General features: G+C 40.3%; 4 protein-coding genes and 1 pseudogene across 16 annotated transcripts in view; all 5 read right to left on the minus strand.

Annotated features, from left to right (window-relative positions):
* Nucleotides 1–6,886: 6,886 nt before the first annotated feature.
* Nucleotides 6,887–47,060, minus strand: GAS2L3 (growth arrest specific 2 like 3). The gene is made up of 10 exons (XM_053586328.1): nucleotides 47,017–47,060; nucleotides 39,695–39,842; nucleotides 36,708–36,754; nucleotides 31,081–31,249; nucleotides 28,796–28,911; nucleotides 25,260–25,401; nucleotides 19,024–19,087; nucleotides 18,089–18,227; nucleotides 13,247–13,354; nucleotides 6,887–11,264 (listed from the first exon to the last, which is right to left on the minus strand). The coding sequence occupies exons 3-10, from the start codon at nucleotides 36,729–36,731 to the stop codon at nucleotides 9,936–9,938; spliced, it is 2,091 nt and encodes a 696-aa protein (XP_053442303.1). The 5' UTR covers nucleotides 36,732–36,754; nucleotides 39,695–39,842; nucleotides 47,017–47,060; the 3' UTR covers nucleotides 6,887–9,935.
* A 6,759-nt stretch (nucleotides 47,061–53,819) lies between these two features.
* On the minus strand, nucleotides 53,820–134,771 carry NR1H4 (nuclear receptor subfamily 1 group H member 4). 9 transcript variants are annotated; one of them, XM_053582998.1, is made up of 10 exons: nucleotides 134,594–134,771; nucleotides 118,065–118,199; nucleotides 102,141–102,506; nucleotides 83,152–83,361; nucleotides 81,128–81,261; nucleotides 77,644–77,742; nucleotides 77,214–77,313; nucleotides 68,040–68,186; nucleotides 56,440–56,553; nucleotides 53,820–54,974 (listed from the first exon to the last, which is right to left on the minus strand). In XM_053582998.1, the coding sequence occupies exons 2-10, from the start codon at nucleotides 118,141–118,143 to the stop codon at nucleotides 54,736–54,738; spliced, it is 1,488 nt and encodes a 495-aa protein (XP_053438973.1). In that variant the 5' UTR covers nucleotides 118,144–118,199; nucleotides 134,594–134,771; the 3' UTR covers nucleotides 53,820–54,735. The 9 variants fall into 9 exon arrangements, 8 of the variants coding, with proteins under 8 accessions (XP_053438973.1, XP_053438977.1, XP_053438979.1 ...); XM_053583002.1 differs by having other exon boundaries at nucleotides 83,209–83,361; nucleotides 134,594–134,769; XM_053583004.1 differs by having other exon boundaries at nucleotides 83,221–83,361; nucleotides 134,594–134,768.
* LOC128580733 (low molecular weight phosphotyrosine protein phosphatase-like) lies at nucleotides 83,308–102,275 on the minus strand (annotated as a pseudogene).
* Nucleotides 134,772–184,276: 49,505 nt separating the features above from the next.
* SLC17A8 (solute carrier family 17 member 8) lies at nucleotides 184,277–241,253 on the minus strand. Its single transcript, XM_053584256.1, has 12 exons — nucleotides 240,774–241,253; nucleotides 217,817–218,069; nucleotides 211,134–211,252; nucleotides 209,237–209,351; nucleotides 206,744–206,831; nucleotides 201,364–201,450; nucleotides 200,743–200,882; nucleotides 200,462–200,611; nucleotides 199,342–199,474; nucleotides 192,617–192,727; nucleotides 187,893–188,020; nucleotides 184,277–186,086 (listed from the first exon to the last, which is right to left on the minus strand). Exons 1-12 carry the CDS (start codon nucleotides 240,872–240,874, stop codon nucleotides 185,742–185,744), a joined length of 1,770 nt encoding a protein of 589 aa, XP_053440231.1. The 5' UTR covers nucleotides 240,875–241,253; the 3' UTR covers nucleotides 184,277–185,741.
* Nucleotides 241,254–259,778: 18,525 nt separating this feature from the next.
* The window catches only part of SCYL2 (SCY1 like pseudokinase 2), a 65,213-nt gene continuing 54,049 nt past the window's right edge, over nucleotides 259,779–270,942 (minus strand). For all 5 annotated transcript variants that reach the window (XM_053584253.1, XM_053584252.1, XM_053584254.1 and 2 more), the window contains 6 exons: nucleotides 270,208–270,326; nucleotides 265,946–266,046; nucleotides 264,371–264,437; nucleotides 264,148–264,243; nucleotides 262,622–262,741; nucleotides 259,779–261,399 (listed from right to left, as the gene is read on the minus strand). In XM_053584253.1, coding sequence (XP_053440228.1) covers nucleotides 260,755–261,399; nucleotides 262,622–262,741; nucleotides 264,148–264,243; nucleotides 264,371–264,437; nucleotides 265,946–266,046; nucleotides 270,208–270,326 — 1,148 coding nt within the window. In that variant the 3' untranslated portion in view covers nucleotides 259,779–260,754. The remainder of the gene's footprint in view (nucleotides 261,400–262,621; nucleotides 262,742–264,147; nucleotides 264,244–264,370; nucleotides 264,438–265,945; nucleotides 266,047–270,207; nucleotides 270,327–270,942) is intronic.

The raw sequence follows: 270,942 nt of genomic DNA on the forward strand, positions 1-270,942 counted from the left end.
CAAGTTTTCTGTCTCATGGGCTGGAGAAGCAGGACATGACAAGGATATGTCAAGTCACAGGAGCATCTGCCCAAAACTGTGCTTCCCTGATGTGACGCAAGGAGCTGTCAGTAGCCCAGCTTTCACTTCACACGGGGGCTGGTTTGAGATTTTATCTCTGTTACTGTGCTGCAGCTGTGAAGGCCCGAGTGGCGCTTAGTCGAGGGGCGTGGGGATCAGTATTTCCAAGAAGTATTTTACAGAGTTAAAGCAGCACCTTTATATTAGAGATGTGCATTTCTTGATTTTTAAACTAATGGCTTGCCTAGAGAAAGCTGAGATTCCATTCTCTTTTTAATCACATTTTTAGGACTTAATTTTTGTTGCATTTTCTGAGTAATAATTCTTAGCAGCAAATGACTCTTGTTTTGTCCTCCCTCTCTCCCTCCCTCCCTTCCTTCCTTCCTTCCCTCCCTCCCTTCCTTCCTTCCTTCTCTCCCTTCCTTCCTTCCTTCCTTCCCTCCCTCCCTTCCTTCCTTCCCTCCCTCCCTTCCTTCCTTCCTTCCCTCCCTCCCTTCCTTCCTTTCCTCCCTCCCTCCCTTCCTCCCTTCCTTCCTTCCCTCCCTCCCTTCCTTCCTTCCTTCCCTCCCTCCCTTCCTTCCTTCCCTCCCTCCCTTCCTTCCTTCCCTCCCTCCCTCCCTCCCTTCCCTCCTTCCCTCCCTCCCTTCATTCCTTCCCTCCCTCCCTTCCTTCCTTCCCTCCCTCCCTTCCTTCCTTCCTTCCTTCCCTCCCTCCCTTCCTTCCTTCCTTCCCTCCCTCCCTCCCTTCTTTCCTTCCTTCCCTCCCTCCCTTCCTTCCTTCTCTCCCTCCCTTCCTTCCTTCCTTCCTTCCCTCCCTCCCTCCCTTCCTTCCTTCTCTCCCTCCCTCCCTTCCTTCCTTCCTTCCCTCCCTCCCTTCCTTCCTTCCCTCCCTCCCTTCCTTCCTTCCTTCTCTCCCTCCCTCCCTCCCTTCCTTCCTTCCTTCCCTCCCTTCCTTCCTTCCCTCCCTCCCTCCCTCCCTTCCTTCCTTCCCTCCCTCCCTTCCTTCCTTCTCTCCCTCCCTTCCTTCCTTCTCTCCCTCCCTCCCTTCCTTCCTTCCATCCCTCCCTCCCTTCCTTCCCCTCCCTCCCTTCCTTCCTTCTCTCCCTCCCTTCCTTCCTTCCCTCCCTCCCTCCCTTTCCTCCTTCCCTCCCTCCCTCCCTTCCTTCCTTCCCTCCCTCCCTCCCTTCTTTCCTTCCCTCCCTCCCTTCCTTCTTTCCTTCTCTCCCTCCCTCCCTCCCTCCCTTCCTTCCTTCCCTCCCTCCCTTCCTTCCTTCCCTCCCTCCCTTCCTTCCTTCCCTCCCTCCCTTCCTTCCTTCTCTCCCTCCCTTCCTTCCTTCTCTCCCTCCCTTCCTTCCTTCCCTCCCTCCCTTCCTTCCTTCCTTCTCTCCCTCCCTCCCTCCCTTCCTTCCCTCCCTCCCTCCCTTCCTTCCTTCCCTCCCTCCCTTCCTTCCTTCCTTCCCTCCCTCCCTTCCTTCCTTCTCTCCCTCCCTCCCTCCCTTCCTTCCTTCCTTCCCTCCCTCCCTTCCTTCCCTCCCTCCCTCCCTTCCTTCCCTCCCTCCCTTCCTTCCTTCTCTCCCTCCCTTCCTTCCTTCTCTCCCTCCCTCCCTCCCTTCCTTCCTTCCTTCCTTCCCTCCCTCCCTTCCTTCCTTCCCTCCCTCCCTCCCTTCCTTCCTTCCTTCCCTCCCTCCCTTCCTTCCCTCCCTCCCTTCCTTCCTTCTCTCCCTCCCTCCCTTCCCTCCCTCCCTTCCTTCCTTCTCTCCCTCCCTCCCTTCCTTCCTTCCTTCCCTCCCTCCCTTCCTTCCTTCCCTCCCTCCCTTCCTTCCTTCCTTCCCTCCCTTCCTTCCTTCCCTCCCTCCCTTCCTTCCCTCCCTCCCTCCCTTCGTTCCTTCTCTCCCTCCCTCCCTTCCTTCCTTCCCTCCCTTCCTTCCTTCCTTCTCTCCCTTCCTTCCTTCTCTCCCTCCCTCCCTCCCTTCCTTCTCTCCCTCCCTCCCTCCCTTCCTTCCTTCCCTCCTTTCCTTCCTTCCTTCCCTCCCTCCCTTCCTTCCTTCCTTCCCTCCCTCCCTCCCTTCCTTCCTTCTCTCCCTCCCTCCCTCCCTTCCTTCCTTCTCTCCCTCCCTCCCTCCCTTCCTTCCTTCCTTCCCTCCCTCCCTCCCTTCCCTCCCTCTCTCCCTCCCTCCCTCCCTTCCTTCCTTCTCTCCCTCCCTCCTTACCTCTCTCCCTTCCTTTCTCTTGATGGGCTCCTGATCTGAAGCAGAACACAAGCTGTCCTCCTAGAAGTATTTTATCCCATGAGTAAAATAAATCACACAGAAAGAACTGAACGGGCTACATCGCACTGTTTAAAAAACCACATGAGTGAAGATTGTGGTCTCCTTAAGGGCAGTGACTGAGCTTATCACTCTATCCCTAGCACCCAGCTTACTGTCCTAAGTAAGGACAGTGTCAGAGTAGGCACTCAGAAACATTGTTTGCTAAATGAATGAACTGGTGTCTTGGTGCTTTGTGGCCAAGTAGATCACTTAGAACCAGTCAAAAACACAGGTAACATGAGGAATCTCCTGGGCTAGACACAGTGCACTGGGGGATGATTGAAGGGGTCAGCACCTGGGGTGATCCCAACAGCCCCCTTCAATGACCACCTCTACCACTTTCACTTCAGTCTGTTGCTCAGAGGTGTTTTATATACACATATATAACTTCACATTAATATGAGGTTACAGTGTTTGCATTTGTTAAAGTCCCCCATGTAGTTGTCCCTGACCCAGGACGTGCCATACACCCTTACATTGAGCTTATTAAGTGAGAGCACACCAGACCCCCCTCTCCTCCCCCTCTCCTTCTTCCTCACTCTTATCCCCCAAATTGAATTTAATTGAATTTTTCTCTTGTGTATTTGTTTACTGGCTTCATGTTGGTACTGAGTACATTGGATACCTGCTTTTTGATTCTTGTGACACTTGACTAAGAAGAATGTTCTCCAGCTTCATCCAGAATAATACAAACAATGTAAAATCTCCATTTATTTTATAGCTGAATAGTATTACATGGTGTACATCTATCACAGTTTATTAATCCATTTATGGGTTGACAGGCATTTGGGTAATTCCACATCTTGGCAATTGTAATTTGAGCTGCAATAAACAATCTAGTGCAAATGTCCTCATGATATGAAGATTTTTTTTTCCCTCCTGGGTAGATACCTAGGAATAGGACTACAGGAGAGAAGGAACAGTTCTACAATGTTGGTGGGATCACAAACTAATACAGCCTCTTTAGAAAGAAGTATGGGGAATCCTCAAGGAACTGAGGTTGGTTTTAAAGAAACAAAACAAAACAAAACTGTCAGCTCCCTGGCTTGAGTTCCCCCACCTGCTCAAGGTGAGGACTGACTTAGGAGCAGCAGGGCACTTGCCAATCTTAAGTCAGCATGTTACTGAGTAGCCTTACAACCCAGAAAATAAATGTTATAAAAGAAAAAACAAGATAGTAAACTGGGCATTTCCAAAATTTTTCTTCTGTAAAAATGTCACAATTATGTGTTAATGTAAATGAAATCCGTAACTTGGAGGCCTTTCTTAATACTGCCCCCTCACCCCCCCACCCTGACTCCTCTCTTCTCCTCCCCTCTCCTCTTCTCCAGACACAAGCAGGTTGCGAGTGCAGGCTTCTTCACACTCCACCGTGACATTTTTCTCAGGAAAAATCCTTCCATTGTAGGCGGGTCAACAAAATTAAACTGGAAGTTCCCTTTACACATACTGATGTCTTATTTCTATCAGTAGGAGAACATTTCCTGCCTTCCTTTCTCCCATAAACATTTAGGCCCTGTGCTGCACGCAGGGGGTGCAACATGAACGCACCTCTGTGACACTGAAGCTGAGACATGAAGGGTAGGAACTGTGTGCCGGGGGGGAAAGGTGGGTGGGGAAAAGGCATAGTCCCTGGTTCTAGTTTCCCACTGGAATATCCTCTTAAGACTCGCAACTATTCTCCCTCCTTAACGTTCCCTTTCAGCCTCATAGATTTCCAAGGCTGTAATTCTCAGCGGGGCGGGGGGTGGTGGTGGTGGTGGTGGTGTTGTTTTGTTTGTTGTCTCCCAGGAAGGAGTCATGGGCCATCAGGTACTCCAATGAGGGTTTTTGCTGATGCTTGATGGAAACTACTGCAAATTGCAGATGGGAAGCACTTCCCTTCATTTTATTTCAGTGCTGGGACTAAAATAAGATAAAAATTGTAAATGCCATGTTTCATTCCTCTTTTAATACACTCCAGGGTTTGGCCTATTCTTCAACAATTAGTTTCTGGATTGCATAGCATGTTGCAATGAATTATTGAAGGGATCTATGTAACACAGCTTCTTGGTACCATAGTTTTAAAGCTGGGTGAGAGAAAGTTAAATTTATTCCTTTTGGAAGCAGCACATGGAACCTGGTTACTCAGAGGATATTTTTAAATTTTTTTTTAAAGGAGGTCTTAGGGGTGCCTATAGTACCTTTTTACCAATAGCTATTTCCATTGCACTGGGAGGAAATTGATTTTCATGCTAATACTGAAGAAGCATTTTGTGCTAGATTTAACTTATTTTTCTCTTATTTACTTATTCACCAAACATTTACAGAGCGCATTTACTGTATTGTCCAGGGGACTGAATACAATTGTTCATTGTTCCAAGAACAATGTTTTGAACATAATAAAGTGATTTATAAATAGTAAGCTTAAAGTGTAAGAATATACTAATCGCTAAATATTTAAGCCTATAATATTTAATATAGTCAAAAATGCTTCAATCGAGACTTTTCTAAGAAATGAAAAGAAAAAGCAGGAGATATTTCAGATGTATTTTAAAGATACCACATTAAGTCCTATTTTCTATATCCTATTAACATAAACAGGAGCGCATAACAGTTTGTAGGACAGTATAATTAGATAAAACAATTTTCTTCTTTAAATAAAATGTAATCACTCAATCCCAACGGGTATTTTCATATTAACTGAATAGCTTTCAACTTTCCTGAGCCTCAGTTTTCACATCTGTAACAAGAGAGCTCATTTATTTATTCTATTCACTAGCAGTTACTGAAGGCCTACTGTGTGCCAAGCATTGGTTTAGGCTTTGAGAACACAGTGGTAAACAAAATAGATGCAATTCCTGCCTTCCTGGAGCTTCTATTCTAATGAAGATGATGCCCATCTCATGGAATTGAGAAGATCGGATGCTGTGTAAGTAAGAGGTTCTGCGACTTGCAATGCGCTATACAAACCAACCCGGGATTCTTGACTAGGGTGGCTGTCTTATCCCTGTCTTCCATAGCAGCCTCTCCATTCAGCAGGAATTAACAGATGGTGGTTTGAGTAGACGCAATGGTGTTGCAGTACGTTTCACTACTAGACATTCCTAACAGTCATACCCAACTTTAATCCATCCTATTTCTTCATTCCACTTTATGAAATAATTTATCTAATTGATCATATTAAATAAAATTATGGGAAACTCTAAAAGACTAACCACAGACATTAATTAGAATAGATAACTTCTATTGAACCCACATACCATGTAACAGGTTCTGTGCTGGACATGGCTAGATGCAGAAAATTAAGAAATACTAAGTATGAATGTGTTATCAGCACACTCTCCCAAAACAAACCACTCCATCACCATGTGTACTACTTTCAAGATAAGTCATTGTCCTATATGGTTTTATTTTATGGCTATACCAATGTTAATATTATGCTATGACTAATAGCTTTGCAGCTAAATCATTGCATGTATTATTTTGTTAAGATCGTGTCTGTGTTTTTCTACATGAATGAAGCAGCATTTTTCTGGGAAAACAGCTTAAATAAAATATTTGTCTTTGTATTTTCAGATTAACTGGCAATTGTTTTGTTTGTTTGAGACAGAGTCTCACAAGGTCGCCCTCGGTAGAGTGCTGTGGCGTCACAGCTCAAACTCTTGGGCTTAAGCGATTCTCTTGCCTCAGCCTCCCAAGTAGCTGGGACTACAGGCGCCCACCACAATGCCTGGCTATTTTTTGGTTGTAGTTGTCATTGTTGTTTGGCGGGCCCAGGCTGAGTTCAAATCCGCCAGCTCCAGTGTATATGGCTGGTGAGCTATAGGTGCCAAGCCTTAACTGGCAAATGTTTTGTTAATATTTCCCTATATTCCCCCAAATTTCAAAAATTAAAAAATTTTATATTCATAGTTAGGAAAAGATAACACAAATTTTGTTTAAGTTGTGTTTTTCTGTCTTCCTTCTGGAAATATCACAGGAAGTACATATTGAATTAACTGCATTTTGTAATTGCTGTGGTCACGATATAGGAAAAAGATGAATATTCAAGAATATTCTCACTGTATCGACGTGTAAAATTATAATAGGATTATAGGATTTGAAAAGTGGAAGTTCTTAGATGTCTGTGAACACAATGCTTATGTGATCCACAGAATTCTATAAAATAACTGATAAATTATCTCTGTTATCTCAAAGATTATTAAATATAGGTCTAGTCTTTCTAAAACAAACATCTAGCAGATACAACAACATGGGGAACAAATACTGGTGTTTTAATGGCAAGGCCTTATAATCTCTTTGGTGCAACGAAATAAATCCTACAGATACAAAAGGTGTTTTAAATAGAAATAAGAATAAAACTATTCTCAAATTATGAATGCTCACATATGGAGCACGAATCAAGTGATCAGAATGTTATCTAGAATCCACCAAAAAAGCAAATTGAGACTTTAGTAAACATGTGTCAATTTTAATACTTGAGAAAATATAAGTTAAAATCTAATACAAATGCTGCTGGCACAAGAAAATATAAACAAATTTGTTTTTTTTTTCTTTTTAATATAAACAGATTTGAATTAAAGTGGAATCAGTATGTGAACCTGGAGGTAAGAATATAAACAACCTGTTATTGAAGCCTTTTAAAGAAGTAGCATGTTTTAAATAAAATAAAAAGGTTGCAGAAAGAATAATTTTTCTTTTAAAAAATTCCCTTATCTATTAAGAACTATAAATTCTATATAGACAGGAAAGTGAAAGGTCATCTAATTTATCAAGGCATTTTGAAGACACAGTGTTAAACACCCACTCGAAGCTCGAATGATACAAAAATAATCAGCATTTCATTTTTCTCTGAAGTTTAATTTTATGTATTAGTCATATTAACAAATTATATCAAAGAAAAATGAAAACATATTCCATTTTCTTGAAAGTACATATTATTTCTTCTCCCAGGTACTTGAGTAATTTAAACTTAATACTCATTTAATTAAATACAAAAATTTACAAAATCTTGTACTATTATTAAGAAATGAAAATGTCTTTCCAACTTCAGCAGTGTAAAAGTTGCTTTAAAATTATGAAAATGACTATAAACATTAGCTTTTTAACGGGTTTTAAAAATATATTCAAAGAAATTGTCTTTCAGACATTGTTTATTCAAGCAAAATCTTTGTTTTGGAAGGGTAAGCTATATAAAATAAAAATTCATTCCACATGAATATAACTGGAGAAATTCTCTATTGCTGAAGAATAGAATGATTTATAAATTGACTTCCAATTTATCAAATGAATAATTCTTTGGTTAGTTCTGGAATTTGTGCCAGATGCCTGTAGGATACTTTCATCCCTGATTATTCTCAACACAAAACTTGATGTTCACATATTGTTAATGCTGTAAATTACATATTGTAAAATCTCCTTGGAGTCATAGGTTGGCTATCACACCATTTACCTTTTTTGCTATTACTCTCCGAAGATATTATCCTCTCAATGCCCAGCTCCACAGTAAAACTAAACCAAATATTTGATCACTCCCTTTTTTAAGAAGAAAAGCATCAATTATTCTCAAAACAAGCTTGCAAATGTCTTTGATTTTAACAGTACTCTTCAGGCAAAAGATTACTTATTTTTATACAAAGTTTTCTTACTTTATAATCCAGTGTACGTTAGTAGCTAGCTTAAAATGCTTAATTCTATGACTGTATATTTATGTAAATTATTATTTTCTTTAGGAAACACAAATAGAGAAACACGATACTGAATATAATAACCGGATAACACTGTAAAGTTAACAGAAACACCCTCGAAATTTCTCAAAGTTACATTAATAATTTTAAATAGGAGAAGTAACACTGTAAAGTTAACGAAACACCCTCAAAATTTCTCAAAGTTACATTAATAATTTTAAATAGGAGAAGTAACAAGCCCTTAAAAATAATTTATTTACAGATATCATTTGAGGTTATGGTGTCTAAGCACTCCTTACAGGATCTGAATACGTTTCTTGAAATACTCTGCCTATAAAACAAAAACTGTTGCATGTGTGCTGTCCACTTGCCATTGGAAAACTGGAGACAGTGTGACTTTAAGAAAATTAACATAATTGTAAAAAACTAATTAAAACTGATATTGTGCTATCCAAAGAAAAATAATAATCTCATGATAAGATTTTTACATAGCATCACTCTAAGATTCTTTAAGAGTGCTAAAACATTCTGATATTAAAACATTCCAATGTAAAAATTTATATTTATACTCACGGGAAATGTTTTTATTATTTATTTTGAGACAGAGTCTCATTATGTCACCTGCGGTGGAGTACTGTGGCATCACAGCTCACAACCACCTCAAACTCTTGGGCTTAAGTGATTTTCTTGCCTCAGCCTCCCAAGTAACTAGGACTACAGGTGCCCGCTACAATGCCCAGCTACTTTTTTTGTTGTAGTTGTCATTGTTGTTTAGCAGGCCCGGGCCGGGTTTGAACCTACCAGCCCAGTGTATGTGGCCAGCGCCCTAACCACTGGGATACAGTCTCATTTTGTTGCTTTTAGTACAGTGCTGTGGCATCACAGCTCATAGCAACCTCAGACTCTTGGGCTCAAGCAATCCTCTTGCCTCAGCCTCCTGAGTAGCTGAGATTACAGGCACCTGCCACAGCGCTGGGCAATTTTTTTTAGAGATGGGGGTGTCACTCTTGCTCAGGCTGGTCTTGAACTCCTGAGCTCAGGCAAGCCACCTGCCTCAGCCTCTCAGAGTGCTAAGATTATAGGTGTAAACCACCACACCAGGTCTGGAAATAACATTATTAAAATATATTTTTAATATGATAAAAGCTACTAAATCAGTTTCCTCTGCCACATTGCACATCTATCTAAATTATAAAGTGTCTTAAGTTTTTGTAGTTGTTATAGATTATATTAAAATAAAAAGGTTTTGCCAAATTTCAGTTTGTTTCATTAATTTGGGTTTTTTTTTTAACCAAAAACATTGGTGAAAAAATATGGCCAATGTTAATATATGCCATGTAAGAAAATTAGTGTTTAGAAAGCCTAAAAATAGTCAGTGAGTTGTCCCTAACTCAGAGTAGTACCAAACTAACCAGCAGCAGCCACTGGTACTCAGTATTGTTGGATCGGGCAATCCTAATCTGGGAATTAAATTAAGTGCCTTTTGTGGGACAAATGCCAAACCGTTGCTCTTTTACTGAAATGCAATGAACTAAAAGTATGAGCACCACTGTTAACATGAGCAGGTATGTAAGCTGCACATTTAATACACGTTCAAAAACAACTACAACGATAGTTATAATTCTTGTAGTGTTATTTAATTTTTACGTTTCCCTTCAAGGGAAGACATTAACAAAAATGGTATAGATTAAAAATCATATACACGTCTATTATAAATGAGAAACTCAGTGCCTCAGAAGAGCACTTCTGGTGAATTCTAAGGAACTTTCTGCTGGTCCCAACCTCCACCCACTCTCGTGGCACTTACCGTCTGCCCCATTTGGACAAACACAAAGAGAAGATGTGAAACCAACATAATTCCCTCTTTTTCCTATTTTCTTAAAATGACACCTAGGTGCTTATTTTCTAGGTTTCTTACTTCCAGTCATGACAAAATAATGGTCATCACCATCCTTTTTCTTGGCAGCAGGTTTTTTACCTCCACTATCTGTTCCCTTAACAGATGAGAGGGGTTTCCTGGTCGAAGGTGGGGTTTTACCACCTTTGGGAGATCCTTTAGCAGAGGACTGGACTTTAGTGGCAGGCTGCGGTGACTTTGGCACGGTTTGTGTTTTGGCAGAAGACTGGGGAAGGCTCACAATGGACAGTGGGGTGCGGCCGGGTGACCTGGGGGAGCTGGATCCTTTCTTCTGGCAAGTACTTTTATTCTGAGGCTGCTTTTTGGCAATTGAAACTATATTCTTATCTTTCAGTTCCTGTGTGGCTTTTCCAGAAGAAACCGAGGATACAGAACCTGGTAGATGTAAATTCAAGGCCGATTTAAGTTTCTGTGTGGGGACTGGCTTTGCTTGTGGGGCTCCAGTAGGTGGCTGAGACCGTGTTCCTAGACCCGTGGCCGTAGTTTTGGAGCTGGGCTTTGTCATTTTAGCAGAGGATTGGAGAGATGGAGAAGGTTTAGGCCTGACGTGTGTATTTGCTGTAGGCAGCTTGGGACCCTTTGATGATGAATTTGAATGTGCAGCCAAGTGAAATACTGCCCCATCCGGGGAAGAAACATGATTGTGTTTTAAATACATGGGTTCTGTTTTTCCAGAACTCTTACTTGGCAAAAGCGTAGACTCAGGCAGATCTCTTGAAATCTTGGCTGGGGTAAGCTTGGCCTTCGGGGTACTGGGGGACGCAACACATTTTCTCAATGGCTCAGACACACAGGGTGCAGTTCTTGGTAAAGCTGGTGAAGAAGTGTTTTTACCTCCTGGATGTGAAGCAGCATGTGAAGATGATGCCTTGTTCAAAGGCGCTTGTGGTTTCTTTGTTATGCCTTTTGAGGACTTGAGATGGGGGGACGCTGCTGCAGAATTTGTGAATTTATAACACGCTGACCCGGAGCCCAGATTACCCGCTTTCAGGGAAGATGCTGGCAACAACACACCTGGTTGACGTACCGGTTTTTCTTTGCCCCTTGGAATACCAGCTGGCGTGCCAGGCTTTGAATTTTGCTTCTGAAACATGTTGACTGCTGACAAGGGATTCATGTCAGGAGGCTGAGGTGTTCTGGTAGGGGAATCAGGTACACTTTCAGTAGCAACTCCTTTTTGAAATGCTAAAATTTTTTGTTCTAGCGTAGCAAACTGTAAGATTCGACAGGGGTCGTATTTAAGCAAAAATCCTTGAAGAGTATCCCAGCCTCCACCAACACGAACCATGACGTGTTTTCCATGAAGCATCTGCTCCCATGAGACAGTAAAAAAATAAAGCTGTAAAACTGTAAGGTTTACAGTTGTAATTCATAGTCACAATCTCTAATGTCTGATCTGAGAATTTCAGAGTATTTGCCAGGCACTTCACTACAAATTGACAATCTCTTTCTTGTACTCAAGTTAACTCACAATGAATTATGCAACTAATAATACTAAGTCTTCCAATTTGGAAGGAAGATATTTACATAGGACTTGCATCCTAAAAATCCAAGTTATTAATATACAGAATTGCAAGGGCAATATTATTCAACAGAGTGGACCGCTGAAGGAAGGAAAGAGACAGAGGAAGGGAGAAGGGAAAAAGAATGAGGACTTACAGAAAAAAAGCTTCATAACAAAGAAAAAATTATGAAAGATAAAAACAACTAAATCTTATACTTCACAATTTAAAAAATTATTTTCATATGTATTCTGTCCATTTAATCTTTAAACCACTGTGGTATAAGTTATTATGAGTTCTTCTTTGCAGAAGAGAAATTTACGGCTCTGAGAGATTAAGGAATTTGTCCACCTCACGTGGCTTGGCCTGGCCTCAAACCCACTGGGCTACCCCTAACTCAGATGGCATTTAGCTGGGGATGAGCCACACCCTGACTCTGCCAAAGCAGCCCAATTTGGAGTTTGGTCCCCTGTCCATTCAGTAGACAAATCTGCACAATTGTATAAGACAAATCTGCACAAATTTTAACTCTAAGTCAGTGATTGTCAACCAGTGTGCCACGGCTGGAAGAAGATCTTAGGTGTGCTGCGAAAAATTTTAAAGATCAATTAAATTATTTTTTAAAGACGTTCAAAGCATAAGTATATTCTTTTCTTTATTTTTTTTTAATCAACATAATTTAAGTGTGCCAAGGAAGCTGAACTAAAGGTTCAAGTGTGCCATGTGATAGAAAGGATTGAAAAACACTGGTCTAAGTCCTACACTCTGCAAACCACTCTATCCTATTGCCTTAAAAAAGAAAGCTAATTGGAGCTGGAACATATTCTTCATAGTAAAGTATCTCAAGAATGGAAGAAAAAGTATCCGATGTACTCAGCCCTACTATGAAACTAATCTATGGCTTTCATATGAAAGCTATAACCCAGTTACAACCTAAGAATATGGGGAAGAGAAGAGGGAGGGAGAGGGAGGGGAAAGGGGAGGATGCGCAGAGGGAGGGTGATTGGTGGGATTACACCTGCAGTGCATCTTACAAGGGTACATGTGAAACTTAGTAAATGTAGAATGTAAATGTCTTAACACAGTAACTAAGAAAATGCCAGGAAGGCTATGTTAACCAGTGTGATGAAAATATGTCAAATGGTCTATAAAACCAGTGTATGGTGCCCCATGATCGCATTAATGTACACAGCTATGATTTAATTAAAAAAAAAAAAGAAAGAAAGCTAATTAACAGAAAGTGCATATGGATGTTTCTATGTGACTTGGGTGCGGTGGGGAAGCAATAATAGTACAGGAAATAGAAGAAAATATGGATGAAGTGAGGTTTATATTGTTTTCCTAAATTGAAAGTAAAACAGCACTTGTATCAGAAGTGGAAAGAAAGCTCGATAGGTGAAATTCCAATCTCTTTATCCTCAAAGAGAACGATTAATTGATTGCAGATCAGAAAAAGGAAGGCCTGACCATGTCTATCACATACAGATTTCACACTGTCAGGCCCAAGGTATGTATTATTAAAACTGCAATGTTTCTGGTTCCTTTTCTTACAATGGATACTCAATCTTATGAGATGTTTTGTTTTTTTTTTTTCTTCTTATAAAGGAAAATTATTCCTTTCTATAAAATTTGAAAAATGGAATAAGTTCCCTGAGGTGTACAAAGATCATTTTCCCCAGGTATATTAAATGTCTATATGGTCTTAGCTATCCTGAAGTTCACTGTTAAAAGCGTTTGCCTAAACTCATTATATGTGCAAACAGGGTATCTGCGTAAATAGTGAACTTACTCTTATGAAGAGAATTTTATCCCCTAGTCGGTACCGTCCTTCAGATAAGTACTCAATAGAAAACCGATGCGAACAACTACACGGAGGGTCCTCGGCAATATGTTTAACCTGAGATTAAAAATAAATAACAAAATTTAGTGCTTGTTACAAAAAGCACTTTATTTAAAATTAAAATGCAATGTTACTTGGTAGCTAGGAAGATCAAAGGTAAAAACGCACAGCCAGCTCAGCTGTTTAGCGTCTCTTCTTTGCTTGTTCACTCTGAGGGGAGACGTTACTAATCCACACTACAAAGCCTGAGTCTCTCTGCCCAAGTGCAATCAGGCTCGCAGGGAGTACAACTGACACCTAAAGAAGGTCTTCAAACATGTAAGACAGTGAAGTCAACTAAAAACACAGTGGTTTTAAAATCCATGAGTATGGGCCGCAAACCTTTTGGGAAGGAAGAATGGAGAATCCTCAAAGAACTCAAATTAAACCTCCCATTTGATCCTGCAATCCCATTACTAGGCATCTATCCAGAAGAAAAAAAATCATTTTATCATAAGGACATTTGCACTAGACTGTTTATCCCAGCTCAATTTACAATAGCCAGGATGTGGAAACAACCAAAGTGCCCACCAACCCAGGAATGGATTAACAAACTGGGGTCTGTGTATACCATGGAATACTATTATTCAGACATTAAAAAGAAGGAGACTTTACATCTTTTGTATTAACCTGGATGCACTGAAACACATTCTTCTTAGTAGAATATCACGAGAATGGAGAAGCAAGAATCCAGTGTACTCAATAGTAACATGAAGCCAGGAGATGCTCTAATATACACCCACATAAGGGGAAAAACTCAAATCAATTCCAGGTGGGGAGTGGGGGAACAAGAGGAGGGCAGGAGGAGAGGGCAGGAACGGGCTCCCACTTAATGGGCACAATGTTAGGGTGCGTGGCACACTTCTTGGGGGTGGGACATAATGATAAGAGGGACTCTACCTAACAGATGCAACATCGTAACCTAATTCTTTATACCCTTAAATTAACATGAAACAATAAAAAAAGGTGTAAAAATACATAAAAATTGATGAGTAATCAAAAAAAAAAAAAAAAACAAAAAAGCACAATGTTGAATTTTAGAAAACACATGAGTTCATGATTTAGCCTGAACTGTTTTAAGCCCTAAGTTAATATATCTGTATCAAATCAAAGTCAGTCTGATAAAGGCTAAGTAGGAATTTTCACACTGTACCAAACCAATATTGTGGAATAATATCTAGATTTGTGTAAAGTTATTATCAAAATAAACAGGGACATTCACATCTATTCACCTCAGAATGTATAAAATTCTTTAAAATTTTGATTCAAGAAGGATTTTTTTAAATGTGTTTGCTTTGTTTCCAAATCTACTAAGGAGATGGGAGTCAGTGGGAAACTCTTACTTCAATTACTGAAAGAGCTTACAGAATTTCATTGTTTTTTTAGAGACATGATCTTACTCTGTTGTCCAGGCTAGAGGGCAATGGGAAACATTATAGGGCAACATTATAGCTCACTACACCCTGAACTCCTGGATGTAAGAGATCCTCCTGCCTCAGGCTCCCATCTGGGATTAATGGGTGTGAGCTACCGCACTCGGCCAGAATTTTATCGCAATAAATATGTATTTTTTAATAGTAGAACATCAGTTAATATAAAAAGAAATTCAAGAATTCTACATTTAAAACATGGAAATAAAAATAAATTGATTAAAGGAGGACATTTGTTGAAATACCTTTAATTGAAAAAAACATACATCAGTCACTGTGGAAAATATTTGGCTTTTTCTAAAATTACATTTTTGAGAAAGCAATGTCATGAATATTTTTCTCATTTACTTGTCATACAGTTTTAAACAAATTAACATAATGATAAAAAAAAGTCTCTTTAGATTGTGGAAGTTAGCTGAGCACTAAGAGAAACTTAAATGATTGCCTTAAGTATCTATCCCAAATGAATGGACAGACACTTGTGGATTTATCAGGGCTGGATAAGAAAGATCCAGAATTTGTTTATTCTCCTATATCATTCATTAAGAAAATAATGAGCTTATAAATAAATAGAACTGCTTCTCACAAGTCAATCAAGTTGTCTTATTCATAGCTATTCTTACACACACCATACACATAAAATGGTTGAAAAGAAGCTAAATTCAGGTAAAAAGTTTACAATGGTTAGAAACATTATATATGTTAACCAAAGTATTGTGAAAAGAGATATTTCTTTCAGTCACTCCTTTTTGCCTGTAAAAAATTTATTAAGTATATTTCTTAACAGGACCCTAAATGATAAATTAGATAATAATTGTTCCTTTTTTAAAAAAACATAACCCAAGAAATGTGCAGGTCATATATCTATAGGTGGGTATTGAATTTATATGTATAGCTCATATTCAGAGGAATATGTACTTTTTTAGTTTTTCTACCAAGAATGCAGATATGAGAAGTCTCTTATTTTCCTTCTTTAAAATATCCAAATATTGGGCAGTGCCTGTGGCTCAAAGGAGTAGGGCGCTGGCCCCCTATAGGAGGTAGCAGGTTCAACCTGGCCCTGGCCAAAAACTGCCTCCCCCTCAAAAAATAAAATAGAATATCCCAAATATTACTTATACTGAGCAGTACAAATCAGCGCTAACCCACAAACTAAACAAGGCAGTGAGTCTAAAAGAAATAAGAGCTGTGGATAAGAAATGCTTTCTTCTGCTTTCATTTATTGCATAATTTACCTTGCAACACTAAAGGAAATAGCTAAGAAAATTAAAATAACCTACAAAGGCCGTACATTATATTTTCATATACACAGCAGCAGATGAGCTCATATTGGGGGGACAGGGGAATGAGGGAGGAGGATGGGGGTCACAGCGTATGGCACACCTCTTGTGGGTGGGACACAATTATAAGAGGTACTTGATCTGATAAAGGCAATCGGTGTAACCTAATTCTTTGTATCATCAATGAATCCCAAACAATAAAATATATATATATTTTCATATTCGCTTTTTCTGTAGTTTGTCTATACACACATTTTTCACAAAATAAACATTTTTCTTATTGCTACAGTCATCATAATGATCACCTAACCCAAATATTATGTTAAAATAAATAATGCTCATTTATCAAGCTGTGGCCCTATTTGAGGACATTTATATTGCTCCTAATTTTTCATCATTACAAGTCACAGTGCAATAGACACTTTCATTCATGTTACGTTTTTCCCTTTTCAGTTATAATACAAAGGAAAAATGACTTTTAGTAGTTCTTATTATCTATTTATCAATTCGTTTTTCAAAAGTTTATATCACTTCTGCATTACCAATAGCATTCTTAAAGTATACTTCCACCAGAATTTACCAGTGCAAAGTTTTGTGCTTTTTAAAAATTCTAATGAGGCTGGGCAGCGCCTATGGCTAAAGGAGTAGGGCACCGGCCCCATAGACCAGGGATGGCAGGTTCAAGCCCAGCCCTGGCAAAAACTGTAAAAGAACAACAAAAAAAAACATTTTTAATGAGGCAAACGGAACTTCAGGGCCACTCTAATCTTGTTTGCTTGATTATTAGCAAGTTTCAATAATGTATTTGCTTCTTGCAGGGACAAAGTCCTTGCTCATTTTCCCCCTGGAAATGTCTTAACAAATTTTGTATGGTCATTATATACTATATTTCCCATTTCATAAAAATATCTTCCCAATGTTTTCTATCATTTTTAAAGATTACAGCAGAATATTTTCAAAAATAAATTTTATTTTTTCACCTACAACATTATTTCTGCTTCCCATATTAACTTTCACAGTCATCTATTCTATACCAGTAACATCCTGCAGGCAGATATTAGATATGTTTGGTTCTGACAAAGAGTTTTTCAGGTTGACAGATTCTCTCTCTTTTTTTTTTTTCCAGGTTAATGTGAGGGTACAAACAAATCGATTACAAAGTTTGCATTTTGTTAGATGGAGTCCCTCTTGTAGTTGGGTCCCACACTCAAGAGGTGTTCCATATACCCTTTTATTGTGTTCACTAAGTAAGTGGGAGCACACCAATCCCCTTCCTTTCTACCCTTCCTCTCCCTTGTTACCCCTCTGCCAACTTGAGTTGAATTGAGTTTTTCTCTTATGTGGGCGTGTCTGTCTTGCAAGGCTACTCAAATGTTTTACGCTAAACATTCAAAGCAACACTTTCTAGCAATGATTCATTTCTGAAATGATATAGCACATTAAACACTTTTGTAAAATGCTGCAATTCTTTGATTATACTAAACAGCAGTCTAAACAGAAAATGTTCAATATTCAATTCACTTCTATCACTTATTAATATATTGTAGTCACTGCACAAGACCCATAGCCTAAGGAATCAGTCACTCACAGATGTTAATCTCAGTCAATTTTACCTCTTACATACGTCATACATTCCTTTTGTTAATACTACTGCTACTCAAGTTCAAGCTTTCGTCATCTATGCCTGGATTATTACCATAAAACCAATATAACCTCTACATGACCATGGCAGTAATCCTTATAATTTGTAACTACCACGTTAAAAAAAAGAACCAATGACTTCTTGTGGCCTTCAGTCCTCTTCATGATGAGTCCAGCCTATTTCTCCACCACTCCTCAACTACACATCCAGTCCTCACCAACACAAGCAACAAAAGTCACCTTTAAAAAGTGGTGCCCTGAACTCATCAGGGCATGGACATTAGTACTGATGTTAGTCTGAATAAGAAACACTTTCTTTTAATCACAGTATCACTTATAACAGCAAAACTATGAGACTTCAAGATGGGCATAGGCAAAAGAAGTCTGTGGCAATTACTTACAGCTTCATGGAGCTCTTCATGCTGGCAGCACGATTTGGGGATGCTGATGGAATCTTCGGGCCCAGAAGTATTAAGCAAGGTCTCTTCTAACTCAATTTCTTTCTCAAGTTTTACTAATACTGGTGGCTCAACACCATATCTGAAAACCAAGCAGGAGATCTGATTATTCCAGCAAAGGTAACCCAAGCATTTCCCTGCTTATCAAGATAGATTATACGCTATTTTTAAAGCAAAATCTATACCATTCTCTTCTACCAATTGTTTCACTGGGACATTTGGAAATGCTTTTTAATGTTTCACTGATTGCCGAAATTAGATTATAATCTTCACAACATAGCATATATTTGGGTTACAGGATGCTTCTAGTATTCTACCTGGGATCCTGAAAGGTGGCTTTGAAAATCACCCAGTGAGTGGGAGGCTGAGGCGAGAGAATTGCCTAAGCCCAAGAGCTGGAGGTTGCTATGAGCTGTGATGCCACAGCACTCTACCGAGGGCGACAAAGTGAGACTCTGTCTCTTAAAAAAAAAAAAAAAAAAAAAAAATCAACCAGTGCATAAAAATGGGGATGAGTATATATGGGGGACGACATCAAACCTCAGCCTTCAGACCCTGTGTTCAGGGGACTTGCTTTGGCTTGAACTGCTTTAAGACTACACACTCTTGCCCTATTTTTAAACTTAAAAAGTTAAGTAACCATTTTCACAGTTTGATATTAAATTAAGACAAGATATGTTGAGAAAGCAGATATTGACATATGCTCATGCAAATACAACAAAGTTAATAAAAACAATGATAAAGTAGGAAAATAGGTGACTTTATTTTAATCGACAATTATTTTCTTGTATTTATAGGCAATAGTGCTCTTAGCTAAAATTAGGTAGTTTAACAAATGTTTTTGACATTGAAATTCTGAAATATTGTAGAATACATACCTTGACAAGATTCGACCAATTTCAAGAAGACAAAGATACACCTGTCTTGGATCTTTGTGCAAAACTGTGGAGAAAAAAGACCACTCGTTTTCAGGAGAATTCAGTGGGGAAGTATATTTATGGCATGGAAAAGTATAAAAGAAAGGTTAAGGGAGACAGCGCTTTTACTTGTCTGGAGAAAACTTAGAGAAAATTTTTCATTTTCACTGAAAATTTGTATCTTTCATTTTCTCTCTATATTATTATTGTCCACAAATTATTTTTTGAAAAACCAGTCAATGAGAATACTAATTTACCATGGACCCATAGGTATACAGCATTTTAAGTCCAAAAAACTGAGGGCTTAGTAACTTTAACTTACTTATATTTTAGATCTCTCAACAGGAGACGCTGTTAAAAGAGATGTTATCAAGTTAATTTTATTCTAAACTATCTTTAACATAGAACTATATGTTAACATTTTCCTTGAACTCTTATGAAATACAAGAGGAAATACTTTCTAACTTGTTCTATGGTGCCAGCTTTACTTTGATACCCAAACCAGATAAAGACATCATTTAAAAAACTAAAGACCCATATTCTTTTTTTTTGCAGTTTTGGACTGGGGCTGGGCTTGAACCCACCACCTCCAGCATATGGGACCGGCACCCCACTCCTTTAAGCCACAGGCACTGCCCAAGATCCATATTCTTTATGAATATAGATGTAAAAATCCTTAACAAAATGCCAGCAAACCAAATCAGCAGCATACAAAAAGATTATACATTACAGCATGACCAGGTGGGATTTATGCCAGGAATACAAATTTAATTCAACATATGAAAATCAACCAAATGCAATACACCATTAATAGAATAGAGTAAAAGAAACACAGTTACCTGAATAGACACAGAAGAAGCATTGATGAAAATCCAACACCCTTTCCTGATAAAAGGACAAAACAAAGTAGGAATAGAAGGGAAGTTTCTCTATCTGATAAAAGGCATCTTCTATCAAAAACCTACAGGTAATATCATTCTTAAAAGTGAAAGATTGAAAGTCTTCCTATTATTAGAGCTAATAAGCAAGTTCAGTAAAGTTGCAGGATACAACACCACTATACAAAAATTAGTTGCATACACTAGAAATGAATAATATGTAAATGAAATTAAGAAAATAATTCCATAGCTGGGCATTGTGGCGGGCGCCAGTAGTCCCAGCTACTTGGGAGGCTGAGGCAAGAGAATTGCTTACGCCGAGGAGTTGGAGGTTGCTGTGAGCTATGATGCCACGACACTCTACCCAGGGTGACAGCTTGAGGCTGTCTCATAAAAAAAAAAAATTCCATTTACAATAGCTTCAAAAAGAATAAAGTACTTAGAAATAAATTCAACCAATTTAACCCATACACCGAAAATTACAAAACACTGTTGAAAGAAATTAGAGGAGATATGAAGAAATAAAAAGACATCCCATGTTCATAGATTGGAAGACAAAATTGTTAAGATGGCAATATTTGGCTCAGCGCCTGTAGCTCAAGCAGCTAAGGCGCCAGCCACATACACCAGAGCTGGTAGTTTCAAATCCAGCCCAGGCCTGCCAAACAACAATGACAACTACAACCAAAAAATAGCCGGGCATTGTGGCAGGCACCTGTAGTCCCAGCTACTTGGGAGGCTGAGGCAAGAGAATTGCTTAAGCCCAAGAGTTGGAGTTGCTGTGAGCTGTGATGTTACAGCACTCTACCAAGGGCGACAACTTGAGAGTCTGTCTAAAAAAAGGGCAATATTCCACCAGTTGACCTACAAATTCAATGCAATTCCATCAAAATTCCAATAGCCTGTTCCCCCCCCAAAATGGACAAGTTGATGATAAAATTAATGTAGAAATACAAAGGACACAGAATAGCCAAACCAATCTTAAAAAAGAAGAACACAGTTGAGGGACTCACACTTTCCACACTAAGTGTAAGTTATAATAATCAAGACAGTGTATCTGGCATAAGGACAGACACGTCAACCAATGGAATGAAAGTGAGTGTCTAGAAATAAACCTACAAATTTATGTACAATTGATCTCAACAAGGGTGCCAAGATAATTCAATGTCAGAGACAAGAGTCTTTTCAACAAATGGTTTTAGGACATTTGGATATCCACACACAAAAGAATGAATTTTAACTCCTACCTCACACCACATACAAAAATCAACTTAAAATAGACCCATAAATTTAAGAGCTAAGACTATAAAATTCATGGAAGAAAACATAGGTCAAAAAACTATGTATGCTTGATTAGGCAATAGATTTTTATAATAGAACATCAAAAGCATAAGCAAACAAAAAAATAAATAAAACTTCACTAAAATTTAAAACTTTCATATATCAAAGGCCACTATCAAGAAAGTGAAAATACAATCCCAAAACTGGAAGGAAATATTTACAAATCATATCTGATAACGGCCTAGTGCCTAGAATATATAAAGAACTCTCACAAGTCAACAAAAAAAGTTAAATGACCCATTTTTAAAAAAATGAGCATAGGTGATTGGTGGGATTACACCTGTGGTGCATCTTACAAGGATACATGTGAAACTTAGTAAATGTAGAATATAATTGTCTTAACACAATAACTAAGAAAATGCCAGGAAGGCTATGTTAACCAGTGTGATGAAAATGTGTCAAACTGTTTATAAAACCAGTGTATGGTGCCCCATGATCGCATTAATGTACACAGCTATGATTTAATATTAATAAATAAAATAAAATAAAATAAAAATGAGCACAGGATTGGAACAGATATTTCTTCAAATACGTGCCAATGGCCAAAAAGCACATGAAAAGATGCTCAATGTCATGAAGGCAAAGCAAATTAAAACCATCAGGAGACACACCTTCATGCCCACTAGGATAGTCATAATAAAAACAAAAAACAAAAAGCAGACCATACCAAGTCCTGACAAGGAAGCAGAGGAAGTGGAACCCTTGTGCATCTCTGGTGGAAAAGTAAATGGGTTGCAGCCACTTTGAAAACAGTTTGGTGGTTCCTCAAAGAGATAAACTTAGAATTACTATATGACACAGCAATCCCACTGCTAGGTATTACCTGAGAGAATTAAAAGCCTATGTTCACTTAGCAACTTGTGCACAAATGTTCATAGCAGCTTTATTCCTAACAGCCAAAAAGTGAGAAAAATCCAAAGGTCCATCAACTGATGAATGGCTAAAACAATATGGTGTATCAATCCAGTGGAACATTATTCTACCATAAAAAGGAATGAAGTTTGGGAGGCCCAAATGGGAGGATTGCCTGAGGCCCGGAGTTCAAAATCAGGTTGTGCAACATAGTGAGACCCTATAAAGAAAACTCAGCCCAACAAGGTGGTAAGGAGCTATATAGTCCTATAGGACCTATAGTTAGTTCAAGCTACTCAGAAGTCTGGGGTAGGAGGATGACTTGAACCCAGGAGTTCAAGGCTGCAGTGAGCTGTGACCGTGCCTCCACACCCCAGCCTGGGCAACAGAGCAAGATCATGTCTCTGAACAACAACAAAAACACACAACAACAAAGGAAGGAAGTACTGTTATATGCTATAACATAAATGAACCATTATGCAGACACAAAAGACTACATATTGTACAATTATGTTTATATGAAATGTCCAGAATATGCAAATCCATTGAGAAAGAGATTAGTAGTTTCAGGACATGGGGGAAAAGCGTAATTGAGACAAATCACTAATAGGTAGAGGTTTTCCAGAAATGTTCTGGAATTAAATAGTGGTGATGATTCTACCACATAGTAAATATACTCAAAAACATTGAAGTATAGAAGAAATTAATGTCAAATTAATGTCATGAACCAAGCCTCTAAAATAAAATAAGAAATATGAGGAAAAAAAAAACATTGAAGTATACATTTTTAAATTATAAATTTTGTCTTATGTACAGTATATCTCATTATTTTAAATGTCATTAAAAAAGGAATCCAATACACTTAAAAAATGGCTAAGATAGTAAATTTTGTTTTGTGTAGATATAATTTTTGAGACAGGGTCTCTCTGTTGTCCAGTCTAGAGTACAATAGCATGATCACAGCCCACTGTAGCCTCCCACTCCTAAGCTCAAGAAATCTGTCTTCTTCAGCCTTTCCAGTAGCTAGGACCAGAGGCACATGCCAGCATGCCTGGCTTTTTTTTTTTTTTTTTTAGAAATGAGCTCTATGTTGCCCAGGCTGGTCTCAAACTGCTGTCCTCAAGCAATTTTTCCATTTCAGCCTTCTGAAATGCGGGGATTATAGGCATGAGCCACTGCGCCTGACCTGTTATGTATGTTTTAATATAACTGTTAAAAATAAAAATTAAAAACAAATTAGAAGGAGCTGAAATGTAAAGGTAAACAGAGATCCTTTAAAAAAACAAACAAACAAACAAAAAGCTCTGATCACAGTAACTCAGGCGAAGTGCGCAAACGCGCTGACACAGAAGTTAGGACCATCCACCTTCCTGTTCCTGTCCTTAGAGGTAGAAACACTAGGAGACTTGGAATCCTAATCCAGCAATGTGCAATGTGTGAGGAACTGCAGGGGCCTGACTCCCCCAAAGGAAATGGCAGTTGTTGTTAGATATATGAATAGCATCTCTCATACACCCCAAACACAGAGTATACGCTTTCAAATTAAAAAGCCTGCAGTTGAGTCTAAAATTCATACCAGCAGACGAATTTATCTTAAATTTTTCATTAAACCTATTTGTCTCTGAACACTTAGAAGTAACTTAAAATCATAGATTTCTCAAAATAGCTTAAGTTCCTAGCAAAATGTAAAAATATAAGAGACACATCTGTGAGACAGATCCATAGAGAGTAAAAACATGAGCCTAGAAATGAATCGCTGGTATTGGCAGTGCTTTATTTAGTCCTATACTGACCTTATCTTCAAGGCAGGTTGAAGAGGTCTTCTACTGAGGATCAGAAATGTATAATAATCTTACATCTTTTCAGATACAATAAACTGGAAGGTGGAGAAGTCAAAGCATTTCCTCTTCCCTTTCATCTCTAGAAGCCAGATGTGCCCTTAAATCACCTACATTGTCAATAAACATCAGCACACCTGGATTTAAAGCAGGTGCAAACTGAGGGGTCAGACAACAATCCATGACACTTTACATTGGGTCAAAGTATCCAGAAGCACAGCAGGGAGAGCAGCTGACCCACATCCAGGCAATTATTTAAATACAACAACAAAACCAACTAAAAGTCAGTTTGCTTTTTATAATCACCATGAACCAGCCATTCTAAACAATGTCAGAGATAAAACTTCTCTCTGCTAGGGCAGATGACTCCTGCAGCCCTCGCCCTTGGCACAGTACAGCTCCCACCACAGCAATATAAAAATGCACACACACACCAGAAAACTTAGATAACTACCAGTTTACTCACTGCATAGACACTTCTCTTGACTTAAAGGAGAAAGTATGTCAATATTTCTTCAGTAGAGCATGACTTTTCAAAATGAACCCTCAAAAACAGTAATCCATGCAGATAATTGAGTTGGCAGCTGTTGTTTACAAGGTAAACCTAAACACTGATTAAACATCATTAAGCTTCCTGTCGTGTCTGTAATTATCTGGTTAAAGAGACATTACTAGTAATTTAGACTTGGTAGAGTAATTCTTAATGAAAACATTAATTAGCAAAGCGCTAGTCTGGAACCTTCCTTCAGACAACTTATTTTGTAAGTAAAGTATTTGGGGGGCATTCTAGATACAGAAAATCTTTAACCACAAATGAAAAGTTTAATATATTTGATTTAGTATCTATTTCTCCAATTGTTTTGTATATATTGAGTACATACTTCTTTCTTTTTTTTTTGAGACAGAGTCTCACTCTGTCGCCCTTGGTAGAGTGCCATGGCATCATAGCTCAGAGCAAACTCCAACCCTTGGGCTCAAGTGATTCTCTTGCCTCAGCCTACCAAGTAGCTGGGATTACAGAAATCTGCCACAACGCCCAGCTATTTTTAGAGATGGGGGTCTCACTCTAGCTCAGGCTGGTCTCAAACCTGTTAGCTCAGGCAATCCATCCACCTTGGCCTCCCAAAGTGCTGGGATTACAGACGTGAGCCACCACCTCTGGCCTGAAAGTATATACCTTCCTTGGGAAATTAGATGTGACATTTATTTGGCAAGAAAAATTAGAAGCGAGGGATATAAAAACGTTCTAATGAACTTTAAAAATAACAACAATAACAATAATACTTACCTAAACCTTCAGATTCAAAGAGGTAAGTTTCATCAACCCCGATGTCCCTACACCAGTGAAGGAAGTTTGCAGTATTATCTCGGGCAAAGAATGAACCTGGTGCAGCATCTTTCTTACAGGGTACTTTTCTCATTGGAAAATTCTAGAAAAGGCCAAAGAAAAAAGAAAAGAAAACCTTAAAAAATGCATTAAGGATATTTTTTCTCTTTTTTTTTTTTTTGAGACACAATCTTACTTTGTCACTATTGGTAGAGTGCCGGCGTCACAGCAACCTCAAACTCTTGGGCTCAAGTGATCCCCTTGCCTCAGCCACCTTGAGTAGCTGGGACTACAGGCACCTGCCCCAATGCCCGGCTATTTTTAGAGACAGGGTCTGGCTGTAGCTCAGGCTGATCTTGAACTCCTGAGTTCAGGCAATCCACCTGCCTGGATCTCCCAGAGTGCTAGGATTATAGGCGTGATATTTTTATTAGATATTCATTTTAATATACTAAATGTTCAGTGTGTTGCATGTAACTAAAAAGTACTTTACGAGAAACATGATACCTTCAAAAGCTATCTTATTTTAATTTACTTTAAAGTATATTCTAGAAAAGGATTACTAGGAAAACAATTGGTCAAAATAACAGTAGGATCAGGCATCTCCCACCTTTTTATATTTTCAAATGACACAAAAGTTTTGATTAAAATAAAAATGACAGCCTAACAATTCCAAAGCACATCTCTGTGATACTTCTCTGCACGGCATTCAGTACAAACATAAAATTACTACCGTGCCTACTTTCTAACGTGCAGACGAGTTTCCTGATGTCTCAAGAAAATAGGTAGTTGCCCATTCTTAACTCAAGTTCTTTGAAAACTAATCATCTAGTTTCACAGAATCTTAATTTTTTTACCTTCTTTCTAAGAGTATTATTCTGCTGAGGCTGAGGCTTTTTTGTAGTTTAAATTTTTACTTAAATAAGCAATTCATGCATATGAGTATTTAGTAGAATATGATGCCTTCCCCCCACCTCTACCCCTCAACTCCTCTCTCTGCCTAGAGATAACCACTACTACCAACCAGTTCCTTCTATGTCCTTCCTCTTCCTACTAATTAAAATAGTCTTACAGGTTTTTTTCTGATTGAATACAGAATAGATAATCATTGCGACAGAAAGAAAAAAAATACAAAGTTGATGTTTAGTATCAACTGAAATCCTCTCACTCACATTTTGGTGAGACAGCTCTCTGCACATCTATGCACACACCCTTACCTACAAAATCTCACATGAGCTTGCCATTCTGCAGTCTGACCTCTGTGTGCACATATCTACACTTCATCATAGGTTGTCAGAGTCTTCGGGGGTTGAAAAGAACAGATTTAGGATCTATAGAGAACTCAAATTAATCCACATGAAAAGAGCCAACAATCCCATATATCAATGGGTAAGAGACATGAATAGAACCTTCTCTAAAGATGACAGACGAATGGCTAACAAACACATGAAAAAATGTTCATCATCTCTATATATTAGAGAAATGCAAATCAAAACAACCCTGAGATATCATCTAACCCTAGTGAGAATGGCCCACATCACAAAATCTCAAAGCTGCAGATGCTGGCATGGATGTGGAGAGAAGGGAACACTTTTACACTGCTGGTGGGACTGCAACCTAGTACAACCTTTCCGGAAGGAAGTACGGAGAAACCTCAAAGCACTCAAGCTAGACCTCCCATTTGATCCTGCAATCCCATTACTTGGCATCTACCCAGAAGGAAAAAAATCCTTTTATCATAAGGACACTTGTACTAGACTGTTTATTGCAGCTCAATTTACAATCACCAAAATGTGGAAACAGCCTAAATGCCCACCAACCCAGGAATGGATTAACAAACTGTGGTATATGTATATCATGGAATACTATTCAGCTATTAAGAAAAATGGAGACTTTACATCCTTCGTATTAACCTGGATGGACGTGGAAGACATTATTCTTAGTAAAGCATCACAAGAATGGAGAAGCATGAATCCTATGTACTCAATTTCGATATGAGGACAATTAATGACAATTAAGTTTAGGGGGGGAGGAAAAGCAGAAGGAGGGACGGGGGGTGGGGCTTTGGTGTGTGTCACACTTTATGGGGGCAAGACATGATTGCAAGAGGGACATTGCCTAACAATTGCAATCAATGTAACCTGGCTTATTGTACCCTCAATGAATCCCCAACAATAAAAAAAAAAAAAAAGGGCGGCGCCTGTGGCTCAGTCGGTAGGGCGCCGGCCCCATATTCCGAGGGTGGCGGGTTCAGACCCAGCCCCGGCCAAACTGCAACCAAAAAATAGCTGGGCGTTGTGGCGGGCGCCTGTAGTCCCAGCTACTCGGGAGGCTGAGGCAAGAGAATCGCTTAAGCCCAGGACTTGGAGGTTGCTGTGAGCTGTGTGAGGCCACGGCACTCTACCGAGGGCCATAAAGTGAGAGTCTGTCTCTACCAAAAAAAAAAAAAGAAAAGAACAGATTTAAATAATCATTTCTAATAAATGAGTAATATTCCAATATGTTTGGGTATAATAATTTTTAACAACTTTACTGATGAACATTTAGGTTGTTCCTAATTTTTCTGTACTATCATTTTTATGATTATTTTCTTGGAATAAATTCCTACAAGTAGAATTAGATATCAAATGATGTGCTTTATTTTCAATATGAATACAAAGGGTACCAAAAAATGTACACACACTTTAAGAAAGGAAAAACTGTATTAAATTTATAATACTCAAGTCACTTCTGATTTCTGCAATTACAAGAGGTGCTCAATGTGACTTGTATTCATCTTTTGTTATCGGTATATATTGAATATTACAAATTTAATACAGTTTCTTTCTTTCTTAAAATGTGTATACATTTTTTTGGTACCCCCTGTGTATATAAATCATCTACTGTCCCCCAGAACAATGATACTACTTTGTATTTCCACCAACAGTGTGTAATGTCCAGTCCCCAAGCTCTCGAAACTATCTACATTTGATGAAAAGAGACGAAGCCTTATCTACTTCAAATCATGACTTTAGGGTCAATAGAGGAAAACTGCCTAAAAAATATTATTGCTTCAAACCAGTATTCATAGAATTTACTATTGAGGCAACACATGGAGAATGAGGAAGATAACAATACCAGCAGCAGCTGCTACCTGTGAGCCAGGAACACTCACAACAATCCTGGAAGGGAGGCACCATTCTTGTTCTTGAGAAGAGCTGGCCATTGGCCAGCTACTGTGTGAAGCACCATGCTCGACACTACCTAGACCCTATCGCATTTAATTCCACTGAACTCTCACAAATGAATCCCACAAGGTAAATACCAACACCTCCATTTTACAAATGAGAATATTTTTTCCAGATGCTCAAAAGGTTAAGTAAATTAATCGTTCAAAGTCTTGCAGCCAGCAGAGGTGGAAGTTTACAACCCTGTGGAAATGGTAAGAAATGCACATATCCATAAACCAACTAACATGTACCAGGACATCAGGTCAATACTGCCAAACGGTTACTCACTCCCGGTTCTTCAGAGCCGCACGTTTTCACCATGTTTTGAAGAACATCAACCAGTTGGCATAATAGCACTCCATTATCAAGTTCTTCCAATAATCTTTCTGCCTTAACTTCAATGCCTAAAAACACATTTCAAAGTGAAGATTCTTCTAAAAAACAGTAAATTAAAATCTGTTTTGTTGGTTTTTTGGTTTGTTTTTAGAATCTCACTCCGTCACCATTGGTAAAGTGTCATGGTATCATGGCTCCCAGCAACCTCAAACTCCTGGGCTTGAGCAATGCTCTTGCCTCAGCCTCCCCAGTAGCTGGGACTAAAGGTGTATGCCACCAGGCCAGCTTAGTTTTTCTTTTTTTAGTAGACATCAGTCTAAGACATCAGTCTTGCTCTTGCTCAGAGTGGTCTCAAAGTCCTGAGCACAGGAAATCCACCTGCTTCGGCCTCCCAGAGAGCAAGGATTACAGGTGCCACCTCACCCAGCCATGTTCTTTTAAACATATAGATAAAAGGTAACTAAATACAGTCAGATTACAGCTGAAAGACTACACAAATACCAGATTAGGATCCCAAGTATTTACTCTTAGAATGTACAGTTAAAACAGAAAATCATGTTGGGCAGCGCCTGTGGCTCAAAGGAGTAGGGCGCCGGCCCCATATACCGGAGGTGGTGGGTTCAAACCTGACCCTGGCCAAAAAAAAACCACAAAAAAAAAACCAAACAACAAAAAAAGCAAATCACGTCAACTTAAATCAAAGACAACTGTAACAAAAATATCTGGGACATTGGGCGGCTCCTGTGGCTCAGTCGGTAAGGTGCCAGCCCCATATACCGAGGGTGGCGGGTTCAAACCCGGCCCCGGCCAAACTGCAACCAAAAAATAGCCGGGCGTCGTGGCAGGCGCCTGTAGTCCCAGCTACTCGGGAGGCTGAGGCAAGAGAATCACTTAAGCCTGGGAGTTGGAGGTTGCTGTGAACTGTGTGATGCCACGGCACTCTACCGAGGGCCATAAAGTGAGACCCTGTCTCTACAAAAAAAAAAAAAAAAAAAATATCTGGGACATAAAAGTGCAGAAAAAAATAAAGGTGACATCTTTTATTTCACATAAGTGAAATAAATTCACTGCATATTAATATTGCTTGAACAAGTAAAAGATTCTCTATAAATAAGATGGACCTTAAAAACTCAGATCCGCATACAGCAGACAGAACGATGAAGAAGGAATAGGTGATGGCAATCAAGACTTAGTTTTCTTATTCTTTAAAAGAAAATGGACTCAGTTGCAATTTAAAAATTAAAGACAATACAATAATAAATACCCAGGGAATATCAACTTTTCACCTCTGAAATACCTTCTTTTTAAAAGTATTGTTATTACATAATAAACTTTAAAACTACCCAAATCATCAAACTGATATCAGACAACTAGAGTGAGTGTTTGGTGAATGTTTAATTATCTTAAGGCCGTAGATATCTGTAGGATATTACTTTTTATAAAAATATTAGAATCATGGTTGTGCCCATAGCTCAGTGGGTAGGGTGTCACCCACTTACACCGAGGCTGGCAGCTTCAAACCCAGCCTGGGCCAGCTACAATAACAATGGCAACTGCAACAAAAAAACAGCCAGGCGTTGTGGTGGGCATCTATACTCCCAGGTGAGGCAAGAGAATCGCCACAGCACTCTACCCAGGGTGACAGCTTAGGACTTTCTCAAAAAAAAAAGGAATCTTACATGAACTTCTTTATTTAAAGTAAATATTTTGAGGGGGAAGGAAAAAAGTTCAGAGCCTTAAACATTCTAGTAGAGGAAAAATTATGAGGCTGGACCTTCTCCAACCTGACACTTCTTCTTAGGTTTCATAGCCCTTTATCCCTCAATGCCTCAGAGTAGTAATCATTTTAACTACAGTACATATTTCACTCAGAATCTCATGCCTTATACAAGATTAGGTGGGAAAAATCAGTAAGAAAAAAAAATCTGTACACTTTTTAAAAAAGATTTCTTCCTTTTTCATTTCTAATGCAGACCCAGGTGATAAAAAAGATTTTAATGTTAAGAATGAAAATGTTGATTATTCAAAAGTTACTGATCTTATAGATTAAATTTTACATTTCCTAATATTCAAGATGCAAGACTCAGGGTAATCAGCATATCTCCCCAACTAAAAGGTAAACTTCGTGAGGACAAGGACCCCAGCCATCTGCCCATCTCTCCTTGACAAATAGTGAGGCTCTCGGTGAATCACAGTTGAACAAGAGAATCCAGCTTGGAGCACTACTGCACACTTACCGAGCAAACCAGAGAGCCAGATGGACAGGTCTTCCTGCATGGGCAGCAGAGTGGCCGCGTGCCGCACAGCGATCCACTCGTCATACTGACACACATTCGCCAGTCCCGGCCCGTGTCTGGGAGTCAGAGGACTCCGTGGACTCAGGGGCAGGTCTTCTCCAAACCATACCTACGGAAAAGAGCAAGCGGCTGAGTGAATGCAACCTTTGTTGAGAGTCATCATAACCCACATCTGGATTTAAACGATGACGTGTTAACCATGTACAATAGGCACATACACAAAACTCACCAGAAATGTGTAAGTCAGTAGCAAACTACTAGTCCTAGATACCAGAGACATTTTCAGCATCCCACCGTGTGCTCCACGTGAGTGAACCCCTAACGAATGAATGGACTCTACTGTCAAGCCAAGAGGATACAATTCAACAAATAACACTTTTCCTTCCTTGTTAATGAACGAAGTTTAACAAGTTATTTAACATCTTGGCATCTTAGCTGTAAAATGGGTTAATGATTCCTGCCTTACAAAATACATCCTTATAGCATCTGGCCTAACAGACAGCAGAGATTCCAGAAGCATTTGCTGAATGAATGGACAAATGAATAAATGAATCCATGAATCACATTTTATAAACTATAAATCATAATAAATAACAGTATTATCTTTAAAAAAAAGACTTTCTACATATTTTGGTGCAAAACAATGGGGTAGCAAACTATGGTCCACGGGGCAAATCTGATCTATCTCCTGATTTTATGTGGCCCAGGAGCCATATATTTTACATTTTACAAAAAAATGAAATTTTACATTTTCAAGTGGTGGCTATATAATTACTTACATAACATCTTGATTTTGCCTATTGGCTCACAAAGCTTAAAACATTCTATTACCTGGCCAATCCCTGGTTTAGAATAAAAATTCACATAAACATAATATCAAATCAACACTTCATAAATTTTGAAGTACAATTAGATAAGTTTTACTATAAGATTATAGAAAAGTCTGTACCAATCCTTCAAATTGTGAAAGAAGTGATCATGTCATTATAAAGTCAGTTTTTAAAAAAAAGTATAAATAGCCCTTGTCCTTCCCTTTCCTGAACAATCTGTACTGTTAAAGCCAAAGTGAGCAACTAGAAGGTTCTCCTAGGGGGTGGTGGAACGGAGAGTCAGAGCTTGAGTGAGGTGACAGGGCGTCTATGTATGGGGACAGCCCTGTGTAAGGTGTCACCCACCCTTTGAGCAGAATAAAGAGGGCACTCATTGTGGGGGAAAGGGATGGATCATCTCAGGTGCCAGAGTGAGCTAGCAAGTGAGCTGAGCATTTAGCCAGGGAGGGGACGGCAGTGACAAGGGGAGGAGGGTGACACATACGGGATTTTTCACACCAAAGCAGTTTTCTCACTGCCAGAGAGGCACAGATACAGAATGAGGGAAAAACAGAATGAATCCTCTGATGCTGGACTGGAATGTCTCTGACCAGAAAGAAAAGCAGCACTCAAAGAATATCCAAAAGACACAGAGTCAGCCTAAAGGGGCTGCTATTGGCTAAATGGAGGGCAATTGGGGCTTCAACATGAACAGTGATAGAAATCAATTATACCACATTGAATAACTAAAAGCCCACATAGATACAAATAAATAACTAAACTGAGATTTGGACAGAGAATGGGATTTGTATATAGTTTCTAACTACCTGTCCTTATTACAAAGGGGAAAAGGGTAATCTGACAGCAGATAAACCTGACAAACAGCATTATGAATGAGTGATGAAGATGAACACGGTTAATAATGGGACAAATCTAAATTCTATGCCCCTTAATAAGACACAAGGAGAAAAACACAGCATCCTTCTGGGATATTCCTGCCCAAGACACACAACCTGAATCACGAGAAAACATCAAGCAACTCCCAACTGAGGGATGTTCTGCAAAAAACTGGTCTGGAATATGCAAAAGTGTCAAGGTCATTAAAGATAAGCCAAGACCCAGATACTGCTCCAGGCTAATGAGGGCTAAAGAGGACAACAAGTAAATGCGACAAACAAACGCATGATTCTGAACTGGATATAGGACAACAGGGGCACCTGAATGTGGGCTGAGTATTAAATACACACTGAAGTAGTCAGAGTTCAGAGGTGATGGAGCATTGCATTGGCCACTTCCTCTCGAATGGCTCAGGCAAACAAATTTCTTTGTTCTGTACTTAACAACTACACTGTAGGTTTGTAACTGCTTTAAAATTTCTTCAGACTTTTTTTAAAAAAAGACCGGTCGAAGTGGCTCACACCTGTAATCCTAGCACTCTGGGAGGCTGAGGGGGGTAGATCGCTTGAGCTCTGGAGTTCAAGACCACCTGAGCAAGAGCAAGACCCTGTTCCCTAATACTAGCCAAGTGTTGTGGCGGGCACCTGTAGTCCCAGCTACTCAAGGGGCTGAGGCAAGAGGATCACTCAAGCCCAAGAGTTTGAGGTTGCTGTGAGCTGTGACACCATGGCATTCTACCATGGGTGACAAAGTGAGACTCTGTCAATAAATAAATAAATAAATAAATACATAAAATAAAGGTGGTATAAGTAAAAGGCAATATCAAGTGAATCTAGTTCTTTATTGATTTAAAAATATAGATCATTTCTCCCTTAAAATGTTAAACTTATTGAGGTTCATTTGAAACAAGTCTTACTACATAAATCAAAAATCATAGCAGTACCATATGTATTTGGTACATACTTTAGAGGGAAAAAATACTTGCTTCCTATGATGAGAAATAAACTTTTTCAATACTGAGGAAAAGAATGAAAACAAACACAAGGTCTGTGCAGGAGCAGGGAAACCTAATAAAAATACCCAAAGACAAAAAGAAACAAATTTGAGGGATTTTTTTTTTTAATTGATGGTAAGGATTAGGGAATAAAATCCTAAATACATGAAGATCCTATACATAGGAAAAGCATAAGATGTTATTAATTTCCCTCAATGCTCTTAAAATTATTTCCAAAGGAGTATATCGAAGATTAACTATCTAATTCTTTTCTTCATAAACATGTCTTATTTCTGTCTATAATCCCAGAACTCACTATAATACTTAGCACATACTATTCGGTCGAAAATACTCGTTGAATAATTGAAGAATAGACATTAGCAAATGATTCTTCGTCCCATAAAATCAAGCTGCATCTTAAAATGAATTATTTTGGATGGTAAATAGAATATATTATTTGTCTTTTATTTGAGCTGAAAAAAGCCAGGGCAGGTGCAAATGTTTGTCAAAGAAAGAGACTACGATTTAGAAGGGTACTTTCAAAAAATTGTGTGTGAAAATGGTGACTCTAACATTTAAAAAAAGTTATTCTTCTTGCCATAATAGACAAGAATATATGTTGGATTTTCCTATTATTGTAAGCAGAAGAGTTTATAATAACCTGGGTTAGTCAGTAGCATTTGAGTGTTAAGGGCTAGATGTTATCAAAAAGTGCCTGTATAAAGGTTGTTCTCAGACATGCTGAAAACTGTCATTAACACAGCTATGATAGCGTCATTAAAGAGAGTCTTAATGACTATGTATCTAGTTTAGGTACATAAACTAGCTTACCTTTAGGCAAAATTCTATGCCCCTGTATGAATGGGCCTTTTCTCAGAGACAGAGTTCATAGCTTTTGTCTGATTCTCAAAGGGGACCTATGACCCAAAAGAAGTTAACTATTGTTCACTGACTTTTAGACTATATGCTTATTTATTAATCAGAACAAGGGATAGGAATGAAAAGGAAGTGAATAAATTAATAAGTCAATTGATAATGGCTATGTATTGGATGTCTCCTCTCTGTAAGGCACTTATGATTAACTAAGTAACTGCCTAATACATTTGTTAGCAGAGAAAGAGGTGAAAATTCAGGAAAGTCTTCACATTCAGTAGGAAGACAAGAAAAATCTCCATGAGAGATGTCCAGGGCACTCGGGGAGAAGAATCAGTACAAATAGATCTGTGGAATCTAGATCAGAAAAGGCTTCACAAAACCGTAAGAGAAAACTATGGAAAAAACACCAAGTTCACAAAATATCAATAGTCATTAGTGTAGAAATGCTTTGTTTTTAAATGGTCAGTGTAGGGGAGTGATTAAAAAACTCTAAGGAATCAAAAATATATAACTGAAAAAAACTAATGATGTTTCTGAGATTTGGAAAGGATGTGAATAGAAGTAATCAAATCAAAAATGGTTTTGCGTAATAAAGGAGTTCTGAGCACCCTGAAGGGAAACGTGAGAGGACCCATGGGGAAGAGTGTGAACTTCTAGGAAACTGTCCTGGACGGGGAAGCCCCAGAAGGAAAACCCCGCTGGTGCCTTCGCGAGCAGAAGCGGGAGGCTGCAGGGCACAGGGAGGTCTGCAACCACAACCAGGCTGTTCTTAACTAATTGGATACGTAAATTCTCTTCTCTAGGCTGTCATCCGCGCTATCTTGATACGCCTTATTTCTTACTAAAAAATGAAAAACAGCCTCTGGTAAAACATGTGTTACCTCCGGTTTTACATCTGAATAATTCTGTTGTAGCCAATGAGACAATCAAACTTCTGAAGCGCTTACTAGGCAATACACATCCCAGTAGGCCCTTTGCACACGATGGCTTATTGATTCCTCACAACTATTATCCTCACCTTAGCAGGGAGGAGCTAGAGACTCGAAGGGGTAAAAGGACTTGCCAGAATCTCACAATCAGGGTGGCAGAACTAGGATCAGAAATGAAATCTGACTGGTTTTCGAGTTCTCACTTTACCAAGGCAAATTTTATCACCAGCTGCTTGCATCTTTCTAGTTAAGACTTTCAACGTGACTTTTAACATTCAATCATATTCTATTTATATCAAAAGAAAGAAAACTATTAGCATATAAGAATAATACAGCAAACACCAACTCTGCAAATCATTCAAATATAAAATTATCCTGGTTTGTCTCATTACCCCCGCTTGTCGTCCCTCCACCAAACAAGTAAAAGAAATCCACTATTTAAAATTTGAATGCCTAGATATATGCAAGCATTTCAGAACACATGAACAATTATCTAAAATGAATCACTTATATTTGTTTTCACTTATATCTCTTTTAATGGTAAGTACACACTAAATTGTAGTAAGGAAAATCTACAAAATAGTCCAATTCTTTTTCACGGGTAGGAAAAGATAGACCCACCAACCCTAAAGTGTTTTTGATTCTCACAAATATTCAGTACAGATGAAAGTTTAGAATCACTCTGGGAGGCTGAGGCGGGTGGATTGCTTGAGCTCATGGGTTGGAGACCAGCCTGAGCTAGAGCAAGATCCCACCTCTAAAAATAACCGGGCATTGTAGCAGGTGCCTGTAGTCCCAGCTACTTGGGAGGCTGAGGTAAGAGAATCACTTGAGCCCAAGAGTCTAAGGTTGCTGTGAGCTATGACAGCACAGCACTCTACCCAGGGTGACAAAGTGAGACTCTGTCTCAAAAAATGAAATGAAATGAAAATTTTCAGAACCAGAAAGTCAAAATATAGTATTCCTGTTATTAAACTGTGATGCTTTAAGAAACGTGCATAATAAAAATACTTTGTGATTTATCTCATAATTTTGTTTTGTTTTTTCAAGAAAAGTACTTACTTGAATTGCAGGCTGCATGGTCATTATATTGAAATGAAATTGCCCTTCTGAAAATAAAATAAAATATTAACATGCAGACAACGACAGCTTTCCTACTCCTCAAAACACACAATACACAAGATTTAAGAATGTGCTTTATTCTCTATTTGATTAAACACCAAAAACTTTTCTTTCCAGTTAGAATAGTTTGACTGTAAGAGCATTCCTTAATTGCCCTTATTGCTTACTTCATAAAGGGGAAAACCTGACACACACTTTAATACGTAGTTTCTGGCTTTAGTATCAAAGTAATTCTTAAAGTATCCGGCTAGTTAAAAAAAAAATTGTTCATACAAAAGTCTCCCAGAATCTTCTTTTTCCCTGTAAACATAACGGAAATATAAATAGCACCACACTGATATTAAAAGTCAAGTACCCTTCATCTGATCTTCATAAAGATCACAGAAGCTCGTCTGGACTTTATATCAATTCACAAGCTCAACCAGAAGCTTCTTTCTTCTAGACAAGGTAATAAAGATAAACATCAGTTTTAACTGCGAATCAAAAATACTCAGTGTGTTCCTACAATAATTTTAAAGACAAAAAAACAAAACAAACAGCAATTTTTCAAAATGCAATTCCTAAACTCCACACTGAGAAAAAAAAAAACTTTAATTAAATTAGCTTAATGCGATTTTTAACTGTGTTTTCAGAGGAAAAAAAGAGCTTAACAACATTCAGAATAAGATAGGCTGTATAAAACCTAGGATTTTTGACTGCTTATAGCAGCATATATATATAATTATAGATTAGCAAAGCTAGTCTATTTTTTATCTTAAACTACCACTAAAGCATTCTAAGAAAAATATACAACAATGATAAGGCTATAATGCTATCACTCTTTCAAGGAAAAGTTATATCAGACATACCTCACACCAACTATACATACCACTTGCCTTTCAGGAACATTTCTTCTGGTACCGAAGTTGAACCTGACCTAAACCTTACTGAAAAGCCTAATATTATATCACATTTGCTTTGCGGGAAGGCAAAAGACAACAGAATGTCCTTTTTGATGTCATTTTTCCTTCTCTCCGCAACAGCAAAAGGCCAAAGCACAAGTGAGCATTACTAATGAGCTTGTTATGCTTCCCACGAGCTAATTCAGTGGGGAATACATTTTCCTTTAGCATAAATAATCCTTTGTCTCCAACAAAGATCCACAGTAAGAAGCTTCCGAGACCATTTTTGAAAAGTGCAGCAAAGAAGCTGCTCCCATTAAAATGGAGTTCCACATAATCAGACAAGAGCTTTAACAGCTGGAACTGCCAGCCCCAAACAAAAGCCAGCCAAAATTATAAGGCGTGCGCAAATCGAGAACAGTGACACATTCACAAAGGAGCTATCACAAGAATGTTTAGTAGTTGCACTTTCTATGGAAAATTTGATGAAATTAGTTTTATGAAAGAAATAAGGAATTGATGCACAACATTTGGTCCCTTGAACTTTAGCAAAAGAGTCTCTGTATACATATATATTTGCATCATTCTTCTTACCTAATAAAAAGAACTACTTTGAAAATGACAAAAATATATCCATCTGTATTCTCTTTAAAAAAGCAGCTTTTTAGTAAAATAATACTCAGATAAATTATAATATAACTTCACATGTGAAAACCTATTATAAACATAAAAATATGCTTTTATTAGAAAACTTTATAAGCTGATGAGATTTTATTAATCATCAATTAACTAATGAGTACTCACTAAGTTCCAAGTACCAAGCCAGGTTTTGATGTTTTCTAGTCATTCCCTGTTGTCTTTCTAAAACATGTTTGTCTCCGCATCCCAGGAGTGGCCTCCTAGCCCTAGTTCCAATCTGTAGCCCAATCATGGCCTTGGCTTTGCATTCATTTTAGTACCTATTTCCCTCTTTTCTCTTTCCCTAAAAGTTCAATCTCTATTTCATATTTAACAATCATATTGAACCAGTTAACACTTCGTTTTTGGAGCTGCATCTTAATTAGCAACTTACTGGCTTTATTTTGTTTCTGTCTGTCTTTCTGGAGACATCTACTTCAATTCTTTGCCAATTGAGGAAGTCATTTTCCTTAGATCTGGGGGAAGGCGGGTGGAGAAGGCCTCTCTTGTGATCGAGTGCAAACTGTTCTCTAACCCTGCTGGGAATCTTCCACAATCTTAGATCCTAAGTTAAGAATACTACACTCAATTTTTAAAGTCTAGGGGAAATGTCAGAAATACGGAATGCACTCAAACACCTCAACTTGACCGGGATTTGGGCCCGATCCACTCATCTTACAAAGTTTCTATCATAAAGTCTTCAAGATTATTTGTGGCCAGCCTCTTCATTTCCATTTAGCTTCAGATTAAAGGGGAAAAAAGCCGACTGTTGAACTTGTCTTTGGTCCCAAAGCTGCAGGCTCTGAAACCTGGTATATCTTAACTCCTCTCTCAGATTGTAAGATGTGATGGGGGGAAACGCTAAGTGTCGTGGCTCAGTATTGATACAAATCTGGGGTTAAACAGGAAGGGTGGCAAAACAGCAAAGAAATAAGGTAAGTTTCTTCAGAAAAAGAATACATTAATTGCCACTGTACCACATATGAACCCAGTACTCAGCCACCAGATTACTGCCAAGATGCGTCAGCTGCAAGGGTCTGATAAAGTTGTAGTTACTGCTGAGAAGAGAAGGAAAATGAGCCTGGGCAGGAATGCACAGGGCCCTTCAGCTGTACTGGTAATATTGTATTTCAAGACAAGTGACAATGCAGGTGTTACACTAGTCAGGCTTTTCTTCATGTCGGAAAATATTTCATCATTTTTAATGCTTCATTTAGAAAAACAGATGAAGAACATATCTTTCTTATTTATTCAGGAAAATTGTTTCTCTAAATTTGGAGTTAAATGTTTCCTAATAAAGAAAATACAAATGCTATGTCTATACCAAACATATCTCATATATTTTTAATGTGTACTGAAATAACTTACCACCAGGATGACGCTGTGGTAGTACAGAGTATCAGAGACATCTGGTTTGAGTTCCAGCTCCTGCATACACTCACGATGTGGTAGTTAATTTCTCTGAGCCTCACTATTCTCATATGTAAAATGGGCTGCCATCACCTCCTTCTTATGGCTGTTGTAAAAATAAAATGATACATATGAAGTATTTGACACATGGCTAGCACTTAACAAATCAGTTACTTTTGACACAAATGAGACATAATTATGGGTTCATATAATTTACCAAACTAAAAAGAGAAGAAAACAAGCCTAATACTCAGACATCATTAAGTATAATTTAGAAAATTTTCTTTACTAACATAAAAATAAGTATGATTATAAATGAAAATAAGAGCTTTACAATCTCCACTTCATAACTGGAAGGATGCTCAGATACAAATCTGTGACTATAAATTCTCTTTGCTAGAATACATCTTCAGTAATTTATTTAACGCAGGCCCTTTGCTCCATTCTGTCTCTTTAATGTCCTCTCTACCAATTTTGCTTATTTCTGAAACTATATCCTTTTTGCGTGTGACATACTCTCATTCATTTATTCAATAAGCATTTATTGACCCCCTTTATTGAACTAGGCTCCATAGGCAGGAAACACAGTTATGAACATAACAGACATCTTACTTTTGGAACTCATATACCAATAGAGACGGTTGTGGCTCAGTGAGTAGGGCACCGGCCCCATATGCCGAGGGTGGTGGGTTCAAACCCAGCCCCGGCCAAACTGCAACAACAACAACAAAAAAAAAAATAGCCGGGCCTTGTGGCTGGCGCCTGTAGTCCCAGCTGCTCGGGAGGCTGAGGCAAGAGAATCGCGTAAGCCCAAGAGTTAGAGGTTGCTGTGAGCCGTGTGACGCCATGGCACTCTACCCGAGGGCGGTACAGTGAGACTCTGTCTCTACAAAAAAAAAAAAAAGAAAGAAAATAGCAAAAGCACAAATGAAAACGTAACTTTAAATCATGATAATTACTTTGAAGCAAAGAACCGAGTGCCTCAAGAGAAAAGGCCAGGAGGGGCCTACTTTAGACTTAGATTCAGTGATTAGAAACAATCTTGCTGGAGGAAAAACATGAATTTGAAGACTGGTAGGAGTTAGCCAGGGAATGAAGAGGAAGAGTTCTGTGCACAGAGAATAATGCCTTCCAGGAACTAACAGAAGGCAGCATGGCTGAAGCATGGGGAAGGTGTGGGGTAGGACAGGGCTGAACAGTCGACAGGACCCACCATACAAGGTCATGGTGAGGAAATCCGATTTTATTCTAAATGCAGGGGAAGCCATTAATGAGTTTTAACCAAAGGAGTGGTGACATGATCTAATTCACAGTTTTATAAAGGAGGAGAGAATAAAATGGGGGTGAAATAGTCATCAGTTTAACAGAGAAAAACAGGGAACAGGAGGGAAGGCAGACGGAGATACAGGGAAAAGGACAAAGGGAAACAATGAAAGAAGGAAAAAGAGGGAGGGGTAGAAAGTGAGAGGGAAAGCAACACAGTGGAAATGAGAGGGCGGGCAGCCGAGAGGGGAAGGGCATTCTCAGTAGTTAGTGACGGATGATGGGCACGGAGCTGGATTCTGGCAGCGTCTCCGCTGCATGTTGCTTGGCCAAGTGTAAGTTCTTAGACGGTTCTTGTAAATGGTGTTCTTTGAGGTGTTCAAGCTTGGTGTTTAGAAAACAGGGTTGATGGGAGAAATGTGAAAGTCCCTAAGAAAAAATGGTTATCGGCCTTTTCCACAATATTTCTGCTATAGAAGAACTTGGCAGCAAAGCTCAGAAGAAGCTAACCGTAGACAGAGAGCTGATGGGGAATCTGAATTGATACTATTGTTATTATTATTATCATTATTATTTTTGTTTACGTGACCTGAATTGTATACATGATTTTTCTTTTCACCCCAACATATTCAAGGTAAAATACATACAGTGGTTACAGTCAAGGTACCAGCAGGACAAGTGAGCCACCTGATATGCCAGAGGGTCACTAAGAAAAAAATGACTAAGGCTAGTGCATGAGCAGAGGGTCCAAGTGAATAGGACAGGATTCCGCTGCCAGTTCTGAGCAATGTGCTTCTCAGGGATTCACACAACTGCCCTAGTGGACAAGGGCATCTTAAATAAACTCCATCTGTGGTTGACAGAATAATAGCTCCCAGCGATGTCTACGTCCTGTCCCCCACAATCGTGAATATGTGACCTTACAAGGTCACCTGGCTGTAAAAGATACCTTGCGTATGGATTAAATTAATGATCTTAAGGTGGAAAATTATCCTGGTGGGCCCAAAGCAATCAGGGTTCTCATAAGAGGGATGCAGAAACGTCAAGCGCCCCGGAGGTGAAGTGAGGGCAGCAGCAGAGACAGACGGACACATCACAGTGGGAGAGTCAGAGGGAGATTTGAGGGGCTGCGCTGCTGGCTGTGAAGTCGGAGGGAAGGAATGCAGGGGCCGGGCAAAGACACGGACTCTTCCCTAGAGGCTCCGGAGGGAACAAAGCCCTGTTGACCCCTTTTTGAGCACATTATGACTCTGACTTTGGACCCCTGAACTGTCAGACAACAAATTAGTGGTGTCTAAACCACTACATTTGTGGTAATTTATTATAGTAATAATAGGAAAATACTACACCTCTTAAGTGAGAGAGGATGACTCGCCCAGAGGTCAGGGCACATGACAGAGAGAAAGTAACATGTATCCAAAATGTGATTAAGAGATACAGTTGAGCCCAACATGCTGAAGCAATGAAGAAAGAGCACAAGCTAGTGGGGCACCTGTGGCTCAAAGGAGTAGGGCACCAGCCCCATATGCCAGAGGTGGCAGGTTCAAATCCAGCCCTGGCCAAAAACTGCAAAAAAAAAAAAAAAAAGAAAGAAAGAAAAAAGAGCACAAGCTATATATAGCATGCTTTGGGAAAAAAATGCAAAATTGATACATAAAAATCCTAAAATCCAGGGAGTGCCATGTGTTTATAGCACCTCCCTCCTCCTCCCCCCCTTGGCAAATGGTCCCACCTTGTTTATCTATCAACCATCTGTAGACATACAAAGGTGGGGCCATTTGTATAAAGTACAAACTTCCCGTGTGTCCTCTCTCAGGGAGCAACACCAGCATTAGCCCAGTTACCAGGACACCCTTCATTCCTTTCCCTTACCCCTCTACCCTTCCACCAGTCCCTACCTTTCCTCAGCCAAAACAATCAATGACCATGCCTTGTGGCTTTCACCTCCAAATTTTTTCTTCAATACCTGTGGCCACTCCTCTAGTTCAACCTGTCATTACCTTTCTCTAGGTTTACTGAGATGGTTGCCCTTTCCCAGCATTGCAAGCCTCCGTCCTGTTCTTCACGTACTGCTGCTATGGTGTTCAGTCACAAATGCCCAACCAAGGCACAGCTAAAACTCTTTGTGGCTCTCAAGCCCAAACTCCTTAACAAGGCTCACAAAGGCTTATAGGGTCCCCAGCAGCCGTCTCCTGACCCTTACACTCAGCCATATTGAACTTTTATTAGACTCCTTCAAGCACTGTGCTGTCTCCTCACTGGGTCTTTGTACATGATGCTGCTGCTCCGACTTGGAATATTCTTCTTTCTCCCCTTTCCCAGACTCACTACCCTTCAGATTCAATTCCTCCCAAAGTCTCCCCTGAACCACCTCCCCAATGTAGGGTATACAGCAATATTACATGCCTCTATTTTACTGTACTCTATATTTTTTAAAATAATCTCCTTAAGATTACTAAAGAGATTAATTCATAATCATTTCTTCAACTTCACTGTAGAAATTCATGCTAAAATTTATTAAGAAATTTCTCCCCAGACCAGTAAGTGTTTGTGTATGTCACTAAAAGGGATATGAAATGGCAATGATGGCATGTATAACCACTTAAGGAAAAAGCAGCTTCCGTAACAGTGGAGACTTTTGAGAAAAAGAAACAAGATTTTTATAGTTTAATAAAACATCACATTACATTGTTTACGAAATATAGAGACTGCTCATTTGTGGAGAAATTTTTGTTTGAAAATTTCCTCTTGAAATGTCTGGCAGAGAGTCAACCTGAAGAACTGAAATAATTTTTAGTTTGTCATAAAATGTTGTGGGATGCAAACTTGAAATCAGTTTGCCTTAACCTTTGATAAAAGTTTGTATGAAAACAGACATGCACAGCACCAATATAAAGGAAAAAAAGAATGCTAAGTGTCCATAAACAGGAAACTGCTGAAATAACATATGGGACGTTCAACAGTAGGCTCATTTAGCCACTCTAAAAAACAATATAGAGCTACATCCCCTGATATGAAAAGATGTCTTTTATATGTTATATGAACAAAAACAACTTGAAGAACAGTATATATACTGTTACTAAAATTGGGGAGGGAGGGTATTCTAAATTGTTAAGATGCACGTGAGCAAAAAGTAAAAAATTTTGAACATTGTTAAACATTTTTCTCAATAGCCAACACTACATAAAGTAAGCCTTTCAGCACAGCTAATGGTATACTTTCTCACAGAAAAGTTTCTGGTGTGTGATAGTAAGCAGAAGTCTCTGTGAGTCAGCACTTCAGCAATCTGCAGCATATGATTTACGGTCATAATACTTCAAATCCCTGTGACATTTTCAGAGGCAAGAATAAAATGAAATTTAGTAATCTGCTATATTTTCTTACACCCTAGTTGTCTAGAAATGGGTAATACATTTATGAAATACAAGGTAGCTTTCTACTAACATTTCTAATAAAATAAAGAATTTTTTTGAGTTTTTAGGAAGAGAAACACTGAAGAAATACAATTACAGTGTACATTTTGTAAACATTACGTCTGAGACATTTTTTCTATAATTAAATCCCAATTAAAAATAAGGAAATGCAACTTGACATAAACTGATAGAATCGAATTTTCTATTCTCTCAAATTCTATGTCCATTACATGTCTCATTAGGTATTTACAGTATAGAAAGCAAGTAATAAGAAGAAAATATAATACAGACACATTATAAGAAGAAAATAAAACATAATACAAGTTTAATCTTCTCAACAGTTGACTTGAAAAACTTATCAAAATAACTGAACCTTTTTCATTATCTCCAAGCTTAAACTGAGATAAAAAATAAGAAAAATAAAGATGAGTAGCTTCTTAAAAACAGTGAATTAGCAAAAACTAAATGGGAAAATATAAATTATGAAATATTACTCCTGGACTAATTCTCCAACTAGCATTTATATTTGCCAAATGTAAATTAGGAAACATTTCTTCTGGCTGACCACCCTCTACACACATCAAAACTCTCAAATATCATTGGTTTTTCACTAATAGTACGTATAGTGTCAACACTATTACTACACACTTGGATTTACCTTCACAGGTTTATTCTCATTATTTTTTTAATTTATGTAATATTCTAAACAAACCCATACCCACAGCAGAAATGAATCTGGACCATACAAACAACCCAGTGTAGGAAAGCTGTTTACCATTAGAAATATAATTCAAAGGTAGTATGATACAGAAGAGAGCCTGGACTCAATTACAGGTGGACGTTAGTAAGGTATTTATCTTTTGTGAGCTTCAGTTTCCTCACTTATAAAAATGGAGATTAAAAAAAAAAAAATCCCAAAGGCGCCTGTAGTCCCAGCTACTCGGGAGGCTGAGGCAAGAGAATCGCTTAAGCCCAGGAGTTGGAGGTTGCTGTGAGCTGTGTGATGCCACGGTACTCTACCGAGGGCCATAAAGTGAGACTCTGTCTCTACCAAAAAAAAAAAAAAAATGGAGATAATATCATGTATAATGTAGTCAAGGAATGATAACTCTCACTGCCTTCATCTTCTGCCTCTCCCTAGCTCAGAATTTTTAGTTCAAGCTAAACAGCATAGGAATAATAATAGCTATGTGTCAGACACAGGGCTAAACTAGTTATATATGGATTATTTCACTTAGTCCTCACAATAACCCTCCCATTAATAAAGTAAGAACTATTATTAACCTTCTTTTACAGATTAGGAAATTTAAGCTTAGAAAGATTAAATAACTTGCCTAAGGTCATACACCCAGTAAAGTCTGACTTCAGAGCCCACATGCTTACAGAAGCATACGAAAAGGAAATACTACTTTTAATTCAATAATGTCAAAATAGCAGACATCTACCGTCAGTGACCGTTGGTTGTTAACATGAGTTTTTGAAACAGATGAGTCAGACCAACCACACCTACCAGGATCAACCCCAGATCACCTGTGTTTCCACTTTGTCATTTGAAACAATTCCAATCTCTTTCCGGTGGGGCTCTGAGGTGGTGAGAATTCCAATTTCTAATCATTCAAGAGCCAAGAAAGGTGGTGGCAGTTCAGAAACTGCTTATCTTCTTATAGAGTAAATACTAACGCTCTCCACACAAGGAAAGCCAAACTCTGGCTCTAACCTAGACTGAGCCTGCTAAAAGAACACCTCTTCCCTTAATAACGACTGGATCGGCTACCCCACCACAACGTACTACAAAGCACTCTATAAGATTCAATTCCTTGGTTTGAAAAGATTAGGGAGGAGACGGGGGAGACCCCATAGGGAAGTACGACCTCCAAAATTTTTCCTTTAACTTCTAGGTAAGTTTGCAAGCCTCCCCTTGCTTTTCGGTAGCCTCCCCCAGCACGGTCCTCCAAACTGAGGGCTGTGGGTGGGAAAAGCTCCTCAGGGTCTCCAGTTAATAGTCCCTAGTTCCATATATCTGAGCGTTCTGGGTCCTTCTGGACTGCAGAGAATAGGGAGGATACTGTAAACCCTGCCAGAGGGCAAGATGACAGTCTGTGTGGGTCCCTTTTCAGAGTCATGACTTCAATTCCTTCCGCGGGTGATGAGGAACAATCAAGTGACCCTTCACGTGCTAGGCTCTTGGGGATGAGGATGGTCCTGGAAACCCTACACTAGCCTCAGTCTCTGTTCCCTTTTGGAGTCTGAAGCTGGGGGGATGTGGGGCAGGCAGCCGTTCGTTACTCATTCCCCCAAGCACCTGCGCTGGGACCACTCCCGACCCTGCACACCTGTCGCCCCTCTCAGCGCACCAGGGTGGGCAGGTGAAGGCAGGCAAAACTTCACCTGGATGGTCCCAGGGACCAATCAGAGCACGTGACTCCTGCAGCCAGCCAATCGCAGAGCGTGTTGGCTCCCCCGTTCGGAGACCCAACCAAACCTCCGCAGCGACCCCGCGGAGCGCTGGAGGGACCCGTAGAGCCCTCGACGGGGGCGCGGAAGCCCCGAGACGGCGAGTAAAAGTTCACGAGGGAAAAAGAAGGCAAACAGGGAAGTACTCACCATGCGCGAGAGAGGGTCACTTGTCCCTGCGGGAAGACAGCTCGACTCAATCTGTGCCGAGCCGGCACACCCCTGACCAACCGCCGCCGCCGCCGCCGCCGCCTGGGCCTCGGGCTTGGCCGCGGTTCGCCGCCGCCTGTTTTGAAGGGACCAATCAGAGGGCTGGGGGGCGTGGTCTGGCGGCGCGGCCCTGCCTTCCCGGGAGCGCGCGACTCCCGGGACCGTCTCCGTCCGCCTCCAGCCCTCCGCCTCCCGGCCTCTGCGGGCTTTGGAGACCGATCTCTTCTTTCCACTGAATGGCGAAGTGGGTTTCTCACTGAGCAAGTCCTCCAAGCAGGCCCCTCAGCGACAATCCCTCCTGTTTGTCCTGTTATGGGCAAGATAGGTGAATGGAACTGGCCTCTGAGGATTACTTTTTTCTTGCACGCTGGAATGTTGGCGGATAGAGGTCAAGGGCACCTCCCTGGGTTTTACCTTCGTTTGGTAAGAGTCCCTCCCAAGCCTAGATCCACTAAGCTGACCCTCTTGATGGCACCACGATTTCCGGAGACACAAACTATAACCCAGTAGGAATGGGATCCTAAGCAGAAATCTTTGAGGGAGGCCTGTTCTCATGGATGTAAAGGATGGATAGGAATCCTGCAGTCCCAAGTCACAACTATAAGCAAAAGGAGCATGCTGGCTCTTCAGCAAACACCAGAACCCAGGGGAGGAAAAATACTATTAACCTCAACATAAGGGTTGCTTATAAGCTCCAGGGGTTGAAATAAGCCGAGTTTGGGCACCACCGTAACAGTGTAACTACAGTGTTACAATGTCACAACACAGATGTGATAACTGTTAAGTGTGGCTAGTTTTGTGGTTTTCTAGGGCAGGCCCTGCCCCTCCTGTTAGCTCTGTTACCTTTGTCAAAATTCATGTCTCCTCTCTGGGCTTTAGTTCCCCCATCTGTAAAGTGATAGGCATTAAACTGAAATTATAGTCTCTGCCTAACATTACTGAGGGCATTAATGAAGTCTCTGCCTTCATTCTCTCAGCAAAACCAGTGAGAGTACTGTTGCTGAAACTGAAATGGAGAAACCAGTCGTCCCATGCCTTCAAAGTGCCCAGCAGCATAGTAAAAGCCAAACGGAAGTCTAGGGAAGGCTGCGAGAGAGAGACAGAGAGAGAGAGAGAGAGAGAGAGAGAGAGAGAAAGAGAGAGAGAGAGAGAGATGCTAAGTCTTCAAGGGAGATGGGCAGAGGTTTGAAAGGAATTGAGTTGCCACAAGAATGTGAAAGTTCAATAACAATGTGCCAGGAGAGGGGGAGATAATTGGAAGTGAGGAGTGCTTTCCAGGCGAAGGGAACAGCACATACAAGGGTCCAGAGATTTGAGAGCACATGAAATATTGTGGGAATGGTAGTTTTGAATCACTAATGTCGAAGGATCAGAAGACAGATTAAGGTGGAGGAGTAAGCACAGATGAAACGCCTGGTACGTCTGAGGAATTTAGATCTTTTCCTGCAGCCAATTGGGAGGGGAACTTCCATTACTAATGGGAACAGATTTGTGTTTTAGGAAAAAAAATTTTTTTGCAGGGTGGGCTCAGTGGCTCATGCCTGTAATCCTAGCACTCTGGGAGGTGAAGGCGGGAGGATCACCTGAGGTCAAAGGTTCAAGACCAGCTTGAGCAAGGGCAAGAATCTGTCTCTACTAAAAATAGAAAAACCATCCCTCCCAGTGTTATGGTGGGCACCTGTAGTCCCAGCTACTCCTGAGACTGAGCCAGAGGATCACTTGAACCCAAAAGTTTGAGGTGGCTGTGAACTAGGCTGTTGCCATGGCACTCCAGCCTGGGCAACAGAGAGAGAGACTCTGTCTCCAAAAAGAGAGAGAGAACATAAAAAAAATTATTTTCAAGGATTTGGGAGGGAGTAAGACAAGTGGCAATTCCAAAAATTAAAAGATGACAATGACCTGAACTATCACAGAAGGATGTTGAGAAAGAGGTGTCTGAAGACACCTAAAAGACTGATTTATTTAGATTCTGAAAAACAAGCTATAGGGGAAGAATATTGCATTTTGGTTTGAGGTGTGTTCAGTTTGAATCGTGAGAGGTCCGCACAGGTAGAGATATTCAGAAGATGTTCAAAAGTTAGGTCTGAAGCTGTTTAAATCGGTCTGTTCAGGAGACACAGATTTGAGAAGTAAATTCAACAAATATTATTGAACACTTGCTCTGCAGAAGGCTGTATCCTAAGCACAAAGGCTCCTGCTCTCAGGGAACCAGCATCCTGGGGTGGGTGGGTGAAGAGGTCATCTAAAAGTGCTGAGTAGTAATTGAACCTAACGCCAGACAGTTCAACACTATTTTTTTTAACTGAAATTCATCCCAGAACACTTTACTGCCCTTGTGACAACAGTAAATAGATGTTCACAGAACCTGTTGTTTAAATCAACCTGTGTTCATATTATTTGTATTTAAAACCAAAGGGCAATTTGTATACCACCTCATTTTGCCAAATTTCAAGTTGAGTTGAGGTTTTAAAGAGGATTTATTGAACCCTAACATAAAAATATGTCCACTTCTCTACCAAACTGTAATAATAGTGTTCTACAGATCTTGTTTATTGTTAATTGTCAATAGTTTTTATTTTTTCTTACACGAATGCTATGTGTGTAAACATTTGAATATAATTTATTAAAAATTGAAACTATGCTATATGGGGTGTCTACACAAATGTTCACACACACACACACACACACCACTGTTCTAAACCATTTACCAAAACCTTGCCAGCAGGGCATTTTTGTGGTTCCTTTCTTTTCTTTCTCATTATCTATTTGATTTTTCTTAATAAATTCTCTTAGGTATAGGACAATATGGTGGCAGGTGAATCTGGAGTTAGGAAATCTGTTATCTGTATAAATTACTTTTCTCTAAGCCCATATTTTTTGCTGGTTAAATGTGTGAATTCAGTGAGGAATTCTCTTCTAAATTCTTTAATTCTTTTTATTTTTGTCTTCAGTATTTAATACATGCATATATAAAATTTCTGTGTACATATACAGAAGGTACCAAAAAAATACACATTTTAAGAAAGGAAAAAACGTATTAAAATTGTAATACTGAACATCTACTGATAACAAAAAATGAAAGTCACGTTGAACGTCTCTTATAATTGCAAAAGTCACAAGATGAAAGTCAAGTTGAATACCCTTTGTAATTGCAGAAGTCAAACGTGACTCGGGTATTACAAATTTAGTACCTTTTTTTCCTTTGTTAAAATGTGTACACATTTTTGGCACCTTCTGTATACATATGTACACAAACATCCTCACTTTGACATGCAGTATCCCATTCAGCACACTAAACCATATTACCTATCTTGATTTTAACTCTCCAATTAGTAATTGAGGGTTCCATCTAATGAGCTGCAATCTACTTTCATGTTTGGACTTCATAATTGGTGGTTAGGTTAATAGGCATGTTTTAGAGGTCCTCTCTTTACTCGAGATTGGCATAGTTGTAACATGCAAAGCAAGACTCACCAGTTTGCTTCCAACAGATCACAAAGTCCATTAGTTCTTATTTTCCAGTTGAGAATAGGTACCTCACTTAAAGAAAACACCATGGTTGGAAATATAAAGTTAAAAGTTTTGTGTTAGGAATAATCATTCATGTGACTAGAGAGCACTACAGAATATGGGAGGGTCTGTAATAATCATACAACACTGGGATCTTAAAATAAGATTTGACTTTTTCACAGCACCTCCCTCCCAAGAATGCTTCTGTTGTTTAAAATACACCATAGTGGTTGGGGGGGGGGGAGGGTGTTTGTTTTTGACTGGTTTATTAGTCATTTTGCTCTGCATTTTGTTGTTGTTATATCATAAATGTTTTGAATTCTTAGACATTGTTGAATATGAATCTATGGATTCTGTCTTATGTGAACTACTGGATACAGTCTTTGGGCTATTGGAGTATTGATTCATTTACAATTAATTAAAGTAGTTATTCAGCAGATAATCTATTGAGAGTCTAAAACAAGTACTAAAAACAATACTAAGCTCTATTTTAAAGGCATGCTATGGATTTGTATTAGCAAATATTAGGTATAAGTAATTCAAAGATGAAATTTTATGACAACAGTTGTAGATTGAAGACCAAAATAAAAGTCCTAAACCCCTCCGAAAGACTAAGAGACCCTCCCTCTTTTGGCTAAATTCACCAAATTGTAATGCTTTCAGCCATGGCAGGATGGGGAAGGTGGTAAAATGCCATTCACTTTCATACCCAGCCCCTTACTAATCAAAGGCCAGCTTGAGAGAAATAAAAGCCCAAGAGACCCCTTACATAAGGCTTCGTTGGTCTGACCACACGGCCCACTCCCCCTCTTTTTTATGATTCTGACATGTTGACTCTTCTGGACCACAAAGAACATTTTTCTGGTGAATGATGGTCAACTGCAAAGTAGTTTTGGCCAGTCTTCTGAAGATGTATAGTTCAAAGACTTATGCCCCATGTTTCAGCTTTTTATGTATAGGACCTAATTATAATGCATTTAAATTGTGAATCTCCATCCCAAAGTGAATATGAGCCATGTTCCCATGTTACATACATGTAAACCCAATGCACACAGGTGTGGAGTTTCACAAATATTCATGAGATTCTCTTATATCCTATTGAATATGTATACCCTCTGCCCCATTTAGACTGTGTATCTACTTCTTTCTCTCCTTTGATATGTGACTGGTTTAGCCAAAGGCTTGCTTCCAGCCTATGGGATAATAATTCTCTTAGAAGTAAATTGACTAACTTTGTGATTATTTTTCAGTTAACATGGTTAATACTACAATGTTATGTTAAATCTATGTAGTGGGTTGAAATCCCACCCCCCTAAAAAATCATATTTATCTAGAACCTTAGAAGGTGGCTTTATGTTGAAATAGTCTTATAGGTGTAATTAAGGTAAGGATTGAGATAAGATCAGGCTGCATTAGGAAGGGCCCAAAATCTGCTGAAAGTGTCTTTATAAGAAACAGAAAAGAAACACACAGAAAGGAGAGAAAGAGAGAGAGAGAGACCGTGAAGACAGAGCGGAGAATAGGACTATCCTTCCATAAGCCAAGAATGCCAGGAGCCATCCTTCAGAAACTGGAAGAGGCAAAGGAAAATTCTCTCCTAGAAACTTTGGATGGAGTTTGGTCCTGCTAACACTTGGTTTTTGGACTTTTGGCCTCAATAACTATGAAATAATAGATGCTTATTGTTGAAGCTGCCAAGTTTGTAGTAAGTACCCAGAGGTAGAGCAGACCCCACTGGTTAAAGGTTCAAAACCGCACCTACAGGTTTTGATGCCAGCCACAGGCACCAAGTTTCCATCTGTACTTCTGGGCAGCTAGCTATAAATCTGGAGTTCTCCCCGCCCCCCAGGTTTCAATAATTTGCTAGAACAGCTCGCAGAACTCATGAAAGCCACTTACTATTATCATTTCATTCTGCATCTGTAAAGGATGCCATTCAGGACCACCCAAATGGAAGAGAGGAATGGGGCAAGGCATGGGGATGGGGAGAGGTGTGGTCCCTCTGTCCCTCTCCAGGCAAGCCATCCTCCAAGCACCTCAGCATGTTTGTTCACCACCCCAGAAGTCCTCCAAACCCCATTTAGAAGTTCTGGTGAAAGTTTCCTTGGTCGTTGGTGATTGAAATAATTTTCCAGCTCTTCTCCTCAGAGGTTGGAGATTGGGGCTGAAAGTTATCAGCACAAATTCAGCTGAGGTTGAAGGGGGTTTGCTATGAACAATAAAAGATGTTCTTATGATGCCTCTCACTCAGGAAATTCCGAGGGTTTTGGGCGCTCTGTATCAGAAACTAGGAACAAAGCCCAAACATGTATTTTTTATAACATCGCAATCACTTTTCCCTGTGAATAGCATTATCATTTGCTATTACAAGGCCTTAACCACTTGCATAAACCCAGACCTAAAGGATGAAGCTTCGAGCTCTGTATCTACAGTGTCCATCAGCTTTGCTCATTTTTTGCCACTTTCTGCACAGATTGCTTGTGATCTGGAGACACCAAAGCACACTCAGTTCCCCCCAACTGAATCTACTGTATTAGGAATTCAGGAATTCTTTCTTAAATGCCCTTTCCTCACTGTCCTCCTCCCCTAGTGGGCCCCACAATTTCCCATTTACTCTCTTATTAATCAGCTAAACCTCTATAAGCAGTAGGTGCTGATATGCTCATTATACAGAGGTGAGACTGGAGCTGCGCACCCTGCCTCCCCAGATCACTTCTGGTCTTTTAATCTCTGCACAATTCCTACCTTCCTCCATTTGCTCCTGTTTCCCTCCCCCCCAGCCCCCCCCCCAGCCTCCTTCCCTCTAGTCCTGAACCATTGAATTCAGGGCTATCCTTTTAAGGCCAGAGGAAATTCCATTTTCTTCTTGAGATTTCCCCAGATTCCTGGAGAAGCCCAGGGCGCTTTCCTCTGCATCCCTTTGTAACTCCCTCCCTCCAGGTACTGGGTCTTAATCTCATCTATATCCCCCAGGAGTTGAGCAAATGAATCTTGGACTTAGTGGGGCTCAAGACATTTTTGTTGTATAAAATAGAATCCAACTGTTGTAGCCCAGACTCATTCCCTTTTCCACACACACCTTTTCCACCAGTTATTTTTAGAATTCCAAGATTGCCCTAATTATATATATATATATTTTTTTTTTTTTGGCCCTAATATTTTAATACAAAAACTCTGCTTGCTAAGCAAGCTCTGCTTTGGCTGACTGCAGGAGAAAGGGAGAGATTAGCCCATTACTTATAGAAGGTGTTTTATTGTGTTCAGCAAAGGATAATGAGGAGAAGAATTCAACAGTCTAACAATGAAGGAAGGAAATGAACTAACTCCTGCTCTGGGGGAAGTCTACAACAGCTGCACACCCAGCTGTGGGAGTGTTTTTAAAAAGCAAACATGATTAATTGTATACACTAAAGCCAAGAGTGAGCTCTTTTAAGAGACAAAAGGGAAGGTCCCAGTTATCTGTACATGCTGAATTGTAACGCTGCCTTGAGACCCCAATGATGGGGGAAGGGCTTGCTTGAGGGAATATTTTGTGTGAAAATTATTAAGTTTTCTGCACACTATTCTCTTTGAACTTCAAAGAAGAGGATATGATTAGAGGGTTGTTACCAAGGAATGAATAATCACCAGGACTTTTCCAGGATAAGAGATCTGCCATTTATGTTGTAAGAGTTTTTCTGCCTGTGTAAATCCCTCCCCCCTTCAGTAGAATGGCTTGCAGCATTTAAAGAAATAAAAGTTTTCATATTTGTCACATTTTTCTCCCACAGAAAAACCTACTGCCATGATGTTCAGTTTATTGCCAAACTTGAATGCAACTCTTTAATAAAATATATACTCAATACGTTAAAATAAAGAGCAAAATGAGACTTTTTCCCCCCTAGTTCCACAGATAGAATGGAAGCAACAATCAATTGAATTAGGCAAACAGGGCGATAAGAATGTGGGATTCCCTGGAGCCTGTGAGAAGAGCCGAGAAAGCGTTTCTGCCCAGCCCTGTGCTTACAATCGCGGAAGTCAGATGCGTAATTACTACATAAATAGTCATCAAGATTCCTTGAATGAAACCAAGTACAAATAAAACGAATGGAAGTTATGCGTGAGATTTCTATCACGAGGGAAAGGCATCCAGCCAGCCGGCTGCGCGCGTCACTGCACGTCCCAGACCTCGCAGAGCAGCGGGGTGAACTTGTGGTCGTTCACGCGCCAGGACATGAGCATCTCCGCGTGGTGGTGATTGAAGGTGCGCAGCTCCGTCAGGCGCCCCAGGAGGCAGGCGAAGTGCTGCGGGTTCTCCGGCTGATGAATCTTACACAGCTTCTGGAGCACATCCAGCAGTGGTTCCTGAAGCTTCTCGATGGCCTCTCTGTCCTTTATATATTGTCTATCTGTTCGGGAGTTTAAAGTAAAACAACGAAGTAGAAAGATTAACTTGGCATAATTACAGCCACGTCGACTTTTCTGAAGTGCAAGTTCACTAAAGTACCCTTCAAATGGACACGCTGTTCCAATTTGATGAATTTTTACACACACAGATATGTACTTATGTAATCACAACTAGATCCTAAGAAACCTCCTGAAATTCCCATTTCAATCAAAAACCCTAACGCTGGACATAGCATCTTTTCTGTTGGGTAAAATCTCAGTGGTGGAATCGCTGGGTCCTAGGATATATCCATGTGGGGGCGCCCCTAGCTCAGTGGTTAGGGCACAGGCCACATACAAGGAGGCTGGCAGGTTGGAACCCAGCCTGGGCCTGCTAAACAACAATAACAACTACAACAACAACAAAAAAATAGCCAGGCGTTATGGCAGGCACCTGTAGTCCCAGCTACTTGGGAGGCTGAGGCAAGAGAATCGCTTGAGCACAAGAGTTTGAGGTTGCTGTGAGCTATGATGCCATTGCACTTTACAGAGGGTGACATAGTGAGACTCTGTCTCAAAAAAAAGAAAAAAGAAAAGAAAGACATATCCATGTATAACTTTAGTAGGTTCTATGCGCAGTCTTCCTTTTTTCATCATAAATCATAATTTTAATGGTAGAACAAATAAAGTAACAAGTAGCAGTATGCCTCAATATCATGTATAAAAATGGTTTAAGGCTAATATTGTAATTATGCTTTCCAAATCATGAACTTCATTCCCAAGTTATTAAATATAAAGACAGAGACAGATTTTTACATTACAAAGACGAATTCATTCCAACATTGTTTAGAACAAAAAAAATTAGAAATATCCTGAATAGACAAACATATGGTAAAAATTAAGTAAATGATTATATGTTTATATGATGGAATATGGCAACAAATTCTTAAATTATAATTTTTTAATGATTTGGGAAAAGAATTTTGAAGAAATGAAAACTTAGAAAAGAAGACATAAGTATTCTCTATTATATTAAAAACATACACAGTTTATACCCTGCTCAAATATCAACCACTTAGAAAAGCCTTCCCTAACCACTAATCAAAATAGCATTTTCCTACCACTTCCTTTCTTTATATTCTTATTGTTAATTTTTTCACAGCATTTGTCACCTCTTGATAAATTATTTTTGTTTGTTTCTTCATTTATGATTTTTTTTCACCCTCCCAAAATGTAAGCTCCATGAGAACTATGTTTAGGGCACAGTAAGTGTTCAATATGCATTTATTGAATTAATGAGTGTGATGATTAAAAAAAGACCAAGGAGCAATACACAGGTCTGTTAACAGTGGTTCCATTTGAATGGTAGAATTGTAGGCCATTTTACTTTTTCCTTCTATATCTGTGTTTTCTAGAATTTTTTCAATAAACATCATTACAAAACATCAGTATACTAGCATAAAAATTCAAACATAACATTGAAATTACCTGGAGAGAGGATAACAATTGCTGTAAGCAGAGCATACTCTTCTTGAGTCATCTTCAATTCCCCAATACTTTTATAAAAACTAAACATAGGTGTTATATACTCATCAGAGATACCTACAAGGGAAGTTGCAGAATCACAGTAAAAGTTTGGAGTGACTGAAAACTAGAAACACATTGTATACTATTTATGCACATGTTAATTTTTGCACCCATATGCACACATTCAGATAATTAATGTCTATTATTTACCCCAGACAAAGGAAGGACATTGCAAAGAAGACCAGTTCACAAAATCCTCAAAAATACAGCCTGATCAATGATTTGTATGTATATGTTTAGTCACTACTGAATAATAAATGATAATGCTCCTGAATTGCTAAAAGAATCTCAGGAACATCGCCATTTTCTAGATGGTGTTTAGTTAATCTTCATATTAATATCTGTAATCAACGCAGAGATAGCACCTTAACTAACGGAAGTGTAAATGGCATCATTTAATAAACAGGCGGTGGTTCTTACTGGCGTGCTCTGCATTGCACTTGGATTTTCTCTTCCAACTCAGTATGTCCAAAATCAAGGACCCCTTGTACAGAACTATACTCTTGAATCTTCCTCCAAGCCCACTCCTGTCCTGGTGTTCCCATTTTCAGAGGCTGGTATCCTCGCCCGCCTAATCGCCTGGCCTCAAAACTGACATTCAGCTGGTGAGTCCCGAGGTTTCTCCCTGCTTATCCCCACCTGATGCTCACACCTTCTCCACTGCAGCTGGCACCTTAGTTTAAGCTCCCATCACTCCTCACTGGTCTTCCTGACTTCAGTTTAGTCCCCTTCAATCCATCCTCTACCCAGATACCAGAATGACTTTTCTAAAATCCAAATCATTTATTTTCTCCCCACATCTTATAAACCTTGAAAAACACTCTGTGGTTTTTGATGTAGAGTTTTAATTTTCTTCCTTTTCCAAGAGTTGCCTCTGGGACCTATCCCCTGCTTATCTTACCACTCACTATAATAATAGTAGGAGTTCATGTATATTGACTATTCATCATGTATGAGGCAGTGTTCTAAACACTTATTGTGCTAGGAATCATTTAATATTTCTAATCACCACGAAGTAGATTCAGAGAGGTTATGTAACTAGCCCAAACACACATGGCTCCTGAGAAGTGGAACCAAGACCCAAACCAGAGCTGGCAGGCTCCAGAGTCCTGATGGTCAGCTATGCCTCAGCAGAGCCACATTCCCATTCCAGCTCAGTTCCATCCAGCCTTCCCTCCAGCCACCTTCAGTTCCCTACACAAGTCACACTACCCAGTTTTTATAGACGATGTTCTCTCTACTTGGAACAGCCTTCTCTTCTGTCTAGGTCAATCGTCTTTGTAATTTAAGACTTCTTTGTGCCACTTCCTCCACTCATTCAACAAATATTACCTTTCTGCCTATTCTGTGCCTGGCTCGACTCCAGAAGAGCCTTTGGCTGGGGAATTGTGGAGACAGAAAAGCAAAGCAACAACAACAAAAACCCTGTGATGTGACTTACAGATGAATTAAGATGAGGATGAGCTTTCCAGTATTGGTCCAGATGAGAACAGACTCATTTTTTCCTTCACAAACCAGATTGAGGGCCAAAGAGCTTTGGCTGAACCAAACCAGAATAGAATTTGCTTCCAGATGCTACCGAGTACAGCTATCATCTAATGGCACACTTCACAGAAAGTGAATTTATCAGAAAGTCTAAATCCTCACCTTTAGAAGAATGTAAAAGATCTTCCCAAATTGAATTCTTGGCCTTTTCCTTTCTACTCAAAACACCACACTCTTCTTGCCTTTGACTTTGGATTTGTTTAATTGGTCCCCGTGGGTTCTATGGACAACAGAGTCTTTGTTGAGCAACTCAGGGACTGCATCCCCCGGAAGACTGCCCTTTATCCAGCTGTTACCGATTGAAGGGAATACCCAGGAGCAAACTAGCTACAAGGTAAAATGCAGAGGACTGAAGTATGTGAGCCTGGCTTCCAGCAGATGCAGTGGTTATGAGGCTGGGAGCCAATAATTATAATAATAGCCATGATTGTTCTATTCACGAGAATTAAATCAACATGTTAGTCCATCTTACTCTTAGATTAAACTTGTGCACTCATGTTTTACAGAGCTTTGTTAGAGATTTTTTATTATGTATCTATTTTCAATTCACATTTGATTGGATATGTTGGGTTTTTTTTTAAATTCTTATAAACTTCTGGGGATAAATACAAATTGTCTGAACTGTATGACTGGCCTCAATATTTTTCTAAGGAATCAAAGCTAAAGTAAGATCTGCATTTTTCTCCGTAAGGTTGTTCTTTTTCATCTTCAAGAAATGTCAATCTTTATGCTTTCTGCAGCATTAAGAGACTACACCCATCATTTGTAATTCAGGGCTACACCATTACTTTAAATAGTACATGAGAATTTGGGGATAATATTCAAGGCAACTGATTTGAAAATATTCGTTTTTTAAAAATCATCTTTGATTACCTAATTTTTCATTTCATTTGTCTTTCGAAATCCCTGCTCAGCTTCCAAAGATGTTACCTCCAAGACCTATCTAATTACAGTTGATAAGGCTTGGGAAAAAGTAGGCTAAAATGTTTATTATAATTATTCATCTGTGCATGTTGTAAAAGCCAAGAGTGAATATAGTCAAATCTAGAAAACAACTAATAGGAGAGTTAAAAAAAAAATTCCTATGGATAGATCAAATCTAAATCTGTGCTTGGAATTACAGTCAAAAACCAGAATTAAGCAAGCTGGCATAAACCAAGTGGGTGTTTAAAGTGTTTGCAAGCCAGCATTTTCTAACACAAGAAATGTAACAATAACATCTTCCTGAAGGGGACAGCCTTTTCCTTTTTTCCTGTTCTGCCTTCTTCCTTGAAGCGTGCTTAAGTTGGGCCTTCTTTCTGCTCGCTGGACCAATTACATGATTTTTGGCCACAAGGGGTAGCTATTTTCCAACTTAACTGCAAAGACTTTACCATAGAAAAGTTAGAAGTTGCAAAAAGAGTTTATGATTTTTGCTCCTGTTTCTTATTTATTTTCTCCCTAAAAAAAAAAAAAAAAGGTCTGTGATTGATAAATTAATTTTTCAATGGTCAGAAAGATTCTTAGAGAGAATAACCATTTGATAGAATTAACACCCTACTGTTTTAAGTTGTTTTAAATATAAATGTCTTTTATTTCCTAATTAACTTCCTGGTCTTAATTGGGAATGAAAACAAAGCAGGTTTATTTGTGTGTATGTGTGTGTGTGTATTGTATGTTTTCGCACATGCATCTTTACAAGGCACATCTTGTGGTATCTTAAATACCTCTATATGATTTATCATAATGGACATTCTCAATATAAACTGAGCATATTGTTTAAAATGGTACTATTGCCAGGTGAGGTGGCTCATGCCTATAATCCTAGCACTTTGGGAGGCTGAGACAGGTGGATTGCTTGAGCTCACAAGTTTGAGATCAGTCTTAGCAAGAGCAAGACCCTGTCTTTAAAAAAACAAATAAGTAAAGCAAAATAAAATAAAAGGTTACTATTTATTCAAAGCCACATAACTTGAAATTTTTGTAGAAATGGCACCGCTCCATAGCAGAAAGATTAGTGCATATCTGACATGGCACATGGGACTGTCTGCCTTCTGCTTTTTTTTTCCAACCAAACTCTTACTATCCCAGTGGTTTTCCTATGAACTAATAACACTGATTCTTCTAGTTCCTAAAGCTCCATAGCCATTTTCCATGATGGAGGCAGAACCTAGCTCCAGCCTGAGGTCCGGCCACTGTCGGCCTTCTCTGCCATATCAGAAGTGGGAGCAGTCAGTAGTCATGAGACTAAAGAGGAGTCTACTGGGAAACTCTTAAGAAAGATTCCTTCTCAGGAAGAGACCACCTCTTTTCCCTTTGGCCACTCTTGTGCCTGGATGTAATGCCCAGAACTGCAGTGGCCATTAGATGACCAGGAGGAGAACCAGCCTACGGAGAAGCCAAGTACCAGGGACAGCAGAGCAGAAACACGAGAAGGACTGTTTCCGAGGGTGAGCTGATGCGCTGAGTTGACCAGTCCTGCTGCCACTTTTCCTGTGCTTCCCGTCTGAGCTAATACATTTCATTACTTTTTAAGGCTACGTGGAGTTAGATTTTCTGTTTTCCATTAGCCAAGAACATTCTAACTCACAGTTCCCCTGACAAGGAGACACACTTTTGATGCCTTGAGGCTTTTTTTTCCTGAAATGTAAGAGAGAATCCTTGTTAGGCTGGGGCACCTCACCCATGTGGTAAGGCCAAATTCAAGTTTTGCTTTCTCTGTGGGGCTTGTCCTGTCACAAAGAAGCAGAATTCGTTGCTTCCTTATCTAGGTTCATTTCTATTGCATTGATCATGGTTCGTATCTTTCCTTTCCACTGGAGTATGAAATACCATATAAATTGTATGAGAGCAGGTGACAATTATTACATCCCCAATGCTTCGCCCACAAAGAGTGTTCCATAGATGCATGTTATCATCTCTGGATCTCCAGTAACTAGCATCCTGCAACAGCATGAGAGGAAATTAATAAGTGATGGTTAAATTACACCATCGTGTCTTTTGCTAGTTCCTTGTGACAAAGGTGACATAGTTGTGAGATGCAATGGGGACAAAGGATGCCGTGAAGACAGTGGAGGCATTGTCGTGGTGCTGAGAGACTGGACTCTGTCCTCTGTGCCAATTGTCAAACTCTACCTAGGGATTCATTTGTACCATACTCTTGGCCCTAAGTAGAAATAAAAAAACTGCCATCAAATTACTAATTCAGAACCATTTTCAATATAAAATATTTACTTGAAAATAGTTAATAAATAATATACTTCTCATTAGTCCTAGTGGCTAAAAGTGATCTGGCCAGATTAGTTCTCACTAGTATTTAGGAGTTTGCACCAGACTCATCTCAACAACATTCATCAACATTTGTGTGCCGAGTATGTGCCAGGCCCTGTGTTAGTGCCGCCAACACCAAGTCCTCAAGCAGTTAACACAGTAAAGGCAGACGCAGGCAGCCCTCCACGTCTGTGGGTTCCATTCTGTGGATTCAACTAACCACAGACTGAACCTATATTTGGGAAAAAAATTGTGACTATAATGAACATGTACAGAATTTTTTTCTTGTCATCCCCTAAACAACACAGTATATCAACTATTTTCATTGTATTATGTATTTATTATAAGTCATTAGAGATGGCTTACAATATATGGGATGATGTGCATAGGTTATATGCAAGTAGTGTACCATTTTATATCAGGGATTCAAGCATCCTTGGATTGGGGGATCCAAAAGAGGTCCTAGAACCAATCCCACATGGATTCAGAGGGATGACTATACACAAATAAAGATATAACATCCAAAACCAAGCAAGTACAAAGGGTTTGGGAAATCTAGCTAAGGCACAGTGGGTTTGGCCTAGGGGCAACGGAAATCTGGTCACTCGCGTTCCTTCAATACTTCCTCCTAATTTAAAGAAGATTTCTTCCTATCATTTGAGTCCCACATTTGCCCAGGCCAAAATTATAATGTGACCACTCTGAAAAGCAAAATTAGAGATGTTAAGAATCCTAAACTTTAACTTAAGCATTTCACCTTTCTAGTAACTATCTGGCCATTTGCCTCTTTACATTTCCAACCCTTCTTTCAAAGTCAGTATCTGAACTGATAGTCAGCTTTAATGTCCATCTTGGAAAAATGTAGTTGTGATAACTATTTTCATGTTGTGCAAGTTGCAAAGGCTAAAGCAGTGACATCCAAGAACAAGAAAGCAAGCGTAATGTACTTTAGCACAGTAAACTGACCAGCAGCAACTTCATCACTCTAATAATATGATCCCCTTTCTTTGGCCTCATTGTCTCTATTTATCATATCATTTACTTAAAAACAATTTGAAATTACTAAGAGCCACTCCTACTGTTTTTCTCAACTGAAGGGCAGGAACAGTGTTTTACACAGTCTTTAGATTCCCTAGTAACCAAAACTTGGGCTAATATTAGCCAGTGCTTTTCAACCTTTTTTTTATCTCATGGCACACTTGAATCTATAGGTCAACTTCCTCGGCACATTTAAATTATGTTGATTAAAAAAAAAAAAGAGTAAAAAAAGAATAGACTTACTGTGCTTTGAATTTCTTTTGAAAATAATTTAATTAATGATCTTTAAAAATGTTCACAGCACAACTAAGATCTTTCATAGCACACCAGGGTGCCCCACAGCACATCAATTGAAAATCACTGTATTAGACCTGGGTGAGTGACAGATGCAACACACACAGAGAATGCTGGGCTTTCAGTTAGAACACCTGCCTTTATTTCCTGACACTCTGCTGATTAGCTGTACCACACACATAAAACAAAACATTACAAAATCACAAGATACATTGTCAAGCTGATAAACACTATATTGAATATTTTTATGTCTCTTCTGGGGATCAAAAAGGCCAAAAACAACTATAAATTTCAGGGGCTATTTATATTTGAAATGAACAGAGCGAGTTGCTATGATCTGTGAGAGGTTATTACTAATTTCCTTAATGTTAAAATGTAAACTCATTCGGCATTAGCAAGCCTATTTCAGTCCTATCATATTTTACATCATATGATTATTCCTACTTTTATTAAAAATTTCAGCATAAAAACCTAGTTTGTATTATAATGCTACATTAGGAATAAAATTATTGATGCATTAGAATTGTGTAGAAACAATTCAGCCACAGGTTTTTATCAGATGTATGTTCTAAAGCCTCAATTAACATAAATAAACACTAACTCTCATTAAGCAAGAGCACCCCAGGAGACAGTATCTTTGTGCGTATCACTGGAATTTAATAATGACAAAACAAAATATGAATTTGAAGAAAAAGAAAAGAAATTTCACATTATATTCCTTAAAGAGTTCTGTAGGCATAAACAAGGTAACTTTCAGACATGATGTTATTCTGGAGTAAAATGTACAAAAGAAATAAGAATGGGTTATATTAGCATAAGAATAAAAAGTTATTCTGAAAGGTCATCTGGCAAGATCAGGTTTCTATGTGGCAGTGTGGAGGAAGCAATGTTCTGAAAATCCACTGGGAGATGCAAATTCATAAATATTAATAAATGGAAGTATCATTATAAACCATAAAATATGAAGCAGCATGAGAGTTTAGGTGGTTTTTTATTGTCACAATACATGGTTGATATTTGGGGGACACATTTTATTATGAACTGGAGGCATGCATATTTATTTACCTAGATCATAGTTTGGAAAAATTCTTTCTTGAATTGTTCTGAAACTTGAAGAATCACAAGTTCTGAAACTTATGCAATTACAAGCAAGATTCTTTTTTTCTTTTCAATTATATATTTTAAAGAGCAAGACATTGGTCATTTCTTGCCTACTTACTGCATTAGTCTTTTTACAGGGCTCCCTCCTTTTTGTGAGGGGGAAGGTAAGTTCTGCCAGTGGAATGTCAGTAGAAGCGGCATATATGTCTTTGGATTGTTCCCTCCCACGGAGAGTGGGATGTTCCTTTCCCCCACTGCCCTCCTCCCTGGCTGGCATGAGGTTGTGCCCGAATTTTAGACCATACAGATGTGGTCAGTGCCCTGTGGATGGACGGACGAGCAGCAACAGAGAAGGACGCTGTGAATCTGCCCTATCAGTCCTCATGCCCAGACTCGAAATGATTTTCTATCTTGTTTAATCCCCCTTTATTCTTATGAAGGCAGTGTTACAGCAGGCAAACCTCTAACTAGAATGATACATGACGTGGGATCATTTCTTTTCAGGTACATTTGCCCTGGAAGATGAAGTCTTGAGGACTGGGACTTTATCTTATTCATCTCTGTATCCCTATTGTACCTGGCCCATGGAAGTACTCTCTATGGCAACACCTGATGTGGCTCAGGACCCAGGAGGTCTGATGAAGCCAAAGATAAAAAAAAAAAAAATGGGAGCTGAGCACCTGTGGGGGACAGAGAGCGACAGAGACAGAGAAAAGCTACTAAACAATTCCCCTCATGTGTCCTGTCATGGAAACACTTCAATTCATATGACAGCTATTGCACCCCCTTTTTAAATTATTGTCTGGCACCCAAATCAACTCTAAATGACTCATCTTGGAGGAAATAGAGAAAGAGAACACAGCAGAATTCCACACTCTGTCTTTTTCCTTTATACTCAAATGGAAAAGAGGTATGTTTCCTGAATTAACTACTATAGGCAAGGTCTGGAAAAATGAGATCTTTGGTTAGCTGTCAGTCTGGGTTACAAATAACTCCGAAATTCAGGAGAACAGCCATCTGAAAAGTAAATAAATGGGCCAGCTTCATAACTGGAGACTAACCTCCATTCATCCATCCTACAGACACATACACGCTGCCTGGTATAAAATACTGACTCAAAAAAAGAAAGACCCTGCCTTGTGATGCTCTTATTACCAAAATCCAGGCAAGACTGCAGAAGAAATATTAAAGGTAGACATGACTGCAAAAAAAATCAAACTGATTAGCGGGTCTATTTCAATAGCTTTTTAAAGAAAAGGAACATGTAGCCAATATGGAGTAAAGCCTAAATTCAAGGCTGGTTTCACAGTCAGTATCTTTAGTCACCTGTGTCTTGATGAATACCTGAACACACATTAACAACAGCACAAATCATTTGAGAGTTAAAGGGACCTGAGTATAAAATGAATAATATTTTGTCACAGGTTATCTCCTTGTAATAGTTTTGTTTTTTTTTTTAAATTAGATCTAACTCATGGATTTTCCTATAGAGAGCTCCAAGCCAGAGCCAAATAAATGACCAAGGTAAGCTGGTGACGTTGTATCTACCACAGGTTGAAGCCACCACGATTGTCTGCAGAGAGAACCACCAATCTACCTTCAGTAGTCCAGATCAACCAGGAAATTCATCAGTGTGAAAATCTAGCTGTGTCCTGTAACTCTTTCCTAAGTTGAACTGTCAATCATTGCTTGCAGCTTTAAAAATCAGAATATGTAAGAAGCTGGCTGAGTGCCTGGCTAAACACCAAATCAAAACCAAAATCATTGAATTACTTCAGAGAAAAAAGCAGTAAGACTTGTAGAACTGAATGGTGCTGTAAGGGCTTTCTGACTCAAGCTTTTCCCCTCATCCTGCACAGACACATATACACAAACACACAGGCGATAAATTAAGGCCCAGGTAGGTGACAAAGTCTGTCTAGGGCCAAAATGCCTATTTCTTAACAATGGAATATTTTTCAAAGAGTGATAAGCTGCAACAATATGTCTCCCAGATCCTTTCTCTCCTCTCCTGGCAGCAAGGATCACAGCCTCAAAATGTGTGGCCTCCTAACAGTCTTATCCTAACAATGCCGGAGAATTAGTAAAGCTTGATTTTGATATTTTTCCTTCTCTGCTCAAAAATCTTTCAAAATTACTGAGGAAATAGCAAATCTTGAGCTCAACATTCATGACCCTCTAGTTCTGACATTTTTTTCCTTTTTAATTTCCCTTTAATGCAATCAACTGAGCTACTCACACATCTGCGGGTGCATGTCTGAGCTTCCTTGCCTCTCTCCCTTTGCTCCTGGTGGGTATCCAAAGCTAATCTCATTCAAGGCCCAGCTCAACTGCCAGCAAAACCTTTTTGGAGCCCTCCCAACTAGAAGTCATCATTTCTCTCAGTTTTTCTCTTCTACATTTTCTTATAATCAGGCACAGTTCGTCTCTTCCCACTAGACCAGAAACTTCTACAGGGAAGGAACCTTGATTTCTCTCTTCATGGCCACCATAGTACCTTGCTCTTAAATATTTGTTAAACTCGTCAATATATTCTCAATATATTGAGAATCACTCATCTTTCAAAACTTTAAGTTTTGGGGTGGGGTGTGTGCCACACCTTTTAGGGGCAAGACACGATTGCAAGAGGGACTTTGCCTAACAAATGAAATCAGTGTAACCTGGTTTATTGTACCTTCAATGAATCCCCAACAATAAAAAAAAAAAAGTTTAAGTTTTTTTTTAATCTACCAATTATGCTAATTATACTTCAACTTTTTAACTAGAGGAAGAGACATAATGAATATGGAAAGACTGCTTTTAAAAATAATTTTTAATTTTTAAATTATTTTACTTATATCTCAGATGCAAATCTGCTTGAAAAACTTCTTTCCAATTCCTATTCTAAGTTACTGGTTTTAAAAGTCTGTCAACTTGGGCGGTGCCTGTGGCTCAGTTGGTAAGGCGCCGGCCCCATATACCAAGGGTGGCGGGTTCAAACCCAGCCCCAGCTGAACTGCAACAAAAAAATAGCTGGGCGTTGTGGTGGGCGCCTGTAGTCCCAGCTACTCGGGAGGCTGAGGCAAGAGAATTGCTTAAGCCCAGGAGTTAGTTGGAGGTTGCTGTGAGCTGTGTGATGCCATGGCACTCTACCGAGGGCCATAAAGTGAGACTCTGTCTCTACAAAAAAAAAAAAAAAAGTCTGTCAACTTATTTCAGTCAATCACAGAATGATAATCCTTTACAAGGAAAGGATCTTGAGAAGTCATCTCATCTTATTCATCCTCCACCACTCCCAATCCCTATATGAAATCTTTCAAGAAAAGAAGAACTTACTCTATTTTAAGGATTTCCTAAGATAAATTGCACAAAATTCTTGGTAATTAATTTTGATGTCTCTCTAGACCCTTCCTGTCACAGTATTGCTCCAGAATAAGTCAAACTGAGTCACGTGTGCTATTACCTTATCTCTGGAAAGGCAGTATAGAATAGTGATCAAGACACAAGGCTTCTGAAATTAGACATTTTTTCGGTCTTGGGTAAAGTTATTTGACCTTTCTCTGAGTTTCTACATCTCTGAAATAGGAATAATAATAGTACTTATTTCATAGGATTTGGGCAAGGATTTGATGAAATGCATATGTTCCATATGCATTTAGAACAGTGTAAATGATATATAAATATTGCTGTTATCATTTATTTCCATTTTATTTTGATAGAGATAGGTAATGGGAATAGCTTGTTACTTAGTCTTTCATATCTGAAGGTCTTGAAAACAACGAATCTTTCTTTGCACTAAATAAACCCATTTTCTGGTGTTATTTTTCATTAGACTTATTTTCTAAACTTTTTAAATAGTTCTTTGGCCTCTTAGGGCAGTGAAGAGAGAGCTTCTGGTATTTACTATTACAACAGGGAGTTTTGAACAAAGCCTCTTAAAAGTTCTATCTGTTCCTCTGGCCCCATGCTCCAGGGCTGGCGGGTTTGAGCCCCGCCTGGGCCTGCTTAAAAAAAAAAAAAAAAATCTATCGGGGCAGTGCCTGTGGCTCAAGGGGTAGGGTCACCAGCCCCATATGCCGGAGGTGGTAGGTTCAAACCTGGCCCCAGCCAAAAACTGCAAAAAAAAAAAAAAAAAATTCTATCTATTTAAGGCATATCTTTTTAAAGCTATTCTCCATGCTAAACACTACGGACGTATAACAATATTACATAAGATAGGCAAGAGCCCTGCCTTCATGGGGTGAGCCCGTTTTACCTGCAGAAACAAACTCTTTTACCATGAACCAAAAACTTACCACTCTTTCGAATTCTTTCTTCTAACAAGTCAACATGTCCAGCTGGAAGTTTCTTATTAAAAATCTCAGCTGAACGGAGGAACATAGCTTCAACTGCAGACCCTTTCAGCAAAGCAATCTGATCTTCGTGGTCTAAAGTCTGAAAGCCTGAATAAATATGATAGTCAAATCAGTATTAAGGAATTGGACTTGTATAACAATTTTTCACTTTATATATGAAAAAACAAGATTTCATCATCCCCAACATCACCACTGATAAAATATTTCCACAAAGTGATTTTGTAATTGTTTTACAATTGGGTAGTCCAGTTGAGTCAGTAACTATTCTACTCCCTCCAATAGAAGCTTTTATCTTCACTGAGTAGGATTTATTGAATAAGTTAGGCAAAGGGAGATGTCCATTCCTTACCAGATATATATATATATTTATGGCAGAGACAGACTAATTCAGATGCAGCAACCCTCAGAAGCCAGAGCTAGGCAGATACTCTACGAGCCTTTATTTTAGTCACACGTGGTATGAAAGGGCCAACTTCACAGAACGTAAACACCCACAAACCAGACAAAACATTACATGCATATAGAATATTTGGTTGATTCATTAGTCTTCAGTTAATCTAGAGAATGGGTAGCATTTCTCTCAAAAGCCAATTAAAGTCATATTGTGGTACCTGCTCTGAACCTCAGACTGCACCATGCAGGGTGAGGAAAACCAGAAAAATATGGGAAGAACTGCCACGCCAGAATAATGTAACACTGCCCTGAAAATCCAAAGTCTTTATCCAGACTTGTATGATGCAGTTCCCAACAGTCTCCCTGACCTCACTTCCTGCTCCTCCTTCCCCCCACTCTCTGTGCTCCAGCCCCTGGCTCTGCTGTGTATACACAAGCCCAGTTTTGCCCCTGGGATGAATGCTCTTCTCAGACATTGCCATGTCCCACTCCCTCACTGCAATCAGGTCTCTCTCTGCTCCAGAGTTACCTATCCTAAAAGAATACTCCCAGCCCTTACTGGTCTCTCCCTGCTTTATTTTTGTTCATAGAACTTACCACTATCTGACATGACATTATAGATTTGTTTGCTTATTGTCAACTGTCTGCCCCCTCTATTGAGGGTGAACTGGCCCAAGATGTCAGAAACATTGTTTTGTTTTCTTTTGTATCCCAAGTGTCCAGCATGTAATAGGTACCCAAGAGTTATTTGTTGAACAATTGAATGAATGAATGGGAAACAAAACATTTGCATGCTGGTACACACACACAAAACTAATATAAATAGAGAAAAATAATACCATTAGGATCTAAATGGCTTAGGGAAGGATTAAACAACAACGAGAGACTAGGGAAGCGTGCAATGCTAAGGATTCGCAGTCACTATTCTTAAGAATCTGTGGCTCACCAAGAGAGAAGGCTGAAGAACGCACATCAACACCGCTGAGGCAAGTTGTGATCACAAGGACGCAAACAAAAGCTGAGACTTCAAGCCAGAGTAGAAGTTGCAATAGGATCGAACAGAAACCAGCTGAAAACAAGACAGAACCACTTTGCTCCACCACACCAGACAGGGCCCCAGTTTCTCAGGCCACAACACTGTACGGGCCCTCGATAAAACCCCAGGGGAAAAACCAAAGGGAGTAAACCATGGGGCGGAATCAGCGGAAAAACTCTGGTAACATGAATAACCAGAATAGATCAACCCCCCCAAGAAAAGATACGGCAGATGTGATTGAAGATCCCATTCATAAACAACTGGCTGAGATGTCAGAAGTCGAATTCAGAATTTGGTTTGCAGACAAGATTAATAAAATGGAATTAGGAATTCGAGGAGAAATTCAAAAGTTGTCTCAAGAATTTAACGAATTTAAAGACAAAACCACCAAAGACTTAGACACACTGAAACAAGAACTTACAGCCCTCAAAGATATGAAAAATACAGTAGAATCCCTCAGTAACAGAATGGAGCAAGCAGAAGAAAGGATTTCTGACATTGAAGATAAAGTCTTCGAACGCTCCCAATCTCTCAAAGAGGAAGAGAAATGGAGAGCAAAAACGGATCACTCACTCAGAGAGCTCTCAGATAATTCGAAAAAACATAACATAAGGGTTATAGGAATTTCGGAGGCTGATGATGTGGCAGCCAAGGGCACAGAGGCCCTTCTACATGAAATTATGAAAGAAAATTTTCCAGACATGCCTAGAGAATCTGAAATTCAGATAGCAGACAGCTTCAGAACCCCAGCACGATTCAACCCCAAAAAGCCATCTCCCAGACATATCATAATTAGCTTCACTAAAGTTAACATGAAAGAGAAGATTCTCAAAGCAGCCCGGCGAAAGAAAACTATAACGTACAAAGGTAAGAATATTAGAATAACTGCAGATCTCTCTGCTGAAACTTTTCAAGCAAGAAGAGGCTGGTCATCAACTTTTAATCTCCTAAAGCAAAAAAAACTTTCAACCCAGGATCTTGTATCCAGCTAAACTGAGTTTCATCTATGATGGAGAAATTAAATACTTCAATGACATTCATATGTTGAAAAAATTTGCCATAAGTAAACCAGCTCTTCAGGATGTTCTCAGACCTATCCTCCACAATGACCAACCCAATCCTATACCACAAAAGTAAACTCACTCAGAAACTTCGGATCAAACTCCAACTTCCACACTGGCGAAAGGATTAAAAATGTCCACTGGACCTTTGAAAAACTCGATACCCAAAATTCCACCAGACTTATCCTTACTCTCCATCAATGTGAATGGCTTAAACTGTCCTCTAAAGAGGCATAGGTTAGCTGACTGGATACAAAAACTTAAGCCAGATATTTGTTGCATACAAGAGTCACATCTCAACTTAAAAGACAAATACAGACTCAGGGTGAAAGGATGGTCATCCATATTTCAGGCAAATGGTAATCAGAAAAAAGCAGGTGTTGCAATTTTATTTGCAGATACAGTAGGCTTTAAACCATCAAAAGTAAGGAAGGACAAGAATGGTCACTTCATATTTGTTAAGGGTAATACTCAATATGACGAGATCTCAATTATTAATATCTATGCACCCAACCAGAATGCACCTCAATTTATAAGAGAAACTCTAACAGACATGAGTAACTTGATTTCCTCCAGCTCCATAATCGTTGGAGATTTCAACACTCCCTTGGCAGTGTTGGATCGATCCTCCAGAAAGAAGCTGAGCAAAGAAATCTTAGATTTAAACCTAACCATCCAGTATTTAGATTTAGCAGACATCTACAGAACATTTCATCCCAACAAAACTGAATACACATACTTCTCATCAGCCCACGGAACTTACTCCAAAATTGATCACATTTTAGGTCACAAGTCTAACCTCAGTAAATTTAAAGGAATAGAAATTATTCCATGCATCTTCTCGGACCATCATGGAATAAAACTTGAATTGAGTAACAACAGGAATCTGCATACCCATACAAAAACATGGAAGTTAAATAACCTTATGCTGAATGATAGCTGGGTCAGAGATGAGATTAAGAAAGAAATCACCAATTTTTTGGAACAAAATGACAATGAAGACACAAGCTATCAGAACCTCTGGGACACTGCAAAGGCAGTTCTAAGAGGGAAATTTATAGCACTGCAAGCCTTCCTCAAGAGAACGGAAAGAGAGGAAGTTAACAACTTAATGGGACATCTCACGCAACTGGAAAAGGAAGAACATTCCAACCCCAAACCCAGTAGAAGAAAAGAAATAACCAAAATTAGAGCAGAATTAAATGAAATTGAAAACAAAAGAATAATACAACAGATCAATAAATCAAAAAGCTGGTTTTTTGAAAAGGTCAATAAAATAGATAAACCTCTGGCCAACCTAATCAGGAAAAAAAGAGTAAAATCTCTAATATCATCAATCAGAAACAACAAAGACAAAATAACCACAGACTCATCAGAAATCCAAAAAATCCTTAATGAATATTACAAGAAACTTTATTCTCAGAAATATGAAAATCTGAAGGAAATAGACCGATACTTGGAAGCACGCCACCTTCCAAGACTTAACCAGAATCAAGTGGAAATGTTGAACAGACCCATAACAAGTTCAGAAATAGCATCAACTATACAAAACCTCCCTAAAAAGAAAAGCCCGGGACCAGATGGTTTCACGTCAGAATTCTACCAAACCTTTAAAGAGGAATTAGTACCTATATTACTCAACCTGTTCCAAAATGTAGAAAAAGAAGGAAGACTACCCAACACGTTCTATGAAGCAAATATCACCCTGATCCCCAAACCAGGAAAAGACCCAACAAGAAAAGAAAATTATAGACCAATATCACTAATGAATATAGATGCAAAAATATTCAACAAGATCCTAACAAACAGAATCCAGCAACACATCAAACAAATTATACATCATGACCAAGTTGGTTTTATCCCAGGGTCTCAAGGCTGGTTCAATATACGTAAATCTATAAATGTAATTCAGCACATAAACAAATTGAAAAACAAAGACCATATGATTCTCTCAATTGATGCAGAAAAAGCTTTTGATAATATCCAGCATCCCTTCATGATCAGAACACTCAAGAAAATTGGTCTAGAAGGGACTTTTCTTAAACTGATAGAGGCTATCTACAGCAAACCCACAGCCAATATCATATTGAATGGAGTTAAATTGGAATCATTTCCACTCAGATCAGGAACCAGACAAGGCTGCCCATTGTCTCCATTGCTTTTCAACATTGTAATGGAAGTTTTAGCCACCGCAATTAGGGAAGAAAAGGCGATCAAGGGTATCCATATAGGGTTAGAAGAGATCAAACTCTCGCTCTTCGCAGATGATATGATTGTGTATCTGGAAAACACTAGGGACTCTACTACAAAACTCCTAGAAGTGATCAAGGAATACAGCAGCGTCTCAGGTTACAAAATCAACATTCATAAATCGGTAGCCTTTATATACACCAACAACAGTCAAATTGAAAAAGCAGTTAAGGACTCTATCCCATTCACAGTAGTGCCAGAGAAGATGAAATATTTGGGAATTTACCTAACAAAAGACGTGAAAGATCTCTATAAAGAGAACTATGAAACTCTAAGAAAAGAAATAGCTGAAAATGTTAACAAATGGAAAAACATACCATGCTCATGGCTAGGAAGAATCAACATTATCAAAATGTCCATACTACCCAAAGCAATATATACTTTCAATGCACTCCCTATTAAAGCTCCACTGTCATATTTTAAAGATCTTGAAAAAACATTACTTCGTTTTATATGGAATCAGAAAAAACCTCGAATAGCCAAGACATTACTCAGAAATAAAAACAAAACAGGAGGAATCACACTACCAGACCTCAGACTTTACTACAAATCGATAGTGATCAAAACAGCATGGTATTGGCACAAAAACAGAGAAGTAGATATCTGGAATAGAATAGAGAACCAAGAGATGAATCCAGCTACTTACCGCTATTTGATTTTTGACAAGCCAATTAAAAACATTCAGTGGGGAAAAGATTCCCTATTTAACAAATGGTGCTGGGTGAACTGGCTGGCAACCTGCAGAAGACTGAAATTGGACCCACACCTTTCACCATTAACTAAGATAGACTCTCATTGGATTAAAGATTTAAACTTAAGACATGAAACTATAAAAATACTAGAGGAGAATGCAGGGAAAACCCTTGAAGAAATTGGTCTGGGTGAGTATTTCATGAGGAGAACCCCCCGGGCAATTGAAGCAGCTTCAAAAATACACTACTGGGACTTGATCAAACTAAAAAGCTTCTGCACAGCTAAGAACACAGTAAGCAGAGCAAGCAGACAGCCCTCAGAATGGGAGAAAATATTTGCAGGGTATAACTCTGACAAAGGTTTAATAACCAGAATCCACAGAGAACTCAAACGCATCAGCAAGAAAAAAACAAGGGATCCCATCGCAGGCTGGGCAAGGGATTTGAAGAGAAACTTCTCTGAAGAAGACAGGCGCACGGCCTTCAGACATATGAAAAAATGCTCATCATCTTTAATCATCAGAGAAATGCAAATCAAAACTACTTTGAGATATCATCTAACTCCAATGAGACTAGCCTATATCACAAAATCTCAAGACCAGAGATGTTGGCGTGGATGCGGAGAAAAGGGAACACTTCTGCACTGCTGGTGGGAATGCAAATTAATACATTCCTTTTGGAGGGATATATGGAGAACACTCAGAGATCTAAAAATAGATCTGCCATTCAATCCTGTAATTCCTCTGCTGGGCATATACCCAGAAGACCAAAAATCACAACATAACAAAGATATTTGTACCAGAATGTTTATTGCAGCCCAATTCATAATTGCTAAGTCATGGAAAAAGCCGAAGTGCCCATCGATCCACGAATGGATTAATAAATTGTGGTATATGTATACCATGGAATACTATGCAGCCTTAAAGAAAGATGGAGACTTTACCTCTTTCATGTTTACATGGATGGAGCTGGAACATATTCTTCTTAGTAAAGTATCCCGAGAATGGAAGAAAAAATATCCAATGTACACAGCCCTACTATGAAACTAATTTGGGACTCTCACATGAAAGCTATAACCCAACTACAACTTAACAATAGGGGGAAGTGGGAAAGGGGGGGGTGGGTAGAGGGAGGGGAATCGGTGGGATCACACCTGTGGTGCATATTACAGGGGTATTTGCGAAACTTGGTAAATGTAGAATGTAAATGTTTTGGCACAGTAACTGAGACAACGCCGGAAAGGCTATGTTAACCACTGTGATAAAAATGTGTCAAATGGTTTATGAAGTGAGTGTATGATGCCCCATAATCATATCATTGTATACACTTATGATTTAATAAAAAAATTAAAAAAAAAAAAAAAAAAAAAAAAAAAAAAAAAGATTTGATTGTCAGAAAATAAAGATTCCTGTATATTCTAAAAAAAAAAAAAAAAAAAAAAAAAAAAAAAAAAAGAATCTGTGAGCTTCTCTGAGGGCAGCAGCCATGCCTTTTTCCCTCTGGGTCTCCAGCACCCTGGACAGTGCCTGGCGCACACTATGCTTAATGAACTACTGCATGGAATGACTCAATTTCATTTTTCAGTGTATGGTGCCCCATGATTGCATTAATGTACACAGCTATGATTTAATAATTTAAAAAAAAAGAAATCTAGTGTTGAGCTTTATGCACTATGTGACACTGGGAGAAAAGATTAAAAAAATTTTTTCGTTTTTCACAAAACGGCCTTCCAGCATTACTATTATATCCCTATTACTACTATTCGTTAATAATGTTATCTCTGTAATGATTGCTGAATAATTTTTTTCCTTCTCCAGGGTTTTTGCTGCCTTTTATTTCCTTCTGTATTTTTAAATTTTTCCTTCTGCTTTCATCATTGCATACCTGTTCATTATACTGCTTTCCTCAAGAGCAACACAATAGGGATTGGGAAGAAGAGATGTTAAGATGTTGCTAATGCTTTCAGGTAAGCTACTTTCTTATGAATATGATTTTTGTCTTCAATTATTTCTTGACTCAAAACCAATTGACCATTTGAACTGCAAAATCTGCTCCCACAGAAAATAACCAAAAATATCATATGTTTCCCTCTTCCAATTCTTCTCCCCACAGACTTTACTCTTGCGTAATTTTGGTTTTGAGTGAGATTGCCTCAACTTAATTAGAATATAGCAAATTAAGCTCTTCTTTCATTGTCAATAAAGAAATGAAAGAATATTAATGTTTCAACGATAGCAAGAACTTTCTCCACACATTTTATGAATCTTATGTAGGCTTATGTCTATTCATGACACATTTAATAAAATAATGACAGAAGGGAAATTAACATGTCTAATTAAAATCTTATGTCAGAAGTTCCCTTCTGTAATTTAATATCACAGGGTTATGCTGCTATCCAAGGTATTTATTATACTCTCCTTGACCATGAGATTCTACTAATACTTTTTAAAAACACCGAAACACCTTAAATCTATTGACTTAGATAGCATTGATACAATAGCAGAAAGAATTTGAGACTTAGAGATAAGACCCCTGCACTCCTGTTTTGTGCTGGACCCATCAAATAACTGCAGATAAGTCTTTCTCCCTTGTCTCACACAAGCAAGTATTCATCCAGCCCTATCAATTTTTGAATCTCTCCTCATTTGTTTTCCCACTGCTATTTCTTTAAGCCCTCTTGCCCAGATTTGTGCAGTAGTATACTGACTGATACTTCCTGCCTCCAGTCCTCCCTATTCAAATACATCTTATACAAACCTGATAAAGCCATCTCTTTATAACAAAAATTTCATTTATCTCTCTAAGCCACCCAAATCTCTTTACAATCCAGGAGACATGGATTCAATTCTTTATTTAGGCCATTATCATTCTGATGCCAACTCACCTTATTGTCCTTTCAAGGAACCCACCATAAACATTATATAATAGTCATACTGAATTTTCTCTCCCATTTCTAATAACCCTATCCTTCTTCATGCCTCATTATCATTTCATAAGAATATCTCTCAACTTAGAATTCTCCTTCTCCTAGTTGCCAACTAAAAAAATTCTTTTACTCTTAGACTTAACTCAAATATGATCCTCTCTGAAGTCTCCCCTTTTTTCCCAGACACAGTTAGCAACTAATTCCTCTCCATTCAAACAAAACTAGAGAGAGAGAGAGTGTGTGTGTGTGTGTGTGTGTGTGTGTGTGTTCATAATACCCTTTAACCACTCTCCTTGAAGTTAACAGCAAGTATAAACAATGCCCTTTAACCACTCTCCTTGAAGTTAATAGCAAGTATAAACAATGACTTAGTGAATGAATAAATTGTTGAGTGATCACTTGGCAAAGTCTCAATTTTTTGATCTATTGATTTGGAAGAATTATAACTGATTTCAAAAATCCTTTCTGGCTGTAAAACCTCATGTCTATAGTAGTCAGACACATTAATTTAAATCAGATGTGCCATTCACTTTACAATAAGCAGACTTGCCTCTCTCAATGTCACAAGAGTATTTTAGAATACAGCAGAGAAATAACTAAATTCTTATAAGTGAAAATACTGGGTAATAGTATTAATAATACTGATAATAAATCTGAACTCACAGAAATGTTTTGAGAATTGAACAAAACACTTCATGTAAAATTATTAATATAATCTATAAATCCTCAATATTAACATTTTAATTTAAAAAATACCTGGCAGCCTTTTGGTGAATTCAACAAGAATCTGTACATGACTTGTAGCCATTTCAGTTAAAATGAGAAAATTTTCTTCTGCACTGAATTCTTCTTTTAACTAAATTTTAAGAAAAAAGCAAATGACTAGTAAGCAGATAGAAAATGATAAATCAATACAAAGTCATTAGACTAAAGAAAAAACATATTTAGAAAATAAAATTTAAAGACCCAGCTCATACTTCTCAGATCTTTGTAAAGCAAGGTTACTATTACTTCTAACTCTTTAATTGTTTAATCCTGGTAAGAGTTTAAATGTATAATATAACTTAAATTCTCAGTTTTAATCATTTCAAAGTAACATATTTACATATAAATTCCATCTGTAAAATAATAAAAACTCAAGAAAGTATTAATTTTAAATCCATGTATTTTCAGATATTATACATACAATTTTGTTTGTTATTTCCTGGGGCATCCTCTGTTTGTTATATGAATCCATAATATAATATAGAAGATTCTGTTGATCTGGGGTGAGTTCAGTTTTCTCCTACACTGGCAAGAAAATAAAAGGTGTTAGAGAGGGTGGCTATAAGACATTCTTTCTATATGTGCATTTACCTGAAGTGAACTATAACAGAAATCATTGAGAAAAAAAATCCCTAAATAAGCAGAAACTATGAGCTCTAATATAGTGTTTAATCTCTTTCTTTGGTTCTTTAGGCAAGTCGTATTATGTTTCACTAAATTTGTCCCAAGTTGCTCATTTTTCATTCATAAAACAGAGGTAACAAAATATTCTTTCATGAATTTTTAGGAATAAATAATAGTCAAATATGAAGCATATTGAGCCCATTCATAAAGAAGGTCAGTAAAAGTTGAATCATAACTAATGAAAAATGCCAGCATAGCGTGAACACCATGAATACTATATTCATGTTGAATGAAATGTTTCACATGTATACTCTTACAGTGTGGCCCATAGACCAAATCTTTCTGGCTTTGTAAATAAAGTTTTATTGGAACACAGATACACTCTTTTGTTTATGTATTGTCTATGCTGCTTTTGCATTAAGATGGCAGAGTTGAATAGTTGTGACAGATACTATGTGGCCAAAGTCTACAATATCTGGCCCTTTAGAAGAAAACTTTGTTGTTCAGTCCACAATCTGGACAATTCAGACCTGAAATTTCTCTTTCCCTTGTAACAGTGTCTTTTGAAAAGTGAGAACAATTATATCAACTCTGCTTCCTTATACCAAAGTGTTACTGATAAAGCACTGTGGCAAAATAAGACTTTTATATAAAATTATTTTTTCTGAAATTATACAAAATGATATATTTGAAAAACTAAATGTCGATAAAATTTTTATCAACAGTATAATGAATATTGAGAAGGGTGTGGTTTGATAATTGTGGCTTATTTGTTTTTCAGCTAATGGCAAATTAAAATTCCACCAAAGGTTTCAGGATACAAAATCAGTAGTATTTCTATACATCAATAATGATCTGGCTAAAAATCAAATTAATAAGGCAGTCACATTTATTATAGCTACATAAAATTAAACCCTAGGAACATATTTAATGAAGGAAGTAAAATATCTCTACGAGGAAAACTACCAAACACTAATGAAAGAAATTGTGTAAAAAAAGTAAAAAAAAAAAAAGAAAGAAATTGTAGATGACACAAACAAATGAAAAATTCCCATGCTTGTGGATTAGAAGAATTAATATTGTTAAAATGACCACACTGCCCAAAGAAATCCGCAGATTCAATGTAATACCAACATCATTTTTTGAAGAACTGGGTGGGGGGAATAATTCTAAAGTTCATAGAACTCTACTCCCCAAAAAATGATCTTCAGCAAAATAAACAAAGCTGTAGACATCACATTGCCTGACTTCAAATTATAATACAAGACTATAATGAATAAAACAGCATCATACTGATATAAAAAATGAACACATAGATCAATGACACAGAATGGACACCCAGAAATAAAGTCACATACTTACAGCCAACTGATCTTTGAATAAGTAGACAAGAACACAGAGTGGGGAAAAGATACCCCTTTCAATAAATAGTGCTTTATTTATTGGATTGCCATATGCAGAAGATTAAAACTGGACTCTTATCTCCCATAACATACAAAAATCACCCCAAGATGGATTAAAGACTTGAATTTAAGACCTGAACCTATAAAAATACTAGAAGAAAATCTAGGGAAAACTCTTTTGGACATTGGTCTAGGTAGAGAATTCACGACCAAAGACCTCAAAAACACAGACACCAAAACCAAAAATAGACAAGTGGGATTTAAAAAAACAAAAAGGCTTTTGCACAGCAAATGAAATAATCAACAGAGTGAATAGGCAACCTTAGAAATAGGAGAAAATATGGGTAAACTACACATCAGGCAGAGGACTAATATACTGAAATTATAAGGAACTCAAACTATTCAACAACAACAAAACCCCAAATAACTCCTTAGGAAGTGGGCTAAGCACATTTTTCAAAAGAAGACAAACAAATGGCCAAAAAGTACATGAAAAAAAATGTTCAACATCACTAATCCTTAGAGAAGTACAAATTAAAACCACAGTAATATATCATCTTATACCAATTACAATGGCTACTATTAAAAAGACAAAAAATAACAGATGTTGGTGAGGATGCAGAGAACAGAGAACTCTTACAGTTGATGAGAATGTAAATTAGTGCAACTCTATAAAAAATATTATGGCGATTTCTCAAGAAACTAAAAATAGATCTACCATACTATCCAGCAATCCCATTACTGGGAATCTACTCAAAGGCAAAGAAATCGATGTCTAAAAAAGATACCTTCTCTCATACGTTTATCAAGCACTGTTTATAATAGCAAAGATATGAAACTGACCTAAGCTGTCCATCAACAGAAGACTGGATGAATAAATAAAATGTACACACACATACATACACACACACACAAAGAACACTATTCAGCCTTAAAAAGGAATGAAATCATGTATTTTGCAGCAACACAGATGGAACTGGAGGCCATTGCTTAAGTCAAAGAACTCATACACAGAAAGACAAATATCTCATGTTCTCACAAGTATGAGCTAACTAATGTGCACCTGGAACCACAATATAGAATGATGGACAGCTGAGATACAGAGGGGTGGGAGTCTGAGAGTAGGAAAGACAATGGTGGGTATCATGTGTTTTGCTCAGGTGATGGATGCCCTGAAGGCTTGGACTTCACCACAATGCAATATATCAATGTAACAAAGGTGCATTTGTACCCTGTGCACACATACAAATAAAAAATTAAAAAGTAAAATTAAAAAATAAAATTAAAGGGCACATCATCCATTTAAAAAAAAATCTACCAAATGTCCTGTGCTTTATCATAATATGTTTGTCTAATCATCTGGGATATTTTTCCCTATTTTGAACTAAGTTGTTCAAAGGATTTCTTGAGAAATTTGTGACCTCAGTGAGAAGGGCTTTTCTCAATTGGTCTGCAAATGTGTATTCATCCTGTTGTACTGGTTGATAAGGAAAGCCTCTAATTGAGACCACATTCTTCCTATCTTGAGCCTTTCTTAGGGAAAAATAAATAAGAATCAAAACTCAGTTGGAAAAAATGTGTCTTATACACAAAATCCTTTATACTGACAACCACTAGGAAGTAAGAGTAAGAAGGGAGTCACATAGAGGGGAGACTGTAGACTTTTTACTTTATACACTGCTATTATTTGCATTTTTACATCAAAGCATATATTACTCTCTTGCTTAGGAAGAAAAGAAAGAATCCATGTTAATGCACCCTTGGACTGGAGATTCTGCTGTGGCCATGGCTCTACTTTGAAAGCGTTCCAGCCAGATCTCTGTGCATCTAGACGCTGGGCTCCTGCCTGCTGTGGTAGACCCCATTGCATGTTATTACCCTGCATGACTTGGTCGTCGAGGTCACCTGTCTCAAGTCACGACCTTCGCTGTCTTCATTAATCATCTGATCTGCAGGCTGCTTCACATTTTTCCTCAGTCGTTTAGATTTGCACTGAATTTCAGTTAACAAACCTAAAAAAAAAAAAAAAGCATAGAAACGTCACCAATTACCAAAAGTACTGTTGGGTGTGTGGTCATAAAACAGCTGACGTGTACTCAGCTGAGAAGATGTATGCAATTTGGCACAGGACTAATTCTAGACTTTCTGGCATTTTAAAAAGAGAGAGCTAAGGTTTAAAACTTGACCTTAAACACGAAGTTTAACCTTTGTGAGTCTCAGTTTCCTCATTTGGAAAATGGGAGTAATATTTATCTCATAGATACTTGTATAGATTAAATATAATTATATCTTTTCTTGCTGGGATTTATACCTATAAAGAATTTGTGATGCAAAACCTTTGTACAAATGCCGAGTATTCAGCCAATACAAAGGTGAATGACACTCTCCCGTATTCCTGGTCTAAGGGAACCTTGAAAGCTGTTGTTTCAAAACACAGCATTGATATAATTTTCAATCATGTTTACATACTGCATCATAAGAAGTGCATTTGATTTCACATTAAACACACATAGACTTGTTGAGTAAAACAAATACAAATATCCATTAGGGAAAAATTTTGAAACCTGTTAATTTTCAGAACTGTACAAATTATTGAGAATATAATTAAAGTTGAAAATAATGCAAGGTGACTTTGAAAATTTCTTTGGGGGGATCATACAATATCAAAATGGATTTACACTTAAACAGAGCCCTAAAAAACAATGGCTTCCATCGTCCCATTTAACTTCCTTCTCCTCTCAATGTTAATAAAACAAAGTTCCAGGAATTCCTTTGTATGGATAATGTATTTTGTAGGCTCATGAAAGATCTACCTCTGTTACTAGACAAGTTTATGTTCATGAATAATATCATAGACTCTGCCAGGTAGACTCATGCAAAATATCCTTGGAGCTGCATTTGGAACAAGTTCATATTTAAATGATGAGCAACGTGATCCACTCAGTGTCAAGGTGTTTCCATAGCAAGACTCGATTCCAGCAGCAGCCCCTATTGCAGGCTTTTGTTTCATGGATGCTAAGATGAGATTGCAATCAGCCAGTATAAAACTTTCATCCAGCCAGAGCTGGATTATTTACACAGGACTGTTTTTCTCCCTCCTGTGTGCATTATTTCCCTGGGTCCACCCCAGTTTCCTGTACAGTTTGGAAACAATAGAACTGGAGTCTACTTCCCAAGGCTCTGATTTCATGTGGCATTCCCTCCCTGAATGTTATCATCCCCTTGGTGACATTTGTTTGTCTATTTGTGTTTTGAGGAGGAACAGGACATATCTCAGAATCTGAGTGGTCTGTAAAATTCGCAGAATGAAAAATTAATTATGTTATAGACTAGCATGCGTTCCGACTGTTGATGGAGATTACAGTTCCTCACAAAGCTGGCAGTTAATACAGTGTCTCTTTATCAGATCAAAGGACAAAATTATATTAAAACTGGGAGTAGTTAATTTCCGGTGTAAACCTATACAAATTGGTTGGAAGCTGTGCTCCAAGAAGATGGATTCTTAATAAAATGACTGGGTTTAAAACTCTATTTAGATAATTCAGAGGCAGTTCTATGCCTTAGAAAGCTTTCTTATTTTTTCCACCACTGTAAACGTATATGCTAATTAAGGAACAAATATGTTACAATTGAATTTAGAGGACTTTAGACCGTCATTCCTTGCATCTCATTAAAGCTCCTTCGTTACTGAAACTGTTATGTTAATACCATCTCATTCCATGTAGTATATAATTCGTTGCAACAAAGAACACCAAAAAAGCAGCCATTTCTTTCAGGTGAATACAATGCTTTTTATCTGACAGTTGGACAATTTCAGTGGTTCGTTACCCTTTTCAAGAACTTAGATGCTTAGAAGATTCCCTCTTTAGCATGTGCAGTACCGTTCTCATGATAGGAGTTACCTGACATCTGCCTTCTTAAGAGACTCTGAGTGGAATGTAATTGCTTGAAGTGGATACCTGTATACATACATTCAGCCAACATCCCCATCTCTTTGCACTTCCTTAGTCGACAATCTTGGCACTTCCTCCGCATGTACATATCCATCACGCAGTTGCCCCCGTTTTTACACTTGTACACAGCATTTTTGGTAATGCTTCTCCTGAAGAATCCTGTGGAAGAAACCCTGAACAGTATGAAAAGGCCTCTGACAACATCTCAGAAAAACACCTTTGGATGGAGAGATGCCAGAACATTCTCTCATGAACTGCTGGGCAGTATCCCAGCGATCCTCGAGCAGACGGCTCACAAAGTGTACTTTCAATTATTCTGTATCGCTGAGAAAGAGGGTGTTTTTTAATTTATCGCTCAAAAATAAAGACAAGTTTGAATTATAACCTCTGATAGGAAAATCTAAGCTTTTTTTTTTAAGATAAATTACTTTCATACATCTTGACCGAAGGAAACTTATGTGCCAGTGGGTGGCTAGGTGCTGGTGTAGGAAGGTGGGCAACTCATCTTTGCTTTCCTTCAGTTTATGGGCTGAAGACAAAGACATGCAAACAACAAAACACGTGAACTGGAGTGTCACCTGGCTTCTGTGCTGGAGCACAGCAGACACAGAGACGGTGGGTTTGGCATGAAAAGGTCAGGGTAGGAAAAGAGCCTTGAGCTAATCTTGGAAAGTACATTGCTGTTTGGCAGGTATTGAGGGAGAAAGTCGCATTCAAGGCTTCAATTCAGTACTTCATCTGTGAGCCTGGCATGATAATAAAACGCCAACCTTGATCTAAAGCAGGGGTCCTCAAACTGCAGCCCACGGGCCACATGAGGCGGTGTGATTGTATTTGTTCCCATTTTGTTTTTTTACTTCAAAATAAGATATGTGCAGTGTGCATAGGAATTTGTTCATAGTTTCTATTTAAACTATAGTCCGGCCCTCCAACGGTCTGGAGGACGTGAATTGGCCCCCTGTTTAAAAAGTTTGAGGCCGCCTGAAGCAAACACCTCCCCCTGAGAAGGCGCAACACAGCTGCACTGCAGCAGGGAAGATGCCTCAAGTCCGGAAGGGATGAGGCTGGCTGGGCTCCGCTTTTCCTCTCCACCACTTTCCTCTTTCTCCTCCATCTGGCAAACCATAGCTTCTGACACTTTCAGAGTCAAGGGGCCAGTGTTGAATAGAGAGAGGACTGTGGTAAGCAGGAGAAGAAACAATGAGAATGTACTTATTTGCCTGGGATTGTTATAAGTTGGCTTATACTGAGCAAGTTTCCAAAGTTTACTCTTTCTCCCTAGGATGGGCTCTTTAGAGACCTCCTCCCATCACTGGGATACCGCACTTCCTTGATGAGAGCAAATACAGCTCTCTTCTGGCCCATGGCTTGCATTCCCTTCTTCAGGGTCTAGGAATTCGTCAATTTACTTCTTGATTTTCACACTGAGGTCTTCCATGTGGCCTTCTTGGCATGGCCTAAGATAACCCTGCGATGGTTTTCTCTGGTCCAACAATCTCTGTGGAGCAGAGAAATGTCTCCCACTTATCCAGGAGCAGTTGGACACTCTCCCTCCTGCCTTCCAACTTCTCAGGTGAAAGCCGGACACCAGTCCTCATGTCCCTCGGTTCCAGGGAACACATATCAATGTCCTCAAGTGATCCCATGAAGACCCCCTCACTGGGCCTGCAGCAGCAGGACCTCCTTAATGTGCAGACTGGATCAAGAGGAGACACCTTTTTCTAATTCTAAAAAAGGTACTATACATTCTAGTGGTGGCCTGCAGGGCACACATTCCCTCCTCCGACAACCCCCTTTACAATTCAGATATAAGATGCACATAGCTCACTGCTCACAGTCTCCAAAATCTTTACAAGATCTATGACTTCCAGCTCCTGATCTCTTCACACCCTCAGAATAGGTGAGCTATTTAACTGGTTCTTGACTATCCACTACAAAATTTCTGCAAGATGAGCTCACTTTGGAATGTAGCATCTAGTGTCTTCATGCCTCTATCAAAACCAAGACAAGAGTTCTTTCCTATTTCAACAGAGTGTTGAGATACTATCTAACATTTATTAAGCACTTAATAGCTATTGCTTTAACTACTTTACTCCCACTTATTTAGTCATCTTATTAATTTTAAGATGAAGATAGTAGTATACATCCCCACATTATAGATGAAGAAAATAAGGTACAGAGAGGTTAAGACTGTCAACCACGATCGCATAGTTTATGAGTGAGCTAGGAAGTTTCAGAGCCAGGCAGTCGTGCACTAAATCCTATAGTCTTAACCACTATGTTACATTTGCCTCACTTTGGTCACAAGAAAGTAGAATAACTTAATGTTAAGTACCTATTATCTGAGAGCTGTAATCCCTGACCGGGGAGATAAGAAGATGAATAAGACATTCCTTGTCTTCAGAGCTTTCAACTTAGTGGGAAGACAAAGAAGTAAATTCAAAGCATAATATATGAATAACAGGGTGGCTAAATAAGTAATAAATTGTTGGAATGTTAGCATGAAGGTGATTATTTCCGGGGCACACCATAGGCTCATAAAGGTTGTGCCACAATTTAAGGGGCAGGCATGGAGATTGATATGTTTATCATGACAATTTTCTAGCAGAAGGCAAAAACTTGTTGTAGTAAGGTAAGTATCACACATGTATGACCCCGTCCCAACAGCTGGAAGTCAGGTGTCCTGAGGAAATGGCATTATGTGGGTTGGGAGTGATCCGGATTAGTTCTGAGTAGGGGGAAGTCAGGGAAACAGACTTCAGTCTGGGCCTTAGAGAGTAAGTAGGGTTTCTGAAACATGGACCATGAGGGAGGAGAGACATTCTGGGAAATGAGCTTTGGAAGCTGCAAAGGAGGGAGGGGTAAGCCATGTAGGTGGGAGGGTAGAGTGTGAGAGGATTCATGGGAGGTGAGTAGGGGTTGTAGCAGGAACAAAATGTGTTTAAATGCCTCTGAATGCCAAGCAAAGCAGCTGAGTCTTTACCATGTGGAAAGACAGAAGCTGTTAAAGGGTTTTGACAGAGAAGGGTCTGACCTAACCCATGTGTAGGGCAGAATCCTTAGAGCAAGGGAAGAAAGGGAGAAAGGGAGATAGGAAACTAGACACAAGAAACTGTTACCATGACATAGCTAAGAGGTGATCCGTGCCTGAACCGGCCTGGGAGAGAATAGAGGGGAGGAAACAGAACATCAGGTCTTGGTAACTAATTAAATATGAAACAGAGGCTGAAGGAAAAGTTAGAGATACCAAGGTCAACAATGTCACAGACTGGCTTGTGAATTTGTCAGCTGGTGTAAATTTCAATAGGAAAGATGGTAACGTTTTCCTAAATGTCAAATCCAACCCAATAAAGTCTAAAAAAAGACTTTGTGCTTCAGATCAGTGTTGATACTGAGACTGCAAATACCAAAGCATGCATTTTAAAAGAGACTACAAGCAAAAGGAGAATTTTTTTTCCCCCCCCTGGAACCAAATCATGACTTCAATGACCAATTCAGCCCACGTGAATCCACCTTCCCACTTCTTTATCCCCTCCCAGGAATGATTCCCTTTATAACTGTCATAGATGCTGATAGACAGCTCAATGGTTAACAGAATAAAACGCCTCTTCCAAGATGAGTCAAAGGAAGAGCACATAGAACAATTCTGAAGGTGTTTTTTCACTCTGGTGCTAACTGCAAAAGAAATCATTATCATCTCAATAGCTGAATTAATTAGCTTTTACTCTGAGATGGCAACACAATATTATCATTATATCATTTAAATATGGGCACGTATAATGTATTTATACTTATGCAAATCTGTCCATACACACACCTCTCCCTCTATCTTGCTCTTTCTTGTGCATATTCAACAATACTCATATCAGAAAAGTCATTTGAAAATGAATGGAAAGGAAATTCACTGAGAGACAGAGCCTTCCTAGTAATGAAAGATGAATAGACAAAGAGTTGGCGTTGCCATTCTGGGACGTGTTGCATCAGAGGAAATCCTTGGGGTGGCAGGTGCATAGCTATACGACGAAGACTGGACGTGAATCCCTCATTTGCATACCTGGTTTTCTGCTTCTTATACAAGGTGGAATCCATACACTATGTGGGTCACTAGGAAAGTTTTGAGACAGACTATGTTATGGTTCATTATTTCACTTCCCAAAAATACAATCAACAGTATCCTTTCTGATTCAACTTGCAAGTTTCAACTTGCTCAACTTATTGGTGTTGCAGGGAGGGCTTTATTTGTCTCCATCCACATAGATTTTATGTTTCTTGACTTTTGTGTATCTCAGAACTTTCATAATGACCCATACACCCTATTCCCAAGTCACGTACTCATGTCTCCATACACATGCAGGTGCCAACTCCAGTGACTGATGCTGGTAGCCACTGGGAGCCAGTGCTAGTAACCACCCATTACTTTGAAACCAATAAAATATTGGTTGATGTTTTAAAACATTAAAGGGTCCCCAAGTTTTTTAAATAGCAACAAACACACAAAGCTGAGTAATTAGAGATCTTTATATCTAATAAGACCTAAACAAAGACAGCTTTTAGGTCTGTCTCAGCTTGTATAGCAAATGACAATTCATTTCTTATTCGTAACAGTCCAAGGAGGCAGAGAAGACTAAGGTACTGCCCAGAGGTCAATGTCCCCAAGGTCCTACGGATAGTAAATGTAAAGCTTGGATTTGAACCCTGATAGGCTCAGCTCAGACTCTATTCTTTTAGCCACAACATCATACTGTGTTGTCAGTAAGGAGTTCACATTCTTAAAAACTGTCTCCAGACATCACTCTCCTCTGGTCTCATTCAGCATGAAAAGCACCCAGCCCATAACAGAAGCTTGTTACCTTCCCCGACTTGAATTCATAAGTGAGTGTTTTGCAGTAATTGTAGAAATGTTTAGGTGAAAGGATAACTTATCCAGGTATTCATGTGTGCTTTGTTCTTTCTCTTATTGCTCTTTCATTTTCTTTCCCATTTTAAGACAGTAATCATATTTTATGTTCACTGTCTGGGACAACAGCTGAAGTTATCTACTTCTAAAGATACTCTTGCATAAGGCTTTTGTTTTCAATCTCTTGTTGAAAGAATTATACTGGATCACTTCAAAGGATGGAGGCAGAGGTTAATGATTTAGGAATTGGAAGGACGTTTGAAGAACTTTCCCAGAGCCTGGGGATGGGATGATTCTCATACGTTCTGTGAGTATTGAACAAGCTCTAATAAAGAACCAGCTCCAAGAGAGGTGAAAGATCTCTAACTGGATGGCTGAGATGAGGACAGGAAGATACTGAGAACCATGGCCTTGAAAACCCTGGGGTAACATGTCTATGCTGAGTTTTCACTTTCCAGGGATCAATTCAAAGTTGGATGAGGTCACCAAGGACTACATCAACAGGTACCAAAGTAATCCACCCTGTATAGGATTCCTGATATTTGTGTGTGAGACTAAAGGAAAAAGCACTCCAACCATGGTCCAAATGGAATTTCTCATCAGCCAGGAAGGTTATGAGCTTGGACAAGATTAAATACAATTTAGAAAGATACAGAAAGATGACATCCTTTACACCTACTTGTTCAGTCTTCTGTGTTCCAATCACAGAGACCTTTTGAAAAGTTGCACATCAAGTAAATTGAAGACATGGGAGTGACTACCTAAAGAACCACGTAAAAATGAAAATACAACTTGCCAAAAGTGACAGGATGTAGCAAAAGAAGTGTGTATAGGGAAATTTACAGCGCTAAACTGCATGTATTAAGATCTAAAATCAATAATCTAAGCTTTCACCTTAGAAAATTAGCAAAGAACAAATTAAGCAAGCAAAAGAAATATAATAAAAATTAGAGCAGAAATCAATTAAATTGAAAGTAGAAAAATGACAGAAAATCAATGAAACCAAAAACTGTTTCTTTGAATGGATCAATGAAATTAATAAATCTCTAGCAAGGATAACCAAGAAAAAAGAAGAGAAGACAAATTAACAACATCAGAAATTAAGGAGGGCCTGTCGCTGCTAATCTCATGCACTATTATCAACAACACTAACCCCCCCAAATCTGATAACTTAGACAAAATTCCTTGAAAGATGCAATTTACCAAAAATCACACAAGCAGAAATTGATAATCTGCATAAATATATTCTAATAAAGAAATTGTATTAATAACCTTCCAAAACAGAAAGCACCAGTCCCAGATGATTTCACTACTTTATACTATCAAACATTTAAGGAAGAAATGACGACAATCCTCTACAATCTCTTCCAGAAAATAGAAGCAGAAGTAATACTGTCCTAATTTATTTCATGAAGCCAGTCACTCTAATACCAAAACTATACAAAGACATCAGAAAGGAAAACTACAAGTCAACATCTCTTTTCTCATTTTTCTATTTTAGTTTGTTAGCATTTGATTTTATTTTTATTTTTGGCTGGCACTGTGTTTCAATTTCATTATAAACATTAGGTTCATAAGGTGGATTTTGGAAGAGATTTTCTTTTGAGATGATTTGAACCAAGCTTTTCATCAGCTTTTCCCAAATTTGAGCACACCTTGAGACACCTGGACTCCAAGCCTAACAGTAAGTCCAATCCACTGCAAGACCTCTTGGGCATCTCTGCTAAGGCAAAGACCCATATTGACAACTACTGGCTCATCAAGACCATTGGCAAGGGTACCCAGGCCATGATGAAACTGGCACACCCTTACTGGGAATGTAATAGCTGTGCAGATGGTTGATAAGAGGGCATGGAGCTCCTTCAGACTCCAGAGACTGTACAAGAACCACGTGCTTCTGTGTACACAGCTGTGCAGGGAGTGGGAGGACTCTGTGCAGTGGAAGATGGAGGTGTGCAAACTGCTCCTGAGATGAATCACAGCAACTCCCAGGCTCTTGAAAGCATTGCCTCCAAAACAAACTATTGAGTTTAAGCTTTAAAGGACTGCTCAGAGCCTCAGGGAGACAAGAGGAGGGAAAGGTTATCTCCCCACCCACAAGACTTCCACCTCAATGCAGAGAAACTGCAGAGACTAGAAAGATGTACTCCCTCTGGGGGTATTTCTCCCTCCCTACCTAGGCCTTCTCTGTCATTTCTTCCTGTTTGTGGGGAGTGGAAGAGGATTCTGCAAAAACAAACAAAAACAATCCAAATGACAAAAAACAAGAAGAAAATAAAAAGAAAACTACAAAGGCAAAAAGAATCCCACCTGGGTGGTTATCAGTGGCTGCCTCTGCGGAGCAAAGGAGAGGTAGGCATAGGGCCGTTTTCCCGTGATATTCCCTTCTTACCATTTGACTTTGTAATCCCAGCACTCCTTGCTCTGAAGACATGTGTGTTAAGTCATGAGGCAGTCTAAAGGAGTAGAAAGCAAAAGCCCACAACTGGGGGTCTGCTGGAAGAACAAGGATGGGATCACAATGCTCTGCTGGAGCTTGGCATTTAGACTCCAAAGTGGGCAAACTCCCCAAGGCTGGTGGATTGCACTGACCACAGCCTGCTCACCACATCCTCCCTGGGCCACTCAAGGTCCCCAGTAGGTGAACTCCAGTTCCTTGTAGCTGCCTGGGCCACATCAATTAGTTTGCTCTGTGAGGTTAAACCCTTATTCTCTACTGCTGCTTAGATGCCTATTTTCATTTTTTCTTCACTCTTCTCATTTAATAATCTACGCTTTAGGAAATTTCTTTTAGTTACCACTTACATATTTACACATTGCTCATATATTTGCTTTAAACCTTTGTTGTTGTTTATATTGTCTTTTTTTGTTATATGGTTTTATATTGTCTTGCCGCACTGCTTATATTTATTTGAAATATCAATTTGCATCTATTGGAAATCATCCTTTTACCATTTTATTTTTCTGTATAATCTTTTAGATACTATTTTCTTTTGTATCTCAGTTGTATTTTTTAACTCCCCAGTTTAAGAAAACAATCTTTTCTGACATATCCATATGAATTTGAGATTTATCTTAAAGTACATAGAAATTACCTCTATTTGCTATAAATTTATTAAACGCTGATGAACGAATATTTACTAACATACCAACATTTATATGTTAATATCATAGAATTTTTCCCACATTTTTAATTATTTTTTTCCCAACTAAGCCAATTTACATTCTATCTGGGTTACACATGCATCAAAAAAAGAAAGACAAGCTTCTCAACTGACCCATAGATGAAACTAGCATACAAGTGTCCTCCTTTCTGGATATAATTAAGCTTGAAGAGCCAAAGTAGTTCAAATGAGAGCAAATGAACTGACTTCCTCAGGAAATAAAGTAGACAAAAATCAGAAGTATTAAAGGTACCAAAGGTTGCTTCCACAAATCTTTCTCTTTCTTATCTTCTAAATGTACAAGTGTGCATTATGAGTGTGTGTGGATTAAAACACTTGTAATCCAGACTTTTAGTTCCCCGGAAGGGAGCTACTGTCACTCAATAAAAGACTTGGGACAGACAGAGAGAGAGGTGGCCCAGGGGAGCAGAGGGCACTGTCCATCCAGCTATCCACATCAACTTACTCAGGAGGTAGACCAGGTTATCCAAGTCTCAAGAGGCTCAGGTGATGACCTAGGCCTTCAGGTGAGGTTTGACGTCATCGTGTTTTACTCTGTTGCTCTATATTGTGTTTCCTCCACTAATTTTGTAATAGGGGCAAAGTGAGAGGTTCAAGTAAACACTTACTATCCCCCATACACTGTCTGAACAAAGACTTTTATTTATTCTTCTGCCAAACAGAACTGAGTTCATTCTGCAATTATTTTTTAAGATAAGAAACAGAAGTCAACTGAAGAAAGAGCCGGTGTTACGTAGAGTCACTGCTCCTGTGCCCTCGGACTGACACTGGCAGAGCCTGGGGGTCCAGGTGCTGTCAGCTGCAGCCTTGCAGACCCAGCCTCAGGGGGCCTTCCCCGGAATGCCCTACAGCACCCGACACACGGTTGGTACACCGTCTCCAAGTCAGTCATTCTCAGAGTAGGAATCTTCCATGATTTTTTGTGGATCATAGCTCAAGTAGTTCAAGTTTACCTTTACAGTTTCTACCTCGATTACTCTTTCTATTCAAATCTCTCAGGATCCTTTCATCCATATCCAGTATATAATCAAATGTGACCACATCTTTTTGGTACTTTGCCGGGCCACGTGTTTCCTGGGAATGCCACACCTCACGCAGCTCTGCCCCCGGTAGTCAGGGAGGTTCCCTAGCTCATACCCCGATGTCGCCGCGCTGTCTATTCTCCAATTCTCTGAAACATTTTGATCAGTTACAAGTTTCCTGAAAACAGCTTCTGCACTGGGTGACCGCCAAATGTCACCTAGATGCAGGAACAGCACCGACCTGGGCACCACCTCCGCCATCTTCCCGCGCACGGCAGCTGGGAGACTGCCTCGCCCCCAACGCAGGACTGCACATGCGCACGCCTGTTTCCCCCCGGGCGCCTGCGCTCAGATACTATTTTTTCCATTTTAATTGTTTGCATCAGTTTTCTATTTTTCGTCTACTTAATTCAATTACGTAAACTACTTGCTTGCTTTTGCTTTAAAATATTGACTGTGAGGGCAAGAATTTTTTGTTTTGCTCACCACTCTATCTTCTATTAGAATAGTACCTGGCAGATATGTTGTTACTTAATATTTGCTGAATAAAGAATTGAATAAATTAACAGGAAGAAGGGGTTTTAGAAGACAGCATATGACCCAAATTGTTATAATTATAATAAAACAAAAATGATAGTTGATGTTTATTGAGCATGTAATTATGCCAAGGACAGAGCACATGTTTTAAAAATAATGTCTCATTTTTTTTTTCTCTTCACAGCAACCCACTGATGATACTGGTAAAGAATTTATTGAGGGTTTGCCACTGGGAAGAGGTGTTTAAATTGCTTTACTCGAATTACTTTATTTAATCCCCGTGACAACCAGAAGATATCTACGTCAAAGGATTGTCATGAGGATTAAACGACTTGGCACGCATAAAGCCTGCACATAGTAATCACTTGATATAGGTTATCTGTCATTATCACCATCATCGTCACCATCACCAGCAACATTATCATCACCATTATCAGGACATGAAGTCCTGCTCCTCACCATTCTCATTAGTAACCTAGTTTCACACAGGTGAGGAGTTTAAAGCTCAAGGAGATTAAGTAACGTAAGACAGCTAGGAAGAGAATCAGCTGGGATTGGAATATAAACTGTCTTCAAAGTCCTAGTCTTCCCATGATTTTCATATGATTATAATACTTACCACAAAAGGTTCCCAAGGAAGTGAAATAGTTTGGAACCCCACCTCACATCATTCTCTAAGATAATTTGACCTACAGAGTTCATTAGAATCATTCTTAAATTTTATAAAAATCAGACTTTCCTTGATCTCAAATAGAATTTTAATAAATTTATCTGTGGATTAGGGCTCCTCAGGTTTTACAAATATAAACAAAGGCTTCTTAGGACACACTGCATCTATTCTATACCAGAATAGTTTCAATAATTTTGGAAGCCTTTCTATAACTTCAGAGCTCAGCACAATGCTGGTTCACTATCTTAAAAATATATTCAAAAGGACAGTAGGGTCACCCATTTACTCAGACAGTACCTTTGAAGAATTCTATTCTCTCTCTGATATATGTAGACTCTCCTGGCACCAAAATGAATATGACAGACACTGACCTATTTGGAAATGCAGCCATTTGAAATTTTCAGTTAGATACAAATCAGTTTTGTTGGTTGGGGGTTGAAGTTTGAATCCAAATTCATTCAGACATCAGCACATTTCCATATGCCACACCAATAACTGAGGGGGGAAGAAAGCTTTTGATTCAATCTAATGCCAAGCAGATGGCAGTCATTGTCACTTTATGTTATGCTTGTGCTCTGCAGGTATCGCCTTAAAAAAATTAAAAACTGCAATTTCTGTCATTGATGCTATAAATGTTTTTGAGAAATAAGAACATTTGGACAAATTAACATATCTCCAATGGAACCAGATAGACCAATGAAATTGGGAAGTTTAATGATGTTATTTGTTTTGTTTCTGAAGTTTTTGAAAACTTTTGTTGTTTATTTGCTTTAAATATCACAGGTGTGACAGATCTGCAGTGAATTCCTAAAGCAAGAGAGCTGGTAAGATCTTTACATATGATAATCTTATTTTATCTTTACAAAGACCCTGGGAAATAGGTAATATTCCAAATTTGCAGATAGGAGGCTCAGAAAAGCAAAGTATTGCATAGACTAAGGATTGCCTAGGTTTATATCCATTCTCCCTCCTTTTAATTGAGTACACATTCTATATCACAGAGGCAAGAGAACACAACCTGTCCCTGACTCCCTTGCAGCTAACATGGTAGATCTGATTTAAACTTTGCTGTAGAGAAGCTCTTGTAAGACATTTGCAAAGGGGACATGAGGCTGGAGCTGAGCATCTGCTGCTTCTATTGTTTCTGCTGGCAAGCAGGATGGTGAAGTTTCTCTGTGGTGGCAGCCTGATTTCCACTTACTAGCTCTAAAGGTATTGAGAGGCAGCAGGCAAGCTATACCTCTGGAGCCACTGATGGCAGTGAAGGCAGCTTGATGATCCCTAGTTGTCAGGTGGAGTGGTGGCTTCCTGGAGCCAATGGTTTTGTCGTGGCTTCCTGAGTCCCTTTCTTCTTGAGTGCAGCAGAATAGCAACAGTCCTGGCAGGCCAGTTCTGGCATTGAGCATCCCCTGGAGGCCCAGCATAGAACCTGTTACTCAGACTTCTCTGACTTCTGTATTAATTCCTTTCTGCTTGAAATGATGGTTTCTGTTTCATTTCACTGAACTCTCACTGATAAATATTAAGTAACTTGCCATTTAGCCAAGAAGTAAACAGCCTAAATTCAATGTGTGCTTGTCCGAGCCCAAAACCCACACTCCCTTTCATGGAAAGTTACAGAGTGAAATTTGCTTTTCACCTGCTAAGCACAGATATCTAAGAGATGCGGGTGGGCGGGGGACAGAGTTGGCTTTCCCAAGACCAGCCTGGCATGGGACGCCTGTTCTTTCACACGTACCCCACCCCATTCAGTGCTGCTGCCCTTTCCCCTTTCTCCATTTACTATGTTAGGACAATTTTCATTTGTTTTCTTGAGACAGCACATAAAGTGCACAAAGGACCCTATTATGTATTGGCTGACCGAAGCCTAATCCCCCCAATCCCAAAGACTAGATAAAATTTCTCCAAGTTGGGAGGCAGCAGACAATTAAAGAGGAAGTCAATTAAAGAGCTAAAACATGTTAGACACATAAGAAAGGTCCTCGGCCCCGTCCCTCCCATCCCCCTATGCCATGTGGTGGTTGGGTTGGGAGATAATAGAAACTCCGTGTCACTTGGGATCCTAAAACAGGGATTCTTGCATTTTTTCCTGGGTAGAGATGAGGATGCCCTTGGGGTTCCCTGCACCCAGCATGTCATAGAACAGATAGAATGGCTGCATGGTTTCTCTGGGCAGCCAGAGGTTCTATCTAGCACAACACTGGAGCAACATAAGGAACCCACACACCTGAGCAGATGAAGCAGGTACACGGGGCCAGGAGGGAGCTCAGGACCCCAGAGACCTTTCCCACTGGGGCCTGACGACCAGATAGGAAAACAGCCCAATAGTTGCCAGACTGTGTCAGCAGCTGTGGGGACCCAAGCCCCGCAAGTCTGCACAATATTATGTTAATCCCAGTGCTTAGACAAAAATCCCAGAAAAAGTCTGGCAGGGGTGAGTGGAATAATGCTAAATTGAATAAAATAAAGTTTCCACCAGGCTTTGAGATGGAACTAAGTTAAGGTTGTATTTGTTGCACATATGGGCTGTGGGTTGAGTGTTATGCTTCTTCATACACAAGCTTCATGTTCGTTTGCGTGTGAACCCTCAAGAGTCCTTGGTTAGAAACAGGGGTCAGTAAACTACAGTCAGTCCATCGCCCATTTTTTTCCTGACTAATTTTTTAAGGAAAGTAAAGTTATTTTGTAAGTGGCTCGTTCAGTATGTGCCACATTTGCACTGCTGCAGCATTGAGTATTTGCAGCAGAGGCTGCCGTGGTGCAAAGGCTAAACTATTTACTCTCTGGCTCCTGACAGAAAAAAGTGCTAACCTCTGGGGTAGACTGCCTGGCTCCATTTCATCCCCTCCCTCTGTGTTTGTCCTTTTGCTGATAGCATGGAGGCGAAGTCTCAAGTCAAAATCAATGGAAAAACTTTGCCTTTCTATGCTTTTAAAAATGGATTTTTGACCAAATCCACCCTCTTCTTCCTAAACTTCCCCAAAGATCGGTTGTCCTCTGGCTACTTTCTCTGTCACCTTCTCTCTCATGACCCTGTGCCTTCCAGGTAGAAGAAGTCATATCTCCAACTTCTAACCAATGTCCTTTCTGGTCTTCTCGACCCCTGCCTGCCTTGAAGGTTGGGCTGTCCTTGGCCCACTGATCTCACTCTATTCACCCTGCTATGCCCCAAGAAGAATTCTTCTCAGGAGAACCGAGTTGGCTGTAGTTCACTTCTAAAGAGGTGAGCCATCTAAGATACTGACCTTAGAGGTTTATTCCTGTAACTAAGATAATACTGATACCTTAATACCTAAATGTAGCTCTTGATTTTCTTCTTTGGGCCACAGAATAAGTCAATATCAGTCTTCAGCAAATAGCTCAGGAGTAAAATGATTGCTTAGTGGGCAAGCAATAAAAGGCATTGTACGCTACTGGTCAGTCATATGGACGCTGGACTTAGATTTTACGCTATAGTTTTGAAGCTCCACCCTCTTATAAATGGCAAAGTCTTAGATGAGTTGATTAATCTCTTGTGCTTCAGTTTCTTCTTCCATAAAATAGGCACGAGGTGCTCAACATTACTAATCAGCAGGAAAATGTAAATCAAAACTACAATGAATGTCACCTCACTCCATTTGGAATGCCTACTATCCAAAAAAAATCAAAAGATAGCAAATGTTGACAAGGAAATGGAAAAGGGTATAATATTTCCTAAAAATATTAAAAATAAACCAGCAACTTCACTACTTGGGTATATCTCCAAAAGATGAAATTAGTATGTCAAAGAGATATCTGCACACTGATGTTGATAGCAGCACTATTTATAATAATAAAGATATGGATCAACTTAAATGTTCATTGGCAGATGACTGGATTAAAAAAATGTGGTATATGTGCACAGTGGAATACTATACAGCCATAAAAAAGGAATGAAATCTTGCCATTTGTGAGAAGATGGGCAAACATTATGGTAAGTGAAAAAAGCCAAGCACAGGAACACAAATATCATTAATACATAATCTCACTCATATGTGGAATCTAAAAAGTTGCTCTGATAGAAGCAGAGAGTAAATAGCAGTTATGAGAGGATAAGGGTATAGGAGAGGTAGGGACAGTGACAAATCAGACAATCGGTACCAAGTTGCAGCTATATAGGAGGAGTTCTGATGTTCTATTGCAGAGTAGGATGAATACAATTAGTAATAATATATTGTATATTTCAAAATAGCTAGAAGTTTTTGAATATTCTCATCATAAAGAGATGGTAAGTATTTAAGGTAATAGGTATGCTAATTACCCATTCTCATCATAAAGAGATGATAAGTATTTAAGGTAATAGGTATGTTAATTACCCTGATTTGGTCATTATACAATGTATACACATATCAAAACATGTTGTACCCCATAAATATGTACAATTGTTCGTTGTCAATCTTAAATTAAAAAAACACAAGGTTGGGCACAATGGCTTACACCTACAATCCCAGCACTTTGGGAGGCCGAGGTGGAAGGATCACTTGAGGCCAGGAATTTGAGGTCAGCCTGGGCAACTTAGTGAGACCCCAACTCGACAAAAATAATTTTTTTAATTAGCCAGATATGATGAGATGTGCCTGTAGTACCAGCTACTCAACAGGCTGAGGAAGGAGGATCATTTGAGCCCGGGAGTTCAAGACTACAGTGAGCTCTGATAGTGCCACTGCAATCCAACCTGGGCAACAGAGTGAGACTCTGTTCCAGAAAAATAAATAAAAATAAATAAAATGGGCATACTGTATGAGAATTAATAAGTTTACTACTATAGTAAATATATCGCCTAAGCTATTAGGACTGGCCTTTCTAAATCTCAGCTTCTTTTTGAAATATGTTTATTCCTCACCTATAAAATAAGCACAATAATACCTACTTTCCCCAGTTGTCATAAATACCTGACAGAATGTTTGTAGAATGCCTACCCTAAGAATTAGCATGTCATGGCTGGGTGCAGTGGCCCATGCTTGTAATCCTAGCACTCTGGGAGGCCAAGATGGGTAGATTGCTTGAGCTTAGGAGTTCAAGACCAGCCTGAATAAGAGTGAGACCTTGTCTCTACTAAAAATAGAAAAACTAGCCAGGCTTTGTGGTGGGTACCTGTAGGCTCTTCTACTTGAGAGGCTGAAGCAGGAGGATTGCTTGAGCCCAAGAGTTTGAGGTTGCTGAGAGCTATGATGATGCAATGGCACTCTAGCTTGGGCAAGTAAGACTCTATCTCAAAAAAATAAAAAAATAAATAAAAAAAGAATTAGCATGTCACTGGCACTGAAATGTGCAGGCTCAAAAGGATTTTCAGAATAAACTATGCATGTTCATGTTTCTCTTTCTCCAAGGAGGAAACGTGACTTGATTAGGCTTTGTGTCTGTCCAGGTCTACATTTTTATCCGTTGAATTGTTCTTTTGATGACCTCATGGAAAGCAGCATTTCCTGTTCCCATCTTGTTGATTTCATAGTCACAACAACCAACCTGCTTGGCCTGGATGAGTGCTGTCAGGTGCCTTTTAGATGTGATTTACATGACTAGTTCTCAAATTTTAGCAGGAGGGGTTGCAAAATCACAGACTCTTAAGCCTCATCCATTCTCAGAAATTCTGATTCAGTAGGTCCGGGGTAACCCTCCCCACCCCCACCAAAGTTTGTATTTCCTAGGAAGTTTCAACTGATGCTGCTGCTACTGCTTGTCCAGGGACTACAGATTGAGTAGCACTGGTCTACACAAACTGAAGTAGCTTTGGTAATTTAAATTAATGTTGAATATGTCTTGCCAAACACTTGATGATGCACTGGGCATCAGCATTCATCAAAACAAGCAGAAAATAGGCACATTGCCACTGCACTCTATGTAAATAGATTCTAGGACCATAACTATAATAATGGTCATTTATTGGATTTTGACTATGAGTCACAGTTTTTTCTAGGCCCTTCATACATATTAAGCTGAATTTTACAATTTTATTTTATGACAGTGTCTGGATTATCTTTAAGACCATCTTATACTGACATTCAAACTAATTACCCTCATTTTCATTTATGCCCATGATCTCATTAACAGCAAGAGGTGTGATTTATTTGTCAAGAGCTATGAGAAAATAGCAAAGGTAAACTTAATATGCACAAGATGTACCCAGCTCAGGGATGGACAGATGGGGTACTGCACGAACCAAGGTTTGGATAAATCAATTGTTTGAACAGAGAAAAACAGTGGAGAATTGAGGCCTCATATGACGTCTGGGTATACAGAACTCAAAAGAACTGAGAATTAGTAACATTTTGAGTGACACAACACTCAATCTAATATACCTTATTATTTTATTTGTTTTGTAGGCTTTTTTAGTATTTAATTTTGTAGTTTTTTTGTTCTTTTGTTGTATAAAAAATAGCATCAATAATTTGATAAAAGCAATTTAGGTCAACATTACAGGCATCCAAGTAATAGTTTCCTTCAAGAAAGCTTTGTGTATAAATCAAATTTGAGAAACTCCATTTTGTAATAGTACTTTTAACTGAATCGTCTTCCCTCAGTGGTTCTCAATGGGGGTGATTTTGCCCCCCAGGTGACAGAGAGTAATGTTACAACATAACAATAAGAAAGACTTGTTTAGCCTAAAATGTCAATAGTGTCAAGGTTTGGAAACCCTAGTCTATCTTTCCCTTTCATCAATGCATAGTAATAAGAGGGGTTCCATAAATTATAGATATTTTGCAATTTGTGAAATTTATAAACTTGGTCAGAAGATAAGACACGTAGACCTGAAATAATTAAACTATCATAAAAAATGGTACTACAGATTCAGAAGATTTCAAGGACCTCAAGCCAACTTATTTAATTTCCCATAGAACACAGAAATTTCCTGTTTGGGGACCCAAGTCTGTTCATCTGTCTTCTTTCTGAATTTCTAAAATGATGACTAGAGTTCATAATCACCTGAGGCAGGAAGCCAATCTCATTGTTGGAACAATTTGTGTTAGGATTAGAAAATTCGTTCTTGAATTAAGCCCCCAAATATTCCACCCTAGAAGCTTCATCTTTTGGGCCTCCATCACTTTTTGACTAGAGGTATACAAAGTTAGTTCACCTTTTCTGTAAGTTGGCAGTTGGTTCCTTGACCTACTTTTCCTGTCAGTTATTTAAATCCAACTGTCAAGATTGTGATTTGGAAACTATTTTGTTTTTCTAGCCAATTAATAATTCCTTCCTGCTTTATTCCAACCCCTGTTTTTCTTTTTAATCTGTAACATAAGCAGATCTCCCTCTCCATAACTCTGCCAGGTCAAAAAAGATTGTCACTTGATATAGGGGTTCAAAGGTATGTTTACTTTTTATCATTTGGAATTGGAGAATTAAGTATGTAAAACTTTTGAATGTATTTTCACAAAGTAGAGCTTTATATGTATTGGCTAAGCCCCATCAATGAACATGGATTTTTATCATGTCCTTCAAAAGACATTTATCCCATACTTATTATGTACCTGGCGCTGTGTTAGGTGCTATGGTTAGTAGCAGAGGTGGAGAAGACCTGATCTATGACTTCAGTGAATTTACAAGCTCATTTACTTATACAAACTTGACTCTCAAAAACAAGTCAAGGACATTTCAAAGGCGGTAAATGTGATATTTTGACATTTCCATATAGATCAGTTTTAGTTTTTAAAGTTGGCACATCAGTACTTATTTATTTTAAAAAGTCTAACAATACCACCCCCAGTTTTTAAGAAGTGACAAAAGCATGGCTTTACACAATCTGATCATTTGAACTTTCAAAAGTTTCACATGTCCTTGAGCCATTTTTATGTGGCTAGGTCCTCTGTTTATTTTTGTAGCAATTGTTGGCATCTGGGAAGTCCAATTTGGCACGTCAGACAACAGACTCTTCTCAAGAGACAGTTCTGATTCAGCTTATGAAGATAGCCAAGAGCCCAGGGCAAGGTAAATCTTCTAGAAATATTTGTTAAATGAATAAATACAGCAATAAATAGTTTCATGTGTTCTTTCCTCTGGAGTTTTACAAACGTATCATCTGTGCCCACGTGGGAAGAGGATTCATAGCACTTTGCATGGAGTCATTATCATGTTTCATGTATTGTATTTTATCGATTCTAAATGAACTGTAATTTCTTTATGACTTCCCTGTAGTGTCTCTCACAGCTCTATGATCCTGTTAATTAAAACATTTATTGAGTATAAGCTATTATTACTTCTTTCCTTTCCCCATGTTTTCTTCCTTTACCTCTTTCTCAATTAACTGGAGTACATGAAAATATATTTTAAAATATTTATGAAATAAATTTTTCTTCTTCTTGAACTTCATTTTAAAAGAGTTCAACAGTTTCTTTTTTGCTTTAAACTAATAACAAAAACAAGCAGAACCCACACATAATTTGATAATAAATTCCTTTTGACTATGTATGCAGTTGTGAAAAGGAAAAAGGTTACTCATGTCTTAGCTAAGTACTCTAACAGGGTTGGCGCAGCAAAGGTGGGGAGGAAGAAACCAGGGAGAAAAAGTGGCAAGTAATCTGGGTAAAGGGAAGTCTCTAGTTCAAAGGATTTCAAAAACAGTAGAGTGAAATGTTAACAAGGGGAAAAGCTGGCCCTTTGAAGAAGCTTACCTTTGCACCCCTCGCAGGTCAGTGCATTATAATGGTATCCGGATGCTCTGTCTCCACAAACAACACACAGCTCATCCCCTTTTATTCTGCCTGCAGATGCGCCCATTCGGGGCTTCTTGGTTACAGGTATCTCTGCTAGCTCAGTCTCTCCCTGGTAGAGAGCTTCAGGGGGCATTCGCCGGAGTTCATATATTCCAGGAGAGTACCACTCTTCAGGCTGTTGTGGGTAGAAACTCAGGTTGGAATAATAGGATGATGAGGAAACCTGTGGTTGAACTTGGGGAAACTGCACATTGTTGTATTGGGAGTATGGTTCCACTTCCAAATTCTGTGCCAGAGGACCTGCCACTTGTTCTGTTAGCACACCTGAACAAAAGTGACAACAAAACTGGAATTAATGTCATCGTTCTAAAAATTACAGTTTAGCATTAAGGTTAGGTGTGTGGGCTCTAAAAAGATTGAAATATTTAATGATACAAAAATTAATGACTTTTTTTTTTTTTTTTGTAGAGACAGAGTCTCACTTTATGGCCCTCAGTAGAGTGTCGTGGCCTCACACAGCTTACAGCAACCTCCAACTCCTGGGCTTAAGCGATTCTCTTGCCTCATCCTCCGGAGTAGCTGGGACTACAGGTGCCCGCCACAACGCCCGGCTATTTTTTGGTTGCTGTTTGGCTGGGGCCGGGTTTGAACCCGTCACCCTCGGTATATGGGGCCAGTGCCTTACCGACTGAGCCACAGGCGCCGCCCAAAAATTAATGACTTTTTAACAGCTTATATAAATAGAGATGTAAATTAAATAACAAGTTACAAGCTCAGAAAAGTATCTGCAACGTAGAACACAGACCAAAGATTCATAGTATTAATATGTAAAGAGCTCTTGGATGCCAATAAAGATTCAACAACCTATGGATAAAGGTTATGCATGGGAAATTTTTAAAAAATATAAACAGAATTATAATATTTTACAAACATTCAAAAATGCACTCACCCTTGCCAGTAATTAAATCCAAATTGAAGCTGCACAATAACAGTTTTCATCCTCAAAAATGCAAAAGTGTTGGGTGTTTTTGCTTGTTTGTTGAGATGAAGTCTCACTCTGTCACCCGGGCTACAGTGCCCAGGAACCACAGTCCACTGTAGCCTTGAACTCCTGGGCTCAAGCGATCCTCTTGTCTCAGCCTCCAAAGTAGCCAGAACTACAGGTGCCTGCTCCAACCCCTACCCCAATAGTTTTTCTATTTCTAGTAGAGACAGAGTCTCACTCTTGCTCAGACTGGTCTTGAACTCCTGAGCTCAAGCAATCCACTCACCTTGTTCTCCCACGTAAAACAGGGAATAATAATACCTACCTGACTGGGCTGACACAAGGATTATATGAGGGAATACGTGCCAGACACTTTGCCAAATGTTTGACACACGGAAAGTACTTGGTAAATTGTAGCTAACATTAAAAATAGGCATAATAATTATCATTCCTACATTATCATCAAATAAGCCCCTCATTTATAAAACCTCTAGGTACTAGAACACTATTACCAGGTTATAAAAAATGCCTCTATTTCCTGGAAACTGAAACTATGGCTCTTTAGAAAAAAAATAAATATTGAAATGATGCAAAATGCTAAAAAGACGTGAAGAAGAAATAGGAGAGTGGGAGGCTGAGGCAAGAGAATTGCTTGAGCTCAGGAGTTTGAGGTTGCTATGAGCTATGACGCCACAGCACTCTACCAAGGGCAACAAAGTAAGACTGTCTTATAATGAAAGAAAAAAAAAGCAAAAATAAATAGGAGAGTATTGGACATACCAATATGTCTGATTCTTCAAAGCATTGTCAGACAACCCCAGACCAAACTTCCAACTCCATCTCTTATGAACAATGCAACTTTGAACTAATTAACTCAAACTATGATGTCAGTTTTTACAGCAGCAAGTTTGAGATGAAAATACCTATACCGGGCAGCGCCTGTGGCTCAAAGGGATAGGGCGCCAGTCCCATATGCTGGAGGTGGTGGGTTCAAACCCAGCCTCGGCCAAAAACCACAAAATAAAAAAAAAATAAAAAAAAATAATAAATTAAAAAAAAAAAAAAAAAAAAGAAAATACCTATACCAAGGATTGTTTGGGGATGGAAGGTGATAAAATAGATTCACAGCTCCTCATAAGAAACGCTTGGGGTCATAGTGTCTAGAATTAAGAATTTTCTGAATTTTCAAATAGAGTCCAGTGCTATTTATGCATTATATAACACTCCTGGCACAGTGTGGAGACCGAACCCAGAATCAAACACAGCAATTATGTCCCATGGCAAAACATAAAAATATTCACACTATATGGAATAAAGACCATAATTAATTTGACATCTCTTTAGGTCAGGATCTGCTGTCAAATAGGTTTGTGTCAAACTTTTAGAAAAACATTTGCTTTAAATGAACACTCTTCGCAGTGCTCAAAAGACAGTTGATATTATTACACAGGATGGATATAAAGTTTGTGGGCAATTTGAAATAGTGTAACATAATAAATTGCACACAAACTTTATGGACACCTCGTATTATTACCAATTATTATTATTATTACTATTGCCGTTACTATTTGGGACAGAAAACCTTTATAGCAGTGGTTCTCAACCTTCCTAAGGCCACGACCCTTTAATACAGTTCCTCATGTTATGGTGACCCCCAACCATAAAGTTATTTTTGTTGCTACTTCATAACTGTAATTTTGCTACTGTTAGGAATCATAATGTAACTATCTGATATGCAGGATGTATTTTCGTTGTTACAAAGGGGTCGTGACCCACAGGTTGAGAACAGCTGCTTTATAGAGTAATTACTGATGCCAGACACATTCTTATTTATTTCTCACAAAATCCTAAGAGGTAGGTAACATTATTATCCCCCACTTACAAACATATCCTCAAGCACAGAGGAGTTAAACAACTTTAGTCCTACCTATCTACATAGGTGAGATTTGAACTTTGACAGTCTGACCTTAAACCTCAGGTGCTAAATCGCTCTTCTATGGGATAATCTCAAATGGGTGATGCTTCATAAGCATGATAGTCCAAGCCTGTCTCTCCCTCCTCAGTAAGCACTGGAGTCTGTTACTCTGTTCACAGCCTTCACTCCCTGGTAGCCTATAACGAGGCCTTGAGGCTCTGAGTAACTCTACCTTGGTTTTCTTTTTCCAGCCATTTTTCAGATTCCAACGTCCCTGTTCCTTGAATGTGCCTTGCTGCTTCCAGACATGGGACGCTCTCCATGGGCTGAGCCTGGAGAACAGCACAGCCCTTCCCTTCTACAGCTTCATCTCACCAGCCTCTGCCTATCTCTACAGTTCCCTTGAAGTAATGCTCCTCCTGGGAGGTTTTCCCAAGAGATGAGAGCTATAGGTCCCTGCAAGTCCTGGTTCTGAATCTAGTCACATGGCATTTAAAACCATAACTTACGGCTGGGCACCCGTAGCTCAGTGGTTATGGCACCGGCCACATACACTGAGGCTGGTGGGTTCGAGCCTGGCCCAGGCCAGCTAAACAACAATGACAACTGTAATAAAAAATAGATGGGCATTGTGGCAGGTGCCTGTAGTCCCAGATGCCTACAGTCTCAGAAACTTGGGAGACTGAGGCAACACAATCACTTAAGCCCATGAGTTTGAGGTTACTGTGAGCTATGACACCACAGCACTCTACTGAGGGGGACATAAAGAGACTGTCTCAAAAAAGAAAAAAAAAAAAAACGTGAATTACCTACCATCCCTGGGCCTTCCTTTGCTCTGCTGTAAAGAGAAAACTCTGCTACACAATCTCTAGTTCTTCTTTGTATCTAAATCTCACTAAGTATATACCTAATAGTTATTGAACGTTAGAACTCAGGGCTTTTCTACAATGGCAAAGGGAGCACAGACATATTAAAAGTTTGTTGAAAAGAATGCTTTCTGCTCGACCCAGGAAATGATGGGCAGAACACACGGTATACAGCATCTGTACAAAAACCAATTTCCTTTCTTTCATGCTGACTTATTCATATGAAACCAGCATTAAATCAGTATATCTAACAGACACAAAATTTTGGAGATGGTGCTTTGCCTTACGACTACAAAATGGAAGAATAAAAACACGAAATTATTACACGAAAAAGGAAAGAAATGGTAAAATATAAGATCTTTATCTATTTTATCACCAGACATGAGTAAAAGATATTTATCGAGTGAATAGGATTGAAAAGAACTAATAAGTATTAAAAGCATTCGTTTCACTTGCATCTACATTTCAGCTTCCCCCACCAGCCCAGTTTCTTTCTGCCATAGGTCAAGTAATGTTATAGAACTTTTCAAGGTCAAACAACCAATAGAATCTGGATCCTACGGAATCCAAGAATAGGATAACACAGAGATTCACAGTTGTTTTTCCTCCTCCCCTGACAATTTCAACATCTCTGGGCATTTTTTAAACAACGCAATTATTTTCAACATCGAAAAATACCATGGAGTTCCGATTCAAGTCAGGTTATATTGATGTCATATCAATCCTTAGAATCACCTAGATTAAAATGGAAACCTTTCACAGATAGACATTATGCTAACACTATAAAATACGGTGATGATGTGAGAACAACACACAATAATATTAAATGATGTTCCTGTCCTCAAAGCACTTCCACTTTTCTGTAAACAAATACAAATGCAAAATTCTCTGACAGATAAAGTGTGCATGGGGGAGTAGTTCAACTTTAATTAAGAATGCTTTCTGAAAAGGTAAACTTATTTCTATTTTAATGCAGTTTAAAAGGAAAATATATTTATTAAAATTTGTTTTTATCAATGCTTTTTTGGAATCAGTCTGTCAAGGAATAGAGAATACAGATTCCTTTAATGACAAGAAATTCTCCATGAGAGAATTATGAACTCTTAAGAGTGCATGAATGGGAACACATGGGTAGACTCCAAGGAAGTCTGAGAACCCTTAAAAAAGAAAGAAAAATTCTTTTAGATTGAGGTTCTCTAGCTTTCAGTAGATTCTCTACATGAGTGCCATCTGTGGAAAGGTTCTAGAAGGGATAGAAGGTTCTAGAGGTGCCAGAAGGGCCCTATACCTACCAAGACAGTAGTAGCTATAACCACATGTTGATATTGAACCCTTGAAAGGTGGCTAATGATCCTGAGGAAGAGAATGTTTAATTTTATTTAATTCTAAATAACATTCGATGGTAAATAACCACATGTGACTGCCATATTAGACAATCCGGCTGTAATGAGTTTGTGACCATGACCACTGTGCCCCCAGATGGGAGAATCAGATCCATGCAATGGCTGCAGTACTTTCCCAAGATCTCACACGGGGCCTCTGATGCTTCTGAGAAAGGGTCCCAGTTACCTCAAATGTTTTATCCCTGGCACAATGCTGACTATGGTAAATGTTTAAGGACTGTTTGTTGAATTAACGTGATTGAAAAAATGACCTTCGCTGCCTTCTTTTATTTCCTAATCCATGGTTTCTTGACTACGTGACCCAGATTCATTTGCGAAGTTGTTTGCCATTCCTGGCACCAGGCCTTGGTGACATCGGTGCCTCTCCCTGCCAGGCCAGCTGCTCACCTCCTCACCTCCTCTGTGAGGTTCACCCCAGTTCTCCCAGGCAGAATTCATCTCTCCTACTTTCTATCCACGCCCTCTATTACGGCACTTATCAGAAACACATACAATCATTTTTATTTGTTTATGGGCTTATCTTCCACACTAAACTTGAGGTAGTCCGAGATTCAGCAGAGAGCGCCCCACAGAGCAGAAAAATCTGGATCCAATTCACCCACAACTTGCTAGGTATATGAACTTGGGGAAGGCATTGAACTTTCTTTCAGCTTCTGTTCCTGTCTTTACAAAATTGGAATAATGTAACATCTATGTGACAGGTTTATGACAAAGATGAACTATTGCAAAGAATATAAACTCCATAATCCTGACACAATTGAACCATTTGATACTTTTTTGTTATTGCCATAGTCTATGAACTATTCAAGAGAACATATTAGATTATATTTTCCTTCTTTACATTCCTGGCACCTCCAACAATGCCTGACACATAGTAAGTGTTTAATACATGTTTGTTAAAGTGAACGGAAAATTTTCTCCTCAGCCTTCCAGCTGATTTCCATTTCTAACTGATTTTCCATTTGGGTCACTTTTAAACATCACCTTTAAAACAAAATGGTATGTTGCCAAGTCTGTGATCAAAAAATATGTTCACAGCTATTATTGCAAACATGATTAGAACGTTTTTGCTAAAAATTTGAAAGGTGAGTATCTATTTTGAGAAAAATATTAAAACAGTATTTATATTATACTGTATTTTAATTACAACCTGCTTTAATTCAGAGAAAACAAAGAGCCTGAACCTAAAGCTCAACTCTTTACTTACCTGATTCGTCATAGAAACTATTGGGAGAGATTTACTGTGAAAGTAGTTCATTACATTTCAGTTACTCAATCTCTCTTTGTGTGTGTGTGTGTGTGTGTGTGTGTGTGTGTGTGTGTGTGTGTGTGTGTGTGTGACAGAATCTCACTCTGTGCCCTCAATCGAGTGCTGTGGTGTCACAGCTCACAGCAAGCTCAAACTCTTGAGGTCAAGAGATCCTCCTGCCTCTCAATATCTTTTTTTTTTATCACAACCCATAGTTTGAAATACATTTTATATCATGACCTGTGTACACACTTATATACATATAGGTAACTAAAACAAAATTCACATAAAATAACACTTATCCTTACTTCTTGAGGGGTACTCTGACACTTCCTTTCTATTCCAATTTTTAATACAGATCATGTGCCACTAAATAGATCTCCTAATCCACCATGATCCAAGACTTGCTGTATTAAAAGCAAGGTATTTAATAATGTACGTTAAAATGGGTTTTTTCAAGTTTTCATTGACCTCAATGTTAAAACTGTCTAATGTTTACCTTGAAAGAATGGTGCAAATTCAACACCCTATCTCATGACAAGTTTTAGGGGAAACAGATTTAATCCCACTGCTATAACCTACTCAGAATGCTATAAAAATCACTCATCCCAGAGTCCACCCCAGTCTACTGGGTCCGACTGAGCCATTTTTGACAGAGATCTGTTCTATGATCTCCAGCAGAAGTTTCCCCAGATTTCCTCAGGCCAGATGTCAATAAGATCAACCAAGAGTACCTGTGACCAGCATCCTACCTTTAGCAGGCTTCCCACTCATCATTTCTGTGACAAATCCTGTCGGTGTGCGGCTGTGCTGAGGACTGATTTGAATCGGATTTTCTAACCCCTGAAACTGCATTTACCATCCTTAGCTTATTCACAGCAACTGGAAATGAGACTAGGTAAGGAGTGAAAGAGGCCAGAGGTTACGTGGTTTACTGATTAACTTCATTACAGAGCAGAATATTTGTAAATGTTTATGAGAAAAGTCCTCGATGCCAAATTGCCTAGTAAGCTGGAAACCAGTCGCTTAGATAAACATTTTCACAGAGCCCTTTCCCAGTTTAAGAACTTCTACAGGGTAGATTTCTGTTCAGTGGCTCTCAGAGTGATTTGGAAGTCAAGGACTATGCTCTAGGTCTTGACATTTGTCCTTATCTAAAGGCTACAGGATGGTATAATTTTGTAACATCAGGAAACAGTAAAGCATGATGCTTATCAGAGCGAGGTCTGCAGACAACTGCCCTGACCACCCAGGTTTGTAGCCAGTGTTATAGGTTGAATTGTGTCCTTCCTACCACCGAATTAATACAGTAGGTCCTCTGCTTACGATGGGTTACGTCACAATAAACCCATCATAAGTTGAAAATGCATTTAATAAACTTAACCTACCAGATATCACAGCTTAGCCTCGCCTACCTTAAACATGATCAGAACACTTCTATCAGCCTAGGCAAAAATCATGACTATCTCATGTAGTTTATTGAAGATTGTGCTGAAAGCACATTTTTTGCATCATCAAAGTCTAAACATCATAAGTCAAACCACCGTAAGTCAAGAATGTACGTTGAAGTCCTAAACCCTTGGTACCTCAGGGTGTGACTTCCCGTGTAATCAAACTACAATGAGGATTAGTGTGGGGCCCTAATCCAATAGGCTTCATGTCCTTATGTAAATAGGAAACTGGGACAGAGAGACAGACACCCACAGCTGCAAGCTGGTGTGAAGAGACACAGGGAAAAGAGAGCCATCCGTAAGCCAAGGAGAGAAGCCTGGAGTGGATCCTTCCCTCACAGCCCGCAGGAGGAACAAATCTCTCAGACCCCTTGACTTTGGATTTCTGGCCTCCGAAAGTCACCTTGTGGCAGCCCCCCTAGCAGACTAATACATGCAGGGTTTCTTGGCACTTCCTAGCTCTGTGAACCATGAACAAATTCCTGAACCATTGTTCTCATCTTAATTTCCTCATCTGTACGATGGGACTGATAATCACACAACCTCCTAGAGTTATATGTGAATGAAATAAAACAATATTTGTAAAATGCTTAGCACAGTGGGTTCCTACCTGTCATCATCATATTGATGCTATGATTGTTCTACTTTGGAGTCACATTACAGCTTGGGTTGCTTATTCAATCAGAATAATTCCATGTTGGATCCTACAGCATAACTCTGGGAAATCGAGCTTCAGTCTGTTGGCTGTTTTTTAGAAAGGAGGGCTTTAGAAGGGGATTTAGTCGGTCCAGGGTTGAGCCATGCATAATGCAGCCAGACACACGGTGTAACCTTAGGCGAGTATCTCAGCTTCCACGGGCCCTGTCTGTCTGCCTTAACAGATGGTAAAACATAGATAATAAGTCCTGCCCTACTTCCCTCATAGGCCTGTTGTGAAGATAAAATGAGATAATAAATATGAAAGCCGTTTTAAATGCCAAAGTTGATCTGTATAAATGTAGTAACCATTGTAAGATATGTCGAAAGCCTTTCCTATAGGCACATAGTAAGTTTCCAAAGTGGTCCCATATACGTTATGTCATTGGATCCCCCCTTGGGGCCTTTGAGGAGAGTACTACTTCTGATGCTCCCTATCTTCACGTCTGTTTTATAAATAAGGAACAGAAAGTCAATGAGGCTGAGGAATTTTTCTATCTAACTAGGAAGGGATGAAGCTGGGACTTTAACCCAGGTCTTCTGACTCAAAATCTCATGGTTGAAAAACTAAGGTTTGCTTGTCCTGATTGGCAAGAAAGACAAAAGGAGTGGTGATCTGTGGTATGTTTGTTTTTACTTCTGACCTCCATGTACATCTGATCTCACGCTCTTCTCCTCCGAATCCCATAGTTATCCCTGCCTTGAGAGGATCATGGGCGAAAGGGCTACCCAAAGGCTAGGAAGCAAGACAAACAATTTACGAATTTTCTATTTCAAGAATTCCCTGAAATTTTCACTGGTCAAAATATACAGACCTTTCTGTTGCCCTCAGAAACATCTATACTAAATAAGAAGTGAGCAGGATAATTCAGCTGATCTAAGAAATTCCTGTTGCTAGTGAAATTCACAGAGAACACAGAATATTCTCCTAATAAGATGGATGGGATCCCTTTGCTTCTTGCTCAGAGAAGATCAACTGCCTGGTGTTTGTTTGTTGTTGTTGTTTTTCTGAAAGTACGTTTTTTGTTTTGAAGTAAAGTACGTTTTTTTGTTTCTGTGCCATCTAAAATAGTAGCCACTAGCCATAGATGGCATCTTAAATGAGAGAGCTGGTTCCTCAGTTACTCCAGTTACATTTTAAGTGTTCAACAATCACATGCGGGTGGTATTACTGTATCAGATAAGGTAGACGCAGAACATTTCCACGATCACTGGAAGTTCTACTGGACAGCATTTAGACCATACTTGGGAGCAATATGGGTGATATGCCAGTCACAGAGTGTGGACCTTCAGCTATGAAGTCATAAAAAACAGGGAAGTCCCAGAGCAAATGTTGGCAATGCTTTTCTGAGAACTACCCTTGAGGAGACCTGTGGGCAATAGACTTTAAGCAATATAATATCATGGAAAAGACTTTCCCAATTGAGAAGGTAAAGAGGAGTATTCTTTTACCTTGGAGGCTCAAAGATTCCATTTTGATTACTTGTCCTGATTATATTCTGGTTGCCTACTTGCTAGTTATAGAACCGTAAGCAAATTATTTAACACCATGAAATAACCATTCTACCGTAAAAGAGGAAACAGTAATGGTACCTACCTTACAGGAGAGTTGTGAGAGTGAAGATTAATGCAAAGAGAGTACTTAGGATGTGCTAGGCGTTCTTCTTGGTGCTTTGTTAAATAACTTACGTTATTTAACAAAGCATGAAGTTAAGGAATTTGCCTAAGACCACAGACTAGTAGATGGCAGGAGTGGGCCTGAACCCAGGAAGTTGGCTAGCAAATCTCACAGACCTGCAAGTTTGCATCATGCACTCTGCATGATGTCTGACAAATAGAAAGCACTTAAGACAAGCTAGCTGTCCTTGTCACAATTCTTTTCATCGCTGTAGATTTATACATTTGCAGTCTGATTACATGGTCAGTCTCTCACAGCCCAGTGCCTCTGTTTTTTAACCTGCATGGTTGGCAGCTGAGCCCTAGACTGCAATGGAGTCACCCACCTGCCAGCCACCTTGTCTATTACTCTCTGACTTCATCACATGCCCTTCACAAGCTATGCATGCCCTCCTAAAAGAAGCAATACTCATTCTATAATAAGGAAAGGCCCATTCAATATTTCTTTCCTTCTCCCATCTCTTTGCTACGTTAACAATGGTACCAGATCTGAGATTCCTTGGGAGGCAAAAACCAGCCTCACAAGGAATTAATTAAAACCCTAGAGATTGCTTAAAGCTGTGGATAAGAAACAGCAGCGACAAAATATTTCAACTATGCAAAAACAAAGCTTCATTTTATCTGAGCCAATGGGATCTTTCTGCCTTTTGGAAACTTTCAGCTTTAATTCACCCAATAAGTCAGAACTACATTTACTTGACTTGAACTCAGTGAGATGGAAAAATACCTGAAATCAAATGTCAGAAAGACTCTGCAAAATTATATCTCAAGACCTTTAATTGTCTTTTAAAACATCTGACTGATTTCGCAACATCTGGAAAGGTCTTTTAATTTAAGCATGAGACCCAGGCAACAGCCAGATTCCAAACTGAGTGTCTTCTGATAAAAATCAAGCATGCCCAGAGAAAACAGGTGTAAACAGCTAAGTGGAGCACAAAACGAGGAGAGACGGCAGACGAGATGCAACGTAAGTGAACGGGATTGCTGGGGATCTGTCCCCTGTCATTTGCTGGGTCTCATTCAGAGTGGGGCTTCGGACAGACTGTTAAAAACAATAATGAGAATAATATAAAACATGGATTCCCAAGCAACTGTTAGCCATGCTGTCACGTCAACATGAGATTGAACACGTGTTCCCTTCCGGAGGGCATCCAGAAATTTATTTACATATTCTCGATTCTTGCTGGCTCCTTGAAAATTCTTTGCACTCTGCAAGGCTAAAATAAACAGTGCTTCCTTCTTTTAATGAGCAGAGTGGTGTTTATCATTTCAACCATTTAAAATGTTATCAACGATCCTTCAAACACTGGATTCATGATAGCAACCAATGTGTGGTTTACAGAGCAGGCTCCCACACAGCTGATTCATTCCTCCCAACAAACTACGAAGTGTGTCATTATTATCCCCATTTTACAGGGGAGAAGACTGAATCTCACTTGCTTTGCAGACTATTTCTTCCTATTTCGTTCCATATTTCCACTCCCAGCATCACTCCCCTAAGTGAATCGGGCCTCACCACCCTGGGGTCAGTGATCGTGGTCCATAAGTAATGCTGATTCTGTGCTAAAATTAGAGTACTTTGTCTCTTAATCTTTAACATTGTATGATGTTTTGAGTTTTTAAACCACAGTTTGCTAAAATTAAACACCTGCTTTAATTAATACACCACCTCCCACCGTGTTCACTATGCCAAGTGATGAAAAGCTGTGGACTTTGTCATTATTACTTTTTATTACCCACAAATTGCGTAAAACCTGGCCTTCTTCACTCATCAGAGACGCCTTTCTTAATACAATAAATCAATCTTTGACCAAGTTTCCTGGCTGGCAGGATCTCCCAAAGGAAAGGCGACTTTTCTCTGTGAGGTCAACGTGGCCGTCCCGGTCCTGCATGCAGATTTGGTTGCCCATGGGCTAGATTCCCATCTGGATTTGCCAGGATCTCTGGCAACAGAATAAATTAAAGGAGCTCAAGGAGGTGACTGCAGCCCCGTCTTCTAAGTCCGTTCTGTCCAAGCTCCTTTCCATCTTTTTCTGGTGATGATGTCACTTCCTTCCGCCCACCTCTGACTTCTGCAGCTCATCCTGCGTGAGCACAGACTCGCCTCAGCTGTCAGCCTGTTCAAGAGCAGCCTGCACATCTTTTGCTTCTGCCCACAACTACAGGAGACAGCTTGGCCTGTGAACAAAGACAGTCCAGAAGCACAGGGGAGTTCATGTCCCCAGGGGCCGGTTCTTACAGGCTTCAGTCCCTGATCCTCAGCGGGCAATTCTCGTGCTACTCCAAGTGGCCCCAAGCTCTGCTCAAGCCATGGAAGAGATCTCTATAACTCACCTCTTTTGGGTTCCCTCCTTCCCTGTCTCATCGCCCTGCTCCCTCACTTCTGCCAGTCACCTGTCACATCAAGTGCCTGAACACAAGTCCTGGCTTCAGGCTCTGCCCTTTGGAATAAGCATTTACATGGGTGGGGGATATTCCCCTCCACTTTAAGCAAAACCTTTGGAAAGTGAGGGGTCCACAGTCATCTCTAGAAGAAGCTGCAGGTATCATTGAAAAGGTCACTAGTGTTTTTATCACCTGTTAGTGAATGCTCATCAATATTTCTCTTCAACACTGGTCTCTTTCCAAAAGTCTTAAAGGCGGAATTTAATCCTGGCCTTTAGAATAACCTTTGATGAAAGGTACCTAGCCCAGCACCACCTTAAAGGACTTGTCAAGCCATGTACCAGGTGAGTACCACTGAGTTACGTCTTCCTGATAGGTGGCTGCAGCATTGTGTGGACTCAGATGTTAACGCTCCCTTGGGTCCTAGAAGCACTAGCCTAAAAATCTCTTTTTACCAATCAAACTTGAGTGAGTCATTTTGGAGACTGCACAGCTGGTGCATGGGAAAGCAGAGTGTGGGCAGCCAGTTCTCTTGGACTTTCCCCTGCCCTAAGTAAAAGTGAGAAGACAAGGCCTTTCCAAGTCCATTCCAGACTTTGGGCCTTTGTTCTCATTATTCCCTCCTCCTGAAGAAACATTCTCCCTGGCTTCTTGTCTTAAGGGCTCAGCTCAGATGTCCCCTGTTCAGAGGCCTTTCCTCGCCGCAGCAGTCCGCATGGTTCACCTGTCCAGTCACTAGGGCATCGCCCTCTTATTGTTTTTCTGGCACTTGTCCTACCTGATATTACTTTATTGATTTATTTACATGTTTACCGTTCGTCCACCCTCCACTATGACCTTGCCCATCTCATTCTCTGCTTTCTTCCCAGGCCCTGCATATCGTCCTTGCTCAATGAATAGAAAAAAATAGAAGAAATGCCAGTTCTATCATGAACCTCACCTGCCCCTGGTGTAAGAGCCTGGCTGTTAGGCCATTGGAGAAGAATCCAGCTTTCTGGCTAGTGGAACCCAGGGATGAACCCTTCCAGGTTTGGACTGTGGCCCTGGGAAGAGCAGCTCGCATGCCTTAAGTCTTAAGCTATAAGACTCCAGGAGTGATGAGTGAAGAGTTAAGTCTGTGAGCTGCTCTTCTTCTGGGGCCCACAGTCTAGTCCCTGGTGTGCTCCACCCTGAGCATGGGCAGGGGCTGTAGAACGCACCACTGTCCTAGGACGCATGAGAAGAGGAGAGGAGAAATAAAAGAATCAAAATTTTCTTCATCCTCTCCTGTGGGACACTTACAGTTGAGGTATGTTGAATGGAGTGAGACTGAGGCCCTGGAGGAAAGAGATTTGAAAAGAATGCTTATTCCTGGCTCATTCCCAGGACATGGAAAAGGAGTCTCATGGCCACACATGGGTCAGATGAGCTCAGCAGAAGAGGGAACCAGATGAAGATGCAAGGAAACCACTCCAGCCAGGAACAGCAGCTGTGCATTGCAGCCAATGGTCTTGTGGACACTGGGTAAGAATGTGATCCAGTGAACGGGAGATGAGGAGACCACAACATAGTAAGCAGGAGCCACAATGCTTCCTTAGTGACCATTTCCAGGTGTTTCTCACCTGAGGGCACCTGCAGGACTTGGCCTCTATTTCCTGAAATCTTTTGCACCTCTCGACTGTGGAGGTCAACCTCAAACCCACGTGCTTGCTTAAAAGTGGGGCTGGTTTGTAAGAGAAACCCTGCAATTTCCTCTCCGTGTATAAATTGGAGCCGAGTAGATTGGTTTAATAGTCATGACACCAACCTTCAGACTGAGAGATCTCAACATGCAGTTGTAAAATTTTAAAGCAGAAAACAGCAGTTTTCACTTGAACAAATAATCTTAAGTGGAGTGTTACTTCATCTTGCATATGTTCCAATAGTCCTAATTATTCTGTGAATTCTGACTGGTAGACCAAAAAATTATGAAGATGTCTAAAAATTGGTTTTTCTAAGGAACTATAGAAGGACAGGCCAGATGCAAAGGGTCAAGTGGCCAGACAAGAAGGGAGGGTCTCCCACTGTCCTTGACTTTGTCCACAGAAGGAAGAAAAGTCAACTAGAATAAGACGCAGTGAGAACAGGTATTTCATGAATAATTACTACAGTCTTTGGTCTCTCTGAGAGTTACTGATCGACTCCTCCTTTCTCTCCTCTATACCTGTTTTCTCCTTCCCTTCTATTATATATTATTGGATTCTTATTTATTAAGCACATATTAGGATTAATAAAATATGGTCAGTGCCCTTAAATACTCTCATACTATATGGGGCAGGTAGACGTGTACATAGGTAATACAAATAATGACTTCTTCTTGGAAATGACCAGATAAACAATCACACAACAAGGGCTAATGGCCAGTAGGTAATAGTATAAACTATTAATTAAGATCTGCTTTGGATATGTGTATAAGGGCCCATGCCTTCATACATTGAACTTCAGGCAATCTCAAGTGTTTGCATCTTCAGTATCATAGTCTGCAATGGTTCATATATTAATACAGGGTAAAAATGGGGACTATTCAAACTTCCCAGCAGGGCTATTATGCAGGAAGGAATTATTTTAACAGGGGCAAAAGGCTCCCTGCCCCACCCAAAATATTGCCCTAGCTGACTGCTTATTAATGTTCTCAGTTGAGACTCTTTATAAGAAGAAGTTTTTCATAAATGCATAAAGTGAAGCAATATAGCATTTTATGGTATCATCTAGTTACAGATCTACTGAAAACAGTGTAGTACAATTTGTCCTCAACTCAGCTTAAGTGACTAATCCAGACACCGTGCCATAGATGCCCCAGCACCAGAGGAATGGGTGGACAGGAAACTTTCTACACAGCTATAACCTAAGAAAACACAGCCTTTAATAGGTATAATATTAAACCATAAGAATTCTGATTTTATACTTTATTGCCCATAATAATATTAGAATTAGCTCTGGAACAGGAATCTGTTCCTACTCCCAACTCTGTTAATTATCTAGCCTCATGGCCTTGGGCAAGTCACAAAGCTCTTGAAGGCTGGCAGTCCTCATCTATGAAAATGAAGACCATTAGGCCTGACAAATCCAAGGTCCAACATAACCTGTAACCCTGAAGAGTAGCCAACATTTACTGAGTTCTTAGAGGGACCAAAAACATTCTCTTGACTCTCAGACTCGTTATCCAGGTTTTTTGTCTCACGTATTTCCAAACTGTAGTTTGTTTTTATTGACATTCAAATGAACTCGACAACTTACCGAATAAATTTTCAGAAAAAGAAAATTCATCCATGGTAGGGAAATGGGAGTGTTCAATGAGATTCATTTTTGATCCCATCCAAATTTTTCAATTTGCAAATGTACTTTCGTGATGGTGGTCTTCAAAAGAAATCCCTAAAAGGCAAATAAATAAGGTTTGTAATTGCAGGAATGTGGAGGGGTGGTTAAGAGAGGTGGGGAAGGGGAAAAGAAGATAGTTTACAAAAGTGCAAAAGCCCTTGTAGACATTTTGCCATAGCCTTTCTGTATGTATCTTTTCTCAATATTTATCATTTTTCCATCTCATTTGGATTTTTTTTTTATTAAATCATAGCTGTGTACAATAATGCAATCATGAGGTACAATGTGCTGGTTCCAAGATGCCCGCTTTCAGGGGAATACCTAATTTATCTGGGGAAATACTTATGTTTTCATTTGAATTTCACCACTTCAGAGATTTAGGCAAGATATGACATTTGGTTAGGTCTTTATTTCTTTTATATGTAAACCCCTTACACACACATACAGAAATAAAAGCCTTGATTAAAAATGAAATAAATTCTTCTTATTAAATGAATAGTAGCTCCAAAAGCTTGAGCATAATCAAGATCTAACTTTTTTTTCCTAGAACACTTCATAGGTGTGTTCAAAGGGAACACAATATTATTTCTTTTTGTGCTATAATCATTGACAATCATAGCTCCAGTAATTCATCAGGATTCACATAATGATAATTCTTTATGTTTACCATTTTTTCCCTCTGTTACCTGGAATTCCTTTATAAAAAGAAATGAAACTCTGCCAATATTTGGTTAACCAATAATATAAATTTAATTTTAAGAAAGACAAAATAAATGATTTCCTTCTTGAAAAAATGGGATGAATTCATGATTTATTATCCTAAACTTTGTTCTATAAACACATGATAGTGATTTAAAGTCACTTCTTGCTGGAATTTTCTTGACTATGTAGGCATTATGTCAGCAGAATTAAGAAAGTACCCCCTAAAATCTTCTTTCTTTCTGCCTTATAGAGAAAATTTTAGGGGTATGCATTTTCACTCTCCTGGTCTACTTTGGTCATAAAGAAGTTATAACAAAAAGAAAACTAATGCAAATCTCACCAAAATTTCTGAAGTTTCATCCTGAGGAAATTTCCAGAATACATCTAAGAACTCAAGAAAAGCAGCATTTACTTTGAGCTACACCTCTGAGTCTCCTCTCTTCCCTTCCTTCCTCCCTTCCTTCTTTCCTTCCAAGACGACTTCTACCTCCCTAAAGAAATAATTGGACAGGTTAATGAATGAAAAAGTGTGCTTCAGAACCTCTTTTCCCAGGCTATTTTCTGAGGATGGTTTTCAGACCTTTTTTTTTGTTTGTTTCCTGCCTCCACCAAGAAATTACTTTGTTTACAAATGAATAACTTAGTGTTTGCTACTCAGGAAGAGAATATAAGGGTTTTGTTAGACAAATACTTATTTCATTAGAAGTTCCCCACTATTCGCGTCTCTATTTCTCTCTCCTTTGCCAAATGTCCCAGTTTAAACCCAAGAGAGTTTCAGATACAGTTAGCTGCTGGTGAAGGGGTCCACCAGAAACCACTCATTATTCATGGTTCCCACAAATACGAGTTGAGAATGTATTCTGCACTGATTCTTGTGCTGAATCTTTCAAGATAAAATAGTAAAAGGAACAAAAGAATTTATAATTCATGACGTCAATCTTAATGAGGACTACAGACATTAAACAAATAATCACAAAAATGCGTAGTTGATTACATGTTATCATTAAAACCATGTATGAAAGTTAAGAACAGGATGCTCTGAAAGAGAAGTTTGTGTATGAAGACAGGAAGTCAAGAGATAGGGAAGTGGCCAGCTCTTGACTACTAAAGTGGCAGTAGGTTCTCTAAGGGAAGATGTGGTTTCAAGGGCAATTTTTAAAGATGGACAATACTAGAACACATATGAATTAAAGAGAAAACACCAGGGGAAGGGAGTGGTTGTAGAGGAAGAATGAGAGAGTCTTCTGGGAAGGGATACAAACTGTGTCCACTGTGGAGACCACACATACCAGCGTCTATCTGGTAAGTCAATGGCATAGCCCTACCATAGTCTACTATCCATTAAGATGAGGGACTTGAATAGAGAAAACCCATTCTAAAGTCAGAGGGAGCTAGGAACCACCACATTCATCACAAGACAAAGCCTCAGTCGTGAGAGAAATGCTATTTCTCAGTGTAGCTGTGTTTGGCCAACCCATAGTAGACTCAGGAAGCCCTCCTGCCACCCACAGGTGAGAAGGGAGGAGCTAGAAATAAAAATGAAGTCTGGAAACATTGGCTGCAATGTAGACCCTTCTAATGCAACAAGTAGGAGACAGTGAGCTCATTTCAGCCCCATCCTCACTCTCACCCTCATGTTCAAACAACTGCCACATATCACAGTGGAATTGAACCTAAGAGGGCTCAGTGCTTTTCTGGGGCAATTGTGAAACAGTATCCCAGATGCTGCCACAACTCCTGTAGAAGGAGGCTCTGATACGGAGCTGGAGGTCCTGAGGATAAACCAGTAAAAGTTGAGCTGCTGCTATTAAGGGGGCTTTATTCATACTCACAGGCTAGTTGGACACTAGTGAAATTCAAGTTTCAATATATACATACCAATCATTTAAGAACATATTCAGTGTGTGTATATAAATATATATGAACCATAGATACTAAATGTGTGTACAAATATATGTCTGTATATTGTGTAATAAATGAGTTGAAGATCACCCCCAAAATTCAGGCAACTTTTGTTTAAGATAGAGCTTCTCCTATCTCTGGAATAGGAAATTCCACAATTTCTCATAATAATACCTCCCTGGAACCTACAAGGTCAACAGTCAGAAAATTTCCTAATATTCAACCCAAACTTAAACTCTGTAACTTAAGACTCATTTCCTTTGGTCTTAAAAAAAAAAATGGGAAATTACAGAAGCTGGGCGTGATGGTACACACCAGTGGGCCCAGCTACTTGGGAGCTGAGACAGGAGGGTCACTTGAGCCCAAGAGTTTGAGACTGCAGTGCACCATGATCGCACTTGTGAATGGCCACTGCACTCCAGCCTGGACAGCGTGGCAAGACCCTGTCTTGACAACAATAATTTTAAAAGGACATTACAGCTCTGTGACTAAGTTTAAGTTTCCCTCTGTGCTCTCTTTTTCTCACATCTGTATCTTTTTAACCTTGAGCCACGTTCATTATACTTTATATTACAGTTTTCTAATATTTTCCAGGTACTCACTCATCTTCACTTGAGATTCTGGTGATAAATGTCCCTTTATATATTCATACAAACTTGGCACTTTCAAATCCAGTGCCTGGCACGCAATAGACCCTCAAGAAATGTTGGCTTAATTAAATGATCTGTTTTGATTGTTTTCTTGCTTAGTTCTGCCAAATTCCCTGACATTAGATGTGCTGTTCCTGGAGAAATAGCATAAAACAAGAATTTCATTCTCTTGTTGGCACAAAGATTTAGGACATCATTTTTCACTTGCTCACCCAAATGAAAGTCCACTTCCCCTAATTCCACATCATTTATAAAGGTTGTTAACCCTGGCTGAAGACCCACCATGTGGGTGTCCCTACTTAGCTAACAACAGAGCTCTCTAGACTTCAGATAGCTAGCAGAGTCTACTCCAATCAGTTTCATTAGTTTTATAATCCTTAAGGATCTTTACAAAAGGAAACTTTCATTTTTGAAATGGTAACACAGGCAGGTGGTAAGCAATTCAAACAGCATACTGAGTTATAAGTCTTAATAGCTCCATCACCCATTCCCCTTACCAAAATACAATTACAAGGGCCAAGTTCTTGTGCATCCTTTTGGATACTTTAGCCCGAAAGAGGCCTTTAAATCCTATATCTAAAATCAGATTTTGGCAAGCTTGCCTACAGGCCAAAGTTGGCCTGCTGCCTGTTTTTATATAGCCTATAAGTTTAGAATGGCTTTACATTTTTCCAATGCTTGAAAAAGAAATAAAAAGAAGAATATTTCATGACACATGAAAATTAAAGTTCAATAATAAAGTTTTATTGGCATCCAGCCACACCCATCTTTTATGGACCGTCTGTGGCTGTTTCCTCCTTACAAGGGCAGAGTGGAGTAGTTACAACACAAGACCGCACGTTCCACAAAGCCAGAAGTATTTACTATCTAGCCCTTTGCAGAAAAAGCATGGTGTTAATCCCTGCTTGAAACAAATAATGGAAGGGATTCAAACAATCCAAGTAATATTATAGGTAACTATGAATAATCCGGTGATTACTATGGGAATAAGCCCACCTAATACATGCAACTCATAATAGCTGGATCTTTACCTTTTAACAGCTCCTTTCTGGGATTAGTCAACTTGCAAAGTGTTTCCGTATGCATTATTTCTTTATCTCGGGTTACTTCTGTCCCTTTCTTTCTCTAATACTCTTCATCATCTTGTTGAGAAAAGAACTACAATAGGAAGTCTAACTGCCAGGATTCCCCCCAAATTAGCTCTAGAATCTTTTTTTCTCTTCAGATCTTCCCTTCAACAAAAGGAGTCATTTCACAGTTGAGAATGAGAGATGGGTGGGACTAGTGGTCTCTAAATAATTATGCTCGCTTACCCTTTAAAAGAACCTTGAAAACCAATACATTCCTTCAACACATTTTTGGGGGCTGACAGCTAAAATTTTCCACTAAAAATTAAAACAGTTGTAGTAAATGTAATTTCTGACACATTGTAAAGACTAACCAATTTACTCTCCTTTTTATTCTCTTCTTAATCAGGCCAAGGTGAGGTTTGAACTCACCACACCTGGTCTATAGGACCAGCGCTTTACCAACTGAGATAGGGGACCCAGCTTGCATTACTTTTAAACCTATTTAAATAAGTCTAAATGTGACAGGAAGACTAGGCAGGGTGGCTCATGCCTGTAATCCCAGCAGTCTGGGAGGCTGAGGCAGAAAGATCATTTGAGGTCAGGAGTTCAAGACCGGCCTAGGCAACATAGACCAGTTTCTACAAACACTAAAAGATAAATAAATAAATAAATAAGCCAGGTGTGGTGACATGTGCCTGTAGTGCTAGCTACTCAGGAAAGATCCTCAAGCTCAGGAGTCAAGGTGACAGTGAGCTATATGATCATGCCAGTGCACTCCAGCCTGGGCAACAGAGGGAGATCCTGTCTCTAAAATTAACTAAACAAATACATAAATGAGGCCAGGAGTTTAAGGCTGCTTTGAGTTATGATAACACACCTGCACTCTAGGCCAGTCACCAGGGTGAGATCCTGCCAAGAGAGAGAGAGAGGAAGAAAGAAAGAAAAAGGAAGGGAAGGAAAGGGAAGGGGAAATCACAGGGGAGGAGCCACGAGATGAGGGTGGAGCACCAACCTTGCCTTTCCATGCTTTCCTCCATGACCTGGCACTACTCACACAACATCCCCTCCCTGAGCTACCACTCTGAGCCTCCACTGGGTAAGCGTTTAAAATCTAAATAACAGGGCTGCTGTAGAGATGAAAAAATTAAGTGTGCTATGTACAGAAAAAATATACTACATTGTTTCCAATAATAAAACATGAAAAACAGCATAAATGTCCTTCAAAAGAGAATGGATATGATAATTAGTATATTCACAATGAAAATGATTATAACCTGAACTATAAAACTGTAAAATGACTATAAAGTGAACGGGGCCTAATGTATCCAAAGTGATAAATTGGAAAACATGCTATTGAGCAGCATCTGGAGAATCAGGCTGCAGAATAATACATAGAGTTTGACATAATTTATGTACATTTACAGACAGGCAAAGGAATGCTACATGTGATCCCTGATGCTCTATTGCAGGGTCAACAAACTGACTACGAGGCTAAATCCAACCTGCCAAGGACCGCATTTGCCCTTCTGTTTTACTTATTGTCTATGGATGCTTTCTGAGCTGCAATGGCAGAGTCCTATAGTCGTAACACAGTTACACTGCGTGCAAAGCCTGAAATAGTCACTATCTGTCCTAGGCAGAAAAGACTTGTGATCCTTACTTTAACCATAGATAGGGCATGTTCAGAATAGTGGTGCCGAGTGTGAGTGGTTGGGTGCAGAGGGAGCATCCATGGCACCTGCGATGTTGTCCTCCTTAAGCTGGGTAATAAATATGAGGAAGTTGATTATATTGCTTTATTTTTTGCACGTTGAAAATATTTCACAATGACAAAAAATGGAATGAAATTATATATGTGGAAAGCTTCTTCATCTGTAAAGGTATCCAAGTTCATGCAGGGGTCGTCTCTTGCCCTCCCCACACATAAATTCTCAAGTCACATTCCACAAGGGGAGTCAGGGACGGACCCCACCAATATTTTTTGTCTATATGTTTATGTGGGACAACAGAATACACAAAAACAAAACAGAGATGGGATCAGTCCCTGACTCCCTACGTTGGTATACTATTTAAAGGTTTGAGGAGAAAGTAATTCCTACTCATAAAATATTGGTGGAACTTTATTGTGGAAGATATTGGAAAGTTTGAGTGATGCAATAAAATCTGTACTTAAGAAGAATATTTTAATGAGAAGGTGGAAGAGGGGAGGGGAAAGGAGTAAAAAAAGAAAGAGAAAAATTTCAGGAAATTGTTGCTGAGATAAGAGGATCATGGTGGATACCAGTGTGGCATTTGTAGAGATGGTAAGGAAGGAGCTTCAGTACAGCATACTTGGAAGACCAAGAAGAGAAAGAATTCTGACGAGCAAAGCTTAAGCCTTGGGTAATGGTGCAAGCAGGGACAAAATGTTTATTTTACTTTAGGTGTATTTTTATGATGCTGTAACCTAAGTCTTAATTTCAGGATCCAGGAGTAATTTCAGAAATGGTATGCGCTATTTGTTTTTATTGTGATAAGACACATAGTTGCTGGTGGCTTGGCCTCCAACTTGCTGGTTCTCAATATTTACTTGTTTAGATACTATGTGTCACAGGAAGTTCATGGCGAATGGCATCTGTGATTTAGCGTAACCATTTGCATATGGGGACCTAGGAAAAGCACTGGTCCAATAAAACAGCTTGGACTCTGATTCAGAGAACTCCTAGCTCTTGAGAGATAAGGATAAAAGCCAATTACATGTGGTACTTCACTGTGAACACTTCACACACAAAAATATCACCCTTAGTAACTTTGTCTCCCATGACCCCATTTGTTGAAGGCAAAACAAACTTTATTGGATATTAATATCATTCATTTTGAGGGCCAGCGAGGTGGCTCGCACCTGCAATCCTAGGACTCTGGGAGGCCAAAGTGGGTGGATTGCTTGATCTCAGGAGTGTGAGACCAGGCTGAGCAAGAGCAAGACCTCATCTCTATTAAATATAGAAAAATTAGTCAGTCATGATGGCTGGCGCCTGCAGTCCCTGCTACCAGGAAGGCTAACGCAAAAGGATTGCTTAAGCCCAAGAATTTGAGGTTGCTGTGAGCTAAGGTGATGCCATGGCACCCCACCCAGGGTGACAGAGTGAGAGTCTGTCTCAAAAATGAATGAATAACTAAATTAATTAATTAAAATATAATTCATTTTCAAAGAGCAGAAAGAAAGTGAAATTTTTCTAATCATCATCACTGATTTTTTTCTAGGGCAAAAATACAGATTTAGAGTAAATAAATCCTTCCTAAAGTCCAAAGAGATAGAAAGGACAATTATGGCCAGTGCTGACCACAGGCCAAGCAGGGTGGCCTTGGGGCAGCATGGCCATTGGACCGCATCATTCTGAAGATGGTGCCAATGAGAGTCAAACAGTCTTTGCTACTATCTTAGTAACCACCACATATTTCCTATGATAGATTAAGAGAATACCTACCATTTTATGAGTAGGCAATCTCCTTTGATGTTATCTCAGTTCATTTATAATGAATCAAGCAGGTATTAATATAAATGTCTCAAAGAGATCAAGTCACCTTTTCCCAGTTATCCACAAATAAGCAGCAGAGTGGGGATGTAAACCCCTCCAAATCCATGCTCTGTCATGCAGCTCGCCCCCTGAAACTGCCCCCAGCCACCTACCTCCCCAGTGAGGCTGAGTTGGCAGTCCTGGAAGATGGCTCCTGCTTGAGGCATTCAACAGCGCACAAATCAATCAAGTAAGCCAGTATAAGGTTTACCAGTAGTATTATTTTGTTTCTTCTCAAAGTCCTTTTGTTTTTTCTAAGTCTCCATCTCAAGGTACACTTCCTTCAGATGTCATGCATCAAAAATACCTGAGTCAAGTGGACCTAGCAGAGACCTCCACAGATACTGAAGCCTCTCGGCTCTCTGTAAGTTACACAAACGTAACTGACCACAGCTGACCTTTATTTCCAAGTAGGTATAGAAAAAGCACTGGAGTTGGGGTCCCCAGGGCCCAGAACTTGAGAGTGGAGACCTCCTTCCATTTATATCCTGAAGCTTCCCTTGCCTCACCTTAGGCCCAGCCTTGCTTGAGTAGCACAAGTCGGCAGTAGATTTCCATGGCCCTGAGCACCTTTTGCCCTGACATTGGACCATCACCTCCAGAAGATGCCTAGCACATTGCCAGGCACATATCAGACACAGAATAAAGACTTATGAATTGATTGAATAAACAGATGGTGAATAAATAAACAGACAAATGGACTGCACAAAAATGAATGAATAATATCCCTTACTAGATAAGCACCTTCAGAATCGGGCCCCAGAGGATGGAGGTTAGTGAAGACAGGGATAGAAGCGCAATGCCGGGTGGCGCCTGTGGCTCAAAGGAGTAGGGCACCGGCCGCATATGCCAGAGGTGGCAGGTTCAAAAACCCAGCCCTGGCCAAAAACTGCAAAAGAAAAAAAAAAAATCTAGGTGACTTTTGGTCAGCGCCTGTGGCTCAGTGAGTAGGGCGCCAGCCCCATATACCAAGGTTTGAACCCAGCCCCGGCCAAACTGCAAAAAGAAGCGCAATGCACCTGAGAGCTGAAGAAGGTTGGTTTGGGTTTTGTTGTTACATACATAACCTGACAATGAGGTCTGCTCCCCCAGAAGGTAGACTAATTAGTGAACTGTACCCCATTGGAAATCTCATAAGCAGTGAGCCTCCACGTGTCCCCTTGAGAGCTACTTTATACATGAATTAAGGGGGACATTTGAACTGAGATGTGAAGAACAGGAAGAAGTAAGCCCCACTAGGGGGCAAGCAGTCCAGGCAGAGTGGTCAGCAGTGGCTAAGGGCCCACACTTGGGTGTAGAGCAGTGGTTCTCAACTTCCTAATGCTGTGACCCTTTAATACAGTTCCTCATGTTGTGGTGACCCCCAACCATAAAATTGTTTTCATTGCTACTTCATAGCTTTAATTTTGCTACTGTTATGAATTGGAATGTAAATATCTGATATTCAGGATGTATTTCCATCGGTCTCGACCCACAGTTTGAGAACCACTGGTATAGAGGAACACGCCCGAGCCTAGTGAGGCTGGACGTGAGTGAGCTAAGGGGACATTGTGGGAGATAAGGTTCAAGAGTAGGCAGCCCTCGTATAGCCTGGGGGCCAGGTAAGAAATTTTGGTTTTATTCTAAATGGAAGTCATTGGTGGGTGGTAAGCAGGACTGTGCCTAAGAAAATAAGGGAAGTCTTTCTGAGGGTGAAGGCTTGATTCTTGAACTTGGGTGTTAGACTAGGAAAAAGGCCTGCAGCCAGAATGCTGTGCTCTAAGCAACCATAAAGATTTCCCTATGCTGTAGCTAGTGGATTCAGCTCAAATTAGCAGAAGAAGCATAGCCTATTTAAGAAATTATGCTAGAAAAGTTCTTTAGGGGTAAAAAAATTCATGTCAGTCTATAATTACAGGGTAAAAATAAAGACTTCCATTTTGGATCATTCTTAAAAATAAGTTTTGAATAGATTAAAGACCTAAAGAATTATAAAATGGGGTGGTGCCCATAGCTCAGTGGGTAGGGCACCGGCCACATACACTGAGGCTGGCAGGTTCAAACCCAGCCCTGGCCAGCTAAAACAACAATGCAACTGAAACAACAACAACAAAAATAGCCAGGCGTTGTGGCTTGCACCTGTAGTCCCAGCTACTTGGGAGATTGAGGCAAGAGAATCACTCAAGCCCAAGAGTTTAAGGTTGCTGTGAGCTGTGATGCCACAGCACTCTACCCAGGGTGACAGCCTGAGACTCTGTCTAAAAAAAGAAAATAAGAAAGAAAAAAAATTATAAAATGAATTGATGAAAATGTATTTATGATCTTTGTGAACTTACGAAATCAGAAAGACATAAGAAAAGAATAAATTTGACAACATTAAAATGTCAGACAGAAATTAAGACACCACAAGCAAAGCTAAATAAAGACACTGGAAGAAAATATTTATAACCTAAATAAAAGCCAAACTATTAGTATAGACAATATATAAATAATTCCTACAAATAAAAATAGACAGGATAAACAATTCAAGAGAGAAACTGGCAAATGAAATAGAAAATTCACCAAAGTGGAAACACAGTGGCCAAAAAACACAGAAAACATCTGACACTAATTAATAACTTGAGAAATGCAAAATTAATATAACTAGGTATCATGTCCACCTATCAGATCATCAAAAAAAATTTAAGTTTAATAAGGTGTAATATTCAAAGTTGGGGAAAGTATATGGAAATTTGCATTCTCATATATTATTAATGGGGGCATAGGATTTAGTCTTTTGGAGGGCTCTTCAGCAATGTGTATTAAAATAAAATGTAATTCTAATTTTTAGGTGTCTTTCCTGGAAAAATACTTGTCCATAGGCACAAGAATGTCTGTTTCAGAATTGCTTCCAATGCTGAAAAAGTGGATACGGCCTAACTGACCATCAACATTGAAATGGCTAAATAATCTGTGCTTTATAGTATCAAGTATTAGGTAATGGCTAAAAAGGATGGAAGTGTTGTTACATATATTAACATTAAAAGAGTGAAGTGGAATAGCGCAGGCAGAAGATCAAAAAAGATTTCAGACATAGTTATAAAGTTGTCCCTTTTAATAAGATAAGTACATTAAGGTATACCAATCTGTAGATAAGTGTATTATCCCATCTTCCTCCATTCTCCAAATTATACAATTGGATGCCACAAGCAGGCATATTTAGATTTTCTAGGAGGAATGGTTTTGTTTTGTTTTTTAAAACATTTTTAAGATTGTACAGCATTTTTGAGCTTCAGTGACAATTATAAACCTCTCTTTAGGAAAAACATACGTAAAACACACAGAGTTTTAAAATTAATAAACTTTTAAGAGCAGTTTTAAGTTCATGGCAAAATTTAGCAGAAAATACAGTTTCCTGATACCCTCTGCTTCCACACAAGCACGACCTCCCCTTACTATCAAGATCCGGGAGCAGAAGGGTACATTTTTACCATTTGTGAACCTACATTGAACATCGTTATCACCCAAAGACTACAGTTTACCTTAGGGTTCACTCATGGTGTTGTATATTCTATGAATTTTGACAAATGTATAATAACAGATATCCACCATTGTAGTATCAAATAGAATGGTTTCACTCCCCTAAAAATCTACTACAAAATGCAGAGTTTTAAAATCTAGTCTCAAAGGATCCTTGCCCTCCTGAAGCCCAGTTAGGCTTGGCCTCAGATTCAGAGACGCCAGGAGAGCAAGGATCTTCCAGGCATCCACTTTGGAATAACATTTCTTTCTTGCACCCTGCCCTCCCAACCCTGAACCACGACCAGCTTTGGCTCCCTAAGCCCCATGGTGGTGTGGACTTGGCATCTGCACTACAGGCTTCCATCTCTGTGTACAAGTGGCCGCAGATAGTTCTTCACTCAATAATGGACAGTTTCAGCCTCAGAACAGTGGGCTTTCCTCTGATCAGGCCCTCTGGAGGGCTACTTTTTCCAAGGAAAAGTAAATTATTTACCACGTTTTTCAGATAACCATGGTCAATACATGTGCAGGACTTGAGAATACAGGGCTATACCATTTCTCTTTTTCTTTGAATGAATGACGCTCAATAAAGTTTAAGAAACCCAAATTATCTCAGGCTTGTTGGGCCAAGGAAAAGACCATCTAAATGCATTTGAAATGGGAACCAAAATCTCCACGTTTTATTAGAAGTTTTATCTTAAAAAATGAAAATCAATAGAAATGTATTTCACATTCATACGTATTCATTTTAATCACTCTGTCATTTCTTAGGCCTAGTAAAGAATATAAACTGTGTTACTTTTTTCCTGTGTAAGATTTGCTATTTTACATGACAACCAACAACCAATTGCATTTCTTTGGTGTTGTATTAACACACATTTATGAAGAGGAGAGAATATAAGAATAGCAGAATATAAGAATGGCTCATACCTGCAATCCTAGCACTCTAGGAGGCCAAGGAGGGTGGACTGCTTTTCAAGAGTTAGAGATCAGCCTGAGAAAGAATGAGACTCCATCTCTAAAACTAGGGGAGCATTGTGTCAGGGGCCTGTACTCCCAGCCACTTGGAGGCTGAGGCAAGAGGATTGCTTGAGCCCAGGAGTTTGAGGTTGCTGTGAGCTATGATGCTACAGCACTCTACCCAGAGGGACAAAGTAAGACTTCATCTAAAAAAATAAAATAAAATAAAGAATAGCAGACATTCCTTTATAGCCAACATTGGAAAGGAGCAAACTGAGGGAGAAAATAACTCACCATGGAGAGCAAAGGGGTTGGGAGGTTCCAGAGCAAACACGGAAATGGGAAGGAAGAAAGACAGTGGCTACTTCTATGTAATGCGTCTTTTTGCCTCTTCACGCAGCATGGTGACTAAGGACGCTCACATAGCAATGCCTTTTAGCTACATCTCTACTGGGAGAAAATACAGGGACAATAAGAAATACTGGGGTGACAATTGTTCCTACTTCTTTTAGCCCCTTTGTGATCTATGGTGCCAGGTTTTAAAGCAAAGAGAAAACACTCCCTATCAAGAAAAGAACCTTCTTTCCGTCCTTTGTGCAGCCACCTAATAACAATGTGACCGTTTGAAAATCTATTTCATTATGACATGCGCCTCGTGCGTTCTCGCGCCATCGTCATCTGCAGATGGTGAGCCACAGCAACGCTGAGCTCCCCAGGGACGGCCCCAACCACAGCACCATGAAGGGTTTATTGTGGTCTTTAATGAAAATGCTGGTGACTAGAGTGTCCACTCAGCTATCCTGGACTGACCCCCGGGTTAAAACAAACAGTGCTACTAACTTTGCACTTCTCCTGCAGCTGAGGCAGTCATTAGAAAATGCCCCAAGCATGAGGTTTGGGGAATCTTCAGGACAGTTCTAGGGTTTAACAAATCACCTCTGTCAAGCTGGAATGCCAGCCTGCTGGTCCGCCTGCTCCCTGTCTTTCCCGATTTCAAGTTTTTCCAGCCTCCAGCAATATCGGGGTATCCAGGAAGGGGCTTCTGGAGTCACAAAGACCTAACCTCAAATTCAGGTCCTGTAACCCCAGCACTTTGGGAGGGTGAGGCAGGAGGATCTCTTGAAGCCAGGAGTTCAAGACCAGCCTAGGTAATGTAGCAAGATCCCCTCTCTACAAAAAATTTAGAAAATTAGCCAAGAGTGGTGGCACATGCCTATAGTCCCAGTTTCTTGGGAAGCTGAGGCAGGAGAATCACTTGAACCTAGGAATTCAAGGTCACAGTGAGCTAGGATGCATCCTGGACAATAGAGAATGAAGAAAGGAAGAAAGAGAGAGAGAGAGAGAAGGGAGAGAAGGAATCACAAGAACGCAGAGGGGGGAGAATCCAGTGTACTCAACACTAAAAGGAAACCAATATATAAACAACTACATGCCCACGTGAAAGAAAAACACATAGTCTAGCGAGGGGGGGAGGGGCAGGGGCGAGGGGAGGAGGAGGGCAATTGGCGGAATCCCACCTAATGTGCACCATGTGAAGGTGTTCAGCACACCCCCTAAGTGAAGGGTTCAACTACAATTTGAACATTACCTTAGAAATGAAAAAACAAGGTAACCTAAACATTTGTATGCTCACATCAATCTGAAATAGAAAATAAATTAAAACAAATAAGTATTTTGCATAATTCTTTTAAAAAAGACAGAGAAAATTCATGTCATGGTACTTGTCCTCTTTGAGGCTCAGTTTCCTCACCTGTAAAGTGAGTGTAAGAAAAATCCCAAGCGGGACTGTCAGGAGAAGGAACCTGGTGATTTAAGTAAAGCCTGACACCCTCACACCCACATACACACACACACCCTCTCACACACACACTCACACACACATACACACACCTTTACACTCACCCTCACACACACACACACCTTCACTCACACACTCATATACACACAGATACCCTCACACACACATACACACCCACACACACACACTCACTCACACACTCATACACACCCTCACACACTCACACACACACATATACACCCTCACTCACACTCATATACACACACACCCTCTCACACACACACTCACACACACATACACACACCTTTACACTCACCCTCACACACACATCTTCACTCACACACTCATATACACACAGATACCCTCACACACATACACACCCTCACACACACACACACACACACCCTCACTCACACACTCATACACACCCTCACACCCTCACACACACACACATATACACCCTCACTCACACTCATATACACACACACCCTCACACACATACACCCCCCTCACACTCACACACCCACACACACACATATACACTCTCACTCACACACTCATATACACACACACAGCCTCACACACACCTTCACACCCTCACACACATATACCTCCTCACACTCACACACACACCCCACATACACATATACACCCTCACTCACACACCCTCACACACACCTTCACACCCTCACACTCACACACTCATACACACACACACATCCTCACACACAGGTACCCTCACACACACCTTCACATACACACACACACACACACACACATTTCTCTTCCTTTCATTGCTCTCAGGGCTTCACAACCACTGGGAATTCCATGACTGGGCCTGATCTTTGAAATGTGGAAACAAGAGTGAGGACAAAGGTTACATTGCTTTCCTCTCGAGGTGCAGGGAGAGGGCAGAGGTTCATGAGAAACAGTGGTGCAGATACTGAGGAAGGGGCTCAGGACAACAGAGCTTGGTCCCTGGTCAGTCCTCGATCAGCTAGCTAGGAGTTGCATCAGTCCTGTTGCAACATTCTCAGAAAACAAAAAAGTCCACAGTGCAAAAGGCATAGGTTTACAATTTGGAGAATTGGGGGTAGAGGTTACACAGAGATGAAAGTGGCTATCCTTTTATAAAATCATAGCTAGACACACAGGGGTAGCTCCCCAAATATCTTTCCCTACACTCTTCCTCTCTTTAGCAAGAGGAAACACACACGCACACTTACACACATACACACAAATATTTAAACCACTTAGTTGAAGTCTGGCTGACATAAAAAATGCTTTACACACATATTTCATGTATATAGCTTGGTGAGTTGGGGGATAAGCATACAACTATGAAACCATCGCCACAATCAACATCATTAACCTATCACCTCCAAAAGTTTCCTCCTACCTTCTTTTTTATTATTAATATTATTTTTGCATCCCTACCTCTCTTATTAATACTAGGTGATTCTAAGACAGCACCAGAAACAACATCAGACATTTTTCAAGTTCAAATCTCAGGTATGCCTTTCTCAAAGACTCCAAGGTGAGTCATTTGTCATCCTCCCCTACCCCTCCCTTCTAAATAAAAACCCAATTAAGAGGAACAATTCAGTCTCTGCAGTTGCCTAATTCACTGTGTCAGAAGGTGACAAGGAGATAGCTTATCTATAGATTCAGTCCTTGAACAATTTTAAAAGGCAAAAGATTTATAAGATCTGAAGAAAAACCAGGGTACTAATTTTAACAATAATGTTCTTCCTCACATTTTCCACCTTTTAAAAATATTGTCATCTGATATTTCCACTTGCTATATATTCATATTAGGAATGAAAAGCGGTAGAAGAGTTTACAATTAAAGTCAAAAGAGAAAGCTTTCTAAACCTACTCTTCTCCTAGGGAAAATTTTCACTTAAGTATAGTGTAAATACCCTAGTCCTAATTCTCAAGTCATCTGACATTACCAATACTCACACACTATATCAATATTTGATAACTCACCAGAACATAATACTTCATGCAGGTCAAATTGTCTATAGAATAAGAACAGAAATATTTCTGAAATCTACTGTTTCCTACAATTCTCTTTGGGTGAACTCAATGTTAAATATTATTAAGAATTATTCCTAAATAATTTTTTCACAAAGTAAGCATCTGTTAGACCCATTCACTTCTATTTGATTTTAGAGTTTCTTTCTTGTTCAATTTTCAGGATTTTACATCAAGCACTACCAACTCCAAATTCATTTATTGACAGAATTTACTGATGCCAAAAAGAAACTTTTTGCTCTGTTGCCATGAAGCAGACACTCCACTCCCAAAGGAATTATGTACTTACTTGGATTGTTTTGGGTCAGAGATGAACTTTCAAGGCCCCGGGAGGATTCTCAGCCCAGTTCTCCTCTCCAAAGCCCAGCAATTTTGCTACAAATGCTCACATGTGCACTGGGGTTGAGGAGGAGGACAGAGGTCTAGAGACAGGGGTGCGTAATCACAGGCGGTCTTCCGGCCCAGAAGCAGCATCTCTGCCTGGCTGCGTGCCTCATGGACACAGATTAGTCATTAACAATCCTCCCTGCTAAATGATATAAACACAGAAAGGAACCTTGGGAGAGCCTCGTGATTCCCAGGACAAGCCCGCAGAGCCCCAGAGCCCTGCATCTCGCCTTCTGAAAACACTACTCCTTTGGCTGGGTTGTAGGCTCCTGGGTGCCCATATTTCTGTACACGTGGTCTAGAACTGAACTGTGGCCGTCCTTCCATCTCTTCCCACTCTCTTTAACAGTGCTTTCACTTCCCAGGTCCCGAAGCTAGAAGCTCTGAGCCTTCCCCCGCTCCCCTCTGCCCAGCTTCCCATCTCCAGTAATGACAGATTCGTGCTGATTCTGCCTGCAGATGCTGACTTCCCAACAACTCTGTCCTCTGCTGACGTGGGCCCACCACCGTGTCCCTTCTGAAGAACAGCATTGGTCCCGTAACCCATTTCTCTTTTCTTCTTCTGTTTTCCTAATTGCACAGCAGTGTAAAGCACGGGCTCCAGTCAGATGCCCGCTCTTTAGTCACCACCTTGAGCAAGACTTTAACATCCCTGAGTCTTCATTTTCTCATCTGTAGAATGGACACAAGGAAATTGTCTCATGAGCTGTGGTGACAATTATGTGAGTAGTTAAAAGGTTTTAAAAAGTGCTAAGCAATCAATAGACTTGGGCCATTATTATGGCTCTCCTTTATTAGTTGAGCAAGCCCTGGTTGAGTGTCAGCCTGCTATTTACCTAGAGGCTTGCTGGGTGCCCTCCCAATCAAAACCCTCAAAGGGGTCTCCTTGCCTAAAAAATAAACATAAACTGCGTGATAATTAGAATCCCACTGCCCCAGATGATCTAGCCCTAATCTATCTTCCTAGAATTTTCTCACATCCTGCTTCTTCAGAGACCCCAACCTCTGCCCACCTATACCCAACTCTCCTTTCTCCAGGCCTTTGCACAACCTTTCCTTTTACTGAATCACCCTCCTTCTCCATCCACACACAAAACAGAAGCCAAGTTCAGCCCCATGGCTCATCTACCCACCAGCCTTCCTGACCATTTCTTTTCAGTTCCCTGCTGTCCCTTAACTCCTCTGCCCTTATCTACTCTAGTTTAAGTCTACCTATCTTATCTCTTTTATAAGAACAAACTTTCTGGAGGAAGGCAAGCATTGCAGACTTGCCTTTGTGTCCCTCCCTTGGCTTAGCAAAATACCTCTCACAGACAACACATTGTGTAATTATTCGTTAACTCAGTCGGTGGGTGAGCTAAGAAATGAACCATTTTCCAAAGTAGCATGGCTGCACACACACATGTATCTGTCAGCTAGTGGAAGGCCAAGATTCACATCTGTTAAAAATGTTATGATACGTATTGCTTCTCTTATTAAACAGCATATGTGGGTCCCGTAGGCTCGTACTCCCTACCTCTGTGGCTCCCAGTGTACAGGCCACACCCCTGACCCTTTGTCACAAGGAAGAGGGATGACTGAAGACGTGGACTCTGGAACCCGACTGCCTGGGTTCTAATCCCAGCTCTTCCAGTTATAACCTATGTAGCCGTGACCTTAAGCTTTTACTTAATATCTTTATGTCTCAGTTTCCTCATCTGTAAGATGGAGATATAATTACTGTGTATTTCGTGGAGTTATTTTAAGGATTAAATGAATTATTGACTATAAAGTGGTGGTACTTGAAGGGTATGTGATACGTGAAAAACTCCGTGTATTATTTTTCCTGGGTATTTCACACTAACAATCATATTCTCCCAGCAAGACTAGATATTCCGAGAGGGTTTCCCATCCTTCTGGACTTCTGATGGTGTACAAGGTCTTTCCAAACATTTAAACAATTATTCATTTTCTATTCACATCATACAATCAATCCATTTGAAAATCCTTAAATTTTACTTTCAAAAAAAAAAAAAAATATATATATATATATGTATCTGCTACCTTCCCATGACTTCCTCCACCATCACTCTGACCCAAGCCAGCTTTCTCCCCTGCAGTTTGTGCCATCAGGTCCTGACTCATCTCCCCATAACTGTGCTTGTACTATGTTCATTCCTGGCACGGCAGCTGGAGGGATCCTACTAGATTGAAAAGATCATGTCATTCCTTTGCTCAGAACCCCCCAGTAGCTTTTGCCTCCCTCAGAGTAATGGCTGAACTCCTTTTTTTTTTTTTTTTGTAGAGACAGAGTTAATGGCTGAACTTCTTAACAGTGATCTGATAACCTACACGGCCACCCAACTCCACCCTGTCCAGCCATCTCTCTGACCTCTCCTATCCCTTCCAGTGCTATTCTCTGAACCCACAAAGCACACTCCCCCCTTTCTAGGCTTGCTGTGCTTTGTGCCTGGAGGCCTTCAATTGCTCCCCACAGATTTCTACTCATCACCTGCACACACACCAAATAAAATGACATTTCCCTTCCCGGTTCCGGATCTCTCTTCTCATTCCTGCCTTGCTCCATCTTTCCTCCCAGCACTTGGCACCCCTTGGCGTCCATCGACTTGTTTACTGTCTGTCTCATCATATAGAACATAAACAGACTACATCTACCTTGTTTACCGCCATGCCCCTGATAATGAATGTCCCAGGCATTGTGTCCACGCTGAGTAGGAGAGCCCCAGAGCCTAACCTCTGGAAGCTCACCACCCAACGAAGGAGGGAGACACTCAGCAAAATAATAGTAGCAATAATAACAATAAAGGAAATTGCATGAAGAGTTACTAACATTTAAGTCCAGGATGGCATAAAAACACTCTCCATTAATCCTCACAAGACAGAAAATGTGCTCTCTAGTATAGGATTAATTTTAATTTTAGTAGTCCCTTCCTTCATGCAACTTAGAGCCTCATGTAGGATATAAATGATTAATAAAAATCATACAGATAATTTTATAATTTATCTTGTGACAGTATATTATGAATGAGAAATATATGGTGCTGTGATGATATTTATCAGGGAGCCCAATGTGTCAGAGGGGTCAAGGAAGACTTTTCCTAAGAAAGTGATGTTTTCACTAAGATGGCAAGATCTTAGATGCATTGGGAGTGAAAAGGGAGCATTTCAGAGAACAAAAAGGGTAGCAGCAAAGGCTCCGAGGCAGGAGTAGCTCTGAGAATCCCATGAAATAAAGAGAAGGAGGAGAAACAGAGGAATGGGGGCAGGATTGGAGGTGGGGGCAGTAATGAGCCACTAAATGGTTAAAAACCAGCTCTCAGAGAGGTGGGTATATCCATATATACACATACATATATACATTTATTTTAAATTTTACTAATATAATAGATGTTACACATATTTAATAAATAGTAATAATAATTTGAGAATTCATCAAAACTCGATGAAAACATTCTCAATTGACTAAACGTTGAGAATGTTTTCATCGAGTTTTGATGAATTCTCGAATTTGCAGCCAACTTGCTTTGACAAATGGAATTGCATCCTAGACCACTAATTCTTTTCCCAACATAGTTATTGTTCTGAAATTTTATATGTGATCTACTGTTTTAAAATAAGACCCTCACACAAATTGCTTTTATTGAAAGGAACCCTCTTTCAGCTTCAACACTACGTATGATGGAAATTTGCTTGTTCATGAGTGATGTGACTGCTTCTTTGCCAAATCAAATTCTTTGCTGAATCAAATAATAGTTTTCACATACTGGAAAAACATTTCCTCAGTTTTTGTATGTGCTCTTCATGATGTAACAGCTACAAACATGCTTTTAAGTTTAGGCTACATTATTAACAGTTTCTCCATCATTTTAGACAAAGGGTCAATGAACTTTTTCTCTATAGGACCAAAAAGTATTTTAAGTTTTGCCATAACTAGTCTCTGCTATATTTTACAAACATTTAAAAATGTAAAACCTCTTCTTAGTTTGTAGGCCATATCGTGCCCACCCAATCTTAATTTGCCAACCCCTTTGGCCAGGGACTGATGATGAACAGAAGGGACCAGTTTTGCCCTCAGAGAACATTTGGCTATATCTGGAGATGGTTGTGAGTGTCACCATTAGTAAGCAGAGATGAAGGATGCTGCCAAATATCCCACAGTGCACAGGACATCTTTCTACAACCAAGAATTATCCAGCCCCAATGTCAGCAGTGCCCATTCCAAGACACCCTGCCTTAGATAATACAATATGAGAAATCAGGTCTGGATTTGTAGGTTTTGTGCATCTCCGGGTGTAAATACTCTCATCATGGCCAATTTTCAACTAACAATATAATGTCACGTAACACAAAGCTGGGAGAGACATACAGTGGCATATCATTAAATAGTATCTCTACCACACAGGTACAATAGACACGCATAGCCACAACATAGACAATTATAAAGTATTAATATTAATAATTAGGTCATGATGAGCTTTGAGTATTTTTTTTAATTGTAAGTTTATATAACTTAACTTTTGACAAGGGCCATGTTTAAACAACCAGCTCAGAACTTTCTGAAAATTTAACTATTGACTCTCATGATCCAGAGTCAGCTGGAACCATCACAACAGTAGGAGAGTGAAGGCCTCGCTCACGTGGTCCTTACCCAGGTGGGAGCTGGGTCATCTTCTCTTCTTTTAACAAATGAGAGATTCAGTGACTCAGCAAAGTGACAAGAAGGGCTCCAAATTCACATTTGTTTTCTCCAAAGCTAATATATTTTCTTTTACACTTTACTTTCAAGCCAGGCAAAATGAGATCAAAATATTTCTTCTGTGAAAAGCTTATCAGTACTGAGATTTTTTAATTAATTGCTGAATAGAATAGAGGCAGAAGAAGTCATTCACCTACTGCCAGCGACCAACTCTGGAATAATATTGGGGAAATACCAGAAAGGCCATCCCACCAAAAAAGATTTCTAGCCATAGAAATTTATTTTTTTGATTAATGTTTTGAGTCCTTTACCTTTTCCAGGATTCTCTCTTTTTAATTGAAAATTCCTTCTCCCCACCCTAATGAATTAGTTCACAGTAAATGAGGAACTCTAAAAGATCCTGAAACAAATGGGAAGAAAAACAGGCAAACTGTGAATATTGGTGTATCAAAGATGTGGCCTAAGACCAGAATGGGAGGCCTGGGTGTCCCAGGACAGAGTCGGGGGCGCTCGGCTTCACAGGCGGGCAGCCACGAGGAGGTCACTGAAGTGGACACAGAGAGAGGGACACATGAATAATTAAGGGCCTCTTTCTTGACTGACTCAGACTTGGCTATGAACATGAATCTGTGTCCAATACAGAATCAGTCTATTGGACAGTGTTTGATGGCTACAGCCTTCAATCACTTCTTTTTTCTTTTTTTTTTTTTTTTTTTAGAGACAGAGTCTCACTTTGTTGCCCTTGGTAGAGGGCTGTGGCGTCACAGCTCACAGCAACTTCCAGCTCTTGGGCTTAGGCGATTCTCTTGCCTCAGCCTTCCAAGTAGCTGGGACTACAGGCGCCCACCACAACTCCAGGCTATTTTTTTGTTGCAATTTGGCTGGGGCTGGGTATGAACCCACCACCCTCAGTACATGGGGCCGGAGTCCTAGTCACTGAGCCACAGGCGCCACCCCACTTCTTTTTTCTTATTAGACACCAAAACCCTCAAGAAGCAATGTGCTCAGAACTGGACAAAATTTTCAAGACCTAGAGGCACTGTGGTCGGGTGTCAAAGCCTGAGTGTTAGAGCCAGTGGCCTGGGTTTGAGTCTGCATTTTGGTCTCACCATGTGATCTTGCACAAGTCAACCTCTAGGCCTTAGTTTCCCCCACTCAAAAGGAAAATTATTATTATATATACATATGAATATATAAGACTGGGAAAAGAATTTACATATCAGATAGTTATGTGAGGATAAACAGGAACTGTCACATGAAAATGTATGGTAAAAACATTGAAGAGAAGCAGACCCCATCCAATATAAAATCTTCTAAAGCTAGTAGCCACATGGGAAGCTCACACATCTCTCTGCAATCAGCTGTATTAAGTGACTCCCTGAAGCCCTTAGGTCCACACTGTGGAGAGAATATTCTATAGAATGACAAAGTATAAACCTGACCCTTCATCAGAGCTTGCATAGCCAGTGCTAATGGCCAAGGCCCTTAAAAATACATATTCATAAACTGCTTTATTGATATGCAACCTCTGAGATAAAATACTAAATTATTGTAATTAGAAAGTCTCAAATGAATTTTTTCACTCATCCTATAACAAAGGCACATTGCTTTCTGTATTTCCCTGCCTTTCCTTTCTTTTTAGAGGAGCCCTATACTATTTTTTTTAATTATGCAAGTCATTTAAATTTAAATTACACAGTGGTTATTGTAGAAAAATTAGAAAATACAGATAATCAAAAAGAAGAAAATAAAATTTCCCTATAATCCTACAACCCATATGCTATAGATTAAATTCTGTCTCCTCAAAGGTTGAAACTCCAACCCCAAATGTGACAGTATTTTGAGATAGGGTCTTTAAAAAATAATTACGGCTAAATGAGGTCATAAGGGTGGGGCCCTAATCCTCTAGGACTAGTGCCCTTATAAGAAGAAAAAGAGTAGGCCAGGAATGTGAGAAAAGGCCATGTGAGGACACAAAAAGAGAATAGTCATCTGCAAGTCAAAGAGAGAGGCCTCAGGAGGAGCCAAACCTCCTGACACCTTAACCATGGACCACCACTCTCCAAAATGGTGAGAAATAAATGTCTGTTGGTTAAGCCATCCAGTCTGTGGTATTTTATATAGTAGCCCTTGTGGCCTATGTATCTTTTTTTTTTTTTTTTTTTGAGACAGAGCCTCAAGCTGTCACCCAGGGTAGAGTACCGTGGCGTCACAGCTCACAGCAACCTCCAACTCCTGGGCTCAAGCGAGTCTCCTGCCTCCGCCTCCCAAGTAGCTGGGACTAGAGGTACCCACCACAACGCCTGGCTATTTTTTGGTTGCAGCCATCATTGTTGTTTGGCGGGCCCGGGCTGGATTTGAACCTGCCAGCTCAGGTGTACATGGTTGGCACCTTAGCTGCTTGAGGCACAGGCGCCGAGCCATGACCTATATATCTTATATTAATAAAATACACTGTTAATAATTTCTTCTAAACTTTTAAATTAAAATTGATATACCCATGTATTCTCTTTACATTAAAAAGATGGCATCCCATAACTTGTTGTTATATATCTGCTTTCCTCATTTAATATATAAGTATTTTGATGTCACTAAGTCTTTGATTACATATATGATATAATTTAATGGCAGCATATCCAATTCATAAATATATGCCCTCACATAACTAATCCCTACTACTGAACATTTAACTTATTTCCAATTTTCCTCCATTTAAAATGATACATGTATTGCATCAATCATCCTTTGATCCTAAATCTTTGCTTACATTGATGATTATTCCTTAGTCTAATTTTTAGAGGTGGAATTGTTGAATCAGAGTCAACACATTTTTAAGACTCTACAGTAAACTTAGCAAACTGCTTTTAGAAAAACTGTGCCAATTTGTATTCCTCCAATGGAATCCAAATACATCTATTTCCAACCCTTTCACTTTTTTTCCAAAGGACCTTTGCTGTGGATACCCCCAGGCCACACCTACCCCTCCCAATAGAGAAGCAACATGGACGCTCAAGCAATATTTTTAGAGCTGTGTGATGTGACCCATTACTGGTTCATAAAATCAATTTTGTGGGTTGTGAGTGGCATGCATTTATTTTCAATGAAATAATATATAATAGCATATCAAATATTTGCGTTGCAAGTACAAAGGCAAACATCAAGTGATGGAGCTTTTGTTTCATTTGCATACATGCGTGTTGATGAGACCTAGAATTCAATGTAAGGTCTCAGTTGTAAGATCAAATTTTAGTATTGGTTAGTCAAAAATTCATTGCATCAGGGCCCAAGAGTCTTGGATTCTGGCCACAATTTGGAGAAAAAGGAAGCCAGGGGAATAGAGAAAAGATATGCATCCCATTTACTGTTCTTGGTAGAAAAATGGTGTTGGTGGAAATGTGATGCACAAATTAGGTACTAAAAAAAAGTACAACATAGTTATGGTTTTATAATAAAGGAAATTATGAATTTCAAGGTGTGGCAAATAACCTATAACTCTCTTCTCCATGTATTTTAGTCTCATTACACCTGTGATTGTAGATCTGGCCCTGCCTCTCCCTACCTGGGTTTAATACTCTGGTCATCATTTCAACATTCTTAATAATTTTTTAATAAGGAGTTTCATATTTCTATTTTGCACTGAGTCCCATAAATTACCTACCCACTCCTGTCCATTAATTCAGACAACATGCATTTTCTAATAGGAAAATGGAATTCTTTCGCTTGGCCCTACTGAGAGCTGAAGCAATAACTCTCAACCTTGGTGGATAAGGTACAAGCTACTTTGAGGGTTTATGACATACACCATTTAAAGAATCAGCTGTACCTAAAGACCACACATACAGGAATCTCTAGCTGTTTAGAACTTTTGTTCTGCCCAAGGCTTGTGTTCAATTGTTCCAGCCCCAGCTGGAGTAGATTATTCAAACCACATTCAACTCTTGTAAAAAAATAGTCTTAAAATAGGATGACCCACTTAATACCATTGCTAATATATGGGCTAACTGGATGTGAAACATTTGCAGCAGTTTCTCTTTTTTAAGACAGAGGCTCATTCTGTTGCCCCAGGGTAAAGTGCCATGGTGTCATAGCTCATAGCAACCTCAAACTCTTGGGCTCAAGCAGTCCTCCTGCCTCAGCCTCCTGAGTAGGTAAGACTACAGGTGCCTGATACAATGCTCAGCTATTTTTAGAGATGGGGTCTTGCTCTTGCTCAGGCTGGTCTCAAACTCCTGAGCTCAGGCAATCCACCCACTTTGGCCTCCCAGAGTGCTAGGATTATGGGCATGAGCCACCACATCCAGCACCCTAGCAGCTTCTCAATAAAAGATATAATAGAAAGGTAACTGGTCCTGAGTACTACATTATATCAACCTGCATTTAAAACCCAAAGGTTGGTAAAAGATCATTAATAGGTAGGACTAAGGACCATAGTTGGGGATATGGCCTATTTTATATTTGGAAAGTCCCCACTTTGTTTGGGAAGTGTAACTGATAGTTCAATGGTAAGCTATCATTCTACGATGGAGATAAGGCTCCTTCAGAAAGGCACGGTTTAGAAATTGGCAGTGATAGTCAGGATATGTTTACACTATTCCTTTTGTGTTTTAGGGTCTGGGTATTGGCCATAACTATAGAGCAGAATCAGATATGATGAAATCTGTGATGCTGGTCTCCTGAGAAATGAGTCTGAAAGAAAGGAGAAAACCAGGTCTTAACCACAGGATCTAATCAGTCTTTGCACACAGAACAAGCATTAATCAAGCATCCCCTTCTCAAAGGCTTTGAATGGTCTTTGTGAATTCCCTAACCAGACGTGATCCACCCAAATGTTCTCTCACCCAATGCTCATGACTCTCAAAGTACTTTCTAGTCTATTTCTTATTCTTTATTGCAAATGTTTATTTCTTGATCTGTCTCCTTCTCTAGTCTTCAAGCTCCTTGAAGGTAAGGACAGTGGTGGTGGTGTTGTTTTCAATCTCTGTATCCCTAGTCCTGGAACATCATCAAGCCCGCTATGGGTACTCACTAAATTTCTGGAGTTAAATAAAAGAATGAATGGCATATAATATATGAAGAGCTCCTATAATTTGATAGGAAAAAGATCAACACAAAAGAAAAATGGGTTGGGCGGCGCCTGTGGCTCAGTGAGTAGGGCGCTGGCCCCATATACCGAGGGTGGTGGGTTCAAACCCAGCCCCGGCCAAACTGCAACAAAAAAAATAGCTGGGCGTTGTGGTGGGCGCCTGTAGTCCCACGTACTCAGGAGGCTGAGGCAAGAGAATCATGTAAGCCCAAGAGCTGGAGGTTGCTGTGAACTGTGTGACGCCATGGCACTCTACCGAGGGCGGAAAAGTAAGACTCTGTCTCTACAAAAAAAAAAAAGAAAAGAAAAATGGGCTAAACACATGATGACAGTACACAGTAAAAGAAGTAGAGATGCCTATAAATAAAAAGACATTCAAGGGCGGTGCCTTGAATAAATAAAAAGACTATAAATAAAAAGACATTCAAGGGTGGCTCAGTGGGTAGGGTGCTGGCCCCGTATACTGTGGGTGGCAGGTTCGAACCCGGCCCTGGCCAAACTGCAACAATAAAATAGCCGGGCATTCTGACAAGCACCTGTAGTACCAGCTACTCCGGAGGCTAGGCAAGATAATCATCTAAGCCCAGGAGTTGGATGTTGCTATGAGCTGTGATGCTACAACACTCTACCAAGAGTGATACAGTGAGACTCTGTTTCTAAAAAAAAAAAAAGACATTCAACTCAATCAATTATAATCAGTACCATAATAATAGCCAAAAAAGAGAGTACAAATTGCTATTAAATACATTAAAGGACATTCAAATGCAATCATAATAAGAGAAATGCAAATTAAACCCACACTGAAATATCATTTTTTTCAACTATTAGATGGGCAAAGATAAAAAGAAGTTCAACATATTGCTGGTGGGGGAGGAAATTGGTACAATCTCTACAGAGGACAAATTGCAAGTGTGTGTAACCTTTGACACAGCAATTCCATTTCCAGGAATTTATCCTAAAAGATATATCCACATATGCATGAAATGATGTTTGAACACAGAGTTAACTTCACCTGGTAAGTTCCAGAAGTGGTTATTAAAATACGGTAGAACCTTTATAAGTTGATCACCAAGGAACTATAACAAACTGCTCAACATACAGGCATGGTAAACATAAGGAACTAGGCCTACTGTACTGATAGGTGCATGTCCAGTCTATGAAAATTAGGGCAACTTGAAGTGGTGGTCAACGTAGGGAGGTGCAACTATGGAGGTTCTACTGTTTTGAACCCAGTGGAACCAGTACCCATTGCTGCCCTGTCGTCCTGCCCCCTAAGGCCCCCATCCCTTGCTGTAACCCAGTAACTCAAGAGATATACACCTTACATCACAGGGGGTCCTCTAGGACCATGCTTCAGCACTATGGCCAGCATCATCACAATTTGTCAATGTCCATGCTGTAACAGTTGCTAAATATTTGGATACCACTCCTATGTCAAGGTTATTTACTGTTACAGAATGCAATAGCAAAACTTGGGAAAGAACCTAATCAATAGCTATTTACTGGAGCTCACTAGGTGCCTCACGCTGTTCTAAGTACTTGACACCAGTTCACCTATTTACTCCTCACAACAACCCTAAGGGTAGGTACTATTGTAATTCCCGTTATATAGTTGAGAAAATTGGAGCACAGAGAAGTTGCCCAAGATCATATAGCTAATAGGTGATCAAGCCAGAATCCTATCTGACTCCAAAGACTATGTTCTTAAAAGCAAATGGCCTTTAGCAGGGATGAATGAAATAAATTAGGGCTTAATCCACAGAATGGAGTATTACACAGCCACAAAGAAGATGGGGAAGCTTTTTACAAATTTATAATGGAATACTCCCTAAGCTATACTAATTGGAAAAAAGAAAAGTATAGAAAAATCTGTGTGGTAGTTCTCTAATTTATATGTGTATATGGTATAAATAAATACATCACAAATTGGATATGTATCACATATAAGTGTGTGTGTGTGTGTGTGTGTGTCTAATATCACAAATTAGATGTGTGGGATGTGTCTGGAATGATGGTAAGAAGCTGGTAACACTAGTCACCTGCCTCTAGGGGACAAGATAATAGGAAAAATGTTTTCTGTGTGCCTTTTATACCTTCTGAATTTTATACCATATGCATCTATTACCCATTTTAAAAATTAAACTATAAGCTAATAATTAAGAAAAGAATAATACGTACATAAAACTCTTGCATCAGAGCCAGGCACAGCAACTCACACTTATAATCCTAGCCCTCTGGGAGACCCAGGTGGATAGATTCCTCAAGCTTAGGAGTTTGAGACTAGCCTGAGTAAGAATGAGACCCTCGTCTTTACTAAAAAAAAAAAAAAAAATAGAAAAAGTAGCTGGGCATGGGGGCACATGCCTGTAGTACCAGCTACTCAGGAGGCCGAGGCAAGAGGATTGCTGAAGCTCAAGAGTTTGAGTTTGCTATGAGCTCTGATGCCACAGCACTCTACCCAGAGCAACAGATTAAGACCATCTCAAAAAAGAAAAAAAACACCCAAAAACCAACCAAACAAACAAACTCTTGCAGCAAGTATTAAAAAGAGCTTAGAGAGAAATAAAAATTGTAGGCAGCCAGCCAGAGGCAGGTGAGACTCCAACCTTCTAGTCCCCAGAAATAGCTGCTTGTTGGAGCAGAGTGTTGAGAGATGGGGAAGCTATGAGGATATCTGGAGAGTGGGAGAAGGGCACTCGAAGGGGAACTGGGGGAGGACATTGAAGAATCAAGGACACTGTGACAAATGTTAACAACAGCGAGCCACCAGGGAGGTGAAAGTCACCGGAGGGATGTGTGCCCTGCACAACTGTGAGTGGAGGCGTGGAAGGAAGCCAAGATCTGTGCGTGGAGGGGTCCCGCAGGGTGCTTGGAGGCTGAATACAGATGAGATGTCAGTCCGGAGTTTCCCACCTCGGGGGAATTCAGAGGAATACGAACTAGACATGCCCAAACCTTGTCCCGCCCCACGTCCCCTGCTGATGAGGAGCTGAGCTGTGGAGCTCTCCCCAAGAAACCCGGGAAGAAACAAAGAAGTGATTGAAGGGTTGGGAGAAAATAGAACCAAGGAAAAAATGGCTCAAGAAGCTGAGATTGTTGGTTCCAAAAGAGGAAAATTACTGTCCCCTACTTGACAGAGTGTCATTGTCAGTGGGACGGTGACCAGCTGTTCTCAGCAGCCACAAAGAAGACAGAGAGGGGAAGGGCTTCAACTGCAGCACGAGGGATGTAAATCGGAGTCTGAGAAAGTCTTTCTATCACAAGAAAAAATGAAGTTGTTAAAAACTGGGGATCAGATTCCGAGGGAGGACATGGTATCGCTAACTGTCCCTCCCTGCAGGTCGGGATCCACGTGGGGATCCAGCCAGGTTGGAGCCCACATTCTGCTGGACAAGTCAGCCAGTTTTTCTGTTGTCCAACGTCTTCGTCTTAACCTCTGGGAAACAGCACCAGCCTCACAAAGTTGCTGCCAGACCTGCAAGAGACCGTGTGTGTAAAGCACTTAGAACAGGGCCTGACACACATGAATCCTCAGGAAATAGCAGGTATTTCCCAGTTGATGGTCAAAGAGACCATTTTATTAGCCACATTCAGGGGTCTTCAAACTTTTTAAACAGGGGGCCAGTTCACTGTCCCTCACACCGTTGGAGGGCCATACTATAGTTTAAAAAAAAAACTATGAACAAATTCCTATGCGCGCTACACCTATTTTATTTTGAAGTAAAAAATCAAAACGGGAACAAATACAATCACACTGCCTCATGTGGCCCATGGGCCGTAGTTTGAGGATTCCTGCACGGTTACTTAGGATGGTACAAAACAAATCTTAAGTGCTTCATCAATAGTTTCATAGAGACCATTTCGTAATGAAATGTTAATTTTTCTGGAATAAATCTGAAACCATTCGTTAGATTTGCTTTGAATGGAAGGAGTTCTGGTGCCATTCATTTTCCCCAAAATCACCTCTAACAACCTTAGCCTCTGAATCAGTGCTCAGCAGAGATGGGCTGCTCACAAATTTGGACTGGGATACACAGTGAAAAACAAATATCATGTCACGGTATGATATCAAGAGAACACTTAGGCTTTCTACACGTCGTCTATTTCACTATTTTCTATTTTATTGTACTTTTTTTTGTTTTGAGACGGAGTCTCACTCTGTCACCCTGGGTAGAGTGTCATGGTGTCATAGTTCACAGCAACCTTAAACTCTTGGGCTCAAGAGATCCTCTCACCTCAGTCTCCTGAGTAACTGGGACTATAGGCACCTGCCACTATGGCCAGCTAGTTTTTCTATTTTTAGTAGAGACAGGTCTTGCTCTTGAACTCTGGAACTCCTGAGTTCAATCAATCCACCCACCTTGTTCTCCCAGAGTGCTACGATTACAGGCATGAGCCACTATGCCTAGCTTACTCTTTCATTTTTTAAAAACACTTGTCTTGACCCACAAGATGGATTTCATAACCCACCAATGGATTGTGATCCACACTTTGAAAAACATGAGGAAAGTTTAAAAGCTGTAATTCCTGGAGCAAGTTTCGTATTTGCACAGAGGCTCTACTTGCACGTTGGTCAATACAGGATTGTGAATAAGATCTTAATGCAGCTTTGAAGCAGAGTCCTAATGATGAACAAGATTTGTTTTCTAAATAACTAAGTAATTGATTGACTTTCTGGCCAACTTGACAGAATAAAAAATAGGGTTATTTTTCATAGACTTGCGTTTCTGGGCTGAAATTTAAACCTACTCTCTTCTGGACCTGACAACAGTGTGGCTGAAATCTTTCTTCCTGGACCATGTAGACTTGGCCCTTGAGAACACTGCTTTGACCCCATCAGGGAAATTTCTCCACTGGTCCAGCCAATCAGACTGGATCCCTTGGGCATGTATGCTCCCAGGTTGGTGTCTTATAAGCCGGACTGGGACAAAAGGCAGAAGATTAGGTGAATATCTACACTGATGTCTGGGAGTGTACATTTCAGAAATAAACTCATAGTCGTACTCCAGATGAAGGGCTCCATCATCTTCCATCATATTGGGAGGATGTGAGACAAGGTGATACTTTGGGGGAGACACATCTCCCTGCAGAGTGATGAATTATTTTTAGAAATAAGATGTTGTCAGCCCAGCCCTCTTTCTTGTCTCTAGGCAAAGGAAGCAAGTATGTCTGTATCAGGTTTGGGGATCTGATATCTTGGATGAAGCTGAGAAGAGTGAATGCTTTGTTATTTTATCACAGCCCACTTTCAAAGGTTATCCCTTCCCACTACCATTAGTTATTGAAAAGAATCAGATTCGCATCATAACAAGGCCCACCCTTGTTTTTATAAAGAAAACCAGATCATTACTCACTGGGTTTTAATTACTGCATTTAATTTTGTCAATGCCTCCTTCAGTTTTCTTTTTCTGAAGAAAATACTTATAAGTTTCTCCCATTCATTCAGGTTTTATCACTACCTATAGATAAGTATTAAATACCTGGCTTATACACATTTTTTCCTAATTGATTTTTAAAATTCAGTCCTTTATTTTTTTTTTAACCCTTTGGTCAATTTGCAAAAATTTAGTTCTAAAAACCAGTCTCTGTGAATCACTTTGGTAATATCTCCTCTGTGGGTCCATAGCCAGTGGTCAAATGCAACTAATCACGGGCATTTTCATGAATGGCTAACTTGTTAAGGTACTGCTCTGATAGCATCATATTAAACCATCTATCGACACGTGTGGGCTACCCTAGACCTAACTGCTGAGTGCATTGTATTGAAAAAGCAAAGCTACATAATAAAATAAACAAATGTGTCTTAGCAACCACCTATGAAGTCGAATGTTATTATCAGACCTCGAGTTCATTGTCTCCCTCCTAACAGATAAAAGGAAGTAAGATGGAGAAGAAGATTATAAAAAGCAAATAAATCTTCAACGGCAGGAAAAGGAATGTGTGAATATCAATTAAGCCAGTTTGGGGAGGGGGAGTGTTCAGACCCTTCAGTACCTTAAATACAGAACATATCTTCAGGAACAATGTAATATTAAAAGGACTACATTTTTCAAATTGGAAACCTTGCTGGATGGAGCGGTGAGGAAGAGTTGTATTTATGAGCACAAGCCCCGCCCACTTTACCCTCATTGATTCAATGCGTGTTCACTGAGTCCTCATGCCAGGCGCAAGACTGATGCATTTGTGGTCTTCATGAAGCATACCACCTAGTCAACGCGAAACCTACTTCCCATAAACAAAACAAAATGAAAAAAATACATAAAAATAAAAAGCACCTGAAGAGAATTGAGGTAAATCCTCATTTAAGCCTCTGCGACTGCAGAGGAAATAGGAGAAAATTAGATAATCGCCATACTTGTCACATACCGATGTGCTGTTTTTCATATAGTTACTTTTTTATACAGATTTTCCAAAGTAGATCTCGTTCTCTTGTTTATAGCTGAGGAAGCAGAAGCTGACTAAGGAGCTTGCCCAAAGCCCAGGGCTAAGAAGCCATATAGGGAGGTCTGAACCAAGGCTCATGGGCCTTCCCACACCACACCTTTTCCATCTACAGAGAGATCTTCTCTGGGAAGAGAGCCTTTCCTTCACTACTGGGCATCAGAGGGACCTGGCGTGTCTGCTGGACATGAGAATATAGTTATTCTTCTAGCAGTCTAGGCACAAAATGAACCAGGACTAGTATACAGCGCTCCTCAACCTAAATTGGGTTCCAGCATCTACAATGGTTTCATTGACTTATCCGCCCAAAGGCGTCTGCTCACTATACCCCTGAGTGGATCCCATCTCATTCTCCCTGCTCACATTTCTGGAAGGAAAACCTTAGTGATACCTACATTGTAAGAAGGCAGGAATATTCTTCACTTTATTAAGCAGCAAAAAAGAGCATAAGCCCCTTACCTGCCAGGGCCCTGTTTACTGATCCTGGTATCTGTCCCTAGGTTTACCATCAGGTTCAGCACACAGGAGTGGTCTTAACATTTCTGCAGTTTCTGAACTCAATCATTGCATCATATTAGCACGACAGAAGATGCAAACCTAGAACATATTAGCTTAGCTCTGCGTGGAAATGCTTTGTAAGGATTTGCCATCTGTTCTATAGAGACCATTAGAAAAATAACTTTTGGGGAGCCGTGCTTGTGGCTCCGTGGGTAGGGCGCTGGTCCCATACACTGAGGGTGGCAGGTTCAAACCTGGCCCTGGCCAAACTGCAACCAAAAAAAAGCCAGGCATTGTGGTGGGCGCCTGTAGTCCCACCTACTTGGGAGGCTGAGGCAAGAGAATCGCCTAAGCCCAAGAGCTGGAGGTTGCTGTGAGCTGGGACACCACGGCACTCTACCAAGGGTGACAAAAAAAGAAAAAAGAAAAATAACTTTTGGGTTTGGCGCTGGTAGCTCAGAGGTTAGGGCACTGGCCACATACACCAGGACTGGCGAGTTCAAACCTGGCCCAGGCTTGCTAAAAACAATGACAACTACAACAAAAAACAGCCGGGAGTTGTGGCAGGTACCTGTAGTCCCGGCTACTTGGGAGGCTGAGGCAAGAAAATCACTTAAGCCCAAGAGTTGGAGGTTGCTGTGAGCTGTGACGCCATAGCACTCTACTGAGGGTGTAGTGAGACTCTGTCTCAAAAAAAAAAGGAAAAATCACTTGGGAATATAAGTCATTTCTCTTTCTTCTGAAATACTGTGGTTAAAGACATTGCCATTTATGTTACTGCCATTATTAACATCTGTGCAATTAATTGTTTTGCTAAGCTTACCTTATATGCTTTCTTATGTTACATCTACAACTCCCCATGTTTCTCTTTTTTGCTCTAGCATCTGAGAACTTCCAAGTTTAAACTCTCTAATTTTAGTTTAATTCATTCATTTATTCAGTGAACATTTATAGAAAATAATTAGTTTGATTATCTTATCCTAGCCTCCAAATAATTTTAATTTCCTTTTTATTTTTACTGTAACTGCTAATCTTTTATTTATTATAACGTATTTTGTCACATGTATCTTTTGGAAGTAACCAGGAGGGTATAAATGTACATAATAAATAAGCAACTGAAACAGTTTTATTATAAAAATGATAGGGTCTGACACAGAGTATAGCATAGTGTAGCACATAGGGCCTAAAATCACACAGAACCTGGACTCAACTCTCAGTTCTGTCCCCGTAGCAGTACAAACTGAGGCGAAGTATGCCTTCTGAGCCTCAGTTTCCTCACCTGTAAAATGGGGCCAAGAATTCCCATGTGAGATGTTTATGAAGATTAAACAAGATAATGGACTGCACTGCCTGGCACATAATTAGTGTTTAATAGTCTCTACTTTATTAAAGCAAGTAAATATACAAGAAGTAGATTCAGTCCCTGAATACTCAGCCTCTACGGTGCTCTGAGCTTGGTCTCCATGGAAATTAAATGGACACTTTCAAAACCTCAAAATTCAAATTAATTTTAAATTGTTTCCTTTTGGTCTTCTCCAAGATTCTCAGCCACATTCCATCGCCCCTTATTGTGGAGCCTTCTTGTCTAATTGTAAACTAAATTCCAGCTTGTTAGCAGGAAAGATTTTTCTCAGGCTCTGTTCTATAAACAATAGCAGAGGAATCACAGATGCTTTCAAAACTGAGAGGGCTCTCCCATCTGCAGGGTTTTTTTGGTTTTTGTTTTTAGATCCCACAAATGACTCTGGCTTGAAAAGTTGTGTATTTGCTGCCCACAAGCACAGTGCATTAAGCCTTTCTCCTCTGTAGCTGTACACATCACACTGTCTTGGTGATTGTTTATTTTCACGTCGGCCTCACTCCATAGTAAGTTCCTTGAGGGCTGGCAGTGAATCTATTTTATTCTCCATTCATCCCCTGTTCCTAGCCCAGTGGAAAGCATCTATAAATGTTCAATACATTTTGAATCAATGAATAAACCAGTCAATGAATGAAAAGCCACAGGAAGGCATAGACCATATCTAATGGATTTTGTCATCTTCTGTAGCATTTATTGTCAGGAATGAAGGAATAAATAAGTATCATTTAGCTGAGTGTATTTGAGGTAGAAAGAACTTCTTAAATAAATACAATGTAGAAATGACGTGTTCACCTGAAGCCCCCCAATAATAACTTTTTAAAATCTAAATCTATTTCATAGAGAACTTTCATGCCCAGTTTTAGAGATTGACTATTTCCTCTGGGACTATTTTTTACCAAAATTCTCAAACATTATTATTAATAAAAAATAACTAAGCTCCTATAGCTTTCTGGCGTGACATCTTGGTGTTGTGGTTTTCCTTATTGATAGGGGAGGTTTGGGCAGAGAGGAGTGAGTGGGCACGCCCCCAAGATGAGAAAGAGTCTAGGAAGGCCCCCAACCTGGCTTAGGTTCTTCGTAAGCCTCAGGCACAGCTGGGAGACTAGGGAAGGAGGCCTGCCAGGAGTTCATACACCAAAAAAAACCAGGAGACTCCCGAGAAATAACTCTTCCAGAATCAAAGGCACTAAGCCAGTGTAGACCTGAGGGGTTGTTCTGCGTACATCCATTGGTATACGGATCCACGGTCAAGAGCCCTCCTTTTATGCACCATCCTAGTTCGCACTTGAACCTCAGTCCCTTTCCTGGATTTCCACACATCTCCACATATTTAAAACCCACCCCCATAGAGCCTTTCTTTGTATGGAATACTTAGAAGTCTGGACTTCCCAAATCTTATTATCAAGGAAATTAGCACCCCTTCCTATTTTCTTTACAGGAAAAAAAAATCCAAATACTTTCATTAACGTTTGCAGAGAAACATCCCAACTCCTTTTATTCAACCCTCTCTTTTAGTCTTTGCCCTGCTGCTTATATTTCCACAACCAAATAACTCAAGATTTTATTCTCTAAAGAAAGGCCTTTCCTTCTTGAAGAAGAATCTCATTTCAACTGTTAAAGAATTATTTTTGCCACCTGAACACATATTTGTAGTTGTTTCTCAATATCAATATTATCTGTATTCCCAAAGAACTCTTGAATTTTAGCTGGGTATATGGACACCTCGAAAAAAAGACAGTCTTTTTCGGCCTCTCTTGCAGCTAGGTGTAGCCACAGAAGATGAGCAAGGTGATGTGAGCAACTTACCACCCATGGGACATGCCCTCTGCTTTGTTTTTACCTCCTGCCTATTGGACGATGGGTAGACATGATGGTGACGGCGGGGGCGGCCACCTTGGACCAGAAATGGGCATCGTGTGTTGAGAATGACACAGCAACAAGATAAAAGGAGCCTGGGTTCTCTGCACTGTGGAGCTGCTGTTTCATTCCTGAACTACTTAAACTATTATGTGAGAAAGAGACAGACTTTCTTTGTTTAAGCTACTTTATTTGGGTTCTTGGTGACAGCTCACTGAAACTGTCTTCCATCTAATACACTTCTTTTTTTTTTATCTAGATTTTTAAAATAGACATTATTTTTAGAGCAATTTTAGGTTCACAGTAAAATAGGGTACTGAGATTTCCTATATCCCTTCTGTCCCATTCATGCATAGACTTTCCATTATCTACATTCCCCACCACAGTGGCACATTTGTTACTATTTATGAACCTGCATTGACACATCTTCTCACTCAAAGTCCATAGTTTATGTTAGGGTTTACTCTTGTACATTCTATAGGTTTGGACAAATGTATCCACCACTGTAACATCATCCAGAAGAGTTTGCCCTAAAAATCCTCTGTTCATCTCTCCCTCCCATATAACCCCTGATAATCTTTAACTTTTTTCTACGTCCATCATTTTGCCTTCTCAAGAATGTCATATAGTTGGAATCATTTAGTACATAGCCTTTTCAGATTGACTTAAGGTTCTTCCATATCCTTTTGTGGCTTGATAACTCATTTCTTTCTACTTCTGTATGACATTTCATTGTATGAATGTGCCACAGTTTATCTATTCATCTGCTGAAGGACATCTCAGTTGTTTCCAAGTTTTGACAATTATGAATAATGCTGCTAAAAACAACCACGTCCAGGGTTCTGTGTGAGTGTAAGTTTTTTACTTCTTTGAGTAAATATCAAGGAGCATTGTTGCTGGATTGTATGGTAAAAACACATTTAGTTTTGTGAGAAACTACCAAACTGCCTTCCAAAGTGGCTATACCATATTTTATTCCCACCAACAATGAATGAGAGTTCCTGTTGTTCCAGAAATATTGAGTGTTGACAGAGTTCTAGATTTTGGTTATTTTAATACATAATTTTAATATTTTAAAATTGTCATTTTAAATTGCATTTTCTTGATGAGAGATGATGTGAAACATCTTTTCATGCTTATTTGCCATCTGTACAGCTTCTTTGGTGAAAAGTCTGTTAAGGCCTTCAGCCCGTTTTTTTAATTGGGTTGTTTTTTTACTGTTGAATTTTAAGAGCTCTTTGCATATTTTGAATAACAGTTCTTTATCAGACACATCTTTTGCTAATATTTTCTCCTAGTCTGCGGCTTGTCTTATTCTCTTGCCATTGCCTTTCACATAGTTTTTATTTTAATGAAATATGGTTTATCAATTTATGATTTTATGGATCATCCTTTGATGTCGTATCTAAACAGTCATCACCATACTCAAAGTCATCTAGTTCTTTTCGTACATTATCTTCCAGAAGTTTTATAGTTTTGGATTTTTACATTTAGGCCTATGATCCTAATTTTGAGTTAATTTTTTCAGGTGTAACGTTTGTGTCTAGATTCATTCTTGTGTGTGTAGATGACCAGTTGTTCCAGCACCATTTGTTGAAAAGAATCCTTTTGCTCCCTTGTGTTGTCTTTGCTCCCTTGTCAAAGATCAGTTGACTATATTTATGTGATTGTACTAATACACTTCTTTTTCCAGATATTGGCAAACAGCAGCATCAGTAGCTGTGTGACAGGCATTCTAATCAGATTATCCTTAGAGTGAGCCCTGCTCATTTCTCTTGCTTTTTTGTTTTCTTCTTTGATGTAGAATCATTTCTGCAGACTTTGTGTGTTGAGAAGTCCACAGACCTCTAGTTTCAGGTTATAAATTAACAATTTTAGCATTTTGTATCTGAAGAGATTTTTTTTTCAATGAATTCCAATTAATATTGCATGCTCTTGAATTTACCTTTAGTTTACATTTAAAGTCAGTTTAAAATTCCTATGTAAAGGCTCAGTGCCTTTAGCTCAGTGATTAGGGCACCAGCCACATAACACCAGGGCTGGCAGGTTCAGGCCTAGCCTGCCAAACAATAATGACAACTACAACTGAAAAAACAGCCAGCGTGTGGCAGGTACCTGTAGTCCTAGCTACTTGGGAGGCTGAGGCAAAAGAATCACTTAAGCCCAAGAGTTTGAGGTTGCTGTGAGCTGTGACGCCACAGCACTCTAGGGAGACATAGTGAGACTCTATCTCAAAAAAAAATTTTTTTTTTATTCTATGTAAAGTCCGTTAAGCTTATAACTTTTCAAAGTGTTTTTAGCATGAAGTCTTCAAACATCAGAAAAAGTTTATTTCCTTAAAACCCCACGGAATCGCCAACAAGTCAAATTCAAGAAATCTTAGGATTTTTGTCAGATTTCGTTCATTTGGAAGAAATAAAACTTTATATACAGTTGGAAGCCCTGTATGTACCCCTCTCTGATTCCATTTTCCTTCCTTCTGCTCCAAATGTAGCCACTATTGTGAGCTTTGTGTGTTATCGGCCCTACACATATTTTTACATTTTTGCTATAGACTATACCTCCTCCTAAGCCATTTACAGCACTCTTCTGTGTTTTCAAATTTTAAATAAATAAATTTTGTAAATATCATTCTTCAATTTTCTTTTTCAACCAATATTAGCTTCTAGTTCATAAATTTTAATCCTGTTCTACAATCATTTTGCAAACTATGCATTGTCCCATTAATAAACATTGAGGTTGTTTTCACTGTTTGAATCAATGCTGCACTGAACATCCTTACAGCTAGCTCCAGGTGCAAAAGCTCAAATGTTTTTTTAGAATGTGTGCCTAAAAATAAAACTGTAATGTTGTAGCATATGCACGTTTTTAACTTTAATAAGCTTTTCTTAATTGCATTCCGTACCTGCTCTACCAGTTTACACTCTCAGTTCTTTAGATTTTCTTCTTTCTTTTTGTTGTAGAGACAGAGTCTCACTTTATGGCCCTCGGGTAGAGTGCCGTGGCCTCACACAGCTCACAGCAACCTCTAACTCTTGGGCTTACGCGATTCTCCTGCCTCAGCCTCCCGCGCAGCTGGGACTACAGGCGCCCGCCACAACGCCCGGCTATTTTTTGGTTGCAGTTTGGCCAGGGCCGGGTTTGAACCGCCACCCTCGGTATATGGGGCCGGCGCCCTACTCACTGAGCCACAGGCACCGCCCAGTTCTTTATATTTTCACTAAAATATGACATTGTCAGATTTTTTACTTTTTTGCCAATATAATGGGTATGCGATCTCATTGTCATTTGAACTGACATTTCTTTGATTACCAGTTAGGTTTATTTCCCATTCAGATTTTCATTTGAACTGACATTTTCTTTGATTACCAGTTAGGTTTATTTCCCATTCAGATTTTCATTTGAACTGACATTTTCTTTGATTACCAGTTAGGTTTATTTCCCATTCAGATTTCCTACTATGATTTGCTTCTTTATTTTATTGGTTTATTTTACTTTTGGTTTGCTTAGCTATTCTGCTAATTTGTAGCTATTCTTTATATTTCGGGGATCTTAAATCTTTTTTAGTTACATGCATTGCAAATATATTCTCCCAGTCTATGGATTGTCTTTTAGTTTTAATGCACATAATTTAAATATGTTAATGTTAACTGTCTATGAATTATGCTTTTTGTCTTCTGATGAAGAATCCTTTCCTACCTGAACTCATAGAAACATTCTCCTGCATTGTAAGCCACTAATTTTAAAGTTTTTCTTTTCAAATATAGGTCTTTAATCTGTAGAGAAATAAATATGAATTTTTAATTATATGTACTAATTCTAGGAATACTAAATTATGAGTTTTATGATAATACTACCATAGTATTATAATTTAATACTAAATTATGAGTTTTATGACATTTCAGGGATTGGTGAAGGAAAACAAACAAAAAAAGTGATCAAGTTGTAAAAAAGAAGAAATAGCATGCAAAAGTATCCAGAAAAATATCAGAAATAGCAAAAAGAATTCTGTTACATGGGCGGTGCCTGTGGCTCAGTCGGGAAGGCGCCGGCCCCATGTGCCGAGGGTGACGGGTTCAAACCCTGCCCCTGCCAAACTGCAACCAAAAAATAGCCGGGCGTTGTGGCGGGCGCCTGTAGTCCCAGCTGCTCGGGAGGCTGAGGCAAGAGAATCGCTTAGGCCCGGAAGTTGGAGGTTGCTGTGAGCTGTGTGAGGCCATGGCACTCTGCCGAGGGCCATAAAGTGAGACTCTGTCTCTACAAAAAAAAAAAAAAAGAATTCTGTTACATGTGGGGTGGGGTTTCTTCCCCATCAATCTTTAAGTACTTTCAGGGCCCTTTCTTTCACTTCTCACACAGTTGAAGTCAGCTTACTCACCTCTCCAGATCTGCTCATCCTCACACACTCTCCAGCCCTGGCCACTTGCCTTTCTCCCAGGCTGGCACAGGCCCAGAGATGGCTCACATCCATCCCAGCTGCTGCCACCATCACCTCATATCCTAACATCTCCAGTTTTCTCAGCCTCCTCTGGGATGAGGCCTGAGCTTGGCCATGAGCTGCAGTGAGCTCTTCCCTCCCTGATAAAATAAAAAGCATCATGAGAAGAAATTTTCTTCTGCCTTCAAAGCCCCCATCCTTTCCCCTTCAAATGTGTTATGTGAGAACCTGAGGCTTGGGCCTTCGGCCGCCATCCTGAAACTGGCAGCAGTCTGCAGATGGCAGAGCTGAAAGGCAGAGGGAGCCCAGACACCCGATGACACCTCTGAACCCCTGAACCAATCCTGGAACAGACAATCTCCAGAATTATTGTCTTTGAGATACTTAAATATCATCACTGTTAGGCCAATATTGGGGACTCTGATGTTTGCAGCCAAACTTTCCCTGAGTAACATTGATATCTTCTGCATAACTTTGGTAACGAAGGCCATAGAAGTAGAAGAGAGCAGTGGAGAGTTCCTTGGACAGAACTTAGAAAAATGCCAACGTCAAAAGGATGGATAGAGAAGAGAGGAGTGCCAAGGAGCATGAGAAGGACCAGCCCAGGAGATGTTAACAACCCCTTATCATAAAGGTAACAGTCGTCATGGAAATAAAGAAAGGGCTACAAGAAAATAAATTAAGAAATATAACTCTGAAAATAGTATGAAGCTATAATGGCAGATACACATCATTATGTATTTGTCCAAATCATAGACTGGACAACATAGACTGAACCCCAAGGTAAACTGTGGGCTCTGAACGGTAATGTGTCAGTGGGTTCATCAATGGTAACAAATGCACCGCTCTGGTGGGGGATGTTGATAATGTTGTGCATGTGTAGGGGAAGGGGCGTGCGGGAAATCTCTGTATATTCCTTTCAATGTTGCTGTGAATCAAAACTGCTCTAGAAAATGAGGTCCTTAAAAATAAAAGAATGGGCTCGGCACCTGTAGCACAGTTGTTACAGTGCCAGCCACATGCACCAAGGCTGGAGGCTCGAGCCCAGCCCCAGGCAGCTAAACAACAATGACAACTGCAAGAAGAAAATAGCCGGGCACTGTGGCAGGTGCGTATAGTCCCAGTTACTTGGGAGGCTGAGGCAAGAGAATTGCTTAAGCCCAAGACATTGAGGTTGCTGTGACACCCCGGCACTCTACCAAGGGCAACATAGTAAGACTCTTATCTCAAAAAAAAAATTAATTAATTAAATAAAATAATAAAAGAACGTAACTCAAACTATCAATTTAGCTCTTTAATTGCAAATCCCTTCAAACATTTGGACAAGATGAAAAACAGGAACCATAGGTTTTTATGTAAATATTTTTAAATTTTTAGGATCTTCATTCTTTGTTTCACTGTTACCCCAATCAAGAATTAACGTGGAGTCATTCTTTGACAGATAAAGTGAGCATCTTCAGATTCCTATGGGTTTGGGTCATGAAATTCAATTAGCCCTAGAGAAATAATTGCTTGTCAGCATGAAGCTAGGCTGATGAATAATTTTGACAACACCATGCACCAAATTAGTGAACTGTCCAACTTCAAATTTATCTACTAGCTACTGTTTTTGCCAAGTGTTTGTGAATGGACGTGATAAGCTATCCCTCTCTCTCCACTTAGAATAAATATTTGTAGACTCCCTGACATTACATTATCCATATAATACGTTTATTCTCTCATTGTGCTATTGATAGCTTAAGGGCATAATACTCTGCTGGACCAAAGCATACAAAATGAAGTCAGGGAATGCTTCATGTGAGATAATAGTGCAATTTTAGAAATGTTCAAGGTAAACTAATTTAGCACAAGGAAGAGGAGAGAGCATGGGAAAGAACTCTGAAGTCAGACAGAGTTGGTATTGAATTTTGGCCCCACCACTTAGAAACTGTGAGAAATTAAACAAGTTTCTTCTACTATCTTAGTTTCAACTTTCCATCTGCCAGATGAGAATAATAATATCAACTCCATAGGGATGTTCTGAGAACTCAATCACGTCTACAAGAGGTAGCATAGTGCTGGCTCATTGTACATTGTTTATAAATAACTAAAAATGCTAAATCAATACATTTATAATTTTTATTATTGGAAACAATAATACTGTTATTGCGGCTAAATATCTGTTAACTATGTTGCAAAAACATTTGCCCCAATCAGTTACACATTTCTTAATTATGTATATAGCTGTGGTCCCCAATCCCCAGGATGTGGACTGGTAGTGGTCCATGGCCTGTTAGGACTCAGGCCATACAGCAGGAGAAAAGCAGTGGACAAGCTGCTAGGTGAATGGGGACCGTAGACCCCATTCTTGGCAAGGAAAAGCACCCCAGAAAAAGAGGAAAATTAAAAAGTAAACTAAGTGAGTTAGAACAAAGAAAAGTCAGCTAGTTTACATTTAAGCTAGCCATTGCTAGCAAACTTCCTGCCTTTTCTGAAATTCTAGCCTCTTGGGGATACAGCTTACAAACACCTTGTTGGGTCTGTGAGCACTCTGAGGAAAATAATGGCCATAAAAGAGACTGTGGCAAGTCCTGGAAAAAGATACATCTTCTAGGGCATTTCCTGCCTGTTAAACAGGCAAAGCAGATACCCATTGTGGAGATTTGCATTTGCCTGAGGCAGAGACCAAGGGAGTAGCTCAAGCCCTGAGATATGGGCAGAAGAGCTGATATCCCTTATGGCAGAGGAAGATCCTCTGGGAAAATACCTCCCTCCCACTGATCCCTCAGAGGAGATTAATGCCAGTGGTGTTTTACTCCACAGGGAACTATCAGAGTTTAACACCTCCCTAGAAATCTGTACATGTGATCTCAAGTGGGAGGCTCTCCCAATACAAGGCTCAGATTTCAGACTTCTGAAGGCTACCCTTAAGGTTAATAATAATAACAATAGGAGCTGGTATGATCAATTGGAGAAACTGCTGGCATCTTTGTTCCCTCCCTCATCTAACCCTCTGGGCAAATAGACTTCAATAAAATCAGAGTGGAGCAAACACTCTGGTTCATCGCCAGAAGCCTACGAACAGGCAATGGACCCCTGAGCTCCCACCTTTAATTCTACTCTCTGTCTCATGTCTCTTTCTTTATTATTCTTCAGTCGGGTGCCACCACTTTCCACAGGTCTTAGCAGTCCCTGCTCCTGGGGCGGGACCCCAACACAAGCGAAGGAAACTTCACTTATATTTACAGGAGCTCCCCATCACTCAGGCCACCACCTGAGCTCTGCCTCCTGTCAGATGAGTGGCAGCGTTAGATTCTCATGGGAGCTCAAACCTGACTGTGAACTATGCACGTGAGAAATGGAAGTTGTGTGTTCCTTATAAGAATCTAATACCTGATGATGTGAGGACATAACCAACACACTTCAGTGTCACTGTCTCACACCATCCCCAGATGGGACCATCTCTTTGCAGGAAGACAAGCTCAGGGCTCCCACTGATTTAACATTATGGTGGATCATATAATGATTTCATTATATGTTACAAGGAAATAATAACAGAAATAAAGTGCACAATGAATGTGATGCACTTGAACCATCCTAAAACCATTGCCCCCACCCCATGCTGTGGAAAAAATGTCTCCCATGAAACCAGTCCCTGGTGCCACAAAGGTTGGGGAACACTGGTCTATAGTGGGTTCCTTTGGGCAAAATAATTTCCATTTTTATGCTAATGTTTTAAGATTTTTTTTCTTCCTCCATTTATAAATGAGACGTGCATAAATTTTCCTTTGTGTGTGTGCTCTCCCTGCCAGTTATTGTCTCTCGGCTCCAGGCCCACCCATCTGTGCTTTGATTTGTGATGCTGGGGCTGGAACTCTGCAAACCTCATCACTGCTTTGCCAGCTGGCTTCTTGTTAGACTCTAACAAAGGACACCGCAAGGCTGGAAGAGGAAGAAAGGATTCACTCCTTCCTGACAGCCTGCCCTGCTCTTTTGGCCCTTCCTCTTCCACCTGCAACAGCGACGCTTCACTCCTGCAGTCGGCTCTCCCCATGGCAACGACTGAGTCCAGTTCCCAGTCTGTGGTTTTCCAGCACTTGCAGAACCAGCTTCAACAGGCCCCCTCCCCTCAGAGACCCCAGCGCAGGCAGCAGCGGCCCTGCCTTAGTGGTCCCACTTCCAGTTCATGTGGCCCCTCCTCCAAACTTCTGTATTGTAATAAATCCAACTTCTTACCTCTGACATGGAAGCTGCTTTCTGCAGTTGCTACAATTGCAATAACTTACAGCTCTCTTTCTACCCTTCCTTCATCTAAGTAACAATATTACATCCAGTTATCACCTCTGCCCATTATTTCATCCTAACTGGCACAGTTTTTGTTTCCTGACTAGACCTTCACGGTATTACTATCCTTGTCTGACTTTGTAACAGTCTGGCAGCCTCTTTGAATGAGTTAGAAAGCTTTCCATTATTTTTTCATCTGTTCCTTGAAGTTCAATAAAACTCTCTTATATTATGGTACTTCAGGGCCTGGTGCCTCTTTAATAGATATATATTGAAATTAATTTTCAATTTCTTCTATGAATATAGGTTTATTCAATTTTTCTATATCTTCTTGGTCTGTGTCTATAGATTTTGGTCATCTATATTTTCCAAGAAAATCATCCATTTCAACTTTATTTTCAAATTTGTTACTATTAAGCTGTTCACAATATTCTCTTAAAATTTTTACTACCAAGGCATATTTTAATTTGCTGGGTTATAGGATGTGAGGTTCTAAATCAAATTCTTCAAGACTTTGAAAATTCAGCTCACTGTACTTTGGCCTTCTGCCAATAGGGAGGCTATTATTTCTCAGTGTATCTGCCTGGAAGCTTTCCTTTTCTCTTTTCTCCCTCTGTAGACATTCTTTAATACTTTTTTCATCTTTGTTCTTAGAGTGAAGAACTTTCACCAGGTGGATTTTGTTGCAATCAATCTTCCTGGAATCCTCTGGGCCCTTTCCCATATACAAACACGTATCTATTCAGCTCTAGAATTTTTTTTTATTGCTTTGCCAATCTTTGATTTATTTCCTCTGTCTGCAAATCTTACCAGATGAATGTTGAACTAACTTCCACCTCTAACAGGCACTGGCTTTATATTCTTCCCCCAGACAACTAGAAAGCCAGCAGAAATAAATGGAATGATGGTTTTTAGGCATTGGGTAAAAGGATTTAGGACTATTACCCTGGAGAAAAGGGAAGCAAATGAGGTGAGCCTTGGGGTTGCTCCAGCTCACTCCCTGGAGGCATTTTCCAGGCCCCAGGGCACACAGGATTATCTGGACACAACTCCCTTGGCAATCTTGCTGAACTGAGGGGACAGAGGTCAGAGTTGCTGGAGTTCCAGTACTTAGCTATCAGACTGGCAAAAATTAACAAGTATGACCACACTTGCTGCTAACAAGACTATGGGAAAACAGGCATCCTCATACAATGCTGGTGGGAATCCACACTGGCAAAACTTTTCTGAAAGGAAATTTAGCAATACAGTACAAAAACCACATTTATACTTACCTTCTTTTACATCTGAGATAGGGTCTCACTCTGTCTACCCCCTGGCTAGAGCGTAGGGGTATCATCATATCTCACAGCAACCTCAAACTCCTGGGCTCAAGTCATCCTCCTATCTCAGGTACCTGAGTAGCTGGGGCTACAGGTGCACACCACCATGCCAGGCTAATTTTTCCATTTTTTTTTTTTTTCTAGAACAGGCTCTCATTCCAACTCCTGACCTGCAGTGATCCTCCCACCTCAGTCTCGCAAAGTACTAGGATTGCAGGTGTAAACCATCGAGCCCAGCCTGCACTTACCTTTCAAACCAACAATCCCACTTTTAGAAATCTACCCTAAAGACACACCTCCAGCAACAATAAAAATATTTATTACATAAATACACACGTTATTTATTTCATCATTGTTTGTAACTACAACATACTGAACAACTTGTTAGGAGACTGGTTAAATAAACTATGATGTATCCACACAATACAATATTATGATACTGTAAAGAAAAAGAATGAGGAAGATTGCTACAGGCTGCTTAGGGTATAATTTCTGGGGTAGATTGCTAACTGAAGAAAAAGGCAAAGTGCAAAAGAATATATATAATATGCTATCTTTCAAGTAAGAAAAAAGGGTGTATAAGAAAATTCTATCTGATTTTTCTCATTTGTGCAAAAGAGATTCAGGAAGGATAATCTAGCAACTAATCAGAGTTACCTGGGAGGAGCAGGGGAGAATGAGGTGGGAACGTGGTAGTAGGGATAAGTTGGGTAGTGACAATTCTCTGAACAAACTTTTTGGACAGCTTTGACTCTTGGAGTCAACATAATGGTTGCCATGGCAAAATATAAACAATTCACATCGAAGAAGATGAGTGACTATGTTGGGGTAGGGAGAGAGGCAAGCACAAATTGGAACACCAGCAGTAACCAATGAGCCCCACTCCATTACATGTTAAATAAACTGTGGGTTATTAAACATAACCCCACTTGCTGCCCCTCTGCAAAGCCAAATCAGAGACCTAACAAGACGGGAGGGACTTATAAGCCTAAGACTGACCCAGGGCCACAGATCTAAGTTGGCCATCACTCTTTCCCACTCGTACACATGTGAAGCTGCTCAGTTGTTTTAGCGGGTCTCGGTCATTAACCATCATTGTAAGTAACATCCTTAGCAGCTGAAGAAGTCCTATATTTAGGAAAAAGCTCTTTCTTCTTCGATTTGGCGTTTAGTTTTATAAATATCTGATATCAGGCCCTGGATCCCTCCCAGCCAAAGAGGGGGCAGAGGGTGAAAGAAATTGGTACAGTGTTGGTAGAAAAGGAAATTCTTCTCTTATGAAACAAAGGCCCCTACATCGGATGAGAGTTCACCCTCCTCCATTCCTACACGACTTTCAAATGCTCTTCACGCTCATTAACAGAGACTAATAATAGCCAGCCTCTTCCATGTAATCAAAGTTGGAAGACAAATAGACACAGGCTTTGAAAACCTGGTGAGAAACTGAATGGGTGAGTGCTTTTAAGCTTGCCCCTGGGAACCTTCAACGCTGAGCTTATCACCACCATGTGTTAGCCGTGGGAAATGATCGATAATTAAGAAGTCTTTGTTTCTTTTAACTTTTAAAAATATTAACCTGGTGAGTCTCCATTTAGCAATTTCTCATGAGGAAATCATATACAAATATTTGGGAGACATGCACAAATATTTACGTACAAAGGTTTAGGCATTATTTTTAATAGCACAAAAATGGGAAATACCTAGATGCCCAATAATAGAGAAATAGCTGAAGGCATTATGTTACAGCTACACTGTGGTGTATTATGCATCTGCTGAAAATGAGTTTTTTCTGGAACCTTCTAATGGCAGAATAATGTTACAGAGAAGTTCATTTGCGTAATATTGCCTGCGAACAGAAAAATGTTGGCTATCAGGCTAGGCACAGAGGCTCACACCCGTAATCACAGCACTTTGGGAGCCCAAGGTAGGAGAATTACTTGAGGCCAGGGATTCAAGACTGGTCTGAGCAACATAGTGAGATCTTGCTTTTCTGAAAAATTTAAAAATTAGCCAGACATGGTTGCAACCATCTGTGGTCTTAGCTACTCAGGAGGCTGAAGTGGGAGGATCACTTGAACTCAAGTGTTCAAGGTTACAGTGAGCTATTACCATGCCACTGCACTCTAGCCTGGGTGACAGGAGGAGGCCTTGTCTTTAAAAATGAAGGAAGGGAGGGAGGAAGGAAGGAAGGAGGGTGTTGGGTATCAATAGCTCAAAGGCATTTTCCTTAACTTTTTCTTAAAGTAGGATAAATAGGTAAGTATGTGCAAGGGCTATCTGGAAAGTATCCAGCCATTATTAATCTATGTTTCATATTATAGGGCTGGATACTTCTCAGACAGCCTTTGCATTTCTATATGTATAGAAATGTGTATTTTTATATACATATGTGAGTGTGTTTGTGTGTATATACATATATCTAAAATCCTGGAATAATTAACAGGGAGGAAAAGAGTATCAGATGGAAACACACCAAAGTTATGTGAGTTGTGAGCAATTATTGTTTTTTAACCTATAATTAAAGTATTTTCCAGATATTACACATTAAACACAAAACACTTTCGCTAATTCTTTTCTCCTGCGGCTCAAGCCAAAACACTTGGAGCCATCCTTGACCTTCTTTCTCTCTCTAAAACCCCATATCTAGTCCATCAGCAAACTTTCCAAAAAATTCTGAATCTGGCTGAGTGCAGGGGCTCAACCTTAAAGTCCCAGCGCTTTGGGAGGCCAAGGTGGGACGATTGCTCAAGCCCAGGAGTCCGAGTGAGCTGTGATCCAGCCACTGGATACCAGTTTGAGCAACAGAATGGGATAGTAGTTTAAGACCAGCCTGGATAACATAGCAGAACCTCATCTTTGCAAAACTAATTAAAAAAATAATAGAGTCAGGGTGGCACCTGTAGCTCAATGGAGTAGAGCGCCAGCCCCATATGCCAGAGGTGGCAGGTTCAAACCCAGCCCCGGCCAAAAACTGCAAAAAATAAAAAAGGAGTCAGGAAAAAGATGGGTTAAATGAAGGTCATAGCCACACTATTTCCTAATTGGTTTCATGTGAATATTGCATGAGCCCAGGCAAGGTCTCCTTCATCTTTATATTCCCTATCCCTGCCACAAAATAGGTGTCAGAAAACATTTCAAAGACAAATGGATTAGTAAGGAAGGCAGGGAAGGAGGGAGAAAGGGAGAGAGGAATTTACAGATAATAAGAATGGCTAGTGCTTCTTGAGCTTTTGCTATAGATTCTATGCGCTTTCATGTATTAACTCAAGGACTCGAGTTTAGAATGCAATTCCCTTGGCTCTGTGTACCTTGTATATTTTCATTGTCAGCTTCTCCAGTGTCCAAATTCACGGTGCAAAGAAATTCTCTAATGAGGGCACCGCCTCAAAGGAGTAGGGCACCAACCCCATATGCTGGAGGTGGCGGGTTCAAACCCAGCCCCAGATCAAAGAAAAAGAAGAAGAAACTCTAATGAGACTGATAAAAGAGCAGCTGTTTTTAACTTTTTAAAAGGGATGTTCATCAAAACTGTTCTTACATAAGTTGTCCAGGTGCCGTCAGCTTGTGAAGATGCATGTGAGCACCAGAGGTCAGAAATTCTGAGGGGCTGTCCTCCTTACTCCTAAATTGTAAGAATAACTAGAAGTGACAGGCAGAGTCAAAGCAAGGTAATTATCTGGCTTCTACCCCCACCCCCAAACTGCCTGGCTTAGCAGTTGCCTTAGTTCACTAATAATTAACCTAACACAGATTTATATAGTTTCTCCAAAGGTCTTCGAGTACATTCTCTTTCATTTAGCCATTGAACAATTATTTTCTTGAGTACTTACTATGTGTCAGGCACCTTTCAAAGGGCCTGGGCACAGCAGTAACCTAAACAAAGTCACTGCTTTGGGCAAGTTCACATTCTCTTGCAATGGAGGCAGCAAAACGATAATTCTCAACATTTACAGAAAAGTAAGTGGAGGCTCAGGAGATTATGTGACTCTAATGACGGATCAAGCAGAGAGACAGTGGCTCTGTATTCTAATTCTTGCTACTTAGGATTTAAAAGACTGAGATTTGTATGCATTGACTTTTTTTATGAAATAGTTTGCAGTATTTTGGTATCTTCCCAGACCGTAAAATACTTTGCCATGCATCACACACACAAATTGTGAGGATTTTTAAATCCATCGCCCCCCTGGTAAAATTGTTGCTGAAAGAATTCAGCAGTGGGAAGTGCCTGTGGTTCAAAGGAGTAGGGCACTGGCCCCATATACTGGAGGTGGCGGGTTCAAACCCAGCCCCGGCCAAAAACTACCAAAAAAAAAGAATTCAGCAGGAAGAGAGAGACGGAGGAAAACTCTATGCATCCTCAATTCCTCTCTTTCCCCTAAATCCCTCAGCAAATCTTAACCAGAACCCAGTCACTTCTCCCGTCCTCCATCACTGCCACCCTCATCTGAGCCATCATCATCTCTCATCTATATTATTGAAATTCAAGACTTCTACCTGGTCTTAGCATACAGGACCCTGGAATGCCTGTGATGTGAGGACATGAGAACCCTTTACTTTCCTCCACATGACAGCCAGAGGATCCTTTTCAGTTTGTAAAGCAGATCCTGTCACTCCTCTGCCCAACACCCTACAAAGACTCCTTCATTTCACAATGAGGCCCTGTACAATCTGGCTCCCTTTCGCCTGACCTCACTCCCATTGGTCTCCCATTTCACTCTCACCATTCTAGTCACAGTAATCTTCTCAATATCCTCAAACTCATAGGACGTGTTTCCACCTCAGGGCCTTTGCACTAGCTCTTCTTTGTGCCTCTAACATCTCACCCCAGACATTTGCATCTTCACCTCCTTGAAGTCTTTGCTCCTCTGTTACCTTCTTACTGAAGCCTTCCCTGACCGCCTCTGGGACTTGGCACATTTGCAGACACGTCCTATGGACCTTGCTCCATTTTTATTTTCTTCATCACACTTACAAACCTCTAGAGACCTATATAAATTGCTTGTCTATGATGCTCATGCCTTTATTCCTCTACAGGGCAGGAATATTTCTCTTTATTCACTTATGTATTCTTAGAAGCTAAAACAATGCCTGCTATAACCAGTAGGTACCCAACAAATATATATATTTTTGCTCATAAATATCAACAGACATGGCTTGGCGCCTGTAGTTCAAGTGGCTAAGGTGCCAGCCAAATACACCAGATCTGGTGGGTTCGAATCCAGCCCAGACCTGCCAAACAGCAATGACAACCACAACCAAAAAATGGCTGGGCGTTGTGGCAGGTGCCTGTAGTCCCAACTACTTGGGAGGTTGAGGCAAGAGAATCGCTTAAGCCCAGGAGTTGGCGGTTGCTGTGAGCTGTGATTCCACAGCACCACAGAGCTTAAGGCTCTGTCTCAAAAAAAAAAAAAAAAAAAAAAAATCAACAAACAGGAACTATGAGACCTTTTGTTATAGATATTTTCTCACTTGGAGACACCATAATTCAGAGAAAGAGATCAAAGAATTTCATAGTCAAAGACCATTGGATTTGAATCTCATCTGCCATTTACTTGGGACTTTGGACATGTTACCTCTGTGAATCTCAGGTCTCTTGAATATAAAATGGGAAAAATAATACTTATCTCACAAGGGTAGGCGAAGTGATGTAATATACTGTAATCACCTTGTCTGATCAGAGCACAATGATCATGAACTCTCTCAAACAAGCAGTTTCATTTTACTTTGGCCAGATTCTTATTATTTAACAATGTGGTTTGGGGCCTCACTTCACACAGCTATACAATCCTTCCCCTTTTTGGGCCTCACTTCACACAGCTATACAATGAAAGGGTTGTCTGAGATGTTCTCTCTCAGCAGCAGCCATGACCTCAACTGGCTTGGAGGCTTCCCGGGGAGCACACAAGAACCTTGGGCCTCTAGAGACATTGTCTCACCCTTTCCCATGGGTTAGCTAATTTGCTGCTGTTCATTACTGAGCCCTTTAAAAGTCAACAGATAATAGCAGGAGATAAATAAAACCTTTGCAACTTGATGCTGCCTGGGTTTTGAGCGAGTGCTGCCAAAATGAGTTGCAACAGGAACCTTTGAACAGACCAGTCAAATGTTATGTGCTGATAAATGATTATTTGAAATGCAGCTTTATTTTTCCTGGAATTTTTCAGTAATTAACCAATTGCTCTAATCAAGAACTTCTCAGATAGCTGTTTAAAACAGTTGTCCCCCACCCAGCCCCCAGCAAACTTCTCACCACTAGGTACTCCCCTTTTTCCCCCACGACCTCCCCCACACCAATCTCAGGTTTCCAAAATTGTATTCTACCCAATAAACTATGCATCAAGTGATAATTTCAGTTTTGTTTGTTTTCGTTTGTTTGGTTGGTTGGTTTTTGCAGTTTTTGGCCGGAGCTGGGTTTGAACCTGCCACCTCCGGCATATGGGGCCGGCACCCTACTCCTTTGAGCCACAGGCGCCGCCCCAATTTCAGTATTTTTTTTTTTTTTTTTTTTTTAGAGACAGAGTCTCACTTTATGGCCCTTGGTAGAGTGCTGTGGCCTCACACAGCTCACAGCAACCTCCAGCTCCTGGGCTTAAGCGATTCTCTTGCCTCAGCCTCCCGAGTAGCTGGGACTACAGGTGCCCACCATAGCACCCGGCTATTTTTTTGTTGCAGTTTGGCCGGGGCTGGGTTTGAACCTGCCACCCTCGGCATATGGGGCCGGCGCCCTACTCACTGAGCCACAGGCGCCGCCCCAATTTCAGTATTTTTAAATTGTTCAAACTAATGCTCAAAGTCAAAGACGTGGCATTCATGAGAACTTCCAAATTACATGAGTTAGACAGACTTTCATATTGTATGACCATACTTCTAGCCAAAAGCAAAGAATTTGATGTTTTGGATGGCTTGGGAAGTCTAATTTGGAGCATGTTCATTCATCCATTCAACATATATTTAATGAACACCTATTATCTGCCAGACATTATTCTAGATGATAGGAAAATAGCTATTCTTGTGGAGTTTGCTATCCTTGTGGAGTTTGCACTCTAATAGAAAAGACAGACAATAAAGTAAGACCAATAAATAGAATGCGCGAGTAGAAAAAGTTCTAAGGGAATAAGACAGGAAGGGAGATGTGATGGGCAAAGCACAGTGGGGGTACTTTTCAATAGTGAGGTTGGAAATGGTTGGACTGAGAGGGTGATATTTGAGCAACGGCCTGAAGAGGGAGCCAGAGCGACCCATTGAAATCCCTGGGAAAAGATGAGGAACACGGTCCCGAGGAGAGGGCTGCCCAGCTGTTAGGGAATCCCCTAGAAAACTGGAAGCTGAGGACGCGCAGTCACGAGAACAAATTAAAGAGTGTCTTGGCGTTTGTGTTCAGAATCAGCTTATACTCTGAGAGAAAAGGGGGCTATTGGGAGGTTTTGAGGAAGGAAATGGAATGCTCTTTCATTTTAACATCATTATTTTAACAACTGTGTGAGCCAGTGAGCTGTTCCCAGTAGTATTCTTGTAATACTGAAAATGGCTCATGAAATAGTATAATAGTAAAGGGCGTCCCAAAGATGCAGGGCTTAAGCATTATTATAATAGACTGATGAATAAATAAACTAAATATGGCATACCTATCTAATGGAATATTATTTGGCCATGAAAAGGGATAAAGGGTCATGTATACTGATGCATACAATATAATCAACCCTGAAAACATTATTCTAAATAGAAGCCAGACACAAAAGACCATATATTATATAATCTCATTCATATGAAATCTGCACAGTAGGCAAATCCATAGACATAGAACATAGATTTGTGGTTGCCAAGGGCCAGGAATTTCTTTTGGGAGTGATAAAAATGTTCTGGATTAGAGACTGTGGCTGGTTGCACAACCTTGTGGGTATACTACAAACCAATGAATTGTACACTTTCAAAAGTGAATTTTATATCAATTTTTTTTACAGAAGGGGATTTAGGTTTTGGAAACTAGTGCCAGGAAAATGATTTCCTCTCTCTGTTCTTCATCCTGTTACCTTCCTCCCTTCAGGTGACACACAGCACCAGCTGAAGTTAATTCTGGTAAACTGATCAATGATGAAGCTCATCCAAAGTGATTTAACCATAGTGAGCCATAATCATGGGTGGTGACTTGCTTGCTTCTTCCAAATTCCTCTCATCTTTACCCTTGACTTTCTGTCCCTGTCACCATGAGCCTTCCCCATATCACCTGGATAAAAACATCAACCCGGCTGGGCTTTCTACCTCTCCCCTTTCCCTGTCTCTATTCTCCAATCGGTTCAAACCAACCAACCAACCATAAGACACAATTTTCATCACTTCTGTGTCCCACTGAAGAATTAAATGTGGCTTCCTCCATGCAGCTCCCATGTCAGAGAATATATTTTTTGAAGGGAAAAAAAAATTGTCATTTGACTGTGGATTCTATGCAGTTTCTGCCTTAGAAATTGAGTTTGGATACTGAGTTGTTGAAATAGGTTTTATTGGAAAATGGAATAAAGTATTTCAAACCAGAGCTCTCTTGAGAAGTTCATTTAGAATAGTCATCACCAACTCTTACTGAATCAAGTTTTCAGGCCTATTCTTGGCATTGCTCCTTCTGCAACAACATTCATGTCCTTTCCCCCTTGATTCTCCTATCTCCACCCTAACAGGAAGAGCTTCTTTCCTCCACTTCTTCAAATCTTACCTTCTCTTTAAGACATAGTCCTGGTTGCATCTCTTCCATGAAATTTCTTATGAAAGGCCAGTGGTTCTTTTTTTTTTTTTTTTAATATTATATATAATTTTTAGGGATAAAGTCTTGCTATGCTGCTCAGGCTGGTCTCAAACTTCTGACCTCAAGCAATCCTCCTACCTTGGCCCTCCAGAGTGCTGGGATTATAGCCTTAAGCACCACACCTGGCCTAGGCCAGCAGTTCTTAACCTGGAGTGCTCTTTACAACTACTGGACCCTATTTATTTAGGGCCAGTTGTCTGGAGTGCAGCTTGGGTGTTGCCCCACCCTTGGGGTACTTCTAAAGTGTAGTTGATGTTGGGAACCATTTTTGTAAGCCTATTTTAATTCCTGTAAATATAGGAATAAACAAGACAAACCCTAGCTCTCACAGAACTTGCATCATGATAAAATAAGTAATATGCATATTTTTCTAAATAAGGTAATTTAAAAGAGTTATAAATAAAATAAAAAAGAGCAGATAAGAAAGTAAAAGAGGGGCGGCACCTGTGGCTCAAGGAGTAGGGCGCCAGACCCATATACTGGAGGTGGCAGGTTCAAACCTGGCCCTTGCCAAAAACTGCAAAAAGAAAAAAAGAAAGTAAAAGAGGCAACTTTAAACATTCTAAGGAAATGACATTGAGCTGAGACCCGAATGGTGAGAGAGCGCCAAGTTGTGAGGAAGGAGCATGTAAGACAGAGGGAACTCCAAGGTGGGTAAGTTTTAGTAGCAGAAAGAAAGCCAGTGAACAAGAAGGGAAGAATAAAATAATACTAAATTGAAAAGTCAAGCAGGCATCAGATGATGGAGGGACTTGTAGGCCAGGGTAAAACCTTTTTTTTTAATTCTAATTGTGATGCAAGCTGTGGTAGATGGCTTGCAAAGATGATCAAACAATCCTTGCATCCCTGTAAAGATGTTCCTTTTCAATATGACTTTGAGCTTCATCTTATCAAGAAATAAAGTCTCTTTTCCTTCTCCTTGAATGTGGAAGAAGTGGGGACACCTGGGATACCTGAGATTAGGTCTCAAGAGATCCCACAGCTTCCATTTTCTCCTTATAATGCTGCTTAAAGTTAAACATGTAAAAAAGCCCAGTCTAACCAATTAGAGGATAAACACGTGGAGGAGAACCCCAGCCAACAACTAGCATCATCTGCTAGTGTGGCTAGCTAAGCCAACTGCACTCAAGCACAAGGTGACTATAGTCCAAATGGTGACCCAGGGGAGACACAGCAGAAGAACCACCTAGCTGAGCCCAACCCAAATTGCTGACCCATAGAATGTGAACAGATAAATAGTATTGTGTTCTAAAAACATAAAAAAATTAGTGGTGATTTGTTCTGCAGTGATAGACAATACAGAAATCTTTGGAATGTTAAACAAGTAGCAAAATAACATTTTATGTTTTAAAAACCAATTTCGTACCCAATACATTGATGAATCCATTCACAAGAACCATGGTCTTCAATCTTTCCAAAAATATATAAAAATATTATCCCCTTCTTTAGAGACAGAATATAGCTCACAGGGCTATGTTGGCCTAAACTCATTTCCTCAAAATGAAAGTTTATGCTCAAGAATATTAAAACTGTGTGAAGCCACAACACTAAACCAGAAACAGCCAAAATTCATTTGACTCATTTGATCTCATTTCGGATAAGATTAGAATTTTTAAAATCTGCTGAAAACCAGGATCACATTTGGGGCCAGAACTCTGATGAAATGTGTTCCTAAAGAAGATTAAAAAGGAAGTATCTGTAAACTCTAAATTGTGGTGTTCTGATTCTATGTTATACTGAAATATTCAAGGAAGTATTACATCATTCTTTAAAATATGAAAAACTAAAAGATGATCTTTGAACATGCAATCTCGGAAACTTTAAAATAACCAGCACTCTTAAAACATAAAAAGCTATTCTGTGAAAAAATTCTGTAATTAGTAAAAGCCAAGATGTTGGCTCTTGCTGTGCATAATTATTTGATTTGCAGGGAAAAAAAATGAGATTCACTTTGGTTATATAAATAGCATTGTTTTTAAAATGGTTCTTGAAGTAATAATACTTAGCCGGCCTTAATGGGTATTTATTCACAATACCTCAGAGTATTTTCCATTAATTTCTCAAGGATGTTAACATTATTTTGGGGGGTGTTCATCATCATGCTTTATTACATACTATAGCCAGACGGTCTGTGGCTTGAGAGGAAACTTTGCAAATTCTGTCAAAATCCGTTTATTTAATTTCCAGATCCTATAGTCACTATTTGATACCGTGGGAAAAGATAGTACAAAAAGAACCAGAAATAGACTCACCTACCTGACCACCCCATTGCTATAAACCAAACTCTTCCAGTTAATCTGTTACATTAGAGAAGGGAGGTGTGGAGAAGAATAAGAAAGAGAAGACAGAGCCAAATGATAGGTGAGTGACAGAGCATACACGAAGGTTAGATGGTTACACGCAGGAGAGAAAAGCAGGTGAGAAGAGAAAACCAGATGCTTGAGCCAACTGAGAATTCTGAAGGTCTCACTGGGGCAGCTCAGAACAACAGTGGCTCATCTGGCTTTAGGATGTGACAGTAATAGCTCCTTGCCGCCTGTGACAGTCTCTTCCTATGAAATGTGCGGTAAACGGGAAGTTCACCAGGAAAGCTCCCAGTTTTGATAAGGGGGGTTGGGTCATCCTGCTCTGCCAGGAGCCCCGGCTGCCACTTCCTGTCCCCACTGGGGAAAGCTGAGGAAGAAAGGGAAGTAGATCCACCTGGCAGCAATTCTCACGCCCCGACACCACCTTTCCACAAACGCTACCACACAAGTGGCTGAAAAAGTCCAAGTTCTCTCACATTAGTGGTTTGTCTTTGTTATTTGACTTAACTCAAACTTTATTTCAGAATCCACACATAAGTGGTGTATGTATGTGGAGGGAAGGAAAGAGGGGGAGTGGGAGTGAAGAAGAGAAAGAAAGACAGAAGGAGAGAGACAGAGGGAAGGGAGGGCTACTGTTATTTTGAGATATTCATGTGTTTGAACTTACTTTTCTTTCTCCTTCCTTCCTTCTCTCCCTTCCTTCCTTCTCTCCCTCCCTTCCTTCCTTCTCTCCCTTCCTTCCTTCTCTCCCTCCCTTCCTTCCTTCTCTCCCTTCCTTCCTTCTCTCCCTCCCTTCCTTCCTTCTCTCCCTTCTCTCCCTTCCTCCCTTCCTTCTCTCCCTTCCTTCCTTCCTTCTCTCCCTTCCTTCCTTCTCTCCCTTCCTTCCTTCTCTCCCTTCCTTCCTTCCTTCTCTCTCTCCCTTCCTTCTCTCCCTTCCTTCCTTCCTTCTCTCCCTGCCTTCCTTCCTTCTTTCTCTCCCTTCCTTCCTTCCTTCTCTCCCTTCCTTCTCTCCCTTCCTTCCTTCCTTCTTTCTCTCCCTTCCTTCTCTCCCTTCCTTCCTTCCTTCTCTCCCTTCCTTCCTTCCTTCTTTCTCTCCCTTCCTTCTCTCCCTTCCTTCTCTCCCTTCCTTCCTTCCTTCCTTCCTTCTCTCCCTTCCTTCCTTCTTTCTCTCCCTCCCTTCCTTCCTTCCTTCCTCCCATTTATTTATGTATCTATTTTAGATCTGGAGATCTAGCTATGCTGCTCAAGTTAGATGCAAAACTGGCCTGGAGCTAGTCTCTCCTCATCCTCCCAGGTGGCTGAACTGTAGGCGGGCACCACTCTGCCTGGCTTTGAAGTGTTTTCAAGCCCTGGAATTTCAGTCATCTTTCCACTTGAAATGCAACTACGAAGTCTTTATTCAGAATAGCCCCCCCCCCAAAAAAAAAAAATGGAAACAACCTAAATGGCTATCAGTAGGAGAGTAGATAAATAAATTTGGATATATCCATACTATGTAAATTGCACACAAATAAAAATATGAACTACTGATAAACATCATAACACAGATCAGAGTTTAAAATACTATATTGAGACAAAGAAGTAGAATTCAAAAGAGCTGATTCTGTATGATTCTACTTATATGAAACTTAAGTTCAGACAAAATTAAACTACAATGATAGAAATCAGAATAGTGGTTACCACTGTGGAGTAGGCCCACAGGTGTACTTGTACACAGGTTAAAAATTAAGCAGAAACCTTAAGATTTGCGCATTTTACTTTATGTAAATTATATCCCAGTGATTTCTTTAAATCATATCCTCAAAGAACCTTTATAGACATGGGAAAAAAGAATATTTATAGACATGGCAATGGATTACGTATGGTTAAATGCAAAAAGCAGGATATGAAACTATATATACACAGTGTGGTCCAAATTTTGTTCAAAAATACATATGTGTGGAAATAAGACTGGAGGCATAAGTGCCAAAGTGTTAAGTTATTAAATCTACTTTAATAGAAGGGTAATTTTTATCCTCTTCAATACATTTATCTATATTTTGAAACTTTTCTGTAAGGAGTATGTATTATAGTTTTTACTTCTTTTTTTTTTTTTTTTTGCAGTTTTTTTTTTTGGCCAGGGCTGGGTTCGAACCTGCCACCTCCGGCATATGAGGCCAGTGCCCTGCTCAAAAAAAAAAATTTCTTTGGACGTTTGCTGTAACTTTCCTTCCCCCATTTCCACTGCCCAAGTCCTGGTCTAGGCCCTCACTTGTCAGTTCTCATAACAGACTCCTAACGGCCTCCCAGACTCAAGATTTTATCTACCCCGATTTGCTTCTCCTCTGGATGTATCTCCTGTTTTTGAAAATAAAATTCTAGTTTTGTCACGCACGTGTGACATCTTTTCTTCTCTTTTAAATTCAGGTTTTTTCTACTCCCTGTGAGGTCTGGATTCCTCCAAGTACCTTTCTCTCTGCTTGTCTTGGTCTCTGCCTTTCCTGTTGGAAACTTCCCTGAACTGTCTGGCAACAGTAAGAGGAAGACGATAAAAGGTCGACTGAACACACTGCATTTGGGGTTTTGTCCTTACCACGACACTGACACTATTCCTGCCAACGTCCCCAGTGAGTTCCACGGTGTCTCACCTTATTTGACCCAGCAGAAGTTTGGACACACCGACCGCAGCCACAGATGCCACTCTCTCTGAGTCCCCTCACCCTGCCTCCCCTTTCTCCAGCTCTTCTGTTGGTTCCTGTTCACCTTCCTGATCTCCCCATGTTGGAGGGTGCCCAGGACTCCGTCATGTTCTCTGCACCAGAATCTTGATGACCTCATCGCCTGGCCTTACGCAACAGCTGTGTGAGATGATAATGACTCACGGGTGGCTGTGTGAGATGATGACTCACGGGTGGATAGCTCCAGCTCTGAGTTCTGCTCTGAATTCCAGACTTTATTTCTGCCCTCAGCTGAAATCACCACTTAGATACCAATAGGCAAGTAAAACTCCAAAATCAGTCAAGTCGAAATTCCTGATTCCTCCTCCCCACAAATCTTGCTCCTCCCCGGTCTCCTGGCTCTTAGTAAATGTTCCCTCTTCCTTCAAAATTTTTTTGATAGATTTACTTTTTGATACATTTAATTCTACACCCATTTCTTTCTTTCTTTTTTTTTTTCTTTTTCTTTTTGAGACAGAGTCTCACTCTGTTGCCCCAGGCTAGAGAGCCATGGCATCATAGCTCACAACATCAAACTCCTGGGCTCAAGAGATTCTTTTGCCTCAGCCTGCATCACTCCTGGCTAACTTTTCTATTTTTAGTACAGACAGGATCTAGCTCTTGCTCAGGCAAACTCCGGAGCTCAAGCAAACCAGCCACCTCAGCCTCCCAGAGTGCTAGGATTACAGGCGCGAGCCCAGCCCAGCATGCAAAGTTTTAATTTCTCTGTGTTCAATAAAAAGCTCATTCATTCATTTGACAAATATTTGCCAAGTGGATATTAAAATTCCAGGCATCTCTGGGTACTCAAGATATATCAATAACCAAAATAGACAAAAGTCTCTAACTTTGGGAGCTGATATTCAGCTATGATGGATTTTCTTGAGTCCAGAGGAGCCCAGAGTTCCCAATCCAGAAAAGCATACCTCCTGTCTTCCACTAGGTATGCAGAGGGGCATTGCCTTGAGTGAGCTGCTCCTTACACACACTGTCAACGGGGTTGCCAAATCCAGCACCCCTAACTTCCAACCAGCCCTATGTTTTCAGCCCTCCTCTTCTGATCCCAGTCCCTTCCCCTCACTCTGTCCTCCAGAGGTTCCTACTGGTGCCTTCTGTGTCGCAGGGTGTGGTATCATGAAACAGCTTCCTTTTTTCACTCTGTTCTGCCGAAGTCAGTTAAGACTCATGCATCCCCATTCAGCTTCCCAAATGTGAGTTTTCTCCCTCTTTCACAGCACCATGGCAGGGGGGTTTTAATTTATAATTTTAGAAAGCAGATGTAAACACTGACATCTAATCTGCTCTGTTTAGTAAGGCAACCTCAGCGCCATGACCAGCATCATCTTCCTTAAGCATCTCATCAGATTTTGAAGAACGTATCCACTGAGCACCTAGTCTAAGCAGGGAGGGCACAGTACTGAGTGGCTGCACAGTGTTGTTTCCTTACCTGGGAGGCCTGGGGAAAATTCAGCTCCCTGGAAAACCTCTCACCTCTAACACACACAAATCCAGTGAGTGCTGGGGGCAACCATCCTATCTTGCCCATATGTGTAGCCAGGGAAATAGGGGAAATGTAGCATCCACTGGCTCCCAAGTCTCCCTCCAGGCCTGCAGTAGGTGAGCAGAGGGATCTCCCATGTTCATCCGGTTTTTCACCCGTCCCTATCCTTGGGTCTGGACTAAACTGCCAGAGCTCATTCCTTCAGATCCATCACACCTCACTGAAATAACTGGGGCACTCTCTTGATTTAGGGAGTGCCATTGTCTGGAAATATTGCCAGCCAGAAAAGCTGTGGACAACAGATTAAAAATTAAGAATTAAGATTATAATTTAATCAAAAGTAGATTAAATATGCCTCTGATCTTGATTGCACATAAGGTTAAATGAAGAATTTGTTTATTTATTTTTATTAAATCATAGCTGTGTACATTAGTATGATCATGGGGCGCCATACACTTGGTTCATAGATTGTTTGACACATTTTCATCACACTAGTTAACATAGCTTTCGTAGCATTTTCTTAGTTATATGAATCCTAGTAAATGTGGAATGTAAAGGTCTTAGCAAAATAACTAAGTAAATGAAGAATTTAAAAATTAAGAATAAGATTAAATTATTCATAAGACTTAAGATTAAAATATGGCCTTTAGAGATTTGAATTTAAATTCTGCTCTGAGATTACTGTTTTATTGATAATGCTTGGGAAGAAATCATTGAGCCTTTTTCATTGGGTTACCATGAGAATTAAATGAGATTATGTATGGAGATTAGGTATAAGGCCTGGGACACTGTACTTCATGCCATCTAAAGGTAAATTTAACTTCCCTGTCCCTTCAGTTTAGCCCATGTGGTTATTGACAAATTTGAACCAGGTCAGAATTTATTCTATTCTAATAAATTGAGGTTTTGGAGGCCTCTGGTCTCTCTTGGAGGGAACTCAATACTCCTTCCCATACACAGATTTGCTCCCTACAACCTAGTTCAGATCTCTCACAATGTCACATACTATGGAGCAGCATCACATCATTTATGACTCTTGGGGGAAGTAAAGTATTTTAACATGCTACATGAGAATTCATCAGACCCTGAAACAAGGCCAGAGCTGAGTGGCAGATTAATTAGTGCTTACTCAGTAGCCTACATGTTCCCTTTTATTCTCTAGACAAACTTGAAGTTAGGTTAGGGTTACACGGCTAGTGTAGGTCAATAGGCAAACACCAAAAGTGATAGCAGCGTTTCCAAGAGAAGAAGTGAAAACTCAGTGTGCCTCCGTTCTTCCTTCCCTTTTCATGGTCATGTCAGAGTTCATATGTTTCAAATAACTATAAGATGGTGACTGGAGAAAAGTGAATCCTGGATACCTGAGTGGCTGTGCGGAACAAACCTCTACTCTACCGCCATTCAAGCTGTAAGACAAGAGAGAACTAAACATTTGCTATATTAAACCACTGAGATTTTGGGTGTGATTTATTGCCACACTATCCCTAGGGAAATAGGTTAATTTGAGAGAGTTTGTGAAGATAGAATTAAGAGATTTCAGGGTCCATTAATGGCAGACTTGGTAATTCAGACCAACTTTCATGCTAGGAAAGTTAAATAAACTTTTTTTTTTTTTTTTTTTGAGACAGAGCTTCAAGCCATCACCCCGTAATCTCCAACTCCTGGGCTCAAGCGATTGTCCTGCCTCCACCTCCCAAGTAGCTGGGATTACAGGCACCCGCCACAACACCTGGCTATTTTTTTGGTTGCAGTCATCATCGTTTGTGGCAGGCTGGGATGGATTCGAATCCGCCAGCTTAGGTGTATGTGGCTGGTGCCTTAGCTGCTTGAGCCACAGGTGCGAGCCCAAACATTTCTTTTTTTTAATTCTGCTCAAAAGCATTGGAAAACCTACATGGTAGTGAAAATTTTTGAAGCTACCATCTGACCATCAGAGAGGATAAAATCCAAAGAAGTGAACTCAACATTGGAGGCCACTTTTTCCTGAAAGCATTTTTTGTTTCTGTATTTGACAAAGCCAATATTTGATAGCTTGGTATGTGGACAAAAGTTGGAATCTGGGTTGGGACCCTTATGTGCTGTACTGTAGGAGTAAGGGTGAATTGGAGGTAAAGAGCTTTCACACAGCCTGTTACCTAGCTTCAAATCACCTGGATGGCCCAGAATATCTCAGGCCCTGCAACCGGACTAAGGTGATTCCAGATTATTAAGTCTTTGGGTTCCTGGAATAAGTAAACAAAAACCTACCTGAAGGAGGAAAAGAAGAATTATTTTTAAGGCTAAATTATTTCTAAAACGAATTGTGCAAATACAATGTCCAACATAATCAAAGGAAACCAGGCATAGACCCAGTTGAGATAATACAAACAAGAACCAGCAAAACCAACAGAAAATATACACAGTCTCCAAGTATTAGCATTGATCAGACTTTAAAACAATTAGCTAACTATATTCCAGGAAATAAAATACATAGTATATGATTGGAAATTTTAACAAAGGTCTGGACTTTTTTCTTTTTTTAAAAAAAAGTCTCACTTTGTCACCCAGGCTGGTGGGCAGTGGTATCATCATGGTTCATGGCAATCTCAAATGCCAGGGCTCAAGTTATCCTCCTGCCTCAGCCTCCTAAGTAGCTAGGACTATAGGTGTGCCCCACCACACCTGGCTAATTTTTTTCTGGTTTTTGAGAGGTGAGGTCTCATTCTTGCTCAGGCTGTTGTCTCCTAGCCTCAAGCAATCCTCCTGCCTCAGCCACCCAAAGTGCTTGTATTACAAGCCTTAGCCACCACATCTGGCCTAGAAATATTTGTTAAAAGACATAGCAGAAAGGAAAGAGAACCAATGATAATTCTAGAACTGAAAATACAATAACTGAAAGTAAGAAAAAAATGGGTAGATTTTTTTTTCCCAATTAGACCTCCCTGAAGAGAGAAATACATAACTGAAGACTAAGAAGAAAATATGTAGAATGACACATATAGAGGTATAGGCAGAAAACATAGCAGAGTTGTCAGAGACCTCCATACAGTGTAGAATACATTTAACTAAACTCTCAGTAAGATAGTAGAGGATGGAGCAAAAGCAATATCTTAAGAAATAATAGCCGATGTAAGACATGGATATATAGATTGCAAATTAAATTTAATTTACTTGTCAGGGAAGAGAGAGAAGGAAAAATTTTTTTAAGAAGTCAAAGATGACTGGAACAATTCTAGCTTGAGAAAAAAGATGATGTGATGAACTGAGATAAGAAACAGAAATGGAAGAACTGGATACAAAATGGCCGACTGGATACAAAAACTCAGGCCAGATGTCTGCTGCATACAAGAATCTCATCTTACCTTAAAGGATAAATATAGACTCAGGATGAAGTCTGCATGTGGGTGGTTTGGAGGAGGCAGTGTAAAATAGTAGAAATAATATGTTCCAATCTTAATCAATAGAATTTAACATCCAGGTAGTGATAACAAATGGACCCTTATTTCTTCCATAATTAATACTTGTCATATTCAAGAACCTTCAAAACTTTCATTGTTTGGGAAGGATCATCAGACTTTTCTTGTCTCAAGAATCCAAGCCCTCTGGACTCCTTCCATTCCTGCTAGAATCCATGATCTGCTTCCAAGGGTTGTTCTACAAATGGACATTTGTGGCAAAATGTACAATGACTTGCAAACTGCATCTGTCTGGTGTTAAAATGTAATTATTTGTCTAGTGCAAGCTACACAGAGGAAAACTCATCACAACAAAGATAAGATATTTTCTAGTTTTTAACATCATAATCCAGAGCTCCATTTAAAAAAAAAAAATACTATGAGAACAAGATATGGGCAAAATGTGGCATTTCCCCATGTGACACCAACTTCAAATGATGGAATAAATACAATTTTTTGTCAAAATCCACAATATTACTCTATATGAGGTTATTTACACATAGCTTTTTGACTTTGTTAACACGAGAAAATATATAACACTGGCTATCATAAATTTCTGATATTTTTTACTTAGAAAACAGCACAACTTTCACAAGAAGCTCTATGGCTACTGGATAAAAACACCATAGATAGGCATGCTTCCTTTTCAACTGAAAAATTCCAAAAAAGATTAAAAGATGATGAAGATGACAGGTGTTGAGTACTTTCTACGTTGTAGGAAGTCTTCTAAGGGACATACATGGATTAACTCATTAGAGAGATTTAAAGATGTTTGATAACATAAATTGTACACTAGTGATATAAAGAATATTATTTAATGGCAAGTCAGACAATAGATTTTTCCCCCAAGGTTTTTTTATATATATAAACTCCCCTGGTACAACTAGGTACCAAAAATATATATAAGAGAAATGAGAAAAAACAGTTTCATAAACTATATATAAGTAAATGTATAATTTTCCCATGATACTATTTTGTTCTTCTGAAAGTAGAAATAAAATTTTCAAAACAAATGAACAGGAAAATAATTTTATTTTCAAATAACCCTGCACATGCCAACATTAAAATTTCAAATATATCTAGAGAATATGCATGTAATTACCTTATGCAAAGATGAATTTTTCATCTTACTATAACTATAGGTTTAGTTGTAACAGATGTTTTCATTCCAGTATTTTCCTTATATCTACTGTTATAATATCATTCCCAATAGAATCATTATGAATACTTCAATCATAATTTTATACAATTTTATCAAACTTTCTAATATAATCCCCAGCAGAAAAGGCTAAAGGCATACATGTTTTTAAACACAAGACACTTTGAAGAGAATTTTACCTAATAAAACACATGATCCTACTTCTTAAATTATTAAATGTCTAACAGTTTGTATGTAATTTGAGACATTATTTAACCACATTCATGATATTGCACATAGTTGACATTTAATAGCCAATCCTTTGTTTATTCCTTTCCAGCTAATCTGACCATCTGATTCCTGGAAATTTGGCTTATTTTTTATTAGCTTTCTTTCTTCTTTTTAAAAACTATTTGAATCACTCATATAGTCTATGACATTTATTTAAAAAAATTATGAATACACAGAACCATTTGACTCTTCAGATAACTAAGGGTCTTTGAATCTAGCCCCCTCGGGAATGTTTGAATCCACATCCAGCCAAATGTTTCCCATACCCCCACTTGCCAAAATAGGGAATCACCCACAAAACCCATTCTATTTTCAGTTTTCATTATTAAAAATGTCTGTCCTACACTGAGCAAAAATCTTCTTCCCTAAAACTGCCAATCATTTGGGTCTTTACCAATCTAAGCACTAGCCCTGGGAGCATGACCTTGGGTAAGTTACTGTCTTGTTGCTTTTAGTTTTCCTCTATTATAAAATGGGGATAAGAAATATATGTTGTAGAGGCGTGTTTATAAAGCACCTGGCACAGCACAGGGCCTCCAGGAGCAGTAGCCTTTATAAGGAATAGGAACCCTCCTCTGCATGGCTAACCATGGTGGCATCTTGGTCTTCCAGGCCAAGGAGAAAGGAAATTCCCATTTCATTCACTATTTCTTTGAACAACTAGGTATTGTTTCCCTTATTCTTCTAGTGATTTCTTTCTGAATAAGTTCAGCTCTATTAAGAGAAGGGTCACCTGCCAATCTAAAAAAATATGTGTATATTATCAACTTAGACCAAGCTCGGAGCAAGATATTTCTCTTTTCTGTTGTGGATTATCCCCCTTTCCCACCCTTTTCGTACCTCCAGAGTCCTCATGTTTGGCCTTCTGGCCAGGAGGACTATGGGGGAGGCAGTATGTTCTAAGGTGAGAAGACAGAGCTGGCTCTCATTCATTAGGATGTGTCTGAAAGGATTCCCTCTTCATTCTGGTAGGATGTTGGCTCTTCCTCATCAAGGGTCGCTGCCCTCTGTCCTCTCCATTCCTTCTTCTGGACCTCACAATTCTGAGTGGTGGCTCCATAAGACATCTTCTTTCTGGGACTCACAAAACTCTCGTGGTTGAGTTCTGTCTCCTCAGCTAATTCGTCCTGGTCGATGATCCCACATTTCTCCTCAGAGAGATTCTCTGGATCAGCCCACTCCTGTTTCTCCCCAGAGGCAAAGACCCCATAGAAGATCACGCCACTGTAATGTACCAGGGCAGCTATGAGGAACACATTCTGCCATTCTTCACGGGTCTAAACAAGGAAATGAAATGCCAGTTAATGTTTTAAACAAAACCAAAGATGAGCAGTCTATCTTAGGCCAAGCATGGTGACTAACTCCTGTAATCCTAGCACTCTGGGAGGCCGAGGCAGGTGGATTGCTTGAGCTCAGCAGTTTGAGACCAGCCTGAACAAAAGCAAGACCCCATCTCTATTAAAAGTAGAAAAACTAGCCAGGCATAGGGCACCTGCCTGTAGTCCCAGCTACTTGGGAGGCTAAATCAAGAAGATCACTCAAACCCAGGAGTTTGGGGTTGCTATGAGCTATGACGCCATGGCACCCTACCCAGGGTGACAGAGTGAGACTCTGTTTCAAAAAAATAAAAACAAAAAAACAGTGTAACCTAAAGACCTCCGCTGGGACAAAAGCACCTGCCTACCCCAAGGCAAGGCTGTGCTTCTTTGGAGGACGTGTGTCAGAAGCAGCATCCTGAGTCTGTACCTAATGTAAATGAAAAACTTAACAAATGAAAGTAAAGACTACAATGAATATGAAAGTTAGAAACTACAATGAATGTGTATTTTTTTAATTTAGAAAATACATTTTAAAATAAACAATGTGTAAAAAATACATGCAGCACCACTGCACAGCTTTTTAAAATACTTTAATGGGGTTTCCCCTCACATAGTGAGCAAAATTCAACTTGCTTTGGGAACCCACCATTTTAGATATCCGGGGTCCCCTTCTTGCTTGCTGTTAAGATATATGACAGTATTTGAGCCAAGACAGTGCTCACTCTTGACTGCCTAAAGCTTATTTGTAATCATATTTTCTGTGTAAAAAACAGTAAATCAAAAACCACTGGGAATCTGTGTTGAACGTCAGGGGCAGACAGCATCTTAGATCTAATAGTCATGTTGCAGGTCCTACCATTTCATGAACAGAGGAGGAGAATGTAGATCCTCTGCCTATAAAATCCACAAATCCTACCTTTCTTTTCTGTCAAGAAGAAAAGTTATCTCATGCTTTCTTCTCCAAGAAGCTGGAAACATTCCCAGAATTATATTTATGATAGGCTATCCCACAAAAAAAAAAAAATGCCTGTGGCTCAAGGAGTAGGGCGCCAGCCCCATATACTTGGGGTGGCGGGTTCAAGCCTGGCCCTGGCCAAAACTGCAAAATAAAATAAAATAAAATAAAAAATAAAGAAAAAAATGGTTGGGTAAAAACTGTACAGTAAAAAAAAAATTCTTATTTGCAGAAAGCAACATCCGGAAATTTTTTTCAGTAACAAAGATAAAGAAATCACGTGGGCTGTAAATGAATTCTGGATGGATCGTGTGATCTTCCTCCATTACCCACCCTAGTCTAAGACTCAAAGGTTTAGTAACAACTGAATACCACACCCTTGTACATTCTCAGAATCATTAATGTCTTGTTTATTTTCTTCTTAAAAGGAAGTATAACAGCACTAATACTTTTATGCTGGAACATGGTAAGCAATAGACGTAGGGAACAAAGTTTCATCACTTAGAATTATAAAACAATCTCAGGTAACTCATTTATCTTGAGTTGATTGCCTCAGTTTCTTTTTTAGGTCTCTAAACAGTCTCTGTGGTCTTTAGATCCTCTTCCCTAAACTTTTATTTCCTGATCGAGAAAAGTGGAACAAAACAACAAGTAGCCCCAGTTCCAGCAACAAGCAATGGCTTTTAAAAACAGAAGAAGAAGAAAGAAAGAGAAAAGAAGTTCAACTGACACAGTCAAGATCAAGGACACACACATTTACAGGCTGTCTCAAGTCCACTGCCACCCACAGTCAGAAAGGAGACCATTACCTTATGCTTGGTCATCGCACCGACAATTAGGGGACAGACCATTCCAGAGAGGGTTCCCGCTCCATTTGAAATCCCCATGAGAATGCTGGCATACCGGGGGGCAATGTCCAGATGATTGACATTAAAACCTACAGTGAAGCCAAAACCTCAAAATCAGAGTCAAGAATTAAATTCCAAATATACTTTGAAAAATACTTAGCTTGTCCCAACTCCCATCAGTCTATTGGATTTTAGTATATAATTGATGGATATCAGTTCCCAGACCAAGAGACTGAGTTGAAGACTGTCAGGCTCTGTCTGCACAGAACAGCCTCAGTAGATGATGCCGTGATTGATTGGCAACGTCTACCAAGGGCTCTCCATGGGGACAGAATTATGGCATCTATATCTTACAGGTTTAAAACTCCAAAATATGGAGTTTGGAACATAGTGAAGAAGCGGAATCCCATTTATTCAGAGGAAGCAATCACTCAATCACATACAGTGTGATTCGAACAAGCCATGCTTCATAATGACCCACTCTTGGCTTTCAACTCACTCTTAAAAGGCAGCCATGGGTCAGCCTGGTTCAGTGGCCACATAGCACCATGAAAAGAGGGCTTTTCTATGACAAATACTCACACAAATAATCATAGAACCCTCTGCAATTTCTGAAACATGACTTTCATATACTTACTTGGTTTATTTCTCAATTGAGAAAAAGTCTGTAAATTTGGCTTTGAATCTCATCTCCACCATAGTTTTAGCCTTTGTTTTCTCATCTCTAACATGGGGATAGTCTTACTGCTTACCTGTGATGTGAGAATCAGGGGGAAGCATGGATGTGTGAGCCCTCAGCAAATGGCAGGTCACTAACTGCCACGACTACTGCTGCTGCTGGGAGCAGTCAAATGGTAAGTCACCGGCACCTCACTATCAATCCCCTTATCAGGACAGAAGAATGAGTGGAATGAGGGGGGAGGGGGCAGGGAAGGCCAAGGCCAAGAAAAAGGAAGATCCTAGATGCTGGGAGGAACTTTGCCGATACACTCCAGGGGTGCGTTTCATTTTGTTATTTTATTTTATTTTTTATTATTTTATGTTTGAGACAGAGTCTCACTCGGTTGCCCTGTGCTATGGCATCATAGCTCACAGCAACCTCAAACTCTTAGGTTTGAGCAATCCTCTTGCCTCAGCCTTCCAAGGAGCTGGGACTACAGGTGCCGGCCACAATGCCCAAGAAGGTTTTCTATTTTTAGTAGAGATGGGGTCTTGCTCTAGCTCAGAATGGTTTTGAACTCCTGAGCTCAAGCAATCTCCCAAAGCGCTAGGATTAAAGGTGTAAGCCACCTCATCCTGCCCTAGGCATACATCTTAGAGTTAGACAGACCTCTGTTCTGGCAGCTTAACTGAGATGCAAACCTGGACTAAGGATTTACACTTCCTGAACCTCAGTTTCTTCATGTCTATAATGGGATAACCGTTCTCATAAAGTTATTGTAGGAATTAAGTTAAATAATGCATGTTAACTCTGTGGTTCATAGAGGTAAAAGCCAACATGTATGCCCTTTACGGGTGGTCACCCACTGGTCTTGTTCACCACCATTGTCTTCCCTGAACCAAGCAAAGAGCTTGGTACATAGCAGTTGCCCAATAAATAGTTGTCTATTGCCAATTTTAGCTGCTAAAATTATGACAAGGGGGTCATAGGTTTTGTTGATTCTTATTTTTGCTTGGTTTACTTGGCTTTTTAATTCTCTATTCTGTTCAAAGAACCCGAAAATAGGATCAATTTTTTTTTTTTTTTTGGTCTAATCTGGCTCATTGGGTTGGTTGGCTGGCTTTTCCTACTTCCATTCATGGAGGATTTATGAGAACACCTTTTGTTGGTAATAAACATACCTTCTCTTTCAGATCAAACTGCCTAACAATCAGAATATAAAACAGCCGCAAGATTAATTAATCTTACTATTGATTTGAATGTGATAACCACTTTATTAGAAAAGAACCCAGAGATAAGAAGCAATTAATATGATTGTTGAGTATTGTGTTCTGATACAAAGCCCAGGCATCTGCGTTCAGCTAAAGATAAAGTGAGAAAAGCCATTTAGGTTTCTAGCTGCACAATCCTGGCATTTGGGGTTGGGGTGGGGGGAGAATCACTGAGAAACTGAGATATTGACAGATTTTTGTAGTAGATGAAAAAAATTGCACACAAGCTATTCTGCAAACCATTTCCCCAAACAGGCATCTCTCATCCCTTGCTTCTTTGCAACCTCACCTGTATCATCTGTCTTATCTATAACCAGCCCCCAAATTGTTTCTGTCTCCCCTGGCATCCATATTTGTTCCTTAGAAAGGTGACAGACAGCAGATCCTGAGGAATTATCGCCCTATGACCACATTCCCTCCCATAGTGTCATTGTTGGGTCAGAAAGACCTTTATTCCAATCCCAGCCGTGTAACTTCATTGGACAAGCTAAGTCACACCTCAGGTTCCTCACCGATAGAATGGATGTAGCCGCACCCCTGCCCCCCTCCATCAGGTTGCCATGGGGATTAAGCGAGATCACATTTATAACATGGCAAGTATGGAGTGAGGCTTTGGGACAAGAAGCAACTGCTGTGATTTGAGCTATTAACTTTCCCTCTTTCTGACTATGAAACTGGGAATCAGGGGAAAAGAAGTAATTTAAGCCTGAACATTTCAATACGTCAGGGGACAAGGTATGAATCTCTTTCGCATCACCAAGTTATCAAGGGAAGGTGTCCCTCAGCTTCCCTCTGGAAGCAGGTCATGATTGCTCTATCCCTGCCACTCAGAATGGGGACCTCCCGGCAGCCACAGGACTGGGGAGCTCGCTGGGAATGCAGAACCTCAGGCCCCCCTCTGGAGCTACAAAATCAGAATCTCCAGCGTTCTCAGGTATCTTTATGCACATTACACTATTATAGTAAAATAGTACCATAATGGTGAGTACTGATTAATTTTGTTAAGCCAAAGGGCTTCACCTAAATAAAGCAAAGGGCTCCATGTCCACTAGGATGCTAACTTTAGGTGGGTAGAATCTTTAATTCTTTTCTTTCACGGTAACATCTCCAGTGCCATGACAAGTGGGAGGGAATGCGTGAATTATCTCTGTTCATCCTCCCAACACCCCTGTGAGGTTGCTGTTACATCCCTCCAGTCTCTGAAAGAGACAACTGAGGCTTGAGAATTTTAATAATTTAGAAGATGTTTTCTTTTGTAAATAATAAGTAGCAAATTAAAGGCCTCAAACTCGAGTCTATCACCTTTAAGCCTGAGTTCTTAACTGCAAGCTACTTTCAATGTAGACTTTTTTTATGGTTTAATCATCAACTCTATTTATTTTGATAGACACAATAATCCCTTTATCTCTTAGTGTTGCACTTCTTTTCTGTTCTGGGACATTACCACTCTATTTGATATTTAAGGCAGCCTGGAATAATGAAAAGAGGATGGGCTTTGAGCCAGGCCAAATCATTCTTCTGTTCTTTTATTCTTTTGCCACCAAATGTGTGACATTAGGAAACTCAATTTTTTGAGCTTTAGGTAAATATCAGTAAAATAGCAATAGTTGCACTTGCTTTACAATGTTGTAAGATAGATGCAGCCTGGTGTGATGGCTCATGCCTATAATCCTAGCACTCGGGGAGGCCAAGGCAGGGGAATTGCTTGAGCTCAGGAGTTTGAGACCAGCCTGAGCAAGAGCAAGATCCTGTCTCTAAAAATAGCCAGGCATTGTGGTGGGCATCTGTAGTCCCAGGTAATTGGGTGGCTAAGCTGAGAGGACTGCTTGAGCCCAAGTGCTTGAGGTTGCTGTGAGCTATGATATGCCACAGCACTCTACTGAGGGTGATAAAGTGAGACTGTCTCCAAAAATATATACTTTTTTCTGTAAGAAACAATTTTTCTTATTACAATGTTTTAAAGATAGACTAACAAATAATTGAATTTCACTCTTTCAGTTTTGCATAGGAAGCTGCTGAAGTCTTTATGACATGATAAGATTGCACTATGATCATTCACATACAGTAGACCAGTTTACTGCTCCCGTACATCTGACCCCAATGGCTCTGACATCTCTGAGGGCAGCTGTAAGAATGACACACAAAGAGCTGTGAGCAGCCCACAGCTTAGCATCAGCTCACATCATCATTGTTCTAATTGTTACCTGCTCTACCCTGTTCAGAAAGTCACTTCCCCTTTTTGCACCTGCATTTCCTTATTTGGAAAATGAAGTCAATGTGAGTAAGGAAACAGCTCCAGAAGTCTTTTACTCACAAAAACACTTCTCATTCTATGACTATATGTCAAAGGATGTCATCATTTCAGCTAACATTAGCAGTTTTGTAGCAAGAGGGAAAGGTTGAAAGTCACAAAAGCCTCTGTTATGTAGAGTGACCAGGTGCTGAGGTAGGAAAGTCCGCTTCACCCAGGACACGTGTTGGAACCTCTGCGTGGGCCTCAGGAGGTGGTGGGTCCATTGGCATTTTGTGTCTTTGCCCAGGACGCAGTACCTGGGGACAGTTCCAGCTTGAGTGGGCCCTAAGCCCAGTCCTCAGTCATCTTACAATGCCACTCCCACTAGATGACATTCTCTAGGCGCCGCCCCTGCTCCTTGGGAATGGCTTGAAAGAAGGCTCTACTATATCCTTGTTCCCTCCCTCCCAAGACTTGCTGACTCTATAAACAAGATCTGGAAACCCAAAGGACACTTTACCTGAAATAGCAAAGCCACTAAATCCTACAGCAAGCACCAAAAAGGAGATAGCCACCCCTTTGGTGTGGGAAAAGCCAACCACCAGGAGTAAGGTTGCCTCCATGCCAAAACCTGCAAGTGGAAACAGCAGGGGGAAATATCAATTTCATGCAGTCTATCCAAGTTCATTAATTTGTCAAGTAAGAATTAATCTATATTTCTGCAAAGCTAAGCAGTTAGTACATACATTCTGGCACAGCGCTAACAATATTACCCAGGTGGTTTGTGGCTACATGATTTTACCCAAATGTTCATTCATGGCCTAAAATTATTCTGGTGGACCTCGTACACCAGATGGTCCTGATAAGTTCCAGTGATGCTCCTGGGTTGAGGGGCATTAATTAGTGGTTGGTTGGTTGCTTCAGGTGGTTACCTCTGCCACTGCTAAATAACAAAACTTGTCGATATACTGCCAAGGATTCCCCTTGGACTACGTAAGTTATGGCCTTTCACATAAAAATAAAATAACACTCTAATGTTTATTGCCAAAAGCAACCACAAAGCTGCAGTGATTATCTGAAACACAAAGCAGGCCCTTCGCACTTGTAAGTCAGAATTCTTCCATTTCAAGGAGCAAGAATCCAAGGTACTCAATACTAGTATGAAACCAGAAGATGACCTAATACACGCCCACATAGAAGAAAAACTCAAATCAATTCAAAGTGGGGGGCGGGGGAATGACGGAGCAGGGAGGGGGAAGGGGGAGGGGAATGGGGGGTCATGATGTAGGGCACACCTGTTAGAGGCAGGACACAATTATAAGAGGGACTCTTCCCAACAAATGCAAACATTGTAACCTAATCCTTTGTACCCTCAAACTAACCTGAAACAATAAGAAAAAGAAAATAACTTCCATTTCAGAAGTTCTCCATGCTCTGAGGCCTCTTTTGAAAACAATGATATTTTTTGCACAGAAAAGACAGCAGAACAAAAGTACTTTCTGTTCCTTTCATTCAGAATAAGTGAGTCTAACACACACAAAAAAAAAGAAAAATGAAATTGTGAAGAAGTTCCTTCTGACCAAAAAGGAAAAAAAAAAAAAAAACAAAACCAGCCCACAGCAGACAGAAAGATGATATAAATACCATTTCCAAGTATAAGACATGCCCTGGGAGGGGGGGACAATTAGTGATGCTTCCTTTGGAGACTGTCTGCTGATTCCAGACATCTCCACACACGACTGTCCTACACTTACCTCAAAGGCGACTTGCCCGAATCAATTCTCTTTCCCCCTACTTTTTATCCCTAAAAACTAAGTGAAACACCACCATCATGTACTCTTTTCTCCTTCTCTAAATTAACTTTCTATCCACGTGGATGCAGAGCCCAGACTTCAGTAGATTCCGACAGGCAAGTGTGCAAATTCCACCTCAAAGTCACTAATTGTGTGATCTTGAACAAGTTACTTTCCCTCTTAAATTCCTTGTCCTTAAAAATAGAGATAATATCACAACTTTGTAGGGCTTTGGAAGATTAAATGGAATTAAATCTATAAGCTATTGAGTGTGACCCATGGGCACAGCTCAAGAATTGATAGCCCTTAATTCCAACGCAGGAAGTTGGGAATCACCTTGGGACTTCTGTGTTCACATAAAATCTGTGGGTTCAACCTCAGAAATACCTGTCCCATCCAACTTCCACTTTCCCCTCCTCTGCCACTGCCTTAGTCCTGGCCCAGGACCTCTCACTGGGACACTACAATAGCCTCTTTGGTGGTCTTTCCACCTCATCTTCTGCTGGTCCATTCGCCACATGACTGTCTTTCTGAACCACATGACCTGACTAGTTGCTCCTATCCACTTACCGCCCAGTCTGTGTCGTGGACACCCCACTCCATCAGCCACTTGAATCACGCAACACTGTCTCATTCACGTGCTGCTTTAGATGAACTCGAAAGAGGATCCCATGAAATTAGGGAAGCGGAAGTGCTGTCAAAACTGTGGGCTTTATACGATTGCTTACTTGTTCTTAATTTTGTTTCAACATTTCAGATTACACATAGGGAAATACTGCTAGTGTTTAACACAGTAATCCTATGTGTTTTTGAAGCGGCCTGTCTTAAATAACAAGACTTCTGGCTCAAACTTATTTTAACACTCTCAACAGAGGCTGGACAGAAAGTTAATTCCCCCAAAGAAAATAGAATGAAGATACTGTGAAAAGATAAAACTTACAAATCATGCATCAGTTCATCTGTAAGGAAAAAAAAAATGATCTTGGCCAAATTGCCAAAGGAAGGAAAAGCATTTGAGAGCCTAGATGGTTTCTACTAAGAGTTAAAATCTTAGAAATAAGGACTGTATGTCAGGAGCTTAAGGATAAAATTTAAACTTCAGGGATAATCCAGACATCCTTGAAAGTTCTGAACCTAAAAAGAGTGCCCAAGAAAAAGAAAACCAGGATTTAAAGGAAAATTTAAACCTTGGAAAATTTTCATTTCCCATTAAAACAGTCTGAAGTTCACACCAACAACTGATTCAATGTGACTAGAGATTTTTACACTTAGTCACACTTTGCATTTACTACAGGGCAGGGGTGTCCAACCTGTGGCAGACAGGCCTCATTCTGATTTTTTTTTTTTTTTTGAGACAGTCTCAAGTTCACCCTTTGTAAAGTGCCATAGCATCACAGCTCACATCAACCTCAAACTCTTGGGCTTTAGCGATTCTCTTGCCTCAGCCTCCCAAGTAGCTGAGACTACAGGCACCTGCCACAGCGCCCGGCTATTTTTTTGCTGCAGTTGACATTGTTGTTTAGCTGGCCTGGGCTGGGTTCAAACCCACCAGCCTGGGTGTATGTGGCTGGTGCTGTAACCAGTGTGCTACAGGTGCCAAGCCAACCTCATTCTGATTTTGTAAGGACTTTTTGTGCTCATCTGTGGTGTCAGATGTCATGAAAAGTATGCACGGACTTTTTCTTGCTCATCAGCTTTATTTACTGTGTGCTCCAAGACAATTCTTATTTTTCCAATGTCCAGCCAAAAAGAAAAAAGGCTGGACACCCCTGCTAAAGGGAAGTAGGAGAATTTGACATCTGTCATTGAGGAATCTGGGACACATTCCTTGATTCTCAATGAATTAGAACTAAATATCACGTCTTAAGGTGATCCATTTGCTTTATATGATTGTAATGGCTCAGGTCCCTTATTTATGGGGAAGAAATAAGAACATGACTGGCTCCAAGCGATCTGTAATCCTTCTTGGATGAGAAATATCATCTGAATGTCTTTCTAGGAAACACAAAGCTAACTAACTAAAATACTCTAGAAGAAGATGCAAGTGCCTTGTCATTTCTCAATCAATCTACATTCTTCCGTGATGGCACAAAACTCTGTTTTCATGTAGTTACCTCAGGCCTGGCACCTCTGTATTTAAGCAGGAACATGGGTTGTTGTGGTATTTTTTCTTTTTAATTTTCTATGTAGGACTCATTGGTCCTACTAGGGCAAAAATAAACAACATTAAGAGATATGTGAAGAAGCATTTTTAAAAGATAGGAGGGGTGTTTATCACAGCTAAATTTATAATCACCAAGATGCGGAAACAACCCAAGTGCCCATCAACCCATCAATGGATTAATAAACTATATTGTGTATACCATGGAATACTATTTAGCTGTAAAAAAGATGGAGACTATACATCTTTTGTATTAACCTGGATGGAGTTGGAGAACATTCTCTTTAGTAAAGTATCACAAGAATGGAAAAGGGAGTATCTAATGTATTCACTACTAATATGAAGCCAGTAGACAAATTAATACAGGACTACACAAAAGAAAAATTTAACTTAATTCAAGTTGGGGGATGAGGAGGAGACAGAAGAGGGAACAGATGAGCGCCCACCTAGCAGGCACGGTGTAAGGGCATATGGCACACCTTCTGTGTGAGGGACGCAGCTACAACATGGACCTTACCTAACAAACGCAAATATTGTAACCTAGTCATTTGTACACTCATGTTAATCTGAAATTAAAAAAGAATAGGAGGGGACCAGGGAGATTCTATACATGCATTCTTGTTTCTTCAGAAAAACAGATTTGATCTACAACAGGAACCTTGTTAGCAATTAAATGTCTTTGAGGGTTCTCATCAGCACCACCCAAGGCCATCACTACCAGTTAAGCCGGGGTGTCAGAGCAGATTAGGTATGAATAAGACATCCCCACAAAACGAGTTCAAGAATCTTCAAAGCACCTGGGCTTAGTAGAGATTATGCAAATAGTATTTAAATCCAGAACTGTCTTTCTTTCTTTTTTTTTTTTTTTGGAGACAGAGCCTCAAGCTGTCGCCCTGGCCCTGGGTAGTAGAGTGCCGTAGCATCACAGCTCACAGCAATCTCCAACTCCTGGGCTTAAGCGATTCTCCTGTCTCCAAATCCAGAACTTTCTTTCAAGTGGCTGGTTTAAAAGTGCATAGTTTTGGTCAAGGGAAATACAAATGAGTAGCAGATATTTGTTGAATACCTCCTTTGAAAAACCTGTTTTTTTCAGTGTCTCAAACACAGGAGAAGAAAAAGGCATTAACATTTGTTAAGAACCTTCCATAGGTTGGGCACCATTTCTACATTGTTTCATTCAACTCTCATGACTAACATCTGAAGTGAACATTCTTATTTGGATTTTAAAGAAGAAAGCTGGCTCAGAGAGTTTGGAAATCCATCCACCTCTCTCCATCTCCATTGCCACCAGTTTCGGCTAAGCCACCATTTTCTCTTGACAGGGCAACAGAAATAGCCTCCCCCCAGCCTCCCTTCTTTTATTCGTTCTCCAGATTTGAAAACATAGATCATGGATTTCCCCTCCTACTTTAAACCACTTGCTTCCCAATGCACTTCAAATAAAATCCAAGCTCTGTGTACGTCAACCAGGCCAACCATGGTCTGACCCCAGCCAAGCATCTCCTGATACTCTCCACCTCGCTCAACCATTGTGGCTCTCCTCCCTCCTGTTCTCAAACATGATGCACTCCTGTGCCTGCCTCAGGGCCATCGCAGGGGCTGTTTGTTCTGCCTAAAACATTTTCCTGACAGAGCTGTGACAAGGTAGCACGTGATGAGTTGCCAACTAAGTCGTTTGAACGAATTCAGAGGGATCACTGGGGGAATGACGTGGCTGTAAAGAAACACAGGGAAGACTTGAGCAGAATGTAAAAGGATCCGTGGAGAGCACTGGGGCGAGAGGTGAGGGTGGGAGGAACTCAAGGTGAAGGAAAAAGAGTGAGCAGGCCAGGCGTGGTGAGGAGTACGTTTCCTCACATGTTCTTGAGGTTGGGAGATGATCTGCACTGGGCCCAACCAGACGATGCAGGATCATTCCCCACCGCAGAAACCTCCATTTAACCACATCTGCAAAGTCCCCTTTGACATGTGAGGAAATATATTCCCAGGTTGTGAGGATCAGGACATGAATGTTATTCTGCCCACTACAGCCACCCCAAAGAGGGCCTGAATGTAATGTCCCCAGAGCTCCACCTCCTGTCCAGCAGAAAGCAGGTCTGCACCTGCCAACCTCAGCCTCCTACATACAAGTCCAAATGAAGGGCAGGTCCAAATATCCTTGCCTGGGACCAGCGGTCAAGTTTTTGGGAGAATAGGAGCCAAGAGACTGTTCCCGGTCTCACTGGTAAGACTTTATTCCCAAAAGGCTGTGGGATCACGTCATACCCCTGTCCTGTGTCCCTCCATAGAGTCGCTTCCAAATGGTGACCTAACCAGTCTCATCTGGAGTCAGAGCATGTTCCTTCCCTCCTTTTCAATTTAATATCACAGCCATGACCTCTTGACCATTGGTGGCACAATCCTCTCCACCTGACTCAGTCCCCTGCAGAGGTGGCAGCAAAGAGTGTCCACCGGCCTCAGTAGTGGACCCAGAAGGACCTGCTATCTCCCAGACATCTGCCCCTGGAGCAAGTAACCTTATTTTACCTTCGGTTCCTCTCTGCGGATTGCTTATATCACATAGTGAGTATGAGGGTTAAATAAGATAACGTACGTAAAAGACTTAATTTAGTGTCTGGACACAGAAAGCATACAACAAATACTAATTTAAAAACCAAAAAAGATAAGAAAATGGAGGTGTTTAAAAAGGGGAGCTGTCACAAACATCGCAGAGCTTCCCAATTACTTTTCCCTGCTTCTTTGGGGAAATCACCTAACTTCCACTTCGTCTTTACAGAACTAAAACCTAAAGCAAGAACAAAATAAACCAGGAAATAGAATGGTTTGCTGTTGTTGTTTTTTGCCTCTCTCTGTGTGTGTACCTCATATACGAGAGTTTGGGACGAAAGAAGACTATTCAGAGAAAAGGGTTTTCTTCTGTTTCTTAGCTATGGATCGGTAGAAAGGGAAGAAGGAGAAAAGGGAATAAACTGCAAACACACATAATTAATGTGGAAGGCATATGAAAGGATAAGCCAGAAATAGCTATGTAACTGGAAATCATGTTGCTTGGGCCTAACAGCAGGTGAAAGGGACATTTCTGTAGCTGCAGGCATGTCCTGTTGGTCAGCCATCAACTAAGTGGTCACATCTCAGCTTGCACAAGTCGAGGCTGGATGACCACTGGGGAATGGACTTCAGGATCTTTGAGACTGATCCCAGTGATTAGACATCACCTCTAAAATATGCTCTGCGCTTTCATTTGGTCTAATTCTACAAGGCTGCTTGAGCCACCTATGAAATCCACAGTACCTCCACAGTTCATGATTTTTCTGACAGCGGTTGTGGTCAAAATTTTTCTGCTTCTTAAATAATCAGCCAGTTGTCCTCCAATAGGCACAATGATTGTCATGACCATGTGTGGGACAGCTGACAAGAGACCCACCTGAAAGGAAAATTAACAATGAGCTATTGGACCTCCCTAACTCCCTGTCCACCCTGACTCTACAGCCCCCCTACCAGCCCAAATTTAAGCATCTGATTATGTGGGATCCAGATAGGCGTGGCTATTATAATAAATAAACAAGGAATGTGCAAATGATTTTAAGTGATGTATCTGTCTTAAATAAACAACGAATAAGTGAAGGATTTTAGTCCTGTCTCCTACACCACATGGGAAACTCCTGGAGGCAGAGATGATTTTGATGCATCTGAGAAACCCCAGTGGCCAGCACAGAGCCCAGTGGCCAGCAGGAGGTAAAGCACTAGCTGCCCAGGGAGGGTTTACTGATGGCAGCCACCATGACCTGACTATGCCAGCTCTTCCCTGGTCACTTCTGTGACCTGGTCACCAGTAACCATGCAGACATCTGCCTCTGCTCAGCGGCTGCTCTTTCCCTAGAAGGGAGGAGGCTTTATTCTTTTATGATGACTTATATTTCACCATCCAAACCCTGCTTCCCTAAAACACAGACACCCTAATGGCAATGGCTCAGGGCATTATCAGAGTTTCTTTCTAAACCATAGAAGCAATGGTGACTGCTCTCACCACCTTTATGGAGAGAGGGTTGAGCTACAAAACTAGCTGCAGGCTCTTACTACTACTACTCACTAAGTAGTTTAAATACCCTCAAATCCTTTTCTCCTTGCCTAATACGCAGCCTTTAGCTAGCTTCAAAAACACTTTGAGATGGAGTAAAACAAATCTTTAAGGAAGCTTAACACAGCCTGATCCTTACTAAGAAGAAATTAAATAGCTAAGTATGTATGTATGACACCCAGAATGTATAACTTGTCTGATCTCCAGGCTAGGAGGTGTCTGAGAATGTTATGAATTATGATCACCAATCTAATCATTTTATTACACAAAGATGTTCTTGGTAGAATCGAGAGATTTAAAGTTCAGGACTATTTGAAGCATCCGTGTGTTTACCTTACTTATTGCAAATCCAAAGACCTCTTCAAAATAAGCAGGCTGACTTATTAAGAGCAAATAAAAGGTCCAGCTTCTGCAAAAATTGGCCACAATAATGGCATACACCGGCAAGGACGTGAAAAATCTTTTCCATGGAGTGTTAAATTTCTAGAGAGTAAAAATATGATGAGAGTTTTAGGGAAGATATTGACATCTTTTTCTCATATGAGGACCATATGGCCATGAAGAGAAATACTTAGGGAAAAGAGGCAAGTCTTGGTCCGTCCTTGCGTACTTACACTGAGACTAACCAAGTTGGCGCCTTCTCCTATCGTTGTCTCTATATAGGTTCTCTCCTCACTGGATATTGTTGGATGCGCTGCTGGGCATTCATAGGCCTGCAACAGCCAAAACATGTACCAAATAATCCCAAACATACCTGAAGTTAAAAAAAAAAAAAAAAAGACAAAAGCCTCGATGATATGGTCTCATTTTCTTTCATCTTGGAATTTTTCAATTTTACAATATTCCCAAAGTACAATATTACAGATAGGAACAAGTATTTTGTTGGTTTTCCTAAGGTTAACTAAGATTTAAAGACAGATAATGTTATGCTTATTTTATAAAAGAAAAAAAAGTCAACTTTAATATAAACATTAAATGGGCAGGGACAAGTAGATGGCCTGAGCTCACGGGTTCAAGACCAGCCTGAGCAAAAGCGAGAGCCTGTCTCTACTAAAAATAGAGGCAAGAGGTTCTCTTGAGCCCAAGAGCTGACAGGTAGATAAGTAGTCCATTCCTATGATAAATTTGTCCTAGTAATCTCCATTTCCCTGTAATAAACTCGCAGTCAAACACTAATGTCGTAAAATACCGTCTCTGTGAGTCACTATGCGAACTCATGAAGTCAAATCACTCACCATAAATGTAAAAGACGGAGGACCATCCAATGTACTGCACCAGCACCCCTGCCAGGGGCATGGCAACCACAGCCCCCGCATAGGAACCTGGAACAAGAAACGATTGAGGGAGGTGTGCCGATCACCTTACAGGCAAGCTTGTCAACCTGTTCAGAGTGCATGTGGAAAATTCAAGGACAGATCGCATTGAACAGATGTCAGACCGCCTCCGCCATCGTGCACAGGCAGACAAGCACCTCGCGCACCTTCCTCAGGGCATCCAGGAGAGGATGGTCACCAGAATGACCTTTAACTTCATCCAGGGACCATACAAGGATTACACAAAGACACCTCAGGTACCACAAGGTGCATGAGGGAATAGAATCAGAGGATGAAAAAATCTAAAAGAAATCTTGAAAATTCAGCCAGGCACAATATTGGGTGCTAGAGACAGCGAGCAGAGGAACAGATGGACTCCGTTTCTTGAAGCTCCCAGTTCAGAGGATTCTCACCAGGTTCTTTATTTTTTATTTTTATTTTTCTCAGATTAACATGAGGGTGCAAACGATTATGTAATGTTTGTGTTTGTTAGGTAAGGTCCCTGTTGTAATTGTGCCTCTCACCCAGGAGGTGTGCCTTATACCTTTAAATTGTGCCTGGTCGGTCTGGCCAGGTCTTTAGATGAGAGATAGCAAATGATGAAAAGGACCATGCTTTTTATTGTCTTGATATTTAAAAAAAATTGGGAAACAAGATCCAAGATGGCAGAAGGACTGCTGTCTTCATTCACCTCCAGAATAGGTACATTTTTAAGTTTATTTCTTACTTTGTAAAGACTTAACTGCAGGAATACTTACCTATGCGTGAATGTTTGTCTTCTCCAGACAAGATGAATAAGATGAATGATAGCCAGAGGAGTGACCTGACCTCCACCCTCTGCAGCTCCACGATGCATGGTAGAGAAACACAGCTCCCCAAACTCCCAATACATATGAACTGAATCGAAAAGGAGATCTGAAATTCCCCCAGGACTGTGAATGAAAGAAATACTTGCTTCACAAAAAGTGAGCAGTGAAAGCAAATTCTGTATCTTAGGATCCAATGCTAAGGAAGAGTTTTAAGAAATGGGAGTTTGGGATCTTCCAGAGAAATAGATTAAGTCACATCTTTCCAAGCTGGGCATGACCCTCTGAAAAGTCCAACCTGGGCTCTGGAATCTAAAAATCAGGACAACTGAGGAAGTCGAAGGACTCATTTTTCTCAGAGATAAGATGGGAGTAAAATATCTATCTTATGGTGTTGCTTGAAGAATGAAATAAACTACGTATGTGAAGATGCTTTGTAAGCTGTAAAGGGTTACACAAATGCCATTATTATGTACATAATGACAAAGCACTTAAAAAAGACAACTCAGAATTCCTGAAACCAATAAGGCAAGCACCCCAGGTTACCAAGGGTAAACGGTGCAACCACACCTATGGAGCATATCATAGGTCAAATCTACCAAGTATAGAACATAAATGTCTTAACACAATAATTAAGTAAATGAGGTGAAAGCTATATTAAATTAGTTTGATGTAACCATTCCACATTGTATTAAAAATCAACACATTGTACCCCACAAATGCATAAATATAGTCATGATCTATGTGTATATGACTTAATAAAAGGGAAAAAAAAGAACAGAGTGACTGTGGGACTGACAGCCATAGGAGCCCAGAGGGTGGTCTTCTTCCCAAGCCAAAAACCCTAGGAGTGGAGGTGGGAGTGTCTGGTTCAAGTGACCAAGGAACATCTGAGACAGGGGTTAGGGAGCAACAACCATGCGCTCAGACGCATTAGTGCTTTCTGTGTGCCAAGTACTAAGTTTTCCTGTACCCAGGACTTCATGTAATCCTCTTCCAACCCGAGGAGGTAGGTACCAATGTTATCCCTATTTCACAAGGAGAAAGTAAGTCGGGGGAGGCAAGTAGAGTGCCTGAGGTCACCTGCACTGAATGACAGGTTCCCAGACAGGAGCCCAGGTCTGTGGGTCTCCAAAACCTTACCCACATTTAATAGTCCAGTTCTGTCTCTTTCTCTCAGCAATGCCCAGTTATTCCCCGTGCTGAGCATCATTCTTTCTCTGGGGGAGCTTCACGGTGTGGCCTGAACTGCCTTTGCTCCCTATAAGGAAAATTCTTCCTCCTCCTTTTAGTCATGGTTCTAATGTTAGCTCCCACCTGCCCCTTGAGCAGACCCCAACAGGGCCCTCAGCAGTGCTGCCCTGCTGCTCCTGGAGTCTCCAGTGCTGTCCTCACTAGCCATGAGAATGTAAATCTCTCTTTCCAAACTAGCGGGGTGAGTTGGTGTCTGTAGTCCAAGCTACTAGGGAGGCTGAGGCAAGAGGATCACTTGAGCCCAGACGTTTGAGGTTGCTGTGAGCTATGATGCCATCGTAGTCTACCCAGGGCAACAGAGTGAGAGTCTATCTCAAAACAAAAAGAAAAAAAAAATCTTTTTCCTCCCTAAATCTCAGTTTCCTCAACTATACAACAATGGAGTGCACCTACCCTTCCAACTTCAATTACCTTTTGAGATTTAGAATTGATTAGCCCCAAGCCTGAGTTTCCTTCTAATGACATTTGCCCTTGGCTGTTCTTTAAAAACCAAGGCCAGGCCACACCTTAGCTGGAAAAGGTAATGAGGGCTGTGTCCTTGATCAAGTAAATTTCCCTGAGAGTCAAACTGTTTCTTAAATCAGCCCTTTTAGGGTGGTAAAGAATGGGGAGTGGCAGCTCATCCTTCTCTCTCTTGCTGGCAAATCAAAACGCAAGGCCTTACAAATAAACCATCCAAAGTAGGCAAGGTCAGGGATCTAACAATCCTCAAGGTCAACTGGGGCAGAGTCTTATCCTCTGCCAGAGTTGGTATGAGCTCTCTGCTGGGAGTGGAGATGATCTTGAACTGCAAATGAAAGGCCAGAGCTGGTCTTTAAGGACAAGAGAGGCTAAAGAAGCTAAGACATCTCAGCTGAGCCTGCAATGCAGACTAGGCAGGTTAGTCAACATTTCACAGCCAACTCCCAGGAATACTTTATTAGTATTAGTATTAGTATTAGTATTAGTATTAGTATTAGTGTTAGTATTAGTATTTCAAGGAGATAAAAGAGGTAAAGAGCAGGAAAAGAACAATAAAAATATTCACAGGAAAAAAGTTTTCTTTCTTTCCTTAGCAAAGAAGGACAGGTTAGCTTGTTTTAGGAAAGGCATCCTAGCTTGAAAAATCAGACAAACATAAATTTCAATCCTTATTGTCCAGGCCATATTGTGACTTTTGTGGCCTAAGGCAATTTGCCTTCATAGACGCCTTCTCCTAATAAAAACAAAATATTAAAAAATACAGTTTACAGCTATGGTGAAGGTAGAAGCACGTGCTGTCATTTAGCTGTCACTAATTGGCACCCTGGCCAGGTGTAGTCACTCACGGGTATAATCCTAGCCCTCTGGGAGGCAGAGGTGGGTGGATGGCTTGAGCTCAGGAGTTCCAAAAGACTCCGAGCAAGAGTGAGACCCTATCTCTACTAAAAATAGGAAAAACTGGCTGGGCATTGTGGCCGGCACCCATAGTCTCAGCTACGTGGGAGGCTGAGGCAAGAGAATCACTCAAGCCCAAGAGTTTGAGGTTGCTGTGAGCTATGATGTTACAGCACTCTAGTAAGGGCTACAGAGTAAGACTCTGTCTCAAAAATAAAATAAAATGTTAATTGGTACCTGAGTAAACCCTTCAGGACATTGATTACTCCCAGCCACAGATAGAGGGGCTAGTCCCAAAGGGGTGGTTGGAGTGAGGTAGCCTTAGCAAGGTGAAGTTTAAAGACCCAGGAATTAAAGTCACATTATTATGTGGGGGCCTCTCATTTACTTTTAGGTAAGATAGACGGTCTCCTTTTCAGATTTATCTGGAATATAAAATTAATGAAAATATCTGAATGACAATGTATGCATGGCAGTAGTGCGTGGTAAGGAAAGTTCCAAATCAAAAATTGGGTGATCTTGCTATAGCTCCATGACCTTGGGCAAGGCACTGAACTTTAATTTCATTCTAAAAAGGAGTGGGGGGCTTGATGAACCCATCTCCTCCGCTTTTGCCCTTGGTAAATGTCGTTTTTCACTAACCCACAACCACTTCCTTCTCTCTTCCTCCCCTCTGCAAAGAGGCTGGAGAAGTGAGGCTTTCTCAGCCTCCTCTGTGCTCAGTAAAGCACATGACACAGCCAGGGCTAAGGAAATTCAAGCGGAAGCCTGGTAGGGAGCTTCAGGACATGTTTCCTGATAAAGGGGGCAGAGAGAATAAGCAAGAGAGTTTAAAAGCTAGAGGGAGAGTAGAGCAGAGCAGAAAGTCAGAACATGCCCAGGTCCTGGCTGGGACCAAGCAGCAGAACCAAGACCAGCAACTTTGGAATTCTGTTACATAAAAAAAAAAACAAAAAAATCTTTTTTTAAAGACACACAAGTCACCAACAAGCCCATGATTGAATGTTCAATGTCACTAATTACCAAAAAAATACAAATTAAAACCCCTAATAAGCTATCACTATATTCCTGTCAGAAAGGCCATTAATAAAAAGTTAAAGAACAGTAGATGTTGGTGTGGCTGCTGTGGGAAGGGAACAATTTTACACTGTCAGTGGGAATGTAAACTCATGCAATTTCTATGGAAAACATTGTGGAAATTCCTCAAAGAACTAAAAGTAAACCTACCGTTCCACGTGTCAATCCCACTAGTGGGCATCTACCCAAAGGAAAAGAAGTCATTTTATCAAAAATACACCCGTACCCAAATATTTATGCCAGCACAACTTACAACTGCAAAAACACAAAATCAACCTAAATGCCCATCACCTGATGAGTGGATAACGTGGCATACACACACACGCACACACACACGCACACACACCCGTGCCATAGAATCCTACTCAACCATGAAAGAGAATGAAATGTCTTTTGCAACAATGCAGATTGAACTAGAGGTCATTGTCTTAACATAGTGACATGACTCAGAAAGTCAAATGTAACACATCCTCACAAATGGGAGCTATATAATGTATACCCACGGACACGGAGAATGAAATATTAGACATTAGAAACTTGGAAGGGTGATAGAGGGTATGAGGTTTGGATGATGGGGGGGGTGAGGGATGAAAAATTACTTAATGGGTACAATGTCCCCATTGGGGTGATGGTAACGACTAAAAAGCCCAGATTCACAACCCACTATACCCCCCAATTTATATATATATGTATATATATATATTTTTTTTTTAAAGACTATTTTTAAGGACATTAGCAAGATTTTTTGGTTACTTGAAGGGAAAAAAAACATTCTTAAATAAAACTTGTTGTAATTCTAATACACATACCACAGAAAGAAGTTGTGGCCAGTCGACTTCTCTCCAAAGGTGGGGCCCACTTACTCCACATCCCATGGCAGGCTGGGTAGGTCACACCCTGGCAGAAGAGTTGAAAATAGATCATTTGATTTGACTCCAGTTTCTCTTTGTATTTAAAACATGGACGTTGCTTCTTTACGCAGGTTACAATGTAAAAGACCAACTTACTGTCTGTGTCCCCCAACCAAATTTATATGTTAAAATCTAATGTCTGATGTTTTGGTATTTGGAGATGGGTTTGGGGGAAATGATTAGGTTATAAGGCTGAAGGCCTCATGAATGGGATTAGTGGAAAGTGGAGGTGCTCCCCAGGGAGCACCCTCACCCCTTCCACCTTGTACAGACATAGAACACGGCTGTCTATGAACCCAACAGAGGTCCTCCCCAGACGCTGAATCTGCCAGTGCTTTGATCTTAGACCTCCCAAGATCCAAGTCTCCAAAGCTAAGAAATAAATTTCTGCTGTTTATAAACTACCCAGTTTATGGCGTTCTGTTAAAGCCCAAACAGACAAAAACCAACAATCAATAGTATATATGATTCAGCTGGTTTCGACCCACAACACAGATGCCACAGATTCTGAAATTCAAATACAGCTCACATGTAAGAATAGTGGAGAATGAGAGAAAAGGTCTTTGTATTTATGTTTCATATTCTTACAGAAAATCAGTGCAAGGAGGCACTTCCACAATCAGTTGGTTCATCCTTTCATTTCAAGACGGGAAACCTGAGATTTAGGGCCATTAAGTGAACAGAGCTTAGTTTTCATGGCTGCTAATACCACATTCCCTCCACCACATCAGAATTTCCCAAAGTGTGGTATTTTGTCCCTCTAGTGGGACTAGAGTTGGATTTGAGGTGCTGTAACAACTTGTCTTCTTAATTATAATTGTTATATGTATTCTAATATGCTTCAAAAAAAAGTGTAACTAGCACAGCAGACCCATGATTTCAAAGATCTGTTGCTTAGCATAAGGGCTTTTTTTGTTGTTGTTTTAAGTGAGCTGATCTAGAGAAAAACAACATAGGCAAGAAATAGAACACATCATACACGGATGTAACAAAGTGATTCAGGTTTAAAGTAAATAACTGAGTTTGGGAAACGCGGCTTTACGTCAAGGTTGGCAAACTATGGCCCAGTTTGGCTCGCCGTCCGTTTTTGTATGGTCTGCAATCCAGGAATGGTTGTAAGTTTTTCGGTGGTGAAACAAAACAAAACAAATGAAGAATAATATTTCATAACATATAACATTCAAATTTCAGTTTCCAAAACGTTGTATTAGAACATGACCACACCCTTTGTTTCCAGTTGTCCCCAGCTGCTTTTGCACTGCAGCTTCAGAGCTGAGTCTGAAGTATTTACGGTATTTATTTGCGACAGAGCCCAAAGTATGTACCTTCCGGCTCTATGTCATGCTGCCTCTGTCACTGAATTAAATCCCACAGCGGGAGATTTTATTAATAAATCCATCGGAAATGCACAGATTTATTAATAAATCCATTGAAATTGCTTCAGTTAGGAAGGAGCACTTGCTATTTGTGAACTGGAGGTTTGGGCTTCAGTTTCAGCATCTTTTAAAATGAAAGGGATTTTTTTTTTTCCCAAGACAATCTCGCTCTGTCACCCTGAGTAGAGTGCTGTGGAATCATAGCTCACAGCAACCTCAAATACCTGGGCTCAAGCAATCCTCTTGCCTCAGCTTCCCTCATAGCTGGAACTACAGGTGCCTGTCACAATGCCAGGCTAGTTTTTCTATTTTTGGTAGAGGTGGGGTCTCGCTTGCTCAGGCTGGTCTCAAACTTGTGAGCTCAAGCAACCCACCCGCCTCAGCCTCCCAGAGTGCTGGGATTATAGGCATGAGCCACCTCTCCTGGCCCAAAGGGAGGGGATTTAGATTATTTCTCAGATCATTATGGAATGGTCCTTCATTGTGCATCAATGTAGAATCATACCAGATATTTCAATTAAGATATTTGTAACTGGCTGGGCTCAGAGGTTCACACCTGTAATCTAGCACTCTGGAAGGCCAAGGCAGGCAGATCATGTGAGCTCAGGAGTTCCAGACCAGCCTGAGCAAGAGTGAGACCCCATCTCTACAAAAATAGAAAAACTAGCTAGGCGTTGTGGTGGGCACCTGTAGTCCCAGGTACTCAGGAGGCTGGGGCAAGAGGATTTCTTGAGCCCAAGAGTTTGAGGTAGCTGTGAGCTATGATGCCACGGCACTCTACCCAGGGCAACAGAGTGACGCTCTGACTCAAAAATAAATAAATAAATAAAAATGTGTAATTATAGCCATAACCAGAGAGCTGAGAAAGCAGAACAAGCAGGAAGAGAGAAAGAAAAAAAAAAAAAAAAAAAAAACAAGTAAACAAAGTTTACAGAGTTTTCTTCAAAAGCTGAATTTTCTAAAAAACCATGCCATCTTGAGCAGTACCGAAAACTGTAAGAAAAATATCTCCTACCTCCACTAGACCTTGCAAAATTCGGACACACATGACACATCCGTAATGCACTCTGGCCGCGGAAGGAATGAACATGTTCAAAGTCGAAGTTAAGAAGATGGCAGCTCCAAAGACCCTGAGGGAGTAAGGCACTGTGTCACCGGGCAGTCCCGCAAAGGGGTGCGGCACTACCACTAAACACCAGAAACAAAACTAACAATTCACGATAGCTCCCTACGGAAATTAAGAAAAATCAATTTAGAGAAATGGACATTGGGTTAGTATTGTACTAGGGTCTGGTGTGCCCTGAGCTGGACTCTTGGGTTGCTTTCATTTCCTAGCTCTGGTGTCTGGACCAATTATGGACACATTTTTGGCAGAACAGGATGTCCTGCTTGGATGGCGCCCTGGAAGTTTAGAGATTGACCAGGCTGAGGTGAGCTTGCTGCACACCCACCATGCCACCTGGCTCTACCCAGCACACCCTTTCCTATTATCTCAAGACTTCTGCATGTTTGAGGTCCCATCTCCTGTTTCCCACAGTTTTCCGGAAAGGGATACTGACCAGCCAAGAAGTATCTTGTGTCCTGACACCAGCTAAGCACAGAACAGGTTGTGCGCTTGCCTTCAGCCCAGCACCACTATCCTTCTCCTCCCTGCCTGGCCCAGCGTGTCCTGGGAGGAGAGCGCAGGCAGCATGCTCTCCCCTTCTCACCCGTGTGAATGATGCGTCAGCCCCTTTGACATGCTGGAAAATCGGATTGTGTTTGATGTCTTTTTAGGGAAGAGATGTAAGTGGTAACCAAGGAGACCATAGTAGCCAATATTTTATCACTTTTTAAAAAGAATACAACAGGTAAGTAACAATAAGTAAAAAACTTTAAAAAGTTAGACAAGAACATAAGGAAACACAGTTGTGCTTAGACATGTTGAGATCCAGCGACAGTACCTTTCAAACTTTTTTCACCTTGACCCATAAAGAAAATATATTATGTTGTAACCTCATACACACACAAGTTTCAAAAACCAATATTTACCATTCTCTGAGCACAACTGCAGTCAGATATGTTCTATTCTGTTCTATTCTATTTGATTATCTTCTCTTTCTTTTTTAAAAATTCTCATGGGTAAACCACTATATTTATTTCACAACCATCTAATGAGTAACGTTTTAGAATTTGAAAAATGTAGCTTTATGTAATGTAATCCACTTCACGAAATCCATGTACGTAAAGTCATTTGAGAAACACAAGCAGAAGGGACCTAGAGATATTTAGCTCACGCCTTTTTTGGTATTGATACACTCGGCAACATCTCCCCCATGTGGCCATCCTCTTTTGCTTGAATACCTCTAGTGACAGAGAACTCATTGCTTCTTGAGATGGCTCATTCTGTTCTTGGACACTTTAATTGCTCAACCTCCTGCTATAAAGTCTCAAGGACACACCTTGAAATCTGTACACAAGCCTCTACTACTTGTGTGACAAAACCTTTTTGGTACCGGGCAGTATTAATAAGATTATAGAATGTCACTGGCCAGGGGGAACTGAAACACAATTTAATCCAATGTGTCATCTCACAGAGAAGAAAAGTGAGGCCCAGAAAAGGAGGGAAAGTGACTCAATAGAGGCCACCCAGGGAGCCAGTTAGGGGCCAGGCACCATTTCTCCTGACTCAGAGTCAATTGTTCTTATTAGCACATAATCACTTAAAGAGCTGTAAGGTAAATTAGACTTGAGGAAAAAGTAAATCAAAAGAGACACTTCAGAATAGGGCCATTTGGAATGAAGACCTGTGAATCACATCTATTGAGCAGGTTCCTGTTTTTCAATCTGCACCCCTAAATTGACAGCAGCCTGGGCAGGTGTTATAAAGATACAAAGGCACATTATAGCCGTGTTCTATCAGTTTATCTTACCTGTTCGCAGCAAACTTGTTTGAAATGAAACCACCTGGAATTTGGGTCACAATATAACCCCAGAAAAAAGATCCATGGATAAGGCCCACTGTCTCTGGATCCCAGTTGAACTGTGCTGTCTGGAAAAGAGAAATCAGAGACAGCTGTGTTCATCAGAAAACACTGGACCTCCATTTTCCACCAATGATCCTACAAATAGCTTCATGAGATCCTTTTTCATTCAATGGGTGTTCGTGGAGGGCGTTGTGCATATTTGAGACATAGCAGTGAACACAACCAAGTCCCTGCTCTTGTAGCATTCACCTGCTAGGGAAAACAGATATGTACCAATTTGAATAAATATGTATCTATTGAGTACATCAAATAGTGATAACCACTAAAGGGAAAATAAAACATCTTGTGAAGAAAACAAAAAACAAGTTCTTGGGGTAAGAAGTTATTTGCTCAGTTATTCAGACACCAGTTTAATGAGAGCACAAGTGGAGTCAGAATCTTAAGTCTGTCTTTCTTAATGAGGGTAATAAAACCCATTCCACCTACTCACAGGACGTATGGGGGTAATTGGCATGAATGTTTCTAATAGTTTATCCTTCTGCTTAGAGATTTTTCATCGAACACAGAGGTTCTCAACCTGTGGGTCACGACCCCTTTGTAACAATGAAAATACATCACGGTATTAGGGAGGTTGAGAACCACTGATCTAACAGGTTAGGATAGTGCCTGGAACATCGGGTAGACTCAGGGCATGTTAGCAGCCATTGTCATGATATGACAACGGTAACAACAGACACTTTCATGACATTAGGCCATTGAAAATGTGATCCTCTAGTGCTAGAGTTCCTTTTCTCATTCTCTAATTTTTTTTTTAATTTTTATTTTAGAATATTTCTGGGGAATACACGTTTTGGTTACCTAAGTCATTTTTGTACATCTTAAGCATGCCCATCATCCAAAATGTGTGCGTCGTACCAGTTAGGTGTGAATTTACCCAACCCCTTTTCTACTTCCCACCTACTTTATTTCCATTGAGATTTACTTCCAAGTGTGCACGTAAGTGTTGATTGACTAATTCCAGTTTAGTATTGAGTACATGCGCTGTGTGTTTTTCCATTCTTGTGATGTTGACTTAGAAGTAGTATGAAAATACCTCAAAGAACTAAAAGTACACCTACCATTTGATCCAGCAATCTTACTACCAGGTCTTTACCCAAAGGAAAAAAAGACAATTGATAAAACAGACACTGGTACTCAAATATTTGTGGCAGTACAATTCACAGTTACAAAGATGTAGAAACAACCCAAGTGGCCATCAATACATGAGTAGGTTAATAAAATGTGGTATATGCATACCACAGAGTACTACCCAGCCATAAAAAGCCTGGGTGGTATTCTATGGTAGAGAATAGCACAGCGGCTCACGCCTGTAATCCCAGCACTCTGGGAGGCCAAGTGGAGGATCGCTTGAGCTCAGGAGTTCAAGACCAGCAGGAGCAAGACCTCCTTTCTACTAAAAATAGAAAAATGATCTGAGTGTTGGGTTAGGGCCTGTAGCTACTTGAAAGGCTATGGCAGGAGGATCACTTGAGCCCAGGAGATGGGGTTGTTGTGAGCTAGGCTGAAGCCATGGCCCTCCAGCCTAAAGCAACAGAATGAGACACTGTCTTTAAAAAAAAAAAACAAATGGTGACCTAGTAGTATCTTTTCTCATTTTCTTCCCCAGGTGAAGTGACTCATTCTTCCAGATTCATTGTACATGTCCCTTCCTCTGAGAAAACTTCCAGACTCCCTTAGATTGAACTGGTTACTTTTTCCCAGGCTCGTCCCATAGACCTCTGTCCTTAAGGCTGCAGGCCCACAGTGTGCTGCCTTCAAACTAGCCATTCACATGTCCCCTTCCCACACAGGGTAGCAAGAAACTAAGACAGCATCCATGTCCTATTTCATTTACGGTCTTAGTACCAAAATAAAAAAAAAAAGTGCTGAGAATATAGGAAGTACAATCTAAATGCCCACCAACCCAGGAATGGATTAACGAGCTGTGGTATATGTACACCATGGAATACTATTCAGCCATTAAAACAGATGGAGACTTTACATCTTTTGTATTAATCTGATGGAGGCGGAACACATTCTTCTTAGCAAAGCATCACAAGAATGGAGAAGTGAGAATCTAGGGTACTGAATTCGAATATTAAGGCAGTGGATGAGCTAATACAAGGGGTGGGTAAGGGAATGAGGGAGCAGAGAGAGGGGAGGCGGGAAGGGGATGGGGGTTATCTTGTAGGGCACACCTCTTAGGACAGGACACAATTATAAGAGGGACTTTACCAAATGCAATCAGTGTAACCTGATTCTTTGTACCCTCCATGAATCACAAACAATGAAAAAAAAGAACTGCTTTATCATACAGCAATCTCATTTCTGGGTATTTATCAAAAAGAATTGAAGTCAGGATCTGGAAGAGATATTTGCATTTCTGGGTTCATTGAAGCGTTGTTCATAATTATCAAGATATGGAAACAACCTGAATGCTCACTGACAGACACATAGGTGAAGAAAATGTAGTAAATATAGACAATGGAATGCTATTCAGTCTTTAAGAAGAAGGAAATTCTGCAATATGTAACAAGTTGGAAAAGCCTAAAGGAAATTATGCTCAGTGGAAAAAAAAAAAAAAAAAAACAATCACAGAAAGACAAATACTGCATGATTCTACTTACATGAAGTATCTAAAATACTCAAACTTAATAGAATTAAATAGTGCAGTGGTGGCTGTCAGGGGCTGGTGGAAGGAGAAAATGGGAAGTTACAAATTAACGGACATAGAGCTTCAGTCAAGCTAGGCAAATCAATACTGTACTTACAGTCAGTAATAATCTGTTATATACTTGACATTTTATTAAGAGGGTAGCTCTTACATTAACCATTTTTATCATAAAAAATTTTTAATTAATGGGCAGTGCTTGTGGCTCAGTGAGTAGGGTGCTGGCCCCATATACTGAGGGTAGCGGGTTCGAACCCAGCCAAACTGCAACAAAAAGTAGCCAACCATAGTGGTGGGCGCCTATACTCCTAGCTACTAGGGAGGCTGAGGCAAGAGAACTGCCTAAGCCCAAGAGCTGGAGGTTGCTGTGAGCTGTGGTGCTGCAGCACTCTTACTGAGGGTGACAAAGTGAGGCTTTGTCTCTAAAAAAAAAAAAAAAATTAATTAATTAAAAATAAGGCAAAAATAATCATAAGGGTCCCTATATGAAGCATTATGATAATTAGCCAAGCACTGTGTCAGGTGCAGCATTGGCCAAAAAATGGCCCCAAAAGATATATACAGCGTATGCTGGGGCCTGTAAATGCCGCCTGCTTTGGAGAATGGGTGTTTGAGGGCGTGAAAAAGTCAAGGATCTTGATTTGAGATATTCCAGGTCATCCAGCTGGGCCCTAAATCCAGTGAGAAGTGCCTTTGTAAGAGAAAGGCTCAGGGAGGTCTGAGGCAGACTAGGAGACCCACAGAGAAGATGCCCATGTGCAGGTGGAGGCCAAGGTCAGAGTGAAACTATCACAAACCAACAGGCTCCCTGAGCCACCAGAAGCTGAAGGAGTCAAGGCAAGATGTTTGCTAGAGATTTCAGATGGCGCGAGGCCTGCCCAATGCCTCGACTGTGGAACTCTGGTCTCCTGCAGTGTGGGAGGATACAGTGCTGTTGTTTTAAGCAGTCAAGGCTGTGGTAGTTTGTTATGACAGTCTTAGCAAACTAAGATAAGCACGGCATGGAAATCATCTCAGCTGATCTTCAAAGCAGTCCTTTTATTCCCATTTTACAAGAAGGACAATGAGAGTTAGCAAAGAATTGCTAGAAGTTCCAGTTCACACTCCTCTCTCAGAGGACCCCACCTTCCCCTCCAGGGGACTCTCACAGGTGACTCCCATAGCTCACTGGACACCTGAGCAGAGAGGGCCAAGCCGTAGGCTAGACTCAGCCAATCAGCCTCTCCCTCCCTCCATGCCTTTGTGTGTGTGGAGCAACCCACACTCAGACAACAGTGGACGCTGAACTGAAACAAGTCCACGGAGTCACTCCATCAGGACCAGATGCATCAGCTCCCTGGCAAGCAAAGCTCAAGGAACTTCAGTTTTGGAAGGCAGTGAGAAGCCCCAGAAAAGGAAAGAAGGAGAAAGAGAGCAGCCCCTGGAGAGACTCAGGAAAAAGGAGCCTACTCCAGCAGAAGCAGGTGAAAGACCCCGGGAGACAAGCCAGCTGGAGACCTCAGTGAAGAGTTTTCTCGTTCTCCAGAGGCAAGGCTCCACTCTGCCCTTCCTGGCAGGGCCTCTGCTCCCCCTGGGGAAAGACTGACATAAAGACACCTCTCCCTCCCCCAGTGGGGCACAGTCCCTCTTTTGAAAAGGAGGATTTAAGATATCTTGGTGCAAAATACCTTATTTTTCCTCATAAGACAAAAAAAAAAACACAAACAAACAAACAAAAGCACAGGCCATTCAGAGCCTTTCTTAATACAATTAGTGACATCTTTGTTATACTGTTGAACAAGTTTATCGTATTTGAACAAGTGAGAAAGAACCTGGTATAAATCTAAGAGTTGCACCAGCGCTCCTGAAATACTGTGAACTCCCTACTCGCAGGGCCAGAGAAAATGTTGGAAAGCATTTTTTTGATCTTAATCAAGTTCTCGAAGACTCCAGAGGACAAAAACCATAGAAAGTAGAGTGTACACTACTATTGCTCTTTGCCTTTATCAAAACGTCTTTTCCATATACCTCAAAGCAAACTCTATTGATCTAGTCCTATCTTTTCAGTCAACAATGCAAAACAGCATCTCATTTTGATCTGGGCCTCAGCAGACAAGTTTTAATTAGCTGGCCTTGCTCACAAAAGGCTGAAAGAATGCGTGTGATACCCATCTGAAACCTCCTTGCTAATACCTACCATTCTTTATTTTAAAAATGCATGATACGCCCCTCCGCCTCTATCTCCCCACCCCCACCTCCAAGAAGAGACAGGATATCCTTTTAGGACACATTCTACTGTGGCATCAGAAAGGGACTAGTTAGAGGATCTCCAAGGTGCTATTTTCCACCGGCAGAGTAATCTCTCAGTTTAAAAAAATAATAATAAAAATAGATGCAGGCTGGGCGGCATCTGTGGCTCAAAGGAGTAGGGCGCTGGCCCCATATGCCGGAGGTGGTGGGTTCAAACCCAGCCACGGCCAAAAACTGCAAAAAAAAAAAAAAATAGATGCAGGCCAACTAAAGACTTCTTGCTAATGGGTGGAAATCAAATTTTCCCAAATCAGCGCTTGGCAGGAGACTGTCCCAGGTGATGCATCTGTGATCGAGTTAGTCCAAGAAATAGAGAGTACCACGTCCCCCCTCAGAGCGTCTCACAGGACATAGCCCAGTGCAGACGCCACATCATGCGACGCCTTCTTCACAGCGTGGCCTGCAGAAAGTTGATTTCCCAGACATCAGTTTGTGAAACTCTGGTCCAAAGATTTCTTCAGATAGAAGCAAGGACCAGGGAACTAGGAGATGCCTCTCTACAGATGAATGATTTCTGCACGAGTCATTTCGGTGTGTGTGCTCAATCCAATGAAGTACGTATTTATACGGTATCCACTGGGCAAACATTTTTGTTTTGTCTTTTTACCCCCATGTAAGTAAATAAAAAACAGATTTTACATTTCCAATGGTTCCTAAAACAATGTTATTTAAGTCACATCAGAGCATGCTTGCTAACTATAATGGCCTCTGAACTGGGCCTGTGGCCCCTTCCCATTGGGCAATGATCATTCTAGACTGCAGATTTGATCACCTCTCTGCTTAAAGCCCATACATGACTCCTCTGTGGTTTTCCTGGCCTTATATGATGTGGCCCCTACTTATTGAGCTGCATCCAGTTCCCAACCTGGGGTCTGTGGATGGAATCCTGCAGACCTGTGAACTTGGATGGGGAAAAAAATTACATCTTATTTTTACTAACTTAACTGGAATTTAGTGTTTGCTGCAATTGTAAAAGTAGTCGACAGGTCACAGTCGTATTACTAGTACCTGGAACTCTTGTCACTGGTGGAAACTACAAGTGTAGTTGAACACCACATTACAGTCATTGCACTACGTCCAAGAATTGTTTTACACTTCAAACTTAAAATTGCAGTGATGTTTAGACCTAATGATGAAGCCCATATGTTCGCACATCACACGTCGTGTGTGTGTGTGTCCACACTCATGCTCTTCCACACATGCCCACTTTTGCACGCACACTCTCCCCCGCTTTACATTCCTTCACACAGGATGTTCCTTTTTCTTCAAACATTCTTCTTCCCACCCCAGCAGAATGCTCTCTGTCTAGTCCAACCACCACTATCTCTGGGAATTTTTCACAATATCAAAGTCTGGGGTAGGCCTTCTCCTATAAGAGCCCCAGCATCCTGTATACCCTCCCAAAGCACCTGCAACCCCACATTACCATCACTTACATGTCTCCCTGAGGACAAGGGCCAAGACTAGTCTGTTCACTGTCCCATCCTCATCACTCTGCACAGTGCCCAGCACATAGTAGCAGGTAATATGTTTGCCACCTCGCTGAACAGAGTGCACTGCTTTCCTTCGTGTAGCAAAGTTATTTTTGCAGCTATGTTCAAAAAAGCTCTCACCGTAGATGGACACCAACCTGAATTTCTGGTTTTCCATCAACATAGATAGTGCTGTTGTTGACCATTTCCACGATGGCAACTCCCAGATTGCACCGAATCCCAAAGGAAATGCAGAATCCCAGCCCACTCATGATGGCAATGATGTAACGCTTGGGGAGGCCGCAGCAGCGGCAGTCACAGAGTGGGGGGCTTGTCCTGGACGGCTGCACCGGCCTTCCTTCTTCATTCAGCTCGATGTTATCTTCTTCCTCATGGGTCCCATCAATTTTTCTTCATTGGAAAAAAGAAAAAGCCAGGATTAGGAAAAGAAGAAAGTGTACTAGGCAAAAAAGAAAAAAATATACCAATAAAAAAGAAAACACAAAGGAGAATGCCATTGGCTTATATTATTTAAAGCTATTATCATTATCATACTATTATTATTAAAGTAAGTTATAATGGCTGGAACTGCTGATATTCTGGATAGTGTATGGGACTTTAATAGGCATAAAATTATTGAAATCTCATGACAATCGTACAAAGTAGAAAGTGTTATCATGCCATTTTACAGACAAGGAAACTAAGTCGTTGGACAGCCTAGCCTAGAGCCTATGTTCAATACACTGTACTGAATTTCCTTCAGAAAGAGCATTGATAAATATGAAGGCACTAGATGATCTAATACAAGGGGGAGGGGAATGAGGAAGCAGTGAGAGGGAAGGAAGAAAGGGGAGGGGGGTCATGGTGTACGGCACACCTTTTGGGGGTGGGACACAGTTATAAGAGGGTCTTTACCTAACAAATGCAATCAGTGTAACCTAATTCTTTCAACCCTCGATGAATCCCAAACAATAAAAAAAAAGAAAAGAGCATTGATAGATTTCATCCACATCACATGATCTAATTATTACACTCGACCTTAACTTTAGCGTCCCTTGAAGCTTGCTAAAAAGATATGCAGGAGAAAATTGGTCCATTTGCAGATCCTTTTCTTTCCTCCTCTTTTTCTAAACCTTAATAAAACGCTAAGTATTGGTCGGGAGGCACAATTTCTATCACAACACATCCAGGCGATTGTGTATCTTTCATTCTTTAGGCAGTTCCGGGAGCGTGATCCTCTGGCACTAGAGTAATACTAACTCCTATAGATTTCAATTATAATACATCCTTGACAGTAAATTTACGCTCATCTTTAAAACACACACACAGAAATAACTGTGCAAACTGAAAGCTTTCTGCCCCTTATCAAAGGAGCTGTTTGCATCCTTTCACGGTTTGTAACCCTTCTGAGGATGCTGCCATGGCCCAACGAAAGTCCAAATCTTTGTAAAAACAAGGAAAGCACACATGTTTCAATATTAAATTCAATAATATTAAATGTTAAATTCAGTAATAAATAGCTAATACAATGGTTAACAGAAGAGTCGCATTGAAACGTGAACCCTTTGCCCACCGCTCCATCCAGAAGATAGCAGTGATCAATTCCTGTAACTCAAGCAAAATCCATTTTCAAGCTCCATGTGCATCAGATATTTATTGGGTGTCTACTGAGACATGTTCTCTGCCCTCCTCCAGCTCTCAGGCTGGTGGGGAAGAAAGGCCCAAGCCCGAGCAGCTATCATCACCGGTGATGCAGGTTTTGTTGTGATCACAGGGAAGAGTGATAGTAAACACAGGAAGGAGCTTTCAGTTTCAACTTGGGAGCTCAGCATGGAAACTCAGTAAACGTGCTGGGACTTTAAAGTAATCAGCAGAGAGCTGCGGCCATCTCCCACCACCACCTGCCTGCGCGTGACTGATTATTCTGCCTTCTCATCTGCCGTTGGCCATGCTCCTAACGGAGGCCAACCTTTCTCCTTGGACACTAGGTCTCGCCTCCTTTCATCTACTCCTGGAATTTCTCCAGAAACCCGCACCCCCCACACTTCATCAATTACTTTCTCTTCTCTGTTAGACCATTCCTATTGTCTACAAATATGCTTTTATTCTTCTCATTTAAAATTTAAAATAAAAATGCTTTCTTCAGCTATTCTATTTTTCATCTTCCTTGTTTAAGAAAAACTCTGAAATGACTGTAGTCAAGTCCTTTCCTCCCTTTCTCTCCTGGTCCAGGTATCCCCACCCTGCCCGCCAAAGCCACTCTTCTTAGGGTTCTCAGTGTCCTCCCCACAGCTCAGGCCAAGGGTCATTTAATCAACCTGTCAGCAGCATCGTCAACTGGTCGCCCTCTTCCCTGGCTACTATATTTTCTTCCAGGAAATCACACTCACTTGGTTCTTCCTAATTGTCTGGCCCCTGCTTTTGTGCCGTCTCTTCTGCTGATGCCTTATTTCCTGGACTCTGGAAATGTATAAACTCTGGAATGCCCAGACTCAGTTCTTGGGTCTCTTGCTTTCCATCTAAGCCCTTTAGGTGATCTGACCTGGTCTCCTGGTATGCCAGGTATATGCTGACAGATCCCAACGTCTATATCCAGAGTTATCTGACATCTCTTTGAGCACCTAATAGGCACCTCAAACTTAATGTGCCCAAACTGAATTCTCCTGGAAAAAAAAAATTAATTCTTTCCCATCCTAAAGAAGGACAATTTTGCAACTTTGATGCTCTGGAAAGATCCTGAAGCCATTCTAGATGCCTCATTTCTTCTCCAATCTATGTCCAATCCAGGAGCCATTATGGGCTTGAATTTGACTGTGAACTCTTCCACTGACTTAGCTGGTTGACTTTAACCTAATTACTTAACCTCTCTGGGCTTCAGTTTCTTCATTTGCAAGAATGGAATAATAGTTATAATAATAGTTTCTCCTTGTGGAGTCGTTCTTAAGATAACCATAAACGGGCCAGGCATGGTGGCTCACATCTATAATCCTAGCACTCTGGGAGGCCCAGGTGGGGAAATAGCTTGAGCTCAGGAGTCTGACACCAGTATGAGCAAGAGTGAGACCCTGTCTCTACTAAAAAAAGAAAAATTAGCTGGGTGTGGTGGCCAGCACCTGTAGTCCCAGCTACTCAGAAGGTTGAGGCAGGAGGATTGCTTGAATGCAGGAGTTTGAAGTTGCTGTGAGCAAGGCTGATGCCATGGCACTCTAGTGTGGGCAACAGAGTGAGACATTGTCTCAATTAAAAAAAAAAAAGATTGCCATTAAAGAATTATTATATTTAGGTCATTTGGAACCAGATTTGACACCTAATATAAACTCACTATATGCCAGCTATTTTTACTACACAAGTGCTGGCAATCATTTACTGGGTCTAATGGCTAGATGGGACATCGATCTCGTTAGCTCTGAGAGCCATTTGGATGATAGGACTTTTTAATCTGCTGTCTCCATGAATTTCTGGCAACAAAACATATATAATTTGAACAGCTTGGAAAACGGATGCTCTGATACTGACACATTATGATTCCTGTTAGCTAACGCAGGGATAATACGCAACAACCCCACTAATATTTATATAAAGCAAATTCCAGTTCTTGCCCTCGGCCTTTCCCTCTCTCCACAATTTTATATAATTATCTTACTCGATTATTAGCACAGCTCAGTGAGACATGAGAAACCCAATACTCCCATTTTGGCACAAAATGTAACTGTGGTTCAGAAAACAAGATCAGACTCGCAGCCAGTCCAGATCTTGCAGCCAGTGGACGGTAGAGGAAGCTGTGAAGCCCTGTGTCTTTGCTGCCAGGTCTCCTGGCCCCTTTCACGTGCATTTCCCAGTGTGCCTGGCTGTCCTCTGTTTCTGTGACCTTCCTGGTTCACTTTGTCATCTGTGTCTGTTACTGAGTAGCGCTTGCCCAGCCAGGAAGGCCATTAGAAGAGAGCGTTGGAGAACGGGCTCTGTCTCTCCTGTGTGCTGGCTCTCGGACTTTGGCCGACTTGACCACCTGAGGCCACAATATCCTTATACACGTCTGAGTCTGCTGAGGCTGCTATGGCCAAGCACCAAGACTGGGGGGCTTAAACATCAGAAATCTATTTCCCTACAATTCCAGGGCCCAAACCCCTGCTGTATCTTCACGTGCTCTTGTGCGTGTCTCTGCATCCACATTTTTGCTACTTAGAAGCGTATCAGTCAGATTGGGGCCACTCTAAGAGCATCACTGAACCTTAACTACCTCTATAAAGAGCCTATCCTCAAGGATAGTCATATTCTGAGATACTGAGAGTTCTACCTTCAACACATGGATTTGGGGGTTGAGGGGAAGACACAATTCAGCCCATACTGGTCCCATCTCTAAAATGGGCTCATCAGAATAGCCCCTTGGAGGGTTGTTTGGTGATTGACGTTGAGTGAGCAGTTTAGTGCAGTGCTGTATACATATAAGAGCGTTATATTTATGAGTGGTAAGTATTTTTACTATTATTAGTAGTAAAACCGTTATCAGTCTGAAGTTTAGCATCTCTCTCTATGAGCCCAGATGCTTTAGAGGAAAAGGGGCTGATCTTTCCAGCCGCTGTGCGGCTTTGAGAAGCTTGCCTGAAGACAGCTCCAGCTGCCACACTTTGAATCCACCACGGCCTTGGCCTGTGGACGGCACTTCTCCCAGGATACTTATACCAAAGACTGAGGACGGCACAGCTATGAGGCTGGTTCTTTCCTGCTATTGCAGGATGCCTCTGACAGGTGACGGGCCCCAGGACTCCCCACTGGCCTTGCCAGAACTTCTCTAGTACCCTAGAGTGGCCGGAGAGTCTTCCCACCTCACTCTTCTGCACTCCCACTCTCCTCCACAGGCCGTGGCCGCCTGAATGCTCCCCGGGCCTCCTCCAGCTCCTCCCCCATTCTCCCTCAATAAATCTCCAATATGTCTAACCCGTCTCGGGGTCTGCCTCTGACATAGGCACCTTCTCTGTGTACCTGGTGCCATCATTAGACATCCTAAGACTTTCCAGAGGGAGAACCCAACAGTACAGAGGGGGGGAGGAAAGGAGGTGAGAATGATCAAAGGGAAAATAGTCCAAAGGAAGGACGTGTGGGCTCCCCACAAAGCAAGACCCATGGCTGCCTTACCAGACGCCAGCTCCCCAGGTGGAGACAGGATATCGGGAGCTAAGAGAGTCCTGGGCGCTGGATCCTGGTTCTCATTGCCCAAAGTGGCAGCAGAGCCACCAATTCAAAGGACCCCAGGATCAGGAGCAAATGGAGCCACCTCCTGAGGTGCTGGAGTTTCCTTTGCACACCCGGGTATGGCAAAAGGGGAGCCCGAAAATTGACTGAAGTTTAATTTCCACCAGGCGAGGGCCTCAGAGTCAGATTTGTTTTGTCTTCAAGGCATTAAAATAATGGGCCATTTCCTGCAGAGCCCAGCTCAAATGGGTGGAAGACCACCTATGTCACCCCGTGTGATGGAACAGGCTTGGGGAGGTTAGATAACCCAAATCTGATCACCAGCTCTGCCACTTACACATTAGCTGTATGACTTTGGGCAAGTAACTTGGCCTTTCTGAGTCTCACATTACCTCATCTGTATGACAAACATAATATTTCTCTCACAGAGCTGTTAAGATTAAATGAGCCACACATTCTTAGTAAAGTATCACAAAAATGGAGAAGCAAAAATCCAATGTACTCAATTCTAATATGAAGCCAGTAGATGATCTAATACATGACCATACTGGAGAGAAACTCAATTCAATGCAAGTTGAGAGGAGGACGTAGGAGGGAAGGAGGGAGGGGGAGGGGTGTGCACCCACTTAATGGGCACAATGTACAGGTATATGTAAAGGTATATGTGGCACATCTCCTGGGGGTGGGACACAACTACACCAGGGACTCCTCCTAACAAATGCAAACATGGTAACCTAATTGTTTGCACCCTCACATTAATCTGAAATTAAAAAGTTTTTTAAAAAGATTAAATGAGCCTTGTACCAGAATGTTCATTGCAGCCCAATTCATAATTGCTACATCATGGAAAAAGCCCAAGTGCCCATCAATCCACGAGTAGATTAATATATTGTGGTATATGTACACCATGGAATATTATGCAGCCTTAAAGAAAGATGGAGACTTCACCTCTTTCATGGTTACACAGATGGAGCTGGAACATATTCTTCTCAGTAAAGTATCTCAGGAATGGAAGAAAAAGTATCCAATGTACTCAGCCCTACTATGAAACTAATTTATGGCTTTCATATGAAAGCTATAACCCAGTTATAACCCAAGAATATGGGGAAGAGGGGGAGGGGGGAGGATGGGCAGAGGGAGGGTGATTGGTGGGATTACACCTACGGGGCATCTTACAAGGGTACATGTGAAACTTAGTAAATGTAGAATATAAATGTCTTAACACAATAACTAAGAAAATGCCAGGAAGGCTATGTTAACCAGTGTGATGAAAATATCTCAAATGGTCTATAAAACCAGTGTACGGTGCCCCATGATCTCATTAATGTACACAGCTATGATTTAATAAAAAAAAAAAAAAAAAAGCTAGGTAGCCAGCCGGCGGTCAAGGGGTGCGGGGGGGTTCATGGTGCGGACGTCCCAGTGCAGCCACCCCACCCCCACACGCGCGGGGAGGTCCAAGCCTGGAATAGCAGCGCCCCACCCGGCACCGGCGGTGCCTCCCTGGGGAGCAGCAGAGGCAGAGTCACTATCATATGACAAAGGCTTTGCCACAGTTCATTGTCCTCCCTGTGTACTTTCCATTTGCCTTCCTGGGAGTGCTTTGCAAGTGGCTTATTCAAAAGGTTTTGCCAGGGTGGCCACTGTGTTGGTTGACAAGAACTGTGATCTGAACATCAGAGATGCTGAAGAGAGGACACCTCTGATAAAGTCCACAGGCACGAGAACTTAAAGAGCAAGAGGAAGTGAAAGGAAAATTAGGGCAAGGAAACAGATAAAAGAAATCATTCATGAGGAAGAATCAGCAGAAAACTCCAGGCAACATGAAGAACCAGTCCAGAACAACCCCGCCAAGGGACCATGAGGTAGCTACTGCAGAGGATTCCACCTATACAGAAATGTTAGGAATGACAGAAAGGGAATTTAGAATACACATGTTGAAAACAATGAAAGAAATGATGGAAACAATGAAGGAAACTGCTAATAAAGTGGAAAATAACCAAAAGGAAATTCAAAAACAAATCAAATAAGAGATGAACGATATGAAGAATATAAAAAGGATATAGCAGAGCTGAAGGAAATGAAACAGTCAATCAGGGAACTTAAAGACGCAATGGAAAGTATCAGCAACAGGTTAGACCATGCAGAAGAAAGAATTTCAGAGGTAGAAGACAAAGTTTTTCAGATAACTCAGATAGTAAAAGAGGCAGAAAAGAAGAGAGAGAAAGCAGAATGTTCACTGTCAGAATTATGGGACTTTATGAAGCGTTCCAACATACGAGTTATAGGAATTCCAGAAGGGGAGGAAGAATGCCCCAGAGGAATGGAAGCCATACTAGAGAATATTATAAAAGAAAATTTTCCAAATATCACCAAAGATTCTGACACACTGCTTTCAGAGGGCTATCGGACCCCAGGTCGCCTCAACTCTAACAGAGCTTCTCCAAGACACATTGTGATGAACCTGTCCAAAGTCAAGACAAAAGAAAAGATTCTGCAAGCTGCCAGGAGTAAGCGCCAGTTGACCTACAGGGGCAAATCCATCAGAGTGACCGCAGACTTCTCTAATGAAACTTTCCAAGCAAGAAGACAATGGTCATCTACCTTTAATCTACTTAAACAGAACAATTTCCAGCCCAGAATTCTGTACCCTGCTAAGCTAAGCTTCAAAATTGACAGAGAAATCAAATCATTTACGATATACAAACATTGAGGAAATTCGCCACAACAAGACGAGCTCTACAGGAAATACTTCAACCTGTTCTGCACACTGACCACCACAATGGATCAGCAGCAAAGTAAGAACTCAGAAATTAAAGGACAGAACCTAACCTCCACACTGTTGCAAAAGATAAAACTAAGCAATGGACTCTCACAAAATAAGACGAATAGAATACTACCACACTTATCGATTATCTCAATAAATGTTAATGGCTTGAATTCCCCACTGAAGAGACATAGATTGGTTGACTGGATTAAAAAACACAAGCCATCCATTTGCTGTCTGCAAGAAACACACCTGGCTACAAAAGACAAATTAAAGCTCCGAGTCAAGGGTTGGAAGACAATTTTTCAGGCAAATGGCATTCAGAAGAAAAGAGGAGTTGCAATCTTATTTTCAGATACATGTGGATTTAAAGCAACTAAAGTCAAAAAAGACAAAGATGGTCACTTTATATTGGTCAAGGGAAAAATACAACAAGAAGACATTTCAATTCTAAATATCTATGCACCCAATTTAAATGCTCCCAGATTCTTGAAACAGACCTTACTCAGTCTGAGCAATATGATATCTGATAATACCATAATAACAGGGGACCTTAACAGTCCTCTTACAAAGCTGGACAGATCCTCTAAACAGAAATTAAACAAGGATATAAGAGATTTAAATGAGACCCTAGAACAACTATGCTTGATAGACGCATATAGAACACTCCATCCCAAAGATAAAGAATATACATTCTTCTCATCACCCCATGGAACATTCTCCAAAATTGATCATATCCTGGGACACAAAACAAATATCAACAGAATCAAAAGAATTGAAATTTTACCTTGTATCTTCTCAGACCATAAGGCACTAAAGGTGGAACTCAACTCTAACAAAAATGCTCGACCCCACCCAAAGGCATGGAAATTAAACAATCTTCTGTTGAATAACAGATGGGTGCAGGAAGAAATAAAACAGGAAATCATTAACTTCCTTGAGCATAACAACAATGAAGACACAAGCTACCAAAACCTGTGGGATACTGCAAAAGCAGTTTTGAGAGGAAAATTCATCACTTTAGATGCCTACATTCGAAAAACAGAAAGAGAGCACATCAACAATCTCACAAGAGATCTTACGGAATTGGAAAAAGAAGAACAATCTAAGCCTAAACTCAGTAGAAGAAAAGAAATATCCAAAATCAAATCAGAGATCAATGAAATTGAAAACAAAAGAATCATTCAGAAAATTAATGAAACAAGGAGTTGGTTTTTTGAAAAAATAAATAAAATAGATAAACCATTGGCCAGACTAACGAGGAATAGAAAAGCAAAATCTCTAGTAACCTCAATCAGAAATGATAAAGGGGAAATAACAACTGATCCCACAGAGATACAAGAGATCATCTCTGAATACTACCAGAAACTCTATGCCCAGAAATTTGACAATGTGAAAGAAATGGATCAATATTTGGAATCACACCCTCTCCCTAGACTCAGCCAGGAAGAAATAGAGCTCCTGAACAGACCAATTTCAAGCACTGAGATCAAAGAAACAATAAAAAATCTTCCAACCAAAAAATGCCCTGGTCCAGATGGCTTCACTCCAGAACTCTATCAAACCTTCAAGGAAGAGCTTATTCCTGTACTGCAGAAATTATTCCAAAAAATTGAGGAAGAAGGAATCTTCCCCAACACATTCTATGAAGCAAACATCACCCTGATACCAAAACCAGGAAAAGACCCAAACAAAAAGGAGAATTTCAGACCAATCTCACTCATGAATATAGACGCAAAAATTCTCAACAAAATCCTAGCCAATAGATTACAGCTTATCATCAAAAAAGTCATTCATCATGATCAAGTAGGCTTCATCCCAGGGATGCAAGGCTGGTTTAACATATGCAAGTCTATAAACGTTATCCACCATATTAACAGAGGCAAAAATAAAGATCACATGATCCTCTCAATAGATGCACAAAAAGCATTTGATAAAATCCAGCATCCTTTTCTAATTAGAACACTGAAGAGTATAGGCATAGGTGGCACATTTCTAAAACTGATTAAAGATATCTATGACAAACCCACAGCCAATATTTTACTGAATGGAGTAAAACTGAAAGCTTTTCCTCTTAGAACTGGAACCAGACAAGGTTGTTCTCTGTCACCTTTACTATTCAACGTAGTGCTGGAAGTTCTAGCCAATACAATTAGGCAAGACAAGGAAATAAAGGGAATCCAAATGGGAGCAGAGGAGGTCAAACTCTCCCTCTTTGCTGACGACATGATCTTATACTTAGAGAACCCCAAAGACTCAACCACAAGACTCTTAGAAGTCATCAAAAAATACAGTAATGTTTCCGGATATAAAATCAATGTCCACAAGTCAGTAGCCTTTGTGTACACCAATAACAGTCAAGATGAGAAGCTAATTAAGGACACAACTCCCTTCACCATAGTTTCAAAGAAAATGAAATACCTAGGAGTATACCTAACGAAGGAGGTGAAGGACCTCTATAAAGAAAACTATGAAATCCTCAGAAAGGAAACAGCAGAGGATATTAACAAATGGAAGAACATACCATGCTCATGGATGGGAAGAATCAACATTGTTAAAATGTCTATACTTCCCAAAGCAATCTACCTATTCAATGCCATTCCTATCAAAATACCAACATCGTACTTTCAAGATTTGGAAAAAATGATTCTGCATTTTGTATGGAACTGGAAAAAAACCCGTATAGCTAAGGCAGTTCTCTGTAACAAAAATAAAGCTGGGGGCATCAGCATACCAGATTTTAGTCTGTACTACAAAGCCATAGTGGTCAAGACAGCATGGTACTGGCACAAAAACAGAGACATAGACACTTGGAATCGAATTGAAAATGAAGAAACGAAACTAACATTTTACAACCACCTAATCTTTGATAAACCAAACAAGAACATACCTTGGGGGAAAGACTCCCTATTCAATAAATGGTGTTGGGAGAACTGGATGTCTACATGTAAAAGACTGAAACTGGACCCACACCTTTCCCCACTCACAAAAATTGATTCAAGATGGATAAAGGACTTAAATTTAAGGCACGAAACAATAAAAATCCTCAAAGAAAGCATAGGAAAAACACTGGAAGATATTGGCCTGGGGAAAGACTTCATGAAGAAGACTGCCATGGCAATTGCAACAACAACAAAAATAAACAAATGGGACTTCATTAAACTGAAAAGCTTCTGTACGGCTAAGGAGACAATAACCAAAGCAAAGAGACAACCTACACAATGGGAAAGGATATTTGCATATTTTCAATCAGACAAAAGCTTGATAACTAGGATCTATAGAGAACTCAAATTAATCCACATGAAAAAAGCCAACAATCCCATATATCAATGGGCAAGAGACATGAATAGAACTTTCTCTAAAGATGACAGACGAATGGCTAACAAACACATGAAAAAATGTTCATCATCTCTATATATTAGAGAAATGCAAATCAAAACAACCCTGAGATATCATCTAACCCCAGTGAGAATGGCCCACATCACAAAATCTCAAAGCTGCAGATGCTGGCGTGGATGTGGAGAGAAGGGAACACTTTTACACTGCTGGTGGGACTGCAAACTAGTACAACCTTTCTGGAAGGAAGTATGGAGAAACCTCAAAGCACTCAAGCTAGACCTCCCATTTGATCCTGCAATCCCATTACTGGGCATCTACCCAGAAGGAAAGAAATCCTTTATCATAAGGACACTTGTACTAGACTGTTTATTGCAGCTCAATTTACAATCGCCAAAATGTGGAAACAGCCTAAATGCCCACCAACCCAGGAATGGATTAACAAGCTGTGGTCTATGTATACCATGGAATACTATTCAGCCATTAAAAAAAATGGAGACTTTACATCCTTCGTATTAACCTGGATGGACGTGGAAGACATTATTCTTAGTAAAGCATCATAAGAATGGAGAAGCATGAATCCTATGTACTCAATTTTGATATGAGGACAATTAATGACAATTATGGTTATGGGGGGGAAACAGAAAGAGGGAAGGAGGGAGGGGGGTGGGGCCTTGGTGTGTGTCACACTTTATGGGGGCAAGATATGATTGCAAGAGGGACTTTACCTAACAATTGCCATCAGTGTAACCTGGCTTATTGTACCCTCAATGAATCCCCAACAATAAAAAAATAAATAAATAAAATTATAAGATGAATGAATTCCCAAAAAAAAAAGCTAAAAAACAATTCAATGAGCTGACACCACAAAGAGTAAAATATTATAATACCACCAATAAATAGGTTGACATTGGCCAAAATGTTAGGGTCTACGCCATCCCTGGTACATTTTGCACATCCCCCATTAGAGCATTTGTCACGCTGAGTTAATCGTGTTTTTGCTGGCACTGGCAGGAGGTGAGTAAATAGTTGCTGATTTGTTTATCTGAATAAAGAAGGTCTCCCTGATCCTGAAACGATTTCCTACTTTCCTTACCCTCGGTGCTCAGCGTAGACAAAATGGATCCAATGAATACCTGTTCAGTTGAATGAAGTTGGTGGACCAGATATCATATAGAAGGGGTTAAGGATCTATTCATGCCTGCCAAGAAACAAGTTTTATACAAAGGGGAAGGGAGGGGAAAGTCACTTAAGAATAAGGGAGGAAAAAAAACAAAAAGAACTCCTTTCTCAAAAGTTGAAGGACTTTAATTATCTGTATAGCTATTTGTCCCATTTGGTTTCCTTTCCCCGTTACCCTGCAGTTCGTCTTTCAGACCAAAGAATCTCCATTCTTTTGCCATTGTTGTTTCTCCAAATACAGATCCTTGCAGTGGAGGGCTGCTGGTCCTTTGCACACCAGGGAAATACATAGGCACCATTCACCAACGATCGTCCAGTAAACGTCTGAGCCCCAGAGGTCTGATTGCTTAAAATATGCTAACCAGCCTTTCCTAGGCACTTACAGAACTATTTACTTGCAATTCCAAAGTTTCCATTAATTTCAGAGAAGGCTCTGCTTTGTTTTCTAGATAATGAGGTCATATTGGAAGCACAGAGTGAGCTGAACTCGCAAATTATTTTATGTGTTTTTAAAATCCATTCACTTGCTTACTTACGGTAGGTAAATATTTCTTTTTCTTTTTTCTTTTTTTTTTTTGCGATCATGGGGCACCATACACTGGTAGGTAAATATTTCTTATGAGCTGAAATGTGTCCACCAAAATTCACTTGCTGAAGGCTTAACCCGCAATACCTCAGTATGGGACCATATTGGGAGATAAGGTATTTAAAGAGGTGACTTAGGTTAAATGGGGTCCCCAGGGGCGGGCCTCAATCTAATCTGACTGGTGTGGTGTCTTTATAAGAGGAAATTTGGACACACGGGAATGCATGTGTGCAGAGGAAAAGCTGCATGAGAACATAGTGAGAAGGCAATTATCTGCAAAGGACAGAGGCCTCGGGAGATATCAAACCTAATGACCCCTTGATCTTGGCCTTCCAGCCTCTAAACTGTGAGAAAATAAATTCCTGTTGTTTAAACCACACAGTACATGGAATATTGTTATGGTGGCGCTGGAAAGCTAATGTAGTAGTAGTCAAATCTGCCTTCTGAAAGGGTCCCATTTCCCTCAGACTGCTGGTACACAATCATGGATTTGGTATTCTAATTGGAAAAAGGGACAGAGATTGAAGGACTGAGGACCTCCCACCTTCTAGGCACTCTGTGAGGTGTTTGTTTTTAAATATATATTATCTTCTTTAATCCTCAAAACATTCTTAAAAAGGATTTATTTTCATCTTGCAGTTTGGGAGACCAAGACTCAGAATAATTAAAAAAAAAAAAATCTTGCCCAAGGATGACCCCACTGCAGCTGAAGTGAGCATACCACCCAGACTGGACAGTAGCCTGCTGCTACCGGCCTGCCACAGAAGCTAATCGTGACTCACCTTACAAACCACATGAGAATTACCTACACAGACATTGTGGAAGGTTCTGGAGAAGCAATACCTAAGAAAGGTTAAGAGAAGACTTTCTGGGCCAGGCATGGTTGCTCACGCCTAGAATCCTCTGGGAAGCTAAGACAGGTGGATCACTTGAGCACAGGAGTTTGAGGTTGCCGTGAGCTGGGCTTAAGTCATAGCACTCTAGCCTGGGGCAACTGAGTGAGACTCCATCTCAAAAAAAGAAAAAAAATGCACCTGGTCACCCCCACAGTATCTATATGTGTGTAATTTTTAAAACTAAGATTTGCCTCTTCTAGTAGATTATGAGCTCATAAAGTCAGGAACCAAGTATCCCTAGCACCCCGCACAGTTTCACAGATTTTGAAGTGTTGTTTTTATTTTCTCCCAGTAATTTCACCCTTTTTTGGTGCCCTATTTAAGCAGAGTCAGCACCCCTGACCTCAGGAGGGATGATTACCAGAGCAGTAGAAAAAAAATATCTCTGGCTTTTATTATTTTTGTTTCACTCTATATTGGGTCCATGAACTGTGCCTTAAACTTTAAGAAGCACATAAAGAATTTGGTTATTTAAAAATATTTGACAGATGTTGAAAAAGAGAGAAAATAAACTTGTGATAAGAAAATCTTTTCCAGGCCATGAGAAGGTACCAGGAGCAGGATTTGTAGGATTTCTAGCAGAAAGCAGGAAAAGCTGCCTGGGAATGGATCCTGAATGTGCTAGACTGGGGCATGAGGATGAGCACATTGGATAAGGGAGAGTTTGTCAATATAGGGGGTGGGCTGAATTGTGTTCTCCAAAAAAAGATATGTTGAAGGCAGGCGAGGTAGTTCATACCTGTAATTCTAGCACTCTGGGAAACTGAGGAAGGTAGATTGTAAGAGATCCCATCTCTACTAAAAATAGAAAAAAACTAGCTGTGTATTGTGATGGGTGTGGAGGCCCCAGCTACTCAGGAGGCTGAGGCAGGAGGATCACTTGAGTCCAGGATTTTCAGGTGGCTGTAGCCTATGATGATGCCATGGCACTCTACCCAGAGTGATAGAGTGAGACTCTATCTCAAAAAATAAATAAATAAATAAATAAAGTGTTGAAGTCCTACCCCCAGTGCTGGTGAATGAGAACTTACTTGGAAATGGGGTCTTTTGCAGATGCAATCAAGTAAAGATAAAGTTATACTGGATTAGAATTAACCCTAACCAGATAACTGGTGTCCCTGTAAGAAGGGGGGCATTTGAACACGTAGACACAGAGGCCCAAGGGAGACGGCCACATGACAACCAAAGCAGAGAGTGGGGTGATACATCCACAAGCCAAGGAATTCTGAGGATTACCGGCAACTCCCAGGAGGCAGCAAGGGCGAATCCTCCTTGGACCCTTCAGAGACAGCATGGTCCTGCCTGCACCTTGATTTTGGAAATCAACGGGCCATTGTCCATGGGACAGGACTTAACATCCAACAAAGACCTAGGGGAAAGGTCCTAACACATTTGCTAATGTGTCTCTTACAAGCTTAAACAAAATACAGGTGTCAGGAGGAGCCTGATGACTTTTCTTTATATAAATGTGTAACTATTTCTAGTTACTATTGCATTGTGCTCTGAGATACCAGGTATGGCCACCATGACTTCTTTTTTTTAACTAACTGGAGAGTTTCTTGTGGTTTGGTAAGTGAGCCTAGCACACCTTTGAAGTGGATCTGAATATCAGTGATTCTGCCTTTCACACTGACCATCAGTAACTTCCCCTTCGAGTAAACACCTGAAGTGTGATGACATCAAGCCATGATCTAAGAGGTGCGTCCAGCATTGTTCTCGCTTCTCTAATATCCATTCTAAGAGAGAATACTCAAGGTCACAAGGATATCCTTTCTTTGGTCCATGTTCACAGCCTTTCCTTGCCTTCATTTTGAAATAAACCTAATTTATAGGCCTCTTTCAGTTTTTAATGCCTGGTATAAAAACTTCTGAACTAGAATCAATCATAGACATGAATTAGTGAAAATTAAATTGGCTATATTCTATTCCTTTAACTGAAGTTTTGATCTCTGTTATTTGGAGTATAAAAATTCCATAACTGCTATATTTTCAATGTTAATCAGACTCATAATCAATTAAAAGTTTTCTCTTTAAGTTAGGTTTTTGTGTTTTGTTTTGTTTTTTTGAGACAGAGTCTCAAGCTGTTGCCCTGGGCAGAGTGCTGTGGCACCATAGCTTACAGCAACCTCCAACTCTTGGGCTCAAGCAATCCTCTTGCCTCAGTTTTTCTATTTTAGTAGACACAGGGTCTTGCTTTTGCTCAGACTGGTCTCGAACTTGTCCGTTGAAGCAATCCACTTTCCTAAGCCTCCCAGAGTGCTAGGATTACAGGTGTGAGCCACTGGGCCCGGCCTAAGTTACTTTTTTTTTTTTTAAAGGAGAAATGTCAGAATTGTTATAGCAAATTAGAGAGAGACCAAAAGGCTCAAAAAAAAATGAATGTACAGTAATATATTTACTATATAAAAACAGAAAACCCACAAAATATATTCCTCCAGAGGCCCTGAGGGATATGATGGTGATGGCGCCACCAGCACCTCTGCGAAGCTCAGGAGCTTCTGTCTCCTGCAGGCTGCATTTCAGCACAGGAGCTTGTTGTTCAGAACCAGTGGCCATGAGGGCGATAGAATCCTGCAGTGGTAGAGGCCAGAGGCAGCACTTAACCATCATAGGCAAAGGCAGCAAATTCAGCATGATGGTTATGGGATCTGACTCACAGAGATCTCAGAGGAGCCTGACAGACCTGGTGCCCCCAGGAGCAACATGCTAACCAGGGTATTGCTTACTATATAACATCAGAACAGATCAAAGGCAGTGATGAGGGGGATCCTCCCCACAGCTAGAGCCCATGCAGAGAGAGAAGCATTCCGAGGTAAGGATGGACACGGACACGCAGGCAGCCGTGCATGGCTTAGCTGGTCGGCCAGGGAGTGTGAATAGCTTCGCTAGAAGAAGGCAGTCTAAGGAAGGGCCATGGGGTCAGCTCCTGTCTCAGATTGACACATGTTCCATGTATGAATTTGCCTTTTTAGCCTGCGACTCTCAGCCAGCACCTGATCTGAGGTCTCACGGACCATCTCACTTGCCAGCATGGGGTCTCACATGACACCGCCTCCGACCAGTGCACTCCACGTATGGCAAAGACGGCAGAGCAGTGGCCACCTGACAGTGGGATTTACTGGCTGCACCAGATACCCACCATCCTGGAGCCCACAGCTGCCACAGCTGAAGGAGCCTTCTAGCTGTAACTGAGGCAGCCACTTGGAGAAGCATCTCTGTGAGAATAAGGCGCCATCCTCTAGGACGCAGTAGCTTCCATAACTCAACTCTGTTACATGGTGCTGTGTCTCCAGTAGGCAGCAAACAGAGGTCTGAGAAACACAGCAGGGACAAGCGGGGGCCGACCTGCCACCAACCCCAGCGCCCCATTGAGGAGCATCTCTCCAGCTTTAGGGTCGGTGGGTCTAGAAATCCTGTCCCATTTGGGAACACAATTGAAGTCCATTACCTATGTGGCACTGCCTGTTCACATTGCTATTCTCATGCCAAGACCACTGAGCTACGGGCGCCACCATAACTGCTATGTTTTCGATGTTAATCATACTCATATCAACAGCTCTCTCTTTAAGTTAGGTTTTTGCAAGGAGTCACCATTGTGGCTGGGGTCCTTGATCCTGGTCCTCATGAGGAATTAGGACTCACATTTCATCGTGGGAGCAGGAAGAAGTGTGGCCAGCACCTAAGTGACCCACATTGCCTCATACCGCCTTGTCTAGTTCCAACTGTACAAGGGCAAGTCCAGCAGCCGTGACCTGGCACGGTTTTGTTCACCAGGGGTTCAGACCCCTCAGGGATGCAGGTCTGAGTCAACCTGCCAGGTAAGACAACAGCAGCAAGGGGAATGGAGAATGGGTGGACAGAGGGGCCAACCGTCATGGTGGGATTGGAGTCTGTCCTAATAGCTCTTCTCTGGAAGATTCTTCAGGAATTTCTGTGCCTGGATAAAGGAGGAGCTGCATCTGAGAAGTGGGTACATCCCAGGGGTGCGAAGCGGGAGCCATCCTAAACACAGGAGCACTCCCCAGGCCTCTTTATGGGGCTAGCACATTTCCACGTCCAGACTGCTGCCAGGTCTTAGTCACTGTATGTGCTCATTGACAGTTAAAACTAGGCGAGGCATTATCAGGACATGTCCCAGGGGATCACCTAAGTGCCAAACATTTCTTCCTGTTCTCACCATGAAGCAAGAGTTTTAATTCCTCCTGAGGAGCAGGATCAATGACCTCTGCCACTATGGCGACTCCTTGCCTTTTCCTATGCTCTTGGCAGAAGACCCCCAGGAGAGTTTTCTACTGCCAAATGGGCTCCAATTAAATCCTCCGCCCTTGCTGGGGCAACCCACCTCCAGGGACTGACTAATGTGAGATATAAAAGGCTGACCCACCCTGCTCCAGAGCCTCCCCGTGCGTTCCCCGAGGTGGTCTGCTTGCTGGGTTCTTTCTCCACTCCTGTCTTGCTGTGCGCCCTCCCTGTTTTCTTAGGAAACACTCTCCCTCGGTGAAATCACACTCTAGGCTCGCTTCCCCAAATCCCTGCCTCAGGCTCTGCTTTTAGGGAACCCTACCTAAGACTAGGTGGAGTAAAATAAAGCAGGAAAGAGGGACAGGGAAAAGGGCGAGAGGAGGAAGAAACATGAGCTTCCTGTTTAAATACAACAGCCAGGAAGGTCCTCCCTGGGGAGGAGACCTTTGAGCAAAGACTTGAAGAAAGCCAGAGAATGTCTGGGGGCAGTCGCTCACGCCTGTAATCCCAGCAGTCTGGGAGACTGAGGCAAGAGGATCCCTTAAGCTCAGGAGTTCAAAGATCAGCCTGAGCAAGAGCAAGACCCTGTCTCTCCTAAAAACAGAAAACTTAGCTGAGTTTTCTGAGTCTTGGGGGAACATGGCACAGTGCACTCCTGTAGTCCCAGCTGCTCAGGTGACTGAGGCAGGAAGATCACTTGAACCCGGGAGTCTGAAGTTGCTGTGAGCTAGGCTGAGGCCGTGGCACTGAAGCCTGGGCAACAGAGGGAGGCTGGGTCCCAAAAAGAAGAAAAAGAGAGAGAGAGTGAGAAAGTCAGAGAATGAGCCACGAGGCAAATTGGGAGAAAAGTATTAAGGTAAAAGAAACAGATGGTGCAAAAGCTGGGGCAGGAGTGAGTCCGGCAAGTTCCCGACAAGAGCAAGGAGGTTTGTGAGACTGGAGCGGAGGAAGGCAGGAAAGGAATGTCGGAGATCAAGTCAGAGACTTCTCAGGTCCTACAGATCATACGGGGCCTTGAAGGCCATTCAAAGGGCACTGGCTTTGACTGTGAGTAAAGTGGTTTGGAGCAGGGGTGGATTTGATTTGGTTCAGTTTAATGGATCATCCTCTTGCAGCCAAGTTGCTTAACGTCATGCAGGCAGAGAAGTTAAGGATGTCGTGACAATCAGAACCCAGGGTCACCTAAGCTCACATCATGCTTTAACACACCTGCCTTTGTCAGTGGAGTAGAAAGTGCACATCTGGTACATGTGTGCCTCTGAGTGCTGAGGACAGACACCACACAGAGGAGATGGCTCCCTCTCTTCAGAGGGAAGATACACACAGATTGTAAGATCAGACTGCCCCTAGCCTCCCCGGGGGAAAGCCTGCACAGGGCAACTGATGAGAAGAAAAGCCAGACTTGCCATCAGGTCCCGAAGCCATTGATGATGTTGCAGTCCAAGTAACTCTCTGTACATAAATGAGTGGCTGGATTTCAAGACAGAAAGCAGGAAAAGGGAAGATACCTGATTAGAGAGCTAATATCATGTAATGATTAAGAATGATAGGCATAGAACATTTGATCTGAAACCCAGCTCTGTCATTTAAAAGCTGTGTGTCCTTGGGTAAGTTACCTAACCTCTCTGTGCCTCTATTTTTCTCATCTGTAAAATTATAATTAAAATAGCCCCTTCTTCATGGAGCTCTTAATAGAATTAAATAGGTTTATGGTGTCTGGAACATACTAAGTGTCTGACATCATTTTTTTTCATGGAAGCAATTCTAGAACACCCACATTCTAATTTAAGTTGAACAAATCTGCATGTCAATTTCTGGACATTAATTTCCAAGTTTAATGCCTTCTATGCCTTCTGTATAGTCCAGTGCCAGAATACAAATGAATGCGTCTTCTTTCTCACTACACTTCTAAAATACTGTTGTACCTTTAGCTGATTAATTGCTTCTTATCAATGAGTGTTTTCCAGGAAGGCTAATAGTGCCTGATGTAATCAGGCCTGTGTGTGAACTCTTAAATGCTTCCCTGTACATTTGCCATTCCTCTGACTGAGAGGAACATTCTGTGATTAAAAAGCATCTCAGGAATTCCATTTAGATGATGATCTCAGACTCAGACACCATTAAGCAGCTATGATTTACACTGCCTGCAAAGTTAGAAAGTAGCAAGGCTTCTACTTTCCAAACGCTCCTGCGCCTTACAAAACAACCCAGTTCTTTTTATTTATTTTTTTTTATTGAATCATAGCTGTGTACATTGATATGATCATGGGGCATCATTCACTAGCTTCACAGACCGTTTACCAAGTTGCACATATACCCTTGTAAAACAACCCAGTTCTTTGTGATTTTTTTTTACATTGGATTCTATCAATTGGTTTTATGTAAAGTCTTTTTTTTTTTTTTTTTTTTGAGACAGAGTCTCACTCCGTCACACTGGGTAGAATGCCCTGGCATCATAGCTCACAGCAACCTCAAACTCTTGGGCTTAAGCAATCCTCCTCCCTCAACTTCCCAAGCAGCTGGGACTACAGGCACCTGCCACAACTCCCAGCTAGTTTTTCTATTTTCAGTAGAAATGGGGGTCTCACTCCTACTCTAAGCATCCACCTGCCTCGGCCTCCCAGAGTGCTAGGATTACAGGCATGAGCCACCAGGCCTGGTTGGTTTTATGCGAAAATCAGTGAGGTAAGAGGGAAATACTCATTTTATGCCTGGCTTTAGGCAGGTCACTTTATAATTATCTTATAAACCTGTGGTTAATACCAAACACATGGCAGAGCTAGTCTTGATAATTCTGGAGTTCTGCTATAGCTAAGGATCAACTTGGATCATTGTTCCAGCAATGTCTTTTGGTTTTTTCCCTCCCTCTGCCAATAATTTTTCTCTCTAGATCAGTGAAAGGAGAGGTTTGAGTTTGGTTTTGTTTTTCCTAAAGCCATTCTACAATTATGATAACAAGGACATTATCTAGAATTCAGTTAGAATATTCTCTTCCTCAAGCATTGTGCTGTTTTTCTACTGTTTTGAGGAAACTATTCCCAGAGTTATAGACACATAGCTCTATGTTTGGTTGAGGTCACACAACTTAGAAATTACTAATTTTTTCTGTTCCTAAGCAAATTAATTTGGTAAACAAAAAAATCTTCACATGGCTCATCCAATCAAACATAGTAAAACCAGCTCTTAGGATGAGTCTGTTATTGAAATAAGGAATGAAATTTCAAAAACTCTTGAAGTTTGACAAGAAAATTCCTAACTACTTTTTTTGTCAAGTATTTTACAAACTAAAGCAGAGTTTGGTGATTAGAATGGTGACTCTACTCCAAAGTCATGGTTTTTATTGCCAGTTTTCTCCGTCATCACTTGAGTAAGCCAGTTAAGCCATTGTGCCTTTTTTTTTGCATTTCTAATCAAACGAAGGCCACCACAATAAGATGTTACCTGGGGAGCGCTCAACAGAAAGATAAACACTCTTTTCAAAAATGTTATTATAATCATTTTCTATCTTTAGCTGCTGTTACTGTGCTAAGTTTTCATCTACACCTGATAATTCAGCGTAGATCTGACTGAAGGCTTTTGGTTTTCATTACTAAATTAATAAGGTGCCCAACCCTATTTTCTTATTATGAAAACTTATCAAGAGTGATACAATGGAAAATTTGATCCTGACAAGGGCACATGTGTTATAAAACACAAGAAATGGGAAGAATCTTAGTTTGCTTAGAAATAGTCTTTAAATGCAAAAGTTTTTAAATTTAAGAGCTATCACAGGAAAGTTAAAAGGAGATACCAGGTGGCATTTTCATTCACCAGGATCAGAAATAATCATTCAGACACACAAAACAACTTATCAAGCATAGTTTTTGCATTTTTTACATCACAGAAACAAGTCATTTTACCTTGCACGTAGGACCGCTTATTAACTCACCTATAAAACCTGAGAAGGCATTTACTATGTCTGCAAAATTCACAAATTAAAATGTCACAGCAATTCATTCATTGATGGTGCCCTTTCTTTCCAGTAATGTCCCATGTAATTTTTTTTTTTTTTTTGTAGAGACAGAGTCTCACTTTACTGCCCTCGGTAGAGTGCCGTGGCAACACACAGCTCACAGCAACCTCCAGCTCTTGGGCTTATGTGATTCTCTTGCTTCAGCCTCCCGAGCACCTGGGACTACAGGCACCCACCACAACGCCTGGCTATTTTTTTTGTTGTTGCAGTTTGGCCGGGGCTGGGTTTGAACTCACCACCCTCAGCATATGGGGCCGGCGCCCTACTCACTGAGCCACATTGGTTTGGACTAAGAGCTCATTCAATTCAATGATAGTACTTAATATTTTCCCACTGCAATCCTGTGAGATTTTCTCCTATAAAGAATATTATTAAGTTACCTCCTTCAGACTATTGGATAACTATCCTTCTCTTTGAAAACTATACCACCAGAAACCACTTTATATATTACATTTAACAAGCTAAAAAAATACAAATATTTAATTTTTATTCATAGTGGAAAAATAGTGAAAAACACTTAAACTTATTTCAGCTCAAAGCCTTATACTAAGCATAGTATTTGTTATTAGTATCGCATTAACATGAAACATTATCTCCCACAATATCTTTTAATTCAATGCCCAACATACCATATGCAACAGTATCACCAGCTCCAGAAAGTGCAAATTTTGCTTTATAAACAGAATACATGTCTCAGTAATTTTCTAATTCAACCCAATATTTTAAATGCATCATTTTTTCCTCCAGGCATAGACTGTTGGGGCTGGAAGGGGCTACAGAAGCCATCTAATTTGACCGCCCCTTCCTCACTAAAGTATGGCTTTAAAAACACGATACAACATCTCTCCCACATTGGCAATACGAGGCTACTCAAATAAACCTAAAGTTTGCATTCAAACTTTACCTTTGCAAAATCCCCAAGGAATCTCCTACAGCATTCTTCACGCCTTCCTTCCCAGGTTTCAAAAATTTTTCCTTGAAGGTGTCAAATGCTTTAAAAGGCATTTTGAACAGGGAAGGCACCTCTGAGCTGTTAACAGTCACTCTCAGAAACTGTCATCCTTTCGCATTTCCAGTGTGGGGACCACTCCGTTTCCTTTAATGAATACCTGGAAGGCAGTTCCCATGGAGGTAACTACTCCAAATCAAAAAAGAGATAAAGGCCAGCCCAGAGCTTCCAAGATGAGACAACTTCCTCCTCTCTCCCCACCCTTCAAAGAAGAGGCCAAAGGGTCAGCGTCTGGCTGGGAATTCAGCCCCTTGTAAAAGCTACCAGCTCAGTGCAGCCTGTGGCCGCTGTCTCAGGCAGCCTCTCTCAGACTGAACGCAGCCTCGCTCCCTCCCTAGGATGCAGCTGGAGGAGCTTACATGGGCTTCAGCCCAGGAGGAGTCCCCAGACCAGCAGCAGCATCTGCAGCCTCGCTCCAGCCCCTCCTGCGGCTGCCAATCCTTTCCCCAGCCTGGCCCACCCGGCTCAGCTGGCTGGTGGCTCCCACTAAGCTGCCTTTCCAAGGTGATGCTATAGTAACCAGCACAATACCTGCCCCTCGGTGCCTTGGCTTGTGAATGGGCTCTCAGCCAGAGCAGGCACCCTGAGAGGAGTTTATGAAACATTTACAAGTCCTTTGCTTTTCTGAGGTCTGGCCCTGCAGACAGGCTTTCAGCCACCACTTCATGGCTTTCATTCCCCCTCGTGGGAGCCATGGAACAGTTTTTCAGCCAGGCACTAGCACGGACACGGTCCCTGGAGGAACAATTGCACTTGAGTGGGATAAATACAAAAGCAGGCCACCTAGGACGGCATTTATTAATATTTGCTTCTGATCAAAAGAGCAGGCTCGTTGAAGGTGTGGTGGGTAGATAGCAATGGGACCAAATCACTGAAGATATCTGAGCTAGAAGATATCTCCACGGGGTCCCCACTGTCCTTGCAATAAATAAAATAATTTATCATGGCACCCAAGGCCCCTCCATGGGACCCTGCACGGTGTCACTCTGCTTTCTACAACATCTCAGCATGTCACTGAACTCAGCAAGCACCCTTTTTGCCTCTGGGCTTTCCTCCAGTTATACTCGCCCTGTGTAACTCTCCTCAGCCCTTCACCTGGGTAATTTCTGGAGATTCTTAGGACACATTGAGACATCACACACTCTAGAAAGCTGCACAGACAGATGAGGTGGCCCTCCTTCATGTCCCCAAATCACCTGTCCCTGCCCCAAAGGGACCCAGCAGGGAGTGGGCGTAACCTGGATATTTGCAGGACTGGGGTTGACATGTCCTGTGTCGTGCCCACATTCATGGCAGCAGGGTGACACCTCTGTAAATGCTGCTGCAACAAAGAAATCGCCTTCATCTGCGAAGCTCTGATGTGCCAGTCCCGCAGTCTGCATATGACTGACAAATGACAATCAGTTGTAGGCTCTCAGTTCCCCAGGAGTGATTTCCACAGGACCAGACATTGTCCCCTAAAAGCCTTCTCAAAAAGTTGAACTAAAACCAAATCAGACCTGGACCCCTTAAGTACTGCTGATATCTAGGAGCTCTTGCTAGGGTCCAAACTCTTCAGTAAGCACACAGTCTTCCCAATGCTTCTTTGTAGTTAGTAACTTCTTTTCTTTTTTAATCTATTTTTTTAATTTTTTTTTATTGTTTGGGATTCACTGAGGGTACAGAGAATTAGGTTATACTGATTGCATTTGTTAAAGTCCCTCTTATAATTGTGTCCCGCCCCCAAGACATGTGCCATACACCAGGACCTCCCATCTCCCCTCTGCCCCTTTCTCTCTCATTCCCCTGCCCTACCCCTTGTATTAACTCATCTGCTGCCTTCATATTAGAATTGAGTACATTGGATTCTTGCTTCTCCATTCTTGTGATACTTTACTAAGAAGAATGTGTTCCACCTCCATCCAGGTTAATACAAAAAATATAAAGTTCCCATCTTTTTAATAGCTGAATAGTATTCCATGGTATACATATACCACAGCTTATTTTCCATTCCTGGGTTGGTCGGCATTTAGGTTGTTTCCACATTTTGCCAATGTAAATTGAGCTGCAATAAACAGTCTCGTGTAAATGTCCTTACGATAAAAGGAATTTTTTTCTCCTGGGTAGATGCCTAGTAATGGGATTGCAGGATCTAATGGAAGGTCTAATTTGAGTTCTTTGAGGATTCTCCATAATTCCTTCCAAAAAGGTTGTATATTGGTTTGCAGTCCCATCAGCAGTGTAAAAGTGTTCCCTTCTCTCCACATCCATGCCGGCATCTGCAGCTTTGAGACTTTGTGATGTGGGTCATTCTCACTGGGGTTAGGTGATAATAACTTCTTATTTTCTCCAGTTTTACAGACAGAAAACGGAGGCAAAGAGAGGTTAGACTTGCCTGAGATTGCACAGCTTGTAAGTAGCAGAGCCAGCGTTCAGATCCAAATAGTCTGGCTCCACCCCTTCTCTCTCCTTCTGTCTCAATCTCAGGGTCAATCTCCTTTCTCCCCACTCACTTGAGGCATATCTGCATTTTATATAATTCATTCATTTGCAAGTGGACACTTCAGATTCTTAGTAAATTTACCAAGCTGTGCGACCATCTCCCCAAAGCAATTTTAGACCATTTCCATCACCCCAACAAGATCCCTCGTAGGCACTCTCAGTCCCCATGTCCCCCCCCATCCTGCCACCACTGTTCTCTCTACATAGATTTGCTTTTCTGGACATTCATATAAATAGAATCATATAAGCTATGGTCTCTTTTGTTTGGCTTCTTTTATTTAGCGTGATGATTTTGAGGTCTGTCCATGCCACAGTGTGTATTGATAGTTTGTTCCTTTTTTCTTTTTTGCTGAGTAATATTTCATTGTATAGAATACATCTTGTCTATTCATTGACCTGTTAATGGACATTTGGATTATTTTCAATATTATGAATGAAAGTATTATAAAAATTTGAATACATGTCCATGTGGACATGCTTTCATTTCTCTCGGGTAAACACCCATGAGCAGAATTGCTGGATCATATGGAAAAAGTATGTTTAATGTTTTAGGAAACTACCAAATTACAGTCAAATCTCCATAGTTGACCACCTCCCTACACTGACCACATCTTTAAGTTGACCTAATTTTCACAGATCAGACATGCACCACATGTACATATCAGTACAATAGGTCTAGTTTCTTATGGGGACCACCTCCATATGTTGACCAGTTTGTTACAGTCCCTTGGGTGGTCAACTTATAGAGGTTCTATTATATTTTCCCAAGTGGCTGCCCACCAGCATGTTTAACTCTTCCCATTTCTCCACATACTCACCAATATCTATTTTCTGCCTTTTTATGTGCAACCATTCTAGTGGGTGTGAAACGGTATCTTATTGTGCTTTCAATGTGTGTTTCTAATGAGGCAGGGTGGCTCACATCTGCAATCTTAGAATTTTGGGAGGCTGAGGCAAGAGGATCACCTGAGGCCAGGAGTTTGAGACAAGCCTGGGCAACACAGCAAGACCCCATCTCTAAAAAAATTTCCCTGATAACTAATGATATTGACCATCTTTCTACGTGCTTGCTAGCCATTCACATGTATTTGTGAAATTTCAAATATTTCCATTTTTTAAATGGGTTTTTGTATGCTTATTGTTGAGGTGCATGAATATATATGCTGGGTACAAGTTCCTTATGAGATATGTGTTTTGCAAATATTTTCTCCCACTCTGTTCTTTGTCTTTTCATTTTCTTTAATCTGTATTTTGAAGTGCAAAAATTTTGAATCTTGTTGAGGTCCAATTTATCCACTTTTTCTCTCCCTTTATAGACTGTGTTTTTGTTGTTATGTCTAAGAAATCTTTACCTAACTTCTAAGATTTTTCTCCTGTGTTTTCTTCTAAAAGTTGTATGGTTTTAGTTCCTACATTTAGCCTATGAACCATTTTAGTTTATTTTGTGTATAGTATAAAATAGTATAAAATAAATGACTAAGTTCATCGTGGGGATACCCAATTGCCCCAGCATCATTTGTTAGAAATACTATCCACTCTTCAATGAAATGCCTTGGCACCTTCGTAAAAAATCAATGGAAAATAAATACAAGTTGAAACACATTCTTCTTAGTAAAGTGTCACAGGAATAGAAAAGCAATTATCCAAGATACTCAATACTAATATGAAGCCAGTAGATGATCTAATGCATGCCCCCATAAGAGAAAAACGCATATCAATTCAAGTTGGGTGGAGGGGTAATGAGGGCGGGGGCTGGTGTGCTCTCACTGAATGGGCACAGGGTGTTGGACACACCTTTTTTGTGTGGGACATAACCACAAGAGGGACTCTACCTAACAAAATTACATATATTGACCTGGTTGTTTGTACCCTCACATTAACCTGAAATAAATTTACTTAAAAAAAGAAAAGAAAAGAAAAGAAATATAAAGATTTATTTCTTTACTTTTTTTTGGCTGGGGCTGGGTTTGAACTCACCACCTCTGGCAAACAGGGCCGGCACCCTACTCCTTTGAGCCACAGGTGCCGCCCTATTTCTGTTCTCTTAATTCTGTTCCATTGATCTCTATGTCTATTCTTATTCTAGTATCACACTATCTTGACTATAGCTTTATAGCAAAGTTTAAAATTAAGAAATGAAAGTCCTCCAACTTTGCTCTTTTTGTAAGTTGTTTTGCTATTCTAGATCTTTTGCATTTCCATATACATTTTAGGAATAGCTTTTCAGTTTCAACAACAAAATTCTATCCAGCCCTATCTTCCTAAAGGGAAAGTTTCTGGTCACCAACCTTTCTAACCCCTCAAGGCTGAGAATACCATGTACTAACATTCCAGGAAACTACATGTCTAATCTCTCCACCAAGACTTCACCTGTCTCTAAAAAACTCATTCAAAGGATAAAAAAAGAAAAGAAAGAAAAAGATTAAAAATATCTTAAAGCTGGCTGGGTGCAGTGGTTCACACCTAGAATCCTAGCACTTTGGGAGACTGAGGCAGGTAGATTGCTTGAGCTCAGGAGTTAGAGATCAGCCTGAACAAGAGTCAGACTCCATCCTTACTAAAAATAGGGAAAAAACAAATAAGCCAGGTGCAGTGGTAGGCACCTGTAGTCCCAGCTACTTGGGAGGCTGAGGCAAGAGTATCTATCTCTTGAGCACAAAGCGTTTGAGGTTGCTGTGAACTATGATGTCATGACACTCTCTCCGGGTGACAGAGACTCTGTCTCAATAAAAAAAAAAAAAAATTAAAGTTCATTCATTTGCTAAAAGCAAATAAAATCAGGATTAAATATAACAAACACACTCTCTTGCTGGCAAAAGCATCCACCGGTTGAGCTTCCACCCGTTCCCTTACGTTACTATCTTTCACACATAACGCACATAATGAAAGCAAAGACCACATCAATCTCTTTTAAGGGCCATTGACTACTGAAAGAACTAGGCATCTTGCAGAATATATTGCTCAGGAAATACCTCCGGATCTACAGTTTCTTGGTGGTGATTTAGATCGTTGGTAATAATAACAACAAAGGTTTATGGAGCATCGTACAGGCACCAGACTTTCAGCACTTAACATGCATGAACTCATTTAAGCCCCACAAGGACCCTGAGGTAGACACCATCATTATACCATCTACAGATGAGGAAACGGAGGCACAGAGAGGTTAAATAAACTTGCTCAAGTTTGCGCAGCTGGAAACTGAACAGAGATGGGGTACGGATCCAGGAAGTCTGGACTCGGAGCCTGCACTTCTAACTTACTCCACGAGAACTACTGGCAAGAGAGACTAGAAAACATAAAGCCAGACTGTGCAGAACTCGTTTTATTCATTTGTTCATATGTTCCTTTTCTTGAGGGCCTATATGAGGTGGCAAGCCCCTTTTAGGCATAGGTTGAGCTGCGATATTCCCCTTGAAGAAATAAACCAACCAGAAAATGAAGGGGTCCATCACAGGATTGTGAGTAGCACCATATGGATCTTAGACAAGGAGAGGAGAATACAAACGTCCAAGGAGGAGGAGAAAAAGAGAGGTGAGTAAAAGGCAACCATGTGGGCGCATGTGACAGAACACGGCCCCTGGGGGAAGCTTGCACAGTGTCAGAGGCGGGTCCGAGTGCCTGGTAGAAAACAGGGCTGGAATGATGATCCCGAGCACCATGCAACTCGGTGATTGCAGAAGAGCATTAAATCCTGTGATCTTCATCTCAAAATACCAAATACAGCAGAGACAGAGGCAATTACTTGTAGAGCAGAATTACCTGAGGGCTATGAAACGAAAGCTTGGGTCCCTGCTGGGGACATGTATATAGACTATATGTGAATTAGAAAAAAATCCAACTGTTGACACACATATATAGAACCTCCATAGCTGACCACCTCCCTACATTGATCTCCGCAAGTTGACCTAATTTTCACAGACCAGACGTGCACCACATGTACATATCAGTACAATGGGCCTTGTTCCTTATGTTGACCACCCCGTATTTTGACCAGTTTGTTACAGTCCTTTGGGTGGTCAACTTACAGAGGTGTGTGTATTTTTTTTTTTTGCATGCTGTATTTGATGCCTTCCCATCATCCTATACTAAAAAGCCTCTTTCCTTAGAGAAAGTAATAGTAACTAAGACATTATTAACAGTGTTTGCCCTGATCATGGTAATTCCTCATTCTCAGGGAACCTCTCCCTCCCCTTTTATGGTGATGGGCCTCCAAAACTGTTTCTCATCCCCCAACCCCTGTGGAATGGATGGCACTGGCCCCTGCACCAAGCTGAGCCAGAGGCCAGATGCTCCAGATAATTTAATTTTGTGATTGAGACTGCTAGTTAAACTCGCAGGACCCTGGACTGTAACTACGGGGGCGATGACATTCACTGTATAATATAGAGATGTAAATGACACCACTATGGCAAAGAGTGAGGAATAAACAGTATAAAACCTTTTACCTAAGGGCAAGAGTGTGGGTGTTGAAATGGGGTGAGGATGTGGGTGTTTCTAATGGCCTTCCAGGCTCTGTCTATCCAGACTCGGTTTTTCTTCTACCTGTGGGTTTCATGAAATACTCACATCCTTATAACAAACTGCCCTCTTTTGGCTTAGCTAAGATAGTTTCTGCTCCTCGCAAATACAGATGTTTCAAAGATTTAAAACCCAAGTCTTGTAACGCAAAGTCTGTCTCTACCTAACACCATGGGGCTGAGCAATACTGTGCAGATGGGTGACCTGCAGAACTCCGGCCTGAAACAGGGAGACCAAAAGAGTTCAGAGGCTACTCACGAGCTAGGCTATTCCAATCTGCCACCTAGAGAAAAAAACAAAACAAACAATAACAACAAACCCCAAACATAATATTTATTCAAGAAAAAATTCCATAAAATCCAGTCAAAATGTTAGATGGAAAATTTTAACCAGAATCAGAGTTAAGGACCATATGCATCTATTTGGATAAGAGACTTCATAAGAAAATAAAAGCGATGAAGAGAACTATTTATCTTGGGGTTCCTACTCTCCTAAATTCTGTGGCACATTTGGCAACCAACCCCATTCCCAACCCTAGCTCCATGCTTCCCCGCCCCCCAATAACATCCCAAGACCAACAGAAAAATCTGTCTTTTGTCTAGGACTTCTCTCAAACCTTTAAAATTTTTACATTAGGACTAATGTAAATGTGTAGAAAACTTAATTTTTTCATTGAACTCCCATATTGGGCATTCATTCTGTTAGTAAGAGTCAAATTTGTATACAAAGTAGTTTCAAATATCTCATTTGAGGCCCACAATAACCCTATGAAACATATCAGCAGATAAAGAAATCAAGATTCAATTTTCCCCAAAGTAATCTAGCTAGTAGAATTCAGAGAGCTGACACTAGACCCCAAAGTCCATTTCCTGAGCTGGTACCAGGAATACCTGTGCAGGACATAGCACATGGTGAGTCTATAATCCAACCTTGGGTGATAAAGAGTGCCTGTAATATAACTCAGGAAAGAGGTACTTAGAATCCCTGCCCCTTTAAAAACTTTATTGAGGGGCCAAGGGTGGTGGCTCATCCTGTAATCCTAGCACTCTGGGAAGCCAAGCAGGTGGATCACTTGAGCTCAGGAGTTGGAGACCAGCCTGAGCAAGAGCAAGACCCCATCTCTACTAAAAAAAAATAGAAAAACTATCCTGGCCACGTTGTGGCGGAGGCCTGTAGTCTCAGCTACTCTGGAGCTTGAGGCAAGTGGATCGCTAAAGCCCAAGAGTTTGAGGTTGCTGTGAGCTGTGATGCACAACACTCTACCCAGGGCGACAGGGTGAGACTCTGTCTCAAATAAATAAATAAATAATAAATTTTATTGAGAAAGTTAAAAAAAAAGAAAACTTTATTGAGAACCTAACCACAGGTAAGCTTGTGCTAGCTACTATGAAAATTTTAAAGATAAAATAGGATGCTTGTTTTTAGGGTTACATACTAATCTGTTTGCTTTTATTAAAACGTACCACTGGAAATTAGGGCAAACCAACAAGGGAGTGCAGTGAACTTAACACAAAACACTGATGTACTACTGGCCTCTGGATTAGGATTGTCACCATCTAGTAAATGGATAAGACACTGTTTCTATGGGGAAGCTGATGAAAACCTTTCTCTTGTTTCACTGTAATTGCTTTTTTATCTTTCTTTCTTTCTTTTTTTTTTTTTTGTAGAGACAGAGTCTCACTTTATTGCCCTTGGTAGAGTGCTGTGCTGTCACGGCTCACAGCAACCTCCAGCTCCTGGGCTTAGGTGATTCTCTTGCCTCAGCCTCCCTAGTAGTTGGGACCACAGGCGCCCGCCACAACGCCCGGCTATTTTTTGTTGCAGTTTGGCCGGGGCCGGGTTTGAACCCGCCACCCTCGGTATATGGGGTCGGCGCCTTACCTACTGAGCCACAGGTGCTGCCCGCTTTTTTATCTTTCTAACTCAAGATTTGTGATCCCTCTTATTCTCAAAGAGTAGACTGAAACCATGCATATGGCAAAGTAGAATGGCCAAATAGATAGTATCCCACTTTTACAGCTGAGAAACCTGAGGCTCACTCCAGAATTTGTCCAAAGCTACATGCTTTTTGGTGGATCTGCGATTTAAACCCACCTAACTATGAACGTTCACTGTGCTCCACCCATTCTACCCAGCTTCTGGCACACAATAAAACCCTGCTAGTGCTACTAATTTCAGCTCATTGTGAGTCAGTTACCAGAGTTCAATTAATTCTGCTCTATGTTCATAAATAGTAAAAATTTCATGCCACTACTAAATAAAATTCATCTGTCATATTTTGCAAATTTATAGCTGCATATATGGACACCCTAGAAACATATCAAGCTCTGTTTTCAGTGGATCATTTAAGTGCCCAACTGTCATTTTCTTCCCAAATATATTAATGAAAGTTTGAAATAAATGTTCAGGTAACCAAAATACAGAAATTTAGGATATCTTTGCACAGCATGGAATCATTCCTGTTAAGTATTTCACACCTAACAAGAATTTACTTAAACATTAATTCCTTATGTTTCTAAAGCACAGGCTCTTGTCCTTCTACCCTTGGGTTTCATGAAATACTCACATCCTTGTACCAAACTGACGTCTTTTGGTTCAGCTAAGATAATTTCTGCTCCTCACAAATAAAGATGCTTCAATGATTCAAAACCCAAATCTAGTAAAGCCAAGTCTGTCTCTCCCTAACTCCACGTGGGTGAGCCTGACTGTCCAGTTGGCGGACACATAGGACTCCATCCTCCTTTGAGCCTTATAATCACATGTAGAAAAACTATATGTAGGGCAGAGGACTTCACTTTATGTTGAAGCCAAAGCAAGGTGACGACCAGCAATATTTTGAGGTATAAGGCAGAGACGCAACAAGAAATCATACCCATGAACTCCTTTACTTGCTGTTAACTGGTTTCATACAAAAAATTATTTATCATCTCACCTTGGAGGATACCACTCCCCACATGAAATAATTCAATTATTAATTTTGTAGTCTGTTTTCTGACTTTAAAGACAATGAATTATTTTTCTTGAATACATACCTGTAAGCTCTAAATATATATTGGTTCAGACTTAGTCTTAAGGTCCTCCCTTGTGAGGAAATGGGAAATAATTGTCTTTAATCTAGTATTATTACAGCATGGAAACACTTCAGCTTTGCCTTACACACCACACCTTGAAAAAAAGAATCAAGGATACTTGAATTGTGTCCAAGACCAAAATACCCTAGAAAATCTGTAATTTAGTACATGCAGTTGTATCTTAATAATGTCAATTATGATTTTGAAGGAAGTTAAGATTCCTTCAAGGATATTTTGAAGGATTTGTTTTTTAACCACCTCTACCTTTCTTGAAGGTGTAGATGGAACCCTGAGTGTTCAGATAATGTCAACATACAGAGCAGTGAACAGGGTTAATATTTTGGAGTGTCAAAAATTAAGATGGGGCCAGGAGCCATGGCTGACACCTGTCATCCTAGCACTCTGGGAGGCTAAGGCGTAGGCTCCCTTGAGCTCAGGAGCTGGAGACCAGCCCAAGTGAGCAAGTGCTATAACCCCTCTCTACTAAAAACAGAAAAATTAGCCAGGTGTTGTGGGCGCCTGATTCCCAGTTACTCAAGAGGTTAAGGCAGGAGGATTGCTCAAGCCCAAGAGTTTGAGGTTGCTGTGAGCTAGGCTGATGTCACAGCACCCTAACCTGGGCAACAGAGTAAGACTCTGTCTTACAAAAAAAAAAAAAAAAAAAGAATCAAGTTGAAACAAACCCCCACACCTTTCACAAGTATTTCTCATGAGGTGCTATCCTTTTGTAGATCCAATACCACAAGCCAGATATTCTTATCAACATTTTCCCCTAGCTGGGCATGGTGGTGCTTGCCTGTAATCCCAGCTACACAAGAGGCTGAGGTGGGAGTATCATTTAAGTGTGAGTTCGAGGATGCATGAGCTATAACAGTGCCACTGCACTCCAACCTTGTCCACAGAGGGAGACCTTGTCTCTTCATAAAAAAGAAGGCTCAGGGACCGTGGCACAGTGCTTATGGCACGGGCCACATACACCCAGGCTGGTGGGTTCGAAGCCAGCCCGGGACTGCTAAACAACAATGACAACAGCAACCAAAAAATAGCCAGGTGTTGTGGCGGGTGCCTGTAGTCCCAGCTACTTGGGAGGCTGAGGCAAGAGAATCGCTTAAGCCCAAGAGTTTGAGGTTGCTGTGAGCAGTGACACCACAGCACTCTACCCAGGGCGACATAGTGAGACTCTGTCTCAAATAAATAAATAAAAAAGAAAGAAAAGAAAAAAATTTCCCCAGCTTATCCTTGTTCAAAGAATACACCTGTGAACGTGCTAATGCAATAGATGATTACTTGGGAGACAGTGACATCTTCTGGTAGTTAGTAGATAACTATATTTATGTCAGACATTTCTCTCCTACCACCAGAATCTAGCCACTGTTTTAATAGAACAGATTATATATATATATGTATATATCCCTAAACATGGCTTCTTAAATTTCTGAAATATAATGTATAAATTACTAGCTAGAAATAACATTACACTGCTCTTATTTTGCTCCTTACCTTGCTGTTACCTCTAATAGAAAATGTTTTAAGCAACTAACATTATGTCCATTTTTCTTGGTCATCAAAACTTATTTAATCAGTTTTCCCCAAATTTGATCAGTTTTCATATAATCTCAGAATTCGATAGGTCTTTGAGAGTTACCTGCTTTAATCTATTTCCCTGTATGTCAAATTTAATTTGCAAAGATGGGATTCCTAAGTAATCATTTGATAGCATAAAACAAATCAACACACACAAGTTTAAAAAGGCTCCACGTGGCTGAGCTCAGGTACCCCCTCCAAGTCTTGCCAACTGCCCTAGTGCCCTAGGGCTGTCCCCTCTGCATGGGTCGTCTCTGACCCAGCACCTATCACGATGTCCCGCAATCAGCTGCTTACTCAGCTACCTTTGTTCTCACAGTGCAAACTCCCCCAGGGCAAGACCCATACCTCATTCCCATTTGTGTCTAAGAATAATATCACATTGCCAAACCAAGAGCATTTTTTGGCTTATTTTTTTAAAAAAAATGTATTCAAATTGTGCCGAGTAAGATGGTGTTCTTCATTAAAGCAAAATTTTAATGCCCATCATAAGGAAGATGGAAATACCTACTGTGTGCCTACCATGTGCCAGAAGCCACCTGTGGTGCTTTACACATTTTTACCTCATCTAATCTAACAATACCGTAAGGTGTGATCCTTATTTTGCAGATGGGAAAACTTGTTCTGGTTAGTTCATGAAAGAGACAAGATTTAAATTCATTCGGTCCATATAACTATTTATACTCTACCTCATTCCAAAATGAGTTTCTATGAAAATGATTAAAACAAAACTTTATTTTTTTTATACTGTTAGAGTCTCACTATATTGCTCAGGCTGGTTTTGAACTCCTGGGCTCAAGTGATCCTCCCACCTTAGCCTCCCAAAGTGGTATGATCACATGTTGAGGCACTACATCCAACCAAAACTTTTTTTTTTAAGAGAAAAGGAAATGAAAGCAAAGGAGAAATATTTTTTTAATCTGATAAAGTGGGCTGGGCATGGTGGCTCGCACCTGTGATCCCGGCACTCTGGGTGGCCGAGGCAGGATTGCTTGAACTCAGGAGTTTGAGACCAGCCTGAGCAAGAGACCCTGCCTCTACTAAAAATGGCAAAATTAGCTGGGCATGGTGGTGTGTGCCTGTAGTCCCAGCTACTCAGAAGGCTGTGGCAGGAGGATTGCTTAAGCCTAGAAGTTTGAGATTGCTGTCAATTAGGCTGAGGCTGCCGTACTCTAGCCTGGGGCATCAGAGCAAGATTGTCTCAAAAGAAACAAAGAGAAAATAGATAAAATCAGAGAAAGCCAGAAGGTAAGCATTGAATTTTGCCTACTATTCACATCCTATACATTTGCAACAGATGGATTGCAGATTTGGCTGTATCTCTTGGCTGCCATTGCCTGATTTGTTACATTATTCTGAGACTTTAAAAGAGTGGTTCTCAACCTTCCTAATGCCGCTACCTTTAATACAGTTCCTCATGTTGTGGTGACCCCCAACCATGTGGCTAAAACAAGGCAACCAGCTGCAAAGTTCTCCATAATGAGCTTAATTTAACCTAGAATTTCTAATGAAATGGATGGATTACTCCATTTTTGGCCTCCTCCATAAATATTTCTCAAAAAGAAGACTCTGAATGTTGGGCAATAGAGCTAAAGGCTGCTCTCTGACAAGTTCTGGGAATACAGGTATCACTGCTGACTGAGGGCAGATCCACGGAACCTGGAAGCTAGAGATACACGTAACATCCCCTTTGCAATTTGAGCAGGTTACTGGGAACACCCATCACAGTTGAGAGCGCTTTCTCTTTACAAAAGCAATCTGAAGCACACCCGTGGTTAAAAGATTTTCTTAAAAACAATTTTGCATCTGTTCCAACTCATGAACAAATGTGTAAAGCACCCCACTCCACGTGCATGAAGTATAGATGCTATAATTTTTAACCTGAAACTTAGAAACATGCACACACATACCTGTATCTGGCTCCAAAGTAGTCAATGCACTATGCTAGGATTTGGGTATGGTCTGCTTGGTCCTGCCAAGTCCCATGTTGAAATGTGATGTCCAGGGTGGCGCCTGTGGCTCAGTCGGTAGGGTGCCGGCCCCATATACCGAGGGTGGCGGGTTCAAACCCGGCCCCGGCCAAACTGCAACAAAAAAAAAAAATAGCCGGGCGTTGTGGCGGGCGCTTGTAGTCCCAGCTACTCGGGAGGCTGAGCCAAGAGAATCGCTTAAGCCCAGGAGTTGGAGATTGCTGTGAGCCGTGTGAGGCCACGGCACACTACTGAGGGCCATAAAGTGAGACTCTGACTCTATTAAAAAAAAAAAAAGAAATGTGATGTCCAGTGTTGGAGGTGAGGCCTGGTAGGAAGTGTGTAAGTGGAGGCGAGTCCTCCATGAACAGCTTGGTGCCTTTCCCACGAGAACGAGTTCTCACTTAGTTCCCGTGAGAACTGGTAGTTGAACAAGGCCTGGAACCGTCTCCTCTTTCTTTTCTGGGATGCCTGATCTCCCTCACCTTCTGCCATGAGTAGAAGCGCCCTGAGACCATCACCAGAACCAGGTGCTGCTGCCATGTTCTTGGACAGCCAACAGAAGCTGTGAGCCAAATAAACCAGCCTCAGGTATTCCTTTATAGCCATACAGACAGGCAGAGACACACTATGCTTCTGGTGGGCACATGGAAACGGCCTCACAGTTGACTTTTGTTTCACCATTGCATTTAGAAAGACTGACAGACAGGCTTAGAGACATAGGCTTGAAATAAACTTGTTATGACTGTTGTTTCCTACATTCAAACTCTAGATATACGTCTTTATCTCCTTTAATTTTATATAAAAGTCAAACACTGGCAACTGAGCCCTATACACAAAGGAACATATCCAACAAGTAGGGACAAGAAGATAAAATTGAGGCCAGGCACAGTGGCTCACACCTGTAATCCTAGCATTCTGGGAGGCCGAGGTGGGTGGGTCATTTGAGCTCAGGAGTTCGAGACCAGCCTGCGCAAAAGCGAGACCTCTGTCTCTAATAAAAAAAAAAAAGAAAGAAACAAAATAGCTGGGCATTGTGGTGGGCACCTGTAGTCCCAGCTACTTGGAAGGCTGAGGCAAGAAGGATCACTTGAGCCCAGGAGTTGAGGTTGCTGTGAGCTATGATGCCACTGCACTCTACCCTGGGTGACAGACTGAGACTCTGCAAAAAAAAAAAAAAAAAAAGAAAGAAAAAAGATGACAAAATTGGAACGGCATCAAATACAGTTTGGCTACTTTAATTATACCTATTTCCACTATAAACTCCTTTCTAAAGAAATGTTAGAAAGTTTGAACATAGGCCGTAATGTACAATTCCATTTGGCTTTGCTAGCAGCATGTATATTACGCAGCCCCATTTTAAAAGTTTAGTATCAGATTCTGGATATATGTGGGTATCAGACAGGGTAGTCAGGAGACGGAAACCACATTAATTTTTTTTTTTTTTGAGACAGTGTCTCACTATGGTGCCCTTGGTAGAGTGCCGTAGTGTCACAGCTCACAGCAACCTCAAACTCTTGGGCTTAAGCGATTCTCTTGCCTCAGCCTCCCGAGTAGCTGTGACTACAGGTACCTGCTACAACGCCTGGCTATTTTTTTTTCTGTTGCAGTTGTCATTGTTGGTTAGCTGGCCCGGGCCGGGATCGAACCCACCACCCACCCACAACCCTTGGTGTATGTGGCTGGCACCGTAACCAATGTGCTATGGGCGCCAAGCCTACATATTTAATAACACAGAAATTTTAATATCATAATTGTTCACCAGTAGAAGCCAGTCAACTATTCAAAGAGTATTCTGTGCCTTCTAAGAGGTTCAGAATCCGTGCAGGTGCAGAAACCAGCTACTACCTCGAGGCTCAGAAAGTAAATCTCTCTAGTCAGATGACTTGTCTGAAAAGGAGGTGGATTCCATGAGAACATTCAGCCTGCCCACAGTGAAGAAACCTGTGAGAGGGCAAGGGCGACAGACGCGGAGACAGTTGCTGGAGCGGTGGCAGAGATGCCATGGAAGCAGGGCTGGGGCAACAGAGGTGACCTGAGGCAGGGCTGGAGCTCCTCTGCTTGGGCCACTGGGCTCCTACGGTGGAGGAAACGGAGAAGCAGAACCCAGAAGTAAAGCGTCTTCCTGTAGCTGTTGCTTTGCCATTCCAGGGCCCTCTACTGATGAAGCGGAACACTCTGCCAGGCAACTAAGGAGAAAAGTCGCATGAAGCAGGGCGACAGAGGGGTTTGGAGCTGGGAGATAGGAAGTTGGTAATTGCCAAAATTCACTTCTTTGGTTACCGAGCTTCCAGATGCACCTGTGCTAATACAATAGCTCCTAGCCACGTGGCTACTGAGTACTCGAAATATGACTAGTCTGAATTGAAATGTGCTATGGGCAAAATAGGCACTAGATCTCAAAGACTGTGTTTTCAAAAATACAATCCCACTAGTGTTTCATAGTAATTCCATGCAGAATGATACTTTGGATATACTAACTTCACCTATTTTTATTTATTTTTGAGACAGAGCGTCACTATGTTGTCCTCCACAGAGTGGAGCTCCGCAGCTCACAGCAACCTCAAACTCTTGGGTTTAAGCGAGTCCCTTGCTTCAGCCTCCTGAGTAGCTGGGACTATAGGCTCCCACCACGTCCGGCTATTTTTTGGTTGCAGTTGTCATTGTTGTTTAGCAGGCCTGGGCTGGGCTCAAACCCACCAGCCTGGGTGTATGTGGCCGGCACCTTACTATGTACGTTTCCTTTTTTTGTCATCTCCCTCATCATTGCCATTTTTTCCAAATATGAAGACACTCAAGGTACCCTTACAATTAAAAAAAGGGTTTTAGAGATAAGGTCTCATTGTTGTCCAGACTTGAGTGAAATGGGACAATCACAGCTCACTGCAGCCTTGAACTGGAGTCAAGTGATCCACCCCCCTCAACCTCCTCAGTAGCTGGACGACAGTCTGAGCCACCACACGCAGCTATATGGTATCCAGTAAGTTCTAAAGACATGCTTGCTACAAAAAGCAAGTCTCAACAAAAGCATCTCCAAGAAGAATTCACACACTAAGGGATGCCCTGTGGCAGAGAGCACTGGACTGCAGGTTAGGAAAGAACCTGGCTTCCGCTCCTAGCTCGGATCTCTTTGGGCTAAGCCATGTAAGGAGCCAGCCCCTTGTTTCTACCTCTGCTCCGGAGACAGCCAGCTAAGTCATAAAATCCTTTTAGGGACTTTTTTCTTGATCAACTTTTCAAGAATTAGTAAGATAAAAATAGTGTATACTATACTTACTAAATACATTTTCAGAAAGTTTTGTTTCAGGTATATATTTTATGTAGTGGTTGCATGATAAAATATATTTCTTACTGTCACAGTTTGAAAGCCACTAGAGCAGAAAATCTCTTAAAATCCTATAGTTTGAATTCTTACAGATTCGTTTGTTTTAAAATTATTTCAAGATCAGTGAATCACAAAGTATGAAATCACACCTTAACGTGGAAAGTTTTATCAAAGCTAAAATTTATTTGGTGCAGATTCTACTTGCTATCAGGTATGTTCACATATTCCTTTTTGTTTTTTTCATATGTAAAAGCAACCATGTGAGGTATTTTACAGGTTAAAGAAAAATAGAAAAAAAAAAAAACTACTTCCTGAACTTAGTGAAAATGAGAGTTATATGCATTCCAAAATAAAAACAAACCCCAGACATGCCTACAGGTGCTCTTTTTTTTTTTTTTTTTTTGTAGAGACAGAGTCTCACTTTATGGTCCTCGGTAGAGTGCCGTGGCCTCACACGGCTCACAGCAACCTCCAACTCCTGGGCTTAAGCGATTCTCCTGCCTCAGCCTCCCAAGTAGCTGGGACTACAGGCGCCCGCCACAACGCCCGGCTATTTTTTGGTTGCAGTTTGGCCGGGGCCGGGTTTGAACCCGCCACCCTCGGTATATGGGGCCAGCGCCTTACCGACTGAGCCACAGGCACCGCCCTACAGGTGCTCTTTAACCTACCAATTTTCTACTCTAAGCACAAGGGACTGAAGCATTTTCAATATGTGAAATAATTTTAAGGCGATCTAGTACTTTGAAAATTTTGTTCACATAGGAACACAAAAGCCTAAAAACAGCACTATTTTTCAGAGGCAACTTCTCAGCAGAAAAAGGCAATAACAACAATTCAATTGACTTAAATAAAACACCTTTGAGAAAGTAGAAGCAAGCATAGGAAAATTTTCATAAAAATGTAGCACCATTACCTCAAATGAATGAGCAAATTTTACATATTTTTTCAAATAGTCTATTTTCATATTTAGAAGTTCAAGTTATATAAGCTGATATATTTTAGCTTTCCTTCTAATTAGGAGTCCAATATCGACATCAAGTTATTTTACAAAATAAAAAAGTTTCTCAATAAACAGTGACTATTGAATTGTTATAAAATAAAAATTTTTAACCTTAGGCAATTTTATTCCATAGGACACCTTTTCCCAAAAGATAGACTGTGTTACAAACAAGATAGCTACTAGTATGGTCAAGTTATAAATGAATTTGGCAAAAACATTTTGGTCTTCTTAGTGTTTACATTTCTTGGATAAGTTTCTAAGTTTCTTTAGCAATCCTAGCAATTCTTTTTCTAAAACCACGTAAGGAAGTACAGCTCACACAGAAACCCGGTGTGAAAGCTGACTTTTATTTTTTAAAGGACCCTCCTAAGTAGTGAATGTTGCCAGCGGTAATCATGTTATCAAATTATATTTTGTAATCAAATACTATATATTAAATATATATAGCGTATGTGTGTATATATTTTTCAATGAATATTCATAGTCAACGAATAAACTTAGTACCAGCGCACTAAACTTCATATGATTTATTTTAAATGATTGCTGGTTCCAGATAATTAAAAACCACAAATTCTATGGCAGTAACTATAATACACATATAGTTCTTTGAAAGATAGTTTTAAGGTTATCACATAACAGTGGCATATAATTTTTAAAAATACAATGACATTTACAGCATAAGGCTCTGTGGTTAAATAATCAGCAAATGAAATAAAAATATCAGAGGAAGGTTTTGAAAAATAAAGCATGTTTCCTGTTAGGAATATTTACTTTTTCCATCCCCCAAATCATTTATTATACACGTCAACATGTTCAAACAGAAGGTTCCTAAAATTCCTAGAGAATAATTAAAATTGAGTAGCAGTAATTGATGAGATCAGACCATCACGGCAGGCAGAAGTCAGAAGATACAACTGTTGGTAGCCAGAAGATACAACTGCTCATTTTTAGAGAAGTAAAGTTTATTAGATTTGAAACAATACAGCAGAAATCTCAAAAATTTACTCATTAAATATAGTTTAATTCTTACAAATCTCCTTTTGAAAATGCAACTCGCATATGCTGCAACTTCAGAGGTCTGAATTCAGAATGAAATATGAAGGCAGTAGTTAGGAAAACCCCTCAGCGGGCTCGGTCAAGTGTCTGTACAAATCAGCACATACCTCTTCTGTGACGTAGTATGAAAAAAAGTGATTCTATACATATCCAAGTAAAAGCAGAAAAAGACATTACTATTTGAGGCAGACCATGCGAAAATATAATTTACAATGATTCGTTTGCACTTAAGATGGCTAGTAACGTATTTAAACCAATGAAATCAAGGTAAGTTAAATTTTTCAATATTTGCTCAATGTTTTGTATTAAACATTAGTTCATCTGAAAAGTAAATAAATTTGGAAAAAGGAAATGACCTGATCCTTCTCTTTATGCTTATCATTTTCTCTCTCAGACTAAATGCAAACAGATGGATACAGCATCAAGAGTTTTCACATATTAAAATGAACGCTAAGACTTCTTGTGAGGAGACTGTGCACACCACCTGGTACTTAACAGATGAGCTTGCAATGACCCATCAACTCAATTTCTTTAATAACACCAAGATTCACAAGCCAAAATAAACATATGATTTAAAAAATTCTGCTATTCAAGATAATGCAGCTGTTCTTGTTTTTTCTTTGAGATTGGTAAAGGTCGGGCCTTTAAAAACCTGAAGAAAAGTTCTTAAGAGAAAAAAATCCTCAATGCTTAAAAAAACTCAACTGGTTAGAAGTCCATACAACTACCATGCTGGCAGGGAAACAGATGTTTTCTGTCACAGAACCATTCACCTTCCCACAGGAGTTCCTCCAAGCCAACTACCCTAAGATGTAAATCAGCTCACCCATGATTAAAATGGAGTAATCCTTCAAAACAGAAGCAAGACACCTCACCCAAAAAGATCTTTTAAATCATTGCTAGCTGAACTGCTATTAGTCATAGTAGTCGGTGGCTGTGCAAAGTTCTGTGGACTGAAGAAAGGATTCGCCTGCATACCAAAGGCAGATTGTCCTATCACGTTCATCTGTGTTCCCATCACTGAACTGCCCATACCTGGAGAACCTGGAGGAGGTACAAACTGATGAAGCCACTGATTTGGTTTCTGTTGTGATAACTGGTTCATGCTAACTTTGGGTTTCTGAGGGCCAAAGAGATTATTAAGGGCAGACATATCTGTGGATCTTTGTTGAGTTTGCTTCGAACCAGCAGGAGGAACACTCAAAGCATTGAAGTTTGGCAAAGTGGGAGGTGTTCCCAGGGTCACCTTGCTCGCTCCAGGTGCGCTTGGACTACTGAAGAAGTTCTGGTTTGTATTAGCCGGCATGTTGAATCCTGAAGTCTGAAAGCCCATATTGGCATTTAGGCCGTTTGTCAAATTTCTCTTTGTATTATCAATTGGTGTAGAAAACATCATGCCAATGCCCATGGAAGGAACAGAAGTGAAGGTACTTGAAGTAGGAAGTTTAGGGTTACTAACAGAAAGGCTGGTCAAAGATGACATATTATCCATCAATGTGTCTGTCAAGTCCTTAGTCTGAAAAATACGAGGGAATTACTTTATCTCCAAAGAAATCCAAATTATTTACAATTAGTAAACATTACAGATTACACCAGAAAGCATCAATTATTTACAATTAGTAAACATTACAGATTACATTAGAAAGCATAAATTAAAATTAAGCTCAATGGTCTGCACTAGCAAACCATGACCTCCAAGCTAACTCTAGCTGCCACCTAACTCCATGTGGTGTTTAGAGGTGAGTGTTTGTGCTCAGTCTCATGATGAAGAGCACTAACTGAAACTCCAATTAAAGCAAAATGTTATTTCCCCCAAACAGAAGTGCATTATTCTCATTAGTAGATCTATATCACCAAAAAAAGATACTCTATTATTTTTTATTTTGCATTTCATCAAAATTTTGTAGCTTTTTCTCTATCCTTACCTATGTGCATAAGTACCTACAAAGTATTCTCAATTTTGGCTCCTGGCATAAAAGATTATTCTTCCTCAGAGAAAGAATTTCAGTGATTAACAGGTAACAACAAAGGATTAATTTAAAGAAAACTTTGAAGATAAAGCTTATTCTGAAACCATTAAGAGTATAAATTCCCTACAAGCAGGGCCCTTATTCACTGCCCTAACACCAGCACCCAGAACAATACCTGGAGGAACATGGTAGAAATAAATACCTGCCCGGTTACATAAATACCCTGTTTCCCCGAAAATAAGACAGTGTCCTATTTTAAGGTGTGCTCCCAAAGACGCGCTAGGTCTTATTTTCAGGGGACGTCTTATCGTTCCTGTAAGTAGGTCTTATTTTCGGAGGATGTCTTATTTTCAGGGAAACAGGGTATATCCTCCTAAATCAAGTTGCAGGCCTAACTACAAATGAAAAGCTAAAAATAAAAAATTATTTGTAGCTCAAAAATACATAACAGCATGAATGTAATATTCTTGCGCATTTCAAAGTAAACTGAGTTGTACTTGTGCTATGAGACCTGATCTCTTTGAAGTTCCCCTCCTATTCATCTAGATTCCTCTTTATTGGTAACCAGCACTGTCCCCAAACATTACACCCTGGGCAGGTTATGATGGAGTCACTGGAAAGTCCTTTATGGCCATCTTCTTAGAAACTACATATGAAAGTATCCTTTAAAACACATTTTTATAAAAAATGCTAGTAGATTAAGTTCTATACTACTTTAATCCCTAACACTGGTATACTTGACATTATGCAAAAGAAATCAACTCTGACCTGTTTGACTGGAGCAATTGGTATGTGCACTTGGGGTTTAAGAGGCTGTTGGCTTTTCAACTTCTGTGCCTGCTCTTGTTCTTTTGCTAATTTTTGTTTTTCTTCAAGTGTAAGTGATCCCTTAAAATAAAGAAGAAAAAAAAATCAACTGGCAACTTCATAATTCTGTTTGTAAAATGAAGTACTTTTCTTTTTTGGTAAAGTATATCTTAGTACAGCAATACTTACTACTTCACTGAAAAACTATTCCTGTGTTGGTGATTGTCTTGGTTAGGTTTTACTTCAAACTACTACAAGTTTTAATTTTTTAGACCAAAAAAATAAAAAATCACAATATTTATGCTAAAATATTTCTAGTATGAAAACAATTTTTATTTTAAAACATTCATTAGAAGCATGTTTTTCCAATGAGAATATGATTAAGTTATTTCTTTCTATAAAATTGGAAGATCTTGTTCAACTTTAATCTACCTCACTACAAAAATACTTTAGGAACTCACCAAAAGGCTAAGACAGACTTGAACAAATGCATACTTTCACTGCTAATGTCTACACAAACTCGATGCTTTTATCTTTTATAAACCTTCTGAACTATCACCTCACAATACTCTCCTACACCTTTGTGAACAGCTATGTCCAGTAGTTCCTTGGCTTTACACATACAAGTATTCATATCTGGTGAATGAGCAGAAGAAAACCCCCAGCAAAAGTTGAAAACTGACTTAAGTATTTTTTTAATATTGGATGCCAAACAAAATTTCACTAGAAAAGTATTATTTCACAGTTTACTATTCAAAATCAGAGGGAGAGCAAAATTTTAAGAGGAAGCAGAGAAGGAAAAAAAAAAAGGCCTCAGATTTTTTAGCTGATGGAATCAAATCTATTTTGAAAGCCCTCCTTAAAATATTGTTTCTCTACCATTAAGAAGTCACACAGAAATCATGTACTCTTGGTAGAAGGAACCAAGGAGAACATGTCATCACTCCTGTGATATTCTCACCAAAAATGCACAACCTTAATCTAATTACAAACAAGCAGGAGACAGGCCCAAATTGAAGCCCACACTACCAAATAACTGACCAGGACTCTCCAAAGAATGGAAAAAGTCTGGAACTCAAACAGCTGGGAATATAGTGAGTAAGAGAGAAATTAAAATATTGAAGAGCAAGGTCAGGGGAACCCAACGTAGACGGGCAGCATGAGCCTGCAGTGGAAGCCGTCAGCACCGGACAGAAGAAGAGACAAGGTGGGGTGTGAACTGCAAAGTGCACAGGAAAGGGCCAGGAGTCAGGCCATCTAGAAACACTTCCACGTGGGAGGGCGAGTAAGAGAGGAGGCTGCAAATCTTACGCAAGTTTACTCTCAACGTGGTTAGGTCATATCCGCTGATAAAGACACTTCTTAAAAATAGTAGCAGAATATTTCTAAGTAAGATTCTAAAATAAATTTCTCAACAGAAATCTGTGGTTTACAGGAAATCTTACAATGTAAATAACAGTACTAAAAGAAACAATAAAGAAACTCACTTTTTTCTGTTTATTCTGTGACCCGTCCTCTTTGGTTTCTGGCTCTCCACCTGACAGCAAGTCTCCTCCAAGGCTGGTAAAAACCTTGTCAAGTTGCTGAAATAGAAAAAAGTCAATCACAGTAATAGATTTCAATAAAAATGTCGTATCTGCCGATTAAAGATTAAGAGCCCCACAACAGAAGTACATTGTTGAGCACTTTCTATAAAAATTATCTTTTTACCTGATTCCCAACATTTGTAACTTTTGTCTCCTCAGAAGCATTCATTTGATTTCCTATGTCCAAAGAGCTGGAAGAGAGTTGAATGATGACAAAACAATAAAAAGAAATGCATATTTTTAAGTACTCAAACTAAAAATTGTTAACCCACATGGAATTTATTAGAACCCAAATAAACTGTGACTTCATTGTTTGGGGAGAGTCATAATCTTTTCCATTATTTTGAGCATAATTGCTCAAAAAATAATGTGTATGTAAGTCCTTTTTTAAAACTCAACATTTGGAATTTAATGATGAATTTACTCAAGGTGTCATAAGGCCAGAAAGCATAGCTCTCACTTCCAAAGGCTTCACATCTCACTGAGAGAAAAGACAGACTAGGGGAAACTTAAGGTGATTAATCTCAGAATCTGTGATAGTAACAGTAACTGCTATAGATCACAGAGATGTGGACCAGACTTAAGTCTTGAGAACAGGTAGGACTTAGACAGAAAGAAGAAAAAGGGAAGGTTCTTCCTCACTCAACCGTAAGTAAGCGATATTAAAATGTTTCTACCTATAATACATTTAAACATTATTTTTCAGGGTTTCTATGTTATTACAGACAAGCCATCAAACATCACATGTGTTACGGCACAGAATACTCAGAGCACACTAAGGGCTGTTTCACCTATTGCTACACCGTGTGTGTTTACTTTCAGAAGTCTTCATCTTACACTGGGACAAAAGATAAAGAGTTGCTCTTTGGAGACGCTGCTCATGATTAATGTCAATTTTACTAATTTTAAATGCCTTTTGGTTCAAGATTAAACTTTAATGGGTATTCTAAATTCGTGTGTTTTGCTCTGTGGCAAAGAATATAGTAGAGCTTTGATTTTCATAAACTGGCATGTTCCAGTGAACAATTTCCTTCTTTGCCCTCTTCTTTTGAGTATATGAATCAACACGGTAGTTTTAAGATACACAAAAATGTAAAATCCTCACAGACATAAACCAATGAAGCCGTCCCCCAGCAACACTGATAAGCCAAGCAAGTTGAAACTTGCCCGGGGGTGAATCAGAAAGGACGCTGTTCGCTGTGTCTCTTAGAAGTGAAATAATGGACCACAACACAGTCTGTCCCAAAACTTCCACAGTGACCTTGTTCTGCAAATAACTTAGAAAATCTTCTCTACAAGGAGGGAGGTGAATGCTGTGAATGTTCGCTACTTATCAAATGAATGCTCTATAAATGTTTCTGTAGTTAGATAAAAAGGAAAAAATGGAACACTAAAAATTGATAAATTTGAAAAATATTTATCAGTGGTGCTCCTGGTGTTCAGCAGCCGGAGTTTACAATGCCAGAGGCTAATGCTGACAAAAGATTTTGCAGAGAAAATGCTAAGATTGTATCATATTATACTTTTGTATTCAGAAATCACATTAGATTTTCAAATACATTTTAATTCACTCAACTTATTAATATGCTGGAAAAAGTTAAAAAGCTTTACGTCTGATCAAATGAAAATCTAGCAAATCAATCATGAGACAACTTAATCTCACTCCTGCCCATGTGCAATTCATTTGCAACCTACTTACTTTTGCTGTTCTTGCATTATATGAAGTTGCTCCAGTTTAGTCTTATGTTCAGATTCCAATCTATTAAGCATCTCTTTTATGACGGAAATGAAAGAATTGAACTGGTATAATAAGAAATTGATATGATAATAATGTTTCAAGTCAGCAGCAAATGTAATCAATTCAGATAAATCAATGAGTTAATCATAATATTCTCCATTTTTACCAGTAGAATAGGATCCACTCATAGCATTGAAGTCCAACAATAATACTTTAAAATTCAGCAACCATAGCAAACTTTCAGAATATCTTTGTATAGTGGTGATATGATAGTTGATGAGGCTTTTAAGTTCCAGAAAACATGTCTTAATGAGTTTTAGATCCTAAGTTGTCTAATTGATATTATTCAGGGGTCTTATATAAGTTCATCTTCAGTAGTTACATATTAGTCTTCCTTGGATAATCCAAAATTATCTGACACCATCTGAATTTGTCCCTATCTAGAAACAATATATTTAATAACACATAGAAAATTCCTGTTTATTCAGACTTCGATGATATGTTTGGCTAAAATAAACCTTGTTTTCTGAAAAATTAGTAGAAATATTAAAGGTATATAATCCAGCTTTCAAAGAATTAATATATATGATGTAAATCTAATACTGTGTCTTAAAATAGTTTAAGCTTTGGTTAAACTTTTGTTAATTGCTGATAATTTCTACTGTACTTCCAGATCAGAATAAGCAATTTATTTGAATAATGCATACATTACTGGAAGAATGCAAACCCTGCTTGCCTTCCCTTCCTGAATCTTGTAACTACATCTCTCTGCTTATACATACACTGTTTTATTAATCCTCGAACTCTTCGAAGTAGAGTTGTGAGGATTTCTGTTTTACAAATGAGGAAACTCTGGCCCAGGGAGAGATAAAACAACTTACTCAGAGATACTAGACGGCTTATACGGCAGAGTCAGAATTCACACTAAGTCTGTCTCCAAAGCCTGTGCTTTTTTATACTAGGTGACACTGCCCCTCACCGAGCGGGCAGCTGATGTCTGTCAAGCAGCTGATGTCTGTCATCAGCTGCTTCTTCATCTTACCACAGGAAAGACAAAAGGCATATTTCCACAGCAGTTTACCATGACCGACTTTCTAATGATTAGGCTTTTAAAAACATTTTATTAAACATAATGTTCTAGCAGAAAAGTATACATGTAAGTTGTGCAGCTCAGAGACTTCACAAACAGAACACATCCAATGTAACGAGGAGCCAGATGAGAAAGAGAACGTCCTCACGCCCCTTCTAGTCATTTCCCACCCCACAGCCCGCAGGTGAACACTGCTCTGACTTCTAGGGGCATGGGTCAGACATTTCCCACCCCACAGCCCGCAGGTGAACACTGCTCTGACCTCTAGGGGCATGGTTCAGACTGTTCTTATACCTTATACAAATGGAATCCCTTCGCAGATCCTCTTCTGTCTGGCTTCGTCTGCTCAACGTCATGTTTGTGAGATTCCCCCACATTGCTACACTCCTGTCAGGCACAGGCGGCCTGAACTGTACCCTTAGAAAGGCCTGCTCGCAAGGACTGGCCACTGGTTGGTGTCCAGGAGCTCAGATTTCAGGAAGGTTCCCCTTACTGACCGCTATCGGTGGTTCACTGTGCCTTAACTGTTTGTATAAAGAGTATGTTCCGTAAACACCTGCTTTCCTTCTGGGAGTCTGAATTTGAGTACATGCCAGGTAGAAAGTGCTGGTTGATCAGCCCTCAATAAAAACTCTGGGTGCTGAGTCTCTAATGAGTTTCGCTGGTCAGAACATTTCACACATCCCACCACAACTCATTCCTGGGGGACTTGCAATGGTGTTGTGTGTGATTTTCCTGAGAGAAGACTCTGGAAGCTGTACCTGGCTCCCCTGGACTTCGCCCCATGGACCCTTTTCCCTTTCTTAATTTTGCTTCATATCCTTTCACCACAACAAAGCACAGACTACACACAACCACGTGCTGAGTCCTGTGAGTCCTCCTACCAAACCATCCAATCTGGGGGAGGTCTTAGGAAGCCCCTCAAGCATAAGTGATATTCAGTGGATTGCTGCACAGCATTTGCTGATTTTTAATCACATGCTGAAAATGGATTTTCTAACTTACTAACCTTTCTCACTTAATATATACTTAAATCATCTTAAATCAGATGATGTAAACAGGAAAACAGACCACATCTATGCCAAACTTCTACAAATACCAGAAGATATGAATTAAAACATTTATTAAAAGAAAACACACACACACACACACACACACAGGGTCTCCTGCTTCACCCAGGCTGGAGTATAGTGATCTGATGACAGCTCATTTCAACTTCAAATTCCTGGGCTGCAGGGATCCTCCCATCTCAGCCTACCCAGTAGCTGGACTACAGGTGCATGCTACCATGATCAGCTAATTGTTTTTCTTATTTTTTGTAAAGATGGGGTCTTGCTATGTTGCCCACTCTGGTCTCAAATTCCTGGCCTCAAGCATTCTTCCTGCTTTGGCCTCCCAAAGTGCTGAGATTACACAGGTGAGCCACCATGCCCAGCCTCAAAGTATTTCTGTTGATAAAGATAGGCCCTAAAAACATTACCACAAAGCTAAAGAAAACTAGCATAATGTTTCAAACAAAATTATATATCCTAAAATAAGCAATTAAAAATATTTAAAAATACTCTAAATCAGAAATAAGAGAAGTGATAGAGAGTTTCAGTTTCCCTTTTTGCCAACCTAACCCCAACACTGTCATCTAAGATATGAAGAAACTATCAAGCCAAAAATTAAAATCTAGGGACAAACTGGGAGGCTTACCCTACTACTTCAAACAGAATGTTAGACTGGATTACAAATTTCTCCACCTCCAAAACTGTGCTCACTCAGCACTCTCCCCACTGCTAAACACTCTCTCGCTTAACTCCCTTTCTGCTTCCTTGCTGTTAATTCACCTTCGGTCCTTAATGCTCTTTCTTGCCCATCAATTGCTGACACTCTCAGTTAAACAATCACCCTTCTCAGTCTTTTCTGTTATAGTTCATTAAACACTAGTTCTATTGTATACAAAAATGGGTTGGCATATCTCAAGTTTTCTCCCAATTCAATACGTTTTTGTTTTTTTTTTCCTGGCATTTCACTGAGTGCTGGGGCCATAGTGAAGAACAAGCTACAGTAACTAGCCTTTAAGGAGTTTATAGTCTTCAGAAAGAGTCACACGCACGAGTGCACAGCTGTGATAACTACAGTGAAAGAAGTATGCAGAGACACGATTCTGTCATAATCTTCAACCTATCACCCTTTGCTGAAACACCGAGTCTTAAACACTCATACGCCTGCCTATTCTAGTCTCAGTTTATCTTTCTCCCATTATTCCCCCTCTGTACTACACACATAACTGAACTGGCAGATGGACTCGTGCAGTGGTCTCCGATTATTGCCTCCTCCTGCTAGTCACGCCCTTCTGTGACTTGCTTCTAAGCAACAGAGTGTGGTAGAGGAAATGGGATATCACTCCTTGACTACATTAGACGGAGTCTAACTTCACTCTTGCCAGTAGTCTCTGTTTCTTGGTGGCTCTGATGAAATGACCCACGTGGCAAAGAAGTGACAGTCACACTCAGCTAACAGACGAGCAGAAACTGAGGCCTTCAGTCTAACAGCCCACAAGGCAGTGAATCCCACCAACAATCAAGGGAGCGAAGTGAGAGGCAGACAGTCCCCCAGCTGAGCCTCCAGATGAGGCCCTAGTCCTGGCCCTGAGCAGAGCAGCCAACAGAGCCCTGTCCCGGCTGGGCTGACCCACAGTGTCTCTGTGATAATAAAGGTGTGTTGCTTTAATTCACTAAGTTCACGCTGACTTGTTACATGGCAGTAAATAACAAATGCACTCGCAAAACACGCTCCATGGCTCTGTTCTTTATGTCAACTTCCCAGCCCCAAATCCTACACATTTTCAACATCCTCATTTATTTTCTCCCACTGAGGTCTTCAATATCTATTCTTCCACCCCCATAAACTTCCTTCGTTTAACTCTGTGGCATATTTTTCCTTGTTTTAGCAAACTTTATATGGAATATATTTGTATATTTAATGCCAAGAAAACTAAGCTAAATAAACTGAATAAAGGGCGGTGCCTGTGGCTCAAGGGGGTAGGGCACTGGCAGGTTCAAACCCAGCCCCGGCCAAAAACCACACACACAAAAAAATAAAATAAAATAAAAATAAATTGAATAAAGTACAAAAATATTCCTACCTGGTTAAGATTAAGATTGTTTTCAATACTCAGGGGTATGAGATGAGGCAATACTTTTCCAGCCAGCTGCTCTTTGGTGATTCCCAACTTCTTATGAGTAAAAGTACATTTATAAATACCTGATAGAAAAGAATGTGACACATTTTATAAGTTAACACCATAAATTAACTGAAATCATGAAAATAGTATATCAGGAAGGTTAGAGAATGTCCCTGTATCCTAATCTAAATACATATTTCAGAAATCACAAACTTCAGGCTCCTATTTCAAAGTGTGTGAGTACATCTACAGTGAAAGTCTAAGTCCTACAGCTTTAGTCCCTTCTTCAGCACATCCAACTCGACACGTGTGAAACCTAATTCATTCAAACCCATGTAATCCTTCCTTATTTCCTCAGCCTTGCAGACCCCATTACTCCCACGGCACAAAGCCTTCCTTTGGTACAACACACACGTTTCCTCCTCATTCTCTGACCTCCTCCGTGCGCTGTTTTATACGTAACCCTGAGCTGTAGAACAGACCAGCTCGTATTATTCTGTTAATACACACCTGGCTTATATACCCAAAGAATATCTTTACTAAGCATCTGCTAATGTTTATTTGCTGGGTACTATGCTCATTACTTTCCCTTTATGTGTTTCACTGAATTCTCACATGAATCCTGATAGTGTTATTTATATCCTCATTTGATAAATAAACTTTTCAAAGTCATCCCAGAAACCAAACAGCTAAGAT

This window comes from Nycticebus coucang, chromosome 3 (genome assembly GCF_027406575.1).
Source record: "Nycticebus coucang isolate mNycCou1 chromosome 3, mNycCou1.pri, whole genome shotgun sequence".
Lineage (NCBI taxonomy): Eukaryota > Metazoa > Chordata > Mammalia > Primates > Lorisidae > Nycticebus > Nycticebus coucang.

Coding starts and splice junctions, on each gene's coding strand:
- GAS2L3 (XM_053586328.1), bottom strand. CDS start 36,731: ATGACCATGCAGCCTGCAATTCAA. Junction 25,402..28,795: donor GCGGCTCTGAAGAACCGGGA/GTGAGTAACCGT, acceptor GGCCTTTTCTAG/AATTTTCCAATGAGAAAAGT. Junction 11,265..13,246: donor ATAAAATTCTCTTCATAAGA/GTAAGTTCACTA, acceptor TCATGGGAGCAG/ATGCTTCATGGAAAACACGT.
- SLC17A8 (XM_053584256.1), bottom strand. CDS start 240,874: ATGCCTTTTAAAGCATTTGACACCTTCAAGGAAAAATTTTTGAAACCT. Junction 218,070..240,773: donor TCCTTGGGGATTTTGCAAAG/GTAAAGTTTGAA, acceptor TTTCCAATGAAG/AAAAATTGATGGGACCCATG. Junction 186,087..187,892: donor GTGCGATGACCAAGCATAAG/GTAATGGTCTCC, acceptor TTCCTTGTTTAG/ACCCGTGAAGAATGGCAGAA.
- NR1H4 (XM_053582997.1), bottom strand. CDS start 109,455: ATGCAGTTTCAGGGGTTAGAAAATCCGATTCAAATCAGTCCTCAGCAC. Junction 83,362..102,140: donor GACCTGCGAGGGGTGCAAAG/GTAAGCTTCTTC, acceptor TTTCTTCCACAG/GATTCTTCAGGAGAAGCATT. Junction 68,187..77,213: donor ATTCACCAAAAGGCTGCCAG/GTATTTTTTAAA, acceptor ATATTTATTCAG/GCTTTCAGACTTTAGACCAC.